The following is a 288,358-nucleotide window of genomic DNA, read 5'->3' as shown; positions in this document are numbered from 1 at the left end:
CAGAGCCTGTCATGAACACACCTACACTTAGTGGCCACTTTATTAGGTACACTTGTACACCTGCTTTTTATTACAAATATCTGATCAGTCAATCATGTTACAGCAATTCAACGCATAAAAACATGCAGACTTGGTCAGGAGGTTCAGTTGGTGTTCAGGTGAAACATTAGAATGGAGAAGAAATGTGATCTAACTGACTTTGACCATGGAGTGATTATTGGTGCTAGATGGGGTGGTTTGAGTATCTCAGAAACAGCTGATCTCCTGAGATTTTCTCCACAGTTTACAGAGAATGGAGCAAAAAAACCCCAAAAAAATCTAGTGAGTGGCAGTTCATTGGGTGAAAATGCTTTGTTATTGAGAAAAGTCAAGGGCGAATGGCAAAACTACTTCAATTTATTAGGTACAGAAAGTACCTAATAACATGACCACTGAGTGTATGTGCCCACACCCAACATTAAACATCATGTTGCCGTTGTGGCTGTTGTACAAAATACAGGTTAGACTACAATTAGATTATTGTGTACCGTTGTGCAACCGTTGTGTACCACACTGCAATATGTTAGCAATAGAAGAGATCAGCCAAGATATTGCCAGGAATGGCGGGAGGGAGTTATAGGAGGATTTTGGATAGACCGAGTTTATTCTCAGTGCAAAATAGAAGGCAAATGTGACTTTATAAAGCTTTACCAAATAATGAAGGACATAGATTGGGCAGATGGCCAGAATGTTTTTACAAAGGCAGAGGATTTTAGAACTAGAGGGTGCAAGTTTAAGAGGAGAGGAGAGGAATTTAAAGGTGATCTTAGGAGTAAGTCCTTCCATACAACGTATGATAAATATCTGAAAGGATCTGCTAGAGAAAGTGGTAAAGGCCGATACAATTTACAACATTTAAAGTGTATTTAAGATAGGTACTTAGATAGGAAAAGAATCAAAGGATATGGACCCAATGCAGGCAAATAGGATCAGTGTAGATAGGCATTGATGTTGGTATGGATAAGGTGGACCATATGGGGCTCTTTCTGTGCTGACTGATTCTATGATTCGAAGATCTCAACGTACGAAGATTGATCAGCGAATTTTGCTTCCTCATCAGTAAAACTTCTTAAGGAGAGTGCAAATTAGAATCAGGTTTAATACTACCAGCACATGTCATGAAATTTGTTGTATATTGTGGCAACAGTACAGTGCAATACACAATAATAAAGAAGAAAAACACGAGTAAGTATACATCTTATATATTTAATGGTTAAATTAAATAAATAGTGCAAAAATAGTAATAAAAATAAACTAGTGAGGTAGTGTTCATGGGTTCAATGTCCATTCAGGAATTGGATGGAAGAGCGGAGGAAGATATTCCTGATTCATTAACTGTGCGCCTTCAAGTTCCTGTAACTCCTTTCTGATGGTAGCAATGAGAAGAGGACACGTCCTGGGTGATAGGGGTCCTTAACAATGGATGTAACCTTTCTGAGGCATCACTCATTGAAGATGTATGCATGATATGAAAGCTAGTGCCCATTATGGAGCTGAGTAAGTTAAAACTTTCTGCAACTTCTTTTGATCCTGTGCAGTAGCCACCCACCCTGGTCTTCATACTAGGAGGTGATGCAGCCAGGTAGAATTCTCTCCACAGTGCATCTGTAGAAATTTGCGAGTGTCTTCCATGATATACTAAATATCCTCAATCTCCAAATGAAATATAGCTACCAGTCCTGACGAAGGGTCTTGGCCCGAAACATCGACTGTACTTCTCCCTATAGATGCTGCCTGGCCTGCTGCATTCCACCAGCATTTTGTGTGTGTTGCTTGAATTTCAAGCCTCTGCAGATTTCCTCGTGATAGCCGCTATCTGGCCTTCTTTGTAGCTGCATCGATTTGTTGGGTCCAGGACAGATCCTCAAAATTATTGACAACCAGGAACTGGAAACTACTCGCCCTTTGCACATCTAATCCTTCAATGAAGACTGGTGTGTGTTACCCCATCTTAACCTTTCTCACGTAAGATCACTTCTTTGGTCTTACTGAGGCTGAGTTCACGACATGGCTCAAGTAGCTGATATATCTCACTGGTGTATGCCCACTCCTCACCACCTGAAATTCTGCCAACAATAGCTGTGTTGGCAGCTAATTTATAGATGGCATTTGAGCTGTGCCTAGCCACACAGCCATGTGCATAGATCGAGCAGAGCAGTGGGCGAAGCACACATCCCTGAGTGCACCAGTGTTGATTGTCATTGAGGTGGAGATGTTATTTCCAATCAGTACAGATTGTGCTCTTGTGATTAGAAAGTTGAGCATCCATTTGTGGAGAGAGGTATGGAGGCCTAGGTTTTTGAGCTTTTTGTTCAGAACTGTAGGAATGGTTGTGTTAAATGCTGAGCTGCATTCAATAAACAGCATCCTGTCTCTTTTTAAAAGTTTTATTATTCTTAATCCATGTCAGCTAGACTTTCCAGGCCTTTGGAAACAGTGCATGTAAAGGGAGACGAGTACAGGTTCTTCCTTTAAGAACTTACATTGCTGAGTGGGTCAAAAGGAGACTACGAAAGCTAACCAGATAAATGCTGTCCTTTCACTTTCATGAACTTGGATATACCCATTCAGTGCCAAAAGGTATTCACCCTCCTTGAAAATTGTCATGTTTTATTGTTTTACAACATTGGATCACAAAGGATTTAATTAAGTTTTTTTTACACTGATCAACAGAAAAAGACTCTTGTGTCAAAGTGAAAACAGATCTCTACAAAACGATCTAAATTGATTACAAATATAAAACACAGAATTATTGATTGCATAAGTATTCACCCCCTTTAAAATGATACACCAAATCATCACTGTTTCAGACGTCGCATAATTAGTTAAAAGGTGATCTGTTTTTGGAGGGCCTGTGTGCAGTCAAGGTGTTTCAATTGATTGTAGTGAAAATACAACTGTATCTAAAAGGTCCAACTGCTGGTAGTCATTATCCTGGCAAAAACTACACCCACCATGAAGACAAAGGAACACTCTGGAAAAAGACTATTGAAATGCTCAAGTCAAGAGATGGATACAAGAACATTTTCAAGTTGCTGAATATCCCGTGGAGTACAGTTAAGTCAATAATCAAGAAATGGAAAGAGTATGGCACAACGGTAAATCTGCCTAGAGCAGGCCATCCATCCTCAAAAACTGAGTGACCATGCAAAAGGAGACTAGTGAGGAGGTCACTAAGAGACCTACAACAACTCTGGAGGAGTTACAAGCTTCAGTGGCTGAGGTTGGAGAGACCGTGTATACCACAACTACTGCCCAGGTACTTCACCGGTCACAGCTTAATGGGAGAGTGGCAAAGAGAAATCCACTGTTGAAAAAAAGCTCACCAGAAGTTTTAGATAGAGTTTGCCAGAATGCTTGTGAGAGACCCGGAAGTCAGCTGGAAGTCAACTGAAGTCAGCTGGATGAAACTAAAATTGAGCTTTTTGGTCATCAGACTAAATGCTCTGTTTGGTGTAAGCCAAACACCATACATCATCAAAAACACACCATCCCTACCTTGAAGCATGGTGGTGGCTGCGTCATGCTGCTCCACTGCAGCAGGCCCTGGAAGGCTTGTGAAGGTAGAGAGTAAAATGAAAGCAGCAAAATATAGGGAAATTCTGGAGGAAAACCTGATGCACTCTGCAAGAGAACTGAGATTTGGGAGAAGATTTGTTTTCTAGCAAGACAATGATCCTAAGCATAATGCCAAGGCTACACAGGAATGGCTTTAAAACAACAAAGTTAATGTCCTGGAATGGCCAAGTCAGAGTCCAGACCTCAATCCAATTGAAAAGTTGTCACTGGACTTGAAAAGGGCAGGTGACTTACAAGGTTAGTGAAGGCTAGGAGGAACTGGTTGAGGTTGGCTAGTTCAATGGCTGGCACCTGGAGATGGTAAGTACTGTAACTAGGCTGAAGCAAAGGGTAATTTTGAAGGGACCAATGAATCAGGGTTATAATTTGTGGAAGATCTTGACTACGCAGACAGACAGACATGGTCCACAGGCCAGAGCAGTCTGGCTGGGCACACCCAGCAGTTGTCCTGTTGGCAGTATTATGGTTGGCAGCTAGGATGCCCATACATGCTCTTTTCCAAGCGATTTGGCAGTGTCAAACAAGGACCTTGGTAGAAGAGACCACCACCATTGGTTCGTCTGTGGGGAATAATGTGGATTGGTAGCATAAAGCATGTCAATGGGTGACATACCTATGACAGAGCAGATGTGTAGATTATGGGACAGATCTGCCCAGAGCAGGTAATTCTTCCACGTGGAAGGGTTAGAGGTGGTGAAGCATCCTAGAAACTTCTCCACTTGTTGTGGATGAGAGCTTGGTTTAAATAGGCTGCAGGTGATGTGTTGGAAATGAATGACAGGTGACTCCGGTTAGCTGGGTAGAGACTGGGAGAAGTTTGCCTGTGCAGACTTGACACAAATATATTATAATTATATTTACAATTAGGTTCTAGGCCATTTCATCAGATGTCTATATCTCCCACAAACACATTCTAACCCCAGATAATACCTATACAAAACCACATTATATCCTATGACAGAATTCTGTTCTCTCAACTCTCTCCATTCCTAACCAAGTTTTTCTTCTTAACTACAGCAATGAGACTCCTTGCAGTCATTTCTCCTTGCACCAAAGTGACACATCTGGCAGCATTTTCTTCCCTACTTTCATCTTTCTTGATGAATCCTCATGTTGTGTGCTCACCCGCCTCATTCACAGCCAGCCTATTAATCAGCTTGACAATTCAGTTTAACTATTCAGAGGAAAGTCTAGGCAAAATTTTAAGAGGAAATTGCAAATATCTGAATTTGCATTAGTAAGTCATCCCTCTTTACCTGGCATGCATTGCCCTGAAGATCTGGGCCCATAATTTTCTAATTATACTCATTTTAGAAATGTGAATGTCTTACAAAGTGGTGTATCAATGTTAACTAGAGATCACTGAGAATGAGCAACAAGGTGGACAACCAGAGCAACATTTAGAATCCTGAAAATCATTAAGGGAACCAATTAGGATTTTAGTTCCAGCAGCTGTCATGATCTTTTGCTGCACTTGCAAATTATCTAACTTTAAAATTATTTTTATTATTATTTCAGTATCACTGCTTGCCATGAAATAATTTAATCTCAAGATCTTTGATTACTATGTTCTCATAAGATGAAGTTAACTCAACGTGCACTGGTATGAAATTTAATTTGGGCAAGGTCTCTGAGCTCATTTAAGAAACATCTAAATATCTCAATAAGAAAACAATATCCTAGAAGGATGAAATGAAATGGGCTGAAAGGTTTTTTTTAATCTAAACCTAGTTTGTGTTGAGAATTTAGAGTTGTGGCTAACAGGTTCTGTCAGTGCAAAAGTAAAGTAATGGGTTGTTACTGAACCCATTGCTTGTTGTCATAATGCACATCAGAACAGGTAAAATCGAAGGAGAGAAAACATTCCCACCCAGAAAGGACGTCCATCTGGTGTTTCCATCATTTTGTTTCATTTGAAATATCAAATATTACTTTTTAATAACCTGTGCTGATAAGGTTATGAAATTCTTTTAAACTCCCGTAGTACTACAGGAATCTTGTGAGAAACAGCCATAGACAATCTGATACCAGAATACATAGACTTCAACAATATATTTAACAGCTGTCCTGCACTTAGCTCTTACACAAAGCCAGCGTGAGCACATTGATGGAATGGCCTCCCTGTTGCTCTCTTGATACCATGAATCATTGAAAATAATTGAAAAGTGAACATGGAATGACCACTGGGTCTAGGCTGCATTTAGAGGAGCAGGTGATTGAAGAGATCAGCAGACCTGGCATAGAACTCACTACATTGTTTCATCGTGTCAAAGTTCGAAGGCTAACAATCCTCCAAGAGTCTTTCTGAAAAATATTTAACAAAATTTCTCTAATGGACTGAAACGTGTTGTGTGATCAACTAACTTAAAACTTCAATGATCCATAGATTAGCAAAAATAGACAAGTGGTTGTTTATGGCTTGGAAAAAAGTACATGTGCAATCCTCACTGAAACTGGAAAAGATTCCAATTGCTACTATCTCAAGGTTTGGCAGAGCCAATGGATTTATTGAGTCAATTCTCATTCAGTGAAACAATAGCATTCAAGATCTGCCAAATATCATTGCACACCTCAGCAGCATTATGGATAAGAGGCATGCTTTTATATCAATCAGCTGTGTCACTAAGGCTGCAACAGATAGCTATCAATATGCTATTTAGTGAACTAAAGCCCTTCTATCCTGCTGCCCATTTACTCCACCTTGTTCAAGGTACTATTCCAATGTTCCTTGGGTCAAATGTTCAAAGTTCAAAGTAAATTTATTATCAAAGTACATATATTTTACCATACGCAATGCTGAGATTCATTTTCTGGTGGCATAGGCATACTCTATTGATCCGATAACCATAAGAGAACCAATGAAAGACTGTGTTAAATGGATGTACAGCCAATGTACAAAAGACAAAAAAAAAGTGGAAATACGAAAAGAACAAAAACAACAACAATAATAATAATAATAATAATAATAATAACCCATCAGGGGTTTACTATCCCCCATCAGGTGCATCCCCAGGTTGTGAATTGGGGAAAGCTCTGCAGATATGCAGAGCAGGTAGGAAATAAAATACCAGTCATGGACCAAAGCAGGAAAAGATCCTGGCTTGTCTGTACCCAGATCAGGCAGTGCTCTAGTCAGCATGTGTTCTCCATGTTAGGGACAGCTGAAACCACAACATGCCTGTAGGCATGAAAAGCAATACCTGTTCCCTTTAGAAATGGAATGGAGAGAGATCTATGGTATAGAGTGACACAGCCACTACCTGGGGATCTTCAGGGCATGTCTGGAGCTGGCACTCGTTATGACAGTAAGCGAACCTCTAGCTGTGTATTGCTGAATAGGCGGGCTGGCTCCAAGAAACCTGAAATTGATACAGCCAGAATTCAAAGTAGCCACCAACACCACAGACTACAACTGCTGCATGTGTTTCTCAGGGGAGCAGTCCACTTATAACTGAGGCCACTCAAGCAGTTAACAGAAAAAAGAAATGCATGAAATGGAAGTAAGCACATTCATAATGCGTGTATGTTATCAAGTAATAGAACTGGAGACTGACATGACAGCATACAGGGACAAACTTCATCAACAGTTTATAGCACAATATCCCTTCATGCAAGTAAATGCACAAAGAATAGCAGATCAATGTAGAGTGATAATTAAAAAAATGTAATTCCTATAGACATGGTAAACTAAATAAAACATTAAGTTGCACAAGAGCTAGAAAGAAACCAACCTAACAATCACAACAGAAGAAAATAATGAAGAAGCCACTCCCTGAAGTGCAGATCAAAACAGAACTACTTCAGCAACTGTTCCACACCTGATGGTAATAACAACACAGATGTAGGGTGTCCACAGAATGCTGATGATGAAGCTGAACTTACAAACATAATTATACTAACATTTAACATCACACTCACAAAATACATGGGCACTGACCCAAAAGACTTAACAAAGCAAAGCACATCTGCAAAAAAATTTAATACTCTCAGCAATATTATATTGCCACTATATCTAAGAAAACTTCAAACATTTTGAAGAACTACACACAATAACATACTGCGCAGCATTAAGAGCAGAGCAGTGCAATGGCTCCAAAATAGAAGCACACATTAATAGAAACCCCAAACTGAGTAATGAAATGAGAACACCAAAATGGCAGAAGAGACTGAGAAACAAAATTGAAACCTTAAGTGCAGGAATAGTCCACTTAATGGAGTATAAAATGAATAGCCCGAGCAAGAAATTTAAGAGAAAAGCTAAAAAAATACTAATGAGGTACAAGGTCTATAAAAGATACCATCAAGCTACCAAAAGCATTGTACAATTCACAGATCCACTTAAACAAAAACTTGATACATACAAAGCCAGACTAAATTTTAAGAGGAGATTGAAGAGGAGGAGGTGCTTGCTGTCTTGAGGCAAATCAGAGTAGATAAATCCCCAAGACCTGACAGGGTATTCCCTTGGACCTTGAAGGTGACTAGTGTTGAAATTGCAGGGGCCCTGGCAGATATATTTAAAATGTCGGTATCTATGGGTGGTTGAATAGGTTAGGACTTTATTCCCTGGAGCGTAGAAGAATGAGGGGAGATTTGATAGAGGTATATAAAATTATGATGGGTATAGATAGAGTGAAAGCAAGCAAGCTTTTTCCACTGAGGTTAGGGGAGAGAAAAAAACAGAGGACACGGGTTAAGGGTGAAGGGGGAAATGTTTAAAGGGAACAATAGGGGAAGCTTCTTCACACAGAGAGTGGTGGGAGTGTGGAATGAGCTGCCAGTTAAAGTGGTAAATGTGGGCTCACTTTTAACATTTGAGAAAAACTTGGACAGGTACATGGATGAGAGGTGTATGGAGGGATATGGTCCAGGTGCAGGTCAGTGGGACTAGGCAGAAAAATGGTTCGGCACAGCCAAGAAGGGCCAAAAGTCCTGTTTCTGTGCTGTAATGTTCTATGGTTCTATGGTTCTAAATAGATACTTTGAATGCACCAGATGAAGAAAACAGAATTCTAATTTCAGGAGCAATGGAAAAAAAAAATTATACAAGACATTGAAAATAAATTCAACACACCAAAATGTCACTAACGCTAGCACAGAATGACCAACAAACACAGATAATGAAATTTTGGTCTAATATCTGGTTCAACAGGGTGATGCACAATCACGAAGCAAGCTGATTACAGAGGAAAAAGAATGCACTCACACAATTGAAGGCATGTAATTTACAATGGATATGCTAAAAGTGATTATAACATATAACTGGAAAAGTACCGGCAGTGATAATATTCATAATTATTGGTTTGGAAATCATTTTTCTTCGTCTGTGCCTATTAATATATATCAATTTTCTTCAAAATCCTGAAAAAGTACCAAAATTTTTGACAGAAGGTAAAGCACATCTCTTACCTAAAGGAGAAATCGCAAATGATCCATCAGAATATTGTCCAATTACTTGTTTACTGTTATGTACATGCAACCATGTAAAAATGTCAGCAGCAACAGAACACACCTGGAGCCTGGTTTTGCTGTTAACAAATCACTATTTTATTAGTAACTACGTAATATAGTAACTTAAAACCAAGAGTTAACGGTGTTATGCATACATAGAGGTATAAATAAAGTTCCCAAACTCATTCAAGCTCAGGTGGCAAGAGTTACAGTCTTACAATGGTATGTAAGAAAGTTCAGCTCAATCCACAAAATTGAGGTGAGAGAAATTTGTAATCCAAATAAACAGGTGTCGTCGATCTTCTCGTTGTCCTCTGAATCCTTCAAATCAGCCAAACGTGACTACGCTAAGTGTACCATCTTCAAGTGGTAAAGCTACCAACCCAGGCAAGGACTAGACACACTGGTAGTTCCCACAGGGTCACCCTTACACACACTGTGATAGCTACTGATCCAGTTCCATGACATACAAAGTAACTCCAACACTGATTTGCCACAGGGGTGCCTTCTTCAGTGAAATACCACACCCAGACAAGGGTAAACACACAAGTGGTATTCACAAAGGTTTCCCCTTCACCAGAGAACCCACTCCTGTGGATTAACTATGTGACAATCACACTTCTGTATTCGAATGGAATCAAACTCACCCTTACGGGCTACTTGGAGAGAGAGTTCAAACAGTGATCTCTTTGTCACTAGGTTTCTTCTGTTTCAAACCTTCCTCTCTGCAAACTTCTTCTAGTTGCAGCACTTGTGAGAGTCATTTATCAATACTCTGGATCGATCTCAACTCACCCCTTTGGCCTACTGAAAGTTTAAACCAGTGACCCCACTCATTGGTGTCTTTCATTGATCAAAACCATCTTGACTCTGACTGTGTGTGTGTCACTTTGTCCTTGTATATTCAAAACAAGCCGCAGAAAAAACATAAACATTCATTGTCCATCAAATAACTCCACGTCTCTCACCGTAGTGACCAGGCAATTTTGTAGTCAGTAGAAATCCAGCAGTGTCCAAAAATCAATCTTATTCTTTCGGCGTTTTAAAGTGACAGTCCACAAAAAAATGAACCCTAGGGGTATATAACATTTACAAACTATATATAAAATTGTAACATTATGCATCTCACAACTAATCACCATTCACTTAGATAGCCACAATATACTTACAGAACAGCAGAAAGGATGCCGTAAAGATATAAAAGAATTTTAATAGTAACTGATAATAGTTCTGTAATTCTAAATCAAGCCCGGAAGAAAAGCAGAAATCTTTCATGTTGTTATTTTGACTATCAGAAGGCATTTGATTCTGTCCCACAGCCATGGTTAATAGAAGTTCTCAATATATACTATATAAACTACAGCCAATACTATCTGATGGAGCATTCGTATACTATAATCACATATATCTATTTAACAACCAAACAAGAACAACTACCATAATCAAAATAAGCCAAGGCATTTTTAGGGCAATTCACTAAGTGCATTACAGTTTGTCTAGCTTAAAACCTGTTAATTTACTGAATTGGACAAAAAAAAGGACATCAAATAAGAAACAACCAAATGAATTATACCTGGACACATATTGTACATATGGACGATTTGAAATTATATGCTCCTTTACCAGTAGGCTAAAGCAATTAATTCAAATAGTGGAACTATTTTCTAAAGGTATGGACATAAACTTTGGATGAGGTAAGTGGAGAATGTTAAACATAAAGCAACGTGCCACATAGCAGCAGGATGCAATACAACTGATGGATGAATATGAAATATATGAGTATTTGGGACATCAAAAAGCAAGGAAAATAGGTCATAGTGCGATAAAGGGAAAACTTTTGACAGAATTTACTTCAAAGTTCAAGAAAATCTGCCAAACAAGCTCAATAGTAAACAGTATAACAAAGGCAATAAACACTTTTGCTATACCCGTATTAACATCTTCTTTTGGCATAATACATTGGTCCAAAACTAATCTGGAAAATGTACAAAGAAAAATAAGGACTGAAATGACAGATTTTGGAAAACACTATGTACATTCGAACACATTAAAATTAACACCACCTAGGACAGAAAGAAGAAAAGGAATAACAGACATAAAAATTTTACACAACAGTCAGATAAACCTTCTTGGGAAATGTTTTCTTCATCAAAAACAGGATTCAGCACTTCATGCAAGAATATGTAATTCTGATAAGAAGTACACACCACTAAACTCAAATGAAAGTACATGAAAAATGAAGAAATTATCACTGTAGAAAAAAAAAAGAGCATGACCTTCCATGGAAGACAGCCCCATGACCTGAGTGGACTAAATGTCGGCAAGGAAGCGTCAAATGCCTGGCTCAGAGATGGAGACCTCTTCCCAGAAACAGAGGGGTTCGTTGTAGCAATAGAGGATCATGTGGTTAACACAAAAAATGATCAAAAATGCATAATAAAAGACCATTAGATTCAAGATGATAAGTGCAGGAAAATGCCAAGAGAAACCAGAAACAATCCAACACAATTCAGGATTCTGCAGCAGTTTCCGTTAATTACTTTGTACAGGCACAATCAAGCAGCAAAAAACATTCACCAATATCTTGCTTTAAATTTCCTTAATACAAATACAAGCCTGATCTATTTTTAGAGTCAGAGTCCAAAAAATTATATTACAACCGATCCATTATTACAGATAGGACAATCCCTAACAACTGTCTGGATATAGTATTACAGGATAAACAACTTACTTAGTAGATATCGCCAGTCGAAGCACACACCATATACAGAAATCAATAAGTGGAAAACACCAGAAATATGCCATAAGACCATAAGATATAGGAGCAGAAGTAGGTCCTTCAGCCCATCATGTCTGCTCCGCTATTCAATCATGGGCTGATCCAACCTTCCAGTCATACCCAATCCCCTGCTTTCACCCCATACCCTTTAATGCCCAGGCTAATCAAGAACCTATCTATCTCTGCCTTAAGAACACCCAATGTCTGGGCCTCCACAGCCGCTCGAGGTAACAAATTCCACAGATTTACCACCCTCTGACTAAAGTAATTTCTTCACATCTCTATTCTAAAAGGACATCCTTCAATCCTGAAGTTGTGCCCTCTTGTCCGAGACTCCTCTATCATGGGAAATAACTTGGCCATATCTAACCTGTTCAGGCCTTTTAAAATTCGGAATGTTTCTATGAGATCCCCACTCATTTTCCTAAACTCCAGGGAATACAGCCCAAGAACTGCCAGACGTTCCTCATACGGTAACCCTTTCATTCCTGGAATCATTCCCATGAATCTCCTCTGAACCCTATGAATGTCAGCACATCCTTTCTAAAATGAAGAGCCCATATGCTGAATTAAAAAAGGAAATTGAAAGACTATGGAACATGAATAGGATATACATCATCCCAATAGTAATGCCTACAACAGGTCACTACACAATAACATTAAATAATTGGGCATACACAACAATATTTACGTAAATCTTCAAACTTCAGGAGGACATGGAGAAACCACTCCCCGCTGAACATCAACGGCTCCTCGGTAGAGATCGTAAAGAGAACCAAATTTCTTGGTGTTGACCTGACGAGAATCTCACCTGGTCCCTCAACACCAGCTCCATAGCAAAGAAAACCCAGCAGCGTCTCTACTTTTTACAAAGACTGAGGAAAGTCCAACTCCCACCCCCCCATCCTCATCACATTCTACAGGGGTTGTATTGAGAGCATCCTGAGCAGCTGCATCACTGTTTGGTTCGGAAATTGCACCATCTCGGATCGCAAGACCCTGCAGGGGATAGTGAGGTCAGCAGAGAAGATCATCGGGGTCTCTCTTCCCGCCATTACGGACATTTACACTGCACGCTGCATCCGCAAAGGAAACAACATTATGAAGGACCCCATGTACCCCTCATACAATCTCTTCTCCCTCCTGCCATCTGGGAAAAGGCTCCGAAGCATTCGGGCTGTCACGACCAGACTATGTAACAGTTTCTTCCCCCAAGCTATCAGACTCCTCAATACCCGAAGCCTGGACTGACACCTTGCCCTACTGTCCTGTTTATTATTTATTGTAATGCCTGCACTGTTTTTTGTGCACTTTATGCAGTCCAGTGTAGGCCTGTAGTCTAGTGTAGCTTTCTCTGTGTTTTTTTTATTACGTAGTTCAGTCTAGCTTTTGTACTGTGTCATGTAACACCATGGTCCTGAAAAACGTTGTCTCATTTTTACTATGCACTGTAGTGTTCTCGCTCAGGTGTAAGCCTACGCTGAACTAAACACCGAGGTAAACCGTTGTTAATGAAAACAAGGTCGCAGTAAGATTAACCATTTACTGTTCACGCTTCCACATTAACGTATGGTGAAAACTGTTGATAAAACAATACAAGATTTGTACAGTATTTGTTTCCTTCTAGATATCACATTTACATCGTGAATACTTGCAAAGGTAAAACTACAACAACTACATTACATTAAAGTGCAGCATACAGTCAGAATCTACTTACACCATTGACTGCTTTAAATACACTTCAACACAACTATCCGCAACTCTTTAACTAATGAAAACATAAACCTTATCGACCGTCGTTACTTTTAACAGAATCAGCGTTAACATTTTAATTCAACATATCAATTATCTATGAACTTACAGCGTTGCTTCACTGTGATTTCTAATGCGTAGAGAGACAACTTTCTTGCGCTGGTCTCACATGTGTGTGCCCCCTCCGTTCCGTTTTTCCCAAACCGGTATTTTCCCACAAGACACAGCAAAACCGGATGTGACATCATCACATGCCGCGATATATTACAGACAACGAATTTACATAAACAATCCTAACTTTAACTAGAAAATACTAACAAATGAATTACTAAGCAAAAATATTATAAACTACATAACTGCCATAAAGGCAACACATGCACTGTACCAGCAGTTATGATCAAAATGACAATAAAAGTTGACTTGACTTGACTTGAAAAAGCCACAATACTTAGCACCACTAGAATAGCTGGAAAGTTCCTTGCAATTGAGAAGTAAGTGTGCTATGCCCATACCTCACATTTTACTAGTTTGAGAAATAATAAGTCATAATAATACATAAACATACAATAAATATCAAGAATGTTTGATGAAGAGTCCTTCAAAACATGTCCATAGTTTGCAGGAACATCTCAATGATGGAGCAAGTAAAGTTAAATGACGTTATCCCCTTTACAATTACTGTTACTGGACAATCTGGAGATACTGAACAAGAACATAATACAAAGTAAAAGAAGTGAATGCATATAAAATAGGAAATAAGAAAGTAAGCAAGTACAAATTATGAAGTGATTAATGATTTTGGACCTTCTTATTGAACTTGTTAAAATTGTTCAATGTTCAAAGTTCAAGAAAATTTTATTGTCAAAGTACATATATGTCACTATATACAAACCTGAGATTCATTTTCTTGAGGGCATACTCAACAAATCTATAGCATAGTAACAATAACAGGATCAATGAAAGGTCAAACAGAGTGCAGAATACATCAAACTGTGCAAACGCAAGTATTTGTAAATAGCAATAAATAACGAGAACATGAGATAATGAGATAAAGACTCCTTAAAGTGAGATCATTCATTGTAGGAACATTTCAATGACGAGGCAAATGAGTGTAGTTTTCCCCTTTTATTCAAGAGCCTGATGGATGAGGGGTAGTAACTGTTCTTGAACCTGGTGGTGCGAGGCCTGATGCTCTTGTCCCTTCTACTTGATGATAGCAGTGAGAAGAGAGCATGACCAGAGTGGTGGGGATCTCTCAAGGTGGATGCGGCTTTCCTATGGCAACATTTCTTGTAAATGTGCTCAGTGGTAAGGAGGGCTTTACCCATGAAATACTGGGACAAATCCATTTCCTTTTTCAATTTGTAAATAGACACAATGCACCAATAGAATGATAGTTGGTAAAGCAGTATGTGGTGCTTTTAACAAGTTAAAGCATTCTGACATATGGAGTACTGTTATCAAATAAAATTTCACGCTGCTGTTACAAAAGGTACTTGTGCAACTATTTTTTGTTGTTGGTAGGTAATCTTGTGCCCATCTGCTTCTGTCAAGCGGTATCAATCATAAGAAATTCTCTTTCTTTTCACTGGCAGTTGGAATATAGACTGGAAGAATGTGAGGTCATGCAGTTTAGTAGAAAATATAGAAAGATACTTTCTCAAATAGTGAGTGACTGAAAGTTGCTGATGTTCAAAAATGTCTAAGTGTTCTTGTAAATGATTCACTGTAAGTTATTGTGCAGGTTCAGCAAGCAATTAGGAAGGCAAACAGTATACTGGCCTTTATACAAGAAGATTTGAATAACAGAGCAGGGAAACTCTGCATATACGACAATAAAGCGACAGCACCTGGAATATTATGTAGAGGAACTAGCTGCACTCCATAACAAAGGATTTGATTAAAATTGAGAGATTGCAGCCAAACTACTCCAGATTGAATCCTGGGATACAGGATTTGTCAAGAAAGGAGAGAATAAGCAGACAAGGCCTTTAATCACGTGAGCATAGAAAAATAAGAAGCTATCTCATTACATATGCATAATTCCTCAGAGGCTTGACAAAATACGGACAAATTTGATGTTTCCATTGAGTGAGGTGCCCAGAACTGGTGAAGTCAGTCTTGATTCAAGAGAGAGATGAGAAGAAATCACTTGAGCCAAATGGTGGAAAATCTTTGGAATTCACTGCCTAAGAAGGTAGTAAATGGTTAGCCATTGAATATGTTCAAAATTGAGAGTTATAGTCTTGGAATATTTGATAAATCAAGGAATATGGGGAAGAGTGCAAGAAATTGGGATGGAGATCATGGATCAGTCATGACTTTTTTGAGTGGTAGATCAGGCACAAGAGGGCAAATAACCTGCTCCTGCTTCTGGATGTTACGTTCTCCTGTTCATTGGTCAAATTTCAGATCAGAGATATTCTGTTGGAATATATATGATTTTTGATCACAGCCTCTTAACTTTATTAGTGGATAATTGGTTGTGTGGAAGTGTGGGAGTTGATGGGGCTGTAATATTTGTGAATGATCAGTCTGAATTTGTTTTAGAAATAGAGCTGAACCAGAGGTATGTCATCATATGTGGTATCCAAAGTATTAGTTTCTATTGGTGCCAGCCTAGGCTCACTGTTAATTATGGTTTCACATCCTTCTCCCCAGTCCTGATCAGATAAACGAGGCTGATCTTCCAGATACTGTGGTTTACTTCACTGTTTAAAATACTATCTCTTGGGTGAGACATTAAATTGTGGACAGGCAGTTTGTTTACTTAGTTGCAAAAATCCCTTAGCCTCATTCACAGAAGAAGTGGACTTCTCATATGTCTTGGCCTAAACATGCCCTTCTACCAGCAAGTAAAAGGAGTCAAATATTCATCTCATTTTCATTACATCAGTAAAAATAATTAATTGGTATTAAGTGTATTAGGACCTTTCATGAAGTGCAGAAAGGTAAAACATAAATGCAAATTACTTCTTCAAGTCAAGTCAAGTCAAGTCAAATTGTTTTTATTGTCATTTCAACCATAACTGCTGGTACAGTACACAGGAAAAACAAGACAATGTTCCTCCAGGACCATGGTGCTACATGAAACAACACAAAACTACGCTAGACTACATGAAACAACACAGAACTACATTAGACATCAGACCTACATGGGACTACATAGTGCACAAAACAGTGCAAGACAGTACAATAATTAATAAGACAATAGGCGCAGTAAAGGGCAAATTACAAGATAATAATAAATGATGTAAATTTAAAAGTAAACAATGTTTTAGCAGGAATTGAGGAAGAAATGAGCAAAAATTGCAGAGGAGTGGGGTGGTGTTCAGGTGTGTGTGTGTGTGTGTGTGTGTGTGTGTGTGTGTGTGTGTGTGTGTGTGTGTGTGTGTGTGTGTGTGTGTGTGTGTGTGTGTGTGTGTGTGTGTGTGTGTGTGTGTGTGTGTGTGTGTATAGATTGGTGTCAGACTAAACATTGGGAATTGAGGAGTCTAATGGCCTGAGGGACGAAATGTTGCACAGTCTGGTCATGAGAGCCCAAATGCTTCAGTACCTTTTGCCAGATGGCAGGACGGAGAAGAGTTTGTATGAGGGGTGTGTGGGGTCCTTCACAATGCTGTTAGATTTCTGGATGCAACATGTGGTGTAAATGTCTGTAATGGTGGGAAGAGAGACCCCAATGATCTTCTCAGCTGACCTCACTATCCACTGCAGGGTCTTACCATCCAAGATGGTGCAATTTCCGAACCAGGCAATGATGCAGCTGCACAGGATACTCTTGATACATCCTCTGTAGAATGGGGTGAGGATCGGGGGTGAGAGATAGGCTTTCCTCTGCCTTCGCAGAAAGTAGAGACACCTCTGGGCTTTTCTTGGCTATGGAGCTGGTGTTGAGGGACCAAGTGAGATTCTCCGCCAGATGAACACCAAGAAATTTGGTGCTCTTAACAATCTCTACAGGGGAGCCATCGATGTTCAGCAGAGAGTGGTCACTCCGTGCTCTCCTGAAGTCAACATCCATCTTTTTTGTTTTGTTCACATTCATATACAGGTTGTTGGCTCTGCACCAGTCCATTAGCCAATGCACTCCTTCTCTGTAAACTGATTTGTCGTTCTTGCAGATGAGACCCACCACGGTCGTGTCATCGGCGAACTTGATGATGTAATTTGAGCTGTGTATTGCTGCACAGTCATGGGTCAGCAGAGTGAACACCAGTGGACTGAGCATACAGCCCTGGGGGACCCCCATGCTCAGTGTGATGGTGTTGGAGATGCTGCTCCTGATCCGGACTGACTGAGGTCTTTAGTCTAGGATCCATTTGAAGAGGGAAGTGTTCAGGCCCAGCAGGCTCACCTTTCCAATCAGGTGCTGAGGAATGAAGTCTAATGTACTTTTGTGTTTCGCATAGTCTAGTGTAGTTTTGTGTTGTTTCAGGTAGTCTAGTGTAGTTTTGTGTTGTTTCATGTAGCACCATTGTCCTGAAGGAACGTTGTTTCATTTTTACTGTGTATTGTTCCAGCAGTTATGGTTGAAATGACAATAAAAGCGACTTGACTTGACTTGATTGTGTTGAATGCGGAACTGAAATCTATGAACAGCATTCGAGAGGATGTGTCGTTTTTGTCCAGGTGGATGAGGGCCAGGTGGAGGGTGGTGGCAATGATGTCATCTGTTGAATGGTTGGGACAATATGCAAACTGCAGGGAGCCCAGTGAGGGGGGCAGCAGGGTCTTTATGTGCCTCATAATGAGCCTCTTGAAATACTTCATGATGACGGATGTGAGAGCAACGGGACGGCAGCTGTTGAGGCAGGACACTAAGGACTTCTTCAGCACAGGGACAATGGTGGCGGCCTTGAAGCACATTGAAACGATGGCGCTGCTCAAGGAGATGTTGAAGATGTCAGTGAGAACATCTGCCAGCTGGACTGCACATCCTCTGAGCACTCTGCCAGGAATATTGTCTGGTCCAGCAGCCTTCCGTGGGTTGACCCTGCATAGAGTTTTCCTCACATCGGCCACAGTAAGACACAGCACCTGGTCATTGGGAGGAGAGGTGGTCTTCCTCACCACCACATCAATTTCTGCCTCAAAACGAGCTTATAAGTTGTTCAACACATCTGGGAGGGAGGCATCACCAGCACAGGCAGGTGATGTTGTCCTGTAGTTGGTGATGTCCTGAATGCCCTGCCACATGCACCGCATGTCGCCACTGTCCTGGAAGTGGCTGTGGATTCACTGGGCTTTGCCTCTCTGATGGCCCGGGACAGTTTGGCCCTTGCTGTTGTTAGGGCTACCTTGTCGCCTGCTCTGAAGGCGGAGTCACAGGTCCTCAGCAGCACATGCACCTCCGCGGTCATCCATGGCTTCTGGTTAGAGTGTGTAGTGATGGTTTTGGACGCAGTGACATCTTGCATTTGAAGGCTCAGAAGGGCCTATTCCATGCTGTATCTCAATAAATAAATAAATATCTTAAAAATGTAAAACAGAAGAGAAGATTCTTCATTGATGAAGCCATTATGCACTTTAATTGCTGTAAAAGTATTTGAACACCTCCGTGACTGTGAAATGCAAGATAGGCTTGGTTCCTGAATAATATCTAATGAATACATGGAGAAAGTAGATTTTATTTCTTAGTTAATTTGCAGATAATTTACATCATATATAAGTTTCTGTTGTTGATTTGCAAGTGTGACAAAGGACCATCAAGTGTTTTTGAAAATGCTATTTCAATTATTTTTACTTAAGTTACATCTGTTGTGTATCAGTTAATTAAAAGAATACATGTTAAACTCACAACCTCTTGAGATTAAATGTCTAAATGATAATCCAGCTCCTCCTTGAAGCCATGTGCTAATTTGGTTGCAAATATTACTTGTTGTATAAGTACAATTTGAGCCTGTTCAAAAAGATTGCAAATTTAATTTAATTTTTTTAAAATCAAATTTATTTATATATTCAGCTATATATAGATGTATCTGTTATTTAGATAGATAGCCCCTTTCAGCCCTTCAAGCCAGCTACCTAGCAACCCCTGACAATGCTGATTTAACCCTAACCTAATCACAGTACAATTTATAATAGCCAATTAACCTACTCCGTATGTCTTTGGACAGAGTGAGGAAACTGCAGCACCCAGAGAAAACCCATGCATTGAACAAGAAGGATGTACAGAGACACACTACAGAAGATGTGGGACCGAACTACAAACTCTGATGCAATGAGATGTAATAGCATTGCGCTAACCATTACGTTAACATGGTGTGTTGTTTTGAGTCATACGGTTATACAATATGGAAAAAGGCCCTTCTGCAATCTGTAATGGGCTGGGTTGATCGGACCAAAATAATTTGTGTATCCAGATGTGGTAATAAGCCTACAAGCACAAAATAATAACTTACTCCTACTTTATTATCATAAAATATAAAGCACAAGTAAACCAAACAAAATACTACATAAGTGAATCTGCAGATGCTGGAAATAAATAAAAACACAAGATGCTGGCAGAACTCAGCAGGCCAGACAGCATCTATGGGAGGAGGTAGTGACTATGGGAGGTAGTTACTACCTCCTCCCATAGATGCTGTCTGGCCTGCTGAGTTCTGCCAGCATTTTGTGTTTTTAAAATACTATATAGTAAGTCACAAAAGATTTTAGGGCTCAGGATTCTTGATTGTTGCTGTTGTCGGGGGAACTCTGAATTTTGACTCACTTGTGTAACCACCAGTGGGTTCTAGGCACCAATGGTGATTTCCTGCCCTTGGTTGAAGGCCAGCAAATCAATGAAAGGCACCCCAATAAATACCAATTGCAACAAGTGTAGTGAGACACAGTGACAGGGAAACTCTTTGATCTTTTGTCTCAATACAGCCTGTCTTTTTTTAAAAATACATCCTGTGTCCATTAACACAGCCCTCATAAATCAATTAGACACTCTAATAGTCACTCCCTGCTATCTGGAAGCACACAACATTCCTTTGGATTTACAACTGAACATTAATATTACATATAAGTGATAAGCCTAAATTCAAAAAAGAATCAATTAAACCATGACAGATATTTACATTTTAATGCTATCTGAGACTAAGAAAAAAACAGCTACAGTCATTCTAAAGACATTAACAGTGTTTAATTTGTATGAACACTTTATTCACTTTCCAACATACAAACCCCACATGTTCAGGATTCAGAAAGAGTTAAATTGTCATTTTTTTCTCTCCAGATTTTCATCCAATACTTTACAAATTTTAATACAACAAATCCACCCCTTCAATGTCTGGCAGGTGAAAGACACTTAGAACTCTTTTTCTGCTTAAAAAAAAGATTATTAAAAATATTATCACATTTATTAAGATATGAAAAAAGATAAATCCAAGTATGAACCTCGACTTGCAATTTAAGATATATGCCCTCGTCCCTACACGTCCCTACATCCCTCATCCCTAGGTGTTAACAACATCTTATTGACAATTTGAACAGAACGAGTAAGATTTACAAACACTACATTGTGATTAGGGATGTAAGAGTCAAATTACTATCAATCTGGCACTTGTTCCACAGAAAAAAGTCGTATGAGGTCCATCACATTAAGCTTACAACATTCCCTCACACTGATAGGCCCCAATTAGCACATATCACATAATATACATCTTTTCCCAAAACAATAACATCATTTTCACAAATGGCAAGTTTATCAGTGGCTTGTGTGGTCTCAATAGAAGTCTGCATTAAACAGAGCAAAGAAACATTACAGCAGGAACTTTTAAAACAAAAGTGAAGAGATAGAAAAATTTCCAATTCCTCTCAGTCAGTTTACCGTTATCCACACACACAGGATGGGTCTGTCTTCATAAAGTCACCCAATATATATTTCCTTGTCTGGTGGCAATAGTCGTACGTTTCAATGGAGGGGAAGCTGGGAATGTCACACACACTTAAATCTACCCCCTCCCCCAACAGAACTGAATCGGCTCTTTATCAGCACATTCTGTTGTGCCATCAGGAATGAAAGGAATAGACTGCCCGGTCATTAACAAAAAGGGAGTACCTCTTTTCAAGGGGCAATTATTCAAATTACACTAAGCTCAGGGAAAGACAAGTAACCATCCAGATAAGGTATGGGGAGGAGCAATTTAAATTAATTTGTCAAGGGAATGGGAACCAGAACGATAGGGCTGAGCTGTTGATTTACAAGCAGAGACAGTATGTAGTGAGACTGTCAGGAAGGACAGGCAGATGATAGGAAAAAATTACAGGCAGTGGAATGAGTTGTAGTGTAAAAGCGGGACAAAATCAAAAAGGGTGACGGATTTAGGACTGAAGGTGTTATATTTGAATGCACGCAGTGCTGTATACAGAATAAAGTAGATGATCTTGTAGCATAGTTAGAGATTGGCAGGTATGACATTTTGGTGTTTGCTGAGTCAAGGCTGAAAGATGATTGTAGTTGGAAGCTTAACATCCAAGGATACACATTGTATCGAAAGGACAGGCAGATAGGCAGAGGGGGCAGCATGGCTCTGTTGGTAAAAAATGAAATGAAATCCTTAAAAAGAGGTGATTTAGGATCAGAAGATGTAGAATCCTTGTGACTAGAATTAAGAAACCACAAAGGTAAAAAGACCTGATAGGAGTCATATGCAGGGTTCCAAACAATAGTTAAGATTTGGGCTACAAATTAGAATGGGAGATAGAAAAAGAGCAATGTTACAATAGTCATGGGGGATTTCAATATGCTGCTAGCTTGGGAAAATTAGGTTGGTGCTGGAGCTCAAGAGACAGAATTTGTAGAATGCTTACAAGTGGCTTTGGTTCAGCTGCTCTGGATTGGATGTCATGTTACAGAGGAACCTTTGGGAGGTAATGATCATAATATGATAGAATTCACCCTGCAGTTTTTGAGGAAGGTTAAGTAGAGTAATGGAAATTACAGAGTCATGAGAGAGGACTAGCCAAAATTGATTGGAAGGGGATACTAGCAGGATGAAGGCAGAACAGCAGTAGCTGGAGTTTACAGTGGCAATTTGAAAATACAGGATAGATACATCCAAAAGATGAAGAATTATTCTAAATCAAGGATGAGGCAACAGGGGCTGACAAAGGAAGTCAAAGCCAACAAAAAAGCCAAAGAGAGGACATATAATAGAGCACAAATTAGGGGAAGTTAGAGGATTTGGAAACTTAAAAACCAACAGAAGACAACTAAAAAAGCCATAAGGAATAAAAAAGTAAAATATAAATGTGAACTAGCCAATAATATCAAAGAGGATACCAAAAGTTTCTTCACATATATAAAGAGTGAAAGAGAGATGAGAGTAGATACTGGATAATAATGCAGGAGATGTAGTAATTGGGGACAAGAAAATTGGTGGACAAACTGAATAAGTGTTTTGCATCACTCTTTAGGGTGGAAAACACTAGCAGTATGCCTGAAGTTCAACAGTTTTAGGGGACAGAAGTGAATGTAATGGCTATTACAATGGAGAATGTGCTTAGGAAACTGAAAGTGGATATATCACCTGGACCAGATGGACTACACCATAGGGTTCTGAAAGAGGTACCTGAAAGAATTGTGGAGGCATTAAAAATGATTTTTCAAGAATCACTAGATTCTGGAATGTTCCATGGGACTAAAGAATTACAAATGTCAATCCACTATTCAAGAAGGGAGAGAGGCAGAAGAAAGGAAATTATAGGCCAGCTAGCCTGACTTCAGTGGCTGGGAAGATGTTGAAGTCGATTTTTAAGAATGTGGTTTTGGGGTGCTTGGAAGCACATGATAAAATAGCCATGGTCAGCATGGTTTCCTTAAGGGGGCATCTGTTGGGACAGCTTCTTTTTACGTTGTACGTCAATGGCTTGGATGATGGAATGGCTTTGTGGTCAAGATTGCAGACAATAAGAAAATAGGTAGAGGGGCAGGTAGAGCTGAGGAAGCAGGGAGGTTGCAATGGGATGGACAAATTTAGAGAGAGGGCAAAGAAGTGGCAAATTAACAATGTGGGGAATTGTATGGTCCAAAATCAAAACTCCGAGGTGCAAAGGGACTTGTAGTTCTCGTGCAGGTTTCTCTGAAGGCTAACTTGCAGGTTGAGTCGGTGACGAGGAAGGCAAATGGAAAGTCAACATTCAATTCGAGAGGACTAGAATGCAAAAGCAAGGGTGCAATGCTGAGACTTTATAAGGCACTGGTGAAGACTCATTTGGAGTATTGTTAACAGCTTTGGGCCACTTATTTGAGAAAGGATGTTCTGACGTTGGATATGGGTCCAAGGAGGCTCATGAGAATAAATCCAGGAATGAAAGGATTATCGTATGAGGAGCGATTGATAGCTCTGGGCCCTTACTAGAATTTAGATTGAGGGGTTTCTCATTGAATGTTGAAAGGCTGAGATAGAGTTGATATGGAGAAGATGTGTTCCTATATTTCCTAGGACCAGAGGGCACAGCTTCAAAATAGAGGGATATCTATTTAGAATGGAGATGAGGAATTTTGTTGAGCAAAGCGCCGACTGTACTCTTTTCCACAGATACTGCCTGGCCTGCTGTGTTCCTCCAGCATTTTGTGTGTGTTGCTTTATCATTAAAGACTTCCCAATTTTGTTCAAAATTCAAAATTTCAAAGTAAGCTTATTATTATATATGTCACCATACACAACCCTGAGATTAGTTTTCTTGCAGGTATACCCAATAAATCCATAATAGAATAATAACCATAACAATCAATGAAAGACAGCACCAACCTGGGTGTTCAGCCAAACTGCAAAAGACAACAAACTGTGCAAATACAAAAAAAAAAGAAATAAAAATAATAAATAAATAAACAACAAAAATTGAGAACATGAGATAAAGAGCCCTTGACAGTAAGTCCATATCTTGTGGGAACGTTTCCATAATAAGGCAAGTGAAGTTGAGTAAAGTTATTCCCTTTTGTTCAAGAACTTGATGTTTGTGGGGCAATAACTGTTCCGGAACCTGGTAGTGTGAGCCCTGAGTCTCCTGTACCTTCTTCCTGATGGCAGCAGTGAAGAGAGAGCATGTCCTGGGTGGTGGGAATCCCTGACAATGGATGCTGGGTTCCTGCATTATGTGAGATGTGATCAGAGGTGGGGAGGGCTTTAGCTGTGATGGTCTGGGCCATATCCAGTACCCTGGAACCCAAAAGTTGTGATCCATTATCGGATTAAGTTTCAAGGGGATCACTCTATGCAGAAACAAGATGTTCTAGTCCCCAAAAGGTACTATTCTGATTAGATTTAACCATATGGAGTGTCACCAAAAGACCAGAAGATTCATGTCCCACCAAGCCAGTGGTAATAATGGCATCTCAGGCTGAGGGCCAGATGTCACTGTGTCAACACAAGCACATCTGTCAACAATGTTGTTAAATTTTGTCCCCGGGTAAGCATCTTTCAAATGAGCATTGACACTGTAAACTGTAATGGTAAAATGCAATGATCAGCTCCAAATGTCCTTCCATAACTCTGCCCGCCAGAAGGGACATCCCAAAACAGTATGTGACTGCTGGTTCTACTGGGGCAACCAGACAGCGAGTCCATAAGCAACAGCCCAAGAATCACTATAAATATGAGCTTCTTCAGTTCCATGCATAATGACTTTGTGCACTGCTACGAGCTCTGCAAATTGACCTGACCCATCCGAGCCTTCCTTCCTCAGAACTTGTAGGGTGAGAGGGTTAAACGCAGCGGCCTTCCAACAATGATGACCTTTCCTCCATATCTCAGAGCCATCAGTGAACCAGGCATGCTGCAGCTGAGGAGGTGTTAGAAGATGAATGGGGATGCCCCACACAAAGGGCAAGAATTTGACCGAAATAGTTTCAGGTGTGGTTGGCATAGCTTGAGCGAACTCAGCAACCAGTTCATGTATTTCACTAATTCCGTCCAATCCCTTTGATGCTCCTTCAGAAATATACCTCTTCCACTTGACAATTGAACTCTGCTCTGCACACCCTAACTCATGAGTGAGTGTGTCAGAGAGTACCCATCATGTAATGGGAAGGTCAGGGCAGAGAGAGATGAATGAATCTCCCTTCTGTGTTTCAGCCTCTGTCAGCTCCATAGCAAGCAAGAAGTTGTTTCTCAAACATAAAATATCTGGTGGCAACATCAGGAAGCTTTCAGGACCAGAAATCCAGAGAGATACTCTTTCCTCCACACTGCTGTCATGAGCTCCAGACGACCACAACATCTTTAATAGAAATGTGTAGACCTTGATGTGGAAACTGGGGTAAGGATACGGTGACTGTCTCCTTTACAGCCTCAAAAGCTGATTGTTACTCGAGGCCTTATGCAAAACTAAATTTCTTTCTGGTCACAGCATACAACGGTCAGAGATGCATTGTCAAATAGGGTATATGGTGTCGCCAGTATCTCAGAAAGCCATCAAAATATTTGGCTTCTAGTTTTGTCGTGGCATGTGCTATATCTAGGATCTTATTTTTGACCACATCGGGAATTATCTTTTCATCCTAAGTCCATTATATTCCTGGGAAATGAACAGCTGTCACTCTGGTCTGTACTTTATTGGGGTTAATTTCTCATCCTCTCAATCACATCATCAATCTGGTATTAAGGGGGTTCGGAAACCTTCTCTTCAGGATTCCCACAATAACACATTATCTATATAGTTAGTACTTTAATGCTGGAGGATAGGACTCGTTCACACAAATTCCTTGCCACATCACCATGGCAAATAGTAGGACTGTGGACATATCCCCATGGAAACTGTGTAAAGGTGTAGTGAAGTTGTTCCATACGAAAGCAAACCGATCCCGGGACTGCTCAGCAGTAGGGATGCAGAAGAAAGCATTAGACAAATCAATAACAACATAAAAGCTAACAATCCCATTGTAAGGGTCCTCAATCAGGGTCACAACATCAGGAACAGCTGCGGCCAGAAGAGGGGCAGACTGATTTAACTGGTAAATAACAGCTATGAACCATCATGTTTCCAAATTGGCCAAACAATGCTATTATAAATGGATGAGGAGGGATGAAGTACCCCAAGTTTGGGGAGTGACTCTGTGATCTCTGTCTCGGAGGCCAGTGTTAGGCTGTCTCTAAAGAGGGTGAACCCTTGCAAGATGGAAGGCTCCAACAACCTGGTAAGGCTTTGAAAACCTGCGTCAACCAACTGGCAGGAATATCCAAGTAAACAACTGGCCTCTGTATCTCCCTCTGCAATTGGATCCTTGAGAAACAACTTCTTGCTTGCTATGGAGCTCTGACAGAGGCTGAAACACAGAAGGTAAGTATTTTCAACTACTTACCACTCCAGGCGGAAGTTCCCACTTGCTTCGAAAAGACAACAATTGTACCAGTGCCTAAGAAGAATAATGAGAGCTGTCTTAATAACTATCGTCCAGTAGCACTCACATCTACAATGATGAAATGTTTTGAGAGGTTGGTCATGACTAGACTGAACTCCTGCCTCAGCAAGCACCTGGACCCATTGCAATTTGCCTATCGACACAATAGGCTAAAGACAGATGTAATCTCAGTGGCTCTTCACACAGCCTTAGACCACCTGGACAACACAAACACTTATGTCAGGAGGACATAGCTCAGCATTTAACACCATAATTTGCACAATCCTGATTGATAAGTTACAGAACTTTGGCCTCTGTATCTCCCTCTGCAATTGGATCCTTGACTTCCAAACTGGAAGACCACAATCTGTGCAGATTGGCGATAACATCTCTTCCTCATTGACAATCAACACTGGTGCACCTCAGGGGTGTGTGCTTAGCCCACCGCTCTACTCTCTCTATACCCATAACTGTGTGGCAAGCATAGCTCAAACATCATCTATAAATTTGCTGATGATACAAACATTGTTGGTGGAATCTCAGATGGAGATGAGAGGGCATATGGGGGTGCAATATTCCAACTAGTGGAGTGGTGCTGCAGAAACAACCTTGCAGTTGACGTCAATAAGATGAAAAAGTTGATTGTGGACTTCAGGAAGGGTAAGACAAAGGAACATCTACCAATCCTCATAGAGGGATCAGAAGTGAAGAGAATGAGCAGTTTCAAAATCTTTGGTGTTAAGATCTCTGAGGATCTAACCTGGTCCCAATATACCGATAAAGAAGGCAAGACAGTGACTGTAATTCATTAAGCGATTTGGTATGTCAACAAAAACAGTCAAAAACTTCTGTAGATGTACTGTGGAGAGCATTCTGACAGGCTGCATCACTATCTGGTATGAGGGGCTACTGCACAGGTCCGAATGAAGCTGCAGAGGGTCATAAATTTAGTCGGCTCCATCTTGTGTACCAGTCTACAAAGTACCCAGGACCTTTTCAAAGAGCGATTTCTCAGAAAGACAGTGCCCATTATTAAGGACCTCCAGCGCCCAGGACATGTCCTTTTCTCACTGTTACCATCAGGTAGGAGGTACAGAAGCCTGAAGGCACACACTCAGCGATTCAGGAACAGCTTCTTCCCCTCTGTCATCTGATTCCTAAATGGACATTGAACCCATTTCTCTTTTTGAATATACATGTACTATAATTAATTTACTTATTCCTTTATTTTTACTTCTTTTGCTGCTTAGTTAACAAATTTTTCGACACATGCTGGTGATAATAAACTTGAATCAGATTCTGATTCTGACTCCACTGTCTCATCGATTTCCTTATGCCCTCCCAAAGTATGATATTGCTTGACAACTACTATTTGCAAAGGCAAGTGTATAAACACAGGCATCCATTTTGCCTTTCAAACCCGAATGGGCATCTTCTTAATACCAAAAGCAAATTTGCCGAAGTTTGCAAATAGAAGTGCAAATAGAAGTGCCCTGTGCAAATGATAGAAGTTCCCATTAACAAATCAATTCCCAATTCAGGTACCTGGGAGATGAGCACAGGGACAGACTGAGGAAGTCCCTCACCAATAGTGAGACAGACCCTGCTTCTCACAGCGTCCATAACCAATCCCCCATAACCCTGAATACAGACCTGGATTCCCATGTAAAAGAATAACCTCAGCCCCAGTGTCCACCAGGGCAATTCACCACTACTTATTGCCCTGAGACCACCGAAGGGTAATAGGTACACATGGCCTCAGGTCTCACACTGATACACCAGGAATATGAGTTGCCTTAGCAACAGTGATAGTCCCTGAGTCCTAGTCATAACCCTAGGCAACAGACTGAATAACCCACCATCACGGGTCCAATTCACTCACGTCCAGATATAACTGGGCAATGTCTTGCTTTACAGTATTAACATTATATGTTGGTGTAGGGTAGGGAAGGGCAACCGGTCCCTTTGTCTGGGCTATCGAGTGCAGCCCACCTAGGTCACAATGCTCATGTTCTAACACATAATAAGCACGAGTAGGTATACCATCAGTTTTTTCCTTATCCAGCCCTGACTTCAGCTGAGACAGAAACATTTCCTTTCTACTAAGATGGGAAGAAGGTCTCTTTGGTACAGACTGCTGGGGCACAGTCAGAAATTGCTTTGGGGCATTTCTAGTTCCATTCATCATGTGCTCAGATTGCCCCTGCTGCTGCTGCTGCTGCTGCTGGGATTTAAAAGCAGCCTTACCCCGCACCCAGACCCAATCTGTATCTTATCCTGCCCCCTTACCCGATCGACATCTGACCCTTCAAGATGGGTCAATAGACTGCTAGTCTCTGCAACAGTCCAACCCTCAGAGCGTCCTAACAGAGCCAACAAGATGCCGCTCCACTCTACCGGTCCCCATTCCATCAATCAGGTGTGCGTGCCAAGGAAAAAGAGGACAGCCTCAGGGCCGTTAAAGGCATTATTATTATAAATAGCAGGTTATATTACCATATCACAGAGACGTGAAACAGTTTCCTGGGATGGGGAGACACATCTTAATTCAAAGGGGCAGGTACTGAGCACTGACAGTCTACAAGACCCTGCCCACAGGGAGCATTCAACTCCATCGAACGGACCAGCCCATAATACAGCCAGGACCCATGGGTCTATCGTTAATGGCCTTAGATGAATCATTTCATGCACATTAAAAAAACAGTTGAGAGGGTCCTAAACGACATAAGCTGATGAGCCAGCAGGGCACGGATTCCCTTTGCTGCTGACACAGCCTTTGGACTAAATCCTGTAACTCGGTGGTAGTGCAGTTATGGTTAGTGATCTCAGTGGTTGGAGGAATTGATTTTGTTCATCAGTGTTCCAGTGCTCCTCTTTAACATTTACATGCCTGAGGGGGCGTGCATCAATTACATTATTTCCATCCTCATCTGAATCATCATCATGCCAGATGTATCCATCCCAAGTATCTGGGTCCCAGTCCTCCTGCTGGGCCATTGATGGTACCTTTACAAGAAATACCACCACGCAGCTGAACTACACGCTGTGCTTTTGCATTACACTAGCCAATCTACATGCCACAGCAACTTTTTTAACTTCAGAGTTCCCAGTGCATTCTCACGGTGCACATGCTGTTTCACTTAAAGTAGTGTTATGAGTACACAAAGAGGCCAACTTGCACAGCAGTTGTGTGATTTTGTCAAAGAACTCAGCTATTTCAACACTCAACAGCTGCAATGCAGTCATAAAAATTCACCCCACTTGAGGCAGAGAATCCCTCTTAGAGAGAAAAGCTATATGCTTAAGGGATTGTGATACTACACCCGTAAGTTTAACATCAGACAATTCATCAAATACCTTCTTCCAACATTTCGGGGGACCCCATTTACTCATAACATTGGCCAGAAATGCAAAACCCTCAGAGTTATCTATCCATCCATCAGGGGGCCTAGTAAGTCTCGGGTATGGTGTCATTTGACTTGCTTGTTCATTTCCACATTTTCCTGGTTTCTGTTCGCAGCTCCAAAGTGTAATGGGCTAGGTTGAGTAGACTTAAACTATTTGAGTGTCTGGTAAATATGGTAATAAGCGTACAAGTACAACAAAAAACTTAGCCCAGTTTATTATCATAAAATAGAAAGCACAAATAAACAACACAAAATACTATGTAACAAGTCTTCTTGATTGTTGCTGATGTTGGAAGAACTCTGAATTCCAAGTCACTCCTGAAACCACTTCTGAGTCCTAGGCACTGGTTGCAATTTCCAGTCCTTGGTCGAAGTCCAATAAACCAGGGAAAGGCACCCCAATAAATCGGAGTTTCACAAAGGCAGAGCAATCATGTGACAGACAAACTCTTTGATTTTTTGTTTCAACGAAGCCTGTCTTTTTTCAAACTCATCCTGTGTCCATTAACACAGTTCTCATAAGTCAAGTAGACACTATAATGGTCATTCCCCGTTATCTCATAGCACACAATATTCCTTTGGACTTACAAAAGATCATTAATATTACATATAAGCGATAAGCCTGAATCTAAAAAAGAATCCATCAGGCCAATTTGACAGACATTTGCATTTTACTGGTGCCTGATACTGAGAAAGAATCTAGCTACAGACATCAGCAGTGTTTAATCTATATAGATACTTCACAAACATTATTCACTAACAGACATACAGGCCCCACATGCTAAGGATTCAGAAAGAGTTAAATTGTTATTTTACCTTACAGCCATTCATTGAATATTTTACAAAATTTAGTACAAAATATCCACACTATGAATGTCTGGCAGATGAAAGACACATAGAACTGTTCTTTCTGTTTAAAACAAAGAATACATACTAATATTCTTTGGATGGTTAAAACTAGTATGATCACTTTTATTAAAATATGAAAAATTTTTAGATACAAGTATTAACCTCAACATTACATATTTAAAATATGCATCCTCATCCCTCTGGGGGCTGGGAGGGGCAGGGTGATGGGGGTGGCATTAACGATATCTTGTTGACAATTCAAACAGAATAAGTAAGATTTACAAACACTACATTGTGATCAGAAATGAAAGAGTCAAATTACTATCAATTTGCCACTTTACTTGTTTCACAGAAAAAAGTCATGTGAGGCCAGTCACTGTAGGTTCACAACATCCCCTCACACCTATAGCTCCCAATTAGAATATATCTCATAATGTACATCTATTCCCAAAACAATAATTACATTTTCACAAATCACAAGGCTATCAGTAGCTTGTTGGGTCTCAACAGAAGTCCGACATCCAACAAAACACAAGAATACCATTAAATTTTGGCAGGAACCTTCAAAAACAAAGGCGGAGAGATAATTAGAAATGTTTTCATTCCCTCTTAATCAATTTACCCTTATCAACATGCACAGGATAGGAATGTCCTCATACCATCATGTATTTTCTTGTATTTCCTTGTCTTGTCTGTCAGTAATAACCTCACCCTCCACTGCAGGGGAAGTTGGGTATGTCATTCGACAAATATTAACAGTGTTTAATCTGTGCAAGCTCTTCACAAATATTATTCACTAACTGATATACAGATCCCACATGCTAAGGGTTCAGAAAGGGTTAAATTGTCATTTTACCTTCCAGACATCCATCCAATGTTTAACAAAACCTAATATAACACACCTTGTACATGTTGACCATGGTGCCCAGCATGCTATTCCCAGATAAGCTATTTGCATTTGCCTATGTTTAGCCGATATCCCTCAAAACCTTTCTCATCCATGCCTGTGCATGTGACTGCAACACTGAATCAGGTTTGCAGGTCTGATGAGTGAGACAGAAAACATTGACTGCAAATAAGTATGTTAATCAGTTACTAACTAACAGTAAAAACTTGACCAAACATTCAAGTTCCCCAAGTTACAGAAACTATAGAGCTGAATATTCAACAAATATACTTAGCTAAGAGCACGTGCAGAGTTTACCTTCCCAAGTAGTATGTGCGATACCCAATACTGTAAACCCCATAGTCACCCCTACGTATACTACAATAGTCTGTCAGCCTCCCTGCACCCCAAAAGGGCCCCCACTCCACCCCAGTGTGTAGTAGCCAATGAGCTGGTCCCCCCACTTAATCTTATACATTCACTCTCAGGTGTAATCAATCAGATTTGTGACGTCTCCTGACCCATCAGTATTGTAAGGCAGCATTCTTGACCAATATCAGTACAATAACCATCTTCCTTTGTGAGTGGGTAATCTAAGGCCATCAAAAACAGTTCCTGGGACAGTTTGGCCACTATACTAAGAAAGGCCTTCAAAACCATCAGTCCTTTATAATAGCTCTTACTATGCTGAGTAGCATGGGCAAGGTGCTCAGCAAGGGTGCTGCGGTGATATACGTACAGCACCACCCTGTGGAAATCGCAGGAAGGCCGAGGAATGTGCCATTCAGCATCCAACAAGTGCTCACTTCCACAACACCATATGGCATAGACACACTTACCCCAGGATACTGTTCCTGCTCATACTTGCCATCCATCTCGCCCCCTTGCACCTGTACTCAACACACCACCTGCACCAACACTCTGTCAGGGGAGGAAAGCACTTTAAGAGTCAGGACCTTCCAATTAAACAAATGGTAAGTCGGGAAATACCAGCCCTTAAAGCACTTACTCCATAAGACGAATAAAGCTGAAGTCCCTTAAGGCTGTTACTATACTTTGGGTTGAGGTTGGCTGGAATAGACTACTCCCTCTCAGCTCCTCAAACCAGAATGCCAAAACCTGGGAAGCCAAATAATTTCCTTCACCAATCTTTCTCCTTGTCATCAAAAGGATCAATATCAATGGCATCCTTTCCATGATGTAGTAAGGAGTCCTCATACAAGTTCAGCAAACCGACACACTGATCTGGTGTGCAAATTCAAACACCATCCGCAGGACTATATCACAGGATCTCCCACCACGTCAACGTCCACCACTTTGCCATTCTGTAATGCAGGGAGATAGAAATGCAGTCACTCCTGATTAGTCACTGAATATTTAGAAAACACAAAAACAACAAAACTACTAGAATTGCTCCTCAAATGCTTACTGGATGTCCCTCTGATATATGGGTATCCCACATCTGGGAAAAGTTGCCTGAGTTTCTACCCATCAACTGAAATTTCATGTGGCCAATATGAAATGTGAGTCATCCATAAAATCAATTGCATGGGGAAACAACTAAACATAAGGTAACAATTTATGATACAATAAACACATAAAGGATTAAAAAAAACACAGGAAACAAAATACAAGACACAAAACCTAGGCTTGTCTTCTTTAAAATTTTATATGGAACTGCAAAAAATTTAAACAGACAATTTCTCACAGAGAGATAGCACGCTTGCCAGAGAACAACTGAAAAGGAAAATGTAAATAAGCGGGGCCTAATACATTCACACAGTCTCTTAGAGGCAAACTCCTTACTTACACACACACACACACGCACACACACACACACACACACACACACACACACACACACACACACACACACACACACACACACACACACACACACACGTGCGCAAACTGACATATTTCACCTCACATGTTACTCTGCATTCAAATCTTTACACTCTATTTACAGGGAAGAGGGATGCAGGTCAAATGACCTCCTCCCTATGAGGAGGAGGTGTGAAAGTGCTAACCACCCCCATCTCCCGATTCCCACTGCTGCTGGAGGGAAACCTGAATTGAATGAAACAAATCTGGCAGAGGACAAAAGGAGCCCTTATCTAGAGCGGACTTGAAGAATGACCCTTCCCCCCTCAACACACCCCCTTTGTGCAGTTCTCCCTCCATTTTGCATAGAGGGTACCTCATTTACTTGCCCCTCTGGGACTGCAGATTTGAGTAATGCTAGAAACATTTCTTTACAGGACATGCGGGATCTCCCACTCCCCATCTGCTCACCTAACTTCCTCATCTGGCTCTTCTATATACTCTAAAACTTGTAATAATTGAACTGCTGTGCTTATAGGAAGACCAACAGCAGGTGTATTAAAGACTGCACTGTTCCTTTTATTGGAGAAGCTGCCACCTTAACCACATGTCCTATCATTCTAGAAGTTAATTCAACATCCGCTGGCAGGTTACCATTATCGCAGTATAATTCAGTGATTAAAGCTCACTGATGTAGAATTTTAGTGCCCCACTCTACTGTGCTCCATTCTGCCTGCAGTTTTAAATTCCATTCAGTAGGAGTGGGACACGTAAACTTAAGCACTGCCACTGCTCGATCCCATTGTGATGCATTATGCTCAGGGGAAGCAAGCAGCATTCTCAGGGCATTATTGATTGCACTTAGGATGATAGGTTCCCTAAAGCACCCAACACTCCAGTACTCCACTCATCCCATAACACTCAGTAACCATGCGGCTGAAGACTTCCCAGCTTTTTGTCTGTACCTATCCCCTAAACTAGCTAATTCCTTCGCAGAGAATTCGCTGATCACTGCTGTCTTGAAGGGGCTCATGGTACCATCTCCACACATTCCTGATCCTCCTTCCCCTCCTGAAAGGAAGAAGCTGCAGGCCGATGCCCCCCACAGTGGGAATGTGTGATAACTGGCCTGGCCTGCACCATTTTGGATACGCAACAGAGAGAGCAATCATTTAGAGCGTTAAACTGAAGGGCAAACATAACCCTCTCTCCCTCACTTCCATCATCCAGTAGACATCCCCATCCCCCAGTCCCATAGTAGGATCATTGTTCAGCCTCATGAAAGCTTGAACCTTAGCAGGGTCAGCCTGCCAACCATCTCGACACGCAGCATTTAAGTGTCATATCTTCATTAGCTGACAAGCTATCTCTATATCGTTATCCTCCAACTTTGCTGCCCGAAACAGAGCCGTCAATAGTGATTCTATCAGAGCAAACACACCACTGACCTGGGGACTAAGTCATTCTTAAGATCCACTATCCCTTTATATAGATGTCTTATAATCTCTGCGGACAGCCACAAAGCATCCCACTGGCTATCCTTTCTCCTGGAAAAACCCAAAGATTTAGGTATGGAAACAATACTTAATTTCAACCCTGCCCAATTTCAACCCTGGCAAAATTGAACTGGTTTGATCAATCTACTGGCATTCCATAACCCATTGCTAAGTTAGCAAGACTTCCAAAGCCTGCACTATTGACAGTCCAACCTGGGACAGCATCTCTCATAAGTGGGTTCCTCTCATTTAAATAACCTTTTAAAGAAGTACATTTCTGCTCAAATAGTTATTACTGCTTGCAGCACGAAAATGTAACGTTGAATCAGGTCTGGTCAGTGAGGCAGAAAACACTGACTGTGAATTAATCATTTATGTACAAACAGTAAAAATTTGGCCAAACATTCATGTTCCCCAAGTTACAGAAACTACAGAGTTGAATACAAGCACCCTAAGCTAAAAAGCATGCATAGCATATACCTTCCCAAATGGTTATGTGCAGTGTGCCTTAGACATAGGGAGAGAGAGCAAGCATGGTCCAAGAGCTTCTTTATACTTGGATATTAGAAACTGGACATGAGGCAGCTAACAACGGAAAAAGCAGCTGCAGTTTCTAAACTAATCAATCATGACAAAAGCAGCTTTCGATGAGCAGAATAAGCCAGGCCCCCCACCCCACCGGACAATGAGTTCTAAATGTTGTTATTGTCTGTCTTAAACACATTCTCTAGAAGCTCATTTCTTATATGCAATAGCACGCTAGTCATGATGGAGCTGAATAGCGACCCCTTTGTTTGCATCATTGGAAACAACTCTATTTTCTTCTTTAATATCTCTATTTGTCTCTTTCAGGGTTCTTTTGAAGACCCTGACCTGGAGTTACATGCTGGCTTTAGTTCTTTGTGGGAATGGGACCCACTCTCAAGGTTTCAACTGACTGTTATCCGACATGCCAAGGATGCAGCCTAAGAGATTAGCTCACCTTGGGGAGTTCAGGATCTCGTGGCTCTGGAGACGAGCGGATTGAAGGTCGGCGTCCCAGCAGAAGATCGGTGTGTTGTGGGAGTCGGTAGATGTATGGCTGTGTTTGTTATGTCTCCCCTCTCACTGTGAAATGGAGACATCTCTTATTCCCTTATTAGGGAGAGATGGAGCCTGTGGTATGTCAAATACCAGGTGAACGAGTAGCCTTTGGGGTGCTGCAAGTCTGTGTCTTTGCTGTTGCTTTGCTGCACGCGTGAGTGCTCGGTGGTGGGTGCCAATGCTTTCTTTTTGCTGGAGGGGGAGGGGGGATTGTTGCTTGCTGCCACTTACACATGGGAGGGGTGAGCTGGGGAGTACTTTTGGGGTTCTAACATTTAACTGTCATTCATTCTTTGGGGGTACTCCTCTGTTTTCATAGATGGTTGCAAAGAAAAAGAATTTCAGGATGTATATTGTATATATTTGTCTGACAGTAAATGTACCTTTGAAACTTTGAAACCTGTATTGTTTGACTCTTACTTTAAACTATAGTATTTACCTCCCTTCTCCTTGTCATGGTCCCGACTGGCAATTCCCCATCTTACCATTATCTCGTTGATTGTGCCTTAATTCCTGTCGGCTGATTCCCTATGATTGCTAGTCTCATTAATTACTGCACACCTGGTTCCCACTAGCAAACGTAGGATAAAACTCGAGAGTCACAGCCATGCTGTGCCAGTTCGTTGGTCGACTCTAGTGTGAGTAAACCTTGTTTCCTGGTTACTTAGGACTGTCAGTTCTAAGCTCCGCATTATTTCGTAGATACTCTACGTAAACCTTGTCTCTGTGTAAAGACTTGCATGGATACCGGTTCCCCATTCGCGACACTGCTAACGCCTCACGACTCTGCTTCCGCGCCTGTGTCCTGCACTGGTTTCATCCTCAGCCTCGTCCTTGTGACACGCCTGGGAAAAGGACCTATCTATACCAGTCATGTTGTTTACATATCTATAATATCACTCCTCAATCACTTATATTTCAAGGAATAAAGTCCAGCCTCTCACTATACTTCAGGTTCCTGAGTTCTGTCAGCATCCTCATTAAGCTTCTCCGTACCCTTCCCAACATAATCGTGTTCGTCGATGACATGACTGTGGTGGGTCTCATCAGCAAGAACATCGAGTCAGCTTACAGAGAGGAGGTGCAGCGGCTAATGGACTGGTGCAGAGCCAACAGCCTGTCTCTGAATGTGAACAAAACAAAAGAGATGGTTGTTGACTTCAGGAGGGCAAGGAGTGATCACTCTCCGCTGAACATCGACGGCTCCTCAGTAGAGATCATGAAGAGCACCAAATTTCTTGGTGTTCACCTGGCAGAGAATCTCACCTGGTCCCTCAATACCAGTTCCATAGCAAAGAAAGCCCAACAGCGTCTCTACTTTCTGCGAAGGCTGAGGAAAGTCCGTCTCCCACCCCCCATCCTCATCACATTCTACAGGGTTGTATTGAGAGCATCCTGACCAGCTGCATCACTGCCTGTTTCAGAAATTGCACCATCTCGGATCGCAGGACCCTGCAGCGGATAGTGAGGTCAGCTGAGAAGATCATTGGGGTCTCTCTTCCCAACATTACAGACATTTACACTACACACTACATCCACAATGCAAACAGCATTATGAAGGACCCCACACACCCCTCATACAAACTCTTCTCCCACTGCCATCTGGGAAAAGGCACCGAAGCATTCAGGTTCTCATGACCAGACTATGTAATAGTTCCTTCCTCTAAGCTAGCAGACTCCTCAATACCCAGAGCCTGGACTGACACCAACTTACTACCTTCTGCTGTGTCTATTGTCTTATCTATTATTTATTGTAATGCCTGCACTGTTTTGTGCACTTTATGCAATCCTGGGTAGATCTGAAGTCCAGTGTTCTTTTTCTGTGTTCTTTTTACGAAGTCCAGTGTAGTTTTTATACCTTTTCATGTAGCACCATGATCCTGAAAAACGTGGTCTCATTCTTACTGTGTACTGTACCAGCAGTAATGGTCAAAATGACAATAAAACGTGACTTGACTTGATAATGATATCTTTCCTACAACAGTGCAGCCTAAGCTGTATATAGTACTCCAAATGTGGTCCCATCAATACTTTTTTCAATAATTTATGATCTGTTAACTAATAGAGACTACTCAGGAATATTACTTCAACCAGTTCTTTGTTCAGACCACATTTGTTTTCCTTTACTGAATTACCAACATGGTCAGTGTATGTGTAAGGCCTGCCTTTTCCTCTTCAATTTCAGTGTAAAATGCCAAAAGCCAATCACAAACTGAATCATATTACAAAAATAGATTCTTGATTAGTCAGGGTGTCAAAGAGGAAAGGGTGTAGGGAGGAGAATGGGGTGGAGAGGAAAAATGAATCAGCCACAATTTGTACAGACTAGTCTTGATGGACCAAATGGCCTAATTATCTCCATTGTCTAACGCTATGACTTATCATGACTTCCTGTCTAAGTGAGTCAGTACAGCCTCTGACTGAGATCTAACCTTTATAGAAAGTAAGGATCACTGTTGTAAGTTAATTATTTGTTCATGCATAGCATATTTCTAGCATTATTAAAAGACCACAAACAGAACTGCCATAACACTTACTAAAATCTGCAAATGATGATTCACCAAGAGTAACCTTACACTGAGAAATTCAGAAAAACTTATTTTATAAGAATTTAAACAAGCTAGTTACTTGAAAATAAGTTGAAGCAATACTTAGGATCTAAGTGAGGATTTTTATTATTTAAGTTTAATTGTTAAAGCTTCCATTGGTAGGGATGCGGTGATGTATAAGGAGACATACATACAAGGATGAAATAAAAGGAAGATGAATAAATGCCTCAGGAACCTAATAAACAGCTGAACTTAAGCACAGTTCAAAGAAAATGGATTACAATCTCCTGTGAAAAATACTGAGAATCAAATAAAACAAAAGGTGATAAAGTGATGATAAAATAGGATAGAATACATTAAAGCCAGGCTAAACAGTGGAGTATTGAATAGACTAAACTCAACAATGAAAAGACTTTCATTTATCATTTGCTGTCTGACTCGTACAAAACATCTCACAAATGTTTTGTGTACAATCAATTACTTTCCAGCATTGTTGGTTTTTAATGCAGGCAACAGTGCCATTTCATATACAGCACAAGTCCACAATCAGGTGGTGAGTTCCATACGGGGAAAGCCATAAACTTGTTCGCTGTAAATGGGTTTGTGATTTTATTACATGGAGCATGCATTGAATATATTTTCATATTACTGGCCTCTTAATCAGGTTTTGGGGCAATGGCTGAGAGAGGAAAGTTGACAAGGACACAAGAAGTGCTTTTTGTGCTTCTGGAAATAGTGTCTGAAAACTATTAAAATCGACTAGTTGTATTTCCACAAGCACCTTGATCAGAACTATATAGTCCTTGTCTGCAGTATTTAGATTGACTTTCATGCATGTCCTATTCCTGTTTCATTACTAATTGTACGTGCATATGATGTCCACTGCATTTTCAAGATGAAAGAGAGTATTATGTACCTTAGAGATCCTTAGTCTGACCAGATAATTGATTGGATTTAGCTACAAATAGACTGCACATGGATGCAATAGAAATAGGACCCCTAGCACCCAGGGCATGCCCTTTTCTCACTGTTACCATCAGGTAGGAGGTACAGAAGCCTAAAGGCACTCACTCAGTGATTTGGGAACAGCTTCTTCCCCTCTGCCATCCGCTTCCTAAATGGACATTGAACCCTTGAACACTACCTCACTTTTTTAATATATATTATTTCTGTTTTGCACTTTTTAATCTATTCAATATACATATACTGTAATGGATTTACTTATTTATTCATTTTTACATTTTTTCTATATTATGTATTGCATTAAATTGTCCCGCTTGGTGGCGCAATAATATCAGCGCCGGATTCCGGAGTGAAGGTTCCCAAGTTCGAATCCAAGTTCGGTTGAGCATCGAGCTAGCAACTTGGCCTCATAAAGACAAGAATAGCTTGCTACGGAAACACCGTCAAAAGACGGTGCCCCGATAACGTCACTGCTGAGTTAAGAGCTATTCTAATGTGTTGGCGCGTGGCCAAGTGGTTAATGCGTTGGTCTAGTGATCTGAGGGTCGCTAATTCAAGCCTCAGCTAAGGCAGCGTGTTGTGTCCTTGAGCAAGGCACTTAACCACACATTGCTCTGCTCACCAGTGCCAAGCTGTAACAGCCCTTGCCCTTCCCTTGGACAACGTCAGTGGAATAGAGAGGGGAGACTTGCAGCATTGGCAACTGCCAGTCTCCCATACAATCCCATACAGGACTGCGTCCTGGAAACTTTCCAAGACGCAAATCCATGGTCTCTCGAGACTAACAGATGCCTATAGAATTGTTGCTGCTAAGTTAACAAATTTCACTCTACGTATCGGTGATAATAAATCTGATTCTGATTCAGATTTTGGAATGTTCTATAAAAGATAGTATTTCACATATACCTGACTTTCCATTTGCTAAATATCAACTGCTATGAAACAATATGCCACAACAGATCATGCAGATATATTAAATGTAAAACTATATCTAAAGATACAAAACAAAATAATTGTTTTCATTGCTGGAGAATTGGGATTTGCAACAGATTCCTGTATATCGGTGAGGCCTAACATAGACTGAGAGATTTCTTTGCCGAACACCTACACAGACACAAAGTGGAATATCCCGGTGGCCACCCATTTCAATTCTACTTCCCATTCCCATTCCAACATGTTAGTTCATGGCCTCCTCTACTGCTGCAATGAGGCCACACTCAGGTTGGATGATACCTTATATTCTGTCTGGGTAGCTTTCAATCTGGCATGAACATTGACTTATCGAACTTCCAGCAATTGCCCCCTCCCCCTCTCTTTCACCATTCCCCATTCCTATTTCCCTCTCTCACCTTATCTCCTTTCCTGTCCATCACCTCCTTCTGGTGCTCCTCCTCCTTCCCTTTCTTCCATTGTATTCTGCTCACTCCTATCAGATTCCCCCTTCTCCAGCACTTTATCTCTTTCATGAATAAACTTCCCGGCTCTTGACTTTCCACTCTCCAGGTTTCACCTATCACCTATCACCTTGTACTTCTTCCTCGCCTCCCCCCACCTTCTTGCTCTTTTTTATCAGTACTGATGAAGGGCCTCAGCCTAAAATGTCCACTGTTTACTAGATGCTGCCTGGCTTCCTGAGTTCCTCCAGCATTTCGTGTCTGCCTTTCCTAAATTTCTAAGGTTGTTGGCTTTGAAAATAGCATTTACATGTCATCTTTTTTATGGGTTTATCTTCAAAATAATTTGACCCACAAGCAAATGCCAGCAGCCAAACTAAGCTTACAATTTACCAAATTACTATGTTTCTCATAAAGCAGATAGTCATAAATAAATGGAACATGAAGAGAATATACAAGCAGGAATAAAAATGAGGCATAGAGACATGAAGGGGTAGAAAATTGAAATAGAATAAGAGGAAATAGAATTTCCAGCTTTCCTCTTTTGTTTTTACTAGAAATAGATTTTAATGCATAAATTACACACGTGCAATGTGTGGGGCAAGTTTATTTTTATGTAGAGAGTAGCAGGTTCTGGATTAGCTTTCGGGGGTAGTTGTGGAATCAGGCAGTTTGATGGAGTTTAAGAGGCTCTTAGATAGGAGCATAAATATGAAGGGAATGGAGGGATATAGATGAAACACAGGAGGAGGACATTTAGTACAAATTGGAATCAAAATCAACACAACACCATCTGCCAAGTGGCCTATCCTGTGCTTTGCTGTTCAGAGATCTATGGCATATGTTTTGAAGCATTAGTGCACCTTGGGAAATTAGACAAGGTACTTTGTATCAAAATTCACCCAGGTACTGGAGTCATTTCCCCACTATATGTCAAGCATTTGATATCACCCAGTGAAAGGTTCCTGACTCATTGGTAAAAATTTCATTATAACATCTTGATTGAATCAAAATAAATCAACAAACAAGCCATATAGCAAATCAGGAACCATATGTGAATGAAAGGACTCCTGCTGGAATGTCCATATTATCTTCAGAGTCTCCCCACATTGATTTCTGTATGTTATACTTTCACAGAAAGTGTGTAATAGATGTCTGACCTGTGGGCTCTTTTCAAGGTGGTGCCAATAACTGTTGCTTCTTTGAATACAACTCAAATATTTGACAAGAATTATCATTTAGGAATCCAACAGCTGAAGTCTACAAACACTGCCATGGATACTTTAGTAAGCAATATTGTTTTATGACATTTAAAAACCTATTGAAATCCAAATCTAGTGATATCAGCAGATCCTGGACTGCAAACTTGGGTTGCAAGTGCAATTCCCCTTTTAGAAATCAGAAGTGCAGAATCCAAACTGGTCTGCAGATATGATTGAATCATAAAGGCTTTAGACACGCAACTATCCTGCTGGCAAATGTACAGTCTCTGGAAAATAAAATTGAACATTTCAGATTGCAGTACCAGAGGGACATCAGGAACTGCTACGTACTTTGCTTTGTGGATACATGGTTCACACCTGCAATTTTGGATGTGTCACTGGAGTCCAATGGTTTCATCTTCCACTACAAAGACAAGCCAGCTGAATCTCTTAAAGGTAGAGGAGCTGGAGTATACTTAACTCATCATGATGCACAAATGTGGTGATTCTGTCTCAGTCCTACTCGCCCATCCTGGAATATTTAGCAGTCAAGTGTTTTCTGCCATTGTCCTGGTAGTGGTGTACATTCTACCTCAGGCCATCGTCAGACAGATCCTGGAAGAGCTGAGCTCCATAATCACAGTCTGATGCCTTCCCTCCCATTGAAACTGTCTAACGCCTTTCCTATGATTGTGGGGGATCTCAACCAGGCCAGCTTGAAGAAGCCTCTGACCAATTACTGCCAACATATCACCGTAGAATCAGAGGATCCAACACACTTGACCACTATTATGCCATCATCAAGAATGCTTACCTCACAATCCCATGGCTATACTTTGGAAAGTCCAATCATATGGCTCTACTTATGCTCTCAGTTTTTATGACTAAAGACCAGAACACTGGTGTTGAGGACCTAAAGAGAGGCAGAGGGCTGCTTAGAGTCAGTGGACTGGATAATATTCATGGAGTCATTTTTGTATCTGAATGAACATGCCACAATTGTCATTGACTTCAACAAGACCTGTGTGGTTAAGTGTTTGCCTTCAAGAACATGCCAACATACATAAACCAAAGCTGTGGATGAACCAGGAGATATGTAGCCTGCTGAAGGCTAGATCTGTGGCATTCAAGACTGCTGATCCATAACTATACAATAAGTCAAGCACAACCTACAGAAGGCTATTTTAAGTGTAAAAAAAACCAATTCAATTTGAAGTTACAGATGGAATCAGATGCACATTAGCTCTGGTGGTGTTCCTACCTGCAAAGTGAAACCTAACATCACGAATAGCTGAGGTGTTTCGCTCCCAGATGAGCTCAACACCTTTTATGCACACCTTGAAAGGGAGAATAAAACTACACTTGTGCAAATCCCTGCAGCATTGGTGCCCCTGTGATCTGTGTGTCAGAGCCTGATGTCAGAACATCTTTCAAGAGGGTGAACCCTCTCAAGGTGTCGGGGTTGATGGTGTACATGGAAGGACATTGAAAAACTATGCCAACCAACTGGCAGGAGTGTTCAAGGACATCTGCAGTCTCTCACTTCTGCAGCCAGAGGTTCCCACCTGCTTCAAAAGGCTCAATCATACAAGCACCCAAGAAGAGCAGGGTGAGCTGCCTCAATGACTTTCACCCAGTTTCACTCACATCTACTGTGATGAAATGCTTTGAAAGGTTGGTCATGGCCAGAATTAACTCCTGCCTAAGCAAGGACCTGGATCCACTGCAATTTGTTTATTGCAACAAAAGGTCTACAGCAGATGCAAACTCATTGATTCAGCACTCAGCCTTGGATCACACATACAATAGCAACACCTGTGTCAGGCTGCAGTTCTGCAGTTAATTGTTTCCAGCTCAGCATTCAAAACAATCATACTGTCATTTCTATCAACAAGCTCCAAAGCCTGAGTCTTTAATGTCAGAGAAATGTATACAATATACATCCTAAAATGCTTTTTCTTTGCAAACGTCCACGAAAATAGAGAAGTGCCCCAAAGAATGAACAACGGTTAAACATGAGAACCCCAAAGTACCCCCAAATTCCCCCTTCCTTCATGTAAGCAGCAGCAAGCAACGATCCCCCCCCCCCCCAGCAAAAATAAAGCGTACCCGCTACCGAGCACAAGTGTGAACTGGGCGATAGCAAGGACACAGACCTTGCAGTTACCCCTAAGACTATCGCAATTCATCCGGCATTTGACAACCCACAGGTTCTTTCTCTCCCTAACAAGGGAGAGGGAGGTGCCCCCCATTTTCACAGCGAGCGGGAGACATAACAACAACCGGCTGGTTTACAATGTTAAAAAGTCCATTTCATCGCTTTTTACAAGCTCTGTGCCTGAAGATTGCAAAGACCTCTTGTCTTCGGGTCCTCAGCGATAGATCTTCGAGCCTCCCGGATGACATATGAGTCTCCTGCCGTGACACCAACCCTCGATCCGCCCGTCTCCAGAGCCCCGAGGTCTTGGGCTTCCAAATACGAGCCGGACTCTCAGGACGAACCCTTGGCATGCCGAACAACAATGGCTGGTCCTGAAACCCCGAGAACAGGTCCCATTCCCGCAAAGAACCAAAGTCTACATGTCACTCCAGGTCAGGGTCTTCAAAAGAACCCTGAAAGGGAAAAATAAAGATATTAAAGATAAAAATAGAGCTGTTTCCAAAGATGCAAGAAAAGAAGTCGCTGTTTAGCACCATCTTAACTCCGCCTCCAACTTCATTAGGAGTTTGAAGAGGCTTGGTATGTTACCAAAGACTCTCACAAATTTCTACCAATGTACCATAGAGAGCACTCTAAATAGTTGCATCACCATCTGGTATGGTGTGGCCACTGCACAAGATTGGGAAAAGCTGCAGAACATTGCAAACTCAGCCAGCTGCATCATAAGTACTAGCCTCCACAACGTTGAAGGCACCATCAAAAGGTGATGCCTCAAAAAGGTGGCATCCATCATTAAGAGCCCCATCGCCCAAGACATGCCCTCTTCTCATTGCTACAGTCAAAGAGGAGGTACAGGAGCCTGAAGACACACACTCAAAATTTCAGGAACAGCTTCTTCCCCTCTGCCGTAAGATTTCTGAATGGACATTAAACCCATAAACACTACCTCACTATATTTTTGCTCTCTTTTTGCACTGCTTATTTAATTTATTTTTATATACATTTTTTATTGCCATTTATAGTTGCTTCTTTTTTCAATTATTATGTACTGCAATGTACTGCTGCCACAAAACAAGAAATTTCATGACATATGCCAACGGTATTAAATCAGATTCTGATTCTTTATTACAAGTACAGTGGTCAAACCTGGCTACCCATTAGTGCAAGGGACCTAATTATTCATTACTGCATTACTTAACTTTCTTCCAATTCTGAGTTCCTCCTCACCCCTTTACTTCACTCCTCCAGTTTTTTTTTCACATTCCGATTTTCCTTTTGCTTCAATATTTATGCACTGCACCTTCCATCCTTCCTCTGCCCTCCTATTTCCCTGGTTTCCATGGCAGCCTTTGGTTCTGTTGTGGAGAGAAGTCTTCATGCCGAACTAATTCTAACCCTAACTCTTTTGATCAATTCATTTGTGAACACACATTTGGTTCCTAGCACTTTTAAATGACTGGAAACCACAAAAGAAATGTCTTAAAGTGTGGATGTCATTCTCTAACTATTATTGAAGTGTCATAAAATTTGGAATAGCACAAATTTAACACATCAAAATCTAATTCCTCATCTACCACCTTCTGTTTTTAACACCATACTGTGCTGTTCATTATGCTTTTATGAGATCCAATGAAGACTCAGGTTGTTAAGCTTAAGAGGGTGGAGTATCAGTTTAGAAGTCAAGTAACAGTGATCTTGATTTGATTGTGAGAGCAGTCTAAAAACTGTAGGTTGCATATCTCCTTAAGAAATGTCTTTTTATTGTGCAGGCGTTGCTCCTTCTTTGCTTAGAACTGACCAGGTGTCCCTGTAAAAGTTCTGGGGAGTTAGACTTTTGGTGAAGAGCCCCTGCTTTTACCCTGGCTGAACAGGAAACCTCCAATACATTTCAAACCAGTTGTATTTCCATGGTATCCATCAAGAGCAATGTCACGTGTAGGTAAACACCAATCAGAATGTTTAATAATCAAGTATCATCCTGAACAAAAGTAATTAGCTGGCCTGAATCAATTCTTGTTATTGATTTACTAAGGTGAAGAAGTTTGACTTGGAATACAGGGACAAGCAGAAATGTAAAAAAGTGATTCAGTACAAAAAGACCTGGTGATGTCAGACTTAGGGTAAAAAAACTTGAAAATTACAGTTTATGAATATGGAAAGATTGATTAATTCTTTCTTGCATCATACACTTCAGTTACTTGATGCAACCATAGTGTTATCTGATGTAACCATAGCCTTCAGCCAGGAGCAATTGTCATTAGGTGGTGCCTAACCTTCATAGAGTGTTTCCACCCTTAACCAGTTGGTGGGTCAGCAGTGGAGGCCAAGTCACTGCCCATCTGCTCCTGAATTGCAGCCTACTCCATATCCAGCAAGAGGCTCGTTTTACTTCCTCCCGCATCCTGTGAGCTGCTTGCTTCTTGCTCTCTTCATCAAGGCCCAGTGCAGACAGGAACCTCCATACTGACCTTGCAGGGAACCATCTACAGCCGATCTCCACGGGGAATAGTCACGTCTGCCATCCTTTGTCCCTACACTCCAGGACTATGGACTGCTACTTCAGGGCCTTCTTCTCATGAGCCTCCTCATATCCTTCTTCCCATAGTACAGTGAGCTTCACCAGGGAGATTTTCTTGTCTTCGGTGGGCCACAGTACAATGTCTGGTCAAAGTGTGATTTGCTGCACCTCCAGGAACTGCAGCTCACCCCGTCCCCCCCTCCCCTGCATCGACTCTCATATCCCATGATTTGGCAGTTTGCAGCAGATTGGATTTAGGCCTCTTTGATATGACTGGCGTGGCGTGGCAGGAATGACTGCCCTGTTTGCCTCTGTGCAGCTGATCTCTTTTTACACCCTCTCCCACTCCAGTGTGTCAGCAAGAGACAGCAGGACATTGTCATGGTTGTTTTACATCCAGACAGAATGTCTGCCTGTGAATCCCTCTGATCACAAAGCTTGCAGTTAAGATCCTCTCTCAGCTGTGACGGTGTAGGGATAGTGTTATATGCAGACTGCAGAAGGAAAGTGTGGACGGGCTCCGGTCTCCAAAGCTCTGCCCAAGTGATCTTGTGCTTGGAAAGATCCTATTTTGTCCAAGCGCTCTATGAGCTCCAGTTCCACTGCCTTCGATTCCCGCCATTCATCCTCACGGTTCCGTGCCTCTGCCTGGACCGTGTCACACATCTCCCTTGCATTTGCATTCCCCCATCATTGGAAGTGTGCGGGGCCAAGGCCTGGCCATCCCAGGCATGGGTTGCTGATGATTTCTCTCAACTGCAGGGAGCTCACTGCCTGATCTATGGCCAAGTTGGCAGCCCACTTTTGGCCCAATCTTGTTGTGACTCCTGCTTGATTTATTAGCTTGTCACCAGAGTCATTCAGTGTTAACACAATTCTACATTTCGCCACCTTGAACTCCTTCACTACTGATAACAATAGGAGTCAGGTTTTGTCGATCTTCTTCAGCACTCTTCAGTCTGTTTTACAGTGTCGGTGATGTTGGCAGGCACTGTCAGCCACTGCTGCACGAAACCTCTTTCCAAGACACTTTACTGGGTTGTCCTCTATGGATGGAATGACTTCTCCCTGAACTTGAAGACTGAACCTGCTAGTAACTTTGCCTTTTTTGATCACCATGCATCTGGACTTCCTGGATTTGAAGGTCATCCTAGCCCAGGTAGCTACATTATCCAGGGTTTCCAATACTCATCTTGCTTGGACATGGATACCATCTATGTTCTCGGATCCCGGGCTCCAACACCGGGCCTCGGGTTATGTCTGCTGCTGCCGATATGTGGAGGTTCAACTTCCTTAGAGAGATAAAGGCCATTGCAGAGCAAGGAAAGGGCAGCCCCGTGAAGGCCAGAACTGAGGGAGGTACTTGTTTGCTTATACTCTACTCAGATCTGCAAGAGTGAATTTGGAATATCTCCCAGGCATTGAAACAGTATTCAAGTGTAGGATGGATGAGTTTTAAAAGAATGAAAGTTACTGCCAATTATAATAACTTTTGGCTATTCCTGTGAAATTCCTCTGCTGTTTTAACAGATGAATTATCCCATTGAAATAAACATGTTAAACTAATAAGGAAATGGTTATGATACAAACATGTTGAGTGCATTATGCTCCTGCTGATAGCAGTTATTTTCAAACTTTAAAAATGCTTCATGGGAAATTAAGTGTTTGGCATAAAAACTCTTCTGCCTCAGCGACAGAGGAAATGTGAGAATGCTATTTGAGGTCAATGGAAACAGTGAGGCCAACAATGCTGTTAGGTGAAATGAGAATATATTAGAAGGCAAGAGATTGGAGCTTTTGAGTAGATAAAGAGATGAAGGAATCAGGAACTGTGGCTTTGAAGAGCAAAAAAGAAAGACTTTCATTGCTTCATTGAAGAGTGAATGAAATAGCAATTGAGTCATTGAACTGTAAGGGAACTGAAATCTAGGAGACTGAGGGCATGTGATTTGCAGCAGAAAACTGTTGTGTTAGGAGTGAAATAATCAATTACTTATTTATACTAAAACCTTGAACATGGATTTTTCACTGCTTAGCTTATCAGGAACAATTGAATGTGCCTCATAAATCAATAGAATATAAGGCCCTTAATCATAAAATACTTAATATCTGTGTATTGATTGATTCATTTTATTGCACATATAAAAGCATTTGCTGCAGGAAGCAGCCTGTTTGGATAATTCAATCCAATTTGCAAAGACTGTTGCCAGATACAGGTCACACTCACTCAAAAAATGCAGAGCTCTATTGCATACAGTCAACGTGGAGTTAAAGCAACTTCAAACGAAACTGATCTTATGTAGAGTTGCTCAATTTTCAGATTTTTTCCATTTCCACGAGCTGTCCATTTATAACATCCAAGCTTAGCTCATTTGTAGCTTGAAAATATTCTTCATTGTGGAAACTCTTTTCCCCTGTTTTTCTGGTTGACCTTAAAAAGTAAACCAGCAATGCCTTCAAGAAAGCAGTGTGTCTTAACTGACTATTCCCTGCCTTTTTCTGATATATCTTGTTTTCACCTTAAATTTATTACTCTTTTGTACTTTTCAAAATAATTCCACTTACTCTCAATTCGGCTGATTCAACCAACTGCAGTTTAACGAACAATGCTTTTATGACTTCTACCAAGAATTAATGCTGTTTGGAAACTGAATCACTCCCAAACCACAAATTGTTCAACCAACTTAAATTAAAAAGAAATCCCTAGTCAAACAGCTGGGCTATTCTGCCATGTGGATTGCCAGTTTTCTGGTCCATAATGGAAGGAGACAAAACGTTTAAAATAAACATATGAACTGATTTTGGAAACAGTTAATAACAGAATTACTGAATATCTCACAGATAAAATATCTTTCCAATGATTCAGTTTTGCTTTAAGAAAACTCATTGAAGATGATGCCTGCAGATGCATTTGCTTTTCCTAGTAAACTGCACAGACTTTAAAAATACATTTCGCAGTAAGTACATAACATCACTCTGGAATATACATAAACAATATAAGGCCCGAGAGAATATCAGGTTTTTGAAAGATTCAAGAAGGAAACAAATGTTTCATCAAAGTCAACGAAAGACCAACAGATTGTGTTGCTGTAACTACTGCCACATGTGCTTGTATTCTGTCTCATCTCTTATTTAGAATTCAGCTGATTGGCTGATGAAGGCAGCAATAGATAGAAAGAAAGATTGACATTAAAGGGATCAAAAAGCAAAGCAGCTCAAAGACTTGAATTTCATGGAAACGTCCTTTGGAGAAATGCAGCAGAGGATGAATGCCCAAGTTAATGTAAGACAAAGGGGAAACAGAACTGAGGATGAAAATTTAAAAAGAAACATGAAGCTAATTACAGCATGCACATGGTTAAGCAAGTAAGCATGAAAGCAGGAACTAAGAGATAGAGAGCTAATTTAAATTTTTGACCATAGAGGTCAAAATATATTATTTGAAAAACTCAAAAGTAAAAAATAAAAAGCAGGAAAAATGAATGATTGTGGGCTAATAAAATATTGAAAGTTTGTAACCTTATGTAAATATAGTAAAGTCATTCTATCCAATCAGCTCTGAGGCAAGTAGGGTAAATTGTCCTCAAAGGGATGTATAAAGTGCTATATGACTTGAATTGTTAAATAAAGTTTTGAAATGATTTTTCAAATGGAAAATAATTGAGAATATGGTATAAATATATATATATATATATATATAGAACATGCACTGTTGTAGGAAGCTTGATTGTAGAATTGAACTGTGCTCTCATGGGGATGTAGAACTAAAACTTTGATGTCCCAGCAATGACAGCCAGTTGCAACATCAATATTGCTATAGTGCCTTTAAAGTAACAAAGTGTCTGAAGTCAATGTAAAGAAATTATGTTAAACAAACTTTTACACAAAGGCATCTTAGGAAATATCTGTTTTGTTGATAACAATAAGTAGATTGTAAAAGAAGAACAAGACGAAGACAGATGGTTTAGGGAACTACTTCCAAGTTCAGCTAAAGAGTCCTAACACTGAAAAGGAAGAGTATTGTTATTACAACAGTTGTAGAAATTAGAAAGGGGAAATGAAGCCACAGAGGCCTTCAGAAGCAAGCATACTTGGACGTAGCTCAACAAGTCAATATAGGTTGGTGAGTGGAAATACTAAGTGAGTCTTGATGCAAGTTATGATACAGGCAGTGGAATTTTGGATGGCCTCAAATCTATGAATGCTAGAATATGGAATGCACAAGAGAATACAGATGCTCAAATCTGGAATGCCGGGGCCACCTCTTTAACACCAAGATCAAGAGTAGAAGACTGCTTTGCCAACCACCTGAGGTCTGTCCGCAATAGCCACCTTGAACAATGAGTTGCATGCCATTTTTGCACCCTTCCCACCTGCACACTGACCTGCGTGCTCTCATCTTTCACCACTGCAAGAATGAAGCCAAATCCAAACTAAAAGAACAGTACAATATACACCTCCTGGGAAGTCTACAAACTAACAGCATGATCATTGAATTTTCCAGCCTCAATCCTCCATCACAACTTCCATGTTCATTTCTTTTTCCTTATGGTCCACCCTAATTCACAGATTTCCCCTATCCCTTTTTGGCAACCTCCCTCTAACTTTGCATTATCCAGTTTCTGTTTCCATCTACCTATATTTAATTCACTGGAAGTCCTATCCCTCCCCCTCTGGTTCTATCTGCCCAATATCCCTTGCCCTATCTGATTTTCTCTTATCACCTTCCTTACTTATCAGATTCCAAAAGTTGCAATACTTTGTTTTCTCCACTTATCACCTTTCAGCTTCTGAACTGAACTCCACTCTCCCTTTCCCTTACCTGGCTCCATCTGCCTATTATCTCCCTTCTCACCTGGTTCCTTCTATCACCTGCCAGTTCATGTCTCATCCCTCTCCCTCACCTCTTCATATTGGTTATCTCCTCTTCACAATCTCAGTCCATGTCCCAAAATGTCAATTGTGTCTCTGTTTTCATGGATGCTGCTTGGCCCAGTGAGTTCATCCAACAGTTGGTTTCTTTTTGTGCTAGAATATGGGAGTCTAGCAGGGAGTGCAGTGGAACAGTTAGGTAGCATATGCATGGATAAGTGCTCCAGTGCCAAACGACGAGGTAGAGCCAGAGTTAAGCGAAGTTACAGATGTGGAAAAAGGCAGTCTTGGTGATCATGCATTCATGAGGTCCACCCAGAATCAAAGATAACATCAAGGTTGTGAAGAGTCAAGATTCACCTCTGGTAGTTCCCTGGACAGGAGGTGGAATCACTGACAAGGGAATAGTCGTAGTGGTAGATACTGAAGGAATGGCTTCAGTTTTCCCAATATTCAGTTGTATAACACAAGAAAGATGTCGCCATGACTTATTTAAAATGACTACTACATCTGGCACTAAAGCTGTTACCAACTACACTAAATCCTTTGGGAAACTAGGAGGAAACGTAATTCACAAGCTTGGTTCGCCAAGAGTATATGAGAAAAAGAAAGCAGGTCTTAGTTTCTTAATTCTGTCAACTTTCTTTTGATATGAGGTAGTATAATTATATGCTAATCTAGGAACTAGTTTTTTTCATTACCATAGATAACATAAAAAAGTTGTCTACTGAATAATCATTAAAGTTGTCATGTAGTTAAGAAAAGAACTATTCTATTTCTGTTAAATAATTATTTATCTCTTTTTGAGGTTGATGCATGGACAATTTTTCAGTAATTAAAATTTATAGAATAATTAAAATTTACAGACACTAAGTGGATAAAGCAAGTTTCAGGTAATTTTATAAAACAGATTGATTTTTTCAGGTTTTATCTTGACTGCTGAGCAAAGGTTTTTGAATAAGCTAAAATGATATATAATTCATAAGTGTGAATTATTTATTAAGAAAGAACAGATTTTATGAATTTCATTAATTAGCAAAGCTGCATAAAACGGATGTTCCATACAATTGAGTTTTCAGCAAAAATGCGCATTGGTCAACTCCTGGAATGTAAGCTGAAGACATTCGGAAATGTAATATACCAAAAGGAACAATAGATAATAATTATTCAACATCTTTGGTTTTCATTTGAGTTAGAACTTGTCAGTCCCAGAGAATCGCAATTAATCTCCATATCCGGCAGGTAATTGTAGAGCATTGCAGTGTTTGTAAATATCTGTTTGAACATTAGAAAACTGTAAAAACAAAGCAAAATGAGATAATGGCACATTTTCTAAACGTAATGATAACAAAATGAGTTTGCTGATTTAACATTGCGTATCTGTGAGTAAAATTTCTCCATTGAGGCAATAATTTGATGCCTTTTGAAATGGTTTCATTGTGTTAGTAAGTCAGAAGCTGAAGCTTTGTGATTTGCATTCACAGTAGGTATCCTGTCAACCTGTTCAATATTTAGTGACACAAAGCACCTTCTGATTGAAAGGTTAAACCACATCAATGTTCATCCTTGGCGGCTCAAGTCAAAAATTCAGGAATCTCTCTCCTAATAGCATTTTGAGAGCATCAACAGGACAAAGACTGGTTCTCCATTACCTTTTCAGGGTGATTCGAACAGAAGAATAAGCACTAGTTCTGCCTGTTATACCCACATTTTAAGAACAGTGAATCATTTGTTTAACTTTTCCGATTAAAAAGTGAATGGTTTTTGTGACACTAACAGACGGTTACTTCCAGAATAGGTAACATGGTTGGCACAACATTGTTGGCTGAAGGGCCTGTAATGTGCTGTAGAATTTTATGTTTCTATGTTTAGTTCTACCTGTTTGGTTCAGTACGTTATTCTCAGCAAGGCAAGGAACAATTATTTGTCAAAGTCAAAACATTTTACAAGAATACCTTTTTTCATCTAGTGTTCTAAGTGTGGTTGTAACAAAGTTTTATAAAATGGTGGAAACAACATTTATGATGAAGGGACCTCTCTAAAATTGGGCTAATAATCATAAGCCATTCATTCACACACCTACCTGTAGTATAATACTATGTAATACACATTATATAAAGATTACATATAAAGAGGTTTTATTAATGGATTTTGTATTTGTTTCTGCCCATTGACTGAACTAACAATTCCTGGTACTCACTATTGATACTGACCTAATCTGGTTATGAAGGAATTAACCATATCTGAGAGGGTCCCATGCCACAGAATGGACTGTAAGCAGTGACAAGGCCTTGGGAGTAGATATTCAAGTCCTGTTCCTGCCAAGTTAGACTACATTGACAAAGATATCAGTTTAACTTTTCATGGGACAGTGCCAGGTGGCATTTACATGTACATTTATCTATACTTGTGTGTTGCTGATATTCATCGCTGACTTCTGAATACCATTAAGAAGATGTTGATGAGCTCTCTTCTTGAACTACTCCAGACTTTGTGGAGAATATACTCACACAGTGTTGGATAGAGCGTTCCAGGATTTAGATCCAGAATAATGAAGGACTAGCAATTTATTTCCAAATCAGCTGATGATGTTCTTATGATGTGCTACCCTTGGGCTTCTTTATCATAGCGGCTGTGGATTGGGAAAGTGCCTTCAGAACAGCATGAAGCACTTCGGTTCCATCGGCTGCCTAAGTCTAGGGAAGACAATCTGAAGCACAAGCCCATTAAAACCCCTGTTTGTGTGGATGCTGCACGATTCGTACCCTGTTACAAATAAGTACCATGAAATAACGGTCAGCACACTGCACACAATTAAACAATTTAGCTTTATAATTCTTAATTTGACTAAAGGGTTAGTAAAGAAAAAGCAAAAAACAAAAAGGGCCCATTTTAATGAAACAGTCTAATGTGCATAAGTGAGATCTCACTGTTTCCCCTTTGATCTCCCCGGGCTTCTTTAGATCATGGCCCAGCTCCGGGACGAATCCAATGACTTCTTCCCTCTGGCATCTTCTCCCTTCATCTCCCGCTGAACCAAAGACCCAGCTCAGGCCAGTGTCAGGTACATGACACGAATAACACACTCCCTTCATTGGACGGCTCACATCCAAAAGCACCCATTATCTATAACCATGACCCAAATACTGCTTCTACAGAAAGACCATCATGTTAGCAGTGAAACACTTTCCAGGGTGTCACAAGCAGATGCCAGTAACTGAGGATGGTTTTGTACTCTGCAGTCTGTATTGTCTAAGTTCAGAGAGTCATACATCAGAGAAATAGGTCCATTGGCACAACAGTCCATGCTAAGATGATCCCATTTGCCCAAGTTTGACCCCAATAATGGAGACAAGAACAGCATGTTACACTTCGCACTTGTTCAATAATTTTAAATATCTACCATCATCATGTGCTAGAAATTAATTAAAAACATTAAGGAAAAGTAAATAAGCTACTTCCTTGCAGATACTTTTATATCAGCACTGTGACTTCAGTCAAATTGCAACAGTGTTGTAGATAGTGAGGAAGATTTTTTTTAACGCCACAGCCCAATACACTGTAGATTAGCTGGAAGGCAAGGAAGAATAATGGCAAATGGAATGTAATTCTAACCAATGTGAAGAGGAGTATTTTGGAAGGGCAAATAAAGGTAGGACATTCACAGTAAATGAAAGGTCCGAAGCAAGAGTTGATGAACAGAGAGTCTTTGAGGAACAATCCGTAAAGTAGCAGCAAAGAGGAATGAAGTGTAGAAAAAGGTATATGGGGTTCATTGGCTGTTGCATAAAATATACAGACAGGAACATTATGTTACAAGTTTATAAAATATTGGTTCTGCCAAACCTGGATTTGTTTTTTTGTGCATCTATGTATGTTTACCACACTGTGGGAAAGATGTGATTTCACTGGAAATCATGCAAAGGAGATTCATTGCAATTTTGCCTGGATTGGGGCATTTAGGTTATAAATACGTTTGTATATATTATACGTACCGAATCTGTTTTACCCAGAGTAGAGGAGGCTGAGTGTTGATGTAATTGAAAAAAGATTGGGCAGAGAGTAAAACTGTTTTCCCTTTCTGGGGAGTCTAAGTCAAGAGGACAAAGATTTAAGAAAAGATGTTGGAATTTTAAACAAGATCTGAGAGGCAGTTTTTTCCACATACAGGTGTTGGTGTCTGGAATATGCTCCCTGAAGAGGTGATGGAGACAGATTCTCTCAGAATATCTAAAAAAGATCTAGACAAGTACTTGAATCACCAAGGCATAGAAGGCTATGGATCTAATGTGGGTAAACATAATTAGAGTAGATAGTTACACAGGCACATGGATATGGTGGGATTAAGATCCTGTTCCTGTGCCGTATGACTTCCCAATTATTTGAGTCACGTTCCTCACTCCAACCGTGGCTAACGTAAAACTGAGGGGTCAGCACAACATGCCCCATTGCTGCCCTGTGCACTGAATCCAATGAGTGAATGGGTGCTTAATCTGACATCCAAAGTATCCACCCTTCAATGTGCAGGTGCGGAGTTCAAAACTGCAAGCATCAGGTAAAGACAATCTAACCCAGTGTTTTTAAGTAATGATGTATTTACTCTCAACTATCAATACTTGCTTTTTCGCTCCCTGTGATGTGATGTCTGACAATGACACTTGTAAATCATTCTCCACTGCTGGAAGAAACCCATATTTTTATCTTCATTGCTGCCAGAACAGAAATTGATGGTTTACAAATATACATTATTAGCAAAGGAAGTCATATTTTCCCCTGCTTCTTTTAGCAATTTTGGAATCCCTGCAACAAGATGTAGCCAAAGCCAGTGAGGTGTTTATACCTGAAGCTTAATTATCAGCAAGCTGTGAACAAACAGTTCCAATGAATCTTCATCGATGTACATACTGAGGCAAAAGAGTGAATTATGTCCTAAATCCAATTCTTATTATCTGGATTTACACTACTTTAAATAAGTATTTGAATTGCTATGTCAATGTTTCAAGATAAGCACAGTTCTCTTCTTTCACACATACACAACGATCATTGTGTTTTTATCCAGAAATTGATCCAAACATGGTCCCGCTTGGAAGGTTGGTCAAGTTGGCTCAGTTGCTCAGCATTCAAGATGAATTTGAAGCTGGATTAGACATTGGCTTTGTGAGAGAAGCCAGAGAGCAGCAGTAGATGATTGCTTCTCTGACTGGAGGCCTGTGACAAGTGGAATGCTGCAGGGATCGGTGCTGAGTCCGTCGTTGTTTGTCAATTATCTGGATGATAATGTGCTTAACTGGATCAGCAAATATGCAGATGACACCAAGAATGGGGTGTAATAGACAGCGAGGAAGACTACCATGGCTTGCAGTGCGAATTGGACTAGCTGGAAAAGTGAGCTGAAAAATGTCAGATGGAATTTGTTGCAGGTAAGTGCGAGGTGTTGTACTTCAGTAGGACCAACCAGGGTAGGTCTTATACAGTGAATGGTAGGGCACTGAGGAGTGCAGTAGAACAAAGGGATCTGGGAATACAGGTCCTTAATTCATTGAAAGTAGCATCACAGGTTGATAGGTTTGAAAAAAGAAACTGTTGGCACATTGGCCTTCATAAATCAAAATATTGAGTACAGGAAATGGGATCACAAACAAAAGAAATACTGGAGAAACCTAGCAGGCCAGGCAGCATCTATGGAAAAAAGTGAACAGTCAATGCTTTGGGGCGAGATCCTTCATCAGGACTGGAAAAAAGAGATTAGAAGCCAGAGTACGAAGGTGAGGGGAGGGGAGGAAGAAGTACAAGGTGGTAGGTCATAGGTGAAACTGTGGGGGGAAGGGGGGAAGTAAAGAGCTGTGAAGTTGATTGGCGAAAGGAATAAAGTGTTGGAGAAAGGGGAATCTGATAGGAGAGGGCAGAATGTCATGGAAGAAAGGGAAGGGGAAGGAGCACCAGAGGGACATGATGGACAAGTAAAAAGATAAGGGGAGAGAGGGAAATGGGAATAGGGAGTGGAGAAAGAGAAGTTGGGGACCAATGATTGGAAGTTAGAGAAATCAGTGTTCATGCCATCAGGGTGGAGGCTACCCAGACAGAGTATAAGGTACAATGGCAGATGGAATTTAATGCAGACAAATGCAAGGTTTTGCAGTAAGGAACTGATAACAAAGGTTCCATAATTCATTGAAAGTGGTGTCACAGGCAAATAAAGTCATAAAGAAAGCTTTTGGCACATTGGATTTCATAAATAAATGTATAGAGTACAGGAGATGGGATGTTACATGAAAATTGTACAAGACATTGGTGAGGCATAGAGTATTGTGTGCAGTTTTGGTCACCTACTTACAGGAAAGAAGTAAATAAGGTTGAAAGAGTACAGAGAAAATTTACAAGGATGCTGCCGGGTCTGGAGCACCTAAGTTATATGGAAAGATGGAAAGAGGGGAGATTTGATAGAGGTGTGCAAAATTATGAGGGATATAGATAGGGTAATTGCAAGCAGGCTTTTTCCACTGAGGTTAGGTGGGACTACAACCGAAGGTCATGGGTAAAGTGTGGAAGGTGGAAAGCGTAAGGGGAACATGAGAGGAAACTTCTTCACACAGAGTCTTGTGAGAGTGTGGAATGAGTGATCCATGCGAGCTTGATTTCAATTGTTAAGAGAAGTTTGGATAGGTACATGGATGATAAGGATATGGAGGGCTATGGCTCTAGTGTAGGTCAATGCGAATAGGCAGCTTAAATTGTTCTGCATGGACTAGATGGGCCAGATGGCCTGTTTCTGTGCTGTACTTTTCTATTACTCTATAGCTCCAAAAATCTGAAATCCCTTTACTCAGTCTCGTTTGGCAAATCTTAGTTCTTTTCCGAAATGTTGAAATCATGATCACTTGCTTTGATTATAATTTTATTATCTTCCTATGTTTATGAAGTTGGATTATTTAACAGGTTAGAAGCATCAGCTAAGAACTCAAAACAAAATGCAGGAGGAACTCAGCAGGCCAGGCAGCATTATGGATGGAACAAGCAATTAATGTTTTGGGCTGAGGCCCTTCATTAGGACCACACTATAGATGCTTCCGGATCTACTGAGTTCCTCCAGCATTTTCTGTGCGTTGCTTGTGATGTCCAGTATTTGCAGAATTTCATGTGTTTTTAAGCAAAGACCACAATCTTTGTTTTGCATCATTGGTCATAAATGATTTCAGAACAAAAAGTTAACTTTTTTTATGGATTCCAAGAAGGATTTTCAGAAATTGACCATCAGACAGCCAAAGTACCTTATGAACTAACTGTGTTGCACTGCCAGTGGCAAAGGTAACCTTTGTGTGGTGGGATTAGTTATTTTTTTAATTCAATATTCTTTAAACTAGTACAAAAGAATCTGAAAAATCAACAGAACAATATACAATTTGTCCCTGAAATTCATTCATTTTCTATCTGGTTGTTTGCAGACAAATGGGGCTGGAAAGATGACTTCAATTCTTTGTGCTATGTGTAACTGTCCAAATGTTGATAACTGTTCTTTACAGATTCATGCACTGGTCAGAAATAACATCTTCCAGGACCTGCTCCTATTCTACATTGAAGATAATACCGTAGATGCCGGATTATAAGCCGCTACTTTTTTCCCACGCTTTGAACAGCTTTGAACACTGCGGCCTTTAATACGGTGCGGCTAATGCATGGTTTTTTTTCATGCCGCCAAAAACATTTTCACAATTAAATTATTGTAAATCAGTCATTTGTACTCACCCTCATCAACATGGAAAACACTCGAAGAAAAGCATTGTGCTGCCTTTATGGCAGTTATTTAGTTTATAATATTTTCGCTTAGTAATTCATTTGTTAGTATTTTCTAGTTAAAGTTAGAAGTGTTTTAAGTATACGGTATTTGTTTTCTGTACTACATCCCGGGATACTATGACGTCACATCCGGTTTCACCGCGTCTTGTGGGAAATACCGGCTTGCGATAAACGGAAAGGTGGGGGCATTAGGCGAGCGCGAAAACGCTGCTTTTAAGTTAAAGGCGATCAATAACTTTTCCTGGTAGGCTGCAGTATATATTTTTTTACCAGTCGTTAGGAGATATTGGAATGTTGTTCGTGCACTGTTCAGTAAAAAAGTATACGCAACGTAATTTGTGTGTTACCGATACGTATGTATATTTCAAAGTAGCCGTGTTACAGGCATGGTTCGAAAAAAAGCATTTGCAATATGTATTTGTTTATGTTACCATATGGATTTAATTAAAAGTTAAAAAATCCTCACGTGTAATATCTTTCTGTGTAAATATCTCATATTACAACGTGGGACACCTGCGGCCTAAAATCCGGTGCGGCTTGTACAAGTACAAAATTGATTTTCTTTCTAAAATTAGAGGCTGCGGCTTTTAATCAGGTGCGCTCTGTAGTGCGAAATCTACGGTACATAGGTTTAAAATGACTGTAGACATTATATCATATTGATCCATTATTTGCTAATTTGTTTTCTTCTTATTTAGAGATACGTACAGCACAGTAACAGGACCTACTGGCCCATAGATCCTATGCCTCCCCATTACACCCATGCAACTAATTAACCTATCAACTCGTATGTGTCTTGGAATGTGGGAGGAAATATATGCAGTCATGGGGAGAAGTACAAATTCCTTACAGACAGCAGTAGAACTGAATCTGAGTCACTGGTGCCGTAATACCATTATGCTGTTATGCTACCATGCCACTCACATTACGTAGAGATACTGTATATGCTGCAAATGAAACTATTTCCCAATGAAATTTTGTCAAGATTTGACTAAAGTCATTAATCCACAATAATGATAGCAGTAAAGTAAAAGTCTATAACAACATCATCTTTAGTCGATGATTGAGAAGGTTGACAAGGAATGATATAATGATATCTTTCACTTCTTCAGTAATTCACATGAATTCTTTGGTTTTCCTTGCACCGCTTGTCTTTGCCTATCCAAAGGTTAATCCATTTCAAGGTTATTAAGAAATGATCACCACAGAAGGGATGATGTCATCAAAAATAATCCATATGGCACCCACCACCGAGCTCTCAAGCATGCAGCAAAGCATCAGCAAAGACACAGAATTGCAGTATCCCAAAGACGACTCGTTCACCGTATTCAACATAACACAGCCTCTCTCTCTCCCTAATAAGGGAGAAAGAGTGTCTCCATTTCACAGCGAGAGGAGAGACTTAACAAACAACTCGCTGATTTATGATGTTAAAAGATTGCATCGCTTTTTCTGAGCTCTGTGCCCAAAGAACTCGGGACTCTGGGCACACAGCCAGCAGCCAGTTCACTGCTTTCAACTTTCCGTATCCCATGACACACCAGATTCCTGCAGAGACACCAACCTTCAGTCCGCCCATCTCCAGAGCCACGAGATCCTGGAACTCCAAAGGCAAGCTAATCTCTCAGGCCACATCCTTGGCATGTCGAATAACAGTCAGTCGTGAAACCCTGAGAGCGGGTCCCATCCCACAAAGAACTGAAGTCAGCGTGTAACTCCAGGTCAGGGTCTTCAAAAGAACCCTGAAAGAAAAAAGTAGAGATATTAAAGATGAAAACAATCAAACACCTATTTTCCAATAATCTCAATTATTGGAAAATAGGTGCTTGATTGTTTTCACATACTTAATGGGCCAATGGGACTGGGACCATTGGTAAATTTATCTGCTTTGTACTATTAAGGTTATAATCTTATGCTTATTCCCTTTGAAAAATATAAATATCTGCTATAGTAATACTGAAGTATAAGCATGTCCTAGTAACCATTTAAAATGCAATATTTAAAAAGTACAATGCAAATTGATTTGTTACACTAAATGAACTATTTATGGACTGTATCCACTGTTGTATCTGCAGAGGTACAAAGTACACAGATTTCTGAGGAAAGTCAACCAATTGGTGCCAGCTACTACTATTCCAGAGAACTCCAAAGTTGGATGCTCCCTCCATGCCACTGAAATGCAGAACTATGAGCTGTGAAGTGATTTTTTCTCTGTATTACAGATAATTAACTTGCAATTCTGTGCACAAATCATGAATGCATATCTTTAGTGTTATTCAAACAGATCGATCATGAAGTTGCACAGGAGAGCACACCAGAAGCTTGTAATGTTAACAGACAAATTAGCTTACAATAACCCATTGACTAAACATGAGGAGAAACCAGCTCTACGTGCACTTCGAGCTACTACATTTATAATGACTACACTTGCATCTACTGACTTTACCTCCACAAACACAACACCTACTGCACAAGCACCCCTTATGCTTGCCCACAACCTCACTATTGGGAATGAATATCAGGGAGAGAAATTGGTTCAGTCTTCCTTCAATAAATTTGGAAGATCATGCAGAGTTAGCATTAGTGATATTTTTCCAGTGCTTGAAGCTGCTGCTTAGCATATCCAGGTCTGAGAAGTATGTTGAGGAGCAGAGAATACTGTTCTCCAGTAGACTGTCAATTTTGCTGCCAAGTCTGAGGTTTTGATCTCCATACACCCTCCTCCTCAAGGCTGCGCTTGTGTATTGAAGGTGGTCCTTTATCAGGAGGTGGCTCCCGAGATATGGGTTTTCTATGGTCTTGCTCTGAGGCTCTGTTGATGGTGGGGGGGGGGGGGGGGGTGTGATCTTTGTCTTCTGGATGCAAAAGTCCCAATGAAACTCTCATTGATGATTTGTAGTTTAACCTCAGTTTATGCAAAGCAAACATAATCTATACACTGAAACTCAACGACAGATATTTGGATAAACTTAGTTCTGCAGTGTAGTTGTTCAAGGGGAACAGTTTCAGGTTAATTTTGAAGAGTACTCCACTCTGGTGAAAAGTTTTTCGAAGTGAAACATAAAATTAGAGCAAGTAAAACTGAGAAAGTTTTTGAAACCAGTCTAGATTGAGTATACTTGCAATGGAACCTCCAAAGGCTTTGAAAGCACTGAAGAACAGATACATCAAGGTCATCAGATACTTACTGAGCCTCCTCTGCTCTCATCATTCACTATTTCTTCTTCAGGTTGCATGTTTCTGCTGGATCTCTGCCTTTAGCTGCTTGTGATGCTGTTTCTTTTCATTTGAGGATCTGTGAATCTAGGAACAGCTTATGTTTGCCTGAGGGGTTTGTGGAGGCGGGCAATCACAACATTTATTTATTTACAAAAACTATGGTATAGAAAACTGCAGAACAAGTGCTGAAAAAGGAAAATTTTATATAGGTCCTTAATGTCTGGCATGTACAATGTAATCCCAAGAGCCTGTCCCCATACTATATAGCTCAATGGCTTGAGTTAGCTTCCTGATCTCCTGGTCATTTTTGTCAATCTGATTCTTTGTGTTAGAGAACCCAAAGGTCCCCTCACAGTTGTCGGGTATAGTTAATCATATGACAGGGCACAAGCTGTGGAGACTGCATGCCTCCTGTACAAGCAGTTGTTTCTCAGGTGCTGTCTCAGAAAAGTTAGATAAGTGGTTTCCTCGAGAGATTCAAAGTTGATCTACTTGGGGTAATGTTTCTGCTGACACTTATGTTTGGAACCAGGTTGATGGGGGTAAAAGAGTAGATTTAATGGTGGTCAGTGAAGTGGTCATCGCTACCTGTGCAGCAAATCAATGCAGACATTTTTCTTCCCTCTTCCAAAGGTGTTGTGTTGTGTTGCTGTGACCTCTTGTGCTTGCCACTCTGATGAAAGTTAGGTGTTCCAAGCATTTTGTCAGAGGAACGATTCCACTGGAGTTTAGCTTCCCTACTCTGTCCTTGATGGTCTTACCTTGCCACATGGCTGTGACCCTTCCCACCTCGTTGTTGAAGTTGCCCAGGAAGATGTTACTCTCTGTCAAAAGTTTTCACTGTCAGAGTGTACATCCTACTTGCTCTTGGCAGAAGCACCAGGATCAGAGACATTTACAATGTTGTTGGCTTTCATTTTGAGAGTGTCAAAGTATCATAAGGTACTCATTCATTTAACCAGTTTAGGTTCTGACCTACTGAATTAGATTATTCTTGATGGAGAACTTCAATCCATTAAGTTAGTTTTCCTCTTCCAGTTTAGCTCTGCAAAAGATGCATAACTACTGCCTTTAAGCTGGGCATCTTTTGATGACTGTGTCTCACTTAGAGCAGTCTTATTGATATCAGAGCTTTCAACGCTGAACTACAATGGTTAAGAGCTGTTTAGGTCTACCACTGTTTGGATTGCCTATAATAATCCTGTCATTCTAAGTATATCTAAATTGAAGAATTGTCCAAGCATAGTCAGTTCAGTGATGGGCTTTCCCCATTTTTACCTGCACTGGGATGGACTTGTCCTTGACAGAGGGTTTCCTTATCTGGGGATTGAGAATTCTTGTACAGTCCTAGCTGAGAGCTAATGTGTTGGAGGAACTACATGCCAGTCATCTAGGCATGATCAAAATGAAAGCTTTGGCTCAGAGCTTTGTCTATCAGCAGATTGAGAAGCTCAACATTCACTGTTTGGGATTCCAACATGCCTTGAAGTTGCCAAGAACAGCATCTCTCCATCCCTGTGAATAGCCTGCATTGCCCTGACAGGTGAGTCAGGGAGATTATGACAGACCATTCATGGGCATACTTTTCTTGATAGTACTGGATGCAGCTACCAAGTGGACAAAAGTGTTCCCAATAGCCTCCACCACAACCTTGCACACTGTTGGTGTGTTGAGCAGCCTCTTCTCAAGGATTGGTGTTCCTGAACACTTAGTTAGTAACAATGGACCACTGTTTGTTCTAGAATAGTTTCATTCATTAGAATGAGACATATTACAATAGAATAAGACATATTTCATCTATGCCATACCAGCCAGCTACAAAAAGCTTGCTGTAAAGTTTTGTCCAGAGTCTAAAGAATGCACTATAAGCAACATCAGCAGAAAGCATTATACTAACACTGAATCAGAACCAATTTCTTGGTAGCACTAGATGCAATTTACCAATTTTCTTTTTGCACATCGTAATGCAGTGCAGTCCACACCCAACAAATCATAATCTATGCTGTTCCTGGTTCATCCTTGGACTCATGCTTGGATTTCCTCATACTTCATTTCAGAAGGCGTAAGCAAGACAAACAGCTGAGACAAACTGAGGGTTCCTCAATAAGGAGGTTGGATGTTCCATTAGCAGACAAGCAGTCCTGGTGAGGGACTACAGAGGTGATCAAAAGTGGGAACTTGGAAAGATTAAGGACAGAACAGGACTACTGTCCTACACAGCAGAGATTGAGTACACTGTCATCTGGAGATGACACATTGATCAGTTGAGAAGAGCAGAGTCAATTAATAGAGATGAAAGGTGTACAGAGCTATAAGCACCTCTTCCTGCAGTCCCAGAGTCAACTTCTACAACCACCAGGAAGGAGACTCCAGAAGCTGAGAGTGTTTTGCAGCCACAAGTCTCACCAACCCAAGCAGAGTGCCCCCCACCCCTGTCGGGAAAGACCATACCCCACAAGAGTAAGAAATCCTCCACAGCAGATAAACCTTTAGGCCTGAATGAGACAACTTAAAATGACTATGTTGTAGATGTCTGTATGGTAGTTGTATAATATTGCATACATATTTGAATTGAGATGGATTCTATACTGAATTGGAATCTATAGCAAAGCAAGAAGGAGTGTAGTGTATTTAATATTTTGGTAATATTTGAGTAACATTGTAAATACATTGTTTGATTAAGCATTGACTGCTTGTTTATATAACACATTATGGGTTATATGTAAGAAGTACATGAATAGCATACATCATTACTCCACCACGTCATATCTGAGTGAAAGAAAAACTAAGTAGACAGGCTCGCCCGGCTCCTGGGTTTTTCTTTTGATTAGTTTCAGGGTTACAAATCATAATAGCTATCTTACAGGATTCACAAAGCAAAGATTTCATTAAAGGACAAGGGGACAAAATAACTGGAAACATGCTGGCCCATAGCTGTCACAATGAGGCCTCTCTCAAGTAAGAGGAGCAACCCTCATATTCAGTCTGGGTAGCCTCTAAGCTGATGGGGTGAACATCAATTACCTAACTTCCAGTAATTTCTCCCCCCTTCCAGCTTCCCTCCTTTACCATTCCCCAATCTGGCTCACCTCTTATCCCTTCTTTTTCCTAACCTGTCCATTACCTACTGCTGGTGCCCCTGTGCCTTCCCTTTCTCCCATGTCCTCTCCTACCAGATTCCTTCTTCCTCAGCCCTTTACCTCTTCCACCTATCATCTCTCCACATCTCACTTCATCTCTCCCCTTCCTCCACTCACCCACTTTTCCCCTCACATGATTTTACCTATCATCTGCCAGATTGTACTCCCCCCCCCCCCCCCACCTACCTTCTTATTTGGGCACCCTTCCCTTCGTTTCCAGTTCTGATGGAGGGTCTTATCCCAAAATGGTGACTGTTGATTCCTCTCCGTAAATGCTGCTTGACCTGCTGAGTTCCTCCAGCATTTTGTGTGTGTTGCTTTGAATCCCTTGTGTTTATAATTACTGATTTAGTTTTAACACACTGGTCCCCAGCTCGAGCTGCGCTCCTAACCACATCTCACCTCCCTTTTGTTAATGTAACTATTTTGCTTTTATTTCGAGCTAACCATATGGTTAATGGTGACTTTTTTTTTTCTTTTTCTTTGCACCTGGTATGACTCAAGTAAGTCATGATAGAGAATAAGCTGAATCTACTCACAGGTTAGCACTGTGATTTCTTGTAAATTGTACCAATTTTCAGCAAGTCATTTAACAAACTCTGTAGAACGAGTGGCTGCAAATGCAGAGCTTTTTCTAAATTTTGGTCAGAACCAAAGAAAAAGAGATGCTTTTCTTCCCAAGCCAGCCATTTGGAGCTGCAGCCGGCTGATGTGAAATATCGTTTTAGCCATCGCTCTCTGAACCTAAAGCTGTGTTCATTTGTAAGAGTTATCTGAAATGGTGAGTGGTGAGTAGAAAGATGGGGTGATCAGGAAGAACTACAAATGATTTCCCACACTAGACAAAGAATAGTAAGTATCCTTGATCTTAAAGGGTTTCCCAACTGAATAGATCAGGGCAGCACAGTAGCATAGAGATTAAAGTCATGATATTACAGAGCAGCAACCCAGGTTAAATTATACTGCTGCCTTGAATGTTCTCCCTATGACCACGTTGGTTTCCTCTGGATGTTCCAGTTTCTTCCCACATTCCAGAGACAAAACAGTCAGTAGGATAATTGGTTACATGGTGGAAATCAGACAGCATGGTCTCTTTGGGCTGCAGGGTTCTGTTACCATGCTGTATCTCTAAATAAAATGAAAAAAAAAACTTTGGCAGAAAAGCCCAGGGATCAAAACTAGTGAAATGTCACAAGTGAGCTGTTACAATTTTAAACTTTATTGAAGGACGTTTGGAGGACTCAGAAAGTATAGAATTCAGAAGAATGAGGGATGGCTTCATGGAAACCCCTTGATAGAGTGAATGTGAAGAGGAATTTCCCTTTGGTGGGAGAGTCTAAGACCAGAGGACACAGTTTCAGAATAAATGGGCATCCTTTTAGAAAGGAGATGAGGAGAAATTTCTTCAGCCAGAGAGTGGTGAATCTGTGGAATTCCTTGCCACAGGCAACTGTGGAGGCCTTATGTATATTTAAGGCAGAGGTTGATAGTTTCTTATTGTTCAGAGCATGAAGGGATATGGAGTGAAGGCAGGAGATTGGGGCTGAGAGGAAAATTGGATCAGCCATGATGAAAAGGTGCACCAGACTCGATGCACCAATAGGCTAATTCTGCTCCTATTCCTTAAGGTTTTATAGTCTTATGGACTGCTTTGGCTGCAAGACTAGTATTTGAATTAGAAGCACAGAACGATCACACCAATCAGCTCTGAACAGACTCTTTCCATTGTTGGGTCATTTTCAAACCAAATATGCAGTTTGTAAATATGGGCTAGAAAAGTAGTAAACAGAATTCAGTGTCTAATAAGTTTTATATTCTTTAAAACCAAAATCAAAATGAAATCAGCATAGGAACCCAAGAAACAGAAGGAGAAATGTAAAAGACTGCACCCAGGTATGATAAGGTTCTGAACGTTAATAGCATTCTAATTTTGGAAACATGAAACATTTTGAAAATTAAAGTTTATACTTCTGAACCTATTTAAAACCTAACAAGGCACAGGAATGCTGGATTAAGCTGCACACAGAAGAATAGATTTATGTTTTAAACAGTGGACTGCTGCATCCACCAAACAGACAGACTGTCCAGCTGTACCTGCAAATACAGTAGATAAAAATTCACCAGTGGTGCTGTCAGCAAGCCATGAAAAAAGCTGAGCACTTAGCGTTCATAAAAGTGAAAGCTTATAGCAAGGCTGCCAAGTATATGTAGAATAGGTGTGGACAGTACAATTGCCATTTGCTATTATTGGTTTGAGAATAAAAGCAAATGGCAACAGGTGAAAATAGAGGCAGCTTGAAAACAGAGTTCAAGAATTTCCTCCAAGATAAAACAGCAAGAGGGATGCTTATCATCTCTCTGTAAAAACACCTGTACCCATAGCCACATCACCCACACCTTCTACCCTGTTGTCTACTTCTGTACCTATTAGACCTACACCAAGTACATCTACACCTACACTTGCACTTTCTACATCCACACTTACTACTCTCAGCCTTACACCCATACCTACCATATCCAGACTACCACACTCATCCCCAGATCCCGACCTATTCCACCCATACCTCTACCTGTACCTACCACTCTGACACGTTCCACACCTCCTACACCTAGACCCTCAAAACCCTCACCTACAGCTGCAGCTTTTTCACCCAGATTTACCCTGTATCTACTATGCTCACACCTACCATCATTCACATCTTTAACACCTGCACCTATATCCCCACACCAATAACACATGAAAACGAAGAGGTAGAGGAAACCTTATGAGTGTGTAGTACTTTATATCATATAATTAATGTTTATTTCATACCTTATACTATTTGTAGAATTTGTTGTTATATTATTTTGTTTGTGGAATTGATTTCATTTTAGTTAACTTCCAAATCTGCTTTGGATTGTGCTCTCTGGGTTTATTTAACGTAGTATGCTCCAGTTCTACACAAAGGTGCCTCGAAGTCAATAAATTGCAAGTTGCCACAAGGATAGCCAAGAAAAGCAACTGTCTCACATTGAAGTCAGAAGGAAAAGAAACATTGCTTTGAAGAAGCCGTTCGAAGATCCTGCTGAGGATTGATGATTGACAGTGGTGAACACAGAAGCAGCAGACTACAGTCGGATAAGAGAAAACAGTTGGGACATTGAAGTTTTGATGACCATTGGTGCGCAGTAAATCAGTAAACTTGCATCTAGCACTCAGACAGCACCAATTAAAAAGGACAGCAGTGGTCTGAGGTTCTGTGAGAGACAGAGAGAATTCAATAACTGGAGAAATCACGGGAGGATTGAACACGGTGCACAAAAGCCGTGGATGGAGCAATGTCATCCTTTAGGCAGAAAATGAGGCAAAATTGTGGCTTCAATGCAGCCTATGAGTATACAAATGAACATATTATCTTTCACAGCATGTATAAAGTGAATAGAAGTATAGTTACTTACAGGCAAGAAATAAAGGATCACCTTGGAAATGCACGAATACCACATACAGTACTTTCATGAGAGTGTAAGCAGGCACTTCCATTGACAGGGTTTGGCTCTGAGACAATCAATTGTTTCTTCTTATACCAGCTCTTCTTTTTCTCTTCATCTGCTAAGGCACTCTTTTGGAATCAAGGTTAAGTTGTTCTATTCTGGCCCCCAAGGCTGAGGTGAATGATACTTGTACAGATGGGGCAAAAAGTGCTGATTAGGGGTATATTAGGTAATTGGTATGGTTGTACACTTCTCTACCCTGCATGGTGTATGTTCTTGATAGAAAAAAACATAGAATACCTACAGCACAATACAGGCCGAACCCTTTGGCCCTTCGGCTCACAAAGCTGTGCCGAACATGTCCCTACCTTAGAACTGCCTAGGCTTTACCCATAGTCCTCTATTTTTCTAAGCTCCATGTAGCAATCCAAGAGTCTCTTAAAAGACCCCATCGTTTCCACCTCCACCGCTGCCGCCGGCAGCCCATTCTACACACTCACTGCTCTCTGTGTAAAAAACTTAACCCTGATATCTCCTCTGTACCTACTTCCTAGCACCTTAAAACTGTGCCCTCTCGTGCTAGCCCATTTCAGCCCTGGGAAAAAGCCTCTGACTATCTACACGATCAATGCCTCTCATTATCTTGAACACCTATATCATGTCACCTCTCATCCTCCGTCGCTCCAAGGAGAAAAGGCCGAGTTCACTCAACCTATTCTCATAAGGCATGCTCCCCAATCCAGGCAACGTCCTCGTAAATCTCCTCGGCACCCTTTCTATGGTTTCCACGTCTTTGCTGTAGTGAGGCGACCAGAATTGATGTATAGACATGGAGCCTAAATGCTCCTTCTCCATACGAGTGGGCATAGGTCAGGGTTTCTCATGAGATAGTGGGAATCTGGGTTTTTGAATGAAACTCTGAAAGGATCTTTAAACCTTTTCCTCTGTCCACCTGGTAAACTTCTTCCTGCGACTGTGCTTGGAATATAGTCTCTTATTCAGCAGTGGGTCTGCCCAATGGAGCTGTCTGAGGGTCAGTAAACCCTTAATGATGGGGACATTATCCTGAAAGAGCACACAGAAGCACTGGATACAGTCGATGACCCCAACAGACTCACAGGTGAAGTATCGCCTCACTTGAAAAGACTGTTTGGGGCCCTGAATGGTAGTGAGGGAGGAGGTGCAGGGGCAGGGGTGGCACTTGTTCCACTTGCAAGGGTAAGTATCAGGAGGGAAATCAGTGTTGAAGGACAAAAAGACAAGGGAATCGCATAGAGAGTGATCCCTGCGGAAAATGGGAAGTGGGTGGGAGAGTAAGATGCGCTTGCTGGTGGAATCCCATTGCAGGTGACGGAAGTTATGGAGAATTATGTGCTGGATATAAAGGTGAGTGGGGTGGTAGGTTAGGACAAGAAGAACCCTGTCCCAGGTGGGGTGGCAAGATGTTGGGGTGAGGGGTAACGTGCACTAAATGGAAGAGATGCAGGTGAGGGTTAGCATTGATGGTGGATGAAGGAAAGCCCCTTTCTTTTGAAAAGGGATGGCATCTCATTAGTTGTGGAATGAAAAGCCTCATCCTGAGAGCAAATGTGACAGAGATGGAGGAACTGAAAGATGGGGTTGGTATTTTTGCAAGTGACAGGGTGGGAAGAGGTATACGGTAGTCCAGTTAGTTGTAAGTATGAGTAGGTTTATAATAGATATCAGGAGATAAATTGTCTCCAGAGATAGAGACAGTGAGATTAAGAAAGGGAAGGGAGGTGTCGGAAATGGATCAGGTAAATTTCAGGGCAGGGTGGAAGTTTGACGCAAAGTTCCTGAAGTTGATGAGCTCTGTATGGGTGCAGGAAGCAGCATCAATGCAGTTGTCAATGCAACATGGGAGAAGTTGGGGAGTTATACCAGTGTAGTCCTGGAACATGGACTATTCCACATAGCTGACAAAAAGGCAAGTATAGCTGGGACCCATAAGAGTGCCCATGGCTGCACCTTTGGTTTGAAGGAAGTGGGGGGAGCCAAATTATTGAGAGTAAGGACCAGTTCAGTCAAGTGGAGGAAAGTGATGGTGGAGGGAAACAGGTTGGGTCTGTTGTCTAGAACGAAGTGGAAATCTTTAAGGCCCTCTTGATTGGGGATGGAGGTGAATAGAGACTAGATGTCCACAATGAAAATGAGACAACCAGAGCCAAGGAACTTGAAGTCATTGAAAAGATCCAGACTTATTCAATGTTATGGATGGAGAGAGGAAGGGACTGAACCAGGGGGGAGAAAACAGAGTTGAGATATGAAGATATAAGTTCAGTGGGGCAGGAACAAGCAGAAACAATGTGCCTACCTGAACAGGCATGTTTGTGGATCATGGGTAGGAAGTAGAAATGGAAGGTGTTGGGTAAGGGAATTATAAGGGTACTGGCATTGGATGGGCGATCCCAAGAGTTAATAAGATCAGTGATAGTGCAGATGACAATGACCTGGTGCTCCTTAGTGGGGTCCCTGTTTGAGGGGTAAGTACATAAATAAGAGGAGGTGTCTGCAAGTTGATGTCTGGCTTCAGCAAGGTACTCTGCTTATCCCTCTGGTGAATATAAATGATTTTGTGGAGTCAACCTTTGTGGAATCTATCCAATGCCTTGTGGCATGTGCTGTAGTTAATTCACAACTCCTAGGTGTATAAGACAGTAGGTACATCCGCTATCTAAGAAGGCAAGTGAGTCTTGTGCCAGATTTGAGACTCCAACCTTCAAATACATTTATTTTAAGTGACCAAATGCTATGCAAGCACATTAAAGACAACAGTATTTCATCATCATTGTCTGCCTGTACCGAGAGCTGTTTGCCAAGATATGGAAAGTAGTTCATGTTTTCCTTTATTCTCAGAGGACAAAGTGGCGCAGCAGTGTTGACTGTCTTGCAAGTGTAGAGGGTAAGGATGATCCTCCCATATACTTGCAATTGCGTGAGTGAGCCTTCAGTAGCCTGGAGCTCTGCTACTGACCATGCATCATCTGCATACGGCAATCCCGTATTGAAGTTCACACCTTCATATTTCTGAAGTGCAAGTTGAACAGTTTTCCATGCGTTATGAAGTATAATTGTATTCTCATGGAAGTGTGTTGGAGGTGAGATGTAATATTATGAAAGGAATGATTGTGAGAAGTGTTAGGGCTAGGATACAGTCTTGTTTGACTGCTATCCTCACAGAGATCTGGTCTGCTGTAGGACCATTCATTAAGATCATAGCTTGCATGCCATGATGAAGCAAAGAAAGCACTCCACAGTCTCACCAGGTCAAGAAAGATGATGCATGATAGGCAGTGATACTCCTAGTATTTTTATTTTAGTTGCTATGTAGGGAAGGTCAGATCCTCTGTACCTCAAGAGGGATAGACTCCACACTATGATTTGGAGAGCAACATTTGGCAACTGGGAGTGTTTGGGGGGGGGGTGGAATTAAGAAATAGATACATAGATTTATACAGAATGGAAACAAGCACAGCTCATCCATGTCAGCCATGATGCCTATCTACTCTAATCTCATTGCCTGCATTTGGCCTCTTTCCCTCTTAACCTCTCCTGTCGATATTCAGTCAAATGTCTTTTAGACACAGTAATTGTAACTGTCTCTACCACTTCCTCTGGCAGCTCATACCCACTCCCTCCTACATGAAAAAAATTCATCTCAAGTTCCTTTTAAATCTTCAACCCACTCACCTTGAACTTAAGCCTTCTAGTTCTAGAAACTCCTATCATGGGAAAAAGACTATCAGCTGCAGTTATGTTTTTTTTGGAAATTTTATAAACCTTTTTGAGGTCAAGTATTTAGATGATAACTTTTTCTGTGCCAATAAGGAAGAACCCCTGTAGTTATCCAACTGGCTTTATCTTCTTTCTTGAAAGTGATATCAATTACAGCATCTCTAAGGTCCTCAGATAATCCTTCTATTTACAAATGGAGACATTGAGATTGTGGATTTGTGACTTAAGCTCTTTTTATTGTTGAGTTTTAGAACTTTGGCAGGGATATTATCGGCTTCCAGGGCTCTTTTAACCTGGTAGCCCCATAGAAAGCCAAAGATATTTCACTCTCTGAAGTACTGCAAGAATTGAAGGATTACTTCAATCTTCAGCTTTTTGAAATAGCAAAAGATGAACATGTTTGGCTTGGGGAATCAAAGAGCAGGAGAGACAGCTAGTGAATATATTGATGCTTTAAATGATTCATCTGGACTTTATAGGTTTAGCAAATTCTTAAACAGTGTACTGCAAGACAGTTGTGTGTGTGTTTCAAACAATGTGCAGATCCAATACACATTGGTAACAATAAACCATTTGACCTTTGACCTAACTTGCAAGTTGCAACCCAAAAGACAATGGCATCAAAAAATGCCAAGAGACTTCATTCTATTAGTCAGCTCTGCTTTCTTGTACTTAGAAAGCAGTCACAGGAATTCCATTCCTAAAACAAGGCCAGTTTAATTTGGATGTGAGTAATGCCAATTCCTGCTACAACTGTATTCCAATCATTTAGCAAAGGTCTATCCTTTAAGAAAGCAAAGTGTGTCAGAAGATGAGACATCCAAATCCAATCCCCAAACTGATGAGCAAGATCAGCATTTTCATCCCTTTACAGAGATTTATCCAAAATTTATCTAATTTTAACAAATATAACAAGAATACATTGAAGTTACACAAGAAAGTGGGAGTTCTGAGACTGACAAACTAATACAACACACAGTGGGTCAGTGGTGAGAAAGCTATGTCCACAGAATTGAATAATACCTTGTTAGAATTGGAGGAAAAATCAAAAGTGTCTATGTTAACACTACAGTGTGAGTTGTAGCAGAACATACTGGAGGAATTTATGAAGGCAAATTAATTCCACAATTTATAGAGCAATCATTGACAAGGCGATGCAAGTCAGCAGTGAGTTGAGTCTGGATGTTGCATATTCTACAGTTCAAGAGATAATGAGAACTCCAGTGATCTAAACACTGTTAAGAAAGCCACTACCAGCCTGAATCTGTAATTACCTTGCACATTTAAAGTATTGTTTCAAAGAGGAAAGCTGTGTGACATATATCTATATGTAAAAGAATCAAATGTGTGTGTGATGTGAAAGCATGTGTCAGTTACTGGTTTTCAATAAAGTGATAACTCATGTTCTGAAGCTCCTGGTGTCTCCTTGAGTTAATTTACAGTACTCTGCAAAAGTCTTGGTGTATATGTATATAGCTAGAATGCCTAAGACTTTTGCACAGTATTGTAATAATTTTATGAATTGAACTACACTGCTGCCACAAAAATATTCATGACATATATGGGTGATGATAAAACTGATTCTGATATCGGTCCCTGTTGTGAACTGAGATTGGCAAGGGAGCAGGGTGAGAGGAATCATTTTTGGGAAAAGGGGAAGTGAGAGGAAGGGAGCGGGAAGCAACAGAGACATTCTGTACGAATCAATAAACCAATTGTTTGAAATCAAATGACTTTGCCTAGTGTCTCAGGGCTGGGTGTGTCTGCACCCATGCCACCCCCATCCCTGAAAGTCCTTCCCTGCTACCTCTCCCGAACCCCTCACATGGTGCTGCACTCTTGGCATTCCCAACATCCTTTACTCCTGCTAGATTTACAAACTCTCTCTCCTGTCCACATTGATAAATACGATACAATGCAAAAGTCTTATGCACCCTATCTATATATATAGAACAATGCTTTTAAATGACCTCCCAACACGCTAGCTGAAACTTTGTTGCTACATAATTACTGTGATGCCAAGAGCAGAGTAGAGACTACGTAATTAATAGTGTAATTAATAGCTTATCATCATCCTTAAGCCACCAATCAGAAGTAGACTCAGTGGCCACTTTTTATGTTCACCTCTACACCTGCTCTTAATGTAACTATCTATTCAGCCAACCATGTAGCAGCATCACAATGCATAAAAGCATGCATACATGGTCGAAAGGTTCCAATTTTTATTCAGAACTAACATCAGAATGGGGAAGAAATGTGATCTAAGTGACTGCTGATCTCCTGAGATTCTCACACGTAACAGTCTCTAGAGTTCACACAGAATAGTATGAAAACAAAATAAGAAACATCCAATGAGCAGCAGTTCTTGGAACAAAAACACACTGTGAAGAGGTCAGAGAATATTGACTAGTCTGGATCAAGCTGCCAGTAAGGGGACAATAACTCAAATAGCCATGCTTTACAACAGTGGTGTGCCGAAGGGTGCCTCTGAACGCACAACATGTCAAACCTAGAAGTGGATAGGTTTCTGCAGCAGAAGACCATGAGCACACACTTAGTAGCCAATTTATTAGATACAGGAGGTATCTAATAAAGTGGCCACTGAGTGTATATTTACTATTTAACTGGATAAATGAGCAGCACGCTCGTTAAATTAGCATACTTGATTGGCACCCCAGCACCATATTGAACACACTCTCGCTCTATCATAAATGCCTCCCTTCTTTTCCTATCCACAAATTGCATGGCATCCACCCAAAGCTTCTATGACAGCAGGAGGTAAACATATTACCTCCACCTCCTATAAAGAGAACAGTTATCTGCATTATGTTAAATATTGTAATATTTCAAGTTGAGTAATAGCAGTTCACTGTATAATAAGGAATTCTGATTCTTTAGTAATACCCTGTGTTGAACATTGGAACAGTTTGAAGTTATACTTTCCCTGCTCCTTAATTGTAGGTGAAAACCACGGGGATGTTTGTCCTACGAATTTCAGAGACCCAGGTAGAATCTTGGTTGAGAAGTAGTGTTTAAGGACTGATATGTCTGTGGTGGTGGTCTATACTGCCAGTGTATTACCTGTTAGTTATAAGGAGGGGGAGTGGGGTGTGTGGAAATGTTTGGATACTGGTGAAGAGCAAAGCCTATTGAATGAGTCATAGTCATAGATCATAGAGGGGAATGTAGTGTGCTTTTCGGCATTTTGCAGTCTGATACACCAAGGTGAGAGCAGAGTGATGGAAACAGCTGAACTGGAAATAAACTGAGTGATCAGGAGCAGTAGTAGTGTTGAGGTTGGTGATGTTATCTGCCCATCTCCCTCCACAGATACCACCTGACCTGCTGACTTCCTCCTGCATTTTTGCAGGATGTTAGCAAAATAGAAGTCATAACTCTAACCATTATGAAAAGACTCATGAAAGCCCTTCCCAACTGGGAAGAAGAACATTTATTTCTTTGACAACCATACTCTCTAGAGATCCCGGTCAAAGTAATTTTACCATTGACGGGTGATGTTATCTACCTGTGTCCCTCTGCAGATACCACCTGACCTGCTGATTTTCTCCTGCATTTTGTTTGTTGCAGGATGTTAGCAAAGTATTAGGTATAAATGTCATATCTCTAACCATTACGACCAGGCATGAAAACATTTCCCAACTGGGAAGAAGAGCCTTAATTTATTTGACAACCATACTCTCCAGAGGTCCTGTTCAATGTAATTTTACCATCTGTTATGTAAATTTAGCTCCCAGAGATCAGAATCTAGAACTCTTTGGCTTTCTCCATTTCACTGGCAAATTATCATGTGTTGCCAGCAATTCAATTCACTATATCATGCTTACAAATTATTTATTCACCTTGATTGCTCAACTTGGCAGATACAAATTAATCATTCAGAATGTATCAATGGACCAGCAAAACAATGAACTTTCCATTCTTTATATTTCAGTCCTGATTTCCATACCAATTACAACACTTGCTGAATGGAATAATTCTAATGTTGTTTACAAAATGTTTCCCTTTCTAATCTCTCATACTTCACCTTCAACCCATAAATAGCATGTCTGATAACTTTGAGCTTGGCATTGTCTATATGCTAATCAGTCAGGTAGAGCTATATTGATGAACCACTCACATTAAGTTCGCTCAGTGAATGCTGGACAAAGCAGAAATAAGATGGCAATCAATATGAATTAACTTACAACCATATTCTGACCTGTTAGGAGAAGGGGTTTGTTCATACTGAGAGGTTGACTTGAACAATTGAGGATGACCTGGAGATTAGCTCGGTCAGAAGAGGATGGGCATTATTTATGCAGGATTTGGTTTGGTTTTAGATGAGAACCAAGATGAAAAGCAAATCAAAGTGGTGGCACTCAGGTCAATCTGCAGTTTAAAGTTCCATATTGCAGAGAAGGGACCAAGAAAGAGAACTGCATCCCTGGACCCGTCCCACATCCAAGACTTCCATCTGGACAAGCCTGGAGGATCACTTGGAGGCTCCTGTTGATGGGGGGTGGAGGACTGTCATGGTCCCGTCTGGCAATTCCTCATCTTGCCATTGCCTTTTTAACTGGGCCTTAATCCCCTTGTCTGATTTCCAATCATTCCCAGTTCCACTAATTCCAGCACACCTGGTTCCCATTAGTGAACACAGGATAAAACTCGGGTGTCACAGCCATGCTTTGCCAGTTCGTTGGTCCACTCTAGTGTGAGTAAAGCTCATTTCCTGATTCCTTGGGACCATCAGTTCTCAGCTCCACAACATTTCCTGGATACTCTACGTAAACCTTTTCGCTGTGTAAAGACTCTCCTGGATACCAGTTCCCCGTTCACGGCAGTGCTAACGCCTCACAACTCTGCCTCTGCACCTGTGTCCTGCACTTGGGTTCATCTTCAGCCTCGTCCTTGCAACACATTGTCCTCATCAATGCATTTTGTTAATTTCCCAAACAAGAGGTTTGCTGTTTTCCATTCAGCTGGCATCTCACCTGTGGACAGCGAAGACTTAAGTCTCTGTCATGACCTCAGAAATATTACCTTCAATACTAGCTGAAGAAGTGTCACATCAATCCCTGGGGCTTATACATTTTGAAGTACATTAAAATACCTAGCACCTTCTCCTTATTAATGACAACCTGTTCTGGAATTCTACTTACCCCTCCCTGGATTCTCCAACTGAGATATTATTCTCTGTGAATACAGACAAGAAGTATTCATTTAGGAGCTCAGCCACATTCTCTGGTTCATTACAGAGATTGTAATCTTTGTTTCTAATAGGCTTTACTCTTCCTCTTATTAGTCATTTGACCATAATATACCCATTAATTGCTTTGGGATTTTCCTCAATCATATACTTCTAATATTTTTTCAATAGCCTTAACACATTCTATATCTAGCAGTATTGCCTTTGCCTGGATCTGCAGTATTACCCTTCAATTTAAGGGAGCCTCTTAGCTCTTAACTCACACTATACCACTTTTAAAGGATCCCACTCACAGAATGTAGTCCCACTTGCAAGTGGCAGCTTCCTGTTCAATTTTTCCAAATCCTGTCTTATAATATTGAAACAAGTCTTTCCCTGATTAAGGGGCTGCCCTGTAATTTCCATTAATACCTCGAAGCTTACATGCTTGTAGTTACTATCTCTAAAATGCTCTCATTTGCACAACTACATTCCCTAAGATTAGGCTCAGTACTGCCCCTTCATTAATAGGTCTGTCTATGTACTAACTCAAAAAGTCTCCAGGGTACTCTTTAAAAATTGCACTCTCTTCAACCGTACACACTATGATGATCCCATTTATTGCTGAGGATGCTGAAATCCTTATTATTGAAACTCTTCCCTCTAGTCTTCTAAACACTAGGGAATGCAAGCTCAGTTAGCTTAATCTCTCCTCAAGTGGCAGAAGTGCCATCATTAGAATCTGTCCAGTGAATCTTTGCCGCACTCTTTCCACTGGCAAGTCTGTCATTGTTTTAACTATGAAGACCAATATTATACATGTACTCCTGCTGCAGTCCTACTAAGAGTCTGGATAACTACAGTAAGACATCTTTACTCCTACACTCAAATCCTTTCTTAATAAATGCCAACTTACTATTTGCTGCCTTAATGACTTGTAAACTAGCATGATGGCTTTCAGTGAATTGTATACACGGACTGTTTGATTACTTCTAACATTAAAATTACTGAACCCATAACCATTTAAAAATACTCCATATCTTATTTTTCTCACTCTTTTGAGTCCCAAAGTAGATAACTTCATATGTTTCTACATTATAATGCATCTGACATCTTGGTCACCCATTAAACTAGATTATATCCCTTAATGCTTCTTCACCTACTCACAAACCCACCTAACTTTGTATCATCACAGCGTTACAGAAGTTGATAACATTAGCCATCCATCCATGGAAGAAGACATCATCTCAGTTCCTGTGAATTTAATCTTCTCATGCTTGAGCTAAACGTCTCCAATCTCATTACAGTCATGATGGCTCTATATTGAAGGCTTGTCACTGTATTGTGTTTTGTCTACTGTTAGGCAAGAAACATAAAAAATGAGGAATATGAGCAGTTGTAGGTATTTGGCCCTTTGAGCAGGCTCTTCCACTTAATAGGTTCCCAATTGATCCTATCTTGCCTTCAACACCACTTTGCCACTCTTTCCTTATACCCTTTGACTTCATTTAAGTTCAAATATCTGTCAACGTCCACTTTGAATGTATTCAATGACTCCATTTCCATTGCTCATAAAGAGAGCGATTTTAAAAGAGTCACTGCCCTATGAGCAAAGAATTTGTTTGTCTAAAATTGGTTTGCCCATATCCTGCTTCCTGATTCCAGATACACACACTGGGAAAATGTTCTCACTATTTATCCTGTCACTTCCAATTAAAATCTCACTGAATTCAATAATATCACATCTCTTCTAAATTCCAATGTGGATAAGCCCAACCTGCTCATTTACTTTCATATTTCAAAGCCTTAATCCCAGAAAGTAACCAAGTGAATTTTCCCTGCAATGTCTCCAATGTATATCCTTGCTTAAATATGGAGACTGACTATCAATAGCAATCCCGGTGGAGTGTCACCAGCACCCTGTAAAATTGAGTCAATACTTTCCTACTTTAATATTCCATATCAGAGGGTTATTCTCCTCTAAATAAGTAAACCCTGAGGTACTGGACCTTCAGACCTTAGAATGGGCAGTACCATGCAATATCAACTGCTGTTGTTCTTGCCACTTCTATCAGTTCTTGCTTAATTATGGAGTATGATTCACCCAGGTAACTGCCAAACAATAAACCTTACTGAGATACCAAAGAGTCTGAGCTTGTGAAAGGGCTATTTGAAGCCTGTGATTATGCATACTGAAAGGACTGAATTCCTCTGAGGTCTTAATGCCTTTATGATGTACCTAATCACTGATGGACATTGAAGAAAAGTAAGTAACATAAGACTGCATGTCACTGCCCCCCCCATCTTACAATGTTAGCACTTGCCAATACCTAGCTATAGCACTTGCAGTTTGAATTAGAAGTCCCTGTGGATGCAAAGTTCTTTGGAGGACTTATGCACACCATAGAGCTATTCTTTTGCTAATCGCTCCTCTTCCCCAGTATGCAGTAACTTTACATCAGGACCTACGATTTCCATCCAGTCTTGTTGCCTTCTTAGTGTTAATTGTTGCTTGGTGACAGCCCTCACAATCTTTCAGTGATGATTATCCCTATTGATACTCATCTTTCAAGCAACAGATTCAGATGAAAGCTCATTGGCCTAAAACATTAGTTGGTTCCCTCTCCACCAATGCTGCTTGACCTATTCTTATTTCACCATATCATCTTCCAAAGTCAAAGTCAAGCTTATTGTCAAATGCACAAATACATATATGAACAGATGTAATTAAAATCTTACTTGCAGCAGCATTACACATATTTAACATCACATATAAAATATTTATAAGAAAGAACATTAACTAAATTTAAAATATACACAATTTTCAGGAGAAGACGCAATTAGATCAAAATAAACCCCACTGTAGTACCAAGTGGTTAAAGTGGCCATAAAGTTAGAATACTGAGATAGGATTAGAGTTGTTCAGGATGAATCAGGAACTGAATGCTTGAAAAATAGTAGCTATTCTTGAACCTGGTGGCATGGTACTTTAGGCTTCTGTACCTCCTGCCCAATGGTATCTGTAAGAAGGTAGCATGGCCCAAATCATGGAGATCTCCAATTGTAGATCTTGCCTTCCTGAGTCTTCCTGCTGGGGAGGGATTTGCAGGTGATGCCGGTCTATGATGCAACCAGTTGGGATACCTGCAACAGTACATCTGTAGAAGTTTGTTAGATGGTGCCAGCAACCAAAGACAACATCCTTCAGACAGTTCATGAAACTACTTCTTTCACTTCTTTTATTCTTTCTGTTTCTTTCAAATATGATTCAGCTAATATTGGAGCCTGTGGTTTACATTTTGATGGTGTGTTGCCTGGCCGATTGAGCGAAATGGCACTTTGCTGTCTCTGAGGGGGTTCGGTGAGGTTTCAAGTTAAGCTTGCAGCCTGAAGACAGAGTGCGAAGCCATGATTGGCTCCATTTCTCGCCAATCTCATCGATTAAAGCATCATGGAAGATTGAAACGAGGCTGAGAACGAAAGACAAGCAGGTGTTCAGCACCATCTACCAGTGTCTGACCGGTCTCTCTCTCGCCCACTGCTCCAGAGGAACGTGCCTGCATTCGAATGGTTTCTCTCTCCCTCTCGCTTGATGCTGCCTGGGTCCTGGATGTTGGGAGAGCTTTAATCTACGCAGTTTGTGGATTGGGGTCTGTAGCTGACATTATGATGTGTTTCTGGTTTTTGGCTGCTCTGTTTTCATTGCTATTTTATGCAATTTTGATTTGGACTGACTGGCTCTGCTGCCTGCGGTTAACGAATGACACAGAGCGAGATTGAACTGAACATAGCTGAAATGAATATGCCTGGAGTATTTTGATGACCTTGTGGTTTGCTGTTTTATATTCTGTGTTTCTGATTTGTGTTTTTTTTTGTCCTCTGTGTGATTTGTTCCTTTTTTTTTGCCTGTTGGAGGTTGGATGATTTTCTTTGAATGGGTTCCTTGGGTTTCTTTATTTTGTGGCTGTCTGTGGAAAGACAAATCTCGGGGTTGTATACTGCATAGATTCTTTGATAATAAATGTTCTTTGAATCTTTGAATCCTGAGTGTTTGATGACATGCTGAACCTCTTTAAAGTTCTAAGAAAGTAAGAACCCTAACTGTGTTGCCTTTATGGCATTTGTTAGTTTATAATATTTTCACTTTAGTAATTCATTTGTTAGCATTTTCTAGTTAAAGTTAGGATTGTTTAAAGTAAATTCGTTGTCTGTGATATATCGCGGCATGTGATGACGTCACATCCGGTTTCGCCGCGTCTTGTGGGAAAATACCGGTTTGGAGAAACAGGAAGGAGAGGGCTCACATGTGCGGGATCAGTGCAAGAAAAGTTCCTTTCTACGCATTAGAAACATAGTGAAGCAACGCCGTAAGTTCATGAGATAATCGATATGTTGAATTAAAATGTTAACGCTGATTCTGTTAAAAGTAATGGCGCTTGATAAGGTTTATGTTTTCGTTAGTTAAAGAGTTGCGGATAGTTTGTGTTGAAGTGTATTTAAAGCAGTCAATGGCGTAGGTAGATTCTGACTGTATGCTGCATTTTAATGTAATGTAGTTGTAGTTTACTTTTGCAAGTATTTACGATGTAAATGTGATATCAAGAAGGAAACAAATACTGTACAAATTTTGTATTGTTTTATCAACAGTTTTCACCATACGTTAATGTGGAAGAGTGAACAGTAAACGGTTAATCTTACTGCAATCCTGTTTTCATTGACTACGGTTTACCTCGGTGTTTAGTTCAGTGTTCTCTTACACCTGAGCGAGAACACTACACTAACAGACCATCTCTGTGATTGCAGCTACAGTATGTGCTGGACCCAGGGCATTTATCTCATGATGCTTTGCGTAGGATATTATGGATTGAAAACTGTCTACTTTACTTCCTGCATCATAACTCTGATTATGCACCAGAATACTGCATTGTTTTCTGAGTGGCTTAGAAAAAATTGTAGAAGGCTGCATGTGCAAGCCAGTATACTTGTAGAGTTATCAAATCATTGTAGTGTCCCAATTTACCATGTTATCCCCTGTTGGCTGAACATGTACAGTTCGGATACTGAAAGCCTCAAGGAGTATTTTGATCCTTGCCTATCTTCCTGCTGAAGAAAGCTATACGTATGGAAACATAAGCTCTACGGGGAAAAGTGGGAATGGTCGAACATCTGGAGTTACAATCTCAATTTTGTTTAATTGCACAGTGCACTGCCAGTAAATTTGATAGATACTTGGCATAGAAGACAGCATTAATTTTACTTAAATGTAGCAAATGCTTAACAACTGTAATTTTGAAAAGAAAAATGCTTTGTGTTTTTTTTTACTTTTGTTGTTACAGAAATCATTGTCTACACTATTACAGACTGTTAATCTTACTGGACCTGAGTTCTAATTCAAACTCAGTAACTAGATTTAGCATTTCAATTCTTTGTTGATGTATGTAGTAAGTACCTAACTGTGTTTTGTGTATGTTCTTAAAGCACCTAAAATCATTCGGAATAAGTTAATAATATAGTAGGCCAGCACTGCATGAAAAATTGAATGATCCCTCATTACATTCTGAAAATAGATGTAAATGTATGTATATTCATGTCTTTTAGCTATGATTTTTTGAAAAGAAAACCATTTATTTTAATATTTTAATATCCAGTTCTTTTTTTACATTCTGTCCCTGTTCTAGGATATCTATTGTTGTCAAAAGGTAGAGGCAGGTGTACACACTTAACATCACGTCTTAAATTCTGTCTTCTCACAGCAGTCTTTCTGAAAACAAGACTTATGTTTTTATTCTAATGTAAAATAAATGCCAATGATCTTGGGAATGATTGCAAAGCGAAATACAGTATCTCTAACATATATGTCTTCTAATAATTTCTAAAACAGAAAAAAGAACTAAGATTATCCAAAACTATATAATGAACCAGAAGAGATAACAGTCATTCTTTATAAATCACTATTTTTCACACGTCTGCATTAACAAACCAACATGTAATACAGGCAATGTCGTCCAAGCTGGTAATGGTGGTAAAGTTTGTTGTTGTCCCATATTTGTTGTTCCTCACTGCACCTTATGGTGCACTGGGCAGCAACCTTTACTGTTTCTTTGGCGTTTGTCTGCTTTTTATGAGGCAGAATTGCAAGCTCAAATCTCAACCCAGCACGGATGGAAAGCTTGTAAGGAGCCGGCCGGATTCAAATCCAGGACCACTCGCCTCGAAGTCTGGTGCAGACGCCACTACACCACTGGCTAGCTTTGCTCATATTTAGTGCCAGCTCTATTACAGATGACTATAAAACACCTGCTGCATTGAATGGATTCACCTAAAGGCATCCAGTAGCATTTTCTGTTGCCTTTGGGTCAGCTTCATAGACAATTTCTGTTTGGTCCGAAAATGATTTATTTATGTACTCTGAAAAATTATCTCTGTTTCACAGCAATTTCCTTGGCATGTGACTGAAACTGACTGGCTAATTTGGTTTTGCTTTATCATATGCTCTTCTTTCAACTCATTCTTCTTTCTATTTAAGGGTGGTTTTGAACATACTAGAATTTGCTTCAGTGGCACATTTGAATAGTATACAACCAAAGTATGTTGTTCAAGCCTTTGCAACCTTTAGAGTTTTCGCCCACTTAATAGCTGATACCATCATCAAATTCATAGCAGTTTTGACTTAGCTAAAATAATTACAGTTGCCCAGAAATCTGTCCACTCAGTGGAAGTCTGATAAGTCACCAAAGGATCCAGTAAAAACAAACCCAGCACTAGTATTATGCTAGTCTCTTTAAAGACATATGATTAAATAGTGGCAAGTCTTTTAGCTGTCCTGATTCAATACTAATTAGATCGTCATTTGGACTATTTGGTACTGGGAATGTTTCCCAGTTTCTTTTGTAATTTCTGCTCAGAATAAATTATCATAACGGTGCCTTGACCTGAAAGTCTTGACAGGTGTCAAAGATCTATTTTAAGTCACTAGCTTGATCTACCCATAAACAAATAGCTTTTCAGCAGGCCCTTTTAAAATTACTGCTCTTAAATACTTAGGATTTCTTTAACAAATATAGCAGTACCTCCTTCCTATTCAACACTGTACTTTTTGAAAACTTTTTGAACTTTGAATCAGTATGCACAAAATGCTGGAGGAATTCAGCAGGTCAGGCAGTATCTATGTAAATGAATAGATAGTTGATGTTTCGGGCCAAGACCCCTCTTCAGGACAGTCACAGCTTGAAACGTCGACTGTCTATTAATTACCATAGATGCCTCTTGACCTGCTGAGTTCCTCCAGTACTTTGTGTGTGTTGCTTTGGACTTCCAGCATCTGCAGACTTTCTCTTGTCTTTGCAATTTGGTTCACGCTTATAGCCAGTTATCTGCATATTTTAAAAGCACAGAAGACAGTATTCTGTCTTTTCCTGTCTAGCAGAAATTAATCTCGGCATTTGGTTTAGGTACTGGTTTACCATTTGTCACTTGAACCAAGATACAGTGAAAGCTTTTCTTTATATGCTATGCTGACAGATCGTTCCACACGTGTACTTTGAGATAGTAAAAAAGGATAGCAAAATGCAGAATATACTATTACAATTACAGAGTAAGTGTACTGCAGGCAGACAAATAAAGTGCAAGGCTCACAGTGCGGAAGATTGGGAGGTCAAGAGTTAATTTTTTGCTGTATGAGAAGTTTATTCAAAAATCTGATAATAGCAGGATAGAAGCTGTTCTCAAGCCTGCAGCTACATGCTCTCAAGTTTTGTAACTTTTGTCCAATAGAACAGGAGAGAAGAGAGAATGCCTGTGTAGGAGGGGTCCTTAGTTATGTTGACTACATTTCTATGGCTGCAGGAAGTGCAGACAGTCGATAGATACATTTTGTGTGAGGGACTGGGTTAAAATTGTCCAGGGACTCCAGCATCGATGCTTATTTCTATTCTTGCAATTTATGACACTGCTTTCCAGCAAATCCTTGTGGTTGCTTCTTAGATTGCAAATTGAAGAACACTAAATTAACTTACCTCATGCTTCAAAAAAGAGGGAGAGAAAATGTAGAAATATATAATGATCAGTTAAACACTTTGAATAAGAAAGATACTGGAGTGCATTATAAAAGATGTGATAATGAGACACTTGGAAAATATCAGTGGGATTAGACAAATACAAAAAGAAATCTACAAAAGAGAAATAGTGTTTGATAAACCCCTGGAGTTTTTTTGAAGATGTAACTGGTAGAAAAGATAAGGGAGAACTACCGAATTTGGCATCTTTGGAATTTCTGAAGTCTTTGAGAAAGTCAAGAGGACAAAATTAAAGAGCAAGGTAACATATTTGTTGACAGATTGGAAATAGAAAGTCAGAATAAATGGGACTTCTTTGTGGATGGCAGGCACTAACTAGGAAAATACTGCAGGATGCAGTGCTTCAGCTTCCTGAATGTGATATTTCAAAGATTGCCAACAGAATGATGCCGTGAAGAACACAATGCAGCTTCAAGATGATTTAGACAAGTTGAGTAAGTGAAAAATATATAGCAGACACAGTATAATGTGGATAAATGTAAAGTTATCCAACTTGGTACTAAAAACAAAACGACAGAGCACATATATTGTCCAGCACATGATGTTCTGGCTTTTGAATGATTACCTATTGACAAGGAATTCCAATGATAAGCCATTTGCAATAATAGTTATAATTAAACTCCTTTCCTGAGTTAAAGGTGAAATTGAAAACAGCTTAAGCACTAAATACTGTTACCTGCTGCAACATCTGCAGACTGAATAATTTAAGTTAAATATTGTGATGGCATTGCTGTCCACAAAGTTCTAAACTCAAACGAAGACCTTAAACCCTATCTGATATAAATAGCTATGGGTACTCTCACTAAAGGGAGATTACATTACAACTCAAACAAAATGCTGGAGGAACTCAGCAGGCCAGGCAACATCTATGGCAAAAAGAACAGTCGTCGATTCAGGCCGAGACCCTTCGGCAGGACTTTTATCCATAGATGTTGCCTGTCCTGCTGAGTTTCCTCCAGTATTTTGTTTGTGTTGCTTGGATTTCCAGCATCTGCAGATTTTTTCTTGTTGCTGATTATATTGCAACTATCCAGTCTTCAAAGACTAACTTACTTGATTGTTTACCCTCCACAGTGAGTTTAGCTGCCAATACCCACTATTTGAGTAGCGGGTCTCCCCGCTTATCAGGGAGTAGATGCTTACAGCTAACAAAGTATTTTCAGTGATACACATTTAAATCCAAACAACATTCTTAAAACACATTTAAAACTCACAGAAGATTTCTATCTTATAGAACATTTCCAAATTACACAAATGATTTCTAAAGCATAGGTACAATTCCTTTAAAAATTTGTACCCATGAGCTGCAGATGAACCAGTCATCCACCACAGGAATCGAAGGCAGAAGAATAGATTCTAGTTCACGCCATGTTTCTGTCATTCTTCTTGATCTTCTTGGATCATTCTAAAAAAGACTGTATTGCTCTCTACGCTTATACTGTATATTGTATAGTTACAATATTATCTCCCTTTAGTGAGGGGATCTATAGTTTCTATATAGTTACAGTATCATCTCGCTTTCGTGAAGGGATTTGTGTTTAGAATTTCGTAGTCAGCAAACCCAGTACCCCACTCTTACCTTTTACATCTTCTCACATGCCTATTACATCCCCTTGTTCCCCTTACCTCTTCCTTTTGACTATTGTCTACTGTTAGATTCTTTCTTCTTCAACTCCTGACCTGTCTCACCTACCTGGTTTCACCTATCACCCTCCAGGTAGCCTCTTTTGCCTCCCCCACACTGTTTAATTCAGGTATCTCCACCCCAGCCCCTTCCTTCTCAGCCCTGAAAAAGGATATTGGCCAAGGATGTCAACAGTTTACATCTTTTCCATAGATTCTGCCTGACCTGCTCAGCATTTTGTGTGTGTTGCTCTGGATTTCCAGCACCTGCAGCTTTTCTCATATTTGTGATTTATACTGTTTCTTTGTACTTGATGTACTACATACACAGGTGATTTTTTTTCAGATACCTTTTAACACAAGTGATCTAACGTTTCAGAATACAGAGATCCCAGATATCCATGGTTAATGTTGTGCAGCTGAATACTTGAGTACATAAATCTTCCAACTATTAACAGATCAGCTATTTGATATACTATATGATAATATCAATCTGGTCTGCAAGCATCCTTGAACTAAGTAGTTTAGCCAGCATTGTCTAGCTTCCAATTAACATATCTCATTGTCTTACAATGCACCTGTTGAGCAATAAGCCCAGGTGCTGTGGGCCAGAAAGTCTGCTCTATAGACAGTGTTTGTTTGCAAAGTTGTCCTTTTAACTTCAAACTGATTATTGCCTGCCATTTACATTAAGAATTGAAGACTGACTCACATTTAGACAAGAAGCTAAACAAAGAAGATTGGTTGGAAGTTTAACTTACTCAGAAACAACACTTTGATCATGAGAAGTAACAACTTTTCGGTTTAGAAAGCTGAGCTTGGCAAAAAAGGAAGACCCCCTGGCCTAGGACAGTAAATCATCATGATAGTATCTCGAAAGTGAAAACATATGGAATACATTTTAAATTGATGCTGATGTTTTTTCAAGCCTCTTCCAGCCACCCACACCTTTCCTGTAAATAGCCACAGATTAAGTCCTCAGTGTCCTCAGTCCTGCCCACTTCTCCAAATAATAAATTGAGTCCTTTTGAAACACAATGGTCATGGAAAGAATATGGTCCCTGAACATACTCTGACAAGAGAACATATCCAATTGGCAAACAAATCGATGTTTCATGAGCTTCAGGAGCATAACATATTTGAAAAATGCAGTGTTTTTGTATCCTTTAAATGCTTGTGCAGAAAGGGATCTGGGTTTTCTTGTACAACTGTCATTGAAAGCTTATATGCAGAAGTATCAGTTTGGAAAATAAGGAATATATTGGTCAGCATTATGAGAGATATTGCATATGGGAGCAAAAATAATTAATAAATGGTACAAAGTTTTACCTAAGAAAGGATGTACTTGCTATAGTCGAAGTTGTAACAAAGCTTCAGCAAATTGATTTCTAGATGATGAGACCACCTTATGATGAAAGATTGGAGGTCAACAAGGTCTGAATTCCTTGGATTTTAGAAGAATTGGAGGAATCTAATAATGTTCGGCAAACTGCTTGCTGGGAGAAACAAAGAAAATACGAAGGGAACTCAGTGGATGAGGTAACATCTTTGGAAGGAAACGTTCTTTTTTAAATCAGAGCTAGAGGCTGAGAGTGAAGGAGTAAGGGATCGCAGAGAGAAGCCTTTTGTTTACACTGCTCGAAGAAAAGAGGCTGGACTGTGCAAAAACGTGACATAGAGCACCAAAGGTTTAAAAAAAGACTACCACATACAGTGGACAACAGAGTGAGAGGGAGCAGAGTGGAACAGCTTTGGCTCAACAGGCTTCAGCGTGAACAGGCAGAGGCGAGGGTAGGTTCCAGTAAGTTTTGGTTTGTTTTGTTCGTTTAGAGTAGAGAGAATGCCAGGCAGGATGTTGGAATGCTCCTCTTGCAGGATGTGGGAAGTCAGGGAGACCTCTGGTGTCCCTGACAATGACACCAGCAAGAAGTGCATCCAGCTGCAGCTCCTAACAAACCGCTTTAGGGAACTGGGGAAGGAGCTGGATGGCTTCCGGATCATTCGGGAGAATGAGGAGTTTATAGATAGTAGTTTCAGGGAGGTGGTTATGCCAAAGAAGTGGCACACAGGTAATTGGGTTACCATCAGGCAAGGGAAGACAAAAGGGCAAGCAGAGCAGGGTTCCCCTGTAGCCATTCCCCTCAACAAGTATATCGATTTGGATACTGTTGGGGGGGACAAGCTACGGCAGCTGGATCTCTGGCACTGAGTCTGGTTCTGCAGTGCAGAAGGGAGGAAGGAAGAAGAGGAGAGAGGTAGTGATAGGAGACTTGATAGTTAGAGGTACAGTCAGGAGGTTCTGTGGTCATGACAGAGACTCTGGATGGTTTGTTGCCTCCAGGGTGCCAGGGTCAGGGATGTCTCTGAACGTGTGCACAGCATTCTGAAGTGGGAGGGTGATCAGCCAGATGTCATGGTACACATCGGAGGATGAACACATGGCTGAGGAACTGGAGTAGGGGGCAGGGTTTAAGATTTCAGGATCATTGGGACCTCTTCTGGGGCAGGGGCGACCTGTGCAAGAGAGACGGGTTACACCTGAACTACAAGGGGACCAATATCCTTGCAGGGAGGTTTGCTAGTGCTATTGGGTGGGGGGGGGTGGGGTTAAAACTAGATGTGCAGGGGGATGGGAACCAGAGTGACAAAGCAGATAGTGGAGCGGGGTTGAAAATAAATTATTTTAAAAGCTCATGAAAAGTCACAAGCAGAAGGTTTGTGTGTGGTGGTAACAATCTTCTGATGTGTGTCTATTTCAATGTCTATTGTGGGGGAGGCAGACGAGCTGAAGGTGTGGATTGACACGTGGAATTAAGACATTATAGCCATTAGTGAAACTTAGCCACAGGAGGGGCAGGACTGGCAGCTTAATGTTCCAGGGTTCCAGTGTTTCAGACGTGATAGAGGCAGAGGGATGAAGGGTGGGGGGGCGGGGGTGGTGGCATTGCTAATCAGGGAAAATGTTAGAGCAGTGCTCAGGCAGGACAGATTAGCGGGCTTGTCTACCGAGGCCATATGGGTGGAGCTGAGAAACAGGAAAGGTATGACCACATTCATGAAGTTGTATTATAGACCACCCAATAGTCAGTGAGAATTGGAGGAGCAAATCTGCAGAGAGATAGCAGACAACTGCAGGAAACATAAAGTTGTAATAGCAGGGGATTTTAAATTTCCACATTTTGATTGGGACTCCCCTATACTGTTAAAGGTCTAGACAGGTTAGAGTTTATAAAATGTGTCCAGGAAAGTTTTCTAAATCAATATATCGAGGTACCAACTAGAGAGGATGCAACATTGGATCTCCTATTAGGGAACGAGTTAGGACAGCTGACGGAAGCATGTGTAGGGAAACATTTTGATACCAGTGATCATAACATCATTAGTTTCAACTTGATCATGGATAAAGATAGATCTGGTCCTTGGGTTGAGGTTCTAAACTACAAAAAGGCCAAATTTGAAGAAATGGGAAAGGATCTAAAAAGCGTGGATTGGGACAGTTTGTTCTCTGGCAAGGATGTGATTGGTAAGTGGGAGGCCTTCAAAGGAGAAATTTTGAGAGTGCAGAGTTTGTATGTTCCTTTCAGGATTAAAGGCAAAGTGAATAAGAATAAGGAACCTTGGTCCCAAGGGATATTGGAACACTAATGAAGAAGAGAGAGATGTATAACATGTATAGGCAACAGGGAGCAAATAAGGTGCTTGAGGAGTATAAAAAGTGCAAAAAAATTACTTAAGAGAGAAATCAGGAGGGCCAAAAGAAGACATGAGGTGCTTTGGCAGTCAAGGTGAAGGATAATCCAAAGAGCTTCTACAGGTATATTAAGAGCAAAAGGATAGTAAGGGATAAAATTGGTCCTCTTGAAGATCAGAATGGTCGGCTATGTATGGAACCAAAAGAACTGGGGGAGATCTTAAATGGGATTTTTGCATCTGTATTTACTAATGTAACTGGCATGGAGTCTATGGAAATAAGGCAAACGAGTAGTGAGGTCATGGAACCTATTCGGTTTGAAGAGGATGAAGTGCTTGCTGTCTTGAGGCAAATCAGAGTAGATAAATCCCCAGGACCTGACAGGGTATTCCACCTGACTTTGAAGGAGACTAGTGTTGAAATTGCAGGGGCCCTGGCAGATATATTTAAAATGTCAGTATCTACATGTGAGGTGCCAGAGGATTGGAGGATAGCTCATGTTGTTCCATTGTTTAAAAAAGGCTCTAAAAGTAATCCGGGAAATTATAGGCCGGTAAGTTTGACGTCAGTAGTAGGTAAATTATTGGAAGGAGTACTAAGAGATAGGATCTACAAGTATTTGGATAGATAGCGACTTATTAGGGAGAGTCAACATGGTTTTGTGCTTGGTAGGTCATATTCAAACAATCTATTAGAGTTTTTTCAAGTCAAGTCAAGTTAAGTCAAGTCATCTTTTATTGTCATTTCGACCATAACTGCTGGTACAGTGCATAGTAAAAATGAGACAACGTTTTTCAGGACCATGGTTTACATGACACAGTACAAAAAACTAGACTGAACTACATTAAAAAAAACACAGAGAAAGCTACACTAGTCCTACACTGGACTGCATAAAGTGCACAAAAACAGTGCAGGCATTACAATAAATAATAAACAGGACAGTAGGGCAAGGTGACAGCCCAGGCTTCAGGTATTCAGGAGTCTGATAGCTTGGGGGAAGAAACTGTTACATAGTCTGGTTGTGAGAGCCCGAATGCTTCGGTGCCTTTTCCCAGACGGCAGGAGGGAGAAGAGATTGTATGAGGGGTGCATGGGGTCCTTCATAATGCTGTTTCCTTTGCGGATGCAGCGTGTAGTGTAAATGTCCGTGATGGCGGGAAGAGAGACCCCGATGATCTTCTCAGCTGACCTCACTATCCGCTGCAGGGTCTTGTGATCTGCGGTGGTGCAATTTCCGAACCAGGCAGTGATACAGTTGCTCAGGACGCTCTCAATACAACCCCTGTAGAATGTGATGAGGATGGGGGTTGGGAGATGGACTTTCCTCAGCCTTCGCAAAAAGTAGAGACGCTGCTGGGTTTTCTTTGCTATGGAGCTGGTGTTGAGGGACCAGGTGAGATTCTCCGTCAGGTGAACACCAAGAAATTTGGTGCTCTTTACGATCTCTACCGAGGAGCCGTTGATGTTCAGTGGGGAGTGGTCACTCCATGCCCTCCTGAAGTCAACAACCATCTCTTTTGTTTTGTTCACATTAAGAGACACCAGTCCACTAGCCGCTGCACCTCCTCTCTGTAAGCTGACTCGTTGTTCTTGCTGATGAGACCCACCACGGTCATGTCATCAGCGAACTTGATGATATGGTTCAAGCTGTGTGTTGCAGCGCAGTCGTGGGTCAGCAGAGTGAACAGCAGTGGACTGAGCACACAACCCTGGGAAGCCCCCGTGCTTAGTGTGATGGTGTTGGAGATGCTGCTCCCGATCAGGACTGACTGAGGTCTCCCTTTTTGAGGAGGTTACCAGGAAAGTGGATGAAGGGAAGGCAGTGGATTTGTCTACATGGACTTCAGTGAGGTCTTTGACAAGGTCCCGAATGGAAGGTTAGTTTGGAAGATTCAGTTGCTAGGTATACATGGTGAGGTAGTAAACTGGATTAGACATTGGTTCAATGGGAGAAGCCAGAGAGTGGTAGTGGAGGACTCTCTGAGTGGAGGCCTGTGACTAGTGTTGCGCCACAGAGATCAGTGCAGGATCCATTGTTCATTGTCATCTATATATGATCTGAATGATAATGTGGTAAATTGGATCAGCAAATTTGTTGATGATACAAAGATTGGAGGTGTAGTGGACAGTGAGGAAGGTTTTCAAAGCTTGCAGAGGGATTTGGACCAGCTGGAAAAATGGGCTGCAAAATGGCAGATGGAGTTTAATGCAGACAAGTGTGAGGTATTGCACTTTGGAAGGACAAACCAAGGTAGAACATACAAGGTAAATGGTAGGACACTGAGGAGTGCAGTAGAACAGAGGGATCTGGGAATACAGATACATAATTCCCCTAAAAGTGGCGTCACAGGTAGATAGGGTTGTAAAGAGGGATTTTGGTACATTGGCCTTTATAAATCAAAGTATTGAGTATAAGAGTTGAAATGTTATGGTGAGGTTGTATAAGACATTGGTGAGGCCGAATTTGGAGTATTGTGAGCAGTTTTGGTTACCGAATTATAGGAAGGATATTAATAAGGTTGAAAGAGTGCAGAGAAGGTTTAAAAGGATGTTGCCGGGACTTGAGAAGCTGAGTTATGAGGAAGGTTGAAAAGGTTAGGACTTTATTCCCTGGAGTGTAGAAGAATGAGGGGTGATTTGATAGAGATGTATAAAATTATGATGGGTATAGATAGAATGAATGCAAGCAGGCTTTTTCCACTGAGGCTAGAGGAGAAAAAAAAAAACAGAGGACATGGGTTAAGGGTGAAGGGGGAAAAGTTTAAAGGGAACATTGGGGAGGCTTCTTCACACAGAGAGTGGTGGGAATGTGGAATGAGCTGCCAGATGAAGTGGTAAATGCAGGCTCACTTTTAACATTTCAGGGAAACTTGGACAGGTACATGGATGAGAGGGGTATGGAGGGATATGGTCCAGGTGCAGGTCAGTGGGACAAGGCAGAAAAATGGTTCAACACAGCCAAGAAGGGCCAAGGGGCCTGTTTCTGTGCTGTAATGTTCTATGGTTCTATGGACAGTTGATGTGTTGGGTCAAGATCCTTCATCATTGTTTCCAATGATGAGATGATTTAGAACATGGGGTCAGAGTCTAAGGTTACAGATTAAATAATTTAGCATTGAAAATAAAAGGAAAGTTTTCATGCACAAAATGATGAACCTGTCTCCATTAAAATAGTTACTGGAGGTCCGACGCCCCTCTTGCCCAATGTCCAACTAATTCTACAGTACAGATCTTCAGTACTATAACTGGGAATTGTTTAGTCCAATAGACAAAGGAGTGTCAGTGGGTCTGCAGAATGTCTTTGACAAGGTGCCACACACGAAGCTACTAAACAAGATAAGAGCCCATGATATTACAGAAATTATAGTAGCATGGATAGAGGATTGGCTGAATGGCTGGAGGCAGAGTGGGAATAAAGGGCGCCTTTCCTGGTCAGCTGCCAGTGACTAGTGGTGTTAAAATGGGATCAATTTTAGTACCGCTTCTTTGCACATTTTATGTTAATGACCAGGATGACAGAATTGATGGCTTTGTGGCCAAGGTTGTGTACAGATAACTGGAAGCACAGTTGCTGAGGAAGTAGTGAGTCTGCAGGAGGACTTGGACAGATTAGAAGATTGGGTAATGAAGTAGCAAATGGAATGCAGTGTATGATTATGCACTTTGATAGACTGTTTTATAAATGAGGAGCAAATTCAGAAAGTGGAGGTACAAGGGGCCTTGGGAGGCAATTCTCTAAAGACTGAATTGCAGGTTGAATTAATGGTAAGGAAGACAAATTCAATCTTAGCATTCATTTTGAGAGGACTAGAATAAAAAGGCAATGATGTAACACCCAGGCTTTATAAGGCATTGGCCAGACTGTACTTCGAATACCATGAGCAGTTTTGAGCCCCTTATCCAACAAAAGATGTGCTGATATTGCAGAAGGTCCAGAACAGGCTCATGAAAATGATCCCAGAAATGAAAGGGTCAACATATGAGGAGCGTTTGATGGCATTAGGCCTGTATTCACTGGAGTTTAGAAGAATGAGTGGGGATCTCATTGAAATCTATCAAATGTTGAAAGGACTACATAAAGTGGATGTGGAGAGGATGTTTCCTATGGTGGGGGAGTCTAGGATCAGAGAGTTCAGCATCAGAATAAACGATGTCCCTTTAGAACAGAGATGAGGAGGAATTTTTTAAATTGGAGGGTGGCGAATCTGTAGAATTCATTGCTACAGATGGTTCCAGAGGCCAAGTCATTGGATATGCAGTATTTAAAGCAGTGGTTGATCGGTTCTTCATTAGTAAGGACATTGAATGTTAAAGGGAGAAGGCAGGAGAATGGGTTTGAGAGGGATATTAGATCAGCCATGGTGGAATGGCAGAGCAGACTCGATGGGTTAAATGGCCTAATTCTTCTCCTCTGTATTATGGCCCAATGGTCTAACTCCTGTATGCACTGCTCTCAGCCATTTCATAATACCACTTGGATTGAATAGGCTTGGCTATAGACCAGTTTCTGTGATGGTGGCAATTTTAAGATGAAGTAGAGGTTAATGATCTAGTCAGCACTTCAGGATGAACATGGCTATAAATTCTCAACATGTGGTTTAGCACTCACATGCTGGGTATTACCATCACTGAGGATGGAGATGACCTTGGAGCACTGTCGTTCCATTAGCTGTTTACTTGTCCAGCACGTTTCACAACTAAATGAGGCAGCAATGCAGATCTTCAATCTTATCCATTGATTATGAGATCACTTAGTTCTGTCAGTAACATATCATTTCTGTTTAACTCACAAATGGTGAAGTTACAATGAAATGATTGGCACCTCATCTTTTCAGAAATGGCTGATCCCATTTTATCTTTAAAGTTAATGATCTTCTATCAGAAATATACATCACCACTGTGATACATTAGTATACATGGCTTGTAATCCACTCCAAATACAGTAAGACAAATATGCAATCAGATCGAGTGTATGGTGTTTACAACTAAACATAATTTTTATATTAGAATGAGGTTTATTATCACTGCCTTCTAGTATTTGATGTGAAATCTGCTGTTTCGCAGCAACAGTAAAGTGCAAAACTAAAGCAAATTACTATAAACTACAAAATAACCAGTGCAGAGAAAAGGAGTAATGAGGTAATGTTCATGGGTTCATGGATCATTCAGAAATCCAATGGCAAAGTAGCAAATCCATTCAGGATTTCAGGCTCCTGTACCTCCACTGAGAAGAGGGGTGGGGATGCTGACCTTCTCACGGCACCACCCCTTAAATACGTTTTCAATCATTGTGTCCATGATGGAACTGGCTGATTCTACAAGCCTCTGCAGCTTCTTGTGGTCCTGTACATTGAAGGTTCCATACCAAGGTGTGATGCAACCAGTCAATGCTCTCCACTGTACATCCATAAAAATTTATAAATTTATTTGATCACATATTGAATTTCCGCAAAACCATAACAAAGTAGTGCCTCTAGCATGTCTGCTTCATGCTTGCATCAATATGTTGTGCCCAGGATAGATCCTCTGAGTATATATTTTTCACTCTTTAATGTTTACCAATATGCTTATGCATATGCATTTCTTATTACTTATGCATTGGTACGTAAATAATAAAACTCCAAAGAATGATGTTTTATTTCCAAGAGAGGAGACAGATTATTTAGAGCTTGGTGCAAATTGAAGTTCCAGACTGCCTATGAAATTGGTGGATTGTTTGAGAAGCAGGTGCATGAGATGGCTGTTATCCAGCAGGATCAAATAAATGAACACACATATAGGTAAAGAAGAAACAGCATGCCTTTTACTTTAAGATATATTACTCTGCTGCCCATTTTGTATTAATGAAACAGTGAAATCCAAGTATTCCTTCAAAATACACATTTAATGAACAATGAAAGTGTATTCTGATAATTGGCTCTTGGAATCTTCCTTTGTTCATATTGAATCAAAATTTGGATCTCTGCTCATAGAAAATTCTGTTTCTCTGCCCAATTTAATTTGGTCCTTCACCTCCTGAAGTCTGCACTGGATCCAACCCAGACACAGCTTCCTGATCAAATGGTTCACATTCTTCACTTGGCTCATCCCCAGCACCTTAGATTCTGTCACTCATTACAACCAAACGTATCTTGTTCCTAACTCCCACCTATGTGAGAGCATCTTTCTCAGCAGGTTATGAGAATGAATACCCTAATTATTATTTTGCACTGTCTTCATGAAGGCATCAAGGCAAAGCAAAAAAAAACAAAAACCAGAAGTATTTTTACAGATACCACACCAACTACTTGCATATTGAGACGTTTATGCTCTCAGTGCAAAATGATTGTTCCAATTTCTCCATGAAACAATTACCATGAACAATTACCTTATTTGAGAATTAGATATACCACGTGATTTTGCTATCCCTATAGGGATAAAACAAACACAGTTGACGAAAGACAGCATAAGACCATAAAGCTTAGGAGCAGAATTAAGCCATTCAGCTCAGCTAATCATGGCTAATTTATTTTTGTTCTGAACCCAATTCTCCTGCTGTTTCCCACAATCTTTGACACCTTTACTAATCAAGAACCTATCAATCTCTGCTTTAAATATACCCAATGACATGGCCTCTAGAGCAGTTTATGCCAATGAATTGACTGGACTCTGGCTAAAGAAATTTCACCTCATCTCTGTTCTAAAGGAACATTCTTCTATTCTAAGGTTGTGTCCTCAAGTCTCAGACTCTCCCACTATTGGAAACATTATCTCACATCCACTCTCTCTAGGCCTTTGATATTCAGTAGGTTTCAGTTAGATCCCATCCCCCATATTCTTTTAAACTCCAGTGATTATGGGCTCAGAGCAATCAAATTCTCCTTGTACACTAACCCTATCATACACAGTATCATTCTTATGAACTTCCTCTGGAATTTCTCCAGAGTCAGCATATCTTAGATGTGGAGTCCACAACTGCTCACAATACTCCAAATGTGGTTTGAACACTGCCTTATAAATCCTCAGCATTACATCCTTGCTTTTATATTCTAGTCCACTTGAAGTGAATGATAAGGTTCTTTACTACCGATTCAGTTTTCAAGTTAACTTTTACGGAATACAGCACTAGGACTTTCAACTCCCTTTGCACCTCCAACTTCTGTATTCACTCCCCATTTAGAAATTTGTCTATACTTTTATTCCTTCTACCAAAGTATATTATTAACAGCAACCTCATTAAAAACTGTGTGCAAGAGTATGTGACTATGAAAACTTGCTGTACATTCCCAAATCAGAAATCATGAATGAACCAGGTGGTTTGTAGTCTGCTGAGCACTAGATCTGAGGCACTTAAGCCCGTACAAGAAAACCAGGTATGATTTGCAGAGGGCTATTTCAAGAGAAAAGAAACAATTCCAAGTGAGGTTAGAGGCGACATTGCATGCATGTCAACTCTGCCAGGGTTTGCAGGACTTAACCTTCTTCAAAACGAAACCCAATAGCACGAATGGCAGTGATGCTTCACTACTAGATGAGCTCAATGCCTTCTATGTCCACTTTGAAAGGGAGAAGATAATTCCAGCTGTGAAGATGCCTGCTGCACCTGGTGACCCTGTAATCTCTGTCTCAGAGGCTGATGTCAGGTTGTCTTTTAGGAGGGTGAACTCTCGCAGGGCAGCAGGCCCCAATGGAGTAGCTGGTGAGGCTCTGAAAACTTGTGGCAACTAACTGGCAGGGCATTTTCAACCTCTCACTGCTATGGTTACCACCTGCTTCAAAAAGGCAACAATTATACTCGTGCCTAACATGAGTAGTGTGAGCTGCCTTTATGACTATTGCCCAGCAGCACTCATATCTACGGTCATGAAATGCTTTGAGAGGTTGGTCATAGCTAGAATCAACTCCTGCCTCCTCAAGGACCTGGAACCACTGCAATTTCAGTTAATGTACAGTTAGACGAGAAGCTAGACTGGACTGCCAACACAGATGCCTTGTGCAGGAAGGCACAGAGTCGACTGTACTTCCTTAGAAGGTTGGCGTCATTCAATGTCTGTAGTGAGATGCTGAAGATGTTCTATAGGTCAGTTGTGGAGAGCGCCCTCTTCTTTGTGGTGGCGTGTTGGGGAGGAAGCATTAAGAAGAGGGACGCCTCACGTCTTAATAAGCTGGTAAGGAAGGCGGGCTCTGTCGTGGGCAAAGTACTGGAGAGTTTAACATCGGTAGCTGAGCGAAGGGCGCTGAGTAGGCTACGGTAAATTATGGAAAACTCTGAACATCCTCTACATAGCACCATCCAGAGACAGAGAAGCAGTTTCAGCGACAGGTTACTATCGATGCAATGCTCCTCAGACAGGATGAAGAGGTCAATACTCCCCAATGCCATTAGGCTTTACAATTCAACCGCCAGGACTTAAGAACTTTTTAAAAGCTATTATTAATGCTTTTTGAGATAGTGATTTAGATGCATATTTTTCACTGAGTTAAGTATTGTATGTTATTAGTTTTGCTACAACAAGTGTATGGGACATTGGAAAAAAAAGTTGAATTTCCCCATGGGGATGAATAAAGTATCTATCTATCTATCTATCTATCTATCTATCTATCTATCTATCTATCTATCTATCTATCTATCTATCTATCTATCTATCTATTTGCTTATCGCCACATTAGGCCTACAACAGATGCAATCTCAATGGCTCTTCACACGGTCTTAAATCACCTGACAATACAAACACCTATGTCAGGATGCTGTACATTGACTACAGCTCAGTGTTAAACACCATAATTCCTGCAATCCTGATCAATAAGTTATAGAACCTGGGCTTCTATACCTCCCTCTGCAATTGGATCCTTAACTTCCTAACTGGAAAACCACAATCTTTCTCACTGATGATCAACACTGGCACACCTCATGCGAGTGTGCTTAGCCCACTGCTCTACTCCCTCATACCCATGACTCTATGGCTAGGTATAGCTCAAATGACATCTATAAATTTGCTGATGATACAACCATTGTTGGTAGAAGGTCAGATGGAGATGAGAGGGCATTCAGGAGCAAGATATACCAACTAGTTGAGTAGTCTCAATGCAATAACCTCACAGTCAATGTCAGTAAGACCAAAGGAGCTGATTGTGGTCATCAGGAAGGTTAAGACAAGGAAACATGAACCAATTCTGCCAGAGGAATCAGAAATGGAGAGCGTGAGCTGTTTCAAGTTCCTGGGTGTCAGTATCTCTGAGAACCTAACTTGGAATCAACATATCCATGCAGTTATAAACGCAAGACAGTGGCTATATTTCATTAGGAGTTTGAAGAGATTTGGTTTGTCACCTAAAACACTCAAACATCTATAGATGTACCATGGAGAGCTTTCTGACAGACTGCATCACTGTCTGGTATGGCGGGGGGTGGGGGGTTACTGCATAGGACCGAAAGAAGCTACAGAAAGTTGTGAAGTTAGTCAGCTCCATCTTGGTTACTAGCCTCTGGATTATCCAAGACATCTTTAAGCAGCGGTGCCTCAGAAAGGCCATGCCCATTATTAAGGACCCTCATCACCCAGAGCATGGCCTCTTCTCATTGTTACTGTCAAGAAGGAGGTACAAAAGCCTGAAGGCACACACTTAGTGTTTCAGGAACAGCTTCTTCTCCTCAGCCATCTGATTCCTAAGTGAACGTTGAACTCATGAGCACAACCTCACTTTTTAATATTATTATTTCTGTTTTACACTATTTTCAATCTATTTATATATATAGATTGTAACATGTGTGTGTAGGCCTCTATTAGTCTCGATAGACCATGGATTTTCACCTTGGGAAGTTTCCAGGGTGCAAGCTTGGGTATGTTTTTTTTATGGAAGACTGGCAGTTGCCCAAGCTGCAAGCTGCCCGTGCCCCTCTCCACACCACCGATGTTGTCCAAGGGAAGGGCATTAGGACCCATACAGCTTGGCACCGGTGTCATCGCAAGCAATGCGTGGTTAAGTGCCTTGCTCAAGGACACACACGCAGTCTCAGCCAAGGCTTGAACGAGCGACCTTCAGATAACTAGACAAACGCCTTAACCACTTGGCCACGCATCAACACTGATTGTGTACTGTAAATGATTTACTTATATTTTTCTTTCTATATTATCATTTATTGCATTCAACTGCTACCGCTTAGTTAACAAATTTCACGACGCATGCTGGTGATAATAAACTGATTCTTATTTTGCATTTCCCTACCTTGTAGCCAATCTGGCGTTTCTTTGCCATTCTCCTCATCTCTCCAAGTCCTCCTGCAGACACTATGCTTACTCAACACTAACTGCACCGCAACCTTACTTTGTTCCATACCTGCAGAAAATTCCCCAAATGATCTTGAATTTATTTTGGATACTTTTAGCAATAATAGAAGAACATTATATTACTCTAACAAGAATCATAACCAGCGGCTCAATTTTGTTATGGACTTAAAAGTGTATTAAGGCTTGCTATGAGATCACTTAGCTCTGTCAGTACCATTTAATGGCTTTGTAATCCACCAACTAATATATAGCCTAACTAAGTGCAACCTCATACTCACAGCTAAGCTACAAAGTCTCAATTCATGTGAAGGCAACATCTCCTGAAGAGCTTATATAGTCCAGTAGATCTCCTCCATTGCAAGCATTATTTACCTTAATGGTTTGTAAACAAGCTGTTTATCAAGTCTATAGATAGCATTATATTTGTCAATGTAAAAGCAACAAGAATATGATAGTGGCTGGCAATAGCATAATAAGTAATGATTCTATTGCAGTGTTATGAACCCCATAACTGGGTGTCTTACCAGCAAAGATAGGAGTATCCGTTGAAGTCTGATGATACTATTTTTAACTGTATTTATTAGTAAAATACACAAAAATAATATCAATGCAAATATACAGATAATATACATCATCAATACTAAACCTAAAAGTGCGGGTATAATAATAATCAATAAGAAATAAGCTCTATCGTTGTCTAGGGGATAATGAATTGTCCGATGGAAGTATAAAGTTCAGTTCAGTTCATACAGGCTGCAGTCGTTGTTGTTCACTGTGTTGCAATTGTTGGAGAGAGAGAGAGAGAGAGAGTAACTTGCCGACTTTCCTTTTACGATCTTGATCCATATCCATCCTTTAGCTAGACCATTCCGTGGAGGACTCATCACCCAGCAAGGGTGGACACACACACAAGCCCCCACCGGTGTCGTAACGTCTCTCCTGGTGCATCTGAGGGGTGTTCCCCAGACCCTACTTTTATCCCCACTCACGGGGTCACAGATGTCAATCAGGTTGGGATGATGCAATCCCTCAACCAGACCACTCTGGTTGCCCCCTGAGGGGTTTCAATGAATAGAACAGTACTCAATACACAATTCCTTCTTCAAGAGACAATAGCAGTAATCTCTCTCTTTGTCAATAGGAGACATTCCACCTTTATGTATCCCGGTGTTGTCTCTCTCTTATTACTGACATGCTGTGTATCTCTCTCATTTCCTGGGTATCAGACCTGAAATAATAGCGATTTTGCGATTCTCAAAAAGGGGGGGTGCGACTTTGCACCCTTCTGCCCATCAGAGTTGCTCCTCATTTGTAACACCCCCATCCTTCTAAGAATTTTTACCACAGGGAAAAATTAACTACTACAGAGTCTTACAGAATTTCAGAATCTAACACAATACAAAAGAGTTTTTTTTCACTACAGAGTAATACAGTTATACATTCAATTCAGCATCTAGATAAACAGTCAGCGAGCACATTATCACTTCCTTTAATATGCTGTATCTTAATATCTTGTACCTTAATAAATTCCTGTAGCATCAGACTCCAATTTAATAACCACCTATTTTTATTCCTTTTCTTCAGCAAAACAAAACTAAAGAGTTGTGATCTTAGCTTACGTGTAAACAAAAGTTTATACAAATACTAATCTTTATTTTACTTTCAAACTTAATAGTCAATCTTCCATGGTGTTGTCTTTATTATTTACATGCTTTGTCAAAATCCCTTAAAACCAGATCCTGTTATTTAAAGTGGCATTTTTCAACCTTCGCCCCTTTTCCAGTTAACTCTCACGTGGTTAGCTTGCTTACCAGTGTGGAATAGGCTTTTGCATGCTCCTTTCATAGGAGTTATTTTATCAACAATGTTTTCCAAACTTAGCCCATCTTCTGAACTTCCACACAATTCTTTATTTTTAAGCAAGTCATTAGTTTTATCTTCAGGACCCTTCATTCTATTAGTTTTCAGTTTAATATCTGCAAGCGATCCCTCTTTGTCCAAACAACATTTAAAATTCTGCCTATTCACAGCACACCCTTGAATAACATTAGCGAGTGGGGCACCTTTACATTCCAAATCAAACTGTAATTGATTCGCAGGCACCTTGTTAACAAGCCATTGTTCCTTCAGCCTGGTTACTGCTTCTGACACCAATCCAGACTTTAAATTTTCTTCATTCAATTTAGGAACTACACTTTTCCCTTCTCTTTCAATAATAATATTCACCTCACCACCTTTTATCTCCTCACTAACTTTTAACACACCTTCGAACACAAACAACTGGGAATTCTCACTTCCCACTAGTACCAAGGTTAACCCTTTCTTCACTGAACCAAGTCCATCTGACCCACAAGGACTGCATTCCTTTTTAACTGAATCAGATACCTCAGTCTTTTCCTGAGTTTCATTACTAGGTTCAGTACCATGTGCATCCACATCTTGAACACACTCAAACGGGACATCTGCCTCTTCCAGGCTTTCAATACCCGTCCCCTTTTCAAATTCTAAGTTCCCCTGATCCTCCCAGTTACTCTCTGGGCAACTCCCTTCCGGAGTAAACTCAACCCTGCGGACTGAAACAACCTCATCTGCTAACCCAGCAGACTCCTTCAACGTAACGGCATCCTTTTCATCTAGGACTGCCCTTATTTCATTATCGGGAACGCATTTAAATTCTTCAACTTCTTCAAACAGTTCTGTCAAGCCAGATAGATCATCCATGTCCAACCCTGGACCTTCTAACAGCCTTATCTGTTCCTCATTTTTACTCCGTGCCTCTATAAATTTCCTCCTGGCTAAGGGTAGGTCTACCTCCTCTCCTTTACTCCCTTTCACCTCCCTATTCTCTGTTTTATCACCCTCTAGCCCCTCTTGGTACAGGGTTGGTAAAAACATCTCAGCCAAATCGATACAGGACTCATTTAAACTGGTCTCTTTCTCAGCTACCTTTCTCGACATGCTGCGAGTGGTCGCGCATGCGGGATAGATCTTGGAACCTAGGGGCGGGTCCTCAACACTTACAGGCTGGCTCGTCAGCTTCATTGCTGACCAAACCTCACCACCTGCTAAATCGTTACCAAGAAGGACGTCCACACCTTCTCTCGGGAATTCTGATCGCACCCCTATTTCAACTGGTCCAGATACCAGATCACAATTTATAATGATCCTATGCAAAGGTACAGCTTCTGTCCCTTTTCCTATGCCTCTCAAAACTACCTCTCCAGTCTCAGGACCAAAATCTAGTACCTTACCGAGAATCAATGACTGCTCAGCTCCAGTATCTCTCCAGATCCGCACTGGAACTGGGGTTTCTCCCTCTTTCACAGACACGGTCCCATCTGAAATAAATTTCTCACACCCCTCTTGTATTCTATCTACCTGGGGCTTTCTCATTGATTTGCTGATCGACACAATACATCCTGTAGGGACTGCTGCTTTCCCTTTTCCTGTCTCCTTCCTCGGAGCAAAGCACTTAGATGCATTATGTTAGGGCATATTCATCTGCGAACCTGGCAAATTCGGATATGAACTTATTCGGCTTCTCATTCAAATACATCCGGATATCATCCGAAACACAACCTTTAAATTCCTCAATCAGAATTAACTCCCTGAAACGCCGAAAATCCTCTTCCACCCTTTCTGCCGCACACCAACGATCCAAGAGCACATGCCTTCTCATAGGCAAACTCTGCATATGTCTGATTCCACACTTTTTTAAAATCTCTGAACTTTTGTCTATAGGCCTCAGGTACCAATTCGTAGGCCCAAAGAATGGCCTGTTTTACTTCCTCGTAATTCTCATACTCCTCCTCTTCCACAGACAACGCCGCATGTTCCCGTTGTGCCTTCCCTTTTAACACACTTTGTAACAATGCCACCCACTGATCTCTGGGCCACTTCTGATTCACTGCCACCTTTTCAAAATGCAAGAAGTAACTATCAACATCCGTCTCCTCGAATGGAGGTACTAACCTAAACTCCCTACTAACATTAAACCTCTCCTCTCGGTCCGCCCCTTGGACCCTTTTTTCTTGCCTTAACTTCTCCATGTCCAGCTCATGCTGCCTCTGTTTCTCCTTTTCCCTCTGGTTTTCAGCTCTTTCCTTCTCCTTTTCACCTCTTTCCTTCTCCTTTTCAGCTGCTTCCAGCTGTTTTAACCTAATTTCATGCTCCCTCTTCACCTCTAACTCCTTTAGCTGGAGCTCATACTCCCTTTTCTTCTGTTCCAACCTTAATTTTTCCAACTCTAACTGAGCCGTCCCAATAGCTGGTACCTTTTCAGGGATATTGTCCAATACCTCAGCCGAAAACACATTCGTCTCAATATAATACTGAGTTATGGTCCTCCGCATCGCCCACTTTTTCATTGACGACCTCACCTCTGTGAGATTTAGTCCTTTCGCAATATTTACCAAGTCCGTCTTTGTGGTCTCCTCTAGCGCCTTCAAAGTCGGGTTTTGTGTAAATTTGTCTACGTCCATCTTTGCTGGTTTCCCGTCTGGTTACCCACGCAACCAGATCCAAGTCTGGACTTAAAAGCCCAATTTACTGGCCCTCCAATTTGGTATCAAATCTCAAGACGAGGCCCCAAGTTGTTACGAACCCCGTAACTGGGTGTCTTACCAGCAAAGATAGGAGTATCCGTTGAAGTCTGATGATACTAATTTTAACAGTATTTATTAGTAAAAATACACAAAAATAATATCAATGCAAATATACGTATATAATATACGTCATCAATACTAAACCTTAAAAGTGCGGGTATAATAATAATCAATAAGAAATAAGCTCTATCGTTATCTAGGGGATAATGAATTGTCCGATGGAAATATAAAGTTCAGTTCAGTTCATACAGGCTACAGTCGTTGTTGTTCACTGTGTTGTAATTGTTGGAGAGAGAGAGAGAGAGAGAGAGAGAGAGAGTAACTTGCCGACTTTCCTTTTATGATCTTGATCCATATCCGTCCTTTAGCTAGACCATTCCGTGGAGGACTCATCACCCAGGCAAGAGTGGAAACACACACAAGCCCCCACCGGTGTCGTAACGTCTCTCCTGGTGCATCTGAGGGGTGTTCCCCAGACCCTACTTTTATCCCCACTCACAGGGTCTCAGATGTTAATCAGGTTGGGATGATGCAATCCCTCAACCAGACCACTCTGGTTGCCCCCTGAGGGGTTTCAATGAATAGAACATTACTTAATACACAATTCCTTCTTCAAGAGACAATAGCAGTAATCTCTCTCTTTGTCAATAGGAGACATTCCACCTTTGTGTATCCCGGCGTTGTCTCTCTCTCATTACTGACATGCTGTGTATCTCTCTCATTTCCTGGGTATCAGACCCGAAATAATAGCGATTTTTCGATTCTCAAAAAAGGGGGGGTGCGACTTTGCACCCTTCTGCCCATCAGAGTTGCTCCTCATTCGTAACAGCAGTCATAGTAGGTGATACAGTTTTGCAGTAGATAGTTGTACTGCCTCAGAGTTTAGCGATCAACGTTCAGTTCTGAACTTGGGTGGTGTCAGTGTGAAGAATGCATGTACTCCCTGTGGTTGCAAGTATTTTCCCTTGCTACTCTGGTTCCTTCCCACATCCCATCATCATGGTGGTTGGTAGATTAAATGGCTGCTATAAATTGCCCCATGTATAGGTGGGTGTCAGGAGAAACTGCGGGGAGTTGATGATCATTTGAGAAAGTATAGACTACTGGGAAATAATCAGGGGCATAAGATTAATGGGATTCCTCTGAAAGCTGGTAAAGACGTGAAGGTCTAAAGGGCCTCCTCCCGTGTCATGACAAATACGAGAAATACTAATGGTATAGTGGTCTAATAATTGTCACTGTTGCTGGAAATATTACCAAGGAACCTGCAAAGCTGTTTATAATAGCGCCACAAAGAAATAAAAATCATAAAGTTGCCAACTTTAATATAGATGGGTATGATGTCATAACTAGCAATAGCTGGTGATAATGGTAATAGTACTTCATTTGTTTGTGGCTATAGAATCATAACTGGAAATGAGCTGATATCAAAATAATTTACATTACATTAGAGAGTAATCTGGCACAATGCAATTTCAGTGATAAATGGAGAGTACAGTATATGAACTCTATCTAAGAGGGAAACAAAGGTCCTCAGGATCATTGGACACAGGCTGCTGAATTTTACATAACTAGTGTAACATAGGTAACATGGCTCAATCACTTACTGCAAGGATGGAATCCTGTGTCCAACTCTAATTTGACCTCTGCGTAGCAAATCTATGAAAATACGTGTATGCTTCTGCTGGATTACTATTGTAGTATTGTTATAATTATTGTTATAATTTGATAGAGAGAAAGTAAAGTCTGACATAGCAGTATTTCAGTGGAATAAAGGAAATTACAGTGATATGAGAGAGGAGTTGGCCAAAGTAAATTGGAAGGAGCTGCTGACAGGGATGACAGCAGAGCTGCAATGGTGTGTGTTTCTGGGAAAAATGAGGAAGGTGCAGGACAGATGTATTCCAAAATGATGAAATACTCAAATGTCAAAATTGTTCAACCATGGCTGACAAGGGAAGTTACAGCTAACGTAATAGCAAAAGAGAGAGGTGACAACAAAGCAAAAATTAGTGGGAAGACAGAGGATTAGAAAGCCTTTAAAAACCTACAGAGAGCAATAAAAGAATCATTAGTAGGGAAAAGATGAAATATGAAAACAAGCTAGCAAACAATATCAAAGTGGATAGTAAAAGCTTTTTAAAGTACGTAAAAAAATAAAAGAGTGGACATAGGACAGCTAAAAATGAGTCTGGAGAAATAGTAACAGGGAACAAAGAGATGGCAGATGAATTAAATGAGTACTTCCAATCAGTCTTCACTGTGAAAGACACTAGCAGTTATTGTAGTATGTGAAGGAAGAGAAGTGAGTGCAGTTACTATTACAAGGGAGCAGGTGTTCAAAAAGCTGAAAGACCTAAAGGTAAATAAGTTACCCAGCCTAGATGAACTGCACCCTAGAGTTCTGAAAGAGGTAGAAGTAGAGATTTTGGAGGCATTGGCAATGATCTTTCAAAAATCATTGGACTCTAGCCTCATACCAGAGGAACGGAAAATTGCAAATGTCACTTCTCTCTTTAAGAAAGGAGGAAGGCAGCAGAAAGAGAATTATAGACCAGTTAGTCTGAGTCAGTGGTTGGGAAGATGGAGTCAATTGTTAAGGATGAGGTTATGGAGTACTTGGTGACAGAGAACAAGATAAGATAAAGTTAGCACGGTTTTCTTAAAAGAAAAGTCTTGCCTGATGAACCTGTTAGAATTCTTTCAGGAAATTACAAGTAAGATAGATAAAGGCGATGCAGTGGATGTTGTATATTTGGACTTTCAGAGGGCCTTTGACAAGATGCCACACATGAGGCTGCTTACCAAGTTAAGAGCCCATGGTATTACAGGAGATCTACTAACATGGTTAGAGCAATGGCTGATTGGTAGGAAGCAGTGAGTGGGAATAAAAGGATCCTTGTCTGATTGGTTGCTACTGACTAGTGGTGTTCTGCAGGGGTTGGTGTTGGGCCCTCTTCTTTCTATGTTATATATCAATAATTTAGATGATGGAAGAGATAGCATTGTTGGGAAGTTTGCAGATGATATGAAGATTGATAGAGGGGCAGGTAGTGTTGAGGAAACAGGTAGGCTACAGAAGGACTTAGACAGATTAGGAGAATGGGGAAGAAAGTGGCAAATGAAATACAATGTTGGAAAATGTATGTTCATGCACTTTGGTAGTAGAAATAAATGCGCAGACTATTTGCTACACAGGGAGAAAATTCAAAAATCTGAGATGCAAAGGGACTTGGGAGTCCTTGTGCAGAACACCCTAAAGGTTAACTTGCAGGTAGAGTTGGTGGTGAGGAAGGCAAATGCAATGTTAGCATTCATTTCAAGAGGTCGAGAATACAAGAGCAGGAACCTAATCCTAAGGCTTTAAAAGACACTGGTGAAGCCTCATCTGGAGTTTTGTGAATAGTTTTGGGCTCCTCATCTAAGAAAAGATATGCTAACATTGGAGAGAGTCCAGAGGAGTTCACAAGGTTGATTTCAGGAATGAAAGGGTTATCATGCAAAGAATGTTTGATGGTTCTGGGTCTGTGCTCGCTGGAATTTAGAAATATGAGGGGGGATTTCATTGAAATTTTCAAATGTTGAATGTCCCTGACAGTGTAGGAAAGAATTGTTTCCCATTGTGGGGGAGTCTAGGACAAGAGGGTTCAATCTCAGGATCGAGGGCTGCCCATTTAAAACAGAGATGCAGAGAATTTTCTTTTGCCAGAGAGTGGTGAATTTGTGGAATTTGCTACCACATGCAGCTGTGGAGGCTAGGTCATTGGGTGTATTTAAGGCAGAGATTGATAAGTTCTTGATTGGATACGGCATCAAAGGTTATGGAGAAAAGGCCGGAGAATGGTGGTGAAGAGAGGAACAAAAGGATCAGCCATGATTGAATGGCAGAGAAGACTCCTGTATTTTATGGTCTATGGTCTTGTAGTAAATTGCTCTATAAACAAGAAACAAGACCACTGCCAGTAAGAACTGATGCCTACAAATATCCCTTGGAAGAAATGGAAAGAAAGGTCAGAGTTCATGATATGGATTTAAAATTGCCTTAACACGTATACTTAACCTTCCTACATAGGTTAACAATTAATATGTATTTCTCTTATACTGCCATATAACCTAGCTTTAGCTGATTTATGTAAATAACTAATAGTTAGACTTAGCTATGTCTCCTTGAATAGTTCTTTAACTACATGCCTTAATGAAATCCATATGCTCAAAATGGAACAGTGACATTTAGCCTAATTTGAAGTCATTCTAAAAATCGAAGCCAATTGTTTAATGAAATTGGAACTAGTTAAGAGCAAATAGTTACCATTTACAAGTAAACTAATTTGCATGTGATTGTTTTTCAAAATACTTCTGATAGCTCTTTCAATTTTCTCATCAAAACTCACAAATTAATACATAAGAGATCTCTCTTGGAGTCACTGTATAAACAAGAAATGCACTCAGGAAGTAACTACATGTGAACAACACATGTCAACAAAAAGATCTCCATGTTACAATTTCTGCCAAATTCTCAATAATGACCCAACACTTCATTGTTAAGTCTCAAGTCTGAGTCATTGCTTGGATCATCACATTCTTTCAAAGGTCCACAGGAAATACTGTGGTCCGGATTTGATTGAATAGTTGGCGAATACAACTCTGTTGGAGCTATTGTGTGTAACTGAGAACTATCCATTATGAATGCCACTTTGAATCTTTTCAAAATAATGTCGCCTACACATTTGTATTGTGAAGTTTAGTCTTTGCAATTTTGCATTGCTGATTTAATTTGTAATATGCTCTACAAGGTTATGGTGCTTAATTCCATTTTATTTATCCATATCCTTAAAAATTTTGGGGGAATATGAATAACAAGGATCAAATTTTATACCATCCTTGAGTCAGAACTTACATTAGAGAGGCAATATCTGAATTTAAAATTTAAGGTGAGTACATTGCTCTGTGAGCCATCAGAGGCACAATAGGCCTAATGTTGTTCTTCTATTTGTTAGAGGATATGGAAATGTGGAATTAAAACATGATGGAAGGAGATTCTTACTAAGATAGGTGAAACTTTTCATTTCAATTTGATGAATGAACTCTAAGTATGTATAGCATTGACAATTTTAAAATTTGTGATTGTATGGAAAATGTTTTGGCATATACCCAGTTCATAATGCTCAGCTCTCCCTAAAGGGAAGCTCTTTGATTCATTGAAAAGCTTGAGGTCTAGTTCAGAAATAAAAGATAAAAATAAATGGAGGAACACTCAAACTGTCCAATCATTTCCTGAAATTGAGAAAATAAATTGTCCTACCAAGATCCCATCTGGTACAAGATGCTAATTCTCTCAGCTTAAAGAGTTGGGTCTGAAAGTCACATAAGAAGAAATTCAATGACCTTTTGTAAACTGCTTGCTTAAGAATTCTATTCTAACAGAATGGAAGTCTTAAGCAAGCAGTTTACAAAAGGTTTACAAAATATCTTGCATGTTATGTCTGCTGGCGCTTAGGGCAGCAATGATGTTCCTCCATCTCTGTCCATCCTTGACCATCCAACCAATTTTGGCCTTGATCTTGATGATAGTCAGGGCTCCCTCTTGGTTTTCACTATTGTCAGCCATACAAGTCCTAGGTGAGGACTCAAGAGTACCATCACACACAGATGTAGTATGATTCTTCATTGCTGACTCCATAACAGTTTTGTTTGCTCAATTAGGGCTGTTAGCCCTGAGCTGATCTCTCGAACCTGGAGGACCAGTGGATTACTCTTAGTCTGGCCTCTACCCTTTGACTTGTTTGGCATGGGTGACCCTACCAAGAGCCAAAGCATGAAGCCCTGACTCTAGCCAGGGTCATTGAAGCATGCAAGCTTCTAAAACCATGACAAGATTATGGTCCTCTCCGAGGATGACTTCCATTTACAGTCTTGTTATTGTCACCTTCTCTGCACTACATTGAAAATTATAATACTCCCTTTCCGTTTTTCACTCAAATAATTAACAGTAGCCTTCAGACACTTCCTTCCTGTGTTACTTCAAAAATCTGTCATTCATTATTAATGCCTTCTCCTATACTCTCCTCATGCTTCTAAACAGAACCAGGCCATCTATTATCGTTGACAAATGCTCAACGTACTAATAATTAACACACTTCCTCTCCTTTTGTAGGACAGACTGGCACACATCAAGGAGAGAACCTCACAAGAAGTTCCATTGTGTAATTGTTGCTATTTGTAAAAGGGTTGTACAATGGAAACAATGAACGGAGTGAGAGCCAGAAATATTGGCAATAGTACAGCAGAAAGAACTTTTGCATGAAAGCATGGTGTTCTGTTAATTTATTTCTCTATTAAACATGAGGAAATCTGCAGATACTGGAAATTTAAACAACACAAAGAAAATGCTGGTGGAACACAGCAAGCCAGGCAGCATCTATAGGGAGAAGCACTGTCGACGTTTCAGGCCAAGACCCTTTGTCAGGACTCACTGTCGATGTTTCGGGCCGAGACCCTTCGTCAGGATAAATTGGGGTACAATTTATTTCTCTTCTCACCTTTCTATTAATTCATTTAAACTATTTCAAATTGGTGCTAAGGTAGGCGGGTACTTTTTAGCAGTGATGTATTGCTAGCTCTGTAATAGTTTCATCTCTTGTCTCTCCAGATACTGACAAAAGTACATGATCAGAGAAGGAGAGAGAATCAGCAGCTGAAGGACCATCATCGATCATTATTGCGCCTTAAAGAACCAAACTGGTATCCTGCAAACTTTGGATTGTGACTTGTCATGCCACCATGGGATGAAGTGGTAAATGTAATTGCACAAGAGTAAGGGCAGCAAGAATTGATTGAAGATACAGCTCACTAGAAGATACGTTTCCAGCTGAGCTCCACTTATAAGGAAAAGAGACGATTGCCTGGAAACTGAATTGCTATGAAATAGGAGTACTAACTTTATACCACAAGTTAATCCAATATCTTTTTTATTCTCGTAGAGCTCAGGGACGTTATTCAGTTATAGTCCTTATTCAAAAGTACTTTTTAGATTGTTAAATGCTCCTTAAAATGAAAATCTCCTCAGATTGCAAGAATAATGACTTCAGTTTAGCACACCTGCAAGCTCTTCTGCACTAATTAACTTGTACTTGAAGAGTGCATTCTACTGAGCTGCAGCACTGCTCTAGGTCTGTGTGGGTTCTGTTTGCTGAATATTACTGCTTACAAGAGGCACTGTGTGATAGGAGTCTTGTAACCCTGAAACAAACATTGGGAAATTGATGCTTGCGAGTTTGCATGCTTGTTCAGCCAGGTTATCTTGATGAATTAAAGCAGTTGAAAACCTCTTTGAATTGAGGGGATCACTGATTTACCTACTAGTTGCTGTTACAACCAGCAAAATGATGATACTGATGTGAATGTTGTAGGTGAATTTCCTCTAGAGCAGGTGGATGGTAGGGGTGTTGAAATGAGTTGCTGAGTATTTGGGAGAAAATGCATTAATGGAAAAGTAAGTGGGAGTATAGAATTGATGGGAATATTCTGAATATTCCCATGGAATTAATGGAATCGATTGATTGTATAATTATAAATGTGACATATAAGAAGTAATGTTAACTGTTTGTATTGGAAGCCTGCCCTTGGGACTCAAGAGTGGATGACAGGAATGGGCATTTGTCACATGTTGAATGGGGTACTTTGAAAGTAGTCATTCAGAAGGTCAGGAGAAAAGGAATTCAGTGGAAATTGGCTGCATGGATTCAGAACTGGCTTGCCCACAGAAGGCAGACAGTAGATGGTGGTAGATGGACTGTATTCTACCTGAAGGTTGGTGACCATTGGTATTTTGCTGGGATCTGTTCTGGGACCCCAGCCCACTGGGATTTTTTTTTTACAAAAGAATTTAATGAGGTAGTGGAAAAGTGGCTGAGTAAGAGTGCATGTGACATGAAGTTTGTTGATGTTATGGATAATGCAGAAATTTGTTGAGGGTAACAATGGGATGATGCAGAGCTGGGCTGAAAAGTAGTAGATTAACTTTAATCCAAAAAACTAAGGTGATTCACTTTGGAAAGGTTGAACATAAAGACAGAATACAGAAGTAATATCAGGATTCACAATAGCGTGGAAGAACAGAGTGGTCTTTTGAAGTGCCTCAATGATTAGTGGTATATATTTGAGAAACTTTTAGATAGGCAGGTGGCTGAAAGGAAAATGGAGGATTACTATGAAGGGAAGGGTAGATTGATCTTGGAGTAGGTTAAAGGGTCAGCACTGCATCATGGTCTGACGGGCCTGTGCTATGCTGTGTACTCTTGTATATTTTATTTTGTCCACTGAGCCCATTGTTTAATTGGTGAAATGTAATCCAGTTTCTTCTGGGAACACATGAAAAGGTGTTTGTTGTAGACTGTTCAACAAATATCTGATTTATTCACCTCAAGCAAAGTGTATGTTTCCCAATTTGTACCTGTGCAGGAGATTAACTTCAGTGCAATTTTCTCCAAAAGATGACAGTGCAAAACAATCTGATTTCCAAGCAGATTTCTTCAAATGAGCCATGCATCATAAATGCTACAACTAGCAATCATCTGTTAGAGTGAGTGGTATTTTAATTGGCCATGTTGTTTAGCATGGTGAATTCTTTGTCCATCGTGGAGCTACCATTCATCTATGACATTGGATCTCAACCCTGTGGCACCTTGGATTGTGCTGCTCTTCTTGCTGCTGCCAATATTAATATTTATCAAGGGCATACATACCAATCCCTTATAAGTAAAGGGTTATATCACTGCCTCCAGCTTGTTAAGTCCTAATGGAGTCTGGGCTGAAGCTATCGTCTGTTCTTCCCTCAAAAGGGCTTTGTTGAGCATTAATATCCATTATGTGGTTTTGTTCTCCAATTTAACTATTTTAACAAGTTGTTTTAAATCCTTGGCTGAAGCTTTCAGTATAGCTTTCTGGGTCAGTCCAGATGAAGGGTCTCAGTCTGAAATGTCAACTGTCCAGATCCTTCCTCCTTCCACAGATACTGTCTAGCCAACTGAGATCTTCAGGTTTTTTGGATATCACTTGTGCTTTATATATACAGTAGTCTTTTTCTTTTTTTTTGCAGTTGTGTACAAATGTCACTTAAAAGTTAACGGGGGTTGTTACTGCTTTAAAATGACAATCACACAGTTAACTATTATACAATTGTAGATGCAGTTTTTCAGGTTCAGTGAAAAGTCAACAGCCACAATAAACAGACACGTTAACGTGATGCCACTAATCTAGTTTGATTACATAATACCACACTGTACAGTACAAGGAGAGCACTTCAGTAAGTCAAGTTAATTGTTACAAAAATGCAATGTTTCACGGTAGTGGGCAGAATTTACTTGAAATCTAAACAAGTTTGGCAGCCTGATGGGAACCAAATTACCAGGTCAGAAAGTAGAAGGATGAAGAGCAAGGTAATGTCAGGGTCAGTAAAAACAGACAGGGTGAGGTAATAGATACAATGAGACAGATGGTTTGAAGTGTGTGTATTTTAATGCTAGGAGTATTATGGGCAAATGTGCTGAACTTGGAACATGGGTACATGGAATTATGATGTTGTGGCTACTACAGATATGTAGGAGTCCAACAAGAGTGGGCTGTACTGGTTAAAGAACTGGCCAGGTGACTGACCTTTCAGTGGGTGAGCGGTTAGGGTACAGTGATCACAATTCCTTAAGTATTATGATTGCCATGAATAAGCATGGACTTGGCAAGAGACTACTAAATTAGTGAAGGGCAAATTGTGAGAACATTTGAAAGGCACTAGGGAGAGCTAATTGGGAACAGTTGTTTTCGCACCAATTGCACATCTGATATGTGGAGGGAGTTTGAAGATTAACTGCACAGAATACAAGGACAGGTATGTTCCAGTTAGAAGGAAGGGCAAGGATGGCAAGGTAAGAGAATTTTGGATGTCAAGAGAAGTGATGAATTTAGTTAAGCTGAAAAAGAAAAAGTATGTAAAGTTTAGGATGTGGGAAGAAAAGCAGAGTCCTTGTGGGTTATAAGAAGCCAGAAAAAAATTCCAGAAGGGAATTGGAAAAACCAGGAGGGGCCGTAAAAATCCTTGGCAAGTAGGATTAACAAAAATCCCAAGGCACTCTATACCTCGAGCAAAAAGATAACTAGGGAGAGGGTAGGCCACTGAGGGATAAAGGGAGGAACTTTTGCTTGGATGAGGGTAAATTCCTTAATAATTGGGTTGTTTTCTGTGGTGGGGCAGAGACTGAGGAGAGATCTACCACTGTTTTATAAGATTATGACAAGCATGGGTAGAGTAGACAGTATATTTTTTCCAGGCTTGAAATATCTAATACCAATGGGTATACTTTTAAGATGAGAGGGATCAAGTTCAAAGAAGATATGAGGAGCAAGTATTTTTTTACGTGGAGAGTGCTGCCCAGGCTAGTGGTAGAGGCAGATACATTAAGGACTTCCAAGAGGCATTTAGGTAGGCACATGAATATGACAGAAATTGAACAATATGGACATTGTATATGCAGAAGGGATTAGTTTAGCTGGCTACTTGATCACTAATTTAATTTGTTCGGCACAGCATTGTGGGCCAAAGGGCCTGCCTTGTGATGTACTGTTCTATGGAGTTTTTAAACCTGTGATTTACTAATGGGGAAAAAGTCTACTCATGATATCTGAGTAGCCACAAATATTTACTGATCTTCCTAATTTGTGATGATCACCACCTCCATAGGGAACAGGTAACATTTTATTTGCAGCCTAAATTTATCAAGGATGTTAAATGGTGTAATGATGCCCTAGTAATGTAGAGTTCCTTCTCTTCTTGTTTGTCAAGAATTATGTCCTGGATAATACTCGGAGCAAAATCTTGCTGAAAGCCCAAGGCAAACACAAAGAATACTGGCAGCACTCAGCAGGTCAGCTAGTGTTTATGGGAAGAGAAACAGAGATGACATTTCAGGTGATAGGCTCCCTTAGCTGAATTAGAAAAGTGAGAAAAGTGAATTAGAAAAGGTGAGGGAAGAGAATACTAAAGAGAATAAAGGAAATGACTAGGATAGAATGTACTAATTAATTTAAAATCAGAACCTTGTTTAATATTACCGGCATGTGTTGTGAAATTTGTTGTCTTTGCGGCAGCAGTACAATGCAATACATAGTTATAGAGAAAGCAAAACCAATTGTGAATTATAATAAATGTATAAAATAAATAGTTAAATTAGATATGTAGTATAAAAATAAAAACTTAGTGAGGTATGTGTTCAATGTCCATTCAGAAATTGGATGGCAGAGGGGGAAAAGCTGTTCCTGTATCACTGACTCTGTGCTCCTGTACCTCTTTCCTGATAGTAGCAATGAGAAGAGGCCAAGTCCTGGGTGAGGGCAATATGTCCTGAGTGAAATACAACATGGACTCAGGGTAGTGGAGTCATACAGCGTGGAAACAAGCCCTTCCATTCAATCACACCATGCCAATCAAGATCCCCATCTAACCTAGTCTGATTTGTATGCTTGTGTTTGACCCAGATTCCTCTAATCCTTTCCTATCCATGTATCTGATTGAGTGTCTTTTAAACGTCAATGTTCCTACAGTACCTTAGCAACTTCCTTGGGTAGCTCATTCCATATTTGGATCATTCTCTGAGAGAAAAAATTTGCCCCTCATGTTCTTCTTAAATCTCTCCTCTCTCATCTTTAACCTATCCCCTCTCATTCCAGATTTTCTGACCCTGTATCTCTATAAGATCATCCCTCATTTCCCACACTCTAAAGAATAAAATTCTAATATTCTCTAATGAACAAAGTCCTAACTTGCTCAACCTCTCTGTAAGTCTCAGTCCCTTGAGACCAAGTAACATCTTCATAAATATTTTCTGCACTCTTTCTTGCTTAATGGTATCCTTCTTACAGCAGGCTGATAAAAACTGCACACAATATAAACCTGAATTAAATTCCATTTGCATTTCTGAGCCCATTTGCCCAGTTAATCAAGATCCCACTTAACTATTGATATCCATCTTCATCACCACCTCTTCTAATGTTATCTAAATCCTGCAAATGATAGCTTGTACATTTTCATCTAAATCACTGATTATATGACAGATAAAAAAAATGGGTCTGCCACTAATCATTGAGGCACATCAATAGTCATGGACCTTCAGTCCCCTAAACAAATTTCCATTAACATCCTCTGATTTCTAACGTCAAGCCAAATGTGTCTCAATTGGTTACAACTCCCTGGATCCCATTTGATCTAACTTCCCAGACCAGACACTATGTGGAGTCTTATCATCAGCTTTACTGAAGTCTACATAGACAATATCTATTCCTCTGCCCTCACTGATCTTCTTGGTTACTTCTTCAGAAATCTCAATAAATTAGAAGAATTTGAAGTGAACTTGAAATGAATTCTTATTTCACCTTAAAGGAAAGTTTGGGTCACTGATGGCAAGAAAAGATGAGGTAACAGGGTAGATGTTAGATCTGGAGAACTGCTGTGAGAAAGAAACTTGTCAGTGAAGAAGTAAAAAGTCAAAGAAGTTTCAAAGAAATGCACACAAAATGCTAGAGGAACTCAGCAGGTCAGGCAGTATCTAGGGAAATGAATAAACAGTTGACGTTTCAGGCTGAGACACTTCTTCAGGATTAGAAAGGAAGTGGGAAGATGCTAGAATAAAAAAGGAGAGGAAGAGTATATGAAATATAGGGAGAGTATATATAGGGAGAGTATATGAAATAAGATGGATGATCTTGCTGCACCATTACAGATCATCGGGTATGATGTTGAGACCATCTCTGAATCATGGCTGAAGGAAGATTGTAGTTGGGAACTGAATGTCCAAGGTTACAAGTTGTATTGGAGGGATAGGAAGGGAGCCAGAGGAGGAAGTGTGGCTCTGCTGGTAAAGAAATGCATCAAATCAGTAGAAAGATGTGACATAGGATCAGAAGATGTTGAATCCTTGTGGGTTGAGTTAAGTAACTGCAAGGGTAACTATGTACAGGCTTCCCAAAAGTAGCTGGGATATGGACCACAGATTACATTGGGAAACAAAAAATGCATGTCAAAAGGGCAATGTTATGATAGTCATGGGAGATTTCAACATGCAGGTTGATTGTGAAAATTAGGTTGGTAATGGATCTTGAGAGTGAGCTTTTTGAAGCCTAGGAGATGACTTTTTAGAGCAGTTTGTCATTGGGCCTACTAGGGGATCAGCTATTTGGATTGGGTGTTATGTAATGAGTTGATTAGGGAGCTTAAGGTAAAAAAAAACCCTTTGGAGGTAATGATCACGATATGATTGAGTCAACTTGAAATTTGATAGGGAGAAAATAAAGACTGATGTAGCAGTATTTCAGTGCAGTAATGAAAAGTACAATGGGATGAGAGAAGTGTCCAAAGTAAATTGGAAGGAGATACTGGCAGAGATGACAGCAGAACAGCAATTGTGTGAGTTTCTGAAAAAATGAGGCAGATGCAGGACAGATGTATTCCAAAAATAAAGAAATACTCAAATGGCAAAATATACAACTGTGGCTGACAAGCGAAGTCAAAGCTAATGTAAAAATAAATGAGAGGGCATACAACAAAGCAAAAATTAGCAGGAAGATAGAGGATTGAGATGCTTTTAAAAAAACCTACAGAGAGCAACTAAAAGAACAATTAAGAGGGAAGAAATTAAATATGAAAACAAGATAGCAAACAATTTCAAAATGGATATTAAAAGCTTTCTCAAGTATGAAAAAAGTAAGAGAGATGAGAATGGATATAGAACTGCTAGAAAATGAGGCCAGAGAAATAATAATGGGGGACAATGGCAGTATGCTTGATGTTGTAGTGTGTGAAGGAAGAGAAGTGGGTGTAGTTACTACTACAAGGGAGAAGGTGGTCAAAAAGCTGAAAGATCTAAGGGTATCTAAGTCACCTGGACCAGATGAACTGCACCCTAGGGTTCTGAAAAGGGTAGTGGTAGAGAGTATTATGAACAGTTTTGGGCTCTACATCTAAGAAAAGATGTGTTGGTTTTGGAGGTGGTTCAGAGGAGGTTCACGAGGATGAACCAAATTCCTTATTTCTGCTCCTATGTCTTAATATCTTATAGTCTTGTGCAATCTGACAGGAGAGGAGAGCGGACCATGGGAGAAAGGGAAGGAGGGGAAGCTGAGCAAGGAGATAGGCAAGTGAGGAGAAGTAAGGGGCCAGATTGTGTAATAAAAGAGGGAAGAGGAAGGGAACAATTATTTTACCAGAAGGAGAAATCTATGTTCATGCCATCATGTTGGAGGCTACCCAGACGGAATAAGGGGTGTTGTTCCTTCACCCTGAGAGTAACCTCTAAGAGAAGGCCACGGACATACATGTCAGAATGGGAATGGCAACAGGAATTAAAATGGCTGACCACCAGAAAATTCCACTTTTTGCAGGTGGAGTGCAGTTGCTCAACAAACGGTCCACAAGAGGCTGCATCAGTTTCAAAGGATTAGTGCCTTCAGAATGCTAAAAGAAGATAAGTCAAGAAAATGACCTGGTGCTGGGATCTGGTTGGGAGTCACAAACATGATGAACAAAGGTCCATTGAATGTGAAAGTTGGTGAAATGAACAGGGAAATCTCTAGTGATATTCTGGCTGCTTAGAGAGGGAATGAAAGGCACAGGAGAAAATATGGTGAGAGATAAATGGTGGCATTTTGCAATTGAATAAAATCTCATTGTTAGAATAGATAGAGTGTGGATAAATAAACTGGGAAGCAAGGTGTTTCCATATGAAGTAGGATGGAGGTGAAGTTGAGCTAATAGTACAGGTTAGAGGGCTAATAATTGATATTGGCAGAAAAGATGTTCAACAAATAATCTAGTGTTTAATGTTCATGTATGTTAAAAAGCTGAAGTTATATATTGGCCCTAACCTGGCAAATACTTCTGGAGAAAATTGTTGCAGTTCTATGTCACGTAATTGTAACTCAATATATTCAGATGTACTGCTAACAAAAAAAAAGGTAGCTGGCATTTTAAACATTGTAAATGGAAGAAATAAAATGCGAAGAGATACCAATAGATTAATTAAATGCATGACAATGTGATTAATGAATTTAGTATAAGCAAACACTTTGGATCTTAAGAAAAAGGACCAGAAAATTTTTAAATGGTTAAAGCAATTTTAATGCAAAAATACTTGGTCTCATGTACATAGATCAAGACAGAAGAAAAGGTAGATAAAATTTTATATCTCAGGATCAAATAATAAGTTTATAGAGTTATACCTGAGTGATACAATAGCATGTGCCATAGGAAAGAGCACTGCACTACAGGAAGGAGAAATTAACTTTAAGAGAAATGCAAAATACAATTACTCTGGGATTGTTAGGGTAAGTTTATAAAAGAATGTATTTTTGGGAGGGTTATTTTTATCAAAGTTTATGAAACAATTGTCTAGATAAAGCATTAGCTAGCCTTTGGCCTTGTGAACACCTTCCCCAGTCCCTATCCTACCCCACTGTCACACCAACTCATTGCAACTATATGGCTTCCAATGATCTCAAGGTTTCACCACTGCATTTGTTCTGGGATGTGGAGCCTACTGCATATGCAACAAGTAAGAATCAAGCAGTGGATTTGAGCTCCCTCAGATGGAAAGATGGATAGAGTATTGGTAGATGGAGTTTAATCCTGACAAGGTAATGCATTTTAGGAAGTCAAATATGGTAGGACATATACAGTATATGGTAGGACACTAAGGACTGTTGATGAAAAGAAAGCCTTTGGAATTCAGTGCATAGTTCGTTTAAAGTGTTAAAACCTGTTTTCAAAAGTGAGCAGGGCCTTTTGAGACTTGAGTGTGGAACAAGAGATTGCAGAGAGTTGAGAGACAGTTCCTTGTGGAGTTTACACTTCGGTTTTCAAAAGCGAATGGGGCCTATCAGGTCTTGTCTGCAGACTGGGAGATTACTTAGGTTATTAGTAATTTAGCAAGGGCCAATAAATAGAACTGAGGTGTAAGTGGAACGGCCATTGTAGGAACTGGTCATGGTTAGTGTGTGAAGTTATGGCTCAACTGGCTTTGGCCTGAACTGGCAGAGGCACTAAGTTTCTAGTAAGTTTTTCTTTTCTCTCTCTTTGTCTATGAGTACATAGCTGGTGCGCTGAATATGGATCCAGGGTTAGTGGTATGTTCTTTGTGTGAGATGAGGAAACTCGGGGAGACCTGTAGTCTCCCTAATAACTTCATTGACAAGTGCATTCAGTTGCAGCTCCTTAGAGACAGTTTTAAAGAACTGAAGCTGCAGCTGGATGACCTTCCGATCATGTGGAAGAATGAGGAGGTGATAGATAGGGGCTACAGACAGATAGGAACCAGCTAAGTTGCAGGATGCAAGTAGCTGGGAGACTGTCGAGAGAGGGAAATGGAATAGGCTGCCAGTGCAAGGTACCCTTGTGGCTGTTAACCACAATAATAGATATACCACTTTGGATACCATTAGAGGGATGGCCTACAGGTTGCAGACGTAGCGACCAGGTCTCCGGCACTGAGTCTGGTTCTATGGCTCAGAAGGGAAAGTGAGAGAAGAGAAATGGATTAGTGATAGAGGATTCCTTAGTGAGAGGAGTGGACAGATAATTCTGTGAATGGGAAAGAGAAACCCAGATGGTATGTTGCCTCCCATGTCCCAGGGTCAGGGACATTTTGGTTTTGGGCCACAACATTCTAAAGGGGGAGAGTAAACAGCCAGCGGTCATGGTACGTATTGCTACCGATGATGTAAATAGGAAAAGGGATGAGGTACTGAAAAGGAAATCAAGGGAGCTGTGTGGAAAGCTGAAAAACAGGAACTCAAGGACAGTAATCACTGGATTTATGCCTGTGCCACATGCCAGTGAGGGTAAGAATAAGATGATTCTTAGGGTAGGGGGCAAGACTTCAGATTTCTGCATCATTGGGATCTCTTATGGGGAAGTTATAACCTACTAAAAAATGGCTAGTTACACCTGAACTTAAGTGGCATCAACATTCTGCAAGCAGGTTTGCCAAAACTGTTGGGGCAGGTTTAAACTAATTTGGCAGGGGGAAGGGTATTGGAGCGAAAGGGCTGAGGATGGGGCATTTGGTACACAAGTGGATGCAGTGTGTAGTGTGACTGTGAGGAAGGTCAGGCAGATAATAGGGCAACATTGCAGTCAGTGGGATGTGTTGAAGTGTAACTTGGGAGCAAAATCCAAAAGAGTGATGAATACAGAACTGAAGATTTTATAATTAAATGCACAGAGTAAAAGGAAAAAGCTAGATGATCATGCAGCACAGTTAGAGGTAGGCAGGTATGACATTGTGGGTATCACTGATGTTGTGGCTTAAAGGAAGATTATTGCTGGGAGCTTAGCATTCAAGGATATACATTGTATTGAAAGGACAGGCTGGTAGGCAGAAGAGGTGGGGTGGTTCTGTTGGTAAAAAATGAAATCAAATCCTTACAAAGAGGTGACATACTGCAGGATTAGAAGATGTTGAGCATTTGTGGGCAGAATTAAGGAAGTGCAAGTGTAAAAGGACGCTGATGGGAGGTGTTTCCAGGCTTCTGAGCAGTAGCCAGGATGTGGTCTACAATGACAATGGGGGATAGAAAGATATATCACAGTCAGGGTATTTCAATATGCAGGTACACTGGAAAACTCAGGTTGGTGCTGGATCACAAGAGAGAGAATTTTTAGAATGTCTATAAAATGGCTTTTTAGAGCAGCTTGTGGTTGAGCCCACTAGAATATCAGCTACTCTGGATTAGGTGTTGCTTAAATAACCAGATTTGATTAGGGAGCTTAAGTAAAGGAACCCTTAGGAAAGAGTAATCATAATATCATAGAATGCACCCTACAGTCTGAGAAGGAGAAGCTGAAGTCAGATCAATCAGTATTTCAGTGGAGTTAAAGGAATCACACAGGCATGAGAGACGAGCTGGCCAAAGCTGATTGGAAGGGGTCACTAGCTGAGATGCCAGCAGAACAACAATGGCTAAAGTTTTGGGGAGCAATTCAGAAGGTGTAGGACATGTACATTCCAGAGGAGTATTCTCAAGGGAGGATGATGCAAAAGAAAGGATGTATAATATAGAAGAACTTAATATGAAGTTGGAGGATTGGGAAGCATTTAAAAAGCAACAGAAGTCAACTAAGTATGCCATAAAGAGAGAAAAGGTTAAAGGAAGGTAAACTAGCCAATAATAGAAAACAGGACACAAAGTTTTTTTCAGATATATAAAGAGTAAAGGAGAAGTGAGAGGGATATCAGACTGCTGGAAAAGTAGTAATGGGGAACAAAGAAATGCCAGATGAATTAAAAGGGTGTTTTGTATCAGTCTTCTCTGTGGAAGACACTAGCAGTATGCCAGAAATTGATGAGTGTCAGCAGACAGAAGTAAATACACTTGAATTACTAAGGAGAAGGTGCTTGGAAAGCTGAAAGGTCTGGAAGTAGATAAATCAACTGGGTTAGTCTTGATATTTCAAGAATCACTAGATTCTGGAATGGTTCCAGAGGATTGGAAAGTTGCAAATATCACTCCACTCTTTAAGAAGGGAGTGGGCACAAAAAAAAAAAACAAAATTGCAGGCCAATTAGCTTGATTTCAGTGGTTGAAAATATGTTGCAGTCTATTATTAAGCATGAGGTTTCAGGATACTTGGAGGCACATGATAAAATAGGTCAAAGTCAGCATGGTTTCCATGAGAGGAAATCTTGCCTGACAAACCTGTTGAAGTTCTTTAAGGAAATAACAGGTAGGATAGACAAAAGAAAGTCAGTGGATTTTCTTAGGTTACTTGGATTTTCAGAAGGCCTTTAACAAGGTGCCAAACATAAGGCTACTTATCAAGATGAGAGCCCATGGTATTACAGGAAAGGTGTGACTATGGATAGAAGATTGGCTGATTGGCAGGAGGAAAAGAGTGGATATAAAGGAGACCTATTCTAGTTGGCTGCTGGTGACTAGTGGTGTTCTGCAGGGGTCATTATTGGGACTGTTTTTTGCAATGTATGCTAATAATTTTGGATGATGGCTTTGTGGCTATGTTTGCAGAAGATATGAAGACAGGTGGAGGAGAAGATAGTGTTGAGGAAGCAAGGATTAAGGGAATAGGCAAAGAAGTAGCAGATGGAATATATAGTAGCAAGATACATGGTCACACACTTTGGCAGAAAGAATAAAGGTGTGTACTATTTTCTAAAGGGGAGGAGATTGAAAAATCGGAAGTGTAAATGTACTTGAGAGATCTCATGTAGGACTCCCTAAAGGTCAATTTGTAAACTAAGTCTGTAGTAAGGATAACAAATGCAATTTTCCAAAAGCAAGGATGTAATCCTAAAGCTTTATAAGGCATTGATCAAACTGCACTTGGAGAATTGTAAGCAGTTTTGGGCCTGTTATCTAAGAAAAGATGTGCTGGCATTGGAGTGGGTACAGAAAAGGTTCATGAGAATAATTCTGGGAATGAAAGGGTTAATGTATGAGGACTGTTTGATGGCTCTGGCCCTGTTCTCAGTGGAATTTAGTAGAATGCAGGGTGATCTTATTAAAACCTATTGAATATTGAAAGGCCTAGATAGAGTAGATGTGGAGAGGATATTTTGTACAGTGGGGAGTTTAGGGTCAGAGGGCACAGCCTCAGAATAAATAACAGAGAAGAGGAGGAATTTCTTTAGCCAAAGGGTGGTGAATCTGTGAAATCCATTGCCAGAGATGGCTGTGGAGGCCAAGTCTTTGGATTAATTTAAAGCAGAAATTGATAGTTCTTGATCAGTCAGGGCATCAAAGGTTATGGGGAAAAGGCAGGAGAATGGGGTTTAGAGGGATAATAAATCAGACATGATGGAATGTAGAAGTTGGGATTTTATGTTGCAACTTTACAAAATATTGGTCAGGTCACACCTGGAGTAATGTGCTGCTCTGATCCCCAGCAGGATGTGACTGTGCTCAAGAAATTACAGAGGAGATTCATCAGCCTGCTGCCTGGATTAGAGTACTTATAAGGAAAGGGTGGATATGCTGGGTTTGTTTCTCTTAGAATGAAGGAGAATCAGGGGTTACCTGAAAAAGGTAAATAAAATATTGACAGCACGGTTGTGTAGTGGTTAGCACAACGCTTGACAGTACAGGTGACCAGGGTTCAAAACCCACCACTGCCTGTAAGGAGTTTGTATGTTCTCCCGGTGACGGCATGGGTTTCCTCTGAGTGCCCTGGTTTCCTCCCACAGTCCAAAGACAGACTGGTTGATAGGTTAATTGGTCATTGTAATTTGTCCTATGATTAGGCTAGGATTAAAATCAGGGGATTGCTGGATGGCATGACTTGTAGGGCCAGAAGGGCCTATTCTGCACTGCATCTCAATTAAATAACATTAAAAAAATTAAAAGAACTTGTAGATTGAGTAGATAGCCACACACACAAAATGTTGGAGGAACTCAGCAGGCCAGGCAGCATCTATGGAGAAGAGTAAATAGTCAGTGTTTCAGGCTGAGACCTTTCATCAGGAGATGACCCTTCATCTCATGTTTGAGATAGGGTAGATAGTTGGGAACTTTTTCCAATAATAGGGGTGTTAAAAAAACAAAATGACATAGGGTTAAGTAGGAAGGAATGAATTTTAAATTAGATTTGAAGGGTTGATATCTGGAGTGCTGTCATAGGAAATGATGTATTTAGATACAACCACGGTGCTTCAGAGACATTTAGACAGACATAAGTTAGGTATAGAAGGATACAGATTGACTGAATGTATATGAGATGAATGTAGTAGGCAGAAATGTTAAAGTGTTGCAGAAAGACTCATTTCTGTGCTCTTTCACTCTATGGCTCTGTTAGTCTTGACAGCTCCTACTTTTTGGATATGAATTCCAGATTCTGTGGGATGATCTGGAAGACTGAAAATATTGAAGATTGCCAAAAGGTTAAAACATTGTTTGAGAAGCCTAGTATTTATTGTGTGTAATGATACTGTTGCATTACAGCATTGATATATATTTTGTCAGCTCTTTTAATGGAGACATTTATTTCAAACCTGTTTCAATCTCCAATAATATTGGAAAAGTAATGTCAACAAAATACATTAACAAGTCATTACCCTAATATAAAACTTGTGTGAGTTTTCTAAAAAGAGAAAGCACTTAACTTTTAATGCAGTCCTTCACAATCGTACAACTGCAAGTTTAAAAGTAAGTTTCTGACAAGTGCAAAAGCATAAGGGCAGCAATAGTGGGAGATTGTTTGATGTTTAATGAAATATGAATTGCACAAAGTTCCTGATCCAAATCCAGAATATTTTAAGCAAGTATATGGCAAGGACAACTGAGTGGAGAGGTGAGTAGAAATCTGGATTTACATCCTTCACCTGATAAAGTAGCCACTGCGTGTATGTTTTCTGGTCTTCTGCTGATGTAGCCCAGCCCCTTCAGAGATGCTTTCTGCACACCGCTGTTGTAATGTGTGGTTATTTGAATTACTGTTGCCTTCCTATCAGCTTGAATCAATCTGACCATTTTCCCCTGACCTCTCTCAATAACAAGACATTTTCACCCGGATAACTGACACTCACTAGATCACAAACAAAGGAAAATCTACAGATGTTGGAAATCCAAGCAACACACACAGAATATTGGAGGAACTCAGCAGACCAGTCAGCATCTATGGAAAGAAGTATAATTAATGTTTTGGGCAGGACTCACTGGATGGTTGTTTTTGTCTTTCACACCATTCTCTGTAAACTCCAAAGACAGTTGTGCATGAACATCCCAGAAGATCAGCAGTTTCTGAGATACTCAAACCACCCCATCAGTTATTCCACAAAAGTTATTCCACAAAGTCACTTAGATCACATTTCTTCCCCATTCTGATGTTTGCTCTGAGCAACAGCTGAACTTCTTTACCATGTCTGCATCCTTTTATCACTAAGTTGCTGCAATATAATAGGCTGATTAGATATTTGCATTGACAAGCTGGTGTACAGATATACCTAATAAAGTGGCCATTGAGTGTTGCTATGGATGATGAAATTGGACAATTGAAAGAAGTGTGAGAGGATGATTTTTTTTACAATTGTGATTATAAGTCAGTTATATTGAGCATAATTGTGGAAAGGACAAAGCTAAAGGGAAATAAAGATCTCTAAATTGGGTAAATGCCAATTTCCTTGACTGAGAATCGATTGAGCAAAAAATGAACTAGAAACAGCAAATGAATCTCAAAACACTACGAGATATTTAAGGGGTTTTGGTGAGTTCCAGGTAGGTACCTTTACAAAAGGAAAAGAGAGGATTTTCAAATCTAGAGCACTTTAGACTGAATTACATGGAAGTTAAGATGAGGCAGAAAAGAAATGCGTCTATCAGATGAGAGCTTAATACACCAGAAATCTTGGAAGAAGATAAGGAAGCGTAGGAGGCAAATTAAAAGGGAAATTAGGAAAACAGAGTGAGGTTATGAAAAAAAAATTGGAAATAAAATGAGAGAAAATCCAGAAGTGTTTTATAAGTACACGAAGTGCAAGAGAATAACAAGGAAAAGTAAGATTTAAGGACAAAAAGCAATCCGAGGTGTGAAGGTAAAGAATGAGGGTAATATTCTTGATTTTTCTTGACAAACCACGGGAATGATATTAATGTATTGCTAAGATGGAGTACTGATGCAATAAAGTGAAAAAGAAAGTTTTAACAGGGTTATTATCTTCAAAAGTAGCTGGAACATGAGACCCAGATGAAATATTCCCATTGTATTAAAAGAAGCAAAGAAAGCAAGAAGCTTTGAGTACAATTATTTAATCTTTCCATGGCTCTCAGAATGGTATCCAGGGATTGGTAAACTGTTGAAGGGTTATAGCAAGTATTCAGAGGCCAGCTAATTTAACTTCAATGGTGGGTAAAATATTAGAATCTGTTCCAAAGATCAGTACAGATCTTCATCAAAGTTACTCAAAGAACACAGGATTTATTGAAGGGACATCTGCTTACCCTTTTCCCATTACTGCCATCTGGGAGGAGGGGCAGGAACCAGACCATTCAGCTTCTTAGGAACAGCTTCTTTCTATCTGCTGTCAGATTTCCGAATGATCCATGAACCTAAACACTACCTAGTTATTCCACTCCACTTCTGCATTATTTATTTATTTATGTTTATTGCAACTTGTAATTTGTTATGCCTGCACTGTACTGTTGCCACGGAACAATCAATTTCATAACTTATGTCAGTGAAAATAAATTTGATTCTGACTACCTGATTAAATTCTTCAGAGTTAAAAAAAATAAAAATGCATTTGATTTAAACTAAAACAAATTTAGAAAATGCTGAAAATACTCAGCATATCAGGCAGCATCTGTGGAAAGAAAAATAGTGTTAAGATTTCAAGTCAAAAACTCTCAGTGGTAAAAGCTTGTTAAGTGGCAGGGAATGTTGGGGTAGATGGACATCTCTCTCTGGGTAAAGCTACTACAACAGTGGGGATAAGCTTAAACAAGTCCATGAGTGAATGAGTATGAGACATAGACAAAACAAAAATGTAGAAGATGCTAAATGCAAAGCAGGAGATGTGCCCAACAGGTCTGGCTCAGCATGTCCTCCGACCCCTTAGGAAAGAAAGAAGGAAGACAAAATAAAGGGAATAAGGAAACAAGCTGAGACAATAGCACGGATGTGCAACTGGTATGGATAGAAATCAAGTTACTCGATGATGTAAAATTAAATATTGAGCACCTAAACTGCATTTGGTTTCTCCAATGTAGAGGAGAACACATTTTCATTTTGATTTAAACTGTTTTAATTATAGTGGGGCTTTTGAATAGATCTTGTACAGAAAGACAGTCAAAAATGAATATAGCCCATGGAACCTAAGGGCAAGAGGCTAATTGGATCCAAAACTGCCTTGTTAATAGGAAGGGAACATTCCTATTTGTTGATTGTTTTTGTAACTGGTGGGTTATTGCCAATAGGTTCCTTAAACCTCTGTACTTGGCCCTTTGCTTTATGTAATATACGTGAATGATATTGACCCAAATAGATAAGGCATTGAAGGGAAGTTTATAAATTGTTCAAAATTGTCCTCACACTTGATTGGTGTTGGCAGTGAGGAGAAACACTTTAAACTGCACAAATGGTCCAGTTACATGGAAGAGTTTAATGCAGGGATAAAATACCTGCAGAAGGGGTAATTAAGAAAGGAAATATCTAATAAATACAAGAATTTAGTTCATGGGTCATTAAATATAGTTTGGGCCAAAGGTCCAGCTTCTGTACTGCACAAATCTACTAACACTATTGTTTGGTGTGGAGGAACAGAGAGTCTTGGAGTTGATGCTCACAGACCCTTTTCGGTTACAGTCCAGGTCAATCAATGGTTAAAAAGACAGAAGTGATGAAAAATATTATCAGTCAATCCATTAATTTAATAAATGCCAGGAGTTTATTTTAGAAGAGTTGTGTATTTCAGTAGTTAGGCCACAGTTTGAGTGTTTTCTACATTTATTATAAAAGAAAGATTTGATTGGACCAGAGAGGGTATAGAGAAGTTTTAGAAAGATATGGCCAGGGCTGGAAAATTAGCTAACAGAAAAGATTAAATATCATGGGATTGCTTCCTTTGGAATAGAGCAAGCTGAAAAGAAATCATTAGGGGTCTAGATAAAGGAAACCCCCATTTACTTTTAGCAATGTCATCAAAAACCAGAAAACAAGTATTTAAAATAATTTGTGAAAAGATTGGAGAGGAGATGAGGAAAATCATTTTCACTCAGAAGGTGGTGATTTTTGGAAGAATGGTAGTCAAGGCTTAAAAACTCTGAACACAATTAAACAGTAATTGAGATGTTACTGGAGGAACTGTGAACTTCAGGATTAGGGATTGTGTTCTGCTAGACTGGAGAGCCTTTTTCAGCTAGCAGAGAACAAAATGAAAGTCCTTCAGTATCATAAATTTTCGATGATTTTGTAAAACATGTTATTAATAGACCTAAACCTCTGAAACACATATTACTTCCCCTTTTTTATTATCAAAACCATATAATTTGCCTGTTATGCAAATACTCTTTACTGTTAAATTATGTTGTATGTGGTTCATAAAGACACCCTAATGGTCAATTGTACTTAAAACAATAACATTTAATTTAAGTACTATAACACAGTTGGATAAGGTTAGCCTGAATTTTTTATTGAAGGGAATTAAATCTCAATGAGGATACATAAGAGATCTCCTAATGCATTTGCAAAATATAGGTTTAAATCTCAGTCTAAACACCAAGGAAACAAAATGAAAGATATGTTAAATTATTACTTTCATAGAACATTATCATAATAAAGAAGAGACTGGTTGATCTTGTTATGCCTGTTTTGAATCTTTGATAATATTATTCAATTAAATTCAGTTCACTTCCCTCTTCCTGTAACCTTATATGTTGTTACTTTATGACACAAGAGATTCTGCAGATGTTAGAAAGTTTGAGCAATAGTCCTAAAGCACAGCAGGTTATTCAGCATCTATGGAGGGTAATGGAAGTCAACATGACAGGTCAAGACCTTGTATCTGAATACTTCATCTGAACAGTCCAGATGAAGATTTTCAACCCAAAACATTGACTGACAACTTCCCTGCATCAGTGGTGCTTTAAGCACTGAGTACCACCAATATCTTTTTATTTTGCTCCAGGTTCCAGCAACTGCAGTCTCTGGTATATTCATCTTGGATTTCAATGATTTGATTTCTGAAGGATGTACTATTCCAAGCTCTATCAGGGAGGAGATTGGCAGAAAAATAAGATTGAAGTACATGCTCAAAGCTTCCTTAAAGAAAACCAACATCACGAACTCTTGTGGCCCTATGCTTCATGATGGCTCAAATTGAAGAGGGAGCATTTGGGATGGTATTCAGAACCTTGAGGCCAAACATCTAGAGCAACCTAAAGCAATGCATGGGCACCATCTACCCATCCAGCTGCCTCATCAACCACTTCCTGTACAATCTGTGAGAGAATCTGGGGTCCCCACATTGCATGCCTCAGAACCCACAAATTTGGAATGAAAGCAAATCGTCCTCAATGGGCAGGAAACTGCCTGAGCAGAGGCCACAAGGACACCCGAGTCCCTTTGAATATCAACATTAGCAAATCTACCACTATTCGTAAATTACTTAACTTCTTGTTTTGTGCAACAAAATGGATAACTAACATCTTTCCTTATTGGAATGAGGTGGGTAGAGCAGAATAAGCCTCCCTCTTGAAGTCTTTGATAGTTGGCAAACGAGGACTGGGACTGTCAAAATCTTTCAATGATTCCAAATGTCTCTTTCATTTATACAGTATATCATGACTTTAGAATATTTTAAAATGAAAATCAACAGAAAATATATCTAGATAACAGAAAATATGCAACAAAAGAAATATAGCGATAAAGATGTAACTTCAATTGTTTTACTTTTCTACTCTGCGGTGCTGTTACCTCTATTCACATTAATTGGCTCACAGTTTCTGTGCCAGTTTTAATTTGGTGTAGGATCTAAGATCAGACTCCTTTGTATAACTGCAGGGGCATCTCAACAAGCTCCTGCTGTTCTGCTCGACTCTGCTCCAGTGTGAGGTCTTAGCCGCAAAAAGGATAGCAGAGGTAAGCTCGTAGTGTTCAAGTATTCCATTTTCCTGGAGTAGTCCTGTAACTTACCAGCAATTAATAATGCAAAATGCCAGTGTGGCAAAATCCAACAAGTTAGGGCCACTGACATGAACATGTATCGCAACTTGAATTTGAATTGATTTTCCTTGAGCTTTGAAAGTGACCAGTACTTTAAGACAAATATAGTAAATGTTGATTGCCAACTGAAGGACAGGCTTGATAATCATTGCATTCAATTTTATTCTTGTCCTTCACACATCATGGCATGGCTATGCAGGCAGTCTGTATCATTATTGTGTAAATCCAGGAATTCTTTGTAGGTAATGGAATGGCTGTGAATTGGAACAGGCATATGTAGGATACTGCTCCCTGTTATTTGAATCTTACAGCTATTCTTGGAACAAGACACGATAGTGTTGCATTTTTATTCATAGAATATATAAAGAGTATTCTCCACAACTTGACTATGGTCCTTCTTGTTACACTAAGGAAAATGTTATTAGCACTAACTGTGCACCTAGGAACTAGCAATTAGCAGAAGGCTTGTGAAATAATAAGGAATTGTGCACTGCTGTTGAATACATTTCCAGCAAGCATTTGGCGAGCCAATATGCAATTATCCAAATAGGTACCTCTCTCTTTTGTTTCCATGGGAACTCTTTGGTTACTATTCCTCCTTTTCTCCTTAGAATAGACAAATGATGGTGCTACAACAAAAACTTCCATTTACCTAGCTCTTTTAGCTCAATAAAAATCGAGCTCCTTTATTACCTCAGCCAAAGGTGCTCCACAAGAACACAATCAGATAAAAACAGACGGTGAAACAATAGAGGAGATAATAGAATAGGTGATTAAAAGCATGGTCAAGAAGTTCATATTCAAGGAGAAGCAAAGTGAGGAGAAAATCACTGCATTGCTGTAGCCATTACAAAAACCTGGCTGCCACAAGAGCAGGACTGTCTGCTTAATGTTCCGGGGTTTAGATGCCTCAAAAGAGATGGCAAGGGAGGTAAAAATAGGGAGGAGATGGGGGACATTGCTGATCAGGAATAATATCTCAGCTGCAGAAAATCAGGAAGACATGGAAGGACTGTCAATGAGTCAGTTAGAAACGGAAAGGGAGCAACTACTCTATCGGGAGTATTTTATAGGCCTCTAATAGCCACTGGGACACTGAAGAGCAGATAAGAAGGCAGATTTGGAAAGTGCAAAAATAACAGGTTTGTTGTCATGGGTGACTTCAACTTCCTTAATGTTGATTAGCAACTCCTTAGTGCAAAAGATTTAAATGGGCTTCTGACATAGTATGTGGACAGGTCAACTAGAGGAGAGACCATACTGGATCAAATACTCAGCAATTAACCTTGGTAGGTGACTGGCCTCTCGGTAGGCGAGCTTTTCAGAGATAGTGACCACAGCTCCGTAATCTTTAGCATAGTCACGCGGACAAGGATATCCCACTGTGACAAGGAAAAGATGACAGGGAGAAGGAAGCACTTTACAAGTGAGGTACCGAGAAAGTCAAGAGGAAAGACGGAAGCATACTAAGGTTTAGAAACACAAATCAGGCAGTGCTCTTAAAAATTCTAAGGCAGCAGCAAAGAGTTTAAAAAGAGATTTTGAAGAGGTAGAAGGAACTGGTGAAACTTTTAGTGAATAAGATTAAAGAGTTCACTATGTACATGAGGAACATGAAGACGGTAGAGTGAGAGTAGACTACTCAGGCATTAAGGGGGATAAGGAAGGTCCCTATTGAAAACTTTGCTTCAGTGTTTGTTAGGGACAGAGCATTGACAAATTTGAGGCAGTGTCAAATAGGCTAATACGCTGGAGCTTGCAGAGGTTAAGAAAGAGTTAGTGTTGGAGCATGTGAAAAATATTAGGATAGGGGAGTCCCTGGTACCCAATAGGATATACCCAAGGTTACCACATGAACTGAAGGAGCAGATTGCAAGGGCATTGTCAATGATCTTTGTGACCTTCTTTTACACAGGTGTGGCACGGAGGATTAGAGAATGTCAAATGTTGTTGTATTGTTCAAAGTTCAAGCTTATAAGTAAAAGTATGTATAACTCATATCAACAAACACCCAATATGCAAAAGTGGACTGATCATGCAAGTAATAAAAAAGTAAGCTAATAGTACTAAAGATATGAGCTGCAAAGACGCTGAAAGTGGGTTCATGGGCTGTGGAGTTGGTCCAGTGCTGAGACGTGTGAAGCTGGTCAAGGAGACCAAATGCCTGCAGGGCAATAAGTGCTGTTAAACCTGGCAGCATGGGACCCAAAACTCCTGCACCTCCAGTCCGATGAAAGCAGTGAGAAGGGGGGTGGGGATGTGTCAAATATAGGCAGTAGCAACGGACTCCCCTGTGGGATCTTGGCTGGCTTGGAACATTAGTTGCTTTTCTACACTCGGACCCTGATGCTTTCATCTGGTTTGAGTCCGCCCCTGTGATAGCCAACCGTCATCCACTTCAAGGTGCTGTGCCTGCATCCCTTAGTGTCAGGTTCTCTGAATCCTTCAGAAGATTATAAGATGCTAGTTCATTTTGACAGTGTAAAGGTACATTTCTTAAAGGGAAATTACAGGCTGCGAATTGCAGCAATTATAGTTTAGAAGTATATGTAGTAGATATGTGACGTATTAGGTATAATACCGGGATTATAGACCAGTGAGTCTTTTGCCAGTGGTGGGCAAACTATAGGAGAAGATTCTTAGGGATTTACGAGCATTCGGAGAAGCAGCATTTTATTAGGGATAGTCAGCATAGCTTTGTGAGGAATAGGTCATGAGCCTAATCATGAGTTATAGAAAGAGGCCTTTCAGCTGCCCAAGACAATACTGGTTGTTTACAGTAATTCAGTTCTATATTTCCCAACAGTCCAGTCAATTCCCTCCACATACTACCACCCAGAAACTCACAGGGTGAACTGATCTACCAGCCACAACTCTTTGGGCTGTGGGAGGAAGGTAATGCCTCCACCCGTAGGGTGAGAACACCACAGATGAGGACTGAACCTTGGTCACTGGAACATTAAGGCATCATCTTAACTAGCTGTGCCACTCTTCCCTATTGTAGAAGAAAATTCTTAAATTTACAGTATAGTAAAACTTCCTGATGTAAAGGGGAAGAAAGGAACTAGTGGAGGATTTATGCATTGAGGCTACCTGGTTTATGTAGAGCACCATACTCACATGAGGATCTGATTTCTCATACTTGATTATGTGGATTTAATAGCATCATAAAAACTACTATAAATCCAGTTAAATCTAATTTTAAAACTAAAGGGCTAGCAAAATTTTAATTGTTGAAATGGAAGTAGTCACATAAACTTTATTCCAATGAAAACAAAAGAAATGAGCTAATGCTTTTCTATTAAAATAATGGATGGGTCAGAGTCAGATGAACGTGTTAAATATTTGTCCAATATAGTTCTTTTTGGCTTATCTTGACACTGTCAATTTGCGAATAGATTTGAATGTTCAAGCTGATCTTTGAACAAATCATTATTTTTGCATTTTATTGGTTATAAAGCATTTTGGATCATCCTGTGAAAGGTACCCAAACCTTTTGCTTTTGTGGATAATGCACCCTTCATGCAAATAATTGAACAAAAATGAAATAAAGTGAAATATGTTTATTTTAGCAGTTCTGATGAGCTGTTTTCATGCTTTGAGGTGCACTTGGGTGAGCACTTCCAAATGGAATGATAACAATCTGATAAACCTTTACTGATTGTATTAATCTCACTCCCTATATTTCCCCATGGAAATTTGCTCTAGTATATATGATAAACAATCTCTTCCCGGTTAGTAAAATTGATTTCAACCATGTGTATATAATCACATTAAAAGCAGTTAAACAAATATTTCAATTCACAGTATCCCCATCAAATAAATAATCTACTCCTAACATTACACAGTACACAGTACTAAAATCTTAAATGTGGGAATCCCATTAATTTGCTTAAATTAAATAAAGCTCAAAACCTTTCCTTCTTATTCTTTATTTTAAAACCTTGGCAGTTCTATTAATGTAATGACAGGAAAGTTCAATAAAGCCAATTAATACAATCACACAAAAGAATGTTCTTTCTTTTGGGGAAAAAAAAGTTTAGAGCCTGCTGAATTTTGGACAACTGCTGAGCAAATCACTTAAGATGCTTTTTAGCAGCTTATTGGTTAACAGAAATGTCTTTCAAAACAAAGGATTAAATAACTGAATGGATTTCAAAAATCATTAACTCATCTATAAAACATTTCCAGTGCTACATCTCTGCACATTCTAAAGTTGGAGAAAGGGCTAGGTTCTCATAGAAATCTGTATTTATCTGATTAGCTCTGGCACGTTTCACTTGTGATTAATCTGATTACTTTTACTGGCAACCTCCAATCCTTTCAAAATCTGCATTGGCTAACATAATAATGTATAAAGTAAAAAAGTAACCCTAAACTATACTTATAGATGTTGAGGTATCTCCCTCTATCCCCTCTCCCCCTCTCACCCTTTTCCCCATCTCTCCCCCACCTTCCCACCTCTCCTCCCTCTACCCCCACCCTCCCCCTTCCTCCCTCTACCCACACATCTCCCCCTCTCCCTCTCTTCCCTCCCCCCACCTCTCACCCCTCTCTTCCCCTCTCTCCCCCAACCTCTCCCCCTCTCCTCCCCATCCCCACTCCCTCTCTCCCACTCTTCTCCCTCTCCCCCTCTCCTCCCAATCTACACACCTCTCCCCCTCTCTCTCTCCCCCTCTCTCTCTCTCCCTCTCTCTCTCTCCCTCTCTCTCTCCCTCTCTCTCCCCCTCTCTCTCCCCCTTTCCCCTCTCCCTCACCTCACCCACCTCTCAATCCTCTCTCACCCCCATATCTCCCCCTCCCCCTCTCTCCCCCCCCACCTTATCCCCTCTCCCCCTCTTCCCCTCTTCCCCCCATCTTTGTCAGTGGTTTCCATTGTTAGAGTGTTGCTGATGAATGTAGCATGGTGTTTCATTGTTAGGTTTGGCCGAAGAGTCATGGGTCAATCACCTATCCTGGAGGGGGTGAGGGTGTTGGAATGATTAAAATGCCAGAATAGCTCATTATTGATGACAAAACTCATCCCTTATTCTTGGAGTTGGCTGTTTCCTGCTTACCATGTCTCTCTTGGGCAGGGGGAGGGGGGAGTGAGGTGAAATTGCAGTGTCAAAATGTCTGAGTTCTTGGGTCAAAATGTAAACCTGATGCAGATGGGATGTCCTATCATTCCTGATCCATTAGGTTTTATAAACATTGGATATCACCAATGATGTGGGCTTGACAGAGTGAGTTCTTTGAAAGGAGTCCAACTTGAGTGGAGTCCAGGATCTGCTGCATGAACACACCCACATGCACATGTTTATCATTGATATTACACTGAGCCTCTTTGCAGTCTTCTGACCTTGGGGTCTTCTCACAGGCAGGATGCGAAGTTTAAACTTGGACACTATGAGTCGATGATCCGTCCAGCAGTCGGCACCACACATGGCCTTTGTCACTCTCACGTCTTGCCAGTCCCTCTTTCTGGTGATGACATAATCGATCAGATGCCAGTGCCTAGAGCGTGGATGCATCCAAGATGTCTTGTTACGGGTAGGGAGGTGGAATAGGGTGTTGGTGATGACAAGGTCATGCATAGCACATGTCTTAAGGAGCAGCAGGCCATTGCTGTTACATTTGCCAATACCATGTCTTCCAAGAATCCCTTCCCAGGTCTGGTAACCTGTCCCCACTCTGGCGTTAAAGTCCCCGAGGACAACAAGCTTCTCTGACTGTGGGACTGCTGCTATGAGGGCGTCAAGTTCTTCATAGAACTTATCTTTGATGTCATCTGGGTTGGTCGTCATTGGGGCATATGCGCTGATCAGCGTTGCACTCCTCTTATTGCCAAGTGGGAGCCGAAGTGTCATCAGGCGATCGTTGATGCCCTCTGGAAGCTTGGCAAGTTTACGAGCGAGGTGGGATCAGATGGCAAATCCAATGCCAGCCTTTCGTCGTTCAGTGCTGCTGCGACCGCTCCAGAAGAAGGTGTACCCACCACCACGTTCTGTAAGCTGGCCCTTGTCTGCTAGGCGTGTTTCACTGAGTGCTGCAATGTCCACGTTATAGCAGGCTAGTTCTTTGGCGACCAGTGCTGTTCTTCTTTCTGGTCTGACAGACTTGGTGATGTCAAGCAGAGTTCTCACGTTCCACATGCTAAAGTTGAGCACCTTCACTTTCGTCTCCTTTGTAGTTTGACCGCTGAGTGGGATCCCCGCCAGCCGCGGTGTGCTGGCCAGGGTAAGATGAAGCAGGCTATGTTTGAGGCACCTTTTCTAGCCCCTTCCTCCATGGAGGTGAGCAGAGCGATACCTAAAGAGGACTGCTCAGACACCCAGGGGGCTGCCGAGCTCCACTGCTGCTTCATTCCAGCGGAGAATGACCCAATGCCCTGGGCCGCCTGTGTGCAGGTTTGTGACGACAGCTTCCAGTGTATCCGCACCTGCTGCTTCGCCACTCGCCCATCGCCACAGGACTTGAAGTTTTTTAGCGGAATGGGTTTGGAGTCGTGACTTGCGCTTGACTTGGATTAAAGTGAGGGAGAGTTGCGCAAATCGTCAGCCTCACTCTCTCGTCCCGACCTATCTGTATCCAGTTGCAAGACGGAGTCGAGACGGCTGGAGATAAGTCAGGATGCAGTGGATGGCCAGCAGTGTCCTACGTGTCTCACTGTGCCCTGATTTCGCTCCACAACGCTTTGCTGGGTCCGCCTTTCTACTCATTGGACCGCCAAGTGGTGGTCTCCTCCACGTAGTCCGCCAAATTCAGTCTTCGCATGCGTAGGTAGACAAGCCCTACCTCACCGAGGATTTGAGGCCCATCAGCTCCCCTCACCAGGTTTTGCCGGCCAGTCGAAGCTGTTGCCCGGGGTGTGGCCGCTGTTGCACGCGAACAGCTAGAGGAACCACTGCTGAGAGCTGAGTGTCAGGTGAGGACCAATGTGGACGAACTACTCAGAAGAGTACGACATGTTCCCCGTCAGAGGTACTACCTCTCCCTGACACCCCATACACCCCAAGCTGAAGAGCAGCGTAGTTGCAGAAGAATTTTGTGAAGACCTAGATAGCAGGCTGCTTGACACACCCCAGGATGACCACACCAGCATTGAAGAGCAGTGGATGGCTTTCAGAGATGCAGTCTACTCTACCGTTCTTGAACACCTCGGACCAGCAATCCGTAGACATCAAGACTGGTTCGATGAGAAGGACGAGGAGATACAGGCACTGTTGTCAGAGAAACACCAGAGCGCACCAGAACGATCCCACATCACAAGCAAAGATAGATGCCTTCGCCAGTGCAAGACAGAAAGTGCAGAAGAAACTCCGTGAGATGCAGGATGTCTGGTTCAGCAATAAGGCCGATGAGATCCAGGGCTACGCAGACAGTCACAACACCAAGCATTTCTACAATGCTTTGAAGGCTATGTATGGACCTCAGTCCTCTGGCTCCTCCACCCTCCTCAGTGCAGATGGGAGTCGGCTGCTGACAGAGAAAAAGCAGATTTTGGAGAGATGGGCTGAACACTTCAAACAGGTCCTCAACCGCCCTGCCGAAATCAATGATGAGGCCATTGCTTGCCTACCTCAGGTGGAGATCAACCTGGACCTTGACAACCTCCCCACAGAAGAAGAAGTCAGAAAAGCCATCAGGCAACTTCCTTGTGGCAAAGCACCAGGATCAGATGCAATCCCTGCTGAAGTCTACAAAGCAGGAGGCCCAATCATGATGCAGAAACTGACTGAGCTCTTCCAGTCTATGTGGAATGAAGGAAAGGTCCCGCAACAGTTGAAAGATGCCAGTATAGTCCACATCTACAAGAGGAAAGGCAACTGCCAGTCTTGTGTCAATCACTGAGGCATCTCCCTCCTGTCCATAGCTGGGAAGATCTTGGCTCGTGTCCTGCTTAATCGCCTTCTCCAACACCTTGAGCAAGGTCTCCTCCCAGAAAGCCAGTGTGGCTTCCGTGCACAGCGTGGAACTGTCGACATGATATTTGCTGCACGCCAACTCCAGGGAAAATGTCAAGAGCAGCACAGCGACCTCTTCATGACCTTCATTGATCTGACGTTTGATACGGTCAGCAGAGATGGCTTATGGAAGATAATGGAGAAGTTTGGCTGCCCTAGCAGGTTCATCACGATTGTTCGGCAGTTCCACGATGGCATGATGGTGAAAGTTTTGGATGATGGTGATGAGTCAGAAGCCTTGCCAGTGACGAACGGTGTGAAGCAAGGATGCGTTCTCGCCCCTACACTCTTTAGCATGGTCTTCTCTGCTATGCTGAATGATGCCATCCACGATTGTCAGGATGGTATACACGTCAGATACAGGACTGGTGGTGGGCTATTCAACCTCCGGTGTCTACAGGCTGTTACAAAGGTAAAGGAGACCGTCGTCAGAGACCCCTTATTCGCTGATGATTGCGCCCTCAACGCCAGCACAGAGCAGAAGATGCAGCGAGGAATGGACTGCTTCTCACGAGCCTGTGACAACTTCGGACTTACAATCAGCACCAAAAAGACCAAAGTTATGTACCAGCCCGCACCCGGAAAGCCCTACCAGGAACCACACATCACAGTAAAGGGGCAGAAGCTACTGGCAGTCGACAGCTTTACTTATCTGGGCAGTACTCTATCACGAGCGGTGAACATAGATGCAGAGATCAGCAACAGAATTGCCAAAGCCAGTGCTGCCTTTGGGAGACTCCGTGAGAATGTATGGGAGCAGAGAGGACTCAGCCTTACCACCAAGCTGAAGGTCTACCGAGCAGTGGTTCTCACCACCCTCCTCTATGCCAGTGAGACCTGGACTGTCTACAGCAGACACGCTAAACAGCTCAACCACTTCCACTTGACCTGCCTCCGCAGACTTCTCCACGTACGATGGCAGGACAAAGTCCCAGACACGGAGGTCCTGGAGCGGGCTAGCACCCACAGCGTCTACACCCTCCTACAGAAAACCCAAGCCAGATGGGCTGGCCATGTCGTCAGGATGTCTGACATTCGACTACCAAAACAGCTGCTGTATGGAGAGCTGAGCCAGGGCAAGCGCTCAGTTGGAGGGCAGAAGAAATGTTTCAAAGACTGCCTCAAAGTGTCCCTCAAAGACCTCAACATCAATCCCAGTAGCTGGGAATCGCTTGCTCTGGACCGCCCAACCTGGTGGAGCAGGACCACTAAAGGAGCGTATGCAGCAGAAATCAGACGCACCGCAGAGGCTCAGAGGAAACGCGCCGCGCGCAAGGCTCGAGCTACCTCCACTTCCACTGCAGCACCTACCCTCATGTGTCCCACATGTGGGCGAGCTTTCAGGGCCCGGATTGGCCTCACCAGTCACCTCTGGACCCACAGTCACAAACCCTCCACCTGACAGAAGTCGTGGTCGTCTTCGACTTCGAAGGACGAACAACAACATTGATACTACATACACAGTCATACCCATACATGTACAGATATCCCTTTTCACTGTTTCCTTCTTTAATCATAAGAAAGTAAGACATAGGGGCAGGATTAAGCCATTCAGCCCATCAGGACTATTCCATCACTTGATCATGGCTGATTTATTTCCAGCTCAACCCCATTCACCTGCCTTCTCCTCACAATGAATTCCACAGATTCACCAGCCTCTGGCTAAAGAAATTCTTCCTTATCTCTGACCTAAAGGGATGTCTGTCTGTTCTGAGGCTGTGCCCTCTGGACCTATATTCTCCCATTATTGGAAGCATCCTCTCCACGTCTACTCTATGTAAGCCTTTCAATATTAGGCAGGTCAAAACCAGAATTAGGTTTCATAACACTGGCATAAGTCATGAAATTTGTGTTTTGTGGCAGCAGTACAGAGTAACGCTTAATAATTTTAAAGGATTAAATACTGTAAAATTCAATAAGAAATATATATAGTGAAGTAGTGTTCATGGATTCATTGTTCATTCAAAAATCTGATGGCGGAGGGGAAGAAGCTATTCATAAAATATTGAGTGAGTGTCTTCAAGCTGCTGTATCTCCTCCTTGTTGGCAGCAATGAGAAGAGGGCATGTCCTGGGAGATGGAGTCCTTAATTATACATGCTGCCTTTTTGAGGCATTGCTTTTTGATGATACCCTCACTGTTGGGAAGGCTAGTGGCCACAATGGAGTGGGGCTGAGTTTGCAATTTTCTGCATCTTTTCCTGATCCTGTGCAGTCACTTCTCCATGCCAGTCAGTGATGCAACCAGTTCGAATGTTCTCCATGGTACAACTGTAGAAATTTGCTGGAGTTTTTGGTGATGTACCAGTGATGCACCATCAATAACTCTCTGAGACGTGAGGTGAGATATCGGCTTTTATTGACTGGAAGAAGGAACAAGCAGTGGTTGACCACCATACTACATCCAGGAGACTGAGAGGTCGGGCTCAGGCCCCAATCGCCTTTATACCGGGGTCTGTGGGAGGAGCCACAGGAGCAGTCAGCAGGAGGCATGTCCAGACAGGTATATGTAGTTCACCACAACCACATACCTTCAAACTCCTAATAAAATATAGCCGTAGTCACGTCTTCTTTGTAACTGCATCAGTATGATGGGACCAGGATAGATCTTCAAAAATGTTGACACCCAGGTACTAAAAACTACTCACCCTTTCCACTGCTGATCCTTTGATGAGGACTAGTGTGTGTTTTCTTGACTTCTCCTTCCTGAAGTTTACAATTAATTCCTTGGTCTTATTGATGCTGAGGGCAAAACGTTATTGCTACACCACTCAAGCATCTGATCTATCTCACTGATCATCATCCGAAATATTGCCAACAACATTGGCAAATTCATAGGTGGCAGTTGAGCTGTGCCTAGCCACACAGTTATAAGTGTAGAGAGAGTAGAGCAGTGGGCTAAAAACACATCCTTGCGGTTCTTGCATTTATATTCCAGTCTTCTTAAAATGAATGCTAACATTGCATTTGCCTTCCTTCCTACTGGTTCAACCTGCAAGTTAACCTTTAGGGAATCATGCACGAGGACTCCCAAGTTCCTTTTGCACCTCCGATTTCTGAATTCACTCCTCATTTAGAACATAGTCTAATTCCTTTCTCCAAAGTGCATGACCATACACTTCCCTACACTGTCTTCCATCTGTGACTTCTTTGCTCATTCTGCAAATCTGTCCAAACCCTTTCACAGATTCTTTACTTACTCAATGCTACCTACCCTTCCAGCTATCTTTGTATTATCCTCAGACTTGGCCGCAAAGCCATCAATTCCATCGTCCAGATCATTAAAATATAATATGAAAAGAATTCCTACTCACTCTTTGACCCCTTCACCTCTATCTCCCTGAAGCTCCTCTCCCTCATTGCCTCCCCTCCCCCTGTTATCTCAGATCTATCCCAAACAACCCTCAGGACACTCCCTCTTTCTTGGATCTTATTATTTAAGGTCATCCATCTTTTACTCTGATATTCAATTAATAAAGTTCTGTGCAGTTTAGCCCAAGAGCATGTTTTTTCTTTGAAAATGTTCTCTTTAAAATTTGGGAATTTATCCAATTATGTATCTATTGTAAATCTGCAGACTGTTTGATATAAAAAGATGTTAACAAATTTTGTCATTGTCATGTTAACAGGGATAGCATTCTAGGTAAATGATCGATCTAATTGTTTGCCATCTCTATGTCAATGTAAAATTAATTGAAGAACTATAGAGCAAAAATGTATTCACCTTTCATGATACAAGGACTTTCAAAGAGATATTTGCAGAAAATAACACAAACATTACCATATAAAACCAAGTCGTTTGTGCCAATCAGTTCATCCTGATGCAACAGGAAAGTACTGCAGATGGTGAAAATTGAAATAAATGATGCATCACAGACAGCATCTGTGGAGGCAGAAATATTCAATATTATTCTGCCAATGGTTTTTTTGAGGGAGTTGGATTAGGGAGATGTGGGTGAGCAATGGTGGTGTGAGGTGGAATTACAGTGCGAGATGTGGTTTAAAATCAGGAAAAGTGCCTCAATATTTTTTATTGCATTTGGTGATTTATCTTCCCTTTTTGTTCAGTTATTACAATTGCTTTTAACCTTATTATATGCCCATTCATTCACAATCAGCATTCCACTACTGAAGAGATGTGTATAAATTACCCTGTGGACAATGACTGACTCCAACAGTGAATGCCTCAAGGCACTCAGCTTTATCGAACTTCACCAGGGCAGCCATCACTGGGCACAGACGCTGCATTGAGGCCTGATTGCGTAAGATGAGCCTGTGGTTGGTGCCACTACTCCATTCTGAGTAAAATTAAAATCACTGAGGATGAGAGCAGAAAATGAACAGGTATTTAGTGCCATCTGTCTGTGTTTGACTGGTCCCCCTCTCTTCTCACTGCTGTTGCCTAACAGAAGAAGCAAGTGACTTGGGTCCCACACCACACTGGGTTCTGGAGCAGTTGTTGCCTACAACCATTGAGCACTTGGAAAGGCTTCACTGGCCTCATCGCTGAACAGGCTCCATAGCTATGGACTCACTTTCGATGATTCTGCCATTCATGTTCTATGTGTTTTTATTTACATTTTTTTTACTATTAGTGTGAGTTGTCATCTTTTGAGTTTAAGTTCAAGTTGAATTGTCTTTCAACCATAGATGAATACAAGTCAGCATTACACTGGGGCCAAGGTGAAAAATACAGAACCAACACAGCACAAGGCATGTATAGCATGTACAAGATAGTAGCAAAATATAGTCACACAAAAAATAGTCCAAGTCCATGGGTCCCTGGTGCTGCAGTCTGCAGCTGAACACAATACAGGTTGTCTTCAGCAGAATGAGCACTGACCCCAGCATAAACGCCATCCCACACTGCCTCCTGCCAACTCTGACACCTGGGCAGCTGCAAACCCACTATGACTGAAGCAACGCAGCTCCCCTGCTACCCTGCTATTCGCCAATTAACCAATGCCTAACAGGGTCTTGTGATTACAAGATTATCATTCGCTGTTAGACTGCACACCTCCTTTTTACAAATTGGATATGTGGCTGTCTTTTGTGTGTTTTGCTGATGAATTCTATTGTATTTCTTTGTTTTGTGGCTGCCTACAAGATGAATTTCAAAGTTGTTTATGGTATACATACTTGAATAATAAAATTGAACTTTGAACCAGCCTGGCTGGCAGCAGAGTATTCTAGAGTTAGCTCGATGTGGAGAAGGAAGGTTCAAGTAGAACCACAGCTCAAGGATCTCACACCCCACCTCCCACCCCCCTACATCCTCCGCCAGTACCTATCAGAGAGGCACAAATCCCAGTTGATTTAATTTGTTGGATATTTCCATTCTGATTTACTGATTTTAATTGCACCAGAAATGCCATTGGTTTATTATTGTCACATGTACCAAGATGCAGTGGAAAGCTTGTCTTGCATATCCTTTATACAGATCAAATAATTTCAGAATGCACTGAGCTAGACTGGGACAAAGCAATAAAAGTGCAGAATAAAATGGAAAAGCTAAAGTGTATCTGATTGCCTGGATTTTGACTTCTTTGTTTCTAAGCACATGGATTTCCCACTCTAGTCCCTTTTATCCCTTCCTCATTCATTACAATACTCCTTGACCAAACTCAGCTCATTTATCCTCATAGCTTGTCCTGTGGTTCAGTCTCAAATTTTGAAAAAGAAACCCTCTTGTGTAGGGCTTTTCAACTTTTTATGGTGTTACAAACCCAGATTGATGGAGTCATTAGTCATGCTGTTCATGCCTGTCTCAGTGTAGTAATGGATGGAACAGGAGAGCTCCAAACCTCGTTATCATGAGCAAGTAGTGAGTTAGGGCAGGGAAGGCCAAAACTGATCATGATCTTTGCTGAAATCATAGGTGGTGCAACACACAAAAACTTGCAAAACAAGATGAAAAAGCTCTCATCCCTAAGGATATGCCCATGGAAGTTTCATAAAATGTTATTTTCTTAATTTCTTTTTTTTCTACATCAGTGTACTGTTTGCTATTAAAGTATGTCATTCAAATCAGCCTGCCCAGCAGTGTAGAAGCATCTGCACCAGACTTTGAGGTGAGTGGTCCTAGATTTGAATCCAGCTGGCTCCTTGCACACTTTCCATCTGTGCTGGGTTAAGTATCGAGCTAGCAGTCCGGTCTTGTAAAAAAACAGACAAATGCTAAGGAAACGGCAAGATGAGCCACAAGGTAGGAAGAGGAACAACAACGACATTCAAATATTGCCCATTAATGCAATCAAATAATTATGAATTTTATGATAATCTGTACAATAGAAGATTGAGCAGGTGAGTTGTGGTTGTAGAACATTTTGTGTAAATTACTTGCAATTAATGCTGGGAACAGATCATAGGATTTAATTTGTTTACATAACTTTCAATGAACTTCGTCAACATTACCATCTCTATGCCAGCCTAGGAAGCAAAATAGGAGATGTCTATCTTCAGTCTCATGTTGGTCCTGTATGTTGCCTGGGAGGCAAATGGTTTCTTATGCAGAATGCTAATTACATAGGTCAGTATTATTACCATGGATGATGATGGCCATTCTCCTGCCAGTTAGCTCTCAAACATGTCCAAGCTACCTCCTTTGCCATCAACCTGAAAACCTTCTGGATTGAATTAAAAACTGAAACCATATCGAATTTGAGTTACCAGTGGCAAAGATCGATTTAGTTATGCAAAGTTTGTTGATAACTCCCTAATTGATTTGCAGATCAAATTCTGTGGCCCTAGTTTCTTTTCTGTGTCACACAAAACATACATATTTGAAAGCCATGTCAAAAACAAACTTAAAAATACTTAAAGATATAATTGCACAGAGTTGGTGCTCTCTCACACCCCGTAAGGACATTTCCTACCATGCTGACAAGGTTTGTTGCCCACCTCCAAACACGTCTTTGCTAAATGGGCAAACTGAGCTGAAGGCATAATCCACAATGAAATACATAGTTTCCTCTCAGTAAATATCAATTGTCCAGGTATTGGATCTCAAAAACCACATCCATTTTCATGAAAAATTAAATGGAATTGGAGGCTTCATGTAAGTTTCTGGGGAACCTACTGACTGATTAAATCACAGTCTAGTATGGAGTCTCCAATGCACAGGATCGCAAGAGGCTGCGGGGAGCTATAACACAGTCATTTCCATCAAAAGCGCAAGCATCTCCAACATCAAGGACATCTTCAAGACATGGAGCCTCAAGGAGGTGGCATCCATCATTAAGGATCCTCAAGAACAAACATATTCCCTTTTCTCGCTACTTCCATAAGAGGAAGTACAGAGAGCCTAAAGTAGTGGTCACCAACCTTTTTAAGCCCAAGATCCCCTACCTCGGCCTTAGTGAAAGGCAAGGTCGACCTACTAAATCGATTAGTCACACGCATGCGCACCAGGCAGAAAAGACCAGAAGTAAAACCCCGCAACCCGGAAGTAGAAATAATGTACGTACACCAGAGGTCACCACCCTTTTTTGTACCGTGGACTGGTTTAATATTGACAATATTCTTGCGGACCAGCCGATGGGGGGGGAGGGGGGTTGTTAAACATGACCGGAATACAGCAGTACTCCAAACAGTTTCCTTATGTCCAGTCTATTCTGCAATTTAGTTTACACGGCTCTCAGCACTTAGCTTCTGTCCCACTTGCTCATGTTCTTTTCCGCTGAAAAAACTCAACGGGTTTGTCTTTAAGTGCAGGGTGCTTGGACTCAAGGTGCCAAAGCAGTTTTGAGGGCTTCATTGCCTCATTAGACAGCCTCCGGGCCCAAACTCCAGCCTCCCGCCAGACGCCTTGGCCAGGTGCGGCTGGTCATGGGCGGGGTGAGAGGACAAGGTCAGGGCCGTAGGTCCCCGTGCTGGGGCTGCAGCAGTCGCAGTCCAGAGAGAGCGACTGACCAAGCGAGGAGTGCAACAGGGCATGCCCACCCCCCTTGTAGGTAGGATCTATTGGCCGAAAAAAGTTTGGCTCGAGGGATGACTTTCAGTAGTTCGCAGCGAAGTAGCTGCTCTGATACTTACGAAACCCTGAGCTCGAATTAGGTCATCTGCGAATATTTTAGCACCAGGTTCCTCACGAACATTTGGTGTGCTAAACCAGTTTAGAGGCAGCGCCCACCTGTCTATGCTCCAGGCCAGTAGTTGGCCACTTCTCGCCAGCCGCGCAAGGCCAACCAGTGATCCCTGGTGCGAAGGTATCACTGCATTTAGGCGACTGATGACCTCACATGCATTTAAGTTCAACAGTGGGCGTGACAGGGAATAAGGAAAGGTGCAGCTGACTCATATCATTTCATATCGCAAAATCACATCGTTTCCTCGTGGCCCGGTGGTTGGGGACCACTGAAGTACACTGTGTAGTGCATGGCAGGGGAGCTACACACATGCGCACTGGGCAGAAAGAACGGAACTAAAACCCCACAACCCGGAAATAATCTCTCAACAGTATTTGTGTATTTATTTTTCATTTTTTTCAGGATCTACTGGGAAGGTCTCAAAGATCGACCAGTCGATCGTGATCGATGGGTTGGCGACCACTACCTTAAAGAGACACACCCAATGAGTCATGAACAGCTTCCCCACCTTCGTCATCAGATTTCTGAATGGTCTTTGAATACTATCCCATTGTTCTTTTTTTTATGACTGTTTTATGATTTTATGACTTTGTAATGGACTGCTGCGGCAAAGCAACCAATTTCATGCCATGTTAGACAGTGATAATTAACCTGATTCTGATCAGATTATCACATAGCTCTGTGAATTTTTTGATGTGGTATTCTAAACCTGTTATTGAACTTACTATGGGAAGATCTTTGAGTTGATTGTTAAGGATGAGGTTTCAGGGTACTTGGAGGAACACAATAAAATAGGGCCAAGTCAGCATGGCTTTCTTAAGGGAAAATGTTGCCTGAAAAATCTGTTGGAATTCTTTGCAGAAATAACAAGCAGGATAGACAAAGGTTAATTTGAGTTTGTGGTGAAGAAGACAAATGCAATGTTAGCATTAATTTCAAGAGAACCAGAATATAAAAGCAAGGATGTAATTCTGAAGATTTATAAGGCATTGGTGAGGCTCAACTTGGAGTATTAAGAGCAGTTTTGGGCCCTTTATCTTAGAAGCGATCTGTTGACATGTTCCACTTCCATTCTTGCTTATCCACCTCACCGAACCTGGTCTTCACTCCTTTCCCAAAATATTTAACTTTCTTAAATATGATTGCACATCAACATCTTACTATGTTGGTTCTGCAAGCTTATAACTCACAAATTAATTACTTTATACTTAACTCCACCAGTTTCATTTCACCTTTTTGAAAATGGTCGCTAGCTCTGTTCTTACTGACAAAGGGAAACAAATGAACCCTTTTAAACACCAAAGATGCTGTTCAGTTTTTGTCAAATTTGCTTCCTATTTTCTTTTCTGGGGTCGTATTCCTTGGCCATGAAAATCAGCTTTCCATCATTTCTTTGTGTGTTTTGGTCCATGATTTTGGCCTTCTCAGTTATCGGCTCTGGATGTAAGGAAGTAGTTAGTTGCCAATGCTTACTGGGGTCCTACTTGGGCTTGCATTATGTAGTCTGCTCAGAGGGACACAGGTTTATTAGTCCTGACAAGGCCTTGTGTTGTGATAGTGAATAATAGCGGATGGAGTGAGGAGGTTAGCAGTTAGCAAAGAAAAACTGACCACATTCAAAAAATAACTCAAAATACCTGACTTGCTCATATTCATGTTTGTCAAAGCTATCAGGAAAAATATGCTTTAAAAGTCTGTAATTTTAGCAAGAGTCAAAATGCTTCAAATACCAAAACTCTTCAAACCCAGTAACAGCTCTAAGTAATTAAATACTTTATAAAAAATACTTGAAACATCAAAAACACTTAAATACACTCAAACAAATTGAAGCAAAATCTGTACTAACCACTACTCTCAGCTGTTTTCCATTGAACTAAATGGAGAGATTATCTCTGTGCCAGCAGATTATCTCTGGTGAGGGTTGCTTGAGAAAGATCCCCTACTGGGAGTAGTGGAAATCTGCCAGGCCTTTAGGCTCTACAATGGACAAGTCCAGTGTGAGAATGCTGTTAGGAAACAACCTTTAACAGCTGAAGGGATCTTTGGGACGATGTTCCTCCACACATAGCCAAAGCTGAAGATGCCCTTTGGGAGAATGTCAGTCATTCATCTTCAAGGCCCCATTCATTATATTATAGTGACTACCCCATAGATTTTCTGAATTTTAGTTCCTTTCTTCACTTCTGGGAAATCCCTCATTTAATAGATTCAACAGCTAATTGTTTTTTTTGGATCTTGTAATGGATAAGTCAGAAAGTTTTACAATATAAGAACTCTTTTGCCTATCTTTTTAGCTTATTTAGTACTTAAAATCCTGCACAATTATTATTTTTGTAATGGTACTTTTTTATTTATTTGCATGTTTTCCTTCATCCCATTCTGTAGCTGAAGCATTAGACTGATAGATTGGATTGGATTTGCTGGAAGATGCTGACAGTTCGATGCTAACCAACCAAACATTTTCCAGAGAAGTGTTTTCAAGTTGATATCTCTCATGTAGCCATCAAAGTCATGAGCTTGCAGTCTTTCCAAACTGCCCTCCAATATTGAGTACCTCAGATAACACAGTGCAGGTTTGCTACAGTCCCCCAGTACCTCCACAGGGGTATTTGCCCATTGATTCCATACTAGCAAAAAATGAATGGAGAGATTTGAATGAAGAGAAGGATAAGTATTAATTTATATATTCTTGAACTAATTGCGTTTAATTAAACATTTTAATTGTTTTCAAGTTTCATTAAGTATTTTAAATTGTTAAATTTTTAAATAATGTTTTAACTAATTCATTAATTTTTAATAGTCGTCAGCTGTTTCTGACTGTCAGGGATATACAGAAGAATTGATTGTCCTTGAAGAGAATGCAGGCTGGTAAAGCTTGGAGATACTCTTTTGCCAGCTGACAAAGCATTTCCATGGATACTCTTAACCACATAATGACATTGTATCATGCCAAGTCCAGTCATAGCCCTTTGTCTCACTTTTTGTACCAGGGCAGCTTTAGGCAATGATGATGTGGATGAATATGGAAAATAAATTTTGTACTTACCTCTTGGGTCAGTGTGGGTAGCTCCTTATTGGCTGCTTCTCACTGATTTTGTTTTACTTTGATCCATGTAGATTTTACTTCTGGCTCCCTGGTGACTGTATCGTTTTCCTTTGCTGTCTTTATGTTATAATTGTAAAGTACAGGCACTCCACATTCCCAACTTTTCGACATATTTTATATCCTACAAAGTTTCCTTCCCAGATTTGGTTTTGTGTAAATTTGTCTCAGCAATCTTCTTGCATTTGGCTTCTCATGAATTGTTATTACCTCCAGTCCTTCAGTTTTAATTACAACTAAAAATATATATGACTTTTTGCACTTGCTCCCAGTATGTGTACCATTCCCTGTAAGCAGAAGAAGTGCTACACCTGCCTATTCACGCCCTCCCTCAATATTCCGGGCTCCAAACAGTCCTTCCAGGTGAGTCAACACTTCACCTGCGAGCCAGTTGGGGTCATCTACTGGATCCAGAGCTCCCAGTGTGGCATCCTCTGCATTGGTGAGACCCAATGAAAATTTAGCAAGCGCCTTCTTTCTACCCATACCAAGCAGGATTTTCCAGCGGTCAACCAGTTTAATTCAAATCCCCATTCCCCTTCCAATATGTTGATCTATGTCTTCCTCTACTACCACAAAGAGGCCTCTCTCAGGTCAAAGGAGCAAAACCTCAAATTCTGTCTAGGTAGCCTCCAAGCTGATAGCATGAACAATCATTTGTCTGGTAATCTGGTAATTTTCCCCTCCCCTTTTCTCTTCTTCCATTCCATACTCTGGCTCCCAGTTTAGCCCTTCTGTCCTCCTCGCCTGCTTAGCATCTCCCTCTGGTGGCCATCCTCTTTCCCTTTCTCTCCTCTCCTACCAAGTTCCTTTTTCTTCAGGCCTTTACCTTTTCAACTTATCACCTTCTAGCATCTTACCTCATCCCCCCTCCCTCGCCACCTGGCTTCACCTATAACCTTCTAGCTTGTCCTCCTCTGCCTGCCCCACCTTTTTATTTCTGGGCTCTTCCCTCTTCCTTTGCAGTCCACATGAAGGGGTTTGGCCCAAGATGTCAACTGTTTATTCCTCTCCATAAATGATGCCTGACCCGTTGAGTTCCTCCAGCATTTTGTATGTTACCTCTGGATTTTCAACATCTCTTGTGATTATGTGGGCAATCTGACAATTATGTCCAACCCTATATACCACTGAACAGTGGAGGAATTCATGAGTCAATCACATTGGTGGATCTGGGATCACAATTAAGCCAGACGAGTCAAAATCTTAATGCACAGGAATGCACAAAGCTACAAGGAGTGGTGGACTCAGGCAGTTCCAGAACAGGTACAACTCCTGTACAAGAGCCAATGTCAGGAAGGCAATGTTCATCATTAAAGACCCTCACCATTGAGGCCATGCTCACTTGCAGGAGATCCTGGAGCATATAGACCCTCACCACAACAGACAATAACTGCTCTTTCCCACTACCATCGGGTTCTGGAATTGATCTTAATCTATAAACCAAATGGTTTCTTACAAGATTCTGGCAATTCCATAGTTACTGTTATTAATTTGCAGTTCCGTAGTTAGTACCTTTTCTAATTTGAAGGTTTATTTAATTAAATTTAAATTCCCTGGCTGCCATGGTGCGAATTAAACCCAAGGTTCAAGGTACATTTATTATGAAAGTATGAATACATTATACAGTCTTGAGATCTGTCTCCTTACAGGCAGCCATAAGACAAAGAAACCCAAAAGAACCCATTAAAAAAGGAAGACTGTCAAACACTCAAAGTGCAGAGAAAAAAAAGATTGGGCAATGAATTAAAGCTAAGAAATGGCATTCAGAACCAACATCCACGAAAGTAAGCAAATAGTGTCCCAGAATGGTAGTCCACAAAAGAAAGTCCGTCCACAGACACAAGGCCTCAGAGCCTCAGTTCAGCGCAGTGCTGAGTAAACATCACAGAGCAGCAAGCTGAAGCACCTCGTGCATTGTCTCGAGCCCCAACAACCTGACTTTTTCAATCTAGCTCGACGCTTAACTCGTCACCCAAACATCAGAGTCTGTTGCTTCGAAACGCTCTGGGGCCTGGACCCCACCACCTCAATTCAACCTGTACCCAACCTTTCCAATTTGGCCTGGCATTTAAATTGTCATCCAAACGTTGGGTTCTGTCGCTTTGTTTGGACCCAAGCTGAAGTTTGGACCCGAGCACTTCAATTCAGCGTGTAACCAATCTTTCCAATTTGGCTCGGCGTTTAAGTCAGTCAGGTCTTTCCTGTTGCCTTGCTTCACCTAGGTTTTGCCACATCGATTCACCTCCAAGTCCAAAGGGAAGCTATAGGCCAGGTTTGTGGTATCATTTAACAGGAAAAGTGTGATCAGCAAAGTATTTGGTGGTTTTCTTTGTTTCATTGGCCACCAGCAAGTAGTCATTGAGCTTCAACAGTACCATCTTAAACCATGTCACTAGATCAACAGTTCAGGTGTCTGTCAGTTTAACCTCTACGTTAACACTCATTTAACTTATTTATAACAGTTCTTCCCATTTTATTCTTTACATTTTTATGGACTATTTGTTTCCGGGCCTATTACGCTCAGTTTGTTCTGAGTTTTGTTTTGCTCCTATTTAGACTTGTTTCTCTGCTTGTAAATTTCTGCCACTAACTTACCGAATTTTTTCCTATAAATGGCCAGCTAGGCCGCTGACCATTAAGGTAGAGTCACTTACGTTGTTGCAGATCCTTCTTCAACTAATATTGATGCTATTGAAATAAATCATTGAATCAAAGTTCAAAGTAAATTTATTATCAAAGTACGTACATGTCACCATGTATGTAATCCTGAGATTCATTTTCTTGCAGACACACTCAGTAAATCCAATAACCATAACAGAACCAATGAAAGACCGCATCCAACAGGATGGACAGCCGGTATGCAAAGTACAATTAACTGTGCAAATACAAAAGGAAAAAAAGAAATACTAATAATAAATATATAAAAAATAAATATCTAGATTGTGAGATGAAGATTCATTGAAAGTGATCCCCGAGGTTGTGGGAACAGTTCAGTGATGGGGCAAGTGAAGTTGAGTGAAGTTATCCCCTCTAATTCAAATGCCTGATGGTTGAGTGGGAATAACTGTTCCTGATCCTGGTGGTGTGAGTCCTGAGGCTCCTCTACCTTCTTTCTGATGGTAGCAGTGAGAAGAGAGCATGACCAGATGATGGATGCTGCTTTGCTGTGAAAGCACTCCATGGGGATATGCTCAGTGATGGAGATGACTTTACCTGTGACGGACTGGGCTGCAGCCATTACTTTTTGTAGGATTTTCTGTCCAAGTGCATTGGTGTTTCCAAACCACGCTCTGATGCACCCGGTCAATATAACATCTATAGAAGTTTGTCGAAGGTTTTAGATGTCATGCTGAATCTATGCAAACTTAAAAGGAAGTAAAGGCACGGCTGTGCTTTCAAACTGTGCCGTCAAGTTTGTGGATGACACAATAGTGCCTTATCAAGAACAATGACGAGACAGAGTATAGAGAAGAAGTGGAGCAGCTGGCAGACTGGTGTGAGCAGAGCAGCCTAAGCCTGAATGTGGAGAAGACAAAGGAAATCATCGTGGTCTTCAGGAAGATGCAGACGAAGCATCCTCTTCTGCAAATAAATGGCTTCTCCAGAGAGAGAGTTCCTGGGAGTTCACATCATAGATAATCTCACTTGATCCATTGATATCACCTCCCTGAACAAGGAGGGACAGCAGCGCCTCCACTTCCTAAAATGATTGAGGCAAGCAAGGCCCCCACCCACCCCATCTTAATTGTGTTTTACAGAACGACCATTGAGAGCATCATGACAAGTTCCATCTCCATCTGATATGGGAGCAGCCCTTTGAAGTCCCTACAAAGGGCTGTGAGAACAGCTGAGAGGGCCTCTATACCATCCATCAGGGGCATTCATTAGGAGCCCTGCGTATGCAAGGCTCTTAAGGATCTCACCCACCCATCCAGCATTCTCTTTGATTTTCTACCATCAGGTAGGAGACAACAATTCATAAAAACAAGAACGGTCAGGATGAGAAACAGTTTCTTCCCCCAGGCTATTAGGCTTCAAAACTCCCTGCAACGTAGTATTCAAAGTGTCACTGGTTAACCTGTTCCATACCTTACAATATTTAATATTAATGCACTCTAATTTGTTGTTCATGTGTGATTCATCTGTAGATTTTATTCTTACCTTCGTAAGTTATCATGTGTTATGTGTACAACTGTGCTTTACACCTTGGTTCAGAGAAAGATCATCTCATTTCTATATACATTATATGGTTATATATGTTGTATACAATAAACCTGACTTGACTTTATAATTGCACTTACATGCTGGCCCAGGACAGGTCCGCTCAAATGATAACTCAGAGGAATTCAAAGCTGCTGACCCTCTTCACCTCTGATCCCTCGATCAGGACTGGCTAATGGCCCTCCATTTTCCTCCTCCTGAAACTGATAATTAGTGCCTTGGTTTTGCTAACATTGAGCAACATTGGTTGTTGTTGTGGCACCACTCAGTCAGATTTTCAATCTCCCTCCTATATGCTGATTTGTCATATCTTTAATTGAGGCACCGACAGACGTTATCAGCAAGTGTAAATATGGCATTGAAGCTGTACTTAGCCACACAGACAGAAGTGCAAAGTGAATAGAGCAGGAGGCTAAGCATGCAGCCTTCTGGTGCACCTGAGCTGATTGTGCAGGAGATGTTGTTGCCAATCCAAACTGACTTGGGTCTGTCAGTGAGGAAATCAAGGATCTAATTGTACAAGACTGTATTGAGGCCAAGGTCTTGAAGCTTATTAATTAGTATCAAAGGGATTAGTATTGAGTGCTGAGCTGTAGTTGATAAAGAACATGCTTATGTATGCATCTTTGCAGTCCTGATATTCCAGGGTTGAATGAAGAGCCAATGAAATGGCATCAGTCACAGTATGGTACAATACAGAAGAAGGCCATTGAGCACATTCTATTCATGCCAGCTCCCTGGTTGAGCACCTCACCAGTTCTATCCCTGGTCTTTTCTCCATAGCCTAACAAAATTTGCCTCATAATAAGACTATCCAATCTCCCTTTGAAGGTGACAATGAAACCTACTACCTACTTCTACTCTGGGTAGAAAATTCATTCAAAATAATGTCGCAATTAATTATACATTCCCTTTATTTTATGCTTGTAACCTTTAATACTCAAGACCCTTACTAACAGAGAGAGCCTGCCAGTATCCACTCCATTCAGACCCATAACTATTTTTACATATTTTAGATGATTACCCTTCAAGGTGCTCTTCTCTATATAAAATATTTTTGGCCTCTCCAATTATCTGTATTTCTGATCCTGCAAAATATTCCAGTAATTATTTTCTGGGTGTTCATTGTTCTTCCATGTTAATTCTATTATGAAGCAACCAGAATTTAACATAAATCTTCATCTGAGATTGGAAAAATTTATATAAGGCTCAGCACAAATTCCCAGCTTTTATATTCTATGTCTCTATTGATAAGGCCCTGAATAGTCTATGCCTTATCAACAGCTGCCATAGCCACAACAGCAGGACAGATATTGAGAATCTATGGCCAGTGACTCATCTAAATACCCCTATTAACTCGGCATGAGTTAGAAGAGTTTAAGAAAACTCTACATTTGCCTTAATGAGTGCAGCTCCATCAAAGGCAAATAAACTTCAAACCTTCCAAGTCAAAGCAACCCACATGATTGGTAAAACATTGAAAAATAGAAACATAGAAAACCTACAGCACAATACAGGCCTGTTGGCCCACAAAGCTGTGCCGAACATGTCCTTACCTTAGAAATTACCTAAGGTTACCCATTGCCCTCTGTTTTTCTGAGCTCCATATATCTGTTCTGGAGTCTCTTAAAAGACCCCATCATATCCGCCTCCACCACCATCGCCGGCAGCCCATTCCACGCACTCACCACTCTTTGCGTAAAAAAACTTACCCCTGACATCTCCTCTGTACCTGCTCCCTAGCGCCTTAAACCCGAGTCCCCTTGTGGCAACCATTTCAGCCCTGGGAAAAAGCCTCTGACTATCCACACAATCAATGCCTCTCATCATCTTATACACCTCTATCAGGTCACCTCTCATCCTCCATCGCTCCAAGGAGAAAAGGCCAAGTTCACTCAACCTATTCTCATAAGGTATGCTCCCCAATCTGGGCAATATCCTTGTAAATCTCCTCTGCACCCTTTCTATGGTTTCCACATCCTTCCTATAGTGAGGCAACCAGAACTGAGCACAGTACTCCAAGTGGGGTCTGACCAAGGTCCTATATAACTGCAACATTACCTCTCAGCTCCTAAAATCAATCTCTCAATTGTTGAAGGCCAGTGCACCCTATGCTTTCTTAACAAGGAATCAACCTGCGCAGCAGCTTTGAGCGTCCTATGGACCCAGACACCAAGATCCCTCTGATCCTCCACACTGCCAAGAGTCTTACCATTAATGCTATATTCTGCCATCATATTTGACCTACCAAAATGAACAACCTCACACTTACTTGGGTTGAACTCCATCTGCCACTTCTCATCCCAGTTCTGCATCCTATCAATGTCCCGCTGTAACCGCTGACAGCCCTCCACACTATCCAAAACACCACCAACCTTTGTGTCAGCAGAAAATTTACTAACCCATCCTTCCACTTCCTCATCCAGGTCATTTATTAAACTCATGAAGAGTAGGGGTCCCAGAACAGATTCCTGAGGCACACCACTCGTGAACGACCTCCATGCAGAATATGAGACGTCTACACCCACACTTTGCCTTCTGTGGGCATGCCAGTTCTGGATCCACAAAGAAATGCCTTCCTTGGATCCCATGCCTCCTTACTTTCTCAATAACTCTTGCATGGGATACCTTGTCAAATGCCTTGCCATATACATTAAATCTACTGGTTTAGCTTCATCAATGTGTTTAGTCGCATCCTCAAGAAATTCAATCAGGCTTGTAAGGCACGACCTGCCTTTCACAAAGCCATTCTGACTATTCCTAATTGTATTATGCCTCTCCAAATGTTCTTAAATCCTTCCTCTCAGGATCTTCTCCAGGATCGTAAGAAGCAGTAAATCCTGGGAAAAAACCAACAGTTCAGGCTGTGCCTGTGCAAAGAGGGCATGACTTCAGGATTGAAGGATGTCCATTTAGAACAGAAATGCAGAGAAATTACTTTAGTCAGAGTGTGGTAAATCTGTGGAATTTGCCACGAGTGGCTGTGGAGGCCAAGCCATTGGGTGCATTTAAGGCATGGATAGATAGGTTCTTGATTAGCCAGAGCATCAAAGGGTATGGGGATAAGGCAAGTAGGGATGACTAGAAGAATTGGATCACCCCATGATTGAATGTTGGAGCAGACTTGAAGGGCCAAATGGCCTGTTTCTACTCCTATATCTTATGGCCTCATGGTCTTAAATCTGTAACAAAATGCAAAATACATACTTTTGCCTATATTTTCACTCTCTGGCTGCTCCCATTCACTCACTGAACAGATAAATTTGTTTACATTTTATCCCCATGGTTACCTCAGTTTACCCCATGAGGGACATCACCTTATCTCCAGTCAACATCTCCCCATACATCTAGAGTTTGTACAAATTTCTTTTGTCTCATTTTGAGTTCTGGTGAATGGTCTCCAACCTGAAACATTCACTTGACCGGCTGTATAACTCCATCACCTTTTAATATTTTTCTTTAAGTGGCCAACATCTGCAGTTTCTTAAATCTGAAGTCCACATGACTGACAGTCTGCCCATCATCTTAAATATTCCTTTTCTTTCCCACCTGGGTACACAGAACACATAGTGTGCAATTCACGAAATGTACTGCAGTTACTGAGACTGGTCTAACAGTACCTGACAAGCATTTGACTTCCAACACCCACGTGCTCAACAGCAGTCCTTATCTGAGTACACCACCTGAGGGAGACTTGCTAATTACACCTAATTTGTCTGGAGGAGGTATAAATAGAAGGAAATAAATAAGGATGGGGGGGGGGAGGCGAAAGAAAAAGAAATGCTTATATTGCAAAATATGAAACAATTGTTGGAAAGATGGTTAAATAGACTGTATTTGAAATACCCAGCAGGCCATGCAGCATCTGTGAAGGTGGAAAAAAATTATACTTTGTATTACAGATGGATAAATTTTATTTAGAACTGACCAGTTTTGAAGTAAACTGAAAAGGTGTTTATCTGAAATTGCTAAATTCAATACTGAATCCCAAAAGCTGTAATGTACAATCATTCCTGACAAGAAAAGGCAGACCTAAAGAGCTTTGATGCGATTATTTGTTGTGAGCTCCCTAAGCACTGGTCTATTGCATGTCTAGTTTTGCTGTTAAGCAAACATACAGTTGTTTGTTATAGCTTCAGCAGGTTAGTAAATCCCAACACGCCCTTCTACACTTCTCATTGAACCATTAGAATCAGAATCAGGTTTATTATCACCGGCATGTGACGGGAAATTTGTGAAACTTAGCAGCAGCAGCACAATGCCATACATAATATAGGAAAACAATATTAATAATAATAAATAAATAAATAAATCTTACTCGGTGTACTTTCTACACTATGTGTATATTGAATAGATTAAAAATTGTGCAAAGAACAGAAATATTATATATTTTAAAAAGTGAGGCAGTGTCCAAAGCTTCAGTGTCCATTTAGGAATCGGATGGCAGAGGGGAAGAAGCTGTTCCTGAATCGCTAAGTGTGTGCCTTCAGGCTTCTGTACCTCCTAACTGAAGGTAACAGTGAGAAAAGGGCATGCCCTGGGTGCTGGAGGTCCTTAATAATGGTTGCTTCCTTTCTGAGACACCGCTCCCCCTACAGACATCCTGGGTACTTTGTAGGCTAGTACCCAAGATGGAGTTGACTAAATTTACAACCCTCTGCAGCCTCTGTAGCCACCCATACCAGACAGTGATGTAGCCTGTCAGATTGCTCTCCACGAAACAACTATAGAAGTTTTTGAGAGTATTTGTTGACATGCCAAATCTCTTCAAACTCCTAATAAAGTATAACTGCTGTCTTGCCTTCTTTATAACTGCATTGATGTGTTTGGACCAGGTTAGATCCTCAGAGACCTTGACACCCAGGAACTTGAAATTGTTCATTCTCTCCACTTCTGATCCCTCTACAAGGATTGGTATGTGTTCCTTCATCTTACCCTTCTGCGAATCCACAATCAGCTATTTCACCTTACTGATATTGACTGCCAGGTTGTTGCTGTGCCATCACTCCACTAGTTGGTATATCTCACTCCTGTACGCCCTCTCATCACCACCTAAGATTCTACCAACAATGGCTGTATCATCAACAGATTTATAGATGGTATTTGAGCTATGCCTAGCCACACAGTCATGGGTACATAGAGAGTACAACAGTGGTCTAAGCACACACCCCTGAGGCGCACCAGTGTTGATCGTCAGAGAGGAGGAGATGTGATCACCAATCCGCACAGATTGAGGTCTTCCGGTTAGGAAGTCAAGAATCCAATTGTAAAGGGAGGTACAGAAGCACAGGTTCTGCAATTTCTCAATCAGGATTGTGGGAATGATGGTATTAAATGCTGAGCTTTAGTTGATGAACAGCACCCTGACATAGGTGCTTGTGTTGTCCAGGTGGTCTAAAGCCACATGGAGAGCCATTGAGGTTGCATCTGCCGTTGACCTATTGTGGCGATAGACAAATTGCAAAGGGTCCAAGTCCTTGCTGAGGCAGGAGTTCAGTCTAGTCATGATCAACCTCTCAAAGCATTTCATCACTGTCGATGTGAGTGCTACCAGGTGATAGTCATTGAAACAGCTCATGTTATTCTTGGGCACTGGTATAATTGTTGCTTTTTTGAAGCAACAGGGAGCTTCTGCCCTTAGCAATGAGAGGTTGAAAATATTGTTGAATACTCTCACCAGTTGGTTGGCACGGGTTTTCAGAGCCTTACCAGGTACACCATCGGGACATTCCGCCTTGCAAGGGTTCACTCTCTTTAAAGATAGCTTAATATCATCTCTGACACAGAGATCACAGGGTCATCAGGTGCAGCAAGGATCTTCACAGCTGTAGTTGTATTCTCCCTTTCAAAGCGGGCATAGAAGGCATTGAGTTCTTCTGGTAGTGAAGCCTCGCTGCCATTCATGCTATTGGGTTTCACTTTCTAGGAAGTAATGTCTTGCAGACCCTGCCAGAGTTGCCGTACATCTGATATTGCCTCTAAAATGGAGGCGCGACGCAGCACACAGCAGCCGCTCCAGGATGAATATCTGTTATCTGTCAAGTAGGATGCTGTGTCCAATCCTGATTTGATGGAGACGGATGTGAGAAGCACGGAGGAACATCTGGTGAAACTTCTGAAATGCCTGTTTCGCTGCCGTTGTTACTGTGCAATCGAGAAATCTCCAGGAGGAAGGCCCCTAATCCTCGGCTTTCCCTGTTGCTTGGTGGCCGGGGCCGGGGTCGAAGCGCTCGGCCGAGATGGTGCTCGGTGTTCAGTGTCGGAGGGCTGGTTGGAGGCTCCAAGTTTTCGGACGGACTCAGAGTCGGCTGTGGTCGGGTGCTTCCTGTGGCTGCATCGGCAAGTTTGCGGCACTGGAGGTTCATGGCAGGAAGAGTTTTTCTTCCTTCTACCATCTGCATGAGATGATGGGCTATCGGGGACTTTGAGCCTTTTTTTTACCATGCCCATGGCCTGCTCTTTATCAAATTATGGCATTGCTTTGCACTGTTGGAACTATATGTTATAATTATGTGGTCTTCGTCAGTTAGTCTTGGTCTGTCTTGTGTTTCTGTGATATCATACTGGAGGAACATTGTATCATTTCTTAATGCATGCATTACTAAATGACAATAAACGAGGACTGAGTGTCCTCATCATCAAATCTATTCTAACCTCATTCAAAATTGTCTCTTCACTGTTGAAATAGCCCTCCGCAAATCATACCTGGTTTTCTGGTATAGGCCTGGGTTGCCTGACTTGAATGCCGCAGATCTAGCCTTCAGCAGACGATGTACCTTCTGTTTCGTCCACGGCTTTTGGTTTGGAAATATACAGTAAGTCTTTGCAGGCACACACTCATTCACACAGGTTTTAATGAAGTCGGGAAACAACTGCAGCATACTCATCCAGATTCGCGGATGAATCCCTGAATACAATCCAATCCACCGATTCAAAGCAGTCCTGTCGGCACTCCTGTGCTTCCCTTGTCCATACCTTCTTGTTCCTCACTACTGGTGCTGCAGTCTTCAGTCTCTGCCTACACTCAGGGAGTAGAAGTACAGCCAGGTGATCAGACTTCCCGAAGTGAGGGCGTGGAATAGCACAGTAGGCATTCGTGATGGTGGTGTAGCAATGGTCCAGTGTATTGTTTCCTCTAGTATTACCAATCTGCCCAGCTTATTAAAACTGCCAGATTGAAGGATATACGCTTCCATGAGCTTATAAGATTGTGCTGTGTATATTTTTACACGGCTTCTGATATCACTTGCTGATTGGCAAGCTTGGAGCCAGATCAATTCTCAGTCTACCATAAATACCATGATCATGGTGGTACAAATCACAATGGACATTTCCTTTGGTATGATAATGAGCTTGGGCTTCTCACAAACTTTGCAATGGTTACCTCTACCAATATTAATATCAACAGATGCATGTTAGACATGTCACTTAACACTCAACCAGCTTGGTCAGTGGCTGTGCTATCAAGCCATGTCTAGTAACAACATTGAAGTTCCCTATCTAGAATGCTGTGCTTTCTGTGCTTCTTCTACTGTCAGAGTTCCCTTCAAATGCTGTTCAACATTGAAGAGCAATGATTCATCAGCTGAATGAGAACAGTGGGTAATAATTGAGAGGATGTGTCCTTGCCCATATCTGGCCAGATGCCATGAGACTTCATGTCTCAAGTCAATGTTGCAAAGACCAAGTAACGACATCTCTCTTGTATACTCCTCCTTTGTCTGCCTAACCAATGGGATAAGATGTATTGGGGATTGTGATGGAGGACCCATTGTTTCTTTACCTCCACTTCCACAATAGGCAATAGATTTGTATTTTCTTTTGTTTAATTGATCGTGGGATATGAATGCTATTGCCAATGCCAGCATTAAATATTCATTTATTAATTGTACTTGAGCAGTGGAGGCAGGTAATGATCATCCACACTATTGGTTTTGACATCACATGGGAATAGGACTGGAGTGAAAAGAATGGTAAATGTCCTTCTCCAAAGGGCCTTAGTAAGTTCAAAGCATAAGAGTTCAAGTGAGGTAAAAAGCCATTGACATTAAGACATCTGATTAAGCTTAGGGAGTCTAATATTGCTTCCTTATATGAAATTTACCATTTCTCCAGTTGTTTACTTCTTCTGTTTTCTAGAATTTCTGATGTAAAGAAGTAAACAATAACCTAAGATAATTTAATCAGTGGAAGTTTCTTTATTGCACATAACAAAGAAATTTGCATAATCCTACTATTTTAATTTCTACCTGTGCATCCATTTCTCGGAGTTATTGCCCCATTTATTTTGAACAACTGTTGCATTTCTCCACTGACATGTCATAACACACATCTGCTTTAAACTAATAGAAGTTCTATGAAAATTTGTAGTACCAGAAAATTAGTGTTGAAAACCAATCGCCCATGCATTTTGAACATAGGTAGTACAGGGTCTCCTGATCAGAGATCTCCCTCTTCTCCTCCTGCCAGCTTCCTCCTTCTTTTCATCTTCACTGTCCTGATGTCAACCTAGCAGAACCATTCCAAAAGCTAAAATTTTTTCAGATGAAAAATATTATTTTGATGAAATGATATCAAGCTGAAAAGTTAAGTAACAAACAAAATGATGGATGAACTCTAGCAAGCCAGGCAGCATATGTAGAGAGGAATAACCTTTCAGGCTGAGATGCTTCATCGGGACTATCAGAGCTAAAATATTAGTTCTATTTTTCTCTCTTTTGACACCAACTGTCAGCACTCTCTGCTTTAGTTTTGGAAGCACAATGCATAATTTGATCATTGAGGAAGGCCACTCCAAAATTATACAAAGATTCTTAACTGTGTGGACAATTCTGTCTATTTTACCAAAATTAATATACAGTGGCATGCAAAAGTTTGGGCACCCCTAGTAAAAATTTCTGTTACTGTGAATAGCTAAGCGAGTAAAAGATGACCTGATTTCCAAAAGGCATAAAGTTAAAGACGACACATCTGTTTAATATTCTAAGCAAATTACTTTTTTATTTCCATCTTTTACAGTTTCAAAATAACAAAAAAGGAAAAAGGCCCGAAGCAAAAGTTTGGGCACCCTGCATGGTCAGTACTTAGTATAACCCCTTTGGCAAGTATCACAGCTTGTAAACGCTTTCTGTAGCCAGCTAAGAGTCTTTCAATTCTTGTTTGGGGGATTTTCGCCCATTCCTCCTTGCAAAAGGCTTCTAGTTCTGTGAGATTCTTGGGCCATCTTGCATGCATTGCTCTTTTGAGGTCTATCCACAGATTTCCGATAATGTTTAGGTCGAGGGACTGTGAGGGCCATGGCAAAACCTTCAGCTTGCGCCTCTTGAGGTAGTCTATTGTGGATTTTGAGGTGCGTTTAGGATCATTATCCTGTTGTAGAAGCCATTCTATTTTCACCTTCAGCTTTTTTACAGACGGTGTGATGTTTGCCTACAGAATTTGCTGGTATTTAATTGAATTCATTCTTTCCTCTACCAGAGAAATGTTCCCCGTGCCATTGGCTGCAACACAAGCCCAAAGCATGATTGATCCACCCCCATGCTTAACAGTTGGAGAGGTGTTAAAAACATAGAAACATAGAAAATTGGTGCAGGAGTAGGCCATTCGGCCCTTCGAGCCTGCACCGCCATTCAGTATGATCATGGCTGATCATCCAACTCAGAACCCTGTACCTGCTTTTTCTCCATACCCCCTGATCCCTTTAGCCACAAGGGCCATATCTAACTTCCTCTTAAATATAGCCAATGAACCCGTCTCAACTGTTCCCTGTGGCAGAAAATTCCACAGATTCACCACTCTCTGTGTGAAGAAGTTTTTCCTCATCTCGGTCCTAAAAGGCTTCCCCTTTATCCTTAAACTGTGACCCCTCATTCTGGACTTCCCCAACATCGGAAAGAATCTTTCTGCATCTAGCCTGTCCAATCCCTTTAGAATTTTATACGTTTCAATAAGATCCCCCCTCAATCTTCTAAATTCCAGTGAGTATAAGCCTAGTCGATCCAGTCTTTCTTCATATGAAAGTCCTGCCATCCCAGGAATCAATCTAGTGAACCTTCTCAGTACTCCTTCTATGGCAAGAATGTCTTTCCTCAGATTAGGGGACCAAAACTGCACACAATATTCTAGGTGCGGTCTCACCAAGGCCTTGTACAACTTGTATAACTTGTACAAGGCCTTGTTCTTCTCATGAAATTCTGCACCCTTTTTTCTCCAAACATAGCTTTGCTCATTGCGGCCAAAAAGTTCTATTTTAACTTCATCAGTCCACAGGACTTGTTTCCAAAATGCATCAGGCTTGTTTAGATGTTCCTTTGCAAACCTCTGATGCTGAATTTTGTGGTGAGGACCCAGGAAAGGTTTTCTTCAGATGACTCTTCCATGAAGGTCATATTTGTGCAGGTGTCACTGCACAGTAGAACAGTGCACCACCACTCCAGAGTCTGCTAAATCTTCCTGAAGGACTTTTGCAGTCAAACGGGTGTTTTGATATGCCTTTCTAGTAATCCTACGAGCAGTTCTTTGGGAAAGTTTTTTTGGTCTTCCAGACCTCAACTTGACCTCCACCGTTCCTGTTAACTGCCATTTCTTAATTACATTACAAACCAAGGAAACGGCTATCTGAAAACGCTTTGCTATCTTCTTAGAGCCTTCTCCTGCTTTGTGGGCATCATTTATTTTAATTGTCAGAGTGCTAGACAGCTGCTTCTAGGAGCCCATGACCGGTGATTGTTGGGACAAAGTTTGAGGAGTCAGGGTATTTATAAAGCTTTGAAATTTGCATCACCTGGCCTTTCCTAACGATGACTGTGAACAAGCCATAGCCCTAACAAGCTAATTAAGGTCTGAGACTTTGGTAAAAGTTATCTGAGAGCTCAAATCTCTTGGGGTGCCCAAACTTTTGCATGGTGCTCCTTTCCTTTTTTCACTCTAAAATTCTAGAAAACAAAAATAATACACTAATCTTAAGATGTTGAAAAGAATGTTTCATCTTTATCTTTATGACTTTTGAAGGTCAGTTCATCTTCTACTCACTTTAACTATTCACAGTAACAAAAATTGTGACCAGGGGTACCCAAGCTTTTGCATGCCACTGTAAAATCGGTACTACACAGAGACTAACTTAGCATTTACCCATTCTGCATGCTTAGTTTGTTCACACAATAGAAGAGCTTCCTCAACAGCTCCAATCTGCTAATTAAATTTGCTGATGACACTACAATGCCTGTTACAAGGCCTAATCTCAAGTAATAATGAATCAGCCTACAGAAAAGAAGTCATCACCCTGACACGGTGGTGTCAGGAAAACAACCTCTCCCACAATGTTGCAAAAACAAAGGAGCTGGTTGTGGACTACAGGAGGAATGGAGACAGGCTAACCTCCATTGACATTAACGGATCTGGAGTTGAGAGGGTGAACAGCTTTAAGTTTCTCGGCATACTCATTACAGAGAATCTCACGTGGGGTGTGGCTGTGTGGTGAAAAAGGCACAACAGTGCGTCTTTCATCTCAGATGGTTGAAGAAATTTGGTATGGGCCCCCAAATCCTAAGAACTTTCTACAGGGGCACAATTGAGAGCATCCTGACTGGCTACATCAATGCCTGGTATGGGAACTGTATCTCCCTTAATCGCAGGATTCTGCAGAGAGTGAAACAGACAGCCCAGCACATCTGTAGGTGTGAACTTCCCACTGTTCAGGACATTTACAAAGACAGGTGTGTAAAAAGGGCCCGAAAGATCATTGGGGACCTGAGTCAACCCAAACACAAATTACTCCAGCTGCTACCATCTGGGAAACAGTACCACAGCACAAAAGCCAGGACCAACAGTCTCCGGAACAGCTTCTTCCACCAGGCCATCAGACTGATTAATTCATGCTGATACAGTTGTATTTCTATGTTATATTGACTGTCCTGTTGTACATAATATTTTTTAAAAATTACTATAAATTGCACATTGCACATTTAGACAGAGACGTAACATAAAAAATTTTACTCCTCATGTATATGAAGGATGTAAGAAATAGTCAATTCAATTATGATATTGTGAGCAAAACAACATAAATCCAATCACAATTACAAATGGAGGAAAATCAGTACCAATACTGCTGAGACAAACTTAACTCCACAGTTCAATTTCTGACCTGTTCTTATTCAAGTAAACATCTTTCTTCGGAGTCCCATCCAGATTATCCAATTAATATATTATACATCGTTTCATTCACAGCTATAGTGGTACATTCATCTGGCACCTCCTTTCCATGATCTGCTGAGATGCCCCAGTCTGCCAATCAGCATGCAGATGTGATCAACCCACCCAACATTCTGTCCATAACTTTTCATCTGATACATTTTTAAGCATATTTAAGATAAACAGACTTTGCAAATCTATACAAGTTGATTGGTTTGTCAGCTCTAGGAAACCATAAAGGATCATTATTGCTCAGATATGCAGTGATTGGCTGTTATTTTTCCATTGTAGTCAACAAAATGATATTCCCGGTAATTACTTACCTCAAAGCATGCATCCTGCAATTGTGAATTACAAAGAAAATTGATACGTTAGATGATATACTATATTTGGTGCCTTACAAGATATACCATGAAAAGTGTAGTTCTTTTTTGATATAACAAAAGCTACAACAGCAAATATTGATGACAAAAGACATCACTGTCTCCACTGCACCTGCACAATCTTCAGCTGGTTGAAGAAAAATAGCATTTATGGAACATAGCCTTAAGCCTTTCACCAGATATATAGTTTGCCAAGTAGCAAACCAGACTTCTATATGTTTTAGAGACATGGAATTCCAGGACAGAAATTTAAAAATGCAGAAAAGGGAAACTCAAAATAGAAATTTTAAAAGCCTGAAAATACTCAGCAGGTCTGACAGCATCTGAGGGAAGAGAAATAGAGTTAAAATATGTCAGGTTAAAAACATAATGAAGTGTCTTAAAGCTAAAACATTAACCCTGTTTCTATCTCCATAATTGTTGCCTAACTTGATGTATGTTTTCTAGTTTAAGGTCTCAGTATGGTTTCTAAATGGAGGATGTTACAGAGACAGGAGAGGTATAATCAAAATGTTACCACATGGAACTGGCCATTTTCCAGCTGTCAGAGTCGGTGTCAGCTCTAAAATAGCAACTTTTTAAGTTGCACTAAATCAGTTTCTCTGCCTTGTTTTGTGCATTTATTAAGATCTTCCTCTTACTTACCAATTTCCTATTTGCTTCCAAACAAAATGATGTTTAAATCAGTTTTCTGCTACTTTCCTTGGATAATCACAGATGGATGACTTTTTCCTTGTCATGTTTGTTTCTCAGTGAGATCTATATTTCTTTAGCACATTCAAATATTAATTTAAATGTTCAGTGCTGATTATCCTCTAGCAAACCTATAAATCTAATTTTGAAATCAATTTTATGCAATCCATCCCTCACAGCAACATAATATGTTTTCTTTTAGTTCAAGGCTCTAATTTCCAGTGATCAATGTTCCTCTTGACCTGCCCATAAAGCTTTATCCCAAACAAGAGCAGGCTTCTTGTTTCCTGATGGAACACTGGAGAGCATTAACAGCAAATAGAAGGAAGGGCAAGCTGTACATTATACTTTGACGATCAGGAGCCCTTCCATGCACATCTATCGTGTCGGCAGGGGAGATGAATGTGAAGAATGTTCTTAATATGCTCTGTATGCGAAGGAAAGAAAATTCTCCATGGATATTGGCAATCCAAATTACAAATTCGCCTTTGGGCTTTTCACATTCCCATTAACCACCATGCACTTTAACTATAGCCTTTGGTTTAACATTACATTGTTTTTCTCAGTCCCCTGAATACTTAATGGCTCTGTCCAAACTGCAAAGGTCTTGTGGTTCCCCTCCTTAACCATTTTTACAGACCAACCTCCACTTTTGACTTCAGTGATATTGTCCCCAACAGCAATATTACTTTGATCAGCAACTACACTGTCCATATCTTGATCACTAAATCTACCCTCATGGAGAGAGTTGTCTGTAGTCACTGCACTATCATCCCAACTTTACCATCTTTTGCTGTTCCAGATACTGCAATAGTAGCCACTCCATCTCTTGTGATCAATCGATGTTCCTGTGAAGTCTACCAAGTCATTTGTTGGTTTGGACAAGTCCAATGCATAAGTGACTGATGAAACTCTTCACTATGCATTTGCCTCAGTGAGTCAATCCAGTCTATGGTCATATCCATTGACGCATGCTCTTGGTATGTAACCGCAAGAGGATCTGACAAAAGTATCAAGAGTTTGAATCATCTCAGCATTCTCCTGAGATCCCCATTAACACAGAAGCCAACCTTCAGCAAATTTGATACATGATAGGAACAGATGGTAGGGAGTATTAGATAGAGCAGCAGTCATGGGGACAGACAGCATCTGCTTATAGTAATGTGGTTCTGGCCAAGCTATTCCAGTGCAGTCACAATGCTGGCATCTACCTTAAGATGTGGAATAGTGCCCAGGTATGTCTGTTCCAACAAAACAGAGCAAATCCAATCTGGCTAATGACTGTCCAATCAGTTTCTTCTCAATTTGCAGAAATGTGACAGAAAGCATCATCAGCAGGGATGTTACAGGACCCTCAGTCACCTGCTCACTGATCCTCAGTTTAGGTTTCACCAAGCTGGTCCAAAGAACAGGTCACCTGCCCACTTAGCTATAGAATCATAGAATTATATGGAACAGAAACAGGTCTTTGGCCCGAGTCATCTATGCTAACTAAGTTGTCTACTTGAGGTAGTCCCATTTCCCTTTGTTTGGCTCGGATCCCTTTAAACCTTTTCCATTCATATACCTATCCGAATGACTTTTAAATGGTGTTGGACTTCTGGTGAATTACAGGACATAAGGAGAACCAATCAACTAGATTGAGCCATATCTTAGATTAAAGAAATTGATTCCAATTTTTGGAGGTCAGTAATCCCATCCGGGGAGTCCCTCGGGGAGTATTTGAGTCCCAGTCATTCTCAAGTGTCTTATCAGTCACATTCCTTCCATCAAAAGTCTAAAGTGGTAAAGATTGCTCAATGTTCACCTTTATTCTTGAAACCATACAGAAAGCCAAGTCCTGTTCATGAGTTGACCCAAAGGGCCTGTTTCCATGCTGTTCAATGTTCAGGCATGAACTAATAAGTAGCAGGCAACCTTTACACCACAAGATTGTAAGACACTGACCATCTCCAGAAACTAACGGCCTAACTACATACCCATGATATTTAATGGTGTTACTTCTCTAAGATATTCACAATCAATATCCTATCAAGTTCTATAATCTGCAGACTTTTCTTATATCCACCTATTACCTTCCAGTAAGTCAAGAAGATGGCTCACCTTGACAAGGCAATTGAAGATGGTAATCAAAAGATAACTTAACAAAGATACCCACACCCTGAAAAATAAATTAAACAAAGAGTTCAAAGTAAAATTTATGATCAGAGTACATACATGTCACCACATACAATCCAGAGGTTCTTTTTCATGTGGGCATACAAAGCAAATCTATAAAACAGTAACTGTAAGCAGGATGAATAAACAACAAACTGCAAATGCAAATATAAATAAATGGCAGTAAATAACAGACATAAAATATCAAGATAAAGAGACCTTAAAATGAGACTATCAGTTGTGGGAACACCAGAAATAGAATGAATATAGTTATCCCCTTTTGTCCAAGAGCCTGATGGTTGACAGGTAGTAACTGTTCTTGAACCTGGTGGTGTGAGTCCTGAGGCTCTTGTAACTTTTACCTGATGGCAGCAATGAGAAAAGTGCATGGTCTGGGTGAAGAAGATCTTTGATGTGAATGCTGCTTTTCTAAGACAACGTTATATGTAGATGTGCTCAATGGTTGGGTCGGATTTACCTGTGAGGTACTGGACCATATCTAATTCCTTTTGTAGGATCTTCCACTCAAAACAATTGTTGTTCCCATACCAGGCCATAGTACAGCCAGTCAGCACAGTTTTCACCATGTAGCTATAGAAGTTTGCCAAGGATTTTGCTCACATACTGAATCTCCACAATCTCCTAAGGAAGTAGAGGTGCTGTTGTGCTTTTTTTGCAATTATATTTATAATATGGGTCCAGGAAAGATCTGCTGAGATGCTGACACCAGGCAAAATTAAAGTTACTGACCCTCTCCACCTCTGATCCTCCAATGAGTCCTGGCTCATGGCCCTCTGGTTTCCCTCTCCTGAAGTCTACAATCAGTTCCTTGGTCTTGCTGACATTGAGTGAGAGGTTGTTGTTATCACATCACTCAGCAAAATTTTGGATCTCTCTCCTGTATACTGATTCATCACCACCTTTGATATGGACCACAACTGTGGTGTCATCAGCAAACCTGTAAATGGTGTTGGAGCTGTCCTTAGCCACACAGTCATAGGTGTAAAGCTAGTAGATTAGGGAGCTAAGTACACATCCTGTGGTGTTCCTGTGCCGATGGAGAATTGGGAGGAGATGTTTTTGCTACTCCAAACTGACTGGGGTCTTCAAGTGAGAAAATCCAGGATTCAATTGCACAAGGGGGTATTGAGTCTCAGTTCTTGGAGATAATTCATTAGTTTTGAAGGGATGATGCTGTTCAATGCTAAGCTGTTATCAATGAAGAGCATCCTGATATATGTATCCTTGCTGTCCAGATGTTCCAGGATTGTGTGAAGAGCCAATGAGATCACATCTGTAGACATTTTGCTTTGGTAGGCAAATTGGAGCAGATCCAAGTCACCATTCAGACAGGAGCTGATACGCTCCAAGACCAAGCTATCAAAACACTTCATTACTGTGTATGTAAGAGCCACTAGGCAATAGTCGTTTAGAAAGGTTACCATGCTCTTCTTGGGCACTGGTATGATTGAAGCCTGCTTCAAGCAGGTGGGTACAACACACTGCCAGAGTGAGAGGTTGAAGATATCTGTGAGTACCCTAGCCAGCTGGTTGGCTTGGGTTTTCACTACTAGGCCAGGTACTCCATCCAGACTGGATGCTTTCTTTGGATTGACTCCCTGAAAGCAGCCAGCACATCATCTTCAGATAATGAGACTGAGTGAGCATAGAAAACATTAAGCTCATATGGAAGCAAAGTTCTGCTGTCCCCTATGTTGCAAGATTTAACTTTGTAGGAGGTTATAGCATTCCAACCCTGCCACAGCTGTCGAGCATCCCTTGTTGATTCCAGTTTCATCCAGAATTTGTACTTCACCCTTGAGATGGCTATCCAAGATCATACCTGCATCTCTTGTAACATTCCTGTTCTCAAGATTTGAATGCCTTTGATCTGGCCCTCAGCAGGTTCTGGATTTCATGGTTCATCCAGGGCTTCTGATTGGGGTAAACCCTGAACAATTTTGCAGGGACGTATTCATCCACAGCTGTTTTATTAAGTTCTGTTATGAACCTGATGTAGTCATTCAGGTCCTCAGATGAGTTCTTGAACTGTATGCACTTAGTAGAAATACAGCCAAATGGTCCAATTTGCCAAAATGTGGTCTTGGAAAGGGACGATAGGCAATCCTTATCATAGTGTGGCAGTGATCTAGTGTGTTGGGATCTCTGGTGCAACAGGTTAAATGCTGGTGATAATTGGACAGGGTTTTCTTCAATCAGGCCTGGTTAAAGTCACAAACTATAATTTGAAGTGTGTTGGGATGCGGATGGGCTGTTTCTTGCCTGAAGACAACATTGTGTAGTTTCACAAGTGCTAGGTTATAATCAGCCACTGGTGGTAGCCAGGATCACAAATGAGAACTCCCAAGGCCAATAGAATGGTCTGCATTTAATCATCAGATGTTCTAAGACAGGGGAACAAGAAGTTGACATAACCCCAACATCTGAGAACCAACAAAAATTGACTAAAAATCACATGTGGCCACCTTTTTCCTTACCAGAGTTCGAAGTTTAATCCATTTTGAAAATTGTAGAAACTTCCAGTCGGATAATTCAACTCAGTGTATTCTCTGTTAACCAAGTTTCAATGCAACAAACAATTGCGATCTGCCTCATCTGCCTCTGATACAGCTGCCTTGCCCTGAGATCATCAATCTTATTTTCCCGTGACTGCACATTTGCCAACAAGATACTGGGTAGAGGAGGCCTTGTCACTCTGCACTTCAGCCTGGTTTGAATTCCGCCTCTGCTGCCACATTTTAACCATGGCGTTGACCCTTAAAGGAGCCACGCTTGACTACCCTACTAGAGTTCATGACTTCCACTCCACATTCAATCATCAGTCGCGAGGTCTGAAGATTATTGATGTAATTTCTTAGTCTATTAAGAGGAAATTTACATTCTGCAGACTGCAGTGAAAGTAATTCGAAAGAGGTATATTTACGAGGAAAACTGGTACAATTTTCTGCAGCCCACAGAGAGTTGCCAATATACGGTGGCGACATCTTAAGAGTTCATCTGCTTCTACTGACAACTTAATCATTCACATTTTCCATAACTCAGGTGGCCCTCCTGCTCAGTACTCAATGCTTTTTTGCTGTCTAATACGCATCGACCTTACAATAGACTGACTTGCCCAATATTATTATGCATGCAGATTTCTCCATCAGTCATGTGGTTTTAAATAAAAACACAAAATGCTGGAAGTACTCAGCAAGTCAGGCCACCTCTGTACGGAGGACCAGTGCTTACAGTTCAGTGAATGATGCATCTTCAACCTGAAACATTAACTGTTTCTCTTTGCATAGATACTGCCAGAACTGCTGAATATTTTGAGCATTTTCTATTTCTAGTTTAGATTTCAGGCATCTGCATGTTTTTTCTTTGACTTTCAAGTGCTCTTAAATATGCAATTATATTAGATCCATTCAGCATCCCATTTGTCCCTTTACTCTTATTGTCTGAATCTACTTTCTATATTGTGCGGTAACAGGACTGTTTCCATACCCTTATGCCCTAGAAATCGAGACAAAAGGGGTTGATCATGATTTGTTAATGGTTACTTTCTTTCAGGACGTGTAACCCTATAAAATGTGTTGTGCTCTCCAGCACATATTGCATCAGGCTAAATTAAATAGGAATTTTCACACAACATCCATCACAAGGTTTTCCACTTTTTCATCTATGCGACCCACTGACTTCCTGCCAGACCCACCTGGAGCAGCAGGTACTTAGCAGTAAAGAACCCTGTTCATAATTACTATCCCATACTTAATTTCAGAACTGTGCCCTGAGCAAACTACCTCGTGCTTCAGAGACCACCCACTGCTGGTGCCAATTCCGCACTGTCCATCAAATGATATCACCTGAATTTTCTCATTTCCCTGACTACACACTAAATAATCCCATGATGCTCAATCTATAAAGGGCAACAAAATTGATTTTCTTCCCCCCTCCACTCCCAAATCTTTAGACTGACCATTACATACCTAATCTCTGATGATGCTTCCAAACTCTTGACTTTGAGAACACTGGATTAAAATGACCCTTCATGATTTTTAGCACATCCACATTCTTGGCGATAGTACACTCACTTATGTCTCGTATGCTTCTAGCTCTACCACAGGCAACAACATTGCCTTCCTCTTTTCAAATACAGGTGTCATTCTGTCCTGTGTTCTCTTGGGACCTTATAGATTCCCTCAAAAACATCTCCATGGATTCTATATAAACCACTTGTTTTGCTGACACTGACCAACATATCTAACCTATCCACTGCTAACTATAATTACTCTTCCATTCTCTATTGACAACACTGTGTACCTGTTCTACCATTCACTGCAGCAACAGCATCACAAACACAACACCAAGTCTGGAGGCTCTTTAGCATTACTGCTTACTAAATAGTGGAAGGAAAGGTCCTAAGTGAGGATCCTTTACTGAAAAGAGGCATCCGTTTAATAGCAGTGGCTGGGTACAGCAATGTATAAAAAGTCGTGCTGCATGGTGTTGAAATTGGAATTGGAATTGTTTTGTTAATCTCACAGATACCGAGATACAGTGAAAAGCTTGTCTTGCACACTGTTTGTACTTATCAAATCAGTACACTGTGCATTGAGGTAGTGCAAGACAATAAAACAATAAAATAAGGTAAAGTGTAACAGCTACAGAAGAAGTGCAGTGCAGGTTGACATAAAGTGCAAGATCATAATGAGGTAGGTAGTGAGGTCAAGAATCTATCTTATCATAGTAGGGAATCACTAAATAGCCTTATAAAAGAAGGGTGGAAGCTGTCTTTGAGCCTGATGCTCCATGTTTTTTTCAGTCCTTTGTATCTTCTGTCTGATGGAAAACGCAAAAAGAGAAAATGGTTGGGGTATTTGATTTTGCTGGCTGCTTTGCTGAGAAATATAGATAGAGTTTATGGAGGGAGTCTGGTATCTTTGATGTGCTGAGCTGCATCACAGTTCTGCAGATTCAAATCTTAAAGATATGGAGTGAAGAAGTTGTTATTTTATGGTGCAGTTGTACAAGATATTAGTGAGGTCTCACTTGGCATATTGTATCCAGTTCTGATTTCCCTGTCATTTGAAAGGCCTCATTAATTTGGAAAGAGTGCGAAGAAGATTTATGCAATTTTTCTAGACCTTGAGAGCCTGAGTTATATGAAGAGGTTGGGCTGGCCTGGAGTTTATTCCTTAAAGGGTAGTAAACCATGGGGTGATCTTGCAGAGGCATATAAAACGATGAGAGAATCAATAACTAGAAGACATAGGCTTAAAGTGAGAGGGGAGAGATCTAAAAGGAACTAAGAGGTCACTTGTTCACACAGAGGGTGGTGCATGTATGGAATGAGCTGCTAGAGGAAGTGGTTGAGGCAAGTACAATAACATTTAAAAGATAGCTCAACGGGTACCAAGATAGGAAAGACTTAGATGGTTATGGGCAGAACATGGGCAAATAGGACGAGCTTAGATGGGCTTCTTGGTCAGCATGGAGAAGATGGACCCAAGGGCCTGTTTTCATACTGTATTGTTCTATGACTCTCTACATACAAAACATATATACACTAAATATGATTTAATGCACAATTTAGCATTTAACGGATGATAAATTCACACTAAATCTATTCAGTGCTGAGTGACATTTCTTTATTACTATTCATTAAAATACCAGATATTAATTACAACTGATATATTTTTTTCCTTTTGAATATTTTCCGGTTAAAATATGGTTCACCACTCCCTTTATATCGTGGTAAGTTTTGTAAGACATTGGATGAATGTCTGAACAGTTCAAAATGAGAATTCAACTCTTTCTGCACCCTTAACCTGTGGGATCTGTATGTCAGTTAATGGGTATTGTTTGTGACGTGCCTATACAGATTAAACAATGTTAAAGTCTATAGAATGTTAGTTGATAACAGCTGGATTCTTTTTTGTCTCAGGCACCATTAACATGAGGAAGTCTGTTAATGGCTGAAGGTCTGTTGGTCACTTTGAGAGCTAAGTTGATGGATTCTTTCTTAGTGTCTGTCAACTTGGCTTCATGGAATCTATTTTTGGATTTGAAGCCTATTGCTTATATGTAATATCAATGCTCTTTTTTAAAGTCCAAGGAATGTTGTATGCTATGAGAAAATGAGGAGTAACCTTTACAGTGTCTAATTGATTTATGGGAACTGTACTAATAGACACAGGATGTGCTTGAAAAAAGACTATCTGTGTTGAGACAAAAGATCAAAGAGTTTGTCTATCTCTGTATGTCTCTTTGCATTTGTGAAACTTATATTTATTGGGGTGCTTTCATGCTTTCATCAGTCTTCAACCAAGGGTTGGAAATCATGATCGGTGCCTAGGACACAGGGGTGGTTTCATGAGTGACTCAGAATTCAGAGTTCCCCCAACAACAGCAACAATTAAGTGGTGCCTAAGAACCTGAGCCCTAAAATCTTTGTGGAAATTTTTGTGACTTGCTATGTAGTATTTTGTGTGGTCTATTTACGCTTTCTTTTTTTTTTGTAATTTGTTTTTTTTTATTGAAGTTCATCATCAAACAAATATTTCCATAAGATGTATTTCTGACATTGTACATATATATCATATAATCATATATATCACAAATCTCCACAAAGTATTTATCTGAGGTATACACTTATAGAAAAGAGTGGAAAGAAAAAACAAGCAAAAGGAAAGAACTATGTACAAGTAGGGAGTGATCTTTTTTTACAACAGGTTCATATGATAATAAATTAGGCATAAGTTACTTTGTTGTGCTTGTACGCTTATCACCACTTCTCCTGGACAGTCCAAATGATGGGTCAGATCAATGCAGCCCATTACACACTTTAAACTATCAAGCTTTATCAGTATATCCAAGATCTAGGTTCAGAAAGATTCTTACTGGTTTAAACTCACTAATTTACCAATTAACAGTTGGTCAGGAGTGATTTGTAAATATTTCCTGCTCAAATTTACCTTACAACTTTCTCATTATGTCCTTTTTGACATTGATTTGAATCTTAATGTTTGGAGAATCTTCTCAGTTATTGTAATTAATACATTACTTACTGTCACTGGACACAACTTGTTAGGCAGCAGGATAGGCATACTGTTCCTTGTAAGACACTCCTGAGTTTATGTGCTGGCTGCGATATATTACAGCTTCTTAAATTGGCAGCTGACATTTTGACATTTAATATGAACTAGACATGTTTTCTATTGCTCTACTTCCCGCCCCCAATAACAAAGTTATATCTAGTGTTGAAACTTGGATCTAACTATCTGACTCCACTTCCATGCAGGTGCTGTGCTACCTAAGCGCTCACAAACCATTGCCATGACAACAGAATGCTGAACCACTGGAGATTATAAGCAAGAAAAATAATGGTAAAATTGCTGTTGTAATCTCTCAGAATGGAAATCAATGTAATATGAAGGCAAACCAGTCATTATTTAACAGTTTTGAAGAAAGGTTAACAGCCTATAATGTTAACTCTGTTTCAATGTAGATGTTGCCTGACCTGCTGAGAATACCTAACATTTTCTGGTGTATTTTATTTTAACATATTGTTCTGATAACCAGATAATCTAATAGATCCCAGATGCTGCTGTGGAATTAAAATACATAGTACACCTATCAGATATATTTTGCATAGAGTATAGAACAGCAAATACAGCAAATGAACAGACCTTTTGGCCCAACATGTCAGTGTCAACTAAGTAGCTAATTTAAATTACACTTCTGCTTTTATGTAGTCTATATCCTTCAATTTTCTACCTGTTCAGGAATCCTGCCTAAATGCCTCTTAACTGTTGCTATCATATCTGCTACTACCACTTCCCCTACCACTACCACTTTCTGTGTATAAAAAATGCTAGCCAGTAAACCTTCTTTAAACATACCCCATCTAATCTTAAAGCCTTGTCCTCTAGTATTTGAAATTTCAACCCTGAGAAAAAGACGACTATCTACCCTGTCTAACCCTCACAAAATCTTATATACACTTGTGATCCACATTGCTTACAGTGAAATATTCTCATTAATTTCTTAGCAAGATGTGGCATTAAGCTAGGGACACAACATTCCAAGTACATTGTTCACTACCATTACCAACGTTACACAGTGAATAAGAAAAGAGTTCTCAGCAAAAAAAGAACTTGAAAGGAAATTGCAATGGGAAGATGTGAAGGAATAGAAATACTACAGAGGTCATGTGGTAATGTCACCTTGAATTTCTACATCATCATTGATCTGATGTGTATATGGCAGAAGCTTTTATCAAAGGCAAGCCTGTTATTTTTTCACCTTTAGTCTGAATGATTTTGTAAACATTTCCCATTCAGCCAAAAATCTGAAATCACAATTTTCAGAGTCTATTTGATCCTTCCATTCTTTAAATTCTTCCACTGCTCACTGGAGGTTATTGTTGATTACCTCCAGCTCTTCAGCTCACTTTATCACGCAACATGTTGTCATGTCATTATCTTTTTGTAGTACTTTAGATTTGTGTTGAACTTCAATACTCTGTGTCAAGAGCCTATTGCCAGAAAGCAAATTCCACTCGCATTCAGGTCTAACTAAGTATCATGAAATAGCTAAATCAAACTGGAGGTGGGGGGGAATGGAGTCAAAATCTATTTGTCAGGTGATATGTTTAAGTAGATTATGGTGATTGTACAATGGCAATTGCCACACCTCCATATCATATACGTATCTTACACTCAGTTGCAAAATCTCAGCTGTTTCATTAGGGAATTTCGTTCCTCATTCTGTCAAGTGAAGACCCTCTGATGATCACCTTGCAATGGTCCCTTCCATTCATGACGCAGCCAGTTATACAGCTTTATGGAAGATCTGATTCAGAGTGAATTGCGATGGTTCCTTTTTCACATACGGACATTTTAAAGACAGTTGGATAAGTATATAGGAAGTATTTAGAGGGATACAAGCTAAATGCATATTAGGGGAGCAACCTTACAGAAGTACTTAAAATCATGAGAGGCCTAGATAAGGTGGATGTAACTGTCTTTTCTCCAGGGGAGGGGAGTCCAAGTCTCTGGGGCATAGGTTTAGGGGGAGAGAGGAAATATTCCAATGGGACTCGAGGAGCAAAATTGGACTTGTTGGGTGGACACTGTAGTTAGAATGGATTAGTTGGTCTGAAGGGCCTATATCTGTGCTACATGGCTCTACAAGTGCTAGGTAATTACCAGTTATAAAAGGCAAATACTATATTGTTAATGTCAACTTTCTGTATCAACACTGGCCAAAAGCAAACATTGATCATGGCTCCAAGTGAATATCCATGAATATCTCCATGGCTTTAAGAGGAGGCCAGTATCAGTTCATTTTTCAGTAGCTCACACATATCAATTTATCACTTCTGGTTGATGAGAGCAGCTGAAATACTCATGAAGCTTGATTGAGGTTCTGGCAGTAAATTCCACATCAATCTTTTCCACCACCATGGCTGCAAGTGAGAAAGCTCAACAGAATGCTCTGTGACAATGTATCTGCTTCTGTCCAAAGCATGCTTCAACCCTACAACTTCTATCATCAAGCTGAGAAAAGCCACAAGAAATGGTTATGCCAACAGCTTTGAATGACACACCAGCCTGAACATTGAACATATATTAAAATTAACATTAACATTAGACATTTTGAGTGTTCTACTCTACATCTAATGTCACTATTGCTCATGAAGTAAAAGCCCACAGTCCTCTATGCAACTCCACTGTTGAAACGCTTGCACCAATTTAACAGCAACACTTTGTTGCAAAGACCCATTTATGCCTTCACATGGTGACCAGGGAATCTAGCCCTGTCACAGAAAACCAATGTTTTCAAGTGTAATGGGTATATTTCCTCTATAACGTCACATCCAAACGCTGCATTGAAGAACTTGCTGTTTGTAATACTTAGCACAGGTGTGACCACGTAAAATAATTCCTTTAAAGAAGAAAATAAGTGTTGATAGCAGGGTTTCCAGATCACACAGCGATTTTGATGATCCTTCTCCTTCTGGATATGGTATTATCAGAGGCCTGCATGTGAGTTAATATCTCGATTAATTATCATGGGTAATCTGCAAGTTTTTAAAGCAACTGATGACTTATTCCTACAAGCTCTCAATTAGCAAATGTGGACAATGTGAGAAATTCTCATACAAATAATGGTTGCGACAGCTTGGAAGCAAAGTGAGAAAAAAAAGAGCATAACAAAACTCTAAAACTTATTTTCTCTCTACAGCTGGAAGTGTAGTCAAAGTAATAACAGACACAGCATGAGAGGTACAAATGATCCCTTGAGGTTACAACATAAATATCTTACAAAATAAAACAAGCTGAACTACTGGCATTCCACAATTCAATCTACCCCACTTAGTCTCCTGCTTTCTCTGGCTCTGAAGTTGGTTCTTTCATCCAGAGTGCTACAGCTTTATACCTGGTTTACACCTGCTGCTTCTGAACTCAGTGACCTACATTAACTACCAGTCGTTCAGCACATCAATTTCAAAATTCTCATCTTGTGTACGAAATCTTTTATGGGCTAACCTAATAATATTGCAAGGACTCAGTGCTCTTCTATTTCAGGTCCCTTGTACATCCATTATTATCATTAGAATAAAATCATTGATCATACACCACAGAAATGGGACCTTTCAGTCAACCTCGTCCATGATGACTGTGATGCCTGTCTATACTAATCCCACTTGCCTGAGTTAGAGCCAAATCCTTTTATGCCTTTCCTATCTAAGCACCTCACAAGTATGTCTTTTAAATTTTGATATATTACCTGCTCCTGCAACTTCATCTTGTAACATGTTCCGTATGACCATGTGGGAAAAAAATTACCTCTCATAGTACCTTGGGAAGAGTCACCAACTTTAAATTCGTAAGTATTATTATTTCAGAGGATCTGTCCTGGGTCCAGCACATCAAAGCCATTCTGAAGAAAGCACGGCAGCACCTCCACTTCCTTAGAAGTTTGCAAAGAATTGGCATGACATCTAAAACTTTAACAAACTTTTATAGATGTGTGGTGGAGAGTATATTGACTGGTTGCATCATGACCTGGTATGGAAACATGCATACCCTTGAATGGAAAAATCCTAAGTGGATACAGCCCAGTCCATCATGGGTTAAGCACCATCGAGCACATCCACATGGAGTATCTTTGCAGGAAAGCAGCATCCATTATCAAGGACCCCCTATATCCAGATCATGCTCTCTTTTCACTGCTATCTTCAGGAAGAAAATACAGGAGCATCAGGACCCACACCACCAGGTCAGGAACAGTTATTACCCCTCAACTATCAGATTGAGCCAGAGGGGATAATTTCACACAACTTCACTTGCCCTATCACTGTATGGTTACCACAACTTATAGAGTCATCTTCAAGGACTCCTCATCTCATGTTTTCGATATTTATTGCCTTATTATTATGGTTATTATTATTTTCTTTTGTATTTGCACAGTTTGTTGTCTTTTGCATATTGGTTGTTTGTCCATCTTATAGCTATAGCCTTTGCCCTTCATTCAACACAACATCCTGGTGAATCTCTTATGCACTTTATCCATTGCTATTGTATCCTTCTGGTAGTGTAACAAACAGATCTGCACATAGTAATCCAAGTGCTGTCCAACTAATGTTCTGTAAAACTACTTCATCACTTCCCAACCCTTATACGCAATGCGTTAGCCTGTGAAGGCAAGTGTACCAAATGCCTCCTCCATTGTCGTAACAACTTGTGTTGCCACTTTCAGCAAGAAAAGAACTTGCAATCCAAGTTTCCTCTGCACATCCATGTTCCCTGCTATTTACTCTAAATGTCCTACAGAATAAAATCTTGAGGTGCATCTGTGTTGATTGTCACTAAGGAGGAGATGTTATTTCCAATCTGCACTGACTGAGGTCTCCCAATGAGAAAGTCAAGGATTCAGTTGCAGAGGGAGGTACGGAGGCCAGATTTGCAGTTTGTTGATTAGGACTGAGGGGAGGATGGTGATGAATACTGAGCTGTAATCAATAAACAACAGCCTGATACAGGGATTGCTGTTGTCCGGGTGGTCCAAGGCTGAGTGGGGAGTCAGTGAGATTGCATCTGCTGTAGACCTATTGTGATGGCAGGCAAATTGCCACAAGTCCAGGTCCTTGCTTAGGCAACAGTTAATTATTGCTTTGACCAGTTTCTCAGAGCACTTGCACATGATTCTCACTGTACAAAGTATGCTGACTCCTTAGCAGGCCCCAATAAATAGGTATAAATCCAGTCTATTAGAATCTTCTTCAACAGTTCCTCTACCTCTCCTGTCTTTTTTAAATGAATGGACACTAACTATCTCCCAGTCGAAGAAAGAAACAAAGAATATGTATCAGAGGCCCCACCACACAACCCCCACCTCATTTGCTTCCCTTAGTAAATTGGCATGGCTCCCCTCTTGCTATGGGGATTTATCCACCTTAATGTGTGCCAGTATTTCTAGATTTCTCCAGACTATCAGTGCACTTCTCCCTTAATACTCCAATCTCCACATCTTTCTTTCCGGTGAATGTTGATAAGAAGTTTTAATTTAAGACTCTGCTCATATCCTCTGGCTCTCTGATCACTGGGGGGGGGCTACTCTTTCCATAGCTCTCCTCTTAATTCTAATATACCTATGAAAGGTTTTAGAATTTTCTTTACTCCTACATGCCAAGGGCATTTTATGGCCCCAAACTGCCATGCTAATTTCTGTCTTGTTCTTTCCTATATCCTTTATAAGAACTCATTTGATACCAGTTTCCTATGCCTGACATGTTCTTCCCTCTTTTCCCTGACTATTCATTGTATATGCCTTCCACTCTCTAAATACTGAATTCCTTTCCTGAATCTCATCCTTGAATATGCTCAGTAGAGAACTGACTGGTGGTGCAGTGGCATCAGCACTGGACTGCAAGAGCAGATGGTCCTGGGTTTAAACCCAGCCAGGTCCCAACCTGGGCAGCAGCAGTACCAGCATGGAAGAAAGGCCTGGCAATCTACTTCTGTATCTTGCCTTGAAAACCCTATGGACCTTGAGGTCACAAAGAGTCGGACTCGACAATATTGTTGATGTGACTAAACACAATAGATGTAGTGTATATGGATTTCAGCAAGGCATTTGATAAGGTACCCCATGCAAGGCTTATTGAGAAAGTATGGAGGCACGGGATCCAAGGGGACATTGCTTTGTGGATCCAGAACTGGCTTGCCCACAGGAGGCAAAGAGTGGTTGTAGATGTGTCATATTCTCTGTGGAGGTCAGTGACCAGTGGTGGTGTGCCTCAGGGATCTGATCTGGGACCCCTTCTCCTCATGATTATTATAAATGACCTGCATGAAGAAGTGATGGGATGGGTTAGTAAATTTACTGATGACACAAAGGTTGGGGGTGTTGTGGATAGTATGGAGGGTTGTTAGGTGTTATAGCGGGACACTGATAGGATGCAAAACTGGGCTGAGAAGTGGCAGATGGAGTTCAAACCAGATAAGCGTAAAGTGGTTCATTTTGATAGGTCAAATATGGTGACTGAATATAATATTAATGGTAAGACTCTTGGCAGTGTGAAGGATCAGAGGGATCTTGGGGTCCGAGTCCATAGGGCACTCAAAGCTGCTGCACAGGTTGACTCTGTGGTTAAGAAGGCATATGGTGCATCGGCTTTCACCAATCAATGGATTGAGTTTAGGAGCCAAGAGGTAATGTAGAAGCTATTTTGGAACCTGGTCAGACCCCACTTGGAGTACTGTGCTCAGTTCTGTTCACCTCACTATAGGAAGGATGTGGAAATGATAGAAAGGGTGCCAAGGAGATTTACAAGGATGTTGCCTGGATTGGGGAGCATGCCTTATGAAAACAGGTTGAGCGAACTCGGCCTTTTCTCCTTGGAGCGATGGAGGATGAGAGGTGACCTGATAAAGGTGTATAAGATAATGAGGGGCACTGATCATGTGGAGAGTCAGAGGCTTTCTCTCAGGGCTGAAATGGCTAGCACTAGAAGGCACAGTTTTAATGTGCTTGGAAGTAGGTACAGAGGAGATGACAGGGATAAGTTTTCTACGCAGAGTGGTGAGTGCATGGAATGGGCTGCCAACGACAGTGGTGGAGGCGGGTATGATAGGTTCTTTTAAGAGACTCCTCAACAAGTACATGGACCTTAGAAAAATAGAGAGCTATGGGTAACCCTAGGTAATTTCTAAGGTAAGGACACGTTTAGCACAGCTTTGTGGGTCGAATGGCCTGTATTGTGCTGTAGGTTTTCTATGTTTCTAAAACCTACTTCTAATGAACTTAACATAAAGTAATTTTCTCTTTTGGAAGTGCAATACATATGCAAAGATCATTGCTCTTCTGGAATCAAATCACTTCTAATCACATACAGAAACTGAGCAACATATACTGTATAGAATACTGGAGGAAATCAACAAGTCAGATATCATCTATGGAAGGGAATGTCTCTTCTCCTCAACTTCCCATCAGCTTCCTCTGGTTCTCCTCTTCCTTCCCTTTTCTCCATGGTCCTCAGATCTCTCCTTTTAGATTCCTTCTTCCTCAGCCCTTCATCTCTACCACATGTCCTCTCCCAGCTTCTTAATTCATTTCCTCCTCTCCCACTTACCCATCTTCTCCTTCACCTGGTCTCACCAGTCACCTGCCAGCTTGTGCTTCTTCCCCTCTTCCACCTTCCTATACTGGCTTCTGCCTCCTTCCTTTCCACTCCTGATGAAGGGTCTCAATGCCAAGTCTCTACTGCTTGTTTCTTCCATTGAGGCTGCTTGATTTGCTAAGTCCTTTTTACATATCGCCTAAGTTTTCCAGCATCCACAGAACTTCTTGTGTTTATACAGAAATTGAATCCTTTAATTGTGCACTGCTTCTAATTACTTTTTCCCTTATGGAAAATCACTTTCTTCCTTTTAGTGAGTGCGAAGGTTTGCCCAAATCTTGGTGCAATTCCTCTAATGTTAAAGAATATTGTTTTGATGTTTAAGACTTCAGCATGTAAGTCACATTCAAGATTTCCTGGCCAGTAACATAGTGATACTAAAATAAACAATAATACTTCTGTAATATACAAATCAAATATAACAAGTATTAAGGTTATTATGATTGTAAAAAACAATTACCTCTAAAATAAGTACAAAATTATGATTTTTTAAATGAAATAGAATAGTTGGATGTTCATCTGAAATTTTATTTTCTACACATTAAGAAAAGATGCTAAATTAATAGAAAATAGAATTTGAGATGACTCTCATATGTGTGTGTTAAATTTTATTCAGTCACATTCCTGTACTGAGTACAAGCAAATACCACGTATAGCACTATATGAGGTTAAAATGGAAGCTGATTAAATTTGGCAGGAGTAATGGAAAATTAATATCATGAAGCAGGCTAAAGATAAGACTCATTGATTAGATAGTGAACGACAAGTCCATGCGAGGATAATGGAACACCTGCAAAGGGCTGATGCTGGAAGGGTTCTGAACTCTTGTTGTATTGTTGGCTAGGACGAGGTAACTTTGCTGAGGGGTGATGCCATTAAAGGATGTTATTAAACAGCAAGAAACTTATAGATTCAGGAGAACAGAAGGATCTTGCTGTTCCAATTTATGAGATACTAGCAGTAAATATTAAAATGCAGTAAACAATTACGAAGACAAATGCTATGTTGCAATTTATTGCAAGAGAGCTATAGTAATTAAGTAGGAAGTGTTGTTACAATTATACAGCACTTTAGTGAGATTGCCCGTGAGGTGAGGGGTAGTGTTTATGAAGATCAAAACTGAAGATTCACTAGACTGGTGCCAGGCATGAGGGAATTGTCCCTGAGGACTGATTAAATAAGATTGGCCTGAATTTAACAATGAGAAGTGTGTAAAGAATTAACTTGGTAAATGATATCGAACTGGCTATGTGGTGAAAAAGGCACAACAGCGGCTCTTTCACCTCAGCTGGTTGAAGAAGTTTGGTTTGAGCCCCCAGGTCCTAAGAACTTTCTACAGGGGCACAATTGAGAGCATCTTGACTGGCTGCATCACTGCCTGGTATGGGAACTGTACTTCCCTCAATCGCACAAATCTGCAGAGAGTGGTGCAGACAGCCCAGCGCATTTGTAGAGGTGAACTTCCCACTATTCAGGACACTTACAAAGACAGGTGTGTAAAAAGGACCCAAAGAATCATTGGGGACCTGAGTCACCCCAACCACAAACTGTTCCAGCTGTCACCGTCCAGGAAACAGTACCACAGCATAAAAGCCAGGACCATCAGATTCTGAGACAGCTTCTTCTACCAGGCCATCAGAATGATTAATTCAAGCTGATACAATTGTATTTCTATGTCATATTGACTGTCCTGTTGTGCATACTATTTATTACAAATTGCCATAAATTGCACATTGCACATTTCAACAGAGGCATAACATAAAGATCTTTACTCCTCATGTATGTGAAGGATGTAAGAAATAAAGTCAATTCAATTCAATTCGATTGATGAAACATTGTTTCCTCAGACCTGAAAGGCCTGAAATTAGAGTGCATAGTTTTAGGATAGAAGAGTCTGTAATTTAGGACAGAGATAAAATTATTTTTCACTCAGTATTTTGTGCCTCTTTGGAATACTCTTTGCCAGCAAGCGGTGAGCCATCATGCATATTCAGCACTGAGGTCAATATATTTTTCAACCAAGGTACATAGGTACCAGCATGAAAAGTGGCTGCATCATTCATTATCCAGGGCAGTGTAGCATGCTCAAGGAGTTAAATGGCCTATTCTTTCTTACATTCTGCTTTTAAATTAACTTCTTTAAATTAAATAGTTTAAAAATAAAACAGACGGGAGTGAGGTTTCAGGTGAACATATTATAATTTATTTAATATTTTACTTTTGCTGGCTATACACATTTCTTCTTTATTTTCTCAATATTTGCTTGCCTATTTTATATGTTAGCTTACTTTTGTATAAATTATGTTATTACGATCAGCTTTGACAATGATTACAGGCTTTCCTCACCTGGAGCAAAGACTTAATATATCTGTAGCTCTTGAAACTTTGACAAGATGAATTGTGCATGAATCACCATGAGCTAATATAATCAACAGACAATTAGGTTAGTGTATCTATGTTTCAGGAGGTGGGAGATCAGTTTTATTGGTTAAAACCATCTTTATACCACTGTATTTTTTTAATGCATGTCCATCATTGATAAACAAAATTAAACTGGCAGATAATTTATATAATGATGACATAATTAACTCCAAAGATTTGGAAGGAAAAGATGCTGATTATCCCCTGAAAGAGGTTATAGCACAGGGTATCTTATATTCAAGAAGTTTATTTTTAATATAATTTCATGTAAAATTTATCAGTTGGTGTTGAACTATAAAGTAAGAGATTCAGAGCGTACTCTGATAAAGAAGGAAACTGGCTGATGTATAAGAACCAAAAATAATCCATTACAATAGTGAGGTAAAAGAATGATTGAACAGGATAACTCAATTTTTGGAACTTCTGAATTCTGAAACTCCATATAATGTGTTCAGACTTAATGGTCCTTGGAATAATTAAAGAAATGATCGAACACTATAAATGGGCAACATCAGAACCTCGTGACTGGATGATCTTAAGGGAGTTTAATGATCTTTCTCATAAATAATCAACATGCAATTGTGTAAAAACTAATGTTGGAAGGAAGTGGACAGAATTGATCACCAGAACAATGAAAACAGTCCAATCGAATTTTCTGACACATTCAGTCACTGAAAAATGAAATGCATCATTTTGAAGGGGCATGAATATAAGATATGACTTGTAAAGCATAAACGATCCTAAGGTAAATATAATTTTATTTATTTGCTTACCTTAAAAAAAAAGAGGAACTGATCATGCTAATGAAATGGCTGGAACAGTTATAAGCCAAAGCTCCCTGAGTGTGAATTGCTTTGTGACAAATGAACATTAAAATCAAAATTAAATTAAAAGTGGGGTGCAATCTATTGCACCAGATGTGATTGCAAAGAGTGACACTGAATATTACACTTATGACAGTCCAGTCAAGCAAGTCATAATCACTAATAAAGTCAGAAAAAATGAAATCAATATTCTATCATTTTGATTCTTTTAAGGCTGAGTAATGGGAAAATGCAAAACAATAAATGGTGATATGTGTATCCATGTTCATCAATCAAAATTTGCTTGTTTCATCCCAGCGGTTGATGAAGTGGGAATTGCACAACTATGTTCACAGCAGGGTTATTTTCAGAGGTGTTATGAATATGTAATGATGATGTTAAAACACGTTTTTACATTCTGCATTATAAGACATAACTAGGAAACATTCCTCTGTGATATTGTTTTTGAATTGAATAATTAAATTATTACTCATCTCATTTCAACATATATAAAAATTTTATAGTACAAAGAAAAATGAAATGATACTTTGAATGACAAGCTGCCAAAGTGCAACTCCGTAATAAAAATGAAAACAGTAATTGTTGGAAATTTCCGAGTACATTGTCTACTAAAATATCTATTATGAAATAACAGGTGAGAGAGGTTCCTCTGTCCAAGTTGCACAATGTTGTTTACAAATCAGCCATGTCATTCCAATAAAAATAAAGTCCTGTAATATTCAGTCCACTGAGCTTTTAATAATAATCACATAAAAACTTTCTGTGCATTATGAATTTATATATATATATATATATATATATATATATATATATATATCCACCCAGTTTTGAATTAAGCTTCCATTAACAACCAGAGACTTGCTGTCATTCACAACTACTTATCAAGGCACTTTGTAATCCTAGGATAGTCGGTTTTCTCTGAGATAAACCTCGTCTGCCCATCAATGTCTTTTCTTTCATGTGCCAGCTTTAGATAACGCAGCAGTAAACCGTTTTTTTTTTGTAATCTTGTTGAAATTCACTTTTAGATCATAATGCTTTAAAGGCGAAAGTGAAGTGTTTGTTCGTAGTCTTTGTTCTTAGCTTTAAGTGAATTCCTGCTGATGAATTGGCCATTTGGTTAAAAGCCCACTGGTGTTCATCATTATATCAGATGCAACACTTCTGTCAACTCCCTGGTGATTTAATAGCCAAGTATCTGTTGTGCAGTTTACCCATTTCATGTAATACTTCTGTCACTTGTCTACCGTTTATAGTATTATAGTCAAGAGAAAGTAATAAAAGATTCTTCTAGTTTACCTTAAGCATGATATACATACTGATTTATCACTAAGGCCTTTAGGATGGACACTTGCTCTTGTATTTATCACCTGGTCACATGCTTTGCTGTCACCAGCAAAAGATACAATATTACAACAGGTTTTCAACTCTGCAGCATCCATAACAGTGGTATGAAGTGAATCACAATTGAACACCAGACTTCCATTAGTTGCTGCAGTCTTCTGTATTTCTTGCTCATTGTTTCATTATTCGTGCTTTTTCTCATTCCATCATTTTTCTTCCAGCCAGACTTTGCTCGAGTCTATCTCAGCCTCTGAATATCTTCGACATTCATGATACTGGATTGTGTCTCAATTTCACCTTCCCCTAGTTCCAGCTCTAATGGTCCTTTCCCTCTCACATCCTATTTCATTCACCAGATTTTCACTTCCTCTTCAATATTTTGAGTCTGTTGCCACTTAGCCTCGGCATTTGTCCATTTCAAATTGTCCTTTTTACATTATATTGAAACATTTGACGGCCTTAGATTTCCTTAAATTTCTGGAGAATTAGAGTCATACCGCATGGAAACAATCCCTTCAGCCCATTGAGTCTGTGCTGACCAGCAAAAATTCATTTACATTTAAAATAGTTAACTAAATTGCTATTATTATTCCCACGGCTATTGTGAAAATCTTGGTTGTGCATGACGCACTCTGACCTTCGGAGCAAGAAGGCTGTGAGTGAACTGCTGATTCTTCGGAGCAAAGGAGATTTTTACTACTTGGGGTTAAAGAGAGGCGAGACTGCACAGGCGCGTGACATCAACTAGTTAAGCACGAAAGGTTTAAAAAGAAGGTAGCCATATCCAGTGGGCAGCGGAGAGAGAGGCAGGAGAGTGACAGGGCTTTGGCTCAACGGGCTTAGGCGGTAATGGGATGAGGCAATGTAGGTTTAACTGTGTTAATTGCGGAAAGGGGGTAGTATGTGAGTGAGGCCAGTTTTCTGTGCTCATTGTCAGATGTGGGGGGTCCTGGAGTCTCCCAGCCTCCCGGACGGCCATATCTGTGCCAGGTGTGTCAAGCTGCAGCTCCTGAGGGACCGAGTTAGGGAACTGGAGATGCAGCTCAATGACCTTCACCTGGTCAGAGAGAGTGAGGAGGTGATAGAGAGGAGTTACAGGCAGGTTGTCACACCAGGGCCACAGGAGACAGACAAGTGGTCACAGTCAGAAGGGGGAAGGGGAAGAGTCAGGTACTAGAGAGTACCCCTGTGGCTGTACACTTTAACAATAAGTACTCCTGTTTGAGTACTGTTGGGGGTGGGGGGGGGGGGGGGACACAACCTACCTGGAGGAAGCAGCCGTGGCTGGGCCACTGGCACAGAGTCTGGCCCTGTGGCTCAGAAGGGTAGAGAGAGGAAGAGGATGGCAGCAGTGATAGGGGACTCTATAGTTAGGGGGTCAGTCAGGCGATTCTGTGGACGCAGGAAAGAAAAGCGGATGGTAGTTTGCCTCCCAGGTGCCAGGGTCCAGGATGTTTCAGATCGCGTTCAAGATATCCTGCAGAGGGAGGGAGAACAGCCAAAGATTGTGGTACATATTGGTACCAATGACATAGGTAGGAAAAGGGAAGAGGTCCTGAAAAAAGACTACAGGGAGTTAGGAAGAAAGTTGAGAAGCAGGACTGCAAAGGTAGTAATCTCGGGATTACTGCCTGTGTCACGCGACAGTGAGAATAGGAATAGGATGAGGTAGAGGATAAATGCGTGGCTGAGGAATTGGAGCAGGGGGCAGGGATTCGGATTTCTGGATCATTGGGACCTCTTTTGGAGCAGGTGTGACCTGTACAAAAAGGACGGGTTGCACTTGAATCCCAGGAAGTCCAATATCCTGGTGGGGAGGTTTGCTAAGGAGAGTTTGCTGGGGAGAGTTTAAACTAGAATTGTTGAGGGGTGGGAACCCAACTGAAGAGACTGGGTAGAGGAGGTTGACTCACAAATAGAGAAAGCTTGTAGACAGTGCGAGAGGGAGGATAGGCAGGTGATAGAGAAGAGATGTGCACAGACCAAAGGTTTGAGATGTGTCTATTTTAATGCAAGGAGTATTGTGAACAACACGGGGATGAGCTTAAAGTGTGGATCAGTACTTGGAGATATGATGTGGTGGCCATTACAGAGACTTGAATGGCTGAGGGACAGGAATGGTTACTTCAAGTGCTGGGTTTTAGAAAGGACAGGGAGGGAGGCAAAAGAGGTGGAGGCGTGGCAGTGTTGATCAGAGATAGTGTCATGGCCGCAGAAAAGGTGGATGCCATGGAGGGATTGTCTACAGAGTCTCTGTGGGTGGAGATTAGGAACAGGAAGGGGTCAATAACTTTACTGGGTGTTTTTTATAGGCTGCGTAACAGGGATATTGAGCAGCAGGTAGGGAAACAGATCCTGGAAAGGTGTAATAATAACAGAGTTGTCGTGATGGGAGATTTTAATTTCCCAAATATCGATTGACATCTCCCTAGAGCAAGGGGTTTAGATGGGGTGGAGTTTGTTAGGTGTGTTTAGGAAGGATACTTGACACAATATGTAGATAAGCCTACAAGAGGAGAGGCTGTACTTGATTTGGTATTGGGAAATGAACCTGGTCAGGTGTCAGATCTCTCAGTGGGAGAGCATTTTGGAGATAGTGATCATAATTCTATCTCCTTTACAATAGCATTGGAGAGAGATAGGAACAGACAAGTTAGAAAAGTGTTTAATTGGAGTAAGGGGAATTATGAGGCTATCAGGGAGGAAATTGGAGGCTTAAATTGGAAAAAGATGTTCTCAGGGAAAAGTAGAGAAGAAATGTGGCAAATATTCAGGGGATATATGTGCAGAGTTCTGTATAGGTATGTTCCAATGAGACAGGGAAGTTATGGTAGGGTACAGGAACCGTGGTATACAAAGGCTGTAATAAATCTAGTCAAGAAGAAAAGGAAAGCGTACAAAAGGTTCAGAGAGCTAGGTAATGTTAGAGATCTAGAAGGTTATAAGGCTACCAGGAAGGAGCTTAAGAAGGAAATTAGGAGAGCCAGAAGGGGCCATGAGAAGGCTTTGGTGGGCAGAATTATGGAAAACCCCAAGGCATTCTACAAGCATGTGAAGAGCAAGAGGATAAGACGTGAAAGAATAGGACCTATCAAGTGTGACAGTGGGACAGTGTGTACGGAACCAGAGGAAATAGCGGAGGTACTTAATGAATGCTTTACTTCAGCATTCACTATGGAAAAGGATCTTAGTGATTGCAGTGATGACTTGCAGCAGACTGAAAAGCTTGAGCATGTAGATATTAAGAAAGAGGATGTGCTGGAGCTTTTGGAAGGCATCAAGTTGGATAAGTCGCCGGGACTGGACAAAATATACCCCAGGATACTGTGGTAGGTGAGGGAGGAGATTGCTGAGCATCTGGCAATGATCTTTGCAACATCAATGGGGATGGGAGAGGTTCCGGAGGATTGGAGGATTGTGGATGTTGTTCCTTTATTCGAGAAAGGGAGTAGAGATAGCCCAGGAAATTATAGACCAGTGAGTCTTACCTCAATGGTTGGTAAGTTGAAGGAGAAGATCCTGAGAGGAAGGATTTGTGAACATTTGGAGAGATATAATATGATTAGGAGTAGCCAGCATGGCTTTGTCAAGGGCAGGTCGTGCCTTACGAGCCTGCTTGAATTTTTTGAAGATGTGACTAAACACATTGATGAAGGAAGAGCAGTAGATGTAGAGTATATGGATTTCAGCAAGGCATTTGATAAGGTACCCCATGCAAGGGTTATTGAGAAAATAAGGAGGCATGGGATCCAAGGGAACATTGCTTTGTGGATCCAGAACTGGCTTGCCCAAAGAAGGCAAAGAGTGGTTGTAGACAGGTCATATTCTGCATGGAGGTCAGTGACCAGTGGAGTGCCTCAGGGATCTGTTCTGGAACCATTACTCTTCATGATTTTTATAAATGACCTGGATGAGGAAGTGGAGGGATGGGTTAGTAAGTTTGCTGATGACACAAAGTTTGGAGGTTTTGTTGATAGTGTGGAGGGCTGCCAGAGGTTACAGTGGGACATTGATAGGATGCAAAACTACGCTGAGAAGTGGCAGATGGAGTTCAACCCAGATAAGTGTGAAGTGGTTCATTTTGGTAGGTCAAATATGATGGCAGAATATAGTATTAATGGTAAGACTCTTGGCAGTGTGGAGGATCAGAGGGATCTTGGGATCCGAGTTCATAGGACACCCAAATCAGCTGTGCAGGTTGACTCTGTGGTTAAGAAGGCATATGATGTATTGGCCGTCATCAATCATGGAATTGAATTTAGGAGCTGAGAGGTAACGGTGCAAGTATATAGGACCCTGGTTAGACCCCACTTGGAGTATTGCGCTCAGTTCTGGTTGCCTCTCTACAGGAAGGATGTGGAAGCCATAGAAAGGGTGCAGAGGAGATTTACAAGGATGTTGCCTGGATTGGGGAGCATGCCTTATGAGAATAGGTTGAGTGAACTCAGTCTTTTCTCCTTGGAGCAAAGGAGGATGAGGGGTGTATAAGATGATAAGAGGCATAGTCAGAGACTTTTTCCCAGGGCTGAAATGGTTGCAACAAGAGGACACAGTTTTAAGGTGCTGCAGAGTAGGTACAGAGAAGATGTCAGGGGTAAGTTTTTTTACTCAGAGAGTGGTGTGTGCATGGAATGGGCTGCCAGCAACGGTGGTAGAGGTGGATACAATAGGGTCTTTTAGATAAGTACATGGAGCTTAGTAAAATAGAGGGCTATAGGTAAGCCTAGTAATTTCTAAGGTAGGGACATGTTCGGCACAAATTTGTGGGCCAAAGGTCTGTATTGTGCTGTAGGTGTTCTATGTTTCTATGACATCCTTACAGGTCATTTCATTACATCAGTGAATTGAGTAGTACATGGGAAAGCAATAATTGAATGTAGAATTAAGTGCTACTGTCACAGAGAAAATGCAGTGTGGGCAGACAATAAGGGGCAAAGCCTTAACAAGGTAGTTGGTGAGATCAAGGGTTCATTTTATCATACTAATGGACCATTGAATAGTCCTATAACAGGCGGATAGACTTTGTCCTCAAGCCTGGTGGTACATGCTATATTCCAGTAATACCATTTCATTCTCCCTGTTCTCCCATCATCTCCCTCATAATTCAACTAGTCACCTACATGTTGGGGCCAATTAATCTACCAACTTGCACATCTTTGTGATGTGGGAGGAAGTCAGAGCATCTGGAGGAAGCCTATGTTGTCACAAGGAGAACCTCTAAATTCCACACAGATAGCAATAAAGGTCAGAAACGAACCTTGATCGCTGGAGCTGTTTGCAGCAGGCTTACCATACGAACTGTGCATTCTAAAGAATCTTTGTTCAGTCCATTCTTAGTGCCCTATACGGTTACTGACATGATTCAAGGAACTTAAGCCTTCAGTCACATGAAAAGAGTCACCTTACTGGTTCTCTTTCAAGCAAGGAAGGTAAAGACAAGGGATTTTGCTGTAAATTCAGAGCAACACATACAAAATGCTGGAGAAACTCAGCAGGTCAGGCAGCATCTATGGACAGTACTATACAGGCTATATTTTGGGCTGAGAAACTCATTAGGGTTGGAAAGGAGGAGGAAGAAGCTGAATCAGCTTCTTCAGTAAGGAAGATGAAGGCAAGCTCTGATGGAGACAATGCAAAGGGTTTTGATAATGGGAAACATGTTCCACTGGTAGAATAGTCATTAAAAAAGAAATGAAAAATTTAAGGGAACAAACAGAAGAGCTGATGATAGTAGAGGAACATTTCCCTAAAGACAGGAGTTTACCATTTTATTTTGTGTTAAATATGCACTGCACTATTACCCATTCATATCTTCTACAGAATGATGAAATCGGGCAAGTTTAACAAAACATTTTTGTGCTGTTCGTAGGAAGATGCTCAAACATGCAGGTTCCTCTCCTCATGGCTGCCTAGCTCAGCTGCAGAAAAGGTTGCCATGGAGGTGAAGTGAAATGTTGGGAAGTCGAGTACGGGTAGAAGTGATCTCCAGTATCCACGATTCTGTAGTCACCCCTCATAATATCCTGTTAAGCACTAACAGTGCATAGCGCCAGGGAAAATTCTTCTGAAAAGTTAATGTAACCAAGTGCAATGGTATCTTTCAAATGGAAACTGGAAAATTACTTAAAATGGAAATATTTATAGGAAAATAGAACTGAGTGAATAGATCTTTCAAAGACCTGGCACCAGCAAGACAAACAGAATGATGTCTTCTTATGTCATATAATACTATGATTTACATTCCATTGGTATACACTGTTCCAACAGCAGGTGTCTACTTGACTGTTGTAGTTGTCTCCAGTTGCAGAATTAAACTAACTTCACAAACAGAATCCTTAAATTCCACACTTACCACTGTTGTACTTTCTGTTCTCTTTTCAGTGTATGCTCTTTCTAAATAGCACACAAACATTTATTACAGCAGCATTACCATTCTTAAAGAACAGAATGCTTGATGCCAAAATTGTTGTCTCTTGAAGTATAATTTATTCTTGCCAATTCCCAACCATGGAAATGAGAAAACTGCTTTTATAGCATAGGAGATTATCTTGATACCCAGCTGCTCTTGGACTGAACGGATATCAATTGAATGGAAATGAGGTTTAACAGTACTGCATTACTAATCTTTGTATTCCATTTTCTTGCTGATGTAATAGTAGAGAATACAAATTCTGTGTCATGTTACCACAACAAGTGAAACTTCAAATTGTTTAAGTATGATAGCTAGCAATCTTGCACAGTAAAAGCCAATGCTGTCACTAAGAAACAACTCTTCAAAAGACCCTTGATACTGGAAGTCTGCTGAACGTTTCAAAATGTCTTCGCCTATCTACTTGGTACAATGATAAAAGCTGGCACACGTGATGCCACCACACAGAAAGATAAAATGGAGAGATAAAAAGTTTTTCATCCCTAATTTTGTTAAAAGAAGTTTTATTCATGAGAAACGTTTCAGGAATCTGTTATTTGCATGCAGTGAGGAGTTGAACATTCAAATAATATCACATTTATACCATGCATTCTAATGACCAAGACAATGGATTCCAAACAGTATTATATCAATGAGCAAGAAAGTAGAACATAATTGGTAACAATGCATCAGATAAACCTGCAAATTTCTAATAAACTTCTAACCTTGTGTAGGATCTGATACTACAGCCCAGAAATTGAATTTCATCATCTTTTAGTGTGCTAAAAATGTGAAGTGTAATTTGCTTGAATCAACTTCTATCTCCAAAAATATTGCAGAAACTTGGGCTACAAAACAATGCTGTGGTATTTTAAGCACAGACTTTTGTGATAAGATGTGAGCAACAAGTTCTTGTTAGGACCTGCGTATGAAGCTCACAGTTACCAAGTCATTGGTAAACTGGCCTCTAGAGAGAACAGAAAAAGAACATTGCCCCTGACAGTCACCTAAAGCAAAGGTTGCTATGGAGATGAAGGAAAAAATATGGTAGGCATACATTGCGCAATCTAATTTACCTGGTCACTTAATAAGATAGACTGCATCCAGTGATATACCTGCTATGATTGAGCTCAATCTACCTGTGATCACAATGGTCAGTTTTCAACAAAAAAATCGCTGAAAGGAGTAGCACTCATTAATTTCACAAAATATTGACCATATTGACATTAAAGCTGGGAGATACTATGCTGAGAGAACTGGGAGACGTCAGCATGAGAATGGAAACCCATTAAGTGTTGTCCATTTCCATTAACCATGAGAACATGAACCCATGCCATCTTCTGATAGGTAGTATTTAATCCAGAAATTAGCACCAACAAAATTCAATATTGTGAAAGTTGCTATTTTACATGACTGGTGCTTAAAAATATAGGCAAATAGTTTGTTTCCAGACACTCATGGAGTATATTGGGGATTTCTGCCCATGGATTTAATGGAAAGTAGAAGGTATTATGTGGTGGGCAACAATGAATATAGAATTGAGTCAGGTTTTATAAACAAACATAAACATTTTTTAAACTCTGCTCAACAAAAGTGAAAAGTAAACCAACGACTAACTTAACCAGGAGTTAACTGCTACACGGCAAGCTCTGGAGTAGTTGTTAAAGTGGTAAATTCAAAAGTCCAAGTTGATTTATACAGTCAATAAAGAGAGACTTCCCTGAAAACTGATTTCTTTGAAGTAATGATGATCTGCCGATCCTACAGCCGAGTGATGCCTTGTCCAAAGGATTCACGACAAAGGAAATAAAACGGCTTAAAGGAACTGACCTTTTTGCTGGAGAGTGAACACTGCACAGACCTTCCTGATATTGCAAGAGTTATCCCAGATGCAGGCCACTATTCCTGAACAAAGATTCAATAAGATCGAACCTTTACAGAACCACCGAACAACACCAACTTCACTACTTCGGTTTCCCGTACTTTGGTAAAGTCTTCACTGTTCAATACTAGACTGTGGAGGTAACAAAGGTGTACAAAGAAAAACTAGCAGCGATTGGCGAAACTGCCGGCAATAATGTTTCCACCTTAAAATAGAAAGTAGAACTCCACTTTAAAACAAAACTACGTCATGAGATGAATATGCAGCAAAACTAACTAATGAACTACCCTAGGAGCTACCCGCGTGACAACAGGGGTTTCCCCCTATATACCTGTTGGAACATGCCATCACCTGACCTCACACCAGTGGAAAAATTGCATCATGTGACCTCACACTGGCGGGAAAATTGCATCACCCTACCATCACAAGACAATTACATCATGCTCACAAGATACTCAATTACATCATGGTCATAAGACAATCACAAGATACCCACGGGGTAAGTAACAAAGGAAACTTTGTTATATATATTTATTGTAGTTAAAATTTGTTTCATTATGTTCAAATGTTTTATATGTTCATAATTGGTTTTATAATTTTGGTTTTCAGTATTTTCCATTGTTCACAATGCAAGTAGTTTTTTGGTTCTAATTGTGAGTGATATTTCAAAATCAATAAAACTTCCTTGTAATTTTGACAGACAGAATGTTTTACAGTCCCTTGATAATATTATTGACTGCAGTATCCGCTAACAATATAGCCAACCAGAAGCACGTTTCAAACATGAAAATATCTTCCTCCAATTAATGAATCCCCAGAGCTATCGTATTCCCTGTTTTCGTCCTTCCTTCCTGTACAGGTGGCCCACTCAATGTGACACGCACTCCATGTTGAGTGTAGTCTAGAAAAGGATATTCACTCATTCCAGAATTCAGAATTGATTACTTGATTAGAACTTGAAGGCCCTTCATTAAAATGTTAACATTAACTCTATTTCATTTTCCATAGGCCCTGCCTGACTTGATTAGTGTTCTCAACATTTTCTGCTTTTATTTCAAATTTTCGGCATGTGCAATTTATTGACTTTCAATAACTGAATGCCTGTGTGGGAAGACTGATTTATTTATATGTTGCTGGAAATAATCTGTAAGATGTGCAGCACAGGTGGTTGATGGTTGAGTTGAGTTGTTCTCCGATCTTGGTAATTTACTTGAAAACGTTACGTCACCATGCCAGGAGACATCATCAGTCCATTCTTGAGTGTGATGTGTCCTCCAAATGCTTGGCCTTTATATATCTTTCAATCAACTAGTTGGAAGTCATTTCAGAAACTTGATTGTGATGTGGGGTGGATTTGTCGCCACTGATTGGCTGTGTGGCAAACTCAGTATGCTGTGGTCAGGAACTTTTCCCACATCGGATCATCAATAGCACTGAGGTCTACGTATAAAAATGTTACAGAAAATTACGCTTCTAGGAATTCCCTTGCATGCCTTGTGTTCGCTTGTGCCATGACTTTCACTGATGCCCAACTGAATTTGTGCCCTTCTCGATCTTCATGAGTAAAGACTAGGTCATGCTACTTTACAGCCTGTTGATGTTCATGAATCCTGACCACAATGCACAAAGTTCAGTGCACAGCCAATCAGCGACGAGTTTCCAAAATGATGTCCAATCAGCTGATTGAATAGTAAATAAAGGCCAAACATTCAGGGGAGGGGCACATGGGTGGGAACACCACACTCAACAGAACACTGCCAATGTCTCCCCTGCATGGTGACAAAATGGCCAAGATCGGAAAGCAACTTAACTCAATCATTTATAAATTGTATTTAAGTACAATATGCAAGTATCTCATGTCAGGCAAGAATTGCAGGTGGGAAAGGTGACAGGTTTTTACTTTCTCACCTGCAACTTAACGACCAGGCAAATGTGTAATTGCACTGAAACTGAGTTATCATGTGAAACTCCATTATAAGTAAGTACTGGGTGGAACCATTTGAATTGTCATTTTCAAACTTAAGTGGCATCATAAAGCTGAAATAAATACCCGGCCTGAAAAATGAAAGGAGTAAGTCATATTTCCCATGGCAAGAGTGGATAGGAGAGTGCAAGGTTTAATGTTACATGAAGAGGTAAACTAGAATCACTTTGTTATTGGTTAGTTGGCATTACCTTAAGAATAAGACCTGCCATATTTGAGGGTTCTTCGTCAGAGAAGTGTGACCTAGTCAGTCACCAGCAAATGTCAGCAAGTGGGTCTCTGAGATAAAGGCTGAAGTCATACCAGCTGGCCAATAACCGGAAGATGTGCTTCATCAGATTGTCTGAGGATTGACACCAGGGCAGTGGATGTACACAAGGCTTAGCTCATAGCACAGTCAAATAGAGAGAAAGGGAAGGATATCATAGTGTCAGTGGTTGCATTGTGATCTCTCAGCTTTATGTAAATGTACTGTATATCATCACCAAATAAAGTGTTCTGTTTCTCAACATTTACTAAATCCCTCCTGCTCAGGACTTTTGCACAACTGGATGCAATTCAAATATAAGACTGCTATGGAAGTACAGAGGGAGGGGAAGAAAGCTGACCGAGACAGAGCAGCTTTTATATTTCTATTTATTTTCAAAGTCAGTTTCTCCCTCTCTGCCTTCAAATGCTGAAAAAACTGAAATGTAGCCACCATTTCGTATTCAACCTCATAGAGGCCCTTCGATGATGTAAGCTTTTGGAAAGAACTTAGTCTTTTAATAATAAGACACTGGGAACATTCATAGAACTAAAATCCAAGAAATCTCCAGGAACTGATAACCAGCACCCCAAGTTTTTGAAGATAATAAATGCTTATGGCATTTGTTCAAGACAAATGTTCATGGATTTTACAATGTTTCTCATAGATAGGTGGCAATAAATGAAGGACCACTGTTTAAGAAAACTGAGGGAAAGTGGAAAACTACAGACTTATTAACCTAACATAACTGGTAAGGAAAAGTGATAATATATTACTAAGGAAATTATACAGGAAACCTAGACATTCAGAATCAGAATGGTGGAATCAATGTAAATTTATGAAAGGAGAATTGTTTCACAGATCTATTACATTTTTGAGGTTGCATTTAGAACAAAGGGGAAAATCAGTATATATTGTGTGAATGGGACATTGACAAGATTTAACTAGATGAGAAATTATCAGCAGAGACACAAGAGAGACGGTAGAAACCCGAAATCTTGAGTAACACACTCAATTTGCTGAAGCAACTCCGCAGGTCAGGCAGCATCTATTGATAGAAATAAGCAGTTGACATTTTGTGCTGAGACCCTTTGTCTCAGTTTGAAATGTCAGACCTGATGAAGGGTCTTGGCCTGAAACATCGATTGTTCATTACCCTCCATAGGTGCTGTCCAACCTGCGAAGTTCCTCCAGCAATCTGTGTGTGCTTTTGAGAGATTATAAATCAAGATTAGAGTAAATGTATTGTGTGCAGTATGGGCTAGGGTTGGTTCATGGGCAGAAAGTAGAGGGGGTAGGAATGAACAAGTTATTTTGAAAGTGGGAAGCTATGAATAATTGTGAGTTACAGGGATTACTGCAATCATCCTATAGCTTCAGTCAATATCAATAATTTGGATAAGGCTACCAAGTGTAATATATTCAAGATCATTGAAAGAGTTCCTCACCACTGGTAGGTGATAGGCAGGTGAGGGAGAAGTGGTCAGAGGCCAGAGGGAAGAGGGAAGAGGGAAGATGGAAGGGGGAGGTAAAAATTGTCAGAAGAAGAAATCAATGTCCATGCCTAGCACCAGTACTCTAGCACAATCATCTTCAGTTAGTTCTTCAGTGATTTCCTATTCAACATAAACTGAGGGAATATCGCTTGACAATTATGCAACATTAAATTCCACTTGTAACCCTTCATTAAAAGAAATAATCCATGCAGAAAGCCCTAGACAAAGAGCTAATTGTGGCAGCTGATATTCTTGCTACAAATAATCCAAAAATGATCACGTCCCACAAGAAGAGTTTCCAACCAACTATCCTTGACATTCAATGACATTGTCATCACTGTTATCCACCAATGACTAGAAATTCAATAGCACACAAGACACGGTCAAAGGCTGGTTAACTTCTGGGTTGGGTGACTCAACCTCTGACAACTCCATTGGGAATGTGACAAAATACACTCCAATTGCCTGGCATCAATATCAACAGCTCTTGAACTTCACAGTATCTAATCCAAAGCCACTGTTTCATATATGGAAGAGACACACACTGTAGATAGAAGTTCAAGTATGATCTTATTGAATGGCAGCAAAAGTGTAAAGAGTTCTGATTTCAAGTTCTGATGACTTAATGTTGCTCAGACTCTGAGTTCAGGTTCCATCATTTTCAAGAAATATGGTTTACCTGAACAAAACACAGTGGCCTCAAGAAAACAACCTCTCCCTCAATGCCGCAAAAACAAAGGAGCTGGTTGTGGATTACAGGAGGAAGGGAGACAGGCTAACTCCTATTGACATCAATGGATCTGGGGTTGAGAGGGTAAGCAGCTTTAAGTTCCTTGGCATCCACATCCCCGTGGACCTCACGTGGACTATACACACCAGCTGTGTGGTGAAAAAGGCACAACACTTAACTTAGATGGTTAAGGGAGTTTTATATGGGCCCTCAAAGCCTAAGAACTTTGGCACAACAGGGGCACAATTGAGGGCATCCTGACTGGCTGCATCACTGCCTGGTATGGAAACTGTTCCTCCCTTAATCACAGGATTCTTCAGAGAATGGTGCAGACAGCCCAACACATCTGTAGTTGTGAATTTCCCATGATTCAGGACATTTACAAGGATAGGTGTGTAAAAACAGACCGTAGGATCATTGGGGACCTGAGTCACCCCAACCACAATCTATTCCAGCTGCTTCCATCCAGGAAACAGTACCGCAGCATAAAAGCCAGGACCAACAGGCTCCGGGACAACTTCTTCCACCAGGCCATCAGACTGATTAACTCACACTGATTGAGTGTATTTCTATGTTATATTGACTGTTCTATTTATTATAAATGATTACAAATTACTATGATTACACATTACACATTTAGACGGAGACATAATGTGAAGATTTTTACTCCTCATGTATGTGAAGGAAGTAAGAAAGTAAAGTCAATTCAATTCAAGAAGCATCCCATATGCAGAGAAATGCATATAAAATGCTAGAGAAAATCAATAGATCAGGAAATGAGTAAACAGTTGATGCTGCAGCCTGAGACCCTTCTTTCTTCAGGACTAGAAAGGAAGGGGGAAGGTGCCAGAATAAGAAGGTGGGGGTAAGGGAAGGAGGACTAGCTAAAAGGTGATAGATGAAGCCAGGTAGGTGGGAAAAGTAAAGGGCTGGAGAAGAAGGAAGCTGATAGGAGAGGAGAGTGAAATATGGAAGAAAGGAAAGAAGGAGGGACACCAGGGGGAGGTGATAGGCAGATGAAGAGAAGTAATAGGAAGTCAGAGAGGGGAATAGTGGAAGAGGGAAGGGAGAGGGAAATAAAATGCCAGAAGGAGAATTCAATGTCCATGCCATCCCACAGGAAACTACCTAGAGAGATTATGAGGTGTTGCTCCTCCACCCCGAGAATGGCCTCATTGAGCAAAGAAGAAGGCCATGGACTGACATCTCAGATATACAGACAGGACCAGAGGTGTCCTACCATACCTTTACTTTTAAGGCTGCTTCCAAATCATATGGAAATTCTCTTTGTATTGCGATGTATATTTGCTTCCTGGACCAAGAGTTTTCATGTTCTGCCAAGCTCATTTTCTGCCACCTGTAAGATCAAAGAATTGTAGGGAAGTTTAAAACTAGTATAAATTATTTAGATTCTAATCATAAATGGGAGCCAGTCTTCAGTTCTTAAAATATAAATTGCAAGCAGTAATCAGTTTGAAGTTAAAAAAGAGTAGTGTCTATAAAGCAGATTTGTTGGCTCATAGCATCCTGTCTTACTGTTCGAGAGGTGCAGTATAAGACAATGGGTTAATTTGGCTTGTTTCAAGAAGACAAGCTGACTAAAGTCTTATGCAGTTCTGATAAAAGGTCTTGGCCAGAAACATGAACTGTTTACTCATTTCCATAGATGCTGCCTGGCCTGCTGAGTTCCTCCAGCAGTTTGTGTGTGTTGCTAAGCTGACTAAATTGTTAAGTTCAAGGAAGCGTGCAGACCAGATGGATAATATCATTTATCATATCAATTAACTGACCTATTAATGTTTGAAGTTTTATCTACTTAGAGAAGTTAGCTTTACAGAATGGATTGTAGGTAGCTGAGATCTATGTCTCCAAAAAGGCTTCTAGATGCTTTGTGTAAAAAGAGCAACAAAGAAAATACCATGTGTGTGTGAAGTCACCCAGGTAGCAGAGGAAAAGGTATAAATGTAGATAGCATTTCAGGCTTATTAGGAATGGGGTAAGGAACTTATGAAGTATGAAATAAACACAGAGTGAATCCATTTCACTGGGTTCGATTTCTGTGACGGACAATGTCTTTTTCGTTTATAGGAATTGTACCTGTGCTTTGGAAATGTTTGTTTTAGAAGTGGTTTGTAATTTGGAAATCTTTTATAAGATAGAAATGCTCCATAGGTTTTAAATGTGTTTTAAGACTGTTCTTAGGATTTAAAAGTGTATCACTGAAAATAAATGAATTGTGTTTTAAACTAACTTGTGCGGTGGAAGTATCTTCTCCTTGGCAGGGAGAAGGGACCCATCACTCAAATAGTAGGTATTAGCAGCTAAGCTCAGCATGGAGAATAAACAGGAAAATTAATTAGCCTTTGAAGATTGGGTAGTTACAGTATAATCTCCCTTTACTGAGGTTGCTCATGACTATTTATCCAATATCTGGATTCACTGACTTTTGTAGCATTTATTTTACTGGTCATTTTTGTTTACAAGAAGATCAATAATTAATAGTTTATGAATTACTTAGTGTTCTTAAATTATTCATTCAGTTAATAGTGGTTTATCTATTTTACCAGTTATCCTAAGTTAACCAACTCCCCTGCTCAAAAAACAGAAAAAAGCCATGATATTCCCCAAAGAACTTTTGTCAGACCAATGTCAGTCTGATTTGCTTCTTTTTTTTAAATCTCTGGAGCAACAGAGTATGCTCTTAGTAACTGCCTGAAAATTGCAAAAGACGTCACAAGTACTGAGGACATAAAGCAATATCCTCATCATAGTCCAACACTGCCCAATTCCTGGCTTCAAGACTTTATTAAAATTGCACTTCGTGTATGATGCCCCTATCTTCTTCAAGAAGCTTTTGATCATCTGTCCTAATTTCTCTTAACTTGTCAAATTTAGTTTGTTAACATTCCTTTTAAAGTTCCTTGAAATGTTTTGTTGCTTTAAAGGTGATATATAACTTTATAAAGTATTTTTAAAGTTTGAATACTATTATGGCAAATTTGGATACTGCAACTTTCAAAAAACAACAAATCAGCAGGCTGCTGAGGGCTAGATCTGTGCCGTGTAAGGTCAGCAATCCAGAACCTTACAAAATGTCCTCCTACAACCTATGAAAGGGCCATCAAAGTTCAAAGTTCAAGTTAAATTTATTATCTGAATACATATAGGTCGCCATACACAACCATGAGATTCAATTTCTTGCAGGCACCCTCAGTAAATCCAAGAGCTATAATAGAAGAAATAGAAGCCTCACCCAACAGAGCAGACAAACAATCAAGGTACAAGAGACAACATCTGATGATGATAAGAGTGAAAAGGCCATTCCATTTGAAGTCTGCTGTGGTAGTGTTTGCATAATGGTAGTGATGTTTCACTCCCCAGTGAGTTCAGCACATTTATGCACGCTTTGAAAGGGGGAATAAAACTATACCTGTGCAGATATCCACATTGCCTGGTGAACTTGTGATCTCAGTCTCATAGGTTGACATCAGAATATCTTTCATGAGACTTAACCCTAACAATGCGTCGAGCCCCGATGGTGTATCTGGCAGGCAATAACCCATCCAGCTGGATGGAGTGTTGAATATTCTATTTAAACCCTCACTGCCGCCATCAATGGGTCTCAGCTGCTTCAGAAGGGCATCAATCATTGTTGTCCAAGAAGAGCAGCTTGAGCTACCTCAATGGCTACCGCCCAGTATCACTCACATCTACTGTGTTAAAGTGGTTTGAGAGATTAGTTATGCTAGAATTAACTCACTTCAGTAATTAATCCAAGCAAGGAACTGGACCTGCTGTAGTTTGCCTATCCACACACCAGGTCTTAGTGGATGCAATCTCAATGGCTCTCCATTGGGCTTTGGACCACCTGGACAACACCAATACCTACAGCAGGCTGCTGTTTATCCATACAGGTTGGCGTTCAACACCATCAACCCCTCAGTGCTAATAAATGAGCTTCAAAATCTGAGCCTCCATACCTCACTCTGCAGATGGATTCTTGACATCTTCATCGGGAGACCACAGTCAGTACACGTGATAACATCTCCTCCTCCTCAAGGAAGCGTGCTTAGCTCATTGCTCTACTTTCTCTGCACTATTGATGGTGTGGCCAGGCACAGCTCAAACGGCATCTGTAAATTTGCTGATAACAGGCACTGTCAATAGCAGAATGCCAGATGGCAATGAGGAGGCATATAGGGACAAAATAGATTGGAAGTATCACAACAACTGGTGTCACAACAACATCACAGTCAGCATCTCAGTGGACCTATCCTGGTCCCACTGTATTGATGCAATCACAATGGAGATACGCCATTGGCTAAATTCCATTAAGAGATTGAGACGATTTGGTAGACTCCAGCAAATTCCTACAGAAGTTCTGTGAAGAGCATTCTAACTGGCTGCATCACCATATAGTATGAAGAGGCCAAAGCATGGGATAGTAAGAAGATTCAAGAGAGTTACAGCCTCATTGGTTTGAACATGGTCACAAACCTCCCCACTATCAGGAACACTTTCCAAGGCCGTCCTCAGGAAGACAGTATCCATCATTAAGGACCAACACCCTCCGGCACATGCTCTCTTCTCATTACTGCCATCAGGAGGAAACACAGGAGCCTGAATTTCCATACTGAAAAGCTTTAGGAACAGCTTCTTCCCGTCAGCCATCAGATTTCTGATTGGTCCAGGAATCCATGGACAATCTCTCTCTGTTCCCCTTTTGTAATATTTATTTATTTATTTAATTATAACTTATAGTTATTTATTATACCTGCACTATACTGCTGCCACAAAACAACAAATTTCAGTACTTACTGTATGTCAGTAATGATAAACCTGATTCTGATTTTGGTTCTGATCATGGATTCATGGACATGTGCAGCACAGAGTGAAGCCCTTCAGCCTCCTCCTCAAATCTTCTATAAGACTCATTCCTCTCACATTAACCTGATCCTTTTTTTTTATATCCCCACTATGGGAAAGAGATTTCAACTATCTACTTTACCTAAACCTCTTCTGATTTAATACAGTAGATCACAAAAAGGATCATCGCTTAGTCTCCTTCCCTTCAGGAGAAACAAGTCTAGCTGATCCAATGTTTCCCCATAACCAAATTCCTTTGTTCCAGGCAAGTTCAAGTTCAACTTTAATTGCCATTTGACCATCCACATGAATTCAGCCACCCGAAATGGCATTCCTCCAGGCCCAAGGTGCAAAACACAGCACCAACAGTCACACACAGAACACAGCACGTCACAATAGCAGAAAACTTACAGTCATAAATAAACCTAACAATATAGCCCAAGTCCCTGAGTGTCAAGCCTTGTAGATCGATGGTGCATGAGATGTTTACCTGGAGCCATATTTCTGCCAGAACAAGCCCTCAGCAGTCCTCATCGTGCGCAAGTGCATGTACATAATCCAGCTGGTCTTCCACCGAGCAAACAATCGAGGGCATCACTAACGGGAGGGACGAGCGCCCTAACCAGCATGGAATCCAGTGGCACCCTGCTCTCTCCCATACCACCACTGGCATTTCCTTCCCTGGGTGTCAGCAACAGCCGATCTCGTTGCATGACATCCTAGTCCGCAGCTCCTCCACTGTCAGTCCTACCAATGAACCAATTAACCGGACTTGCAGTATTCTACATTACCAATGTACAAAAGGATCTTGTGATCACAAGAAAACTGTCCAAGACAATCATTTGCACGATGCACTGCCTCTGATGCCTTCCTTCTTGAGTGGCTGTAGCAGGCTGTAACACTATGCAATGAATCCAGCTCTCCCACTATCGAGGAATGTGCTAGTGGGGTAGACCTGATGTTCATAATATCCAGCAGTGTCTTGCAATCATTAAAAAAAACATAAAAGATTGTAAAAGGCAATATTCTGGTGAATCTCTTCATTATTTCTAGCTCAACCCCATCATTCCTAATGTGCAATACTTAGAACTATACACAAGATGCATTCAAATCACTATTTTGTAAAATTGAAACTTAATGTCCCAATTTTTGTCTTTTGTGCTCGGACCTATAAAGGCATTAACTTATCTACAATCTGTATTGCCACTGCCAGGGAACTAAGGACTTGAACCCCAAAATCCCTCTGTTTAACAGCATTCGTTTGTTTTCTCCGACAGTATTTATTGTTTACATCCTGCCCCTATTTGACTTCCACAAATGCCCTGTCTCAGCATGCTGGGATTAAGTTCTATCTGCTAAAACTGTGCCCAACTTTTCATCTAATCTATATCCTGCTGCAGGTTTAACTTCCCTCTCACTAGACACAGCACCACTACTTTTGTGTTATCCACAAAGTTACTGAGTCATTTTATGGTCAGATAATCTGAGTAGATATGTTCCCATACACAAAGAGAACACCAGTACCCTTGTCCAAATTACTTAGTACGATTTACATCGTTCTGAGTAGAATGTCTCATCTCACCTTTGACGATGTAGGTTCTCTTCCAGTACAAAACTGGACTCCCACCTAAGGTCTTATATTGGATTCCCTGGAGGATAACAGCTGTCAATTTATTGATCAATCAAAGTGATAGCTATGTCCATGCTAGTCTTTAAGCCTATACATTTTCCACTTTGTAAGAATATTCTGCTTAGTCAGAGGGATCAAATTATGGTCAAAGTAATACACATTGCAAAAGATTTTTCCACATAATCAATTAGAGAACATTTACTTAATACAATTATTTTGTCAATTACTTTTTCCCCTCAAGGTTTGGTCAATAATCAATCAATCATGATTCCTATAATGTTGTTACCTTGCTTAGAGAAAATTTATATATTAGAACGATCCATAGCAAATTAGCATGTTACAGCCAATCTTTTTTACCTTAACATCAGTTCTCACTAATTTATTTTGCTGTGTACTTAAAATAAATTTTGCTATTTGAGATTCACACCTTTCTATTAAGTATGTGTCAATTCTCACTTTCTTGAAGGTCTTTTTTATGGTACTTTTCTATTGATTTTCCTTCTCATTTTGATTCTTCCTGTGTATTAAGGCCAGGAGGTTAATGAATATTTATTAATTTTTAATTGGGATCAGTAGTTATTTGGGGTTGGCAAAGCAGTTGAGACTAGAAAGGCACAGCACACTGAGTTAGTCTGGCACCTGGAAGATCAACAGGCAAACCAACAACATAGGTGCAATGCCAGTTATGAATAATGCAGATTGACAATCAGTTATACTGCCTTAAAATTGCCAGATCCTAGAGTTTACAAGTAGGAAGTCTGGGACTAAAATGATGTGAAGCTGAAGACATCTATATGCACAAGTAAATATGTTCAGCTGGCAACAAAGAGCAAAGGAAGTTGGGCCTGGATAGTCACTGGCAGTGCTGGTATACCTGACTTTAGGGCTGGGTCTATTATAAACATCAACTAGCACTCAGCAAATAGACATTGGCGCACTCTCTGTAATACCTTTTCTGAAAATGCTCATTCGTTTCAGAAATAACAACAGAAAGTGCTGGAAATACTCTGCAGGTCAGGCAGCACCAATAGAAAAAGAAACAGTTACTGTCTTGAAGTCTTAATGAAAATTGAGAAGGGCAAATTAGGTTTCATTAGGAAAGAAGACACTGAAGGGATTGTAGACCAAAGGGGATGTCTTTAATCAAAGAGTCATAGAATCATGTAATGATAAGGCACACTAACAGGCCTTCAGCCAATCTAGTCCATACCAAACTATTACTCCACCTAGTCCTATTGACCTGCACCTGGCCCATAGCCATGCATACCACTCCAATCTATGTACTTATCCAAATTTCCCTTAAAAGTTGAAATCTAACCTGCATCCACCACTTCCACTGGCAGTTCATTCCACACTCTCACCACCCTCTGAGTGAAGAAGTTCTACCTCATGTTCCCCTTAAACATTTCACCTTTCCCGCTTAACCCATGACCTCTTGTTCTAGTTTCATCCAACCTCAGTGGAAAAACCCTGCTTGCATTTAACCTATCAATAACTCTCATAATTTTGTACACCTCTGTCAAGTCTCCCCTCATTCTCCTATGCTTCATTGAATAAGCAATTGATCTATTCAACCTTTCCCCATAACTTAAGTCTCAACAATCACCTTGTAAGTTTTCTCTGCACTCTTACTGGTATTTTTCCTATAGGTAGGTGACCAGAACTGCACAATATACTCCAAAGTTTTATACAAATTCAACATAACATCCCAACTCCTGTACTCAATACTTTGATTTATGAAGGCCAATGTGCAAAAGCTCTCTTTATAACCCATCTACCTGTCTCAAGTGAAACCAAATGGTTTAAAGGGGCATTTAGAGTAGCAGTTAGAAGCAAATCATGCTTCATGTTCTGTTCGTGTGCTGCTAATAGAGAGTGTGTGGGATTTGTCTGGCCAGCCAGATTATACCAAGAGAAAAAGAAGAACTGAAACAAAATGAGGAGAGGAAAAATTGGCCAATTCCCATACAGGCAGCAAGGAAGATTGACTTACCCAAGGTTGGAGAATATGGAAGGCCACAGCTTGCCCAGATGCAAGAAAGTGTGTGTGTGTACGTGTGTGTATGGAATGAGCCTTGTTATAAAACTGCAGGAGGTTGAGGTCAGAAAGATCAGAGTGGCATGGGAAGCAAAAGCAGCAAGCAACTGGACTGAGCACCAGTGGTTCGCAGTTTGATCACACAATCTTGTGTTCAGTTCAGCTTCTCTATAGTAGAGGAGACCACATTGTGAACACAAAACAGCATACACAAGATTATAACCTTTGCTCCACAGCATTCTGCAGCTGAAGAAGGAACCCAGCACTAATATTTACAGGACTGAAATGAGAGTTGTCAGATTAAGGAAATGAGTAACTCAGTGTATATAGAAGAATGTGGAAGGGAATAGATCTGCATCTGCTATGGTAGTTTGCAATCGACCCATTGTCCACCAATACTAATGACCAGATGCCACTGAACAGAGCAGACCATTAATAAATATGAAGTATCTTTAGGTCAATCTTTTCAAAATGTTTTATTATTTGCAGGGAATTATTCATTATTGTTGTGTTTTCCTAGGACTCAAATAAACCAGTCAATTGGCACTTGGTTTGAGTAACCCTCCCATCAAAATTCCTCTTCATACTTGAAAAGCTTCTCTGGAAAAAATAAAATGAAATGCTGTTTGACAAAATCAATAAAGAGGAGACAATTTATATACTTTAATAGGATTTCCTCAGTTACCCTTCCCAGATTTTTGTTTGTGCAGCTTTCAATGCAGTGCTGGAAACTGAAATGGCATTCTGCAAAATAACTTTAATTGTTAAATGCTCCAGATAGTAAAGAGTTCTAGAAGAATAAAGTATTAATGGTTAAGAAATATTATTAGAGTCAGCAAATTGCTCTTCAGCCATCGATTTTCACAAAACTGTTATATTTTAAGCTGTCTCTTTTTATTGAAGACTGAGAACAGAACCTCTGGGAGCGTATGTACTTTCTGTTTTCTGATAAACGACAACAACCACAACGGTGAGGGAAGCTTCCAGCCATCACTCAATCAGCAACACTCAATCCTCTGAATGCAAAGTCTTAGGATCTAAGTTCTGCACTGGAGTCCTGAGCTGATGTGAATAAGATGCAACTTTGAAGGTACGGACCAACAAATACTTTTGTGCCTGGAAAGGCATGTTAAACATGCAGCACTAACCAGTTATTATTTTGTGCTAATGCTCAGCTTTACAAGTTACATTCCATATGAGACCAAATGGGTGATGTGCACTGGAATAATCCTTGCATTCTTATGGTACTAAAATATGTTTTCTCTCACTTGCTTGCAGCAACCAGGAACTGCAGTGATGAGGAAAGGGTTAGACAGTGAGCACGACTTCAGTGGTTGGTAAGCTGTACAAATCCATTATTAAGGATAAGGTTTCAGGGTACTTAGAGGCACGTGCTAAAATGGGATAAAGTCAGCATGGTTTTCTTAAAGGGAAATCTTGCCTGACAAATCTGAGGGAATGGCAGGCAGGATAGACAAAGTAAAATTAGTGGATGTTGCTTATTTGGATTTTCAGATGGCCTTTATTAAGGTGCCACACATGAGGTTGCTAAACAGAGCCCATGGTATTACAGGAAGTATACTAGCATGGATGGAAGATTGCCTGACCGCTAGGTGGCAAACACTGGAAATAAAGGGAGTTTTTTCTGGTTTATTTTCAGTGCCTAGTGGCGTTCCACAGGAGTCAGTGCTTCCTTTCATGCCATGTGTCAATGATTTAGATGACAGAACTGATAGCTTTGTGGCCAAATCTGTGACCAAAAACTGATAGATGGAGGGGAAGGTAATGTTGAGGAAGCAGGGAATCTGCAGAAGGACTTAGACAGATTAAGAGAATAGGAAAAGGAGTAACAATTGGAAATCAGCATCACAAGGTGCATGGTCATATACTTTAGTAAAAGGAATAAAGGCAGAGACAACTTTCTAATCAGGGAGCAAATTCAGAAATCAGAGGTGCAAAGGGACTTGGGAGTCCTGTGTTGTATTCCCTAAAGGTTAACTTGCAGTTTGAATTGGTTGTAAGGAAGGGGAATGCAATGTTAGCATTTATCTCCAAAGGATTAGGATATAAAAACAAGGATGTAATGCTAAGGTTTTATAAGGAATTTGTCAGTCAGCTCTTGGAGTATTTTGAGCAATTTTGGGCCCATTATCTGTTAAAAAGATGTGCTGGAATTGGGAAGGGTCCAGAGGAGGTTCACAAAAGATCCTAGGAATGAAAGGGGTAACATATCAGGAACATTTGTTGGCTCTAGTCCTATAATTTTCTGAAACCCTCACTAATTTTTATAGATGCACCGTAGAAAGCATTCTTCTAGGGCAGAGGTGTCAAACTCAATTGCACATGGGGCCAAAACTCAAAGCACACTTTAGGTCGCGGGCCGAACAGGATAAACATTTATTGAACACACTAAAACTAAACATTTTTTGAACATAAATATGAATAAAAACAGACAGGAATATTATTCCAGAAAAAATAAACTAAAACTTTAAATAACTTAAATATTTTGCTCTCCATAAAAATATCTCCTGTCAGTATTATACAAGTTAGAAATATGAGCATGCTGCAAAAAAACCCTGAAAATATAAATAAAATTTGTGCTTTTCAGCAAAAGTTAAAACAACAACAAATCAAAACACTCAGTTTTCTTTGCTCTTATGCCGTTTTGTCAGAGCTGGATGCTTGGCATCTTTTCTTGGCAATAAGTTCGTTGAGGTTTGGTGTAAGGTTCTGTGTTGTGGAGATTCTCAGGATGGACTGCAGGTGTTCATCAGTGAGACGACTTCTGTGTGATGTTTTGTTAATCTTCATCACTGAGAAAAGCTTCTCACACAGATATGTGCTACCAAACATGCACAAGGTTCGAGCAGCATGTAGACGGAGCTGAGGCATTGCTTCAGGAATGGAGCGAATAAACTGTACGGGCCCTGCAGTGTCGTACTTTGCCTTTAGTGTCACATTACACTGCAGCTTTGACTTCAGAATAGCGTTGTATACAGCAACAGACGCTTGATGCGGGAATGTTCCCGGGTAGCCTATCGGCAGCTGTTGCGCTGCATTATGGGATCTGTAGTTTGCAGGTTATCAGCGCTTCATATCGCCGGGCCATTAATAATTAAAATAATAGATCTATCTAAAATGATCTCGTGGGCCGGATATAATTGTACGCCGGGCCGGATATGGCCCGCGGGCCTTGTGTTTGACACCTACGTTCTAGGGTGCATCACAACCTGGTATGGAAGTTGTCCTGTCCAAGACCGGAAGAAGCTGCAGAAGATCGTGAACATTGCCCAGCACATCACACAAACCAATCTTCCATCCTTGGACTCACTTTACACTGCACACTGTCAGAGCAGTGCTGCCAGGATAATCAAGGACACGACCCACCCAGCCAACACACTTTTTGTCCCTCAGGAGCTTGAAGGTTCGTACTTTCCAACTGTGATAAGACTGCTGAACGGATCCTGACCGGGGTTTGGGCCGTACCTTCCAAATATCCAGACCTGATTTGCACTACCTTACTTTCCCTTTCCTATTTTCTAATTATGATTTATAATTTAAATTTTTATTATATTTACTTCAATTTGTACTTCAGGGAGCGCGAAGCGCAGAATCAGATATTGCTGTGATGATTGTACGCTCTAGTATCAATTATTTGGTGACAAAGTAAAGTAAAGTAAAGTTTAGAAGAGTAAGGGGAGATCTCATTGAAACCTTTTGAATATTGAAAGGCTGAGATGGAGGGGATGGTTTCCATAGTGGGGTGCCGAGGTCCAGAATACACAGTTTCAAAATAGAAACTCAGCCTTTTAGAACAGAGATTAAGAGGAATTTCTTTAGCCAGAGGACAGTGACTGCATTACCACAGATGGTTGTGGAGGCCATGTTATTGGGTATATTTAAAATGTTGATTAGTAAGGTTGTTAAAGATTACAGAGTGAAGGCAGGAGAATGGGGTTGAGAGGGATAATAAATCAGCCGGGCAAAGCAGACTCACTGTACCAAATGGCCTAAATCTGATTCTATGTCTTATGATTGAGCATTAGCTACGGATGGATGCTGATCATGAGGTGGCTTGATCATTGTAGGCAAGGGATGGTGATGAGTAGCTGCTGGGGACGAGATCAGAGATGAGATAGAGCTGGTTGGATAATTGCAAAGGGAGAGCTCTCAAATGTGCTGAGTTTTAAAGTGCCCCTAATTCAAGTTGCTTCCAAGCACCAGATGCTACATATCTACTGAGCCAAGTCCTTTCAAGTTACACTGAAACAAGTGAAGGCCTGCTTATGTGGCAGAGGCATGGGCCTGAAAATACACATAAATCAGCCACTGAAATTCACAAGTCCCTCCATGTACTGTAAGAGTATATCAATGTATGGATAAACTGGAAGAAAAGTAACAGAACTTCACATTCCACATGGTAGGTTCACAGTTCTGATTTAAAATCAAATTTCTTTTGCATTATCTGCTTAAACTAAGCTTCTGAACTAAATGTTAGCAATCCACGAATGGGGAAAGACTTTAATATTGCCAAGACAAGTATCAATAAATGTCATCAAATTTATCATCAGATCATATTACTACTAGCGAGGCCTTCATGGGTGAAAAGTGAATGTTTGACTTCCCATAGGAGAACAATGTATACAAGGTTATTAATGAACTGAAAAGTACATTGAGAGATCCAGAGAGTTTGGAAGAACTTCTGTCAAGTGCCATTCACAAGGAATGAATGCTCAGCATGAAAGCACAACTCAGACTTTCTCAGTGATGTTCCAATAGCAACAACCATTTAGCTTGCTCACTATTTTCCTCCTGCTTTCGTTTAGTAAGGATGATTGTATTTCCTATTCCATTGCTTGTCTGTAAACTATCTGAAATTCTTTTTCATTGTGAATTCAAAAACAATGTTAGGCTTTCTGTGCCCAAGATTGAATGGGTGGTTTTCCCTCAAGTCCATGGGATTTTTCTGTATCTAGACCCTATTTTCCCCTTTTTACTGGAAGGAGTAAATTTCTCCAAAGTAATGAAGCAGCTAAGATGAACAACTAACTAAAAGCAACATAAAACCTGAGGCAGCCTTGAGTTTCAGAGAGCAGACTGCATTAGTAATAGGTTTTAACTTTCAACACATACTGAATATTTAATATAAAGCTAAAACATTCTGGGAATACTCTATGGGTTGTTCTGGAAGCTCTAATAAAAGACCATTGTTTCATTGATCTAAAATAACAATACTTCTTCTCCATAGAAGCTGCCTGACTTGTTGCAGATTTGCAGCATCCTCTGTCTTTATTTAAGATTTCAAATCCCCGACATTTCATCATGAACACTGAATATTTAGTTGCTCCATTATTACCAATGTAACTCAAAGTTCTATTCCAAAAGCCACTCAGAGCAGGGTAGGCACCAAAGTATCGTTCTGAAACCTAGTTAGTTTTAACTACTTCCCTCAATGGCAAGTTCATCAGCTGATTTTGCTGAGCAGGACAGGCATACTGGTGATGAAGTGCCTGTCTCACACAGTAATTCTACCAATTTCTGAAAGCACGCTGAGCTGTTTCCTTACTGCAAATGACGAAAAATGGTGCTTTCAGCATGTGTGAGTTTCTGTCTACTTCAACCGTCTTTCAAATTGGTGTACCAGACTTTAACACTAGGAAGCTCTTATAACTGCCATAACTAATCTGCTTCCAAAGATGCTCTCCCTTTGCGGCAAACACTGAGATCTCCTGGACAAATTTATATTTTTAAAAATTACAAGTATATATGTTACATCTTTCACATGTAACTCTTGTAGTGCAATAACTAAAGGATTTTAGCTGCCAATTTGTGTGCGAGGGCTAACGTGGATGTTTGATGTTTGCTTTTATTGTTTATATGTGGATGTTGTCTCTGCTGAGCACAACATTTTGTGCTAGATGAGGGATCTCAACCCAAAACTGCAACTGTTCACTTCTCTCCATCAGAGCTACCTGACTGGCTAAGTTCCTTGAGTGGTTTGTGTATTGGTCTGGGTTCCAGCTTATGCAGTCTATAGTGCCTCTGTCTAAAAACCAATCCCTCATTACCCAGGTTGGTTGATTCAGTGACCTATTTAAACAGACAAAGACTACTGAAGATTCATTGGCTTGTTGCTGCAGGGTTTGGATGCAGTATGGATGAAAAAAAGCCAAATGGAATTTGGGAGCGACCAGGATATGATAACATGCTGCATTTTACAGTATATTCTGCCTTTGACTGAGGTTGCTGTCAGGTCTCAGTTAAATGTTTTGCTCATGATGTGGCACCTTCAGCAAAGCATATGTCAACCTAGATTTTGTCTGGATTGAGACTTGAAACTTCTGAATCAGACGGAGTGTGATCCAATGGGCTATTGCTGATACTTCCCCTTATAGGATTCTCCAAATGACCAGTGGGACTGATAAGTTGCAGTCCTATTGGACTGGACATGGAACGATGTATTGCTCATTCATTGAAAGTTAACACATCTAATCCTTCACCATGTCTTTAACTATTGGCTACTGCAGTCCCCTAGAGTCAGGAAGGCCAGAATCATCCAGCTGCTACTGAAGTGATGGGCACTGTAGCCAGGCCTTCCAGAGTTTGAGCTCTGATGGGTATAGACCATGTCTCAAGGATCCAAACACAGAAATAAGAGCCGTATAAGACTTTGGTTAGGCCAGATTTGGACTACCATATTCATCATGCCATTAAAGGCTTTAGAGGATTTCCGGTAAGATGGCGATTGCTTAGCTGCTCCGAACTTTTGTTCCGTTATTGTCGCTATCTTTGCACTAAATGTCTCCATTTTTTAAACCTTAGTTAGGAACTTTTTTGGTTTCTTTTACTTGCCTGTGAACACATCTACCTTACAATGTCTAGCAAGAGTTCTAAATCCGGGAGAAAGGAAGTTCCGGCTCTGTCGGCTGAGACCCTCGCTGCACTGGAACAACACCGAGACGATATTTTAAAGGAATTTAGAACCGCTTTCAAACAGCTGGAAGCCAAACTGGATCGGATCAACGACAGAGTGGATGAACATGCTGAACACTTATCTCGCATCGATTCGACTTCTGAAGATTTAGAAAGTCGTGTTCGATACTTGGAGACTCTCTGTTCCAGCCTAGAGGAAAAATGTAACAAACTCCTTTCCAAAATGGTGGATCTCGAAAATCGCAGCAGACGTTGTAACCTTCGAATTCTTGGGTTGCCAGAGGCCACTGAACAGGGATCAACCGTGAAGTTTTTCGCCAAGTTTCTCTGTGAGATATTCGGGAAAGATTTGCTTCCGAACCCGCCTGAGCTCGAAAGGGCACACAGGGTCTACGTTCCCCACGGAATTCTGGGCTCCTGCTCACGACCGGTAATTTTGTGCTTTCATCAATACCAGGTAAAACACCATCTGATTATGGAGGCACGTCGCAGAGGTACTTTTACTTTCCAAAATACAATCATTCGCTTTGTGGAAGATTTTGCACCCCAGACCTTAAAGATGCGCGTTGAGTTTAAAGGCGTAATGAAAGTGCTTTTTGATCGTGGTTTAAAACCCTTTCTTCGCACTCCTGCCGATTTACGAATCACGCTTAATACTGGAAAATATAAGTGGCTTAGGTCAGTGAAGGAGGCTGAGGCATTTGTTGCAAGTCTTCCGGCTATCCAGTCATCTTCGGAACCCGATCGGACCTCCTAAAATGGTGGATAAGTACTTCTCGTAGTAAAATTACTTTTTCTGGACTCAGATTTTACTTGAATCACTCAGACATTATTCATTGAAACTCTAAGGGCTGTTGACAATCTCTCTCTGGATTTGGTGTGTCTTTTTTAAATAGACATTCTGTGCTTAATGTTTCCCTATGGACGTTTAAATAGTACTTGTGTAATCTATTTTATTCCTGTATAACTTTATCTATAGAGTTCTACAATTGACTCTAACTTGTTTTGGAGGTTTGAAGTCTTTATTGAAGGCCTCCCTGTTTGTTGGTTCACAGTTTAACTGCTGATTTTATTTATTTATTTATTTATTTATTTATTTATTTATTTATTTATTTATTTATTTATTTATTTATTTATTTATTTATTTATTTCACCTTTTCTTTTTAATCTTTGATTGTTTTTTTCTTTTCTCCTCTCTGTAAATGTTTGATAAGTACTCTTCTTGAATTTATAATATTCCCCTTCCTCCCTTTTTTTCCCCTTTCTCTTACTTTATTCTTCCATAATTTTTCGCGGGTAGGTTAGTTTTGGTTTTCTTCTGATTTTCTCTGTATTAAGTTTTATATTTCTGCAGAAGATGTTCCAATTTGTAGTTATGTTTTCCAGTGCATAAACTAGTTACTATTTGCTATAGTATTTATATGGAACTGCTGTTAATGACACAGATCTGGAAGTTATATTTGGGTTAATATTTTTGGTAGAGCTAGCTGCTTTTTTTGGTAGCCGTCTAGTTTTGGGTTGTGTGGATGGGGTGGATTTTCCAGTTCCAACATCACTCACTGTATTTATTGTTTTTCTTCATTGCTCAGGACATGTTTATGTTTTGATTTTACGAATCTATGTTTACATTTCTGCTCCCAGACTGCTATTGTATTGTTTGACTTTTTATATGCCTGCTGCCTTTTATGCATTAGTAATTGATAATGGCTAGTGCACTTAAATTCGTGAGCTGGAATGTAAAGGGATTGAATCACCCTGTTAAAAGGAGGAAGGTATTCTCACATATTAAATAACTCAAAGCTGACATTGCTTTCCTTCAAGAAACTCATATTCGTTGTTTTGATAACTCCCGGCTTCTGTCAAAGTGGGCGGGTCAGCATTTTCATTCATCCTTTGCCGCTAAAGCTAGGGGAGTCTCCATTCTTATTAACTCAAATATTCCTTTTGAACTCCATAATAAAATATCTGATACAAATGGCTGTTTTATTATTGTTTCTGGTAAACTATATAACACTAAAGTTGCACTAGCAAACCTGTATGCCCCCAACTTTGATGATGTTAACTTTTTTGAACGTTTTTTTTCCTCACTACCAGACTTAAACTCATACTCTCTTATACTGGGTGGTGACTTCAACTGTTGGTTAGATCCTAATCTGGATCGATCGTCCTCTGTTACCAGATCACCTACTAAATCTGCCTTAGCTATTCAATAGTTTCTCTCTAATTTTGGTATCTCTGATATATGGTGTTTCCTTCATCCTACTGAGAGAGATTATTCTTTTTTTTCACATGTTCACCATACCTTCACTAGAATTGACTATTTCTTACTCGATAACCAACTTATTCCATTTGCCTACTCTTGTGACTATCAGAGTATACTGATTTCTGACCATGCCCCAATTACTCTCTCTCTGAACTTTCCTGGTCTCCCTCAGAGGAATAAACACTGGCGGTTTGAGTCAACTTTATTATCGGATGATAATTTTTAAAAATTTATTAAGGATCAGATAACCTTTTATTTTAACACTAATACATCACCTGACGTGTCATCCCAGATTGTCTGGGATGCCATGAAAGCATATCTGAGGGGTCAAATAATCTCTTACACAGCAAATCTCAACAGAAGATCCTGTGCAGATCGATTAGACCTCATTAACCAGATTAAAGAATTGGATCAACTATATGCTCAAACTAAGAACCCTGAACTATACAAGAAGCGTGTTGAACTCCAAACTAAATTTAATCTTCTGTCTACTCAACCTGTCGAACGCCAACTTCTCGAAAGCAAGAGTCACTTTTACATTCATGGGGATAAGTCTGGTAAATTTCTAGCTAGTCAGCTGAGGCGTTCCAAAGCCAAACAACATATTACAAAGATCCGGAAGGAGAACGGAGACTTTACATCGGATCATTTAGAAATTAATGACGCAGTTAAACATTTTTATTCTCGGCTTTATTCCTCTGAATCTTTGAATGACAATATCTCTGTTGATCAATTTTTAAAGAATCTGAATATCCCTTCACTTTCATCTGATTTTAAAGCCTATATCATCAGAAGAAATATCTTTTGCAATTTCTGCACTGTCCTCAGGGAAATCTCCTGGACCTGATGGGTTCCCTGTAGAATTTTATAAATCATTCTCTTCACTTCTTTCTCCTCAGTTACTTTCAGTATTATCTGACTCGTTTAATTATGGCAAATTGCCACCCTCTTTCAATGAGGCATCTATTATTCTCCTATTAAAAAAGGGCAAAGACCCAACAGAGTGTTCCTCGTATAGGCGGATTTCTTTGCTCAATGTTGATGTAAACATCTTAGCTAAAGTCTTGGCTCATAGATTAGAAACCGTTATTCCCTCCATTATCTCTGATGACTAATCAGGTTTTATTAAAAACCGTCTCCCTTTTTTTAACATTCGGCGTTTATTTAATATCTTATACTCACCTCCAACTGGGATTCCTGAATGTGTTATTTCCCTCGATGCGGAGAAAGCATTTGATCGTATAGAGTGGAACTACCTTTTTGCAGACTTAGAAAAATTTGACCTCGGTCAAAGTTTCATCTCTTGGATCAAATTGCTGTACCTGTGTCCTACTGCTTCTGTTTTAACTAATTTTCAGAAATCCCAAGTATTTAATCTGAAACGTGGCACCCGTCAGGGATGCCCCTTAAGTCCCTTTCTCTTTGATTTGGCTATAGAACCTTTGGCGATAGCATTTCGAAATTGTCCTGAATTGACCGGGATTTGGAGAGGGGGTGTTGAGCATAAAGTTTCTCTTTATGCTGATGATTTATTACTCTTTCTCTCAAATCCGTCTACATTCTTACCTCTAATGTTTTCACTTCTTGACCAGTTTAGCCAGATCTCTGGCTATAAACTTAACTTACATAAGAGTGATCTTTTCCCAATTAATAAAGAAGCACAAGAACTAACATTTCGTGATCTCCCTTTTAAAGTAGTCCATAATCAATTTACTTATCTTGGAATTACAGTCACAAGGAAGTTTAAAGATCTATTTCATGAAAACTTTGCCAATCTTTCATATACTATAAAACAGAGTCTGGTACAATGGTCACCTCTATCTATGTCTTTGGTAGGTCGTATTAATGTTGTTAAAATGTATGTTCTCCCCAAATTTTTATACTTATTTCAATCTATCCCAATTTTTATTCCTAAATCTTTTTTTGATTCCTTAGACTCTATTATTTTGTCATATCTGTGGAAGAATAAGCGCTCTAGAATTAATAAAATCCATCTCCAAAAATCTAAAAAAGAGGGTGGCATGGCTTTACCTAACTTTCATTTATATTATTGGGCAGCTAATATACGTTGTGCTACCTTTTGGTCTTTCTTCCACGGCCAACCCGAGTGCCCTAACTGGGTGGCAATGGAGTTGAGCTCCACTAAAGAATTATCTATCTCTGCACTTCTTGGCTCTGCACTCCCTAGTAGTCTGTCCAGATTAATAGCTAATCCTCTTGTTAGACACACTTTGCGTATATGGGCTCAGTTTAGGAAATGCTATGGTTTCCATGGTTTTTCCGTTTCCAGCCCTGTCGTACATAATCACCTTTTTTTACCTACTACGTACGATTCAGCATTCCATGTTTGGTATAGGAAGGGCATTAGACATTTTGAAGATCTTTTCATTGATAATCGCTTCGCTTCTTTTCAGCAGCTCTCTGTTAAGTTCAATCTGCCCGATGCTCATTTTTTCAGATATCTCCAAATTAGACACTTTATTGCTCCTTTAATTCCTAACTTTCCTGAAATGCCTGCGAAAAATGCTATGGACTTATTTCTTTCCATTAATCCACTAGGTAAAGGTTTAATATCAACTATTCGAGATAAATTAGCAGCCTTACGACGGGCCCCTGTGGATAAAATTAAAATGGCCTGGGAGCAGGATTTAAATACCTCCTTATCTGATGAGAGCTGGGACTCGATTCTCAAATTGGTTAACTCAACCTCTCTTTGTGCTCGCCATTGCCTTTTACAGTTTAAGATAGTTCATAGAACCCATATGTCTAAATCTAAACTATCTCGATTCTACCCTAACATTAGTCCGCTCTGTGATAAATGCAAGAGGGGCGAGGCCTCTCTCATTCATATGTACTGGTTCTGTCCTAGCTTGGAGAAATTTTGGAAAGATGTCTTCACTACGTTATCGTATATTCTGAATCAACTCCTAGAACCAAACACCTTAATTGCTCTGTTCGGTTTCTGGGGCGAGACAGATTTACGTCTGAGTCCGACCAAATGCCGAATATTATCCTTTACCTCTCTCCTGGCTAGACGCTTGATCCTCCTTAGATGGAGAGATGTTGCCCCGCCCACTCATGCTCAATGGCTTAACGACATTATGGCCTGCTTGGACCTCGAAAAAATTCATTATTCAGTTCTTAATTCGGATCTAAAGTTCCATAAGGTCTGGGGACCTTTTATCGAGTACTTTCATAACCTTCCTCTTGACTAGGGTTTTTTTTTCTTTTCGGTCCCTTGCTTTCAGCTCCCTTTTTTTTCTGGTAGTAGGCATTAATATCCTCTGTTGCTAAGTGTATTCACAGTCTGGGAGTTTGATTGTCCTGATTTATATTCTCTATACTGTGTTGTGGTTGGTCTGGAGTTTTTTTTTTGTGTTGTGGGGCTTGGGGAGGATACTAAGTTTACTTGTCTTCAATTTAGGTGCTTTTTTGTTAAATTCTCTTCCTTTGTAGCATATTGTCATTGTATGCTTAATTTTGCACTGTATTTATGTTCCTCATTGTGATTTGTGGTTTTTTAATTTGTAAAATGTATAGAAAAACTAATAATAAAAAAAAGGCTTTAGAGAGGGTGCAGAGCCAGTTCATCAGGATTAGAGATTGGCTATAAAGAGAGGTTGGAGAGGTTTGGGTTGTTTACTCTGGAGCTTTGGAGACTGAGCGATGACCTGATAGAACACAGTTGCTCCCCGACAAGCTGCATATTTTCAGCATTGTTTGGTTTTAATCCACAAGAAATATTACTGATCCTGCCTTCAGACTCTAAGAACCAAATTTTAAGTGTCTTGAATAGACACATTGTCTTCTAAAACCTGCCCTGAAGTTAAATGTCCCAACAGCAGTGAGATGTTTGTACTTAGGGATAAGAAAGCAGCATAAACTAGTCCGGCTAAGAAATAGTGCAAGAAAACAGAAGTGAGACAAAAGGAGAAAAGTGTTATTAGAACAGCCTGAAATCAGCTAACGGTGCAATACCTCTGATGATATTAGCATCTATAGCCTGAAATATTACACTGATCCACTCTATATAACAACCTTCATTATTTTGCATTCAGGTGCAGTGAAATCATTCAGTCAAACTTCAGTAGAATGTGTTCTAATAGTGCAAACTTTGAGCCTGCTTGAAAAGGAAGGCTATAAAAACTTTGGAGGGGATCAGAGGTTGCTGAGCAACACACAAAATGCTGGAGGAACTCAGCAGGCCAAGCAGCACTCAGGAAAGGGAATAGACACTCAGCATTTTGAGCCAAGACCCTTCATCAGGGATCAGATCTTGATTAGAGAGTACTGGCTATAAAGAGTGGCTGAAGAGACTGGGACTGCCTTCTCTGGAGTTTCAGAGGCTGATGAGTGACCCGACCGAACAGAGTTGCTGCCTGGCCTGCTGCAATATTTCCTGCATTGTCTGGCCTTACATACGCAGAAATACCATTGAGAATGCCTTTAGACTCTCACAACACAGTTTAATAGAGCAAGAGGTCAGAATTAATGTGCATGTCAATGACTTTACATCAGAACCTTTCACTAACTATGAAAAGGCAGCAGGTATCTGGTGGTACCAGGGCTGCAGGAAATGTACAGAAGGAATTGCAAATAGACTGAATTGAAAATGGACTTGAAGTTGTAAATACTGTAACAATAAAGCATAGTCTCTCACATATATCAGTGGGGCATGAGCTCAGATCTCCAAAAGTTTTCTTTTCCGTTCCCAGATTGCTGTGCGATAGTAGGTCTGGACAATACTGGATACAGAGGTAAGAGGATAAATAAAGGACTTTTCTCCTTTAAGACCTCCGTTTACTTCCTTGGCTATACTTTGCTCTCTATCAAGTCAGAAGTCTCTTGATGTTTAAGGGTATTCTTGCACTTCAAACACCCAACCATCCTTCAGATACTCACAGTGGTGATGGCAGGTTGCCAACAAGCTCACACTATGCCAACTTAATGACCTTGTTCCAGGTTCAATTATGTCTGATCCAGAGCAGTAGGCTAGGGTCAGAGCTGGGTCTGAAGAATGAAAATTTACTCACACAAAGAAATAAATACAATAGTGAAAAGTAAATTTTATTATCAAAGTACATATATATCTACATATGCAACCCTGAGATTTATTTTCTTGTGGGCATACTAACCAAATCTATAGAATAGCAACAATAACAGGATCAATGATAGATCAACCCGAGTGCAGAAGACAACAAGCTGGAAATGCAAATATAAATAAATAGCAATAAATAACAAGAACATGAAAAAACAAGATCAAGAGTCCATAAAGTGAGATAATTGGTTGTGGGAACATCTCAATGATGGGACAAGTGAGTGTAGTTATCTCCTTTTGACCTAGAGCCTGATGGTTGGGGCAGAGCATGGCCTGGATGGTGTGAATGTCTGATGATTTATGCATCTTTCCAATGACAGCATTTCATGTAGATGTGCTCAACGGTAGGGAGGGTTTTGCCTGTGATGGACGGGGTTGAATTCACTAGTTTTTGTGGATTTTCAAAGGCATTGGTGTTCCCATACAAGGCCGTATTGCAACCAGTCAGTACACCCTCCATTACACATCTGAAGAAGTTTGTCAAAGTTTTAGATGTCATGCTGAATCTCCATAGACTCTCAAGGAAGTAGAGCTGCCACGTTTTCTTCAAAATTACACGTATGTGCTGGGTCCAGTAATAATCCTGTAATAGTGACACCTGGGAGTTTAATTTTCCTAACCCTCTCCTCCTCTAAACCTTGGATGAGGACTGGCTCATGAACCTCTGCTATCCCTTTCCTGAAGTCTACAATCAGTTCTTGGTCTTGCAGACACTAAGTGAGAAGATGTTGTTATGACACTACTCAGACAAATCTTCAACCTCCCTTCTGTATGCTGATTCATTACCACCTTTGATTCAGCCCACAACAGTGTTACTATATATCTGTGTACAATAGCACGATATATCTCTGAAAGCTGCAGTCACTTACATGATTGAAATTACAAAGTAGGAGGAAATGATCTGCAAACCTACAGAATAAGTTAATTGTACCAATGACAGTACTTGATGAATGGATTTCAGAATTATGATCACACAATTAAGCAGGAGCATTTCTAATTCTCAACTATATTCTTGACACAATAAATGATGCATTGATTTTGCTTCACAGCATGAGTTAATTATTGTTGAGAACAATGTGAACATGAAGTTTCAATAATATTAGTATGGATTGTACTTAAATGTATAGGATATTCAATAAATCTGGACATTATGGACTTAACAGCTAATTATCAGAATCTAATACTATTTAATGGATCTCATAGTTTTCACTGAGCTAGTTTTAATTCTAATGGACAGAAAGTGAATCATAGAAAAACTGATGCAGGAAGAGACTTCTCAGTCTGTTATTTCTGTGTTGGGCTGCATACTGTAAGTCCATCTTCTAGCCCTCGGTCCATAACTCTGCAAGCTACAGCTCTTCGAGTTTGTACAAAGGACTTGTTAAATATTTGTCAAGATTTCTGGAACTTTCTATCCCTTGGGCAATGAGTTGTAGACCCTTATCACCTGTTGAGTGATAAAGTAAGGAATCTGGGAATCAGATAACAGCTCTGTACTTTACTCTCTACAATACCTCTCATAATCTTACATACCTCTCTGAGCTTCTCTCAGGTTGTTACTCAGCCTTCTATGCTCCAGAGAAAACAAAATGTGTTTGTTAATGACTTCTTTTTTACTTCCTAATCCAAACAACATCCTTGTAAAATTCCTCTACATCCTCTCCAAAACACCACATTCCTCCTGTAAAGGGGTGACTAAAATTGCACACAATACTCCAGAAATGGCTAAATCAAAGTTTTATGCAGCTGCAAGACCTCAATTTTTACATTCAATATACTGACTGATGAAAGCAGGTATGCTATATATCTTTTTTACCACCCTATCCACCTGTGATGCAAATTTCAGGGATCAAAGGCTTGCATCCCAACATCCCTCTGTATGTCAATGCTTCTAATGGTCCTGCCATTTACTGTATTTGAGCTTGCATTTCATCATACAGTTAAACTAATAAAATGCAATATCACACAGTTGTTCAAATTAAACTGCATCTGCCATTTCTCTGCCCACATTTCCAATTGATCTGCAAATCACTGAATCCTTTGGCAAGCTTCAAACTACATTTATTGTCAAAGTATGCATGCAGTCTACGACACTGAGATTCATCTTCCCACAGATAGTCACGAAACAAAGAAAAACCATGGAACCCATTCAAAGAAAAACATCAAATCCCCTACCACCAATGTGCAAAAAAAATATGAATCATGCAACTGGCAAAAAAAGAAAAAAAACACAGAAGAGATTCCTCAATATCTACAATTCCACTGGGTTTTGATAGTTCTGGTATCTCTGCAACTTAATCAAAGATACATTATTTTCTATATGAAATATTCCTTGTTTCTGTTCTATTTGCTATTTGGTGTAAAGTAGCTGGTATTGAATTGGTCACCAGTTATAAGTCAGGAAATGTAGAAGAGGCTTGACCCAAAAAAGCAATGGGGATGTCTTAGCGGTAAATGATATTTTACAAGCAATGAGGGCCTACAAACTAAGAGAGAACAGATGCTTAACACGAGAAGGCAATAAGTTAACTGAGGCTAGTTAGTTCATATGAGTGAACAAAGATTGTGGATGAGAGCTGGGTTTAAAGGGACTACAGATGATGTTTTGGAAATGAGTGACAAGTGACTCCTGTTAGCTGGGTGAAGCCTGAGAGGAGCCTACATGTGCAGGCTTGACAGGACACCCTTCTTACCCTTGCCACAGTCAGCACTCGATAATCAAGGGCAATCCAGATGGGTCTGATAGAACTTTAAGCAAATTAATGAGCCATGGATCTGAGGTGAAACTGGATTGCTTCCAAGACCTCTCCTCTGGCCGTACCCTTCACAATTGACCAGGTACTCGCACTCCATTCCATCAGCCATTGAACTCTGTACATTGAACCTCTTTCCACCATTCTAGGTCTCACAGGAGCAGGCTAAGGTGGGTGAAGCGGTCCATGGACAACCGGCTTGAGGCAGGTAGGTGAGATTCTGAGGGACATCAGCAGCTGGAGACGATAATTTACAGGATTGATGCAAAGTGTAATCGTAAAGAGATCAGTAAACTGGGGCAAGAGCTGACAGGAGACACTGCACAGGGCCAGATCTCGAGTGGACATACACAGTCCCCAGGTCAGAGTAGTCTGCTGGGTGCAGGTGGCAACTAGCCTGATGGCAGTAGGCACAGTTGGCAACTGGGATGGCCCTCCGTGCCCTTTTCCAAGCATTCCAGCATTGGCGAAACAGGGCCCTGGCAGACAGGACCTCCACCATAGGCTCCTCCGTGGGGAACAATGGAAGTTGGTAGCCATGAAGCACTTCAAAGGGTGATGTACCTGTGGCAGAGGTGATGGGTAAATTGTGAGATAGTTCAGCCCAGAGCAGATACCTCTTCCATGTGGAAAGGTTGGAGGTAGCTAAGCATCGCTGATTGCCTCTTTCTCACTGACTGCTGGGCTGCAGATGCTAGCCAGAGATGTGGAGGAGGGAGCAAAGTGCTCACCAGAAATGAAAGATAAAATGTGGGCCCCGGACCAACACAATGCCCTGGGGAAGCCGTGGGAGTGAACAACATGTTGGAGAACTAGGCCCACCATTTCAGCAGCTGACGGAAGTTTGGGGAGGACAATGAAGTGGGCTGCCTTGGAGAATAAGTCCACCACAGTCATGATCACTATGGTCACATCGGAAGACGGAAGTCCCATGATGATATCCGTGATGATGTGGGATCATGGTCATTGAGGGACAGCAGAAATTGCAGAAGCCCGGAAGGCAACTGGTTGGAGGAATTGGACTGAGCATGATGAGGGCAAGTGGCAATGAACTGGCATACATCTGCATCATGGTGGGCCACCAGAACAGGTATCACAGTAAATCCAGGGTCCATCGTGTGCCTGGATTGCCAGAGAAGGGTAATAAGTGGGACAACTGGAGTGCTTCAGAGTTCATGGACACTGGCATGTACATGCATTTGTCAGGTGTGTCAGCTGTGCAATGCTGCCCGTGCTACAGGCTCATGCTGTAGGTGGATCTGTTTCTCAAGGACCCAGATGATCAGGGCAAGGATCTAGGAGGATGGAATGATGGGCAGAGGGTTGATCCCCATCTCACCTGAGTTGAACTGTCGTGACAGGGCATCTGCCTGAGTGTTCTTGGAGTTGGGTTGATAAGAGATGGTGAATTTGAATTGCTCCAAGAAGAGTGCCCAGCAAACCTGATGTGGGTTGAGTTGGTGGGTCTTTTGAAAGCATAAGAGGATCTGGTGGTCAGTCCAGATCAAGAAGAGCTTGATGTTTCCCATCAGCCAATGTGTCCATTTAATGGTGAATAGCTCCTTGTCTCCTAATGGCAATGTGTAGAGTTAAACTTGGGTGAGAAGAAGATACAAGAGTATGTTTTCTGGTCGGGTTCATTCAATGATGGTCCATAGATTCTCTGGGTCCACGGTTATGCCTTGGGGCGGGGGGGGGGGCAGGGGTGAAAGGACGTAACCCAAGAAAGAAATGACTGGGGTGTGGAACTGACATTTCTCTACCTTCAAGCAGAGTTAGCTTTTGAGAAAACACCAAAGGACTGAATGGGCATAACAAATGTGGTCATGTAGGTCCTTGGAGATGATAAGGATGTTGTCGAAGTCAACGAACGCATGCCTGTGTAGCATGTCTTGGAGGATTTCATTAATAAAGGCTTGGAAATCAGCTGGAAAGGCCTAAAGGCATCAACAGGTATTCATATCACTCACCAACAACTCACAGTGTCAGTGAGTGATATGAATGCTGTCTTCACTCATCACCATGGCAAATGTAGATGAGATTGTTTGCACTCCTTAGATCCAGTTTGGTGTGCTTTGAATGCTCTATCTATCAAGAGGAGAGAGTAACAGTCTTAATGGTGATTTTGTTGAGTTCATGGTAGTCAATGCAGGGATGAAGACCCCTACCTTTCTTTTTAATGAAGGAGAACCCTGCACTGGCTGGTGACTGGGATGATCAATGAAGCCATGCTGTAGCACTTCAGCAATGTGATCATTCATGGCTTAATTCTCAGGAGGGGAGAGGGACAACTATCTATCTCAAGGAGGGGTGGTACCCGGTATGAGGTCAATCACACAGCTGTGTGGTCTGTGAGGTAGCAGAGTGCTGGCTTCCCTTTTACTGAAAGTGATGGGTGGTAGAACAAGGGCTAGGGGGAGCTTACCTTACAGAAAACCCCTCGTCTCTACCCGGTGGTGCCATTTTTCCAGACGCAGTAGGCATTTGATACATGGGTGATCTGCAGCTGTGTAGAATGCCCACAAGTTTTTCCTCTACCAACTCTCACGCTCTTGGGGTGGGTGGGGTTAAGGGAGCTCTCCTCAAACTGCCTGGGTTCTGGAGACATTTATGATGAGGGTGCTGCAGTCTGAAATGGTCCTGGAATTAAAAGTGTGGTTCTGGCTGATGACCTGGAGCATCATTCCATACAACACTTGTCGATTCAAATGGCCAGAGTGATGAGACTTTCAAGGTCTGTAGGTATCTCCCTGGTAGACAGCTTGTCTTTCCAGTGCTCAAAGAGGCCATGATGGTAATGAGTCAGCAGCACTTCCACAGTCCAGCTACGCCCCGCCGGAAGGGTCTTGAATTCCACAGTGTAATCCAGCTGCGACCATGTCTTGATGCAGATAAAGTATCCATTCTGCTGTGTCCCATCCACTTCTCCTATGGTCAAATACTCGGCACATCTCTATAGTAAAATCTTCATATTTATTAAAAATTGAGGTTTTGTTTTCCCAGTTTGCGGAAGCCCAGGTCAGAGTTCACCCAGTCAAAAGAGAAAGGATGAAGGCTTGGTCCATAACATACAGAGATGGCTGAAGCTCAAAATGTATGGTGCACTGGGTTAGGGATCCAACAAAGCGTTTGGGGGCCAGAATCTGGGGCACCAGGTAGGAGATTGATTGGAGTGGGGTTGCTGTACTGAGACAAAGAGTTGGTTGAAGTGGCAAGCAAGTGGTCAACGGATTCCTGCTGTTTCAGGATTACGTGCTCCTATCAATGGTTGACTTCCTTTAGGTGGGCAGACTGTGCTGGATCAATTGCTGGTTTATTCATCCTGCCAGGAAATGTACTGGAGGCTTAGCCCAAAAGCAGACCAATGGAGACGATTCAGCAGTCAGTTATATTTACTATCAAACTGCAAAATGACAGGCCACAAGGGTTTCAAAATGTGAGAACCTGACAAGGCAACAAGGCAGCTGAAGGCTAGGGACAATGGGCAGAGGATGGCTGGTTTGTATGAGTGAATAAGGTTTGCAGATGAGAGCTGGGTTTAAATAGGCTACAGGTGATGATTTGGAAATGAATGGCAGGTGACTCTTGTTGGTTGGCTGAAGACAGGGAGGTGCTTGTGCAGATCTGACATTATATATACTACCCAATTTTTATGTAATATGGCAAAAATTATTGGATGATCTGTAGGACAGATGATTACTTTTACAGTCACCTGCCTGCTTCACTGAACCTGCATGAGTGCTAAACTGGGTCTGTAACTTGGTCTTTCCTCTGGAGATGAGCAGAGATGAGAACTTCCTTCCTGACAAAGGAAAGGAAATTGCTAGGCAAGTAATCCTAAGTCAGTTTCATGCATTCTTCATATACTTAGGTTAAAAGATGCATGTGATTAAGACCAAGGAGCAGGACAGCATCATTTGCATGGCCGTAAGATTTGCGGTAGGCTTCTCAAGAAATATAAAAGAGGAAAGAATTTTCTTTTAAAGAAGAAAAAATAAAATGTCAAACCTATGATAATTCCCTCATACAATCTGGATCTTATGCATATATTACAGACGCATTTATGAAGGTGTAAAAATTAAAACTCACCAATAGTGATGAGCAATACAGAGACTAGTTAATGCTATTTCTTAAGAGACCTGGGCACCGTCTGCTGTGAGTCAGAAGTTATTTATTCTACACTGAGAGAAAAAGATCATCTAGAAACATCATCACATCCCCTGCCCCACCCGCAGTTTCCCTCAATAAAAAAAGTCCCATACCCTTTTACAATCTTTCTGAGGCAAAGTCTCCTCAATAGTGCTCATGCTTTATCAGAAAGCAAACAATGATGCCCCATTTTCAAACCTAGGTGTTGAGTTTCCACAACAGAGTTACAAAGGAAAGCAATATTAAGAGCTACCCAAATGAAAGAAGTAGTGGAGTTATATGTAATCCTGTCAGTCTACCCTCTCAAGCTCATATGAACCGGCACAAAATCAAGATGAGGGGATTTGATATTATGGTGTATTTTTATGAATTGATATGCCCTTCATTGAAGTCTGTGGAAGCAGATTCAATAATCATTTTCAAAAAGTTCACATACTGTAATTGAAGGTGAAGAATTTGAAGGGCTTTTAGAAAAGGTTAGGAGATCAGGACTGATTGGGAGACTCTTAAAGAACCAGGCACATACAAAAAAGACTAAATGACTTTGTTCAGAGCTATGAATTTCTACAGCAACACACATAAAATGCTGGAGGAACTCAGCAGGTCAGGAAGCATCTACAAAAATGAATAAACAGTCAACCTTTTGGGCTGAGACCCTTCATCAGGACTGGAAAGGAAGGGACTGATACCCTTTCTATGTCTTTCGACGTTGATTTGATAATTCAGCTTTGCAACTTACCCATTTAGGTTCCTAGAGAAGCACAAAGACAAATCTGACATTTTTGTAATATTTTCTCATCTATAATTGAAACCATTGGAGCTTATGTGATACCATTAGTTCCTTATATGCTGTTGGCATGACAGACTGTGGGTAGTTGATCATACATTATCCACTCAAATGCACCAGCTAAAGCACAGAGGAATATTGCTGTAATGCACAACAGGCTTGCATGTAATCTTAGTTAAATGTTACAACGCCTGTAGTGTATTTGTGGCTCAGAAATATAAAACTGGGAAACTTGATAACAGCTTGAATACATCTTTGAGAAAATCTTCTTTAGCCAGGGAGTGATTAAAATGTGGAACTTAGGATCACAGCCAGTAAGTAGCTGAGACATTTTTAAGGAGAAGCTGAGTAACTACACAGAAGTAAAGGGAAGAACAAGATCTGTTGATGGATTTAAGATTAAATTAGATGTATCTGTAGAGATGGTCCTAATCTGTGGGATAATGTAACATGCCATTGACTTTCATTGGTCCACACTCAGGTAGACCATTCAGGCATGAAATCAAGGAATCTACTGGATGGATCACAGTCCATGGGTTCTAATGTTGGAATTCAGGTAGGTACACAGAATAAAATATTTCTCCACTGAAACAGCTCAAGCTCGTGACTCCCAATTTGTTTTCATCACACCTAACACACCCTCTCCTTCTCTCAAATGTAATCATGACTCAAAACCAATATCCCATTCACAAACCTGGCCTCCTGACCCCACATCCACCAGGCTCTAAACTGACTTCCAATGGCTTACTCCACCTCAAATAACCCCCGACTATCCAACCAACTTTACTTCATTTAGGCTTCCTTCCTTCCTTTCTGTCCATTGATTCCCTTAAACATCACTACCTTTCACCCTATCACACTGAGCCATGAGCCACAGAAATGGCTAGCCTTTATTTTAATTCACTCAACAATAACAGAGGAAAACCTTTTGAGGTTTCAGTCACACAATGTCCTGAACCTCCCCACAAAATCAATCTGCAATTGACAGTTATTGTAATTGACTTTAGCTAGCATGCCACTCAATGATGTAGTAAACTGAGTCAGGCACTGAAATGTCTTTCACCTATTTACTGCAGTAGCCTTCTAAGTAATGAGGAACTCCATCATGCAGAGATGCATCCTTTATTGCAAACCACAGTCCAGTTTGGGCTTTTAGTTTGGATTTGCTTCTATTACTTAACTTACAAGAGACCAATTATGAAATGAAATACTTTTTATCCATTAATGCCAGTTTAATATAAACATTGACAAAGGATTTTCTTTCATATTATTGATGGTTCCAGTTGGAAAGATTTTAACACATAGCAGATGAATTCCAAAGCTTTGACCAAGCTGCTAAAATTCTAGTTGGTATGATTTGTAAGATTTTATGAAGTAGCCCAGAGTTATTTTAAATGCAAAGATCAGTGTGGATCTTCCTTTATTGCAACAGCAAATATGCAGGTGTCAATATGGCACATAATTGTTCAACTCCTAATGCTTTGGATGGAGCAATTACATTGTCATGAACTGTGGCACAGAAGGTTTGAGGGCCCTAGGGAAAGAAGATAAACAAAGAAAAGAAAGACGGATTTATTGACTGACAGCTTGATTGATAATACAATGCCTGAAGTATAACCTCTCATGTAACCAGGTTAGTTGTCCTCTTTTTTCCCATTTTTCCCATTTTCCAGTTTTCTTAAACTAAATCTATCTTCTGATCTTTGCAGCAAAAACAAATATACATCTGTTGTTGATGTTGCTGAGAAATGTACGGTCTGATATCATTTGCTTCATAAGCTTAGTTTTGCTTCTTCACGTGGACAGGATCAACTCAAAGACTAAGTTGAGTTTATTGTCATGTGCACAAATAAATGTATGCACTGGTGCAATGAAGGACTTAAATACAGCAGCATCACAGGCACAAGCCATCAGATAATGCAACATTCACAAGACAAAATAGAAATTAAGTATAAATTATACATGATTTTTACAAGCGAGACTACAGTTAGAACAAAAAGAAAGTCAATCATAACTCAAATTAATCAAAGTGGTAACAGTGTTGCTATAATGAGATAGTGATTATGAAAGTATTTTAATTGTCTACAGTCATGCCTTAGTAAATTGTCTTCATTCTATTTATTTATAATTTTAGAATGAGTAAAGGTTTACTCACTGTGATCAAGTTGCATACTCAGATTCATATAAATGGCAATACAATAGTAACAATATAATCTGTTGTCTTCATGAATCCAAATGTAGAAATAGCATCGTCTGGGGATGCATTAGCCTTCAAATTGTCCTTCCTGTGGAATGCGTGAGTTCTGCCTGGACCCTCCAGTTTCCTCCCTCAGTCCAAAGGTGTCCCAGGTACATTAATTTATCTTTGTAAATTGTCCTGTGATTAGATTAGAGTTAATTGGGTTTGTCAGGGTTGCTGGGGGGGGGGGGGGTGCATGTCACTCGAAGGGTTGGAAGGGTCTAAGCTGCGATGGATCACTAAATAAATAAATAAATGCAGTGACATACGGAAATAGAAGTTCTGGATTTGAAATATAAGCCTTTACATGAAGTGTCACTGGAAGCATTTTATTAGATGTTTAGTATGACCAGAAAAAATAGCATGCCTCAAAAGTTTGAAAGTTGGCTGAAGAAGTAATACACTTGAAGAGATACACTTATTAATAAAGGGGAACAGTCTGAATGCCATTTTAAATGAAACCAGCCAATTTCAGGACAATGTTTGCTGTGTTTAGTCAGCTGTGTTGTCAGTGCTGAAGGACTGACTTTTGGCTGCAGGGGCTCAGGAGAAATAGGACAAGATTTGAGGCAACTAATGATAGCAGCAGGAGCAGAAACTTGGTGGAGGGATCAAAGACTAAGAAGGCTCTGTATCTGGCTCTTCAGGAATAGCAAGTACTGTGCAGCAGACAGAACCACACTGTGCTTATCCACTCTCCTATCCTGAATAAAATTTCTTCTTTCTAATAATATTAGAAATAAAAAGATGACTGTCTTTGGCCTCCTCCAAGATGTCTAGGCTTTCCTATTGATTTCTTGCTTCACTCTATATACTGATTACATTGTCATAGACATCCACCTGGAGAATTCCATTACTCACCTGGTCAGCCTTCCATCTTTTTCACTCTGTAAACACCTGTACATTCAAGGGTTAAATGGCCTGCATCCTGCCCAAGCACCGATCATTCCTCGCTATGGTATGCGCAATATCATTAATCCTTCAACACTTCCTGTTATAAACCTCTTTTATCCCTGACTATCTAAGCCAATTTTGGAAGTGCCACTTCAAACCACAATTCCCTCTGCCTGGCTTCTCTTGCAGCTTTCTGTTCCTTCACCTAACATTGGTAGATGTGCCTCCTGTCGGCTGGGTTGCAGAATGCCAAACATAAACATTGGGATTCTACACAAAATGCTGGTGGAACGCTGCAGGCCAGGCAGCATCTATTGGAAGGAGTACAATCAAAGTTTCGAGCCGAGACCCTTCGTCAGGACTAACTGAAAGAAAAGGTAGTAGGAGATTTAAAAGTGGGAGGGGGAGGGGGAAATCTGAAATGATAGCAGAAGACAGGAAGGGATGGGATGAAGCTAACAGCTGGAAAGTGGATTGGCAAAAGGGCTACAGAGCTGGAGAAGGGAAAGGATCATGGGATGGGAGGCCTAGGGAGAAAGAAAGGGGGAGGGGAGCACCAGAGGGAGATGGAGAACAGGCAAGGAGTGATTGTGAGAGGGGCAGAGAGAGAAAAAAAAGGGGAAGATAAAAAAGGCGGGGGGAATAATAAATAAATCAATCAATCAATCAATCAATCAGGGATGGGGTAAGAAGGGGAGGAGGGGCATTAACGGAAGTCAGAGAAATCAATGTTCATGCCATCAGGTTGGAGGCTACTCAGACAGAACATCAGGTGTTGTTCCTCCAACCTGAGTGTGGCTTCACCTTGACAGTAGAGGAGGCCATGGATAGACATATCAGAATGGAAATGGGATGTGGAATTAGAATGTGTGGCCACTGGGAGATCCTGGTTTCTCTGGCGGACAGAGCGTAGGTGTTCAGTGAAATGGTCTCCCAGACTGGGAGACCCCTCCCTTCCCCCTTTCTTTCTCCCTAGGCCTCCCTTTCCATGATCCTTTCCCTTCTCCAGCTGTGTATCCCTTTTGCCAATCAACTTTCCAGCTCTTAGCTTCATCACTCCCCCTCCTGTCTTCTGCTATCATTTTGGATTTCCCCTTCCCCCTCCCACTTTCAAATCTCTTGGAACACAGCAGGCCAAGCAGCATCTATAGGAGAAGCACTGTCGACGTTTCAAGCCGAGACATCGACAGTGCTTCTCCTATAGATGCTGCCTGGCCTGCTGTGTTCCCCCAGCATTTTGTGTGTGTTGTTTGAATTTCCAGCATCTGCAGATTTCCTCGTGTTTGCTCTTCAAATCTCTTACTATCTTTTTTTTCAGTTAGTCCTGACGGAAGGTCTCGGCCCGAAACATCGACTGTACTTCTTCCTATAGATGCTGCCTGGCCTGCTGCGTTCCACCAGCATTTTGTGTGTGTTGTTGTTTGAATTTCCAGCATCTGCAGATTTCCTCGTGTTTGCTCTTCAAATCTCTTACTATCTTTTTTTTCAGTTAGTCCTGACGGAAGGTCTCGGCCCGAAACATCGACTGTACTTCTTCCTATAGATGCTGCCTGGCCTGTTGCATTCCACCAGCATTTTGTGTGTGTTGCTTGAATTTCCAGCATCTGCAGATCTCCTCATGTTTGCACTGGGATTCTACTTCTATTTCTTTCTTTAAAAACCTTTCCAGAGATCTTCTCCCTTGTCTGATCAGGGAACAGGTTACCTGTTACCCTGATGAGAGCTGATTTTTTCCCATATACCCACCCCTTCTCCATTCCACTTCCTGGATGCTATTTTCCTCTCTAAGGCAATTAGCAAGGCTCTACTCAGCATTAGCTCAAAATCAATGGCGTAAACATGTCAATAGTACTGATGACAAATGCCTTGAAGGAATCCACCAAATTGGGAATTTAAAGCCAATCTGGTTATACCCTTGTCACTCTGCTTTGAACAAGATTATACTACATAACAACAAACTTTCAAGAGGACAAAGTTACTGGTCATTTAAATCAAGCACAAGATAGGATGTCATGAAAGAAGACTGAGTAAAATTCCTGGACAAATATTGTAGACTTCTGCGGTGTATAGAAAGGACAGTAAAGACCCAATTGCATTAGTGTGCCACACAAACTTTAAGATATTTCATAGGGTCATAGCAAAGAGTGGATGCAACAATGAATGTGCAAGTGTCAAAACGTTATCTGTGGCATAAAATATTTCAACTCTTTCTGTTCCTATGGAATAATTAAATTGAATATAACTAGAGAAGAGGAGGTTTGAGAGCCATGGGTAAAGGACAGAACCACACTAGCTCATATTATGGCATAAAAACCGGCTATGCAACCCATCTATTTGCAGTAAGTGTCCAGCTTACCTGTTCATTAAAAGCCCCTCCCCTGTGCTAGCTCTGGATTAGCCTATTTAAGGTGCATTGTATTCATTCCACTAGCTGCTGTTTAGCTGGGAAGAGGAAGAGAGGCAAGGATTGCATTAAGTGAAAATGGTCATGCTCCAAGCTGCACTGATGTGGTCTGCAGCCGTTTGGCTTGTGGCCTAATTTCACTCGCCTCTGTGCAGAACTACCTCGGTAACCATGGACTCACTTTCAGTGACTCTGCGGTTCGTGTTCTGTGTGGTATCTGTTTAATTTTCCATTGTTTGTACAATTTGTTCTTTTTACTTGCACATTAGGTGTTTGACAGTCTTTGTTGTATGAGGTTTTTTTTAATGGTTCATTTTCTGTTGTTTTGTTTTATGGCTGCCTGCAAGAAGAAGACGAATCTCAAGGTTGTACATATACAGTATACATTCTTGGACAGTAAATGTACTTTGAAGCCGTCCCGCTATAAGAACTCCTTCTGCCCTCCACAGGATTCTTCACAATCTACTCATGAAAGCTCTGCAAAAGGCCCTGCTGGACTTTCAGCGGCAGCAGTGGGTGGCACCTTCCTGCCCCATCCCTGTAGGGAGGGGGTCATTCACCCTGCAACACCCCCCCACATAATGATGTATGAATTGTTTGACGTTGAAAAACATTGTGTGAGGTGCAGTTACACATGAGTTCACTTGAGAGAGTGAGCATAAGGGAAAGTATGCATGATTGAGTGAGTGCAAAGTCTATCATGTGTTTATTAAATCTCTATCGTAAGGGTGTTTGAATTAATTCAGAGGAAGGTTGTGTTACATGATGTGAAATGAATTTGCAGGATGTCATCTTAACAGGCACTCTCTTTAAAAATTTGTGTGAATATGTGTGGGGGGGGGGGGACCCCGTTCATCCATCTGTCTTTTCTTTTGCTTTGTTCCTTAGAATGTGTTTAATGTGTATTAACTGTTTGTTCCAAGTATTTTTCAGTTTATTTGTGAAGCTTCAGAAGGAAGAAAGATGCAAGGATTATCTGTGTTTATCTGTGTTTTCAATTTGTGTACATTTATTTGTTTGCTTTGGAATAGATATTGAAGGGAGAGAAACTCAGATTCCACACTGTCCATGTGGAATCCAGGTTAAGGTGATGGAATTGGAAGTGTCTCTTCAGATATAGTAGAAAAAGTTGACATTTTGGTGATTTGTGTATACTTAAACTGGAAAGTTGAAATTTATGTGGTTGGAAGGAAATTGGAACACTTGAAGACTGAATTTAAGCTATAATATTCCATATGGTTAAAAAATATATTGGGCATTGTCAACATTGAGTTTTAATTATTTTGGAAAGAACTTTACAAAGTTGAGACATAGTTAAAGCGTGCGTCTCATAAAATGCAAATGAGTAGGACCAGGGTTTAGGTCATTCCCGTCTCCTAGAATGCAAATGAAGAATGTGTTTGAAGTCCAGCAGGTGTTGAATTAAATGCAAATGAGAGTTCACCATTGCTGACCATAGAGAACCTGAGGGAGAAGGCAGACCAAGAGAGTCAGTCAACTAACAATCTCACTCCAGGAAACTTAACTAACATCAGCCTCCTGATTGAAGAAGACCTGCAAATGAAAAGGATTGGAAGCATGAATGCAACTGACCCAGAGAGAGTGCGATAGCAAGCCATGAATAACATGTTAAAATGTAACACAAAAGGTATTTTATAATGAAGGATGACTGAGAAAAAGAAGAAATTGCACACAGCGATGAAGGCAGCCACTCTAGCCTGAATAGGAAGTGAACACAGATGAGTTGGGCCCATTCAGTAGTTTGGCCAGTCCAGAAAGGAGTGCCACTGGGGCGAGATCCTTGTAGCTACTCAAATAGACAGCACACAAACCCTCCTGTAAATCAACCAGAGACTAAGAGACTGGTTGTCAGAATATTCTAATAGCTTTCTGTCATAACCTGGAATGTGAACTGTTGCCTGTGAGCCTCAAACAAAGTTACCTTGCTGAGACCCGGCCCACAGAGTCATTACTGATGGTTTTAGCTATCAGAGATAGAAGGAGCAAAGGATGTGATCAAAGTGCAATGGGCCGGTAGGGAAGGAGGCATCAACCATGCAAATGACACAGCTGCAACTGAGCGACTGGTGGAAATTGAGAAGTCTAAGAAAAGGATGTGATCAGATTTCTGTAACATTTTATTATCATCTGTGCTTACTCTCATAAATAGCCAATTAGGGATGATAGGTTCTGTAGATTTAGGTACATGGGAACATGTTAGTTTATTAATTGGGAAAGGGATCCAAAGTGAAGGGCACTTTCATTGCCCTACTTAATTGGATCCTCCTTAAAGCTTGGCCTTCCTGGAACAGATTTCAGTCCAGGGGCCAAGAGAAGGGTATGTTAGAGAGTATTTTGGAATTTCACGAATGTAGCAGAAATTAATTCAAACAAGAACCCTTCCTCCATTCTTAATGTAGATTACAATTTGCAGGCAGTAAATTGAAGTAGAAAGCACACCTTTGCAAAATGATGGCCATTAGATGTTCATACATGCATCAGCCAAACATTAAGACAATGGGGCATTGGGAGATTGGTGGGCTGATAATTCTGGGTTGTGTAGTGTTATATTTGTATGTAGCGTAGTGGGGCAACTACAGTGATTATACTTGTCTATGGACTGGGTGTCACAGTGTCACAAATTTTGAGGGGTGGTATGTTGAGGTCAGTGTCTATCTTACCTTTTCATTGAAAGCCACTCCCCCATGCTAGCTCGGGATTGGCCCATGTAAGAAGTGTTGCTGCCCCTCCTACTAGCTGCCATTTAGCTGATGATGTCATGGCACCGGTAGAGTATAAATCTAGCGCACAGGAAGCAGCTCCGTTCTGTTCACTCTCTGGATCACCATGGGCTGGAAGTATCATGGAAACAGTAAACACTGGAAATGAGCTTCAGTAAAGAGAGCCCAGGAGCACATTTTAAATAAGTATTTGCCACTGTTTTTAACTTAAATGGGTTACCAAATGTTCAACGACTATCTTGTACTCCCACTTCAAGCAGTTAATTTTGATAAATATTTGTAACTGATTGTAATTTGAAGGGGTTACTGAATGTTTAGTGACTATGTTGTCCTGTAAATGAGTACCTAACTTACTTACTGGTAGTGAGTGTCTTCTGTTCCCATTCAGCAAACCTGATTTCATACAACATCACATCAGAGCCACATTGTACTTATCTAATGAATACTAATTATCCACATTAGCTCTGTAAATTTGTATGCTTTAGTGATTCAACTACTTGGCTAGATGCATCTGAAATGTCGTAACAGTCTCTACCTCCACCCCTTCTTCATTCCAGACTTCAACCATCCTCCGTGTGATAAAGTTCCCCTTCAGATCCCCTCTAAACTTGCTACCATTCACAAACCAATGCCTTCTTGCCTTAGGCACGGCACCATAGGAAAATTATTTTAATACCGACCTTATCCATCTCCTTTCTGATGTTATATATCTCCAAAAGATCATCCATCGACTTCCTCCAGTCAAGGGGAAACAAATCCATCTTATTCATTCTCTCATTGTAACTGCAAACTTCCAGTCCAGACAACATCCTGGTGAATTTCATTGGCTGAGAAACATAGACATCTTGAGTTCATGGACTGGTGAAATGAATGGACAGGGAAAACAGCTAATAAGATAATCTAATCATAAATCTTGCTTTGTGGCACAATGGTATAGCAAGTTCTGTTGGGCTGAATCTCAGCTCCAAGGACTGGACGTTGGTCCTGACCTCTGGTGTTGTCTGAGTGGAGTTTCCATGTTCTCCCCTTGTGATTTTGTGAGTTCTCCCTGAATGCCTGGGTTTCTTCCTAATCCTAAAGTTGTGCTGTGGTCTAACATGCTTCTATAAATCACCTTCAAGTGACAGTAAGTGGTAAAAGAATCAAAGGACATGTGGTAGAAATTAACCTGCAGAGGAATAAGGGAATGGGACGGCAGGCATGGCAATATGTTAAGGGGCTTCCTGAATTGTAATAAGTAAAGGGGTCAAAACAGAAGGAAGCTAATAGTCCAAATCATGTTCCTGTTGTATGTGATAACTAAACATGGTCTACATCAGTTGACAAAGCTCCCAAGCTCCTTTTGAAGTGACACCTCGCATTTGGGAGAAAAATATTTTTTTTCTTTTGGAGTGCTTGCAAAGACGTGTGTTGGTGGGGGGAATCTTCTGCCAAATCATAGAAGCATTTGGAGATCCATTTTCAGTAGTTTTTTGAAAACATAAAACAATGTAATTGTTATGTATAGAAGTACAGAGCAAAGTTTGTAGGTTTCCTGCCCCAATGGGCATCCGAGAGTCAGAACTTCTACAACAACTTAACAGCTTCAGGGGCATTGTTACTGAGGTTGGCTTTTCACCTGCAGATTCTAAAAACTGAAGTTATTGTGCATCCTCAAAGTTTACACTCACTTTCTTAGGATTATTGGTCCTATAACTTAGTTCCGACTCCACCACATCCTAAATCAAATTCAGTAAATGCAATTGTTCTATTAATTGAAAGCTTGTAATAATTCTTTGGCTGGCAATCAGTGATGAGTGAAGTGCCACAGGTGTCAATGCTGGGCCCACAACTGTTCATGATATGCATTCATGATTTGGAAGAAAGGACCAAGTGCAGCATATCTAAGTTTGCTGACGACTCCAAATTGGGTACTGTCTAACTTAAGGGTCTGGCAGATGGAGTAAAATGTTGGTAAATGTGCGATGATCCACTTTAGAAGAAAAAATAGAAGATAGGATGATTACTTAAGTGACAAAAGATTGCAGCTTACGGTTATGCACATGGACTTGGGAGTACTAAGGCATGAATCGCAGAAGGTTGGTTTGCAGGTGCATCGGGATATCAAGAAGATAAATGGGATATTACCCTCCATTGCTAGAGGGATTGAATTTAAGAGCAGGAAGGTTATACTACACTTTATATGGTACTGGTGTTGCCACACCTGGAGTATTGCACGCAATGCTGGTCTCCATACTTGAGAAAAAAAGATGTTGACTTTGGAGGTGCAGAGGAAGTTCACCAGTTAGATTCTGGAGATGAGGGAGACATTGAGTATATGCAGTGAGACTGAGTCACCTGGGACTATACTCCCTGGAATTCAGAAGAATAAGGAGACACCTTATAGACATATGTAAAATTATGACAGGGTTGGATAAAATGGAGGCTGGAAAAGATTTTTCCAGTGGTAGATGACATTAAAACTAGTAGACATAGCTTCAAGATTTGGGTGAGTACCTGTAGAGTTGGGATGGAGATAAGGAGGAACTGGCTTTCCTCCTTATCTGGTGAGTAATGAATTGGTAGAATTCTCTACCCAAGGAAGCAGTAGAGGCAACCTCATAAAATACGATACATCTAAGACACAGATAGTAGGAGAATTATGGAAAATGGGGAACAGTCGGGTAGGTGGAGCTGAGACAACAGGCAGATCAGCCATAAACTTACTGACTGGCAGAGCGGGCTTGATGAACCAAATGGTCTACTCTTCCTATTTTTTATGTTTTTATGTACAGTAAATCCTATTTGAGAGAATAAATCTGAACAGGTAATATTCAGTTAGGGTTTAGAGAAACCCACAGTGAAACCACCGTTGTGAAATTACTTTGCTGTACTTATGTTCTGAGTTGAAATTCAAATAAATATAATAAACTTGTTGAATGTTTGAACACAGATGGCTAAGAATTTCTACTTTAAAACTGAAAATTCTTTGCCATCTGTGTTGAAATTTTCCAGCTGGAAATAACAACAACCAAACAGGCTCTTCATGCTGACTGTTTTCTAATCTCCCAGACTGCCAGAATCTCATTGAGACAGACCCAATACCCCTTCATGGACAGAGACTGCCCCCCAAACCAGACTGCCCCAAAACCTCACTTCCCTGGGTTCACACTGACAGGCCTCCTTCCACTGTTCCCAGGGGTTAAAGCAGAGTTTATTATCTTGTCCCACCCCCACCAGCCATCACACATGTACTTACTGAGACAGAAGCCTCCTGGGATCCCAGGAATCCAGGAATGCCAATTCAGGTCAACACTGCCAAGATCACCGGTAGTGGGGGCATTCCACAATCTGTCATGTGGAGCTTGAGATTGCAACAATAGTGGATTGACAGGGGCTAATCTGAAGATAGGCAAATGGTAGAGTATGTCCACCTGCACATCTTCTGTTAAGTTCAGAAGTGTCTGAAGTATGTGAGCAACTGCAGTGAGCCATCAGAAAATATGTCCCATTGTCTTTATGATCTGCCTTAGGCAAGAATCCTGCTTTGCTGAGTCTGTGTGTGTAAATTGTTGTTGTTGCACTGGAAATTGTTGACTGCAATTGCAAACTATCTTCTTTCATAAATGATGCCTCAAGATATCAGTCTGATAGAATTTCATTTGCCTCACATTAAGAGTATATAAAAAAACAAGTAGATCGTTTTCCCTGGCATACACATCTAATTGGACCCAACATTTAAAAGTTTTCAATGAAGATCATTGCTAATTTCTATCAGTTTAAATTAAGCTATTGCACTAATAATTCACTTGTCAACAGATAAAAAGCAAAACTGCTTTACTTTCTAATCAACAATAAAGCTATATTAGTTGCTTGATGAATATGCAAGTAATTGAAAGACACAGCACTAAATGATTATGGGCATTTTGTTCAGGAGGTTCAATTGTCTTTCAATTAAAATGCTCACTTTGATGGTTTTTGACAATTCTTATTATTCCTTGTACAAAGACATCATTCACTTTTCCATTTCTTTACTGCATAGCTCAAACTAAATAAATATATAACCCCCTTTGGACTGATAGCCTGAATTATTATTTGAGATAGGCAAGATACTTCTGCTCACAATTGCTAATGGAATATGGTATATTGCTGCATATTAACTCAGCATGCAATCCATTGTTTCCTTCCATAAAGACATTACCTGTTTCATAAATCATTGCATTGCAGTACTGATTTAACAACAAAAGGGGACTGTAAATTCAAGAATGATACATAAGCACAAAACATTTGTAGGAGTATACTTAAAAATAAACTAAATTACTTTTCTTTTAAATTCCATTGATTATTATGGAAGTGGATTTGCCTTGAAAGTATTCTCATTGCTGTGTCAAGAAATATAAGGAAGTGTTCTATTATGCAAAGAATGATTTTTTAGATAAAGTATTGAACAAAGATTTAAATATGACAGATTTCTAAATTACTGCAAAAGTACTGTATGAAGTGTCAAAACCTAAATGCCATTGTTCTGAAATTGCAATTGCTAATATAACAAGGTAGCCTGAAGTTACTCTTTCAGTCTTTTAGTGGGCACATTAACCTATTCAAAAGTGTGTGTTGACACTTTGCTAAAATAGCAGAGAGAAAATTTTGAGATGAATGTCTATATATATCAGAACTATGCCTCTATTCATATTAAGAATTTAAGAAGTTTGCCTATTTTCCCTTATACTTTGCATTTGAACAATTGTCTGTGAGATACCTAGGGGTTCCTAAGGTTGTCATAGCCGGGGGTGGTAGTGGGTTTAAGCTCCCACTTCCTATAAAGTGCTCCAAATTGTGTGTGACTCTAACAGCCTCTGACAACCAAGTCCAAATCTTGGCCTTCATGTGTGGCTTAACTACTAGGCCTGGCAGAACTGTTTCTACCGACAAGAGAAGAGACAAAGACGGAGCACTGGTGTCTCAAAACCAGTTGCTTTGGGCAAGTGGGGCTTGTCAGCCTTGGACGGCAGTCCACCAAGGAGAAGGAAAACTCTGATTTTAAACCTCCGCTGCCTTGCGGCCAAACCCACCCATGGGAATGGCATCAGGAGTAAACTCCAAGGAAGAAATCCAGAGTCGCGTTCCCTAAGGCAGTTTGATGTTGTTTATAACTTAACTCTGGCAGTCTCTATGATGACACTGGTGCCAATCTGTATCGGCACTTGTCCTTCCCTTGGACCACATCAGTGACGTGGAGAGGGGGAACCCACTGCATGGGCAACAGCCGGTTCTTCATATCTTCCTGTCCATTCTTGCACCCTGGAGAGGACATAGTCCACCAGAGGCGCAAACCCATGATCCCCTGGGATCAACAGCTGCCTACTACCTAGAGGAATCTTTTTTTACACAGAATTGTGTAAGAGTGAAATGTGTGGGCTCTGTCAGTCATGGTCGACCATGGGTACTGCACCTCTGGTAGTCACTGGGAGTGGCTTCTCCTGGGTGCAAGCCAGGCAGAGTTGATATGGAGATCCATTTGTTGCCCATGCAGTGCGACCCCCCCCCTCTCCATGCTGATGACAGATCCAAAGAAATGACGAAAGTTTGGTGCCAGCAGCATCGCAGGAGTTGCCGTGCCGGTGCTGAGTACAGCAGTCAGCAACCTTCGGGACTCCGATTTTGGATTTTTCCTTGGGGTTTACTCCCAAAGCCTTTCCCGTGAGCGTGTATAGCCGCAAGGCAGCAGAGGTTTGAAATCGGAGTTTTCCTTCTCCTAGATGAGCTACCATCCGTGGTTAACGAACCCCATCTGCCCAGAGCAACTGGTTTTAAGGCGCCAGTGGCCCGCCTTTGCCCCTTCTCCTGTCAGTGAGAACAGCTCCACTGGGCATAAGAACTAAGCCACACGTGAAGGCCAGGAGTTGGACTTGGTTGTCAGAGGCTGTTTGAGACAGACGCCATGAAGAGCATTTGTTTAGCAGTGGGAGCTCGTCCCCACTACCACCCTTCGACTATGACTACCCTTGGAGCCAAGTGAAATATACAAGGGTTAGTGAATAGAACAAAGACCTTCTCAATAGTAAGTTACATAGAAGGAAGGAGATTGGATGAAAGTGGGACAAGGAGGCGTAATGAATTGAAACTACTACTCACAGAACGGACCTGTTTCGGTGTTGCAAATTGTATGTAATTCTGGACATAAACTATATCTGAAACTCTGGCATAATCAATCTTTCGGTGAGTTGCCCTTTAGTTTGTATTAATCAGACTCCTTTAGCTGAGGTAGTGAACTATGCCTGGATTCAATTACTTGAAAATGTAAACTTACACATTGAGATTGACTGTGAAGCTCTGTATCAAGTTCTTCCAGACTTCATTAAGGATCAATAAAAAGGAATATAGCAAAGACTTACATTATTTTAAGTTGTCACTGTATGCTTTATTTGTGCTAAACAAATTCAGAGCACCAGTCATGGTTAAATGACTACTCTATTGGAAAATAAATTCAGGGCCACAGACAGTCCTTCCACGTGAGGCAACACTTTTCTTGTGAACTATTTGGGGTCATCTATTGTATCTGGTGCTTCTGATGTGGCCTCTTCTCCATTGATGAGACCTGACATAAATTGGGGATCACTTTGTCTAACACCCCCACTCCACTTGCCAAAAGCATAATTTTCTGGTAACCAACCATTTAATCCCTGTCCCCATTCCCGTTCCAAAATGCCCTCCTCTTCTTCCATGATGAGATCACTCTCCAAGTGGAGATGCAACATCTCATCTTCCATCCATCTAGGTAGCCTCCAATCTGGTGGCATGAATATCAATTTCTCCTTCTGTTATTTTTTTCCTTCCCCCTTTATTCTTCTTCTATTCCCCACTCTGACCTCTTACCTCTTATCCTCACCTGCCTATCGCCTCCTTCTTCCCTTTCTCCCAGGTTCAGCTCTCCTCTCCTATGCGATTCCTTCTTCTCCCGCCCTTTACCTTTCCCACCTACTTGGTGTCACCTATTACCTTCTAGATAATCCTCTTTACCTTTCCCCCACCTTTTTATTCTTGTGTCCTCCCCCTTCCTTTCCAGTGCTGAAGAAGGATCTTGGCCCATAGCGTTGGCAGTTTATTCTTTTCCATAGATGCTGCCTGACCTGCTGAGTTCCTTTGGCATTTTGTGTATGTTGCTCCAGTTTTCCAGCATCTTCAGAGTCTCTTGTGATAACACATCTGCCTAATAGTTCTTTAAAGATATCTATACTATTCATTCAGCTGGTAGGAAGCATAGAAGGTCTTTTGCACAGATTCTAACATTTTCTCACATTACACAAGTTTTAATCTTCATCTATTTAATTGTTCATGTGTTTGAAGTCAGTTTGAAAATGAGAACAAAAAGGATTACTCCAGCTTTGTAGGGGGAAAAGAATCACCTGGCGAAGAATCCTTAAAATAACGGTATAGAGTCTTAAGAAGTGCAGAGATATTCCTCAACATGGGGTACTCTGATTCACGTCAACTCTAACTAAGTCTAAACTAATTATTCTTTCAAATCGCCTGCACACTGTTCTTCAACTCAGAAAATATGCTAATATTTTGCTGTATGATGTCTGAGAAATTGCATGCTGTGGACCATACTATATTTTATCTCCTTTTGCCTGCAAAGAAGTAAATCATAGGGTAAATTTCCCAGCAGTGGCAAAATTAAATGGTTAAGCAGGATGGAGGAATCTGGCAGAGGGCATTCACCACCATCTGTGCATTGTGCATTGACCTTTTAGGAACATCTGAAGGAATATACTGTAAGTTAATTTTTCAATGTCCTACATGCTAACAAATCAGAAATCTTTGCAGCCTCCATTTTCATGATTTTTAAATATGTATTAGGACATACCTTGTGTATATTGTTTGACTACAACTAATCAGGAGTAGGGACATACTTTCTGCTAGTAAGATCATCATTTTAAAGGTAACGCAAGAGATTCTGCATATGCTGGAATCTTAAGCAACACACAAAATTTCTGGAAGAGTCAGCAGGTCAGGCAGAATGTACGTAAGGAAATGAATAGGCTGAGACCATTCATTTAATAGTGGAGACAATTTGCAGTTACCGGTAGTTAGAGATCACAGAGATGGTCTTTATTTGGAGTTTAGGTGGGTGTATTTTATTCAAAGTCGGGCAATGTTCCTGGAGAGGTGGTAATAGTTGGAGGAGGTTATAGGTATACAAAGGAGAATATGTAGGGACAAGCGTGGAACAAGAGCATTTAATAATTGAGACAACTTGTCCAGAAGCCAGTCAATAAAGCATACTGGGATGGACTCACTTAAATTCCTCAACTGAGATTACAACCCAATCGAATTTCTTTCAAAAAAACACATTTTTAAAAAAGCTGTTCAAAATAATTTACAGAGGAAAGGTGCTGTCACCGTACTGTAAAGGGCCAAAGGGAACACAGATGTGAGGAAGATACAAGGAACATTTTTTTATTTTGCCCAGCTGGTGATGAACTGAAACTAATTCCCGAGAGAGATGGTAGAAACATAACCAATAATTTCTTTCAGTAGGGAATGGTATTGACACTTGAGAGAAAATGATTTGTAAAATTTTGCTTTAAATCTTGGGGAATGGTATCGATAGGATTGTTCAATAGAGTCCATTCATCCCCTGGTCTTAGTGACCTCCTTCTGTATTCCATGATTCATGGTCTTGAGCTTTGCTTGTTCATTTGAAGCTGTGGTCATGGCAAAGAATACAAGAGTTGAGTGACTGCTCATTTTGAGCAGATTTCAGTCGGTTGTTTTCATAGATCAGCAGATAGATACCTGGTGGAGCTTTACTATTTTATCATCATCCTGTTTTTCCTTTGCGTCATCTCTTTCAATATGCTGAATGTCCTCCCCTAGTGCTGTCTGCATGTACAGCTGTCACTAAAGCACACAACAAACACCATCATATTGCAAACCCAATTGTTAGATGTCACTGACTGTTGTTGGAATTTCTGAACATTGAAACACTTAAGTCCTGATTCCCCTCCTGCATTATAGGCTTACCCCATTGCTGGACTCAACAGAATTGCTAACATCTCAGGTCCGATACTAAGTTCGCTGTGACACTGTATCCAAGACCACAGTGATTTTAACGGGCTCTGTATTTGGAGGCAAGTTGAGAATTAACTCACTTTTTGTTTGAATTATTTTGTTTTAGTTTAATGCTTTGAATCATGTTTCAGGCAACATTGTTCTTTTCTATTTTCTTGTTAAAATTTAAAATTATTTATTGGAATTTTAAAAGAAAAGTTCTCTGAATGTCAGAGACTTTTAAAAACTATTAATATTATTTGTGACTTTTCATCTGGCAGATCCAGGGTTCGAGCTTTGCCATTTGGCAGAGACTATCAAAGCTGCTTCAGGACTAAGGGCTCTTCATTGTGCTGTGGGAAATCCTGCAAGATTAAAAGTCATGAATAATTTTCATAGTCTGTATGGAGTTTGTACGTTACCCTGTGACCATGTGTCCAAGTTTTAGATGTCATGCTGTCATTTAGATGTCATTTCTCCAGTCCTTCCATTTCCTTCCATGCTCAAAGATGTACAAGTTAGGTTCAGTAAGTTGAGGTCATGCTATATTGGCACCAGAAACATGGTTACACATGCAATCTGCCTCCAGCACATCCTCGATGTAAGCGATACATTTCACTATATGTTTCAATGTACTTGTGACAAATAAAGTTAATGTCTTATGTTTAACCGCTGGGAAACAACAGGAATTCGGTACTCTCCCACTTCATTCCAGGACGAACCTAAGATTGGAATAGAGTCAGAATGCCAGAGGCAAGAAGCCTTCAGTTTTTCACATAATTGCCTCTCAGAAACAATTGGCATACATCCCACCCCCTGAAAAATGCTGTCCATCTTTCAGATAGAAATGGTAACATAGTGCAAAAGTTCAATGTAAATTTAAATCAAAGTACCTATATGTTACCATAAAAAGCCCTGAGATCCATTTTCTTATAGGCATACTCAATAAATCCATATTAGAATAATAACTATAATAGAATCAATGAGAGACTGCACCAACTTGCAGAAGACAACAAACTGTCCAAATAAAAAAGAAATAATATTAGTATTTAAATAAGCAGTAAATATCAAGAATATGAGATGAGTACTTGAAAATGAATCCATATCTTGTGGGAGCATTTCAATGATGGGGCTGTGGTAAACTATGTATACCTGTCTGGACACGCCCCTCTGCTGACTGCTCCTGTGGCTCCTCCCACAGACCCCTGTATAAAGGCGATTGGAGGCACTGCTCCCCCCCTTCAGTCTCCGAGATGCCGTGCTCCATTTTGCTGCTAATAAAAGCCTATTGTTCGCCTCTCGTCTCCGAGCGTTATTGATGGTGTATCAGGGGCAAGTGAAGTTGAGTGAAGTTATTCCCTTTGCTTCAAGAGCCTGATAGTTAAGGGTCAATAACTGTCCCTGAACCTGACGGCGTGAGTCTTAAGGTTCCTGTACCTTCTTCCCAATGGAAGCAGTGAGAAGAGAGCATGTTCTGGGTGATGAATGCTGCTTTTTTGTGACAACACTTCATGTAGATGTGCACAATAGTAAGGAGGGCTTTATCCATGATGTACTGGGCCATATCCACTAATTTTTGCAGGATTTTCCATTCAAAGACATTGGTGTTTTCATACGAGGCTGTGATGCATCCAGTCAGTATACTCTCCACTACTCATCTATAGAAGTTTGGCCAAGTTTTAGATGTCATGCTGAATCTTCACAAACTCCTAAGGGAGTAGAGGCACTGCCATGATTTCTTCATCATTGCACTTATGTGCTGGACCCAGTACTGGTCCTCTGAAACAATAATTCTGAGGATTTTAAAGTTGTTGACTCTTTCCACCTCTGATTCTCCTGTGAGGACTGGCTCGTGGACCTCTGGTTTCCTCCTCCTGAAGTCAGTAATCAGCTCCTTGATCTTGCTGACATTGAGTAAGAGGTTGTTGTTATGAAACCACTCAGCTAGATTTTCAATCTCCCTCTTATATGCGGATTCATCACCTCCCTTGATTCAGCTATGACAGTGGTGCTGTGCTTAGCCACACAGTCATAAGCGTAAAGCGAGTAGAGTAGGGTGCTCAGCACACAGCCTTGTGGTGCAACTGTGCTGATGGAGACTTTGGAGGAGATAATGTTGCCAATCCGAACTGACTAGGGACTGCAAGTGAGGATCCAATTGGACACAGACATATTAAGACCAAGGGTTTGAAGCTTATTGATTAGCTTTGAGGGGTTAATGGTATTGAATGCTAAGTGTGGTCAATAAACAGCATTCTGATATATGCATCTTTGCTCTCCGGATGTTTCCTAGTTAAGTGAAGATCCAATGACATGTCATCTGCTGTGTACCTGTTGCTCTGGTAGGCAAATTGGAGTAGATCCAAGTTGCTTCTCGGGCAGAATTTTCATTACCAGCCTCTTAAACTTACACTTAATCACTATGGATGAGAGTGCTACTGGATGATCATCATTGATGCAGGTACCACATTCTTCTTAGGCACATGTGCAATTGAAGCCTGTAGGTATCTCACTCTGCCGAAGTGAGAGGTTAAAGATCTCAGCCAGTTGATCAGCACAGGTCTTTAGTACTTGGCCAGGTACCCCGTCTGGGCCGGATGCTTTCTGTGGGTTCACCCTCCTGAAGGCTGCAGATCAAAAACTGAAATCACATGATCATCAGCGGCTGTAGGAGTTTGTGATGGTTCCTCCATGCTTTGACGGTCAAAGTGAGCGTAGAAGTCATTGAGCGCATCTGGAAGCTAAGCCCTGTTCAATACAATTCAATCTTAATTGTCATTCAACCATATGAGACAGAAAGAATTTATAAAAATTGCATTGGCAGTAGCCAAAAATGCTATTGCAGTGACTTGGAAATCGGATACATATCTAAATATAGATCGTTGGAAGAACGAAATTTATGGCTGTATTCCACTTGAAAAAATTACTTATAATTTAAGAGATAAATATTTGAAAATTTGGCGCCCTTATTTACAAAAGACAGGATTAAATATATAGGCGCTCCGAAGATGAAATAATTGGTTACTTGGGGAAAGAAATAAATATATATACTAAAGTTATTACGAACTCCATGGAGCATGTGGGGATCTTCCAATATCCAGGCATTCCTTTTTTTTTTCTTTCTTTCTTATTTTTTTAATAGGGATGTTAGGGGGGAGGGGTTAAGGGGAGGGGGGCTGGGTAACACATTTTTTTTCATACACATTTATTCTGTAACTATTTGAAAACAATAAAAAAGAGTTTTTAAAAAAACCATATGAGACAGCATTACTACAGGATCAAGGTGCTAAAGCACATTACCACCAGTCACGCACAAGAACATATTCACAGAATGAAAGACTCCCAATGCCACCCACGCCCCACCCCTCCGTACCCCCTGACACCGCGGCTCGATACCCAGTCCTCACACATATAAGTCAACAAACACATATAGAATATCAGTAAACTACAACGATGCAGATTATGCATGTGTATAGTCTAGAACCCAACCCCAGACAACCAATACCATCTACTGATCTGCCCCCATGCTCACTAGGCAATACCATTGCTTAGAGGCACAGTCCTTGCATATACACACACATATTGAATATTAGTAAAAATGTAATGATGCAGGATTTGCATGCATATACTCCTGACATCCCAGCCTCCCAAGGTCATCTCTCGACTAGCCCCGATGCCTGCCCCTGCTAGGTGATACCACGGCATAGAGACCCAGTCCTCGCATGTAGATTAGACAGAACCAGGCAAATATATATGTATGTAGTCGAGACCCCTCAATCCAATTGAGATCTCCAATCGATCACATCTGCGCTGCACCACACCCAGTAGAGCACAGTGGCTCAGAAATCTCTCCCCGGTGACTGAAAAGCTTGAGGCCCAAGTCCATTGAATGCTGGCAAAGAAATCTGCAGTTGTCCGCAGCAGAGCTTGTCTTCTGCTGAGTGAAACCCTGGGGAGGACAGCAGCGGCTCTGTTCCAGACACCCCAGCACACTGCCCCTGGTGAAGGGCACCGGCTTCATCTTGCCACTAGGGCGGCTGCAAACAGGCGACACCGCGGTCCCTGGCCCAGAACTCGCTACCATCAAGGCCAGGGAGCACCCCCACTATCCACCCCTGGTCTCATCCAGTAAATCTGCTAATTGAACTTGCAGTATACCAGATTAACAATGTCCAAAGGGGTCCTATGATCACAAGAAAAGCAGTTATTTGACTGTGAGCCTCCATCAACTCAGACAGCAGCACAATGTGCATCTTCTTTGTTATTTCTGCCAGCCAGCAGCTTGCTGATGGTGTAGAACTTTTGTACTTTAAGTTCTTATTGTATAGCAGGATCCTGTGGTCATTATCACCGATGTCACTTGATTTAACTCTATAAGAGGTGATCGTGCTCCACCCCTGCTACAACTGTCGAACATCCTTTGTTGATCCGTTTAGTTCAGAATTGCTACATTCCCCATGAGATAGTTTGCTGGAGATCATACCTGGGCCTCTTGTAACTTTCTTGGTCATCAGGCTTGAATGCTTCTGACCTGGCGCTCAGCAGACTGTTCATGGTTCATCCAGGGCTTCCAGTTGAGGAAGACGGAATGATTTCATGGGGACACACTCATCTGCAACTGTTTTAATGAAGTCCCTGACAACCATGGTGTATTCACTGAGTCCTTGAACACGGCCCAGACCAGCCAGTCAAAGCAATCCCATGGCCGCTCTGCTGCCTCCCCTGACCACCCCTTTTTTGTCTTAATCTCTGGAATTTTGCTGTTTTGCCTCTACCTGTATGCTGGTAGGAGGACAGCCAAGTGATCAGATTTCCTGGAAATGCAGTCTGAGCAAGGAACGGTAGACTTTCCTTATCGTAGAATAACAGTCATCTAGTGTGTTCGGACCTCTAGTGCTTTGGTTAGCCTTATTTGTTTTGGAGGCTGGAATGTGCCGAGTACAGATATGATGGGTCCAAATGTGTTAGTCTTTACAGTGGTCCAATTAGAACCATTAGCGATCAGTCACTGAAACTGAAATATGCCTCAGATTTTTGAAACTTACTGACAGATTTGCAAGGATAGATCTGTCATTTCCCTCTTCTACTGGAGTTCATGAGGCAGAAATCTATCCTGTTTGTATTCTTCAAAGTCACTTAGATCCCGGGCTGAGTTAATGGGCAGAAAGCACAAAAAGTTAGGTTGGAACAGGAATGAAATTATTCCTTGAAATAATTTTCTTTAGTTCATTATTTCTAATTACTTATGTAGCTTTTGTGTTTAAGGTGAGTTTAAAAATGTAATAGGTTTTTAAATCTTTTGCTTTATTGTTAAGAATATGTTAAATATCTGTGAATATCAGAGTTATAAATGCTTTCAGAATTAAAGACAACTGCAGCAGCTGTCACACTTGGCTCAGCTTTGTCAGTAGTCATAGGCTACCAGGAGTGTTTGTGAAGCTCTGACATCGTCTACACCATGCTGCTTTACTCAAATGGGTGAAGAGACAGGAAGGTGGTCATTCTGTATTAGGCACATGTACTATAGGTATGGGCATGGGTAGACCACAGGAAATAATTTTGAATGAGCCAGCACCATTCAATACAAAGTGAATGAGATGAAATCCATACTGTGAACAATATAGACACTATACTAGAATCACTAAAGGTCTGCATAAAAACAAAGTTGCCAGCAGACAGAGTAGAATAATGAGAGTGGATATTAAAATACTAATTAGGGAGAAGTTATTAAAGATGGTAAAAAAGGTTTATTATCCTTATCATGAAATTTGTTGTTTTGTGGCAGTAGTAAGTACTGTGTGAGACATAAAAATTACTGTAAATTATAAAACCAAATCACTAAAAACATAGTGCAAAAGAGAAATAACAATTCTGAAATTTGATGGCAGAGGGGAAGATGTTGTTCCTATAATATCAGAAGACCATAAGATATGGGAGCATAATTAGGCCATTTGGCCCATCTCCTGTCAGGAGAGGAAAGGGGAATAGACAGGAAGAGCAGAGCACCCCTGTGGCCATTCCCATCAACAATAAGTATACCGTTTTGGACACTGTTGGTGGGGATGACCTACCAGGGACAAGTTGCAGTGGTTGCGTCTCTGGCACCGAGACTGGACCCTCAGCTCAGAAGGGAAGGAGGGAAAAGAGGAGAGCAGTAGTGATAGGGGATTCGATATTTAGGGGGACAGGTAGGAGGTTCTGTGGAAGAGATAGAGAATCCCGGATAGTCTGTTGTCTACCTGGTGCCAGGGTTCGCGATATCTCGGATCAAGTTCTCTGTATTCTCAAGAGGGAGGGTGAGCAGCCGGATGTCGTGGTCCATATAGGGACTAATGATGTGGGTAGGAAGAGTGAGGAGGTCCTGAAAGGTGAGTATATGGGGCTAGGAGCCAAGTTAAAGGACAGGACCTCCAGGATAGCAATCCCAGGTTTGCTTCCAGTGCCACATGCAGGTGGGTTTAGAAATAATAAGATAGTGCAGATCAACACGTGGCTGAAGACATGGTGCAGGAGGGAGGGCTTCAGATTTATAGATAATTGGGCAGTTTTTCAGGGAAGGTGGGACCTGTTCTGGCAGGACGGTTTACATCTGAACTGGAGGGAGACAAATATTCTTGCAGGTAGGTTTGCTAGAGAGGCTCCAGTGGATTTCAACTAGATATGAGGGGGGAGGGGAACCAGAGTGTAGGAACAGATGTATGGGAGAAGGAAGAAAAAGAAGACAGTAAAGTTCTTTGTACTATTAGAGACAAGCAGAGAAGAAGAGGTGGAGATTTTTTAAAATGCATTTATTTTAATGCTAGGTGCATTGTAAGGAAGGTGGATGAGCTTAGAGCATGGATTGATACCTGGAAATATGATGTTGTAGCTATTAGTGAAACATGGCTGCAGGAGGGGTGTGATTGGCAACTAAATATTCCTAGATTTCGTTGCTTCAGGTGTGATAGAATCAGAGGGACAAGAGGGGGAGGTGTTGCATTGCTTGTCAGAGAAAATATTACAGCGGTGCTCTGGCAGGATAGATTAGAGGGTTCGTCTAGGGAGACTATTTGGGTGGAATTGAGGAATGGGAAAGGTGTAGTAACACTTATAGGGGTGTATTATAGACCACCTAATGGGGAGCGAGAATTGGAGGAGCAAATTTGTAAGGAGATAGCAGATATTTGTAGTAAGCACAGGGTTGTGATTGTGGGAGGTTTTGATTTTCCACACGTAGACTGGGAAGTCCATACTGTAAAAGGGATGGATGGTTTGGGGTTTGTAAAATGTGTGCAGGATAGTTTTTTTGCAGCAATACATAGAGGTACCAACTAGAGAATGGGCAGTGCTGGATCTTCTGTTAGAGAATGAAATAGGTCAGGTGACGGGTGTATGTGTTGGGGAGTACTTCGGGTCCAATGATCACAATGCCATTAGTTTCAATATAATTATGGAGAAGGATAGGACTGGACCCAGGGTTGAGATTTTTGATTGGAGAAAGGTTAACTTTGAGGAGATGTGAAAGGATTTCGAAGGAGTGGATTGGGACAATTTGTTTTATGGGAAGGATGTAATAGAGAAATGGCGGTCATTTAAAGGTGAAATTTTGAGGGTACAGAATCTTTATGTTCCTGTTAGGTTGAAAAGAAAGGTTAAAAGTTTGAGAGAGCCATGGTTTTCAAGGGATATTGGAAACTTGGTTAGGAAAAAGAGAGATATCTACAATAAATATAGGCAGCATGGAGTAAATGAGGTGCTCGAGGAATATAAAGAATGTAAGAAGAATCTTAAGAAAGAAATTAGAAAAGCTAAAAGAAGATACGAGGTTACTTTGGCAAGTAAGGTGAAAATAAATCTGAACAGTTTCTACAGTTATATTAATAGCAAAAGGATAGTGAGGGATAAAATTGGTCCCTTAGAGAATCAGAGTGGACAGCTATGTGTGGAGCCAAATGAGATGGGGGAGATTTTGAACAATTCCTTTTCTTCGGTATTCACTAAGGAGAAGGATATTGAATTGTGTAAGATAAGGGAAACAAGTAGGGAAGTTATGGAAACTATGACGATTAAAGAGGAGGAAGTACTGGTGCTTTTAAGGAATCTAAAAGTGGATAAATCTCCAGGTCCTGACAGGATATTCCCTAGGACCTTGAGGGAGGTTAGTGCAGAAATAGCAGGGGCTTTGACAGAAATATTTCAAATGTCATTAGAAATGGGGATGGTGCTGGAGGATTGGCGTATTGCTCATGTGGTTCCATTGTTTAAAAAAGGTTCTAAGAGTAAACCTATCAATTATAGGCCTGTCAGTTTGATGTCACTGGTGGGTAAATTAATGGAAAGTATTCTTAGAGATGGTATATATAATTATCTGAATAGACAAGGTCTGATTCGAAACAGTCAATATAGATTTGTGCGTGGAAGGTCATGTTTGACAAATCTTACTGAATTTTTTGAAGAGGTTATGAGGAAAGTTGAGGGTAAAGCAGTGGATGTTGTCTATATGGACTTCAGTAAGGCCTTTGACAAGGTTCCGCATGGAAGGTTCAATCGTTAGGTATTAATATTGAAGTAGTAAAATGGATTCAACAGTGGGGCTGGGTCGGAGATGCCAGAGAATAGTGGTGGATAACTGTTTGTCAGGTTGGAGGCCAGTGACTAGTGGTGTGCCTCAGGGATCTGTAATGGGTCCAATGTTGTTTGTCATATACATTAATGATTTGGATGATGGGGTAGTAAATTGGATTAGTAAGTATGCAGATGATACTAAAGTAGGTGGGGTTGTGGATAATGAAGTAGGTTTTCAAAGTTTGCAGAGAGATTTAGGCCAGTTAGAAGAGTGGGCTGAATGATGGCAGATGGAGTTTAATGCTGATAAGTGTGAGGTGCTACATTTTGGTAGGAATAATCCAGATAGGACATACATGGTAAATGGCAGGGCATTGAAGAATGCAGTAGAACAGAGTGATCTAGGAATAATGGTGCATAGTTCTCTGAAGATGGAATCTCATGTGGATAGGGTGGTGAAGAAAGCTTTTGGTATGCTGGCCTTTTTAAATCAGAGCATTGAGTATATGAGTTGGGATGTAATGTTAAAATTGTACAAGGCATTGGTAAGGCCGAATTTGAAGTATTGTGTACAGTTCTGGTCACCAAATTATAGGAAAGATGTCAACAAAATAGAGAGCATACAGAGAAGATTTACTAGAATGTTACCTGGGTTTCAGCACCTAAGTTACAGGGAAAGATTGAACAAGTTAGGTCTATATTCTTTGGAGCATAGAAGGTTGAGGGGGGAACTTGATAGAGGTATTTAAAAATATGAGGGGGATAGATAGAGTTGACGTGGATAGGCTTTTTCCATTGAGAGTAGGGGAGATTCAAACAACAGGACATGAGTTGAGAGTTAAGGGGCAAAAGTTTAAGGGTAACACGAGGGGGAATTTCTTTACTCAGAGAGTGGTAGCTGTGTGGAATGAGCTTCCAGTAGAAGTGGTAGAGGCAGTTTTGGTATTGTCATTTAAAGTAAAATTGGATAGGTATATGGACAGGAAAGGAATGGAGGGTTATGGGCTGAGTGCGGGTCAGTGGGATTAGGTGAGAGTAAGCATTTGGCATGGATTAGAAGGGCTGAGATGACCTGTTTTCATGCAGTAATTGTTATATGGTTATAAGTCTGTCCAGTCATTCCAACATAACTGATTTATTATCCCCCTTAACTCCATTCTCCTGCCTTCTCCTCGTAAACTTTGACACCATATCAACTTCCTCTTTAAATATATGCAATGATTTGGCCTCCACAGCAATCTGTAGCACTGAATTTCACAGATTCACCACCGTCTGGCTAAAAAAAAATTCTCCTCATATCTGTTCTAATGAGACGTCCTTCTATTCTGAGGTTGTGTTCTCTTGCCCTAGACTCCCACATCTGCTCTTTCCAGGCCTTTCATCATTTGATAGATTTCCTCCTCATTGTTTAAACTCCAGTGAATACTGGTTCAGAGCCATCAAATTCTCCTCATATGTTAAAACATCCATTCCTGGGATCATTCACATGAACCTCCTCTGGATCCTCTCTAATGTCAACACATCCTTCCTTAGATAAGGGACCAAGATTCTCCCAATACTCCAAGTGTGTTCTGTGTAATTACTTATAAAGTATCAGCATTGCATCCTTTCTTTTACAGTAAATCTTAGTCATTGCAAAATGAATGGTAACATTGTATTTGCTTTCGTTACCACTGACTCAACCTACAAGCTAACCTTTAGGGAATCCTGCATGAGGACCCCCAAGTCCCTTTGCACCTCTGCTTTCTGAATTTGCTCCCCACTTAGAAAACTCTGTGCCTTTATTCCTTCTCCCAAGTACATGACCTTACAGTTCCCTATATTGTATTCCACCTAAGACTTCTTTGCCCATTCTCCTAATAACTGAAGTACCTCTACAGACACTCTGCTTCCTGAACACTACCTGCCCCTCCACATATCTTTGTATCATCAGCCTACAATTTCCTGTCTTTAGCCTCCTTCCCTTCTTAAAGAGTGGAGTGACATTTGCAAATTTCCTGTCTTCTGGAACTATTCCAGAATCTAGTGATTCTTGAAAGATCATTACAAGTATCTCCACAATATCTTCAGCTACCTCTTTCAGAACCCTGGGGTATAGTCCTTTTACCTTCAGACTTTTATGCTTCCCAAGTACCTCCTTCTTAGTCATGGAAACTGCATTCACCTCTGCCCCCTGACATTTTTGAATTTCTGTCTGACATCTGATGTCTTCCACAGTGAAGACAGACATAAAATACTAATTAAGTTTGTCTGCCATTTCTTTGGCCCTATTACTACCTATCCAGTGTCATTTTGTAGCGTTCTGACATCCACTCTCGCCTCTCTTTTACACTTTATCTACAAAGCGTAAAAAATCTTTTGGTCTCCATTTTTGTATTATTGGATAGCTTATCTTCAGATTTCACCTTTACTCTCCTTATTGCTTTTCTGTTGGTTTTTCTAAGCTTGTTAATCCTCTAGCTTCCAACAAATATCTGCTATATTAAAGGCCCTCACTTTTGCTTTTATGTTGCTTTTGGCTTCGTATGTCAGGTATGGTTGCACTATCCACTACTTAGAAACTTCTTCTTCATGGGGATGTATCTATCCTGCGCCCTCCAAATTGCTCCCAGAAACTCTAGACTTTGCTGCTGTGCCATCATCCCTGCTGGTGTCAGCTTCCAATCAACTTTAGTCATCTCCTCTCATGCCTCTGTAATTCCCTTACTCTACTTTAATATCAATACATCTGACTTCAGCTTCTCCCTCTCAAACTGCAGGGTAAATTCCGTTATATTATGATCACTGTCTCCTAAGGGTTTCTTTACCTTAAGCTCCCTAAACCAATCGGGTTCATTATACAACATCCAATCCAGAATTGCCTTTTCCCTAGTGGGCTTGAAGAGAAGCTGCTCTAAAAAGTCATTTGCAGACATCCTGGAAAATTCCCTTGATTTTCCCAAGCTACCTCCATATTGAGATCTCCTATGACTATTGTAACATTGCCCTCTTGACATGATTTTTCAAATTCTGATTGTAATTTCTACTCCACACCCTGACTGCTGTTTGGAGGCCTGTATAAGACTCTCATCAGCATCTTTATAAACTTGCAGTTTCTTAACTTGACCCACAAGGAATCTACATCTATATCTTTCTAAGGATTTGATTTTATATTTTGCCAACACCCCACCCCCTCTGCCTACCTGCCTGTCTTTTTGATACAATGTGCATCATTAAGCTCCCAGTGATGATCAGCCATGATTCAATGATGTCCATAGCGTCATGCCAGCCAACTTCTAACTGTGGTACAAGATCATCTAAATCAGCTAAATGTCATTAACCCAAAATAGTTAGCATTCTGTATTTGTTTCATAAAGCAGCTGACTGAGAAGATATTAGCACTGCACACAAGAATTGCAAGCTCAGATAAAGAATTTTCCTCTACGGGGGACCTATTGAAGTTCTCTAAGCTTGGAACAGGTCAGTTCAGCTTTTGCTTTGAATAGATTAGGCTCCACATAACTACATTTGGACATTATGTCATTGAAGCTGGGGATCCAATGTAAAGTTGAAAATGAGAAGTTGTCTTTAAAAAAAAGAAAGCCTTACCTGCAAAACTGGAAACATCTAATCCATCACTAAGGTTTATTAGTAATCTTCTTTCTCTTTCAAGCGCTGATGAAGGGTCTTCAACCTGAAACATTAACTCTCTTCTTCCACATGTGCTGCCTGACCTGCAAAGTTTTTCCAGCATTTTCTGTCTTAATTAAGTAAACTCAATTGGGTGTTTTCAAGTGAAAATGGACCTTTTGACATACACACAATATGCCTTATACCTCCCACTATGTTCTGTTCTTGCAGCTGATGGTCTCAAAAATATTTGTACGACTATGGTCACAAGGTCAAATGTCCATGTGGACAGCAGCTTTTTGTACAAGAATGATATGTCTGATGGACCATGTCATAATTTTCCATTTACACACCAAAATGCTGATTATACTCAATAATCTAATTTAGCTTCAAACCTACCACATAGAGCATAAAAATTACTACTGTATGGAATTTCTCTTCACTTTCTACCGCATACCTAATCCTTCCATTTTGTGTTGCAAATAGAGTGAATGACAGACAGCAGCTGTGAGTTTTAATTACATTTCTTCCTTTTTGTTGCAGGTGAAATCTAACATTGTGCAATTCACTCCCACACATTGCTAGAAATCATTAACACAAATCAGTAAATCCAAGAGAAGTACTTCGATGAAGTGAACTGTTGGTAATTTTGTGTTATATCCTTGGAACACAAACATTCTGTGAGATTACAGCTGTATAGGAATCTCATTGTAGGAAGATGGGAGTGGGGCTATTGGGTTCAAGAGAATATCTGTTCAATTCAAGTTGCTCCCCAAGTATAAATATACCAGAGCAGAAATTCCTGCTTTTGCTCCCATACCCTAACAAAGACAATTGCTGCATGAAATTAGGAATATGCAAGTCCCACCACTTGGAACTTAGATCAGGAAAGTGGGACGAACTTTTGGATTGTAGGTTCATCAAGAATTAAAAAGAAGAATTTTTAATATTTAACTACACACATGCAGACTGCAGAAACTGCTGTTAGCCTCATCGTTATTGTCACTATAGATTCTTGACCTATGCAAGGTTGCAACATCAGCAATACTTGATCCTGTAGTTCCAATGTTAATGAGATATTCCTCACCTCTCACAAGCTTTGGACATGACCTCAAAATATGAACCAAGATTGTGAACCAAAGCTATTGAAGAGGATTGCTTTTTGAATGTACTTTAATTCAACACAATAAACTTCAATAATTACACTGGACAACAAAGATTTTGCTTCCTGAATACCTTGAGGTGTATCTTGTGATTTTTGGGCTACTGATCATGAAAATCACCATGACATTTCCCTATCGTGCACAATTCTTTAATAAACTTAAGTTTATTATTTCAATTCATAATTCAAGTCAATTAAAATGTTACCTACAATGTAAGCTGGAAAGTTTCCTATCTTGTCCAGGCATGCTTGGGTATGCTTAGGCGGCGCAGCTGCTGCATGATAGGACAGGTTTTAGTAATAATTATTGGGTTCAGGACTGTAAGTATGGAATTTGCTATCACCAGGCACAAAAATTTCTATGAAGGATTTTGATATCTGAGACAGATGCTTCCCAGAATAACTGATGCCAAGATTAAGGAAAGCATTTTTGTTGGTCCACAAATCAAACAAGTTGTCAATGACAGGCAATTTGAAGAATTTCTAGTGGGACTGGAGAAAATCACATGGAATGCATTCAAGGAAGTTGTTGAAAAAAATTTTTCTCGGCATCTACAGAGCACCAAACTACATACAGCTGGTTGAAAGCATGATTCAAGCATATAAAACCATGAAATGCAACATGTCACTAAAGATTCATTTTCTACATTCCCATTTAGACTTCTTCCCTGCAAATCTTGGTGCTGCTAGTGACAAGCATGGTGAGAAGTTTCACCAGGACATTTCGGTCATGGATAAGAGATACAAGGGCAACCGGAATCCATCAATGCTGGCGAATTATTGTTGGACACTTAAGCAAGAAGCTTCAGACACTGAGTACAAATGAAAATCATTAACAAAATATTTTTAACTTAGTTGAACTATTGCAAAACATCAGCACCATTATGCAATTAAACACATTATATTCAATAAAAGTTAATTTGTTGTTTCTCCAAATTCCTATGTGATACAAGTATTTTGAAATTATATTTGTGTTCATCTTCAAGCAGACTACTATAAACAAAAAAAAATCCTGAGGAAGCAACACTTTTTAAAAAAATTGTCCAGTGTTATTATCATAAATTGCTATTCTGCATAAAGAGTGGAATTTCTACTGTGAACTTGCTGCAACAGGATCATTTATTATTTATGACCAGTCTTATAATGTTGTCAGATCCAAGGCACAGGTGTAATCTTTCCTCGAGTGCATGGGACAGTTTAGTTTTACTTGTTCATCAACTGTTGATTTTTCAGTAAGACTTAAAGATATTAATTTTGCAAGACTCAAAACTACCAGCCCTCTGGTTACTCAGCCAAGAGGCCATTCTTTTTAGTGCATGTCAACTGAATCATGAGGAGAATATCTTAATGATCTTGTCTTCAGCCAATGATAAAGTACTTGCATTTCCTCCATAAATTATTGGAGCATTAGATATTGGGAAACAGAAGCAGGAATAGGCCATTCAGCCTCTCCTGCTTTCTCCAAATTGTGGATAATCTTTTACCTTAGCTCCTCTTTTCTGTACTAACACAATATCCTTTTACTTTCTTATATCTAGTAATCCGTCCATCTCTGTCATAACTGGGGCTCAATAAACTTCTTCATGAGAGAAGTCCAAAGGTTAACTACTGCCTTGATGAAAATAATTCTCTTCATTGGGTTTTATGATAGGGATCATTGGCTTTAGACAGCCCAGTCAGAACAAGCAGTAACTTCACATCCACCTCACAAGCCCCTTAAGAATTTTGTATGTTTCAATGAGATCACCTCATTTTTTATAAAATGTAGGGAGCGTTACGATACAGCAACAATGAATATGGAATTGAGACTGTTTTTTTATAAACAAATAAAACATTTATTAAACACTGCTCAATAAAAAAACAAAAGTAAACAAACAACTAACTTATCCGGAAGTTAACTGCTATACGACAACTCGAACAGTTCTTAAAGCAATAAATGTGAACACAGTTCTTAAAAGTGGTAAATGCAAAAGTCCAATGATTTACACAGTCAATTAGGAGAGACTTTCCTGAAGTAACAAATTCCTCAACGACGTGACATTACTGCTGATCCCAGGCGAAATATGCCTTGCCCGAAGTATTTACGACAAAGGAAATAAAAACGGCTTAAAGGCATTGACCTTTTCTTGGCGAATACCCCTGCTCCAGTCCTTTCTGCTCTTATAGCAGGGACTATTTCGGATGCAGGTTACTATCTCTTCCGAATGAGGATTCAATAAGGTCAATCCTGCATTACCGATGACAACACCAAATTTACTCGATCTTTCGGGTCTCCGTACTTCCATAAATCTTCACCCTCCAACTGGACTAAACTGACAGCATTGCAAAACTGCCAGCAATATACTTTGAGAATTAAGGCAGAAAGTAAAAATTGATCACCAGCTTTCTTTTCCCATTTCCAGAAGTAAATTTACTTAAGTAAATTTGCAACTCAGACTGCAACAACACTGATACTTGTACAATGTCTGTGGTGAAAGTAGCTCTCAGGTCTTTAGCATCAAACTGAGAAGCAGCTTTAACATCCAGGCACAATAGAACAAATAAATCTCTTGTTAATATTCAAAATAAGTTGGTTATGTTGCCTGTGCCTACAGTTCCTTAACATTGACTTTTCTAATAAGACTTAATACATAAGAATAATCATGCAGGCCTAAAATGTAGAAGGTTTAGGATTTTCTAAACTACTTTGTTTTAAAGTATATTGGTTGACATGCAGTTTGAGAAACTGAAGGAACATTTTATAACAAAAGGCATCGAAGGGCTTATTAGTTAGTAGTGTAAGCTTTGAAATAATTTGACACACGGATCAGTAATGATTACTATAACAGCTTCCCTAAGGCATATATACAGCTCTAAAATCAGAAGTTATTAAAATAGATCTTTAGTCCACAGCCTGAATAGGTATTGGATGAGTGCAGCAATCATGCAATTGCCTCTTGAGAAATCATGAGAGCCTCAAACCATTTTGAATGTCAGTAGTATTGTCCTGATGGATGTGCAGCTTATCAGATTGCCAAAGAGAAACTTCTCGAAGCCCTAGCATAAAAACAGAGCCGGTTTCTGTTAACTCTGAGCTAAGGCTGGACATCAGCAGCGTCTCATGGAAATTCATCACAAATCCCTGACACAGCCCTGGATGTTGCAATGGAGGTCAAAGTCAAAGTTGTGCTTACTGTCATATGCACAAGTGCATCTGTGCTCTGGTACAATGAGGAAGTTACACGCAGCAGCCTCACAGGTACATAGCATCAAATACACAGCATTCACAAGGAAAACATAAATTAAACACAAATTATACAAAATTTTACAAGAAAGAATGCATTTAGAGCAAAAATTAAACAATGTCTATTGTCGTGCAAAGTGGTCAACGTGGTCATGGTGTTGCTGTATGATTGTGCGGTTGTTTTAAAAACTAAACGGCTGAAAGGAAGTAGCTGTCCTTGAACTTGGTGGTGTAGGACTTCAGGGCTCTGTACCCCCCGCTTGAAGGCAGCTGTGAAAAGATGGCATGGCCCGGATGGTAAGAATGTTTGATGGCAAATATTGCCTTCTTGAGGCAATGCCTCATGTAGATACTACCTATGGTGGGGAGGGATGTGCCCGTGATGTATTGGGCGCAGTCAACTTTTCTCTGCAGTTTGTTACTTTCCTGTATTTTCAAATTGCCTTACCAGACAATGGTACAACTAATCAGAATACCTTCAGCAGTACATTCCATGCAAGTTTTAAGATTGTTTGGTAACCTGCTGAACTTGCTTAACCTTCTAAGAAAGTAAAGAAACTCTAAAACCTTCCTTGTGATTGCATCTCTGTGCTAGTCACCTGACATGTTAAAACCCAAGAATTTAAAGCTGCTGACCCTTTCCGCCACCAGTTCACCAATGTACACCAGTGTGCATTCACTCTCCCTCCCCTTCCTAAAATCAACAATCAGTTACATGAGATAGTGTACACTTTGGGTTCTTGTTTCTCCCATAAATACTTAAAATACCTGAATGCTAGCTCCAATCCCACATCCTCAATTTTTGGAAGATAAGTACTGTAGTATCAACCTAAAACCACACAGATCTCCAGCTAAGGTCCACAATATCACAAGTAATCAAAGAATCTTACATATTTAGTCAAGATAGAAGTTGTTTCTATTCATATGATACCCGTTTCCCATCTTTCCACTTTACTCTGCATTTTCAGCATATCAATATCACTCTCTGTCTGTAGAGACTCATTATACCAGATACAGCAAAGCAATCTGTAGCTGCTAATGGCAATAACCTGTCGTACATTGTTGTGATATAGTTGCATAAGGAAAACTATTTATCCTTTTCTCTGCTATTTCATAGTATCGTCCTTATGGTTTTCTGCTTGGTAACATCTCCCCCCTCTGCCTATTGCTCATTCAATATCACTCAACAACTTACTTTGCTATAAAAATCAGGCCTTTGATAGAGCCACACACTAATAAACATATTTTTTTTACTATTGAACACATTAGTACACATTGTCAAGGAGTGGGTAGGAACTGGCAGACAGCTTAATCCCATCCAGTACGATGAAACATAAAGTCTTCACCATTCCAGGCATGTCTCCTTCAGAGCATAAATGATGGAGATTTGGCATTAATGGAAAACAACAGCATGTGTGATATGTTCTAATTATCTAACGTACATTTTTTAGGAAACTGTGCAAATTGCTGTTGCCTTGGCAGTGTTCCCATGAGCCTTACTAATCCTGCTTTATTGCACATTCAAGATTTCTTGCCTTGTGCATTCCTTTGTGCAATCAGAACCTTTGGATGAAGGCTCAGGATGGACCCAAGCTGTGTACCACCTCCTCAGTTTCCAACATACAGCATCCGAGGATGAGAATAATTCTGAATTAAAGGAATTAAACCCACATGAGATGAGTCCTTTATAAGAATGTTTGCCACCAATGATACACACGATTGTCTCAATCCCCACGGAATTGTTCAAAATGGCAGTGGAGAGAACAGAATCATAATCAGATTGGTTAGAACAGCACAATTATTCTCCGCTTCTTAAAACAGTGTTAACACTAGGAAACAGTTCTCCCCACCCTCTCAGAATATGTTAACTAGTGCATTGGAGATTCTACTGAAATTAATCTAAATCAGACACTCTCTTAGAACCTTGCCTCATAGTAACTTCAAGAGTTTTACTCACTATAAATTATGGCAACATAAATGCATCAATAATTTCCTTTTCTGTTTTCTCAAATCATTATTTGATACTCTTCTGTGATGAAATCAACTGCTAGTCCTTTGTTGCTTGTGTTAAGCGTTCATTAATAGCATCAGTGTTTGTTTTTGCATTTTGTCTATCACTCCATTTCCTTACAGTGCACTCAAAGTTGATAAAATAATCTTCATTTCTCTCAAGGGTTGGATATGAATCTATTTATCCATCACAAAGATTAGCATGCAGTACATCAAACTTTTCACAATTAAGACATTTTGGTTTAATCTCAGAAATAATCCAATCCACAGCAGTGGAAGGATAATTAGGTAAGTGTATTTTCTTCTGGCTCATTTAGGGATTAGCCAATAGATTCTGTTCTGCACGTTTCCTATAATCCCTATAAACTGCCAGGATTCAATGAGTGTGTCGGCAATGGAAGAACTGAACTATGGAAGAAAACATCAAACTCAAATGGGTCAAGGCAGTGGAAGAAGACAAACCACTCATCTTTGTTCTTTCCATGAGGCTGAAGGAATGGAGACTGCCATTTTGTATAGCTTCTCTGTATCTTCCATTTTGTGAACTGGTTTTGCTTGACTGAATTAGTGTTTTAAAGTAGACACAATGATGCTCCAGGTAATCTGCTGCACTAGAGATAATTTCCAGATAAGAAGTTATTTGTGAGGTGTTCTGTGTTAAACTATAACTTTCAGGCTTGTGAGTAGTGGGGTCCGTGTCCTCCCTGAATGATTTGAGCTGTTTACTGGTTTGGTATCTGATTTATAACAAAGAGTCTTAAATTACCAGTCGTCACTTGTGACAGGGGGCAATAAATAGATGCTGACTTGGATCAGTGCTATTACCATTCAAACTGTACATGGATACAGTCGAATGTGATAGTGTTCCTCTGGGGCCAAGATGTATAACGTATTCAAAATAGCAAGAGACAGAAAACAAACACACACACACACACTCCCGGAAATCCAACCTGTCATTCCACCAGCCGATCACTGGAGGGAAGCAATGGCAGGAGAGGCCAGCTCCCAGCAGAGCATGGATGCTGTGCAACACCACCTCCAGTGTCTCTCACTTGGAATGCAGCAGCAGGCAAGCCCACGGCTGGAGGCCTCGCCTTCAATACAACTGAGGCCATGCTGCTGCCTCGTTGCCCGTCTCCCCACAAAACAAACCTGCGGCACCTTACATTATTAATATCCAACAGGGTCAGGCAATTGCAAGAGAAACATCCAAGACAGTCACTCACAGTTACACGGGACATTGCTTTCGTGCACCAACTCCAATGCCTTTGAGTAGCCAGCAGCAACATGGTCTGCAGCCAGATCAGTTCCTCTGAACGCATTCTAGCCTGAGCGCCAGCTTCTCCCACTCCAGTCTGAGCATGGGCTTCTCCTTCATCGGCCCAAGTGTCACCTTCTCTTTCTTTGACCTGAACACCTGCTGCTCCTTCTCTGACCCAAGCACTGGATTCACTTTCTCCAACCTGAGCATTGGCTTCTCCTTCTCCATGCCACCTGCCATCCATGTACCTATCCAAACTTCTCTCAAGCGTTGAAATCGACCTCAGATGCACCACTTGTGCGGCAGCTCATTTCACACTCTCACGGCCCTCTGAGACAAGACAGTTCCCCTCATGTTCCCCTTAAATTTTTCACTTTTCACCCTTAACCCATTACCTGCCTGCATTTATACTATCTATACACATCCTATCTATACACTTCACAATTTTGTATACCTCTATCAAATCTTCACTCAATGTTCTATGTTCCAAGGAATAAAGTCCTTACCCATTCAATATTTCCTTATAACTCAGGTCCTCCAGTCCTGGCAACATCTTTGTAAATTTCCCCTGTTCTCTTTCAACCTTACTTGCATCTTTTCTGTAGGTAAATGACCGTAACTGCACACAATCTTCCAAATTACACCTCACCAACATTTTATACAACTTCAACAGAACATCCTACCTCCTGTACTCAATACTTTGAATTATGAAGGTCAATGTGCCAAAAGCTTTATTTACAAACTTATCTACCTGTGACCCCACTTTCAATGAATTATAGACCTGTAATTCCAGATCCCTTTGTTCTACTGCGCTCCTCAGTGCCCTATGGTTCTCTGTATAGGATCTAGCCTGGTTGGTCCTACCCAAGTACAACAAATTGTATTTGTCAGCATTAAGTTCAATCTACCACTTTTTCAGACTATTTTTCCATCTGGTCCAGGTCTCACTGCAAGCTCTTATAATCTCCCTTGCTCTTCACTACACCCCGGATCTTGGTGCTGTGATGTCATCCGCAAATTTGCTGATCCAGTTAACTACATTATCATCCAGATCATTAACATAGATGATAAACAACAATGGACCCAGCACCATTCCCAGTGGCACTCCATTAATCACAGGCCTCCAGTCAGAGAGGCAACCATCTACTACCGCTCTCTGACTTTCCCCACAAAGGCAATGTCTAATCTATTTAACTACTTCATCGTGAATATCAAGTGACTGAACCTTCTTGACCAACCTCCCAGGCGGGACCTTCTTAACTGTCTTGCTGAAGTCCATATAGACAACATCCACTGCCTTGCCTTCATCAACTTTCCTGCTAACTTCCTCGAAAAATTCCGTTAGGTTGCTTGGGCATGACCTACCACACACAAAGCCATGCTGACTATCCCTAATCCGTCCCTCTCTACCCAAATAGTCATATATGAGGTGTCTTAGAATACCTTCCAATAACTTACCCACTGCTGATGTCAGGCTCACCAGCCTATAATTTCCTCATTTATTTTTTGAGCCTTTCTTAAACAATGGAACAAAATTAATGATCCTCCAGTCCTCTGGTACCTCACCTATCGCTAAGGCCAATTTAAATATCTCTGCCAGGGCTGCTGCAATTCCTGCATTTGCTTCCCACGAAGTCTGAGGGAACAGCTTGTCAGGCCCTGGGTATATATCCACCCTAATTTGCCTCAAGGCAGCAAACATCTCCTCCTCTGCAATCTGTATAGGGTCCATGGCCTCAATGCTGCTTTCCTTCACTTCTTTAGACTCTATGTCCATCTCCTGTGCAAATGCAAATAGAAAAAAATTATTTAAAATCTCCTCCGTCTGTTTTTGCTCCACACATAGGTTGCCATTCTAATCTTTCAAAGGACCAGTTCTGTCACTTGCTATCCTTCTGTAGAATGTCTTAGGGTTTTCCTTCTCCTTGTCTGTTAGGGAAACCTCATGCTTTCTTTTGGCCCTCCTGATTTCTTTCTTAAGTGTTCTCTTGCATTTCTTATACTTCATAAGTACCTCATTTGTTCCTGCCTACCCATACCTGCAATGCACCTCCTTTTTTTCTTAAGCAGGGTCTCAGTAAACTAAGGTTTGCTGATCCTGTTGTCTTTACCTTTTATTCTGACAGGCACATACAAGCTTTGTACTCTCAAAAGTTCACTCTTGAAGGCCTCCCACTTACCAAGTACACATTTGCCAGAAAACAACCTGCCCCAATCCACACTTGCCAAATCTTTTCTGATACCATCAAAATTGGCCTTTCTCCAATTTAGATTCTCTACCTGCGAACCAGATCGATCTTTTTGCATATTTTCTTTGAAACGAATGGCATTATGATGCAAAGTGTTCTCCTACACAAACGTTTGGCACCTGCCCTGATTTATACCCTAATAGCAGATCAAGTATCACACACACTCTCTCAATGGAATTTCTAAGTACTGATTAAGGAAACCTTACTGAACACATTTAGCAAACTTCATCCCATCTAATCCTTTTACAGTATGGCAGTCCCAATCAACATGTGGAAAGTTAAGATCACTTGCTATAACAACCTTATGTTTCTTGCAACAGTCTGTGATCTCTCTCTAAATTTGTTCCTGTAAATCCCGCAGACTGGTGAGTGGTCTATAATGTAGCCCTATTAACATGGTCATACTTTATTATTCCTCAATTTCACCCATAAATTTCTAAACATAGCACACAATTCCCTACCACTGTATGAATTGTATTGGTGGGAAGGAATAATCCATACTGCCTAGACCACTCCATGGTACTCCATACCCCCAAGTGACCAGAAGACTCATGGGCCCACCGAAAGAGTGGCAATACTGGTATTTGAGACTGAGGGCAAAATGCCATTGTGTCAACACAAGCAAGGTTGTTAACAATGCTGTTAAAGCCTGTCATTGGCAAATCATCTTTCAAATGGTCCCCAACATGGTAAACTGTAATGGTAATATGCAATGATTGGCTCCAAATATCCTTCCATAACTCCCTTCCCCATAAGGGATGAGCTGTGACAATATGAGGGTGCTGGTTCTACCGGGGCAACCAGATAGTGAGTTCATTAGCAACAGTCCAAGAATTGCTATAAATATGGGCTTCTTCAATATCATGCATAATGACAGTATGCACTGCTACGAGATCTGCATATCAACTTGACCCATCCGAGCCTTCCTTCTTCAGAACTTGTTGGGTGACAGGGTTAAAGGCAGTGGCCTTCCAACAGCGACAAATATACTTCCATATCACAAAGCTGTCAGTGAACCAAGCATGCTGCTGCTGAGCAGAATTCAGAAGATCAAATGGAACACCCCAAGCAACAGGCGAGTCATGGCTTTAGACGTGGGTGGTATAGCCTGAGGAGACTCAGTAAGCAGTTCACGTATTTTGTTAATCCATCCAGTCTCTTGGATACTCATTTAGAAATATACCACTTCCACTTGACAACTGAACTCTGCTGTGTACCCTCATGGGCGAGTGTGTCGAAGAGTACCCATACCATAATAGGAAGGTCAGGGCGGAGAGAGACAAGAGAATCTCCCATCTGTGTTTCAGTCTTCATCAAAGCCCAGTAGCAGGCAAAAAGTTGTTTCTCAAATGATATGCTGTACAATACAACTACTATATCAATATCTGCAGCATAGTAAATATTAAATTGTCCCATTCAGGCCAAAAAATTTAATCACTGCGGAGGCTTTTGTACTTTTGTGGAATAACATCTTTCCTGACAAGTGGGAATCATCCTGCCTGGCAGGTGAGATTTGTGGCTGTGAAACAATCTCGTGTTCTGGGGCCTCCTCCGTGGTGGTTGTCGGAGTTTACTTTGGGACTGTAGGAAGTACTCTGAGAACTCTTGACACCTTTCTTCTGGACGTATCAGTATCCTAAACAGCAAGGTTCACTAGACAATGTGGATCATAATTTGTGAGAGTAATGTCTGACGTCACTGTTTCCTTTACCTTTTGGAAAGCCTCTTCACATTGCTTTGTCCATTGCCATTTATTCCCTATCTGTAGTAATAAAGTCAGGAAATGGAGCACAGTAGCCAGGTTTGGCAGGCATCTGCTATAGTTACTGATAAATCCTAAAAAGGCAATTGTGACATGTCCTTTGGCCTTGGGGCATTCAACAGGTATTCATTTTCATAACACACTTGTATAATCCTTGTGCATCGATGGTGCAACCACTGTAAGTGATGCTTGGTTTAAAGAATTTCCATTTGTTATGTTGTGCTCTGAGCCCATCATTTTCTAATCTTTTTAAAACATTTTTGAGATTTTGGAGATGTTCCTTGTCATCCTTACTGGCAACAATGGTATCATTCAGGATGCACTGAGTGCTGAACAGCCTTACAGCACCTGGTCCATAGCTTTCTGCCAGAGTGCAGGTGCCGATGCTACTCCAAAAATAAGCCTATTATAGTGATGAAGCACTTTGTGAACGTTTATGATAAGAAACACTTAGGACTCTTTTCTATCTGTAGGAAGGCCTCAGTTAAGTCCATTGAACTGAAGTGTTCTCCTCCAGAAAGGTTTACAAAGATATTTTGGTCAGAGTGTATTGATTTACTTCCAGTACCTGGTTGATGGTGAACTTAAAATTATCATAGATTCTGAGAGACCCATTCTTCTTGGCTACTGGCACCACTGGTGTTGTCCATGGGATCCACTGATGCTTGGAAAGAATTCCTCCAGTCTCCATGCAATTTAATTCACCAGACAGAACCAGATGGGCTTTGCAAAACTTGGCTGTGGCATTTTTATTTAACACTATTTTAGCTTGATATGTTTGAGTTTTCAAATGCCAATCTAGGACACTGTTGTTGCAACATCCTGTGCCTTTCTTAATCCACTTTCAGTTGACTCTATTGCAGGTGATGTGATATACAAAGGGTGGAAGTATCTCCAATCAAGTTGTAGCTGTCTCAGCCACTCATGTCCCACATTTCTGGTCCCCCTGCTTTCACCACATACAATCCTAATGTGGTTTGTATTTCACTGCTACAAATGTCATTCCCACAGGAGTTATCATTTCTCCAGTATAATTCCTTAGTTGGATATCTGAAGGCTTCAGTATAGTGTCTTTGAAATGTCATTCAAACTCATTTTCTGGGTTGACTGGCCAAGCCAGTGTCCAATTCTATTTTAATTTTAATTTGCTGTTCACTTCCGGTGTAAGCCATTTTGCTTGTCTGTTGTCAGTTTTTACATTGTAAATCTCAAGGCTACTCAGTCCCATGTCACTTTCATAATCATCAGATTTTTCATTAACAGCATGCAGATTAGTGCTCTTTCTGAAACGGCAACTTGAGTTTTTATCTCTTTCTCTTCCCAGTGCAATCCATTTATTTTTGTTTGCCCAACATGCTCTTTGTATGTGTCCTACTTCATTGCATCTTCTGCAATTTTTACCTTTGAACCTGCATTAATCTGGTGTATGTGAGCCCCTGCCTCAACAGTAACACAGCCAGGCTGGTTTCTTTATTAATGTTGTAATTTTGTTCACACTCACTTTTATTCCAGACTGCAACTCAATTGCATCTCTGTCTGCTGTTTCCATTGATACAGCTATTCTAATTGCTCTTTTAAATGTGAGTTGCGCTCCAGTTAGGAGACTTGATAGAATTTTTTTTTGGTAAGATTTCACAAATTAAATGATCTCTCAGTGTATCAGTAAGCCCATGACCGAATTGACAATGCTGAGACTATTTCTTCAGTTCAGCCACATATGTTGAAATGGACTCCTGGTCCTTTTGATTCCACTTATGAAACCTAAAGCATTCCGCAATCAACAATGGTTTCTCTTCTAAACATTTCTGTATTGCATTCATGGTATCAGCAAAGCTCATTTCAGCTGGTTTGGTCAGAGCAGTCAAACTTCTAATCAAACTATACAATTGTAACCACAATGCACTCAGCAAAACTGGCACTTGCTTCTCATTGATTACTTCATTTATTTTAAAACACTGCTCAATTCACTCAATATCATGTTATCACTTGTGTAATCAAACACATCTACTTTTGCATGTAGTCAGCAATTTCTGCTCTTTTTATTCACTGTTTATGAATGCATGAGTTCTTTTGTTGTCCACCTTTTTATAAAACTCAAACATTTCACTGCACATCAACCGGTACAATATGGTGCATTAATGCTGCACTGTGAAAAGAACTTCAGCTCCATCCACCAAAAGCAAAACTTCCTAGTGGCAAAATAATTTAATTCTGATTCCCGTTCCCGTTCTGCCATGTACCACAATGAGGCCACATTCAGGGTGGAGGAGCAACACTTAATATTCTGTTTGGGTAGCCACTAACCTGATGGAATAAATATCAGTTTCTCCTTCCAGTAAAAAAAAACAGTCCTCCCTATTGCCTCTTCTATACCCCACTTTGGACTCTTACCTTTTCTCACTTGCCTATCACCTCCCACTGGGTCCCCTCCACCTTCTTCCTCCTATGGTCCTCTTTCATCTTCTATCAGATTTCTTCCTCTCCAGCCTTTTACCTTTCCTACCCACCTGGCTTCACCTATCATCTTCTAGCTATCTTCCACCACCCCCCCCCCCCACCTTTTTATTCTAGTGCCTTCCCCCATCCTTTCCAGTCCTGAAGAAGGGTCTCGGCCCAAAACATCTACAGTTTATTCATTTCCATAGACATTTCCTGACATGCTGTGCTCATCCAGCATTTTGTCTGTGTTGCTCTTAATGTTTACATATAAGCTTTAAGCCCAAATCCAAAAGAAAATGAATCCATCAAGCAAACTATCAAACCACTTGACAGACATCCACATTTAATATTGTCTGTGACTAAGAAAGAACCCAGCTCCTACCAACAAACATTCAACAGACGTCAACAGACACTTTGTCACTAATAAATCTACAATGTTTACTCTACAGAGCCCAAATGCTATGAATTCAAAAAGAGTTCAATTGTAATTTTGACTCACCAGACATTCATCCAATGTTTTACAAAATCTGATCTAATGCACATGTAAATATAATATAATAGCTAATAGAGAAATATGGTTGCATGGTGCCCAGGACTAGGTGCTCAATATTCCAGGTTATGCAATGTTCCAAACGAATAGAGCTTTGACCAGCAACCAATCTGGACATCAGAAGTTTGAGAGGAGGGGATTTCATTCAGGTCCACTGCCTGAGAAGGAAAAGGTAGCAGCACAATAGAGCTTCGACCAGTGACCAATTTGCATTTGAGATTGATCAGCAAGAGCAAATGAAAGGAAGGCAGGGGCAAGCGTAGCAGCCAACATTGCAATGGCCATCATCCTAATGGACAGAGTTAGAGTGGTGATTTGAGGCTTTAGCTCTTCAAGGTTTCAGTCAGAGAGTAAATGAAAGGAAGGTTCTATGTTAAGTTTTTTTTTCCCTTCCCTTCTTTATATCCGCTCAGCTAGGATAGTACAGATGTGAAGCAGGATAGTGGAATGTTCCTCTTGTGGGATATGGGAAGGCAGAGAGACCTCCAGTGACTCTGACAACTACAACTGCGAGAAGTACCTCCAGTGGCATCTTCTAACAATCCGTGTTAAGGAGTTGGAGCTGGGACTGGATGAACTCTGGTTCGTTCGGGAGGCTGAAGGAGTGACAGATAGGACATATGAAGAGTAGTTACACTCAAGCTTCAGAACATAGGATACTGGGTGACAGGAAGGAGAAGGGGACTAAGGAGACTGTGCAGAGTACACCTGTGGCTATTCCCCCTCAACAACAGGTACATCCATTTGGATACTGTGGGGGGTTGACCTAACAGAGGAAAGACACGGTTCAGGCCTCAGAAGGGAAAAGGGGAGAAGAGGCATGCTGTTGTGATAGGGGATTCATTAGTTAGGGGAATGGACAGGAGGTTCTGTGGGCAAGAAGTTTCCCAGATGGTATGTTGCCTCCTGTGTGCCAGTGCCCAGGACATCTCAGACTAAGTCCTCAGCTTTCTTAAGTGGGAGGTGAACAACTAGAGGTCATGGTTCATGTAGTACTAATGACATAGGTGGGACAAGAGATGTGGTTCTACGGAAGCAGTCCAGGGAGTTAGGTGCTAAGTTAAAGGGCAGGATCTCCAAGGTTGTGATCTCAGGATTGCAACCCATTCCCTGTACTAGTGAGGCCAGAGCTAGGAAGATTATACAGTTTAACACATGTCTGAGGAGTTGATGTAGAAAGGAATGCATATGACTTTTCATCATGGGCTCTCTTCCAGGGAAGTTGGGACTTGTACAGAACTAGAGGGTGACTAATATCCTGGTGGGAAGGTTTGTTAATGCTGCATTGTGGGGTTTAAACTAGAGTTGCAGAGAGATGGGAACCAGAATGCCAGAACAGAGAGGTTGTGGAGGCAGATGTTGTTAAAACCTTAGACTAAAAGTCAGGAATCAAAAGATTGAACATGGTGCAGCTAGTACCATAAGCTGCATATATATTAATGTAAGTTTTATAGGAAAGGTAGATAAGCTGAGGGCATGGATCAACACCTGGAATTATGACTGTCGCCATTCATGAGACTTGATTTCAGGAGGAGAAGCACTGGAAGCTCGAAATATTGGGGTTCTGTTGCTGAGAGAAAAAAGGAGATGCATAACACGAAGGGTCTCGGCCCGAAACGTCGACAGTGCTTCTCCTATAGATGCTGCCTGGCCTGCTGTGTTCCACCAGCATTTAGTGTGTGTTGTATGCATAACACATATAGGCAAGTAGGAACAAATGAGGTGCTTATAGAATACAAGAAATGCAAGATAACACTTAAGAAAGAAATCAGGAAGGCTAAAAGAGAGCATGAAGTTGTTCGAGCAGACAAGATAATGGAGAATCCTAAGGGATTCTACAGGTATATTAAGAGCAAAAGGATTGCTTGGGATAAAATTGGTCCTCTGGAAGACCAGAACATAATCTATATGTGGAGCCAAAACAGTTAGGGGTGGTTTAAATACATTCTTTGCATTTGAATTTACTTGAAAGATGGATACAGGATCTATAGAAGTGAGATCAATTTCATAGACCGTGCATAGATTAAAGAGAAGGAGGTTTTTACTACCCTGGGAAAATCAGGGTGGATAAATCCCCAGGGCCTGACAAGGTGTACCCTTGGACCTCAGAGGAGGCAAGTGCAGAAATTGCCAGGGCCTGAGCAGAGAAATTTAAAACATTCTTAGCAAAAGAAGAGACACCAAAGAATTGGAGGATAGCCAGTGTTGTCCTGCTGTTTTTAAAAGTTTCTAAACAGAAACCAGGAAATTATAGGACAGTGAGTCTGACATCAATTTTGGGAAAGTTATTGGAAGATATACTAAGCGACCGGATATATAAGTATTTGGGTAGACATGGACTGATTCAGGATAGTCAGCATGGCTTTGTGCATGATAGGTCATGTCTAACCAATTTTACAGAGTTTTTCAAGTAAGTTACCTGGAAAGTGGATGTTGCCTACATGGACCTTAGTAAGGCTTTTGAGAAGGTCCGCATGTGAGGCTGGTCAAGAAGGTTCAAATGCTCGGCATTCAGGATTAGGTAGTAAACTGGATTAGACATTGGCTTTCTGGGAGAAGCCAGACAGTAGTAGTAGAGGGTTGCCTCTCTGACTGGAGGCCTGTGACTAGTGGTATACCGCAGATATCTGTACTGTGTCCTTTGTTGTTTGTCATGTATATCAATGATCTGGATGATAATGTGGTTTACCGGATCAGCGAATTTGTGGATTACACCAAGATTGGGGATGTAGTAGACAGAGAGGAAGCTATCATGGCTTGCAGAGGGATCTGCATCAACTGGAAAAAAGGCAGATGGAATTTAATGCAGACAAGTGTGAGGAGTTGCACTTCGGTAGGACCAACCAGGGTAGGTCTTACACAGTGAATGGTAGGACACTGAGGAGTGTGGTAGAATAAAGTGATATGGGAATACAGGTACATAATTAATTGAAAATGGCATCTCAGGTAGATAGGATTAAAAAGAATGCTTTTGGCACATTGACATTAATAAATCAATGTATTGAGTACAGAGTATTGAGTCCTGCTAAAGGGTCTCGGCTCAAAGCTTTGACTGTAGTCTTTTCCATAGATGCTGCCTGGTGTGCTGAGTTCCTCAAACATTTTGTGATGTTGCTTTGATTTCCAGCATCTGCAGATTTTCTCTTGTTTGTATTGAGTACAGAAGTTGGGATAGTATGTTGAAGTTGTATAAGATGATGGTGAGGCCTAATTTGGAGTATCGTGTGCAGTTTTGGTCATCAACTTACAGGAAAGGTTGAAAAGTACAGAGAAAATTTACAAGGATGCTGTTGGGTCTGGAGGATCTGAGTTATAAGGAAAAATCGATAAGGTTAGGACTGTATTCTTTAGAAAATACAAGATTGAGACGGAATTTGATAGAGGTATACAAAAATTATGAGATATATAGATACAGTAAATACAAACAGGATTTTTTCCACTGAGGTTGGATGGGACTACAACCTAAGGTCATTGGTTAAGGGTGAAAGGTAAAATGTTTAAGAGGAACATGAGGGAAACTTCTTCACTCAGAGGGTCATGAGAATGTGGAATGATCTGCCAGCACAAGTGATCCATGTGAGCTCGATTTCAATGTTTAAGGGAAGTTTAGATAGGCACTTGGACAGTAGAGATATGGAGAACCATGGTCCAGGTGCAGGTTGTTGGGAGTAGGTAGTTTAAATGGTTTCAGCATGGACTAGATAGGCCAAATGGCCTCTTTCTGTACTGTACTTCTCTGTGACTCCTGTAACAGGCCAAAAGGAAAATAAGGTAGGTAGTTTTGTTAATCAGGGAAAATTCCAGAGTAGTTCTGAGCTGTGATGTAATGGTAGTGATGTGGAATCAGTTTAGGTTAAAATTATCAATAGCAGGGGAAGGAAAGCACAGTTGGGAGTTGTCTGCTGAACCCAAATATGTGACTTTTCCATAGGTCAAAACGTATGAGAAAATATTAAGAACAACTTTGAAGGGTACTGCAATTATAAAACCAAAGAGCATAAGATATAGCTGCAGAATTAGGCTATTTGGCCCATCAAGTCTGCTCCGCCACTTCATCATGAGTGATCCAATATTCCTCTCAGCCCCAATCTCCTGCCTTCTTCCCATATCCCTTCATGTCCTGACCAATCAAGAATCTATCAACCTCTATCTTAAATATACATAAAGACTTGGCCTCCACAGCTGCCTGTGGCCTAAGATTCCACCGATTCACCACTCACTGGCTAAAGAAAATTATCAGCTGAGACATTAACTAAACTGGCAATGATACAGCAGAAGAATAATCTATGGAATGGGACACAATTAGACTTTAATCTAAAATAACCCCTTTATTGGCATCTTCTGACCATTTAAATCTGAACACGCTTTCTGCTACTTCTAGTATGTCTTACACAATGTTGATTATTTGAACAGCAGCTTCCAATATAGATTCACTAGTCAAGTGTAAAATGTCTGTCACATTTGCCTAATGCGATCCTTATGTGCAATGATCTTAATTTGTTTACGGGTTGTGGTGGCTGTTGGTTAGTCAGCAATTATTGCCCATTTCCACTGACCTATTGTCAGAGATGACCCCATTTGTGGATCTGCTGCCACATATTGTCTTCATCAGATAAGGATAGTTGGTTTCATTCCCCAGAGTACATTAGAGAACCAAATGAGTTCTTGCATCAATCTAGCAGTTTTGTAGCTATCATTACTGACATTCGTTCTATTAATTACAGACTTATTGAGTTAATTGAACTTAAATTCTCCAGCTTCTCTGGAAGGAATCAAACTCAAGACATTGGATCATTAGTTGATGAGTCCAAAAACTTAAACAATTGACTGTCATACTCAAAGATATTTTTACTTTGATACTTGATATTTTTTGAGTGATCCAACAAGGTCATCCAATTGGAATAAAGCTCACTTTTCCAATAATCCTAGGCAACATCTAATTCAGTTAGATTTCTCTAAAGGTGGAGTGTTTTTTTTCTTCTTTCTGTATTGGCCTGAACTAAAACCTTGCTCCTTAACATGAGATAAAGTACACATTTCTAGTTCTACAAATTTCAGTTTTTTTCCTGGGTCACATGCAGCATCCATAAACCACACAGCCTCTTTATTAATCCTTTATTGCTAGACTTTAACAGGATGATCCCCAATATTTCTATAGCATTGTTAAATATCAGTCAGATATCCAGTTCATGTCAAGCTCAAACTCATCATCACAGAGGAGATTCATTAAATTTCAGGGCAACTATGTAATGCTGTCAGACTACCTCAGAAGGAGTATGATCTGTCAAGATCATCTGCCTTATCTGCTCCAAGCAGATGGACTGAAAGAACATGTCAACCAATAAGTATGATTTATGATCTGTACAGAAATTGTTGAAATCTGCCCTGTCTGACATGGGTCATATCATGTTCTTCAATTCAGATAAAAATTACTTTTAGTATCTAGTAAATGTTGAAAGAACTTCCTTATTCCACTACTTCTCCATGACTAGATTGGTAATATCAATAGGCATTCTGTCTTGCTTTATAAGCTCCACAATACTGACATCAAGGCAGTCAGTCTAAATACTAAACAGCCACTACAAAGCTGAAACCTTCACATCACCAAGCCAAGATCTAAACATCATCCATACTCAGTGGAAAAATAATATCAGCCCTCTAAAATCAGGACCATCAAATGAGGCTGTGACCTTCATATTTCACAACCAATGATAAAGCAATACTTTACATTATGATCATCATTTAGGTTAAAGTGGTACCTTACAGAAGTAATGATTCCATCAAATTTATTAAAATATTATTGTGTAGCTCTTAACCAAATGGAGTATCAAGTAGTTAAATGAAGCCAGGACAGTAAAGAGCAAGCAATCCCCTAGTGAGATTCTCACACATGGTCCTGTCATGTTCAAAACATTCATCTAGGCAGGAGGAAAAATTACTCCAGAGAGAACACCATTAAATGTATTATAAATCATTTTATTTTGGGGACTCTGTGCCTACTCAATCATTACTAATTCCTCACATACAAATGCATATCCATACATATGAAAGGTAATCACTTAAGGAATTTCTCCAGCAGTTAGAAAACCAGAATCTCTCTACATGTGCCACAAGTGTATTAGTGACAGAATCGAGGGAACAGCTATAAAATGAAAGCGCACCATGTTCATGAAACAAGAGATCTAGAAATTCAAACATAGTTGAACAGAATCCTAAAATAATATAGTGCTAATATTTTGGCTAACATTTTTTCGGCAGTTAATAATGTTTATAGAACACTTTTCAAATAAATGATTTAATTCAAAGTGCTTTACAATGGGATAAATTTCAAACATGAAAATAAAAGAAATATTATTTAAAAGCAAAATTAAATAAATAGGTCTTCAGCTGGCATTTAAAAATATCAACTGAGTCTGCATCCTTTTTAGTTTTAGGTATGAAGTTCCATTGTTTAGGAACATAGTTCAAAGAAGCTGACCTGCCAATTATCTTTTCAGGGAGATGGTTTAAATTTTAGATTGGCAGAAAAAGACTTGAGAGCTTGAGCAGGGTTATAAAATGGAAGCAATTATATGATGTAAGCTGGTCCTAGCCCATTGAGAGCTTGACAAACAAGCAAGAGAACTTTAAAATCAATTCTAAAAGTTACAGGAAGCCAATGCAGAGTAGTTAGGACAAGAGTGAAATGCTCCCTCATTCTGGTTTATTTAAAAGTCTAGCAGCAGCATTCTAAATGAGTTGAAGTTTGTCAATGGGTTGCTTTGGAAGGCCAATATAAAGCACATTATAGTAACACACACAAAATGCTGGAGAAACTCAGTAGGCCAGGCAGCAGGGTTTCGGCCTGAAACGTCATCTGTACTTTTTTCCATAGATGCTGCCTGGCCTGCAGAGTTCCTCCAGCATTGTGTGAGTGTTGCTCAGATTTCCAGCATCTGCAGACTTTCTCTTGTTTGTGACATTGTGGTAACATAGTCTATTTGATATAAAGGCATGAATGAGATTTTCAGCATCATTATGTGACAGAAATGGATGTATCTTTGCAATATTTCTTAAGCTGCTCTGGTCACTTTCTTTATGTGGGATGTAAAATTCAAATCTGAATCAAGGATAACAGCCAGGCTTGTTCATTTTGATTTTACAAGGAGAACCAAGTTCCCAGGTTTTTCAAGAAATAGGATTCAAGCTCCCACCACTCCCAAGCCCCACATCTACTTCTATCACCAGTCTCAAGTGCTATCACAGGTACCTCACTTTTTTTTGTCAAAGTAAATGAAAAAATGATTAACCTATTTCCTTTGGTCCAATTAAGAAAGGGTTAAATGCAACAATTATGCATTGTGGATAATAAAGTCATGCACACTTTGAAATGTAATATTCAATAAAGTTTTGTGTATGGTATATGCTGTACATAAAATACCCCAATTATATATTCAATGTAATACATTATTTTTTATTGTGCGTAGGCTGTAGAGAAATTTGATATACCTTGAGCAGAATGATTATTAGCATGATTATCAGAGCACTGAAATAGGGAGGCTGAATCATTTTAAAAGCTCCTGTATCATTACAAGACTGAGGTCCATGGACTGTTTAATTTACTGTTTATTTATTCAGATAATATCACCTCATGTATTGAACCAGCTTGCTAATGAAACCATAGTGGACAGTTTTTTTCTGAACCTAGAAATGCAGCTTCACTTCATGTAAGTTGCTGCTTCAGATTCTCAGGAACATGTTGTTAGAAGGTTAATTGCAGGAACATTGATCATGGATGAGTTCTGAGTGTTAGGTACAAAAGGACAACTATTTTATGAAGGTAATGTTGAATTGTAAGCAGACAAATAAATTACCTGGCCATGATTGTTCTCAGTTTAATATTGTTAGTTACTATTGCTGATGTTGTGCTGCTTAATTTGGTGAAATACATCGTGTTAAAATTAGACACATTAGTATAGTGCTATACACAACAGTTACGCATTGTGAAGGATCATATCATGTGTAGTTGGCTACTTCACTAAATATCATAACACAATTGTTGCAAAGTGCTGTAGATTTTTTAGTATATGTTAAATAAAAAATACATACCTATTAGTGTATAGTATAGCAATTTATTCTTCATTGTGTTGTGTCCATACTGAATTTAATTGCAGTACATTTCGGAACTGAAGTACTGACAAAATATAAATGTATTCAATTTCCCCCGATATACTTATTCATTTTAGCATTATGAGTGCTTTTCAGCAGGACTTATTTTTCTTAAAACTGAACAGTTCTGTGCAGAACTGCTGTCTTTTCGTTATATACTGTAAGTTGATAAAGTTTACCGAATGTAGATAGAGGTTCTGAACCTCCACTCAGTTGAAAGCTAAATTTGGGGACAAATGTACACTATCACTGGAGCCCATCAATGAAACAAAAACTGCTGTAGTTCTCCCATGTGGAAAAGCTGTCTGTGCAAATCTGACAGATCCAAGAATGTTAAATGAAAGAAGTAGCTGTGAACTTAAGTGGACAATGGAATTATATAATTACCTTTTTTTCTATTTTAAACCATCTTCAATGTATTTAAATTGCTTTGTTTCATAGTATTTCCAATTTTTAATTTTTTGAAAATAAGTTCAATATTTGTTAGCCTTGTAACAGTTTTTGGGTGTCACAGAGGGATTTACTAGCCAAGAATCCTGGAGATGGAGCATGCTCTTTTGCAGAGCCACTCTGTTGTGTTGGGCCACACTGATTAACGGGTAACCAGTTTCCTTGCAGAAGAAAACGACTGCCAATCTACCCTGACAAACAGGCTCTTAGGTTAGGACTAAAATAATTGGTCAGTTTCATTACAGATCCACGTCATTTCTGTTTAGTTCCTACAAAAATTATGGTGCACAATCTAAAAGTCACAGGAATGTTTAGAATGAGGCTGTTAATGGAATAAGTCACATCATAATTTTGTCTTACTTTTAGACAGATGTTACATCAGTATCAAGTATCATATTTTTTTCAAGATGACAATAGTGCCACACTGCAATGTTTTGCAGACTTTCTAGAAAACCTCCATATTTGCCTCTTCTGAACTACTATCACTGCCATCTGCAGACTGTATTTTACCTTTTGTAACATACCGTAGATTCCGGACTACAGAGCGCACCTGATTAAAAGCCGCAGGCTCTAACTTTAGATAGAAAATCAATTTTGTACTTGTACAAGCCGCACCGGATTTTAAGCCGCAGGTGTCCCA

Source organism: Hemitrygon akajei, chromosome 10, assembly GCF_048418815.1.
Source record: "Hemitrygon akajei chromosome 10, sHemAka1.3, whole genome shotgun sequence".
In the NCBI taxonomy this organism is placed as follows: domain Eukaryota; kingdom Metazoa; phylum Chordata; class Chondrichthyes; order Myliobatiformes; family Dasyatidae; genus Hemitrygon; species Hemitrygon akajei.
The sequence above is the reverse complement of the archived record's forward strand: the minus strand, read 5'-3'. Positions refer to the sequence as shown.